Source organism: Pseudonaja textilis, chromosome 3, assembly GCF_049901715.1.
Source record: "Pseudonaja textilis isolate UNSWEBS1 chromosome 3, rPseTex1.2, whole genome shotgun sequence".
NCBI classification, from domain to species: Eukaryota; Metazoa; Chordata; class Lepidosauria; order Squamata; family Elapidae; genus Pseudonaja; species Pseudonaja textilis.
Window position 1 is genome coordinate 142869937 of NC_141992.1, and position 242537 is coordinate 143112473.

The window sequence follows — 242537 nt, forward strand, 5'->3', positions numbered from 1 at the left end:
TTATTCCTTGTCAGAGATGTAATGAGATATGTTATTTAGTTGGGTTTATCTTTTTTGTATACCTATTGTGATTTTACTGTTTTCTTTTATGTTTTTTTACAGAGTGTTAAGCTGCCATGGGAGATCTGATTTTTGCAGCATTCAAATGAATTAAAATAAACCCAAAGCATTAATATTAATGTGTCATCCTAATAGCTTCTATTTTTATGCACCTGGGTCTTTTATCTTCTCTTGTACCTGGTACCTAGGGCTAGAGCTCCCTGCCTGGCTCCCTGAAGGTAAGAGTTCCTTGTCACTCAAGAAGACTGATAGCTCATTACTCTTGCTTATCCCAGTGGCAATGGTAATTGATGAACAAGGCAAAGTAGGAAATATTGTCCTCCATCAATCCAGATCAGGGATTGGAGTATTGAAGGCACCCACAGTGTTCAGTTCTGTTGTACAGAATTCCCAATAGCCCCTTTTCTGTCCCTTAGCAATGCAAACACAGCAACAACAAAAACAAAACAATAATTTGCTGCCATTTTATGGCACTCAGAATTGTATTTCCAGGTCTGGCTGCTCATTCTGTCTAATGGTCAGGCCAGGCCAGGCCAGGCCTGCTAATAAAAATGATAGTGGTCTTGACCCTCTTTCTACTCCTATGTGGTTTTCCTTTAAGTAAGTATCCCTTCTTTCCTGAAAATAAGACCTATCCTGAAAATAAGCCCTAGCATGTTTTTAAATGTTTATCTAATATAAGCCCTACACCCAAAATAAGCCCTCCTTAAGAGCCTGTGCAGCTGCCCAGCTGATTGCTCATGGTACTGTGTCCATGAGGTGAGTCGGTTGGTGGTGGTGAAGCTTCCCCACACCAGCTTACCTCAGGGCCCCCATAGTCAGGCCATACACATCCCGACATCTACCTCACGGTGGCAGCACCAGCAATCATGTGCAGCAGGAACCCACGTGGCCTTCGGTGCACTTCTGCTTGCTCACAGCCACAACAAAGCAGGAGGCCAAGCGATATACTTGTGCCACAGCCATGAGGCGAGGCAGGTGTCGGGGCATGGACTGCCTGGCTGCATGGGCCCTGAGGTAAGCCACTGCAGGACGTGTGGGGCAGCTCCACTCTCCGCCTCACAACCGCAGCACTGGCGCTACCAGGCCTCCTGCCCCACCACAAGAAGATGAAGTGGGCCTCCTGTACATGGGAAAAAATAAGACATCCCCTGAAAATAAGCCCTAGTGCTTACTTTGTGGCACAAAAGAAAATAAGATCCAGTCTTATTTTGGGGAAAACATGGGTAGCAAATGAAAGCCTAGTGCAAGTAACACCGCGTGCATGTGTATATGTGGAATACTTCTTGTGCCTCTTTCCCTTGGCAGCCGCCATCTGGATGGGTTTTTCTACTGACATGCACTCCCAATGAAAACCAAGTAAGTTGATTTCAGTGCCTCCCATATGATATTTCATTTCTGCTTTGTTCAATCGTTACGATCCACCGACAACTGTAGGAAAGGAGAAAATTCTAGCTATGCTGAAATCAGTATCAAACCCTTTGCTTCTCTCAACGAGGCAACGATTTGGCAACATGTGTGCAATTAACTGCTTTTCAGGGGACATTCACAGACAGAACTGGCTGGGTTTGGCTGAATACCGAGAGCAAGGTAATTCTACCCATAATCCTATTATGGGGAAACAGATTTGCAAATAACATTCTACCTTAGTAACCAGCAAAAAGAAAAAAAAAAAGAACTTTTATCCTCATTCAGCCATAATCACTCCTGTAAATGCGTTTAGATTCATTTCAAAAAACCACCACCTCTTTACTGGCACTGCCCTGTGTTTTTTTCAATGTTATTTGAAGTCCTAATGAGCCTGTCGCTGGGGTGCATCAGCTTTTGTTTCATTGCTTCTCAAGGAAGGATATATTCTTAGTCTCTCTAGAGAGCTGAGTTGTAAGTGCTGTTAAAAGACATTGCTGAGCAGCATCAGGAAAACCAAATAGTGTCTGAAATTGAAGAACGTATTTGCCAATCTTGACTTTCTGAAGATTAGCATAAAAATAACAAGACTGCATAGGTCAAAACAAAAAACAGAAACAAACCCCACTTACACATACACACAAACGCAAATTAACATTAATGTCCTTTCCTGCTACCCAACCTGCTGGAAAGAGGTTTGAGTTTCTTGAAAGAAATAAAGCACAAAGCTGACTAATTAAAATCTGGTATTATGAGAAGTGCAATTTGTAATCACCTGCAAAATATTTGGTAGATTACTGAAAGATTTTTTAAAGAAGCATTTTCCTAACTGAAAAGGCAATATTCTTTGTAGCATTTAGAAAACAAGCACTACCTTAGGAAGAAAAACCTATACAGAGCACATCTGCTTTCTTGAAATGTAATATTGTTATTGTAAGGTTTTGTATAACTCATTTCCTGTCCTTATACTGACACAACAGGATATTTAAATTACAAGGACAACAGAGGAACGAGACAAAAGATCCATCCTACGCTCTTGATAACACATATACAGTGTCTGATTAAACCCTCTCTTTTATGAAGAAAGTCACTTTAGGAAATAATTAGTACCACAAGGTCACCACTTCATTAAACCAATCCTTGTGATTAAATTCAGATTTATTGTTTTTAAACTGTTTTATTATACTGTTGAGAAAAGAAAACTTTTGTTATAACGACCAGCTCTAGTCATGTCATACGGTTAAGCCATATAACTTTTTTTCCATTGTTGACTTAGTCTTTAGTTTAATGTCCTGGCTGGAGAACTCAAAAATCCCACTTTTTCTTATATTACATAGAACCAGATGGGTCAGAGAAGCTAAGGAAAGGAAAGGAAAAGAAAGGAAAAGAAAGGAAACAGAGGGGAGGAGAGGGAAAGCGGGGAGGGGAGGGGAAGGAAGCTATCAATTTCCATGAATGATTTAGGTACCCAAACAACATTGGAGATTTTTCCACTTAAAAACTAATCATAAAAATATGCTCTGATCTGTTCATGTAGCTTTATGAATATGCTTAACGTACAGATTAAGACATTAATGTGTAGATTATGTAGGTTATGAGGGGGTTCAGGATGGGTTGTGATGACAAAGTTTAATACAATATTTTGAATAAATAAATATAACAATTTTTAGATACCATCTTTGGACTGAAACCTAAACCAGTGTAAACAATTGTAATTTGTTTTATGCAATATTGTGTGAACATTCATATGTTCCTTGAAGGTTAATTGTAGACAGATCCAATGTGGAATAAATTTGTAACCCATAAGTACTCATTCAGAGAACCTCTTCAAATCCCGCAGCTGGCCATGGAAAATATATGTCCAAATTCTATTTATTTATACATTGAGCCCCTTTCTCCATTTTTTTCTCTACAGCAACCTTGTGAAGTAGGTTGGGCCAAGGAAAAGCTGCCATGAAATGTTGCAACGAAAGTACAACCTGAGTGGAGTTGATATCATGAGTCGCCATTTTCCCCCGGTCCCCACCTCATGGTGGCAGATGGCCATGGATGGAAAAGAAAGAAACAACCCATTTTGACAGGTATCAGGCATACATTTGAATACAGAATACAAGTAGTCCTCAACTTATGACCACAATTGAGCCTAAAACTTATGTTGTTAAGTGAGACACTTGTTAAGTGAATTTTGCCCCACTTTACAACCTTTCTTGTCCCAGTTGTTAAGTGAATCACTGCAGTTATTAAGTTAGTGACACAGTTGTCACAGTTGTCCCCATTAACTTTGCTTGTCAGAAGATCACAAAAGGGGGACCCCATGATCCTGGAGACATTGCAACGGTCATTAAAATGAGTCAGTTGCCAAATTTGGATCATGTGACCTCAGGGATGCGACAAGAGTCGTAAGTATGAAAAATGGTCATAAGTGACTTTTTTCAGTGCCGTTGTAACTTTGAATGGTCACTAAATGAACTGTTGTAAATCGAGGACTACCTGTGTTAGACTATAGAGATTCTGATTCTTTGATGGGAATATGAAACAGGACCGGAAAAAGAAATAGCTAGTTAGTTTTAAAGATTGCTTCCCATTAAAGACATTAAAGGGTGTTTCTACGATCTGTTCTTAAATACTAAAAATAAGGGTGTGTGAGTCATGTAGAAATAGCCTGAAATCTAGGTTAATTTGTAAAGGGTAAATAGATTAACTAGTGAGAATTTTGTCTGTGAATCAATTTCTAGTCGGAGTTTGTGTGGGTAAATTTTAGGAGAAAATTTTGTTTTTACACGAAGCCTATGTTTTTTTAATAGCAGGTACCACGTGGCCAGCTTTTCTGGGAGTTGAAGTCCTCCAGGCTTAAAGTCGCCAAGGTTGGAGACCCCTGACGTAGAAAACAGATTTCTATGAAACAGAAAGAAGGAAATGTCTCTTTTAAGAGAGGGCTGAGTACAATTGTTAAGATCTGTGCTGAAAAATGTATGTTTCTCTTTGTCTTGGTGTCATCTAGGTGAAATGAAAGATTTGCCAGGACTTCTGGAAAGAATATGTGACAAAACAACTTCAAATAAACTGGAGGAGCACCACATTATTGGCATGGATCAAATTGAGTATGTGAAACATCCGGGTTTTTGTGACAAGCCAGGAACCAGGAAGTGGCGGGGGGGGAAACTGATCTGCAGCAGTATAGGCAGTCCTTGACTTATAACAATTTGTTTAGTGACTATTTGAAGCCAGGGTTATGACCATTGCAGCATTCCTGCAGTCACAGATGCTTGGGAATTGATTCATATTTATGACCATTGCCGTAACGTGGGGTCACGCGATCTCCGTTTAGGACCTTCTGACAAGCAAAGTCAATGGGGAAGCCGGATTCATTTAACAACCGTGTTACTCATTTAACAACTGCAGTGATTCATTTATTAACCACTGTGGCACGAAAGGTCGTCAAGTGGGGCCAAACTCACTTAACGATTTTGTCACTTAGCAACAGAAATGTTGGGCTCAATTGTGGTCGTACGTCGAGGACTACCTGCGCACGGAGAGAACGCGAGACCTATAGAAGCAAAACAGGTCAATCAGGAACGATGGAACAAAAGACACAAAATAACTTCCAAAACAGTCCTTGCCATATCAATGCATTACGCATCACTTTAATACGGGTAGTCCTTGTATTAATAAATAAAATAAAATAATAAAATAAAATAAAATAAAATAAATACATAAATTCATAAATAAATAAATAAATAAACAACAGTTCATTTAGTGACCATTCAAAGTTACAACGGCACTGAAAAAAGTGACTTATGACCATTTTTCACAGTTATGACCTTTGCAGCATCCCTGGGGTTGTATGATCCAAATCCAGATGCTTGGCAAATGGTTCACATTTATGACCATTGCAGTGTTCTGGGGTCATGTGATCAGTATTTTTGACCTTCTGAGAAGCAAAATCCATGAGGAAGCCAGATTCAGTTAACAACAGAGTTACTTACTTATCAACTGCAGTGGTAAGTGCGTCTTTTTTATGGCAAAAAAGACCATAAAATGGAGCAAAACTCACTGAAAAATGTCTCACTTAAGAGCAGAAATGTTGGGCTCAATTGTGTGTCGTAAGTTGAGGAATACCTGTATGAAAAAAAAAAAAACAAGCAGACCAACTTTCTCACCTGAACTGCATGCTAGGTCAATTATTTGTCATCAACTTATGATGAGTATCCAAGTTGGTGTTATTTTTTAACCAGGGAGTGGTAAAAAGCGAAGGCACACAAACACAGGGAAAGTGGGAGGCGGGGGACTCACATCAATGCCATGCCCAGGGGAAGAATGACATCACACATTATGAAGCTCTGCACCAATGATAGCATCTCATTCACCCAAGTGGTTACACTGCTCATGCTTCCCATGGTAACAAAAACATCTCACAGATTGATTTCTCATCAGAAAACAAAATAATAGAAAGAGTCCAAGGGTCTCCGATTCACTTAACCATGTCCAGAAAAAGAGTCACTCAGAAGACAAAGGCCTGGGAATATATATACCAATGAGAGAAGCAAAGTTTAGCAGCCTTGAGTGGTTGATATTTCCAGGAAACAAATGTAAAAAAGGAAATTAAAGTAAAAAATGGCTACATTATGGTTTCAGAAAAGAAATACGTTGTATTGCAGCCATCTGACTGAACTATTTTTGTGCAGAGCATTGTTATAAGGCATGGGATAGGAAGTTGCAAATTGTGCCTTTCCTGACTTTGCATAATACACCCACAATCATTTCATTTTTCCTATAGCAACCACAACATGATAGCATTAGTTTGAGAACGGGTGCAATTCAAAGGCACATCTTTTGACATCTTACTTTGCAGCAAAACCTGGACAGGAGGATGAAAATGAGATTGTACTTTTCTTAACCTGGATTCCAAGCCACACAATATTCGATAGCAGTTTTATTTGTTGATGGCTTGTACCATGCACTAAAATATAAAGAGAGAAAGCATTTGCTATCTGCTTAAACGTCTTATCTTGCCACCTATACCTCAGTACAATAGCCCATTTTAGTTTACTCTCCAGAATCACTTCTGTGGCACCTAATATGGCTGTATTACTCATTACACTGTTTTTCAGGTTCATTACAAAATAGTGACTGAGTTTGAATTTCTAGAAAGTTTTGAATTTATGTATAGGTTTTATCTGAAAAAAAAAACCTTTAGAGCTTAATAATCAGCTCACCCACTCGCAGTACAATATACCTTTTTTGCACAGATTTTAAAGGCACACTGTGAGGAAAGCAAATGAGGTGTTTTTTTTTTTTTAAAGAGAAAGTTGAAGAACATGTTCTACTCCTGTGTGTATGGCACATTACTAAAATATCTTCAGATTCTCACCACAAGTTTCTTAAGGTTCTGCAGCCTCTAAGTAAGCCCTTTGTTGATATGAGTACTTCACTTGTTACAGTATGCTCAAAGTTTATTAGTTTTGGAATTTAACAGAGGAAAAAATAGCAAACTGCAGTTGATGCAGCCTATAATAGCCCACTTTGGGTTTTTTTTTTAAAGGCTAAATTAACATTGCGATTAAAGGAAAGGGAATGCCATGACTTAACATTTACAATAATGGAATATTTTTATCCTAATATTTGCTAGTCTTCTATGCTAATTCACGATTTGTTCAGGGTTCTTTTAGATGGCTTACAGATTCTGAAGCTTTTAAATAAAAGACAGATGATGTCTCCATGTCTTAATGTATTTCAGAAGCTTAGATTTTTTGACATGGAAAAAGGGACCTCAGAAACAGGCAGCGTATCTGTACCTAAAAAAAAAATCCAAGTAATTTCAGATCAATAAATAACACACGCCATGAAAAGTATCGCTCATAGATTCTATTTTGCTCAACACTGACACTACATGCTGATAGAACAGAACAGAATAGAATAGAATAACAGAATTGGAGGGACCTTGGAGGTCTTCTAGTCCAACCCCCTGCTTTGGCAGGAAACTCTACACCACTTCAGACAAATGGTTGTCCAAGCTCTTCTTAAAATCTTCCAGTGTTGGAGCATTCACAACCTCTGGAGGAAAGTTGTTCCACTGATACAGGCACCAAATCTGTGCTTATCCAAACAGACACGGGATCAGCATAAATGGCCAGAAATGATCAGAAATGACTAAAATACAGAGCTATGATGAACTCTTTGTGGTAGATGCGGAGTTTAGAGACATGAAAAACAAATAAACAAGCAAGCAAATAAGCAAATAAATAAATCAACCAACCTCTGTCCATCTTTGGAGTATTGATCATGATAATGCCGATAATAATGAAACACGTTAGGTGACATTATATTAATTTAATAACACTGTTACTTTTGTTAGAACTTTGATAGTATTTTTGTTAGTTATGATGCTCCCAGATGTATATCTGCAGATTACTTTGCAGTGCATAGAATTTGAATCAGATGATGTACCATTCTTAAGAGTCATGCTGAAGGTAATTTCTTTCCCATCCCATATCAGAAAGCAGCTGGTGGAAGCTTGGGTAATATGAGAAACAGGGATTATTCCTGTTTATCTATTGAAGTTTAGTTCTAAAGGTTCATAAGAGAACAATTTTACCACAGCGGATGAGAATATTTATGTTTCCTCACAATCGGCCAGATTTTATCCCTGTATTCTCATGGCCAATGGTAGAGCAAATGCTCCTTGATCAAAGCAAATGGATCTGTAATAAATGGCCAGCAAACATTTCAGGGTAAGATTGTTACCAGAAACCTGGAGACCCCTTGTCATTTGAGGAAGAGGAACCATAAATGATTCTAAGCCACAAACATAAATCAAAACCTGGATGTATCCCTCAGACCCCAATTTGTGAAGTCCAGAGCACCCTGAGATCATGCTGCTGTGTTCAATGCTGCAATTTTTGTGCAGTTGCTAAATGGAGGTTAAAAACGAGAGCATTAAAGTCTCCTGAGACCAAAGACAACTACTGTATTTCTTTTTTTAAATCAACCAGTCCCCACAAAAAAAGACACACACCCCGAATATCCACTTGTCCTCGATATGTCCTCCTGCAATTTTCTGAGACCATAATATTAAAAAATGAAAAAAGAAAAGAAAACAGGTCCTGCACAGAAAACTATTGCATGCTCACTATAAATGGTAGTTTACGTACAACAGACTAAACTAAACTCAAACATTACTTTTTGGCTTTGGTCACTGTTTGAACCCTTGCTATTTAGATGTAGAGCAAGTTCACACACATCTCATTTAGGTTTAGGATGATCTGGACAACAAATCCTATTGAGACATTGGCCCTGCCTAACAGTAAATAATCCATGGTTCATTTAGCTTAGCATCACCATGTTGGATGGTAATTTTATCTGCTGTGAAGTTTTGTTTCCACCTTCCCTCCCCCAGTGTGCTTAAGGTTGGGTTTTCCCCCTCAAGCTTTTTAAAAAGAGGGTGTGAATTTAAAATGCACCTCAGTTCAAGCTAGGCTCAACAAAGCAAGATTAATGAGATAATCGGCAAATTTGCCATTTAATATCAAACAGAGTGACCTTGATGTACACACTCCACCAGCATCCGTCCCCCCAAATTTGTTCAAAATAAGACAACAATGTATGTCCATATTGCAGTGGTGCAGACTTGCTGTGAAAATGCACAGTGTGCAATTTGGCACGTAAGGCCAATATTTCGTAATTAATTGGAGACACTGCAAAGGCATCGCTATATTACTTAGAGTTGTCATTTCTGGCGGGATGAACTTAGCAAGTGGTGCATTTCTAAACCAACTGCAGACTGCCAAGCAGAGAGCATATTTGAGTTCAATAGTTAGCAGTCAGCAGGAAAAGAAAACAAGCAGAGCGCCTTAATGTGCTGTGAGCGAGATAATGTTTCAATATCCTTACTAAATTTCTGTTTCAAAAGGAAAGGGAAAGGGAAACGAAGCATTGCTTAGAGGCTTCGCCCTTCTCAGCCCTGAAATTGTGATGGAATCTATGTGAAATTCTGCCTGAATGGATTGGCTGGTCTTTTAATAGTAATTGAGTTGGAAAATGGAAAATGAATTTGAATTATTTGAAAACCAGCTGCACTTGAAATTCTCTCAGTTTAGGCTAAAATCAAGCAAGATATTTGTGACTTGTTATAAATTCCTGATATGGAGAAGAAAACTGAACAGATAGTCCTTGCATTATGACCACGACTGAGCACAGCATTTCTGTTGTTAGACAAGACTGTTATAATGTGAGTTTTGCCACACTTCTTACAACATTTCTTGCCACACTTGCTAAGTGAATCACTGCAGTTGTTAAATTAGAAACATGGTTATTAAGTGAATCTGGCTTCCCCATTGGCTTTGCTTGTTAGAAGGTCACAAAGAGTGACCACGTGACCCCGGGACACAGCAAACGGTCGTAAGTATGAACTAGTTGCCAAGTGAATTTTGATCACGTGAGCATGGGGATGCTGGTCATGTGAAAAATGATCATAAATCTTTTTTAGTGCTGTTGTAACCTTGAATGGTCACTAAACGAAAGGTTATATGTTGAGGACTATTTGTATGTGATTTCTAGGGATTATTTTTAAGTTGTATTCATTCTAATGCATTGAACTTTTCTACTATTTGACTGTAATAAACAGCCTAAACAAATGTTAAAAATGTAAGATTCCTAAATATTTTTTACTTATGCTGATATTCCTATTTTCCACTGTTAATAAATGAAGAAGGAAAGAGATGAGTATTATACAGTGGCCAGAGCATTAGATTGCAAGACAGAAAAATGAATCGTGGTTTAAGCTTGCCTGGATAGTTTAGGGCAAATCACTAAATTCACCTTAAGGTGAGCGTAAACAGAATTTCTGAGCCGTTTGAAAGCATAGTGTAATGAACAAGATTGCAATGAAAATTAATAGACATATGCATTTAACTTGCCCAATAGTACAGAATTATAATATGCTGCATAATATTATAGAAAATGCTGAAGGAGGTTTATAGTTCAGTATAAAATATTAACATATTTCAGAATAAATGCAGTAAACAGTTAAAAGATAAAGTTACTAGAAAAGCAAAGTGACAATCATCCTTTCTTTTTATTAATGTATATGTCCCAGTCTTGTTCACAGCAACCATCAGTTTGGGAGTCCAAATACCTTGTCAAAAAAAGAGAAGTTTTCATGATATAATTCGAGTTCGTAGTTCCTCAGTAATTTTTCATCAAATTTTCATTCTTGGTAATCTGCAAAGCACTTAGAAAAAGAAGCCATCACCACAACAATGGTATCTGTTGTTGTCTCTTGATTATTTCAGTTTCCAGGAGAAAAATACCTCTTCGGATGATAATTCTAGACCAAATTGTCCTTATTCAAGTGACTATTATGTTTTAAGATTATCATACAGTTAATATGTAAGTGTGACATCTCACATGTATGAAGAAATCACAAGGTAGCTTAGAACGGATCTCTATATTTTCATTTGGAAGTATGTCCTACTGATTTCAGTGAGACTTACTTTCAGGTAAGCAAATATAAAATTGTAGCTGGTTTTCTTGTGAACTCCTAAAATCCATTGTGCAGTCATGAACAATAGTTGCATAAAAGTCTGGAAACAAGATTGAAAACTTACTTTATACTTGTACACTGGGAAGAAAAAACATTATTTTCCATTTGCTGAATTTATGTGTGACAAGCTTGACCCAAAGCTGGTAATGGCAAAGAGCACCAGTATGCAAAACTACGCAGGAAATGAAGGAATTGTTCTTGTGCTTGTTCTAAGTAGCTGTGGCACCTCATGATTACAAAGAAGTATTCAATTTTTTGTGTGTGATATAGACCATTCTGCCAGAGATTTCTTTGTAACTGAGTAAAATGCATCATGTTGACAGCAAATGAACCATATTTTCTTAAATATAATTTAGCCATGTTTATCTTCCAACTAAGTAAGATGTTTTTTAAAAAAAGAAGGGGTGAATGAACCTCCAGGAGGATCATAATGGTATTAATATTTTCTATCTGTAAATTGCAGATGTTAGCAAGAAATCTGTGAGGCTTGCTTTTATAATATATAGTTTCAGCCAAGAATTAGACCAGCATGTATTAAATGTCTGCCATTTGTTCTGCACCTTGCACAAAATTGAAAGAGAAGAAAATGAAACTATTGCAATGGCTTGTTTTTAAAAGATGTTGTGGATCATCTTCATAGGAGATTTTTTACAAGAATTGCCACTTGGAAAATTTTAGGAGTGCATGAACAGGCTTGCTGTAAAAGTAATACTGCAGCTCTACATAGTAAATTCAATAAATTGAGCTGGACATAGTTTGAAATAAATAACTTTCCTCCCTCTGAAGTTGTTATATATTGTTTTTCAGGCTTGCCCACAATGTCTATCTTAACTTTCACCAATAATTCCTAAGGATGAATTATGCATGTCAGTCACTGCCTTGATTTTAATCCAAATACCACTTTTATGCTTTTAAAAATATTCAAAATATTGAACAAATAATTTATTCCACTTAAAGAAAAGTAAATATTTTACATCTTGGATTAAGCTAAATCATAAGATATAAGTAGTAAATTGTATATTGAGATATTAACATCAGACATTTCCATATTTAGTGTTAAAATTAAACAAAATAATTTCAAGTTAGAGTTTTGCAATATGATCTGTGACATACAGCATTTTCAGAGAGGATTAATCAAAAGAGATACTAATATGATTTCCTTTTTGAATTAACTTTTTGACTGATATTATAATTTCATTTTCTGAAGCAAGAAAAAGGACAATTCATCAGAATAAAAAACAAAGGCTGAAATTTTATAAAATTATCACTATGCCATTTTGCTTCACAGAATGAGATTTGATCTTTGTGCACAAATAGGCAGATGTCAATGGGGTTGTTCTCAATAATGTCCTTATAAGGGTGTCTTTTCTTTGTGAAGAAAAATTAAAAGGTTAATATTCCAGCTTTACACTGCAGTCTATTGTATGCTTACTTACAGTAGGCAATATTACCAATATTACCTTTTATATGTGCATAACATATATACTATTTATTTATTTATTGAATTTATATTGCCACCCATTCGCCCATGGCAACTCAAGGCACCTTACAGAATATAAAACCTCATTTAAAACAATAAAACTAATACAAAGAATCAAATAAATTAATATAGTATAATATAATAAAATCACCCCCCACCCCGGCGACAGCAGATCGCACAAGCCATTTAATGGGCTCCATCCCGCTCTGGGTTCCCCAGGCCCCCTGGCAGAATCAAGTCTTCAGTGCCTCCTGGAAGAGTGTTAGAATGGCAGCCGTTCTAATCTCTGGGGAAATGATGTTCCAGAGAGAGGGAGCCACCATGGAGAAGGCCCTTCTTCTAGGTCCCACCAGGTGTATCTGCCTCGGAGATGGGACCCGCAGCATTCCCTGCCTCCCTGCTCTGATGGATCAGGTAGATGTGACTCGCAAGAGAGATGGTCCCTCAGATAACCTTATTAACAAATGATATTATCGAAATATATCAAAATATTTCAGCTTTTGAAGACCATACAATGACTATACCCCACTGAGGTCAATAGAGTTACCTCTGAGTTGACATGTATTCTTTTCTAATAAATGTGCCTGACGTTCCTCTGATTTTTGTGCTGTTGCAAACAGGTTGTTTAACCTCATGGGAGCTTGAGTGTGTGATAGGGATACACTATCTAAAATAATTTTTTTCTTCTGCCAATATAATTAAGGACCTAAAGCCACCCTCCAAATGAAAGTCAGTCACGATAATCACACAGGATGGAGATGCTTGAATACCTTACATACTTTTGATTCAACTTGTCAATTTTCCCCACATGGAACTTATTAGTCTCCTTAACACAGTGTCAAGTCCTGTTCATTAAAGCTGAAGCACAAAGGATGCTTTGGATATCCAAGCCAAGAAATGCCATGTTGCTGAGCATGCCACAACAGCTGAAACACCTGGGGAAGGGACAATTCAGTAAATGGCATTATATATAAAATCTTGATTTTGTTTTATGCAAAAGCGTTTATTTGGGTCAGAAGCATCACAATTAAAACAAGGGATGTTATATGATATAAAGTTTAAAATAAAAAACACCAGATTAAAATATGTACAAGTTAAAGAAACCTTGCCCTGAAGCTAGCAACATTGTGTTCTGTTGCATTGCCATGAGGTCTTCACGTGTGCACTGACCAGGACACAAAGAACAAGTGTACATATGTGTTGCTGTCTGTATGTCAGCACAATCGCAAAACTTCAGTCCAGAATAATGAGGTTCTCATTCCCATATGTGTCAATGCAAAAGTGAAAATGAAATACGAAACCTTTGAGGGATAGTGTGTCGGGGGTGGGGGTGGGGGGTGGGTGGGGATTGTGTGTGTGTGCCTTTGAGTCAGTAGCCATTGCCTTCTTCAAGTGAGAGTGATTAATGGAAAGTCACCCAGTTGGATTTGTGCCTAAGGCAGGACTAGAACTCACACTTTTTGCCATTTCTGACATGATGCCTCTAATCACCACAACAAACTGGCTCTTTGAATATAAATGGAGGATCTTTTGAATAGTGTGACACAAAATCCTGCCCAGTCAGTCCTCCTCCCTGAATACATAATATGTAGAAATGGTATTTTAAGCGCCATATTGATTCGGAGTGCATAGCTACAAAGATTCCCACTCAGACATTTGTGCTGAATATAACATTTGTCAATGATCTTTAACATGCTTGTTATTCAAATTAAAACACATGATGTATCCCACACAGCATCTCTCTCTCTCCCTCTACTCCCTCTCTATGTATTCTCAACTGCAAACTTTCCCTATTTGCTCTTCTCTCCCTTCTTATCCCCAAATGCTCCTAAACACTTATTAAGTTTCAGTTGATGCAGACCAGTTGTTTGCAACACAGCCTGTTTAAAAATGAGGGAATATTTGGAGAATGGTCTCAACACTATCGTCTTAGAAGCACTATCAAACTTCTCTCATGCAAAATACCACAATGCTAGGTAAGCATTTAAACTGCAACAAGAGCTGTCCTTGAATTAATTGGCCGCAGAAAAGTACAGTGAAGAAATGTGGACAGTGTGTTCCTTTTAACTGCTTAGTAATAATAAACATGGTTGGATAAGGACTGTTGGAAAGATCTTTGGAAGGAAGATAGTGTCAGCCTTCGTTCAAAGTTCTGTGCTGCCACTTCAGTGATCTGACTGGATGAAGACAAAAAGCAAAAAAATTTTTAGAAGCCCATAAGTGAGTAATACTTTATGCTCATTAAATGAGATGATAGAAAATGCAAGGTATGGATTTTTAGGTCCATTTAAGGTTTATATTGAAGTCAATTAGAGTGTTTATTTGAAAAGTATGTACAGGCGGTCCTCGATTTATGACCACAATTGAGCCAAGAATTTATGTTGCTAAGTGAGCAATTTGTTAAGGGAGTTTTGTTGTCCCATTTTATGATTTTTCCTGCCACATTTGTTAAATGAATGAGTGTAGCTGTTAAATTAGTAACACAGTTATTAAGTGAATCTGGCTTCCCCATTGACTTTGTTTGTTGAAAGTTTGCAAAAGATGATCACATGACTCCAGGATAATGCAACCGTCCTAAACATGAATCAGTTGTCACGCATCCAAATGTAAATCATGTTACCATGGGAATGCTGCAGCAGTCATAAATGTGAAAAATTGTCATAAGTCACTTTTTCAGTGGCGTTGTAACTTCAGTCAATAAACAAACTGTTGTAAGTCGAGGAATATATATACCGTATAGTCCTTGATGTGTATGTATGCATATGTGTGTGTGTGTGTGTATTTGTGTGTGTGTATTTTGTTCAGAGATATGCCACATTTTTATCTTATTTGGTGTTGTTTTATTTAAAAATGGTATATACCTCTAGGAGGTCCCTGGAATATTGCACATTTTCTATACAAGTAACACTTCACTTGAGGAATGTTGCCACTTCAAAACACCACATAAAACTGTCATATGATACAACTATGTACATATAAACATACTTCAGACAACTCCATATTATAAAATTACATTATTTAAATATGATTTAAATCTGGAATATGAATAGGAAGACCGTATGAATAATATATATTTTAGTATGTGTGCCCATATATCTGAATACATTTATATCTATAATTGTACATAACACATGCATATACAGACACACAAGGACATAAAAGACTGCCACTTAAAATAATTTAATATTTTCTATATGTGTGCACACATGCTGAATATCTAAGTCATATGTAGCAAAATAAAGACAGTGGTTGTAGAATTCATTTTTCTGCATTACTTTCCTTGCATAGAACTTAATAAATCAAATGGCCTTTAATATAAACATGTTCAAGTACTGTGGAATTAAGAACAAACATCGTTTAATAAAATGGGATTGAAACAATCCCACATGATGCGATCACATTTTTGTTTAAAAGTTGAAATACGGGATTAACTATATCAATATATAATTATCTCATTGTATATATACTAGGGGTGTGTAAGAGTTTGTGTACATAGGGAATATATGTAATAAGCGTTTGATAATAGCTTACTATTTAGTTGTTTGGTAAGAAGCTGAAATGAATAACAGACCCGTTAATGAATCAGTCCTATTAGTGGAATAATTGTTTTTATGTGACTCATTTTTGGCCATTTAGTCTGTCCCCGCATTACACAAGAACTTTGTGCTGATGAGACAATAGTAGACAGTGTGTGCATTTAATATAGAACAGACCATTCTACCGGCTGGGGGAAGTCATGCACCTATACATTGAAGAGGGAGGGCAAAAAGAAAAAGGGGGCTATTTCTCCGGCCTCGCTGCAGTCCGGGTCCTCAAAACGGTCCCCCCGCGGGCCGAAGTCGGACTGAAAGTTTGAGGCTGGCGGGCCCCTTCTGCGGGGCTCGGCCGCCGGGGGTGTAGAGACGCCCCCTCCTTGCTCGCCCGAGTGGAGCTGGCGCAGTGAATCATGTGCAGTTCTTTCCTTATTGCATTCAGCGCGTGGTTTCACCTTCAGGTTGTTGTTTGTCTGTCCTTCTCCAAATCACATCACCTTTAAAACCGAGATAAGGTAAAAATGGGCGCTTGGAAGGACCGTTCCCAAAAGACCCGCTTTGCGGGATATACCTTCTGGGAGGCGGTGCCGCAAGAGAGATCAAAGGGATCCGGGAAAAGGCGGCAGGGAGGGTGGGTGGGTGGAGGGGGAAAGAAGAGATCGAGAAAGAGAGAGAGAGAGAGAGAGAAAGAAATGAGAATCCCCTTAATAACCCCCGTGATGGCGCGGGGGGGGGGAGAGGACTTGGCGGTTCCAATGAATAATAGTTCACCTCAATCGGGAACCGGGGAGACTTTTGCAGAAGCGATGGCCGGGTGTTCATTCGGAATTAAAAGCTTGTGATTAAAAAAAAAAAAGGGTGAATTGGGTTGGGGGTGTGGGGGAAGCTGCTGGGCTCGGTCTTGTCCCGATCTCTGAACGAAGCTTTCAGCTTTGTACACTTTGTGAAAGGCGCGGGCAGGGTGTGGGTGGGGGGTGGGGGGAGAAGAGAAGGAGGTGCAGTCAAGTCAAATGCCCTCCACCGAGATGGGCCGGGAAAGCCAGCTCCCGGCTCGTCCTTTTAATATTAAAATACCCGTCTAAGGTAGGTGGACTACTTTTTTTTTTTTTTGCAAGCCTTTGGAGGCTGGGAAGAAGCGGCCGGTCGCCTCCTGAAGGGGCTGGGTTGCGGACCGGGAGCGGGCGAGCCTCCCTCCTCCTCCTCCCTCGCCTGGACACTTTTTTAATTTGTTGGTTGGTTTTGTTTTGTTTCTCGAACCGCCAGCTGGAGTGAAGGGCATAGTTTGCCTTGGAAAGTTGAGGGGTGTTTTAAAAAAAGAAGAAAAAGAAAAGAAAAGGCTGGTTTTATTCTCGCTCTGGGGATATGAAGATATATACAAAGCACCAAACAGCAACCTTGAAGGGCGAGATCCACGGCTGAGTTCTGCCGCTTGGAGGGGTGTTTGAATGTGTCTACACGGGAGGGAGAGAAAGAGAGAGAGAAAAAGAGGGGGAGGGGAAGATTGCCTAGTGAGGGGAAAAAAAGAGAGAAAGGGAGAGAGAAAAAGAGGGAGGAAGGGAGATTTGCCTAGTGGGGAGAGAAAGAGGGAGAAAGAGAGAGGAAAAAGGGAGGGAGGGAAGATTGCCTAGTGGGAGAAAAAAGAGAGAGAAAAGGGAGGGAGGGATTGAGGGAGAATTGACTAGTGGGGGAAAAGGAAAAAAAGAGGGAGGAAGGGAGGATTGCCTAGTGGGGGAAAAAGAGAGAGAAAAAAGGGAGGAAGGGAAGCTTGCCTAGTGGGGGAAAAAAAGAGAGAGAGAGAAATAATGCAGACATGTTGTCCCTCCTTTTCCTCCGCCCCCTCCCATCTCCACCCAGAATTAGCATAAGAGTTGCAACCGTCATTTGAATTAAAAAAAAAAAAAACACCACTCTTTCGAGAAAGTTGCGGAAACTTTGTCAGGCTCGGGTCGAGTTAGTCGTAAGGGCTCCGGAGGGCGAGGAGAAGGGGCGGGGGGAGGGGCAGAGTTGGGGCTTTGCAAGGGGACTGGGTGCAGAAGGTGACAACAGCGGGATGTCCCGTCTCTCTAGTAGGGAGTTGGGTGAATCCACGCCGCTGAAAGATCTGCCCTCTCTCTCTCTCTCTCTCGCACGATCGCTCCCCTCCCTTCCCTCCCCCCCCTCCGCCCCGCTTTCCCGCGGCCAGCATTTGGGGCTGGAAAGCGTGGTGAACCTCGCAGCGGCGGCGGCGGGCGGGGCGGGTTGCTTATCCCATCCATTCCGTTGGGCGGATCAGATCGGTGGTTTCCCCAAAAGCCTTCTGGACCGGAGAGGTAGCTGCTACCGACGTTTTGTGGTGGCCTCTGGGAGATTTTGTGCTCGGTGTTTTATTTAAATCTAGATGCGCTCCCTGCCTCTCACGATCCACATTGGCAATCTTAGGCTGGGTTTATATTTGCATGGGTTTGTATTGTGTGTGTGTGTGTGTGTATCAGAGGAAAAGGAAAGGGGGGGGGGTGTCTAACCTGTGGAATTTGAAATGCAAATCACCGCCTGTGGGAGTTGAGGCAGAACAAATCAGCATTTATCAAGTAGGAAAAAGATTTAATGTCTTCGAAGGCGTGGGGCGAATTCTCTCCCCTATTTGGGGAAAAAGCAGTAGTGGATCCTGACGTCAATCCCTCCTGTGTTGTGTGTGTGTGTGTGTGTGTGTGATATTGTTGTTAATGTCTGATGCGGGTGTATGAAGTGCTTACAGGAAAACAGATTACAAGATTAACATCTGCTAACATGATCGTTTATCTCCTGCCAAAAATAGGTCAGTCCACTCCTTTCTTAAGGAAGTACAATGACTGGCACATGATTAAATAATGAAATTAGACTAATGAGTCCATACGTTAAATGGAGGGGAAGGTAGGGGCTTTACAATCCAACTGGGCTACTGTTAAAAAATAATACTGAATTTGAAGAGAGCAATATAAGGTTAAAGCTTTCAACAGAGCAGTAAAGCCTCCTCTCTCTCTATGCCACCAGCCTTTCCTCCTCCTCCTCCTCCTTCTCCCCCCCAACCTCCTACTGAAACTCTATGAATATTTTCCATCTCTGGTGCTATTGGTTAAGACGATCAACTCCTACCGTGAACATGGATGTTTCTTTCCTAAACTTTTTTTTTAAAGTGAAGGGAAAGGAGAAGAAGGGGATAATTAAGTGGCAAAGAAGAAATGGGTGAAATGATGCTGTTTAGCTTAGTCCTGCCCTCTAGGAGAGACTGGCAGCCTCGCCCTCCAATCATCAGTTCTCACCTCTTACTGTGTTTGCATTGCAACTCCAACATTTCAGGCTGGAAGAGCTCTTCCCTTGTATTTTCTACATGCTTCTGCCTTTGTTGGGCTAGGCGCCAGAATCCAGATAGGTAAACGATACCTTCGCCCAGCTGCACCACCCATCTGCTGTCAACCAAAATTCAGTCCTGAAACCAGAACTGATCGTGAATAGAATTGTCATAAGGTGGTGGTTTCAAGTATCAAGCTGAGATCTGGGGAAGGCGAGGAAGTATAGAATATAGAATGATCTATCGGTGTGTTTGAACAATGTAGCAGACTTGCTTATCTTGGGGGGGTTGGGGGAGAGTGAGGAGTGGAGAGTGTCCAAAAAATACACCCATTGCGACTTCAAGAATGTGATTATTTATATCCATTTAAGAGTCATTGCTATAAAAGGACTTTTTAATGTGTGGCAGGATCACACTGAATCTATAACACAATAGGGGGTTGAGTTCTTCATGGTTTTCAAAGGAAACTACTGTGTAACAACCCCCCCCCCCTTATAGCTCACTGGATAATGCAGCATCCTGTTGATCCTTTTTTTTTTTGCACTGATTAGATTTTTAAATTATCACAAACATAACTTTAGACAAAAAAAAAAATACTTAGAAGTTCATTTCAGAAAATGTCAGACCTAACTGTTCTGGTACAAAAGAACGACTAGTGGCCAACATATTTCATGAATGCTATGAATAATTATCATTTCTTTACCACACAATAAGCACATTCAGTAACTAAAGAGCTGGAAAGCTCTCTGCCTGTCATGGATCTGGCCCTGTTCTTTTACTTAAGAAATGCCTCCCTTTGTCATTCCATCCGTTTTCCCCAATATCAATATTATAACAAGTTTCTGGCTTTAGATCATGAACGTATTGTTTGTTAGTATGTACTGTACAGAGGGTTTGGGGCAAAAGAGATTGCCGTGTTTTTAAGGTGAAATGCTTGATTTCTTGCTGGCTTTTTATCTTCTATGTTGGGATAAAGGGGTGGGATGGACAATTCAAGAAATAAATGCAACCTTTTGTGTTGAAGCCAACTGCCCACTTCACTCTGGAGATGATCAGAACTATTTCTTGTTAGAGAGAAATCTGAGCATGTTCAAAGAGAGTCCTTTATGCTCTGGCCATGTGCCACATACTTTAATTCATAGCTGATGCACTAAATGAGTTAACTAGCAAAGAGTTTTTCATTAACTCACTTGGCAGCCATATATTTAACTTTTAAGAGGACAGAATACCTCAGTAGGAACATTCAGCTATTCAGTTACATAGTTTTAGAATTAGATTTGTTTTTAAGCTATTTCCTCATACGCCTTTTCTTTAATTTCAGGCAAATGTGTGTGCAATGGGTGAGGCAGTGTACCAGTAGTATTGTTCAGCAGCTTTTTGTATATGCAAGCAATAATTTAATAGAAGACTTGTTCCTTGAATTTCTGGGTTGCTAGTCCCCTTTGTTTACTAGCACTGGATTACATTTACGATTACATATTATGCAATCAGTAAAAGTATTTTAGAAAAAGTAAACTCGACCTTAGCATAAAGCCTTCATATTTGGTTGCCTTCATGTTTGACAGTATAGCTTGCTTTGTGTGTTTATTTGTAAATCAGCTGTGGTTGTGCTTTTGAAAGGAAATCTACTGAAATTGGTGGTACAGACTTCTGAGTATATATTGAGTCAACTTGCATAAATTGATTCCTTTTGTGATGCAAAAGGAAACTTGTCTTGACTGTCCATGCATCTGAAAAAAATATCTCTTTTGTTTTTGCTCAAAAGTGAGCAAAGGAGTTAGATGGGTTCAAAGGTCTATTCACAGCATGTTTAACTTGAAATAATTCCCTCTTGCCTTCTTTTCGAAGTTGCATGCATAGAAATTGGCAGCTGAAAGTATAGTCAATTCTCTTGACTACTCAGAATAGAACAGAATTCTTTATTGTCCAACTGTGATTGGTCACACAAGGAATTTGTCTCCGGTGCATAAGCTCACAGTGTACACATAAACAGCAAGTAATAGGTCATAATAAAGTAATAGATATAAGCTCTATTGAGTTAGAGCGATCTTATTTCCAGATAACTGCGTTTTACTCAAATACATTGGATGAAAGTCCTAAATATCAGTCGTCTATATCCTTACCTGGGAGTTAATCTTATTTTAAGCACAACAGGTCTTATTCAGGACAGATAATTGTACGTTGTCCCTTATTATTATTTGAAACAATTACAAGGTGGTCAAAGTCCAAATGCTCTTTGGGGTGAGGGATGGCAAACAACATTTGACTTTTACTGTGCTAGTATTGCAACTGGAAAACAGAAGCATGTCTGGAGTGATACTGGGGGGGTGGCGGGGGGTAATTGATTGCCGTCTTGCATTTGTGTCAGTTTGTATTTTATGTCAAGAAGACCATGAGTGTGTTCTGGAAAAAGCTCAAAGAAATCAGGCTAATCAGGCAGAAGATGGTTACGGAAGAGCTATTTTGAGCAGGGCTTATGGCTGTAAGGGCTGCCCGTACCTGTGAAGGAAGGAAGGCCACCCCCTGTTTTTGTTGTCTCTTCCCCCCGCCACACACAACCTTTCCAACCGCTTGTTGCTATATGTGTGTTAGTCGACAAAAGGGAGGAGGCAGCAGTGAGGCACAGAGAGGAGGAGTCTCCCTGGCCAGGCGTCCCTTCTACTCAGTTGTTTTCTTCCCTTTTTCATCTCACCAGACGTCACACAGCCATGTAACTGTAATACAAGAAGTGAAAGAGGCTGAGAGAACAGGCTCAACTTCTAACCCTGAACAAAGGCAAAAAGGATTTGTCAAGGCACTACCTCGCTCTCTCTTTCCCCCACCTCCCCCCCCCCAAAAAAAAGAAGTGGAGGTGGAGAAAAGCTACCGCCTGGGATAATCAGACCAGGCTCACTTTCTGAGGGAGGAGAAGCAGCTTTCGAGGCTACAGGGCTGTCCTCTTGGATTATGTGGGGCTCTGCCTGGAGAAGTCCTGACTCCGAAGGTAATTGCTTTTCTGTGTTCAACTTTGGTTCGGTTATTATTGAAGGCAAGGCAGAAAAGGGAGCGTTGTAAAGGGTGATGGCATTCCAGGATCTAGGGGAAGGAGAAATATGTGTCATATGTTTGTGTGTATCTGTATCTGTAAATCTCCATGCTTGGGATGTTTCATCATTCCAGGGCAACTGGAAGGCTTTCCTTCTGTTGTGGGAAAAGGGTTTTAAAAAAAAGAAGACCACCTCAGATCTTCAGGAAATATAACTTTAGCAGAAATCCAGATGTGTTTCTTGGGTGTGAGAGTCAGGCAGCCCAGCCCTAGCTTAACAAAAGAGGCAGGGATGCAACCTGAATTCCAGTTCTCATTTCATTTCTTGTTTTTAGTTTAAGGCAGGTGGGGGGCTGTTCTGCATTTCGATACCACTTTGAATTGGAGAAAAATCACTAATGATCTGCTATCACTTAGAAAATTTGGTGAAATCAGGGGCGTTCGCACATTATTGGTCAGGATTTTATGGCACTTAAGAGTATAAAAGTTGAAATCTGGCTTTAACGTTCAATATTCAAGCAGAGTAAACAAGAACTACACTGAAAGCTGAAACAGACAAAATAAAATAAAGGTAATATAAACCAGGATAAATATCATTCTGAAATATAAGTATTTTATTAAATATGCATGCATTGTTTTTTTCATTGTGTGTGCATTTATGGAAGGAGGGGAAAAGCCTGTTTAGCAAGGTTTAGTTCCTTTTCTGTCAATAGAACATTTAATTGAATTGTATCAAAATCAGAAATGTGTCCTGTTGAAACTTGTACATATGTAATTGAATGCTTTTCATCAGATTGCCGAGACAGGAGAGAAATGATATTTATGTTTGGGTTTGCTAATAAATTAGAAAGCAGGACTGCATGGGAACACTTGTTGTATAATTAGGATTACAGCCCAGTTACTTAAGAAGACATCTTTAGTTTTAAAAGAATAACTGCCATAGCCATCTTGAGTAAGCTGTGAGTAATAAAGTGTTCTTTGGTTTTGTTTGTTTTACTTTGAGTCATTAGATTGGGTATAACTTTATTTAGGCATAGACAACATGAAAGCTCCCTAGTAAAATTTGCTTATTCATTTGAAGGATTTTAATTGTTGAATTTGTTAGCTCAGTTTTCTCCTAATTGGCACCTCCACGTATGTTGGATTTTGGCTAGGAATGCTTAAAAATGAACTCCAACTCATCTGGATTGATTGCATTGAAAAGATTCTTTTTTAAAAAAAGAATTCAGAATCTGAATATTTTGGGTATTTTAAAATATAACTTCACAAGTTTAAATAAATCTTAAATGCAAGTTGACAATAGAAGATTAAGTATATTTAGAAACTTCTTGGGGATGCCCATTCCCACACACAGACTGTTAAAAAATATAAATAGTCTGCTGAATCAAATCAAAACTCTAACATCCTTTTCCCATGGTGGCCAACCACATGTGTGTGCCCCATGAAAATTCTGAATGCTTACTTAAAATAAACCTGCATTATTTTTTTGATACACTGCATTTAAATATGGAGGTTTTATAACTAGGGTAGGCCATGTATGTACATCAACATCATTGCACCTCTGTCCTATGTGATGCCATCTTGAAAGTTACACTATTAAAAATATTTAAATTTTTAAAATTAAAACAAGTGATTGGGAACTGTTATGAACACTGAACTTCTGTCACTGTCACTTTCAGAATGCTCTTGTGTCTCTTTGATAAGTACTTGGGTAGCACAGATGGTCAGCCATTAGGCCTGCTTTCACATGCAGCATATCTAACACACAAAATAAAAATGTAAGGAAGAGAGGGTATACTTTATTATTTCTGAACCTTTAGACAAGGTTTAGAATAGGAATTGAGTAATTGGAGCAGTGTTTTGGCAACTTTAAGATAAATGGACTTCAACTCCCAGAATTCCCTTAACCAGGTATGTTAGCTGCGGAATTCTGGGAGCTGAAGTCCATGCATCTTAAAGTTGCCCAAATTGAGAAACACTGAATAGGGATGATCCAAAAGCAAAACTTTGCATGATTCAGGGAGTAAAAAGAGGAAGCAGTGACATCAGATCTGGGCAGGTTTACAGTGGGAAAAGGGAGGGCCAATAACTAGAAGGGACATTGGATAAGTGAACTTGATGCAGAGAGAAAAAAATATGTGGCTAAATGGAATGTGCCAGGACTATGGGATCTGAGAGTTTGTGAAGGCGATCTTGAATATGACAACTGTGGAACCAATAGTAAGCAGAGGCAGAAACTGGTAGTTTTCTCAGAATGAAGAAGCAAGGGCGTGTCCTTTCTTCAATATTATTTTAATTTTGTCTAGATTTTTTTTGCTCATTTCTGAAAATTTCATCACTATAGATGGTATAATAACACATCTAGGTAGGGGACATAAAGTCTTAGTGGCTGTTCCTCTCATACTGTAATTATTAAAGCATTTTAAGGAAACAGGAAAAAAAGTAAAAAAAAAAAAAAGGTTATCAAGAGGTTTATCAAGATAAAGAGATTGATAGATTGTTTTGAAATTTAAATTTAGCAGTTGCTGACACTGACATATACTGAGTTGGAATATTCTTACCATTTTCCAAAACATCTTTTCCTGGTACTGCGTGGAACTTATCTTGTTCAATTTTATTTTCCCATTTCTCTTCAGGACTTGCAGATGTAGAAGGTTCACTATTTCCTGAAGGAATGTCAGCTTTTGGCATATTCAAACTAACTTCAGTGAGAGTCAAGGCTAAAATATCCTTTATTATAGATTTGATATCTAGCTGTATCTGTTTGCATTCTGGCTGATCTTCATGACCAGATGCCATCTGCATCAGCTCAAATTGAGTCTTCATTCTTTGGTTCAAATTGCATTCTCAAAGCAGACATTCCACAATTGTAGCCCCATTTAAGTAGATGTGAAACCCTACTTTTGCATGTAAATGTTTAGAATTGTGCCTGTTCAATACCCTACTCAGATGAAATTCTTAAATTGATTTATTTAGCATTTCGGTTTGGAGAGATTTTTGTGCAAAAAGAAAACCAACAAAAGCAAGAATTTGTTTGCATTAAAGACCGATTTCAATATCTCAGAGGAATAATCTTTTAGAATGAGTTTTATGTATAGGTTTCTGTAGGATTAAAGGTCAACTATTCAGTACTACCGATGAAGGGGACATTTTTGCCTGATAATGCTGATTGGGGAGCAGGAACCAGATGTTCCTTTTCAACTCCTACACTATTCTGGTGAGCCTCTGACTTGTTCCACTCTATTGCAAGAAGTAGTGAAGGTTTCCGCATCTCTATCATAAGAAGTATGAAGAAACTGCAGATAATTCTGACATACAAGAAATTCCAGGAAGTTTTAGGTCACCCTTACTTTAAGTATCATTAACTTTACTTGATACATAAGCATTCTTGATTCATAAACATTCTTAATTCCCTGCATATTTTTCCAAGTAAAATTTGTTTCCTATATTGAAATATTATCTGCCAATTGCATACAGTTAACTGTTTATGTTTATAATAAAAGTAATACCCTAAAAAGAATTGTGGGATTTTTTTGGTTGCATTTTTATTAAGAATTGTTTGAAAAAATTATAAAAAGAGAAAAGGAAAAAAGAAAAATATATAAAGGAAAAAAGAAAAGAAAAATATAAAAGAAATGAATAAATGGGGAATTTATGCATCATAGAATTACTCTAGGTTGAATAAAGTTTTCAGTATTCCTTGGTCTCTTGCTGAAATTGGGAGAGGAGAAGGGAGGAGGGAAAGAATTTTAAGCTTGTGTCAATCACAAATGAAGACTATAAATGCACACTTAACCTGCTACTGTGTTGGCTAGATGTAGGTTTCTAGGCAGTTGCTATAATGGGTGCCTTGATATTAAAACTGCTAAGTGGCTGCATTTGCTCATTGCATTAAGCTACAGGTTTTCTAATCATTTCAGGATTGGTGGGCACATTTAAAATTTGGAAAACGTTGTGAATGCTGTGCTGGAGCAACTTGTCTACTGATAACAATAGTTATCCTAGGGCATAGTTTTAAAAAGCTGATTTTCTGGAATTTTAAAAGTTTTATAGCAGGCTGCTTCTCTGGTTCTCCCTGTTTTTGAGGAGCAATTGACAAACCAAATGTTTGGATCACAAACATATTTTTGGAAATTAAGCTGATTTTTGTAGTTTATTGCTTTCTGTTACAGTATACCGGCTTTCCATATCTTATTTTACACCTACTAAGCTTTTTGCTTTCTTAAACATATACTAATATAGTACTATATTAGTATATGTTTAAGTAGTTAATTAAAATAGGTTTTCTATAGACACATTGGTCATATTGGATGATACCATAACCGGGTTCCCACTGTAGGCTTAGTTAAAACCAAACTGTATGCTTAATTAAAACGAAACTGCATTGTGACAATGCAGTGCATAAACCCAGTAAGTGAATAATGCTTCATTTTTATGAAAAAAAGAGCTCAGCATGATGTCCAGATGCCAGTAAAATTTACTAAGGCTACTGATCAGTGCAACACAAATTAAAACCACAGATCAAAAACAATTATGCCCACTTTCTAAATCTTTACTTGTCTTGTTGCCTTGAACTCTCAGCTCTCACCTTCAATTCTGAATTGTGACAGTCATTAATTCACTTCACACCTTGGTTTCTTCATTTACCATCCGTGAAATTTGAATTACTTGACATTGGAGAAGGCGTGGGCTTATCCCCAGATGCAAAAATGCTTCCTTTAGCCCTTCTGTGGTTCTGTTTTCCTTGGCTAGATGAGAATGCCAATTCTTTGAAGAACTTTTTAGTCAGTGGAATAGTGCCAGAAAATTCAGAACTCTTGTTCCTGAGGAGGAAAAATAGTTTTTCACTACCTTTTCACTACCTCAGATATAAACACCTGCTAAAATAAATAATACTATATTCTAACTGTTTGACTTCTGACTCTTCCATATATGTATTCTTACAGTCCTTATGGGATCAGGAATGGGTATGAATCTGGGCGTCTGTCCAAATGGTCATAGGATTTTTGAATGTACTTCTTGATGTCATCCAACTGAATGAGTATCAAGAAATCACCTAGTGTGTGTTCATGCACATTGCTGAATGCAACCTGTGCAAATAGGTTCTTTTTTCTGACTTGGATTATCCATATAGATTATATTCCTCTGAATACCCAAATAATGCAATCTTGCTTGCTTCTCCATGCATATAGTACTTGGTGTCCCATGGAAGACTGAAGAGTGAGTAGTTCTTTTGTTGTTAACCGTTAAGTTAACTGTGCCAGTTAATTGCACAAGCTTCTGTTGTGTTGGCATGTAATCCCATTTTCCTCAAAGTAGTAAGCCAGGTTGAGATCTGTTTGTTATTTTATTGACACTTGTCTTCTATTACCATCTAAGGACAGTAGAGTCTGTCTATTTTAGTCCTCTAAGAATTGGTTCAAGTATCATGACAACTGTTTTAATCACGGCAATAACTGCTCATCTGAGAATTTGTGCAAGCATGATCACATGATTACAGTACATATGTAAAATACAGGGGAGGGTAATGAAAACCATTGGGACACAAGAAGCTGCTGCTTTTGAAAAAAATTGAAATAGGCAGAGAACAGAAATGTATGGAGTACTGGAGAATATTTTGTTTTAGAATGAATGATAAATTACTTCTTAAATATACTCTTAACATTAGCTTATGCTTCAGAGATCTTCAGGAAGGCAAAGTTTAACGATAGAAACATTATCAGTGATAGTTCACTGCAGCATTATGAGTGGATTTCTAAGTAAGCAAAGTAAGTAAGCAAATATTCGATGTATTTAATATTAAAGTACTTTCAAATGTTGCAAAATATCAAATAACTTAGAATATTTAGAGCAGGAATGTAATTTAGAAATGTACAAAGTGCCAACAGTGTTTCTAATAATTCCTGTTTCATATTCTTCATCAGGTGAAATAATGTGATGAACATTACTTGAACATTAAATATGTAATTAAGAAACATATTGAAAATATTTTGCAGATTTGTGTCAGTTCATTGTACAGAATAGTTTGTCCTGTCCTGAATGGATTTCATACTTTGATTTCCATTCCGAGTTTGGAGATAAAAGGTAGTTTGTAGTTTGATAAAATATATTTGGTGCTGTTCAAATATCAGGGTAAAATATTTTTTTTTCAGACCAAGAAACTCCAGCCCATTATATCCCAAAGCTTGGTGAGATAGAATGGTATTAAAATCAGATGAAACATGAACTTGAATTATGCCAGCCATGGTTTGAGTTTCATTATCAGATAATGGTTACTTGGCCTTAGTTGGGATCTGGAAGTAGTCTCTAATTTCACACTTAATATAAATCATAATGCTTACGGTAGTTCTAGAGTAGCCACAATCAATAACTTATGACTGAGCTGGCTTGAATACAGCTGGTTTAGATAAATATACTGCATTTGTATATTTTGTCTGAATTCAGTTGTTTTGTCAACTTTATCATATTACTCTGCATGATGTATTATGGAATTCCAATGTCTTTGTATACTCAAGCCGTAAGGTAATTTTATACTTGATGGATTTTTGTATTACCAATATAGAATTGGATGAACTCTTTGGGGAAAAGTGAGATAATAATCAAGTATGCTTCTTCGTATTGTCTTTATTAAATTCAGTAGTAACAATCATGTGAAGTGTTTATTCACAAATATAGAAAAATGCTGATAAAATTTGTTAAGCTCTGTTCTCTAACCCCTGTGGCACTTCTTTATCATTTTGAGCATCTAAGAAAGTAACAAAGACAGTTGGAGACAAAAAATTAAATTATACTGTGCTTTTTATAGGGAAGTTAATATAAGGGCATTGTGTCTCCAGAATTCTTAATACATCTAAAAATATTGTAAATAGCTTCTCCCCAAAAGAACCACACTTCCAAAAAAAGGCTCTAAGCAAACCCTACCTTCATTCCTTTTACTGTTATTGTTTTACTATTATGTACCTGTGGTCTTTTGCCCCTGGAAATTACTTTTTAGAATTAGTATGTATACATGTTATTTCTGTCTTACATGATATGCTTGATGAACCTATCCAATATCTCTTACTGAATATTTGAAAACTTTGTGAAGACTTCTGTAGGAAAGAGAATGGATGTTGAGTAGTATTAGCCTTAATTCCAAGACTAGACGTCAAAATAACACCTGGAAAGAACATTCTTGCCCAAACCTGTGCCATTAATTTGTGAATTCTTCCTCTACTTGAAAACATTTTCTGCTTCTACGGGAGACAGTACAGTATTGTGTCAAAAGAAAAGCATCTAATTCTAGTATTCTTTGGTAGCATCAAAATGCTTGACAATATCAAATCTTCAAATCGCAAGTGCATTTCTGTTTCTGTGTTTGTGCACTTTAAATGAGACTGTGAAAAGCATTTGTTGCATTCATTACAGGAGCTATTAATCACTACTGTAATGTATTGTTTGTCATTGTGAGTTGAGAACTTCTCAAATTCTGAACATTATTCAATATTTTTTTCCTCTGGATCTGTGCTAAAATAAGAATTAAAATGGAGAGTTACAAATGTCTCTGAGGGAGCATTCATACCATTATTGCTTTTGTAAACCTCTGAAGTTACCTCTTCACTGTGGCTGCTATTTAGAGTTGATTTAGAGATGGATTGCTGGCGTGTCCAGCAAGGGGTCCATCAGTATTTTTAATTCTTTGTTGAGTACATCTAGTATAATTATCGAAAATATAAGAAATTGATTCACATATAGCCTGTCTTTCATCTGACATTTGTGCCCTACAGTGTCAGTAAGGTTGGATATATTTGGATGAGATGGAACTAAACTTCTGCTAAGGTCATTACTGGCAATCTTCAGTGATAGCTGGAGGACTGCAATCTTCCATGTTAATGGAAATAGAAAATGTTTGACTGCATTTGGAAAATGAATGGCTAGACAGTAAAACCCAACCAAAAGGGCCATTTATTTGAGCCGACATCTTCAGTATAAATATTTGTACCTTGCAGCAACATTCCTTTTTCAAAGCAGACATCGCACATATTGTAAATATTTATACATTTTCAGTGCTAGGTTAAAGCTGTTAGGATTCAAGTTATAGCAAAATTCTGATTTCTGCTCTGATTTCTCATTCTGAGTTGGTCATCTCTGATTTCTTTGCTATTCCATTGGTACATTAGTTTTGCTCTATTGCAAATATTGGGCATGGACAGGACATAGTGCGTATAAAAAAGGGACTTTGGAGCTTGCTTCAAAATAAGAGTTCCAGCTGCAAACTTTTTTGTTTCTTATTCTTTTCTGCCATTTCCACCTATCTTTTATTCAGATTTTCCCCTACATTGGTACGCTCTAGGTTTCAGTTCCTTGAGTTGATAACTTGAGCATTAGCTTGTGAACTATTTTAATATCTCACCTATATTAACCCAGTCAGTGTCCTAGAAAACTGCTGGGAAATGTTAAAAGTAATATCCATATAAATAAACGAAAGTTGATCAAGCTGAGGAAGGCTGTTCTATTCATTGCAGCTAGGCTAGTTTTTCCAGGGAAAATATATATTTATATAGTCCATGGCTGTATTTTTGTTGCTGTGTAAGTGTTTAATTAGGTATTTGACATTTAGCAAGTATCTGCCTAATGGTTCACTGAACCTTACTTCCTCCTTCAGCCTTAGTAATCTTTGGGAGTTAAGATCTGAATAGAATACTTGTACAAATACTTCAATTCTAAAGATATTTCAGTTGCTTTCTGTTGTATGCCTTTCCTCAATCCATACTGCTGCTTCAGCATTGGCAGTTTTTAAAAAAATTATATTATTATAGCTAGTTTATCCTTGCATTTTTGGATTACAGTTAGACTTGTTTATGCCAGGGATCAGAAGATACACATTCTTGTGTTTTGAGATGTGCTCAGTACAAGGACAAAGGAGAAACGTGTGTAAAAGCTGCCAAATAACTTATTACCCAGTAGGCTTGTACCAGTAATGTTTTGTTCTTTGCAATTTGTGGATTTATTGCTTCTTAGTTGTGAGATAATACAGAGAACATTATGTCTTGCAAGCAGGTTTAATCTTGCCTGCTTTATCCAATGGTGTTAACGGTATAAAATTGGTTGCATCCAGAGTAGACTTTTTGTTTTAATGTAAACATCCTCCCTTCCATCACGTGTGAGTCTCCTGTGTTTTCCATAACTTCAATTTCCTCCTCCCCCTTTTAATGCAGCAACTTTGTTATGGATATAAATTCAACTCACCCTCTGTCTAATTGACAGGAACCATTGGAAAAATGAATAGGAGTTTATTTATTGATTTATTTGTATTCCGACTTTATTATTTTTACAAATAACTCAAGGCGGCAAATATATCTAACACAGCTTTCTCCTCCTATTTTCCCCACGATGAGGACTCTGTGAGATGGGTTGGTCTGAGAGAGAGTGACTGGCCCAAAGTCACCCAAATGGCTCCCCCCTCCCCCACTCTGAAGCATCTGGAAGATTCAGAGCTGTTTGTTTGATTTAAATGTTTGCAGCAGATTTTATTTTAGCTTTGAAGTTTTAAAATATTATCACAGGAGTCTGTTAACATAGGATGGGGAGGTAATGTATTATCCTTTTCTTATACTCTTATCCCCCAACTTAACTCTTTCCATTGTGTGTTTTGTATCTTAATATGCATTTGTAGCTTTATAAATTCAGGGGCTTTATTTATTTTATTTGTAATGCAAGAATTGTGGAACAGGGATGTACCCTCTAAATCAGGGGTGTCAAACTCACAGCCTGCGTGCTGGATGCATCACATGCTGGCCCCACCCCTGCCTGATTTAGTGAAGGGGGAAAAAGTTTCGATACGTCACATGACGATGCTACAATGATGCGAGTTTGACACCCCTGCTCTAGATGAAAAAGATAGAACGGAACCTTTTGGGGCTTCATTGCACTCAGCTAGAGGTGAAATGCAAGAACATGGGAGGTCACGAGAGAAAGCCCCCATCTTACTGACAAATCTTTACCTATCTTGTTTGAAGAAGCAATTCTATACCTCTTCCTTTCTTCCTTATGCTGATCTTCTCTGGGTTACAAATATATGAATAATGTGGTTGCAAATTAGGAGTATGTAATAAATTCTCTACTGTATAAAAAGTTACAAGTTGTTTTATTAGGTTTCAAATCAAGTTGCAGTCATTGGATTTTTTTAAAAAAATTGTCAAACCTATTCATTTGCATTGGTATCAATAAAATAATGCTTTGTCAGTCCACTCCACTCCACATTTATGTTGATAAATCTATTGGCTCATGAAAATTAAAACATGTTTTGTTAATTTCAAGTGAATAATTTAGAACTTTAAAGACATGCATGGGAATGGAATTTAACATTGAGCACAGCTTTCTCATTAGTGATGTGAAACCTTCAGTTAACAAAACCAGAAAACATTTTCTTGTCTTCATTTTGCATTCTAAGCAGCTTATGAAGCCACAGTTTTGGGGTCACTGTGGAACTCGGTAGGATTTCTAAATAGTTACTGGAAGATATTTTTCACAATCCTTTATGTCGTGTGCTTAAATAAAATAGTATAATTTTATCCTTTGGATTTTAAAGTTAGAACAATTTTCAGTCTTGTATTCCTAGTGCAGTGCTGACCAGAGAGCAAATGTAGTTGTAATACTTAGCTATTTTTAGCACTCAGGCTTGTTAGTATTGTTGAAAACAAAGGCAAATATTTAGCCAGTCATGGGAATATCTAGAAACAGGAAATTTGGAGCTGCTAAAATGATGTGGTCACTTTGTCTCATAATTTGGCTTGGTTTTTTTTTATTGTAACTAATGTTTGATGTTACATTTTTTAAAAATATAGCAGTATCTCCCTAAAAGATTTGATATCTATCTGATTTGGTATCAGATAGATCTGAACATCTCTTTGGAAAAGCAAGGTATTTCTTAATATAGTTTTATTAGGTTGAAAGGTAATAAAATTATAATGATTTCAGTAAGGGTACAGGACTAATTTTAGCTTTCAATTCATGGTATCTCTGCTAAAGAATAAGAGGACTGTAAGAAACCAGAAGTAATTATTTATGTAAGGCTGAACTGATGTTTATATCAATAACTATAATTGATATTATTAGCAATTAGCAGTTCCTTTTTGGTACAGTACTTCTGTTGGAGCCTCGTTCTGTTGCATTCTCTTCTTTGAGCTATATTTCCATTTCCTGCAGAAAATATTTTGTCAGCTTGCCTAATGCTGCTCATTGCTAATGACCTGTGCTCTTAACATGCTACCTGTACATCTCTTATTCTGCTTTTTAGTTAACCCCTGATATTCTAGAGAAGTTTGGTTTCAGCAGAGACAAGTGACTGTTGGACGTTGGCAATTTTCCACTAACCAGCCAAGCATACAGCATTCTTTTCACTTATAGAAACTGTACTATGGACATTCTGTTAATGTTCATTCCTCAAGCAGTTGGAATGTTTGGGAACATTTTGTGATACTGAACTCAGAGAGTCAGTTTCAGAAGCCTGTGTGCTGCAAGTAGGATATAATATACATTGCTACTATTTCCACTGTGGAAATTCTTTTTTGTCAGATTGCAATTCTTGATATAGCTGTCCTATAATTATATTTTTCCTTGGTTCATCTAGAAATATAATACATACAAGCCATGCCTGTGGTATTATTAGTATTTTGGATGTATTGAGAGAAAGGCTTACGGAAACGAAATGTTTCTATAGTTCTTTGTTCCTTTTGATTTCCAGGCATTTTATGAATTCAGAGTTTATTCTTGTGCAAGACTTGTTTAACTACACCTAGTTCAAAGTGGCATTAGAAAACACCCCGGAACTATACTTATTCTCACATTTAATTCTTTCTTCCTTGGAAAGGGGGATGGAGGATTTTAAAGGGTTTATCTTGTAGTATTCTATATGGTGAACTCATATTTACTCCTATTCTGTTAATCTGGGTTGAAATTGGCAAATAGATTAATTAGAGTTTCCAAATGTTCTTTCTTGATGTTCTAATAATAGTGTGATTGCATTTCAAGTTGTGTAATAGATCGGTAACTGCAGTCATAATCTGGGTTGAATGAGTAAGCATCTTATTATTTGTTTTAACCAAAATACATGGTTTTGTAAACTATTTAAAAGCCTTAGCAGCTTTCCTTCGATGAATTACTGGTAGACCATGGAAAATGCGACAAGGCTAGTATTAAGTGAGTATTCTTATTTATTGATAATGAATATGTTTGGGGGACAAGAGAGTAACAGTTCAAAAGCATATTTTTATTCAGAGTACCTGACTATTTATTCAGAATACCTGACTATTTAAAAAGGCTATTATTGGCTAACAATAAAAATAATAAGAAAATGCAAAATCAAATTTACTTTTAAAAACATATAATTGAAATAATACACCAAATAAACAAGTAGTGGCAGTAAGAACTATCTGTAGCTAAATAAACAAACAATAAAAACACATCAATTAAAATAGCAATCGCACTTAGACTTATATACCGCTTCACAGTGCTTTACAGCTCTCTCTAAGTAGTTTACAGAGTCAGCATATTGCTCCCAACAATCTGGGTCCTCATTTTACTGATTTTGGAAGGATGGAAGGCCAAGTCAACCTTGAGCTGGTGAGACTTGAACTACCGAATTGCTCACAGTCGGCAATCAGCAGAATTAGCCTGCAATACTGCATTCTAACCTCTGCACCACCATGACTCTTGAGTTGAAAATGATTAAACTCAAAGCAAGAATATGTGGAGAATATATGCTGAAGGAGGAAATATCTTCCAGTCTAAAGAAGGGTTGGCAGCCTGATTAGCCTTTCAAATAATTTGTACTACAATTACCATACTCCTTTACTACCTTAGATAGTGTCACATGGGACTTGAAAATCAAACAATTAGGATGGTATCAAATGGTCTATATTCAATTTAAAATATTGTTCATATTTTAGGGGAATCAGAATGATCACTTCTAGTTTGTTTATCTACTTGCAGAACAGGGAGAAGCAAAGAAAGAGTAAATGGTTGCAAGCCCCAGCAAGTTATGTATACATGATAAGCAAGGAACCTAATTTTGCGCCCCATTTACCAATTTTAACATCTTGCCATCCTATTGTTAAATTAGAAATCTCTCACTCAGGAGGGGGGGGGGGGCCGGCCGCCTCGCTTTGGGGGCGGGGGGGCGGTTGGGTGCGAATAGAGGGGGGGGGGGAAATTTGTGTTGGTGGGGGGGGGGGTGGTTGGTGGAGTTTTGGGCCGTTTTTTATACTTGTTGGCCGCCTTTGTTATTTAATTTGTGAGTTGTTAACTTAGTGAAACAAAACTGGCTTTCCCATTTGACTTTGCTTTTCAGAAGCTTACAAAAGATAATCACATACCCCAGATACTGCAACCACAATAGATACTGTATAAATCAGTTGCCAAATGTCTGAATTTTGATAATGTGATGCCACAATGGTTGTAAGTGTGAAAAATGGTCATAAGTCACTTTTTATTGCTGTTGTACCTTCCAACGGTCACTAAATGAACTACTGTAGGTCATGGATTACCTGTGTGTGGAAACGAAATCTGTTGTGTAAGTGCTGTTTAACTCCTGGTGGCTGATTTGTCTTAGTGCCAAACTTCCAGGAATTCTCTAGCATTTCGGGATTTAGCTTGATCTAGGATGCTCAGTTTCTCAGTTGAAACTATTGTTAAAACTTTTAATGTGCAGTATTGTGAAATTAAGGAAATTTCATTGTGTCACCTGACTGCTATTTGTTCATAGAAGCACTCTGCTAATGTTCTGTTTGTAGTGGCTGTGACAGTCCTTGTTGTATGTAATGGATGACTCTTGATTTTTTTTTTTCTGGGCAATTGTGTCTTTTGGTTTCCTTGAAATGATTTGGAGGGCTTTAGTTGGTTTATGTGCTGTGGTAATGCCCTGTGATTGTAGTAGTCTGCTGGTTGTTTCCTAGATGTTTTTGGTTTTATGGCAATGTTATGCTTTTCACAGCTTGTGTTATTTATGGTGAAGTAGATTAAGCGGTCAGGCACTTTTTGACCATTTTATGGTCAAAAAGAAGTTGGTTGCGCGGTGGCTCAGCAGTTAAAGATGTTGAGTTTGTCAGCTGGAAAGCTGACAGCCTGGGTTTGAGACCTGAATGCTGCATGATAGAGTGTGAGTCCTGCTACTTGCTCCAGCTTCTGCCCACCAGGCAATTCAAAAGCATGCAAATGGGAGTAGATAAATAGGTACCACTTTGGTGAAAGGGTAACAGTGTTCCATGCACCTTGGCATATAGTAGATACAGATAATCAGAGTTGGAAGGGATCTTGTAGGTCATCTAGTCCAACCTCCCGCCCAAGCGGGAGACCCTACACCATTTCTGACCAATGGCAGTCCAATCTCTTCTTGAAAGTCTCAAGTGATGGCACTCCCACAACTTCCAAGGACAAGCTGTTCCATTGGTTGATTGTTCTCACTGTCAGAAAGTTTCTCCTTATTTCCAGGTTAAATCTCTCCTTGTTCAGTTTCCATCCATTATTCCTTGTCTGGCCTACAAGCGCTTTAGAAAATAGCTTGACCCCCTCCTCTCTGTGGCAGCCCCTCAAATATTGGAAGACCGCTATATAGTCATGCTGGCCACATGACCACGAAAATGTCTTTGGACAATGCTGGCTCCCTCAGCTAAGAAACAGAGATGAGTAGCACCCCCTATAGTTGGATACGACTGGACAGGGGAAACCTTTACTTTTTCTTTATTAGAGGATGTTTCCTTTCTCTGGTGTTTTGGGTTGCTGCAGTATGCTTGTGCTTGTCGAAATAATATTCTTATAAAGCTCCCATTCTGTGAGGTGGGCTTGTTACTTTGGCAGTGGAGCACTTGGTTTGGTGTGTGTAGTTTTTCTAGACTTCTTTCTAATTTCTGATTCGTGGCCATTTCTTCTGCTGATGAGGATACCCAGGGAGGGGTAGTATGTTGTTGTTTCCTTCTTCCTTTGTGAATCTTTTTCCTTTGAAGTTGTTGATTGTTTCATGTATCTTCTCTAGTTGTTCCTTTTTTTATTATGAAAAAAAGTGTCATCTACATACTGGATCTGTATTTGGGCTGCATGGGTGGGAGTGCTATCATTTCTAGATATTGCAGTGCACTGTCTGCCATGAATCCTGAGAGTGGCGATCCCATGGGTATTAAACCAAAGTTTCAACTGGTAAACTGTGAGTTGTTTGATTTCAAGATGGTCGGAATATAAATTTAATAAATACATTCAGAAATGCTAGGGAATTTGCAGAAACTTGGCACTCACACAAATCAAAAGGCACATAGACATGAACATTTATATACCATTCAAAAGAGACAATCAAAAAGCTAAAAAGGAAACCAAAAGATCAGAATGCTTCCCTGCCAGTGATCAAAACCCAGGTAAGCAGGGATGAACAGCAGAATTAACAGCAAACAATCAAGCAGTATAACCTAATCAGTACCTTAATGTCAAACAAACAATCAAGCAATAAACACCCTAATCAAGTGACTGCCAAGGCAGAAAACAACAACCTTGCCAACACTTGACAGGACAAACTACTGTATAAAAACAAAGAACAAATCCCATTCCTTCCTGAAGAAATTATTTAGTCTGGTAATGAAACATTTTCAAGCAAATAACCAGATTCGAGAGACCACCAAGTTTTCCACATTAGGAGAAGTCTCGAGCTGGTACAAGAAATTAGGGAAGCATACAAAGGAGAAGTGGTGATACTAAAGATTCAGTATATTTGTCTTCGTGCCACAACCAAGAAACCAAAACTTCTAGATATCCTAATTCAGGCGGTTTCAATGTTTTTTTTCAGGCTCCAGAACCTGTTTTGTTTTATTTTTAAATTCCAGAATCCTTGATCAAGAGGTAAAATGATAGAGGCAGAAAATAGGCAACAAAATGTGCTTATTGTGATTTATTTAAGCAATTTATAAATAAAAGTTAAGTCAGGAGGTATTTGTTGATGATATTAAATAAGATCCATTCACAAAAATGGATTCTCCCTGAAAGTTAATCCACTTATTACAACTTTAACAAGTAAATGTAAACGTAACTTTAATGTGGATGCAAAATTAATGTTTTCAGGGTTTTTAAAAATTTAAAACTTGAATGTCACAATTACTTAGGAAGTTAATGTTTAACAAGCAAATCAATGTTTAATGGGTGAAATATTTCCTTAGGAAAATTCCCGTGGAGGCTGCTGGCTATCTTTGAGTGAACATTTCCCCCCTCACGGTTTCTCACAGAATCCTATAAAATTAGAACTCTACAAAATTCTCATAGAACCCGTTTGAAAACTCCTTCCACAGCTGACTATACTGTAAAATGGTTGCATCTTGGGACTGAGCAGGGCAGAAACAATATTAGATTTAATCCACAATGGCTACTGTTCACATTCTGATGAGAAAATAAATGTCACAGGACTGATTAGAGTGACCATAATGCCATTCTGTTTTGCATCCATGCTAATGGAATTTGCAAACACTATCTGACACATTCATATGCGACAACAAAAAAGGAAACTTTTAAAAATGAAGGGACTTCAGTGACAAAAGAGACTGAAAGGAATGTGAAGAGAGTGAAATCTCTTCAGAATACTCAAACAATGTATTTGTTACACAATGCAGGAAAGATCCAGGAAGAGGCTGTAGCAGTGTCTAGAAAAACTACTGGCCACAAGTGGAATGCCTCTCCTAATGAGAACAAAAGGGAGTGTGCACTTTTAACTCAAGTGTGAAATTGTTGACTTCCTAGCAAAAATAGGTAAGTTGTCTCTGAGATCACATGCTACAGATAGAAAAGTAGCTAACTTGACACTGTCTTTAAAAAAGAATGAGGGGGAAGTCCTGAAAATTAATATCACCAGGCATATGAATGGAGGTGACTCTGTCAGCCATTGTACACTGGGATTTCTAAAATAGTCCCTGATCAAAGACTTTTAGGGAAGTTAATTAGAATAGGAATAGGAGTAATAGGGTAAACAAAGCTGCATTTTTATGGATTGTTTACCTGTTCTAAATGATCTTAATTTAGAGAAGGCAGTGAGCTAGCCAGTTTTTCAGATGAAACCAAATGATTCAGACTGATGAAGACTAAAATTAATTGTGATAAGTCCCAGAAGTATGACATTAAATCATGTGAATGATGAACCAGGGACACAAAATACAATTCAGCTTAAGCAAATAAACTGCACACCAAGGGGTGGTGGTGGAAACCTCTTAACCTACACGTACACTGTTAAAAACTCCATTTTGGAAATATTAATAATATTAAGTATAATTATAATATTTAATTGTACCAAGTATACTTATAATTAAAAGTGTTATGAGTAAGTATAATGTGTATTATTAAGAACACTATGTAAATAGTAACATCTCAGAATGGTGTTACACTTTCCAAGTCCCATAATCTCCATTTATTCAACACATTTGGAAGTCACTAGGTGCGTTGTTTTGGGCAAAGAAGAGGCTGTTGAAAGCAGCTGAACTAACATTTTGAAGTGAAAACATCTTGAATAGATCTCAGCATGGAGAATTGATGATGAAATGGCGTCTGCCTTTTCTAAAAAAATTTTTTTACAGTGTAATACATTGAGTTTTGCAAATTATACATGTACACAAGGGATTCAAAAAAGGGTGAAAATTATCTTCCTGGATTATATCAGATAGCCATCTAGTCTAGCATTCTGTGTCTCACATGGGACAACCAGGTCCTCCCAGGGAAATTATGAAACAGCCTAGTGGAAAAATGACCCATGTGGATTGCCTTCAACATTGTTTAATTATAAGTGTGATCAATGCATTTATCCATCTTGTTTTTTAGGCAGATCTGGCATAAATCTTTTGAAAACCAGAACAAATTTGACTTCACATCCTCACTTCTCTTCTTCCATCTACTGGAAGGCAGAATTGGAAATACCCACTTCCATTTTTACACTAATTATCCTCTCTCGATATGTGAAACAAGAATAGAAGTCAGAGGGAAATTGTGAGCTTAAGATTTGCTGTGGCCGTTTCGTGAACTGCCCAGTCCTTGGTGATGGATTTATGATGAGGACAACGAAGGCATGTTCTAACAAAAACATCACCTGCTTGCTCTGTATGCCTGCAGCAGGGCAGTATTTTAAAAATAATCTGCACCGAATTTAAGTGTTTTCATCTTGAAGACATTAGTTCCTAATTATTTTTATGCTAGTGAGTCAGGTGGTAATTAGATTTGCATATGGTGTTTAGACATTGTTATTGATAGGTTTCTTCCTTCTGCAAGTCCCATTGAGGAGAATTTCTTGGGGGGCTTATAGGAGTTCAGCTGTACGTTTCTTATGGCCTTGCACCTGCCCCCCCCAACATGTATGTACAGGAGCTCCAGCCATGGCTGATTAGCATCAATCCCTTGATGACATCTTAATTAATGGTTATGCTAATATATTTATGAGAAAAAGAGACATGCATATTTACAGATTGCTAAGGAAAAATGAGGTAACTGAAAGGCTGGATTGAAACTAGATCTTGTTTCTAGATGAATTTTAATACCGTGAGTTAATGTCACTGTGTATAATGCATAATTTATATTGTCACTGAAAAGGATGTTAGGGAGGTGTCTTCAAACAGGTTAAGAAAAGGCAGTTAATGTTATCAATTGCCTACAGAAAATGCTTAAACTGATATTGATGAGAAAAATTAGCCAATTGTATAACAGAATATTTCATCTCTTTTTTAATGGGGATATTTAGAAGAATTTGTAACATGAAAAGCACCTGAAATACCAATGATTAGCTTAACAGATAGGTTTCGATTCGGAATTATAGTGCCTAAATTCCTCAGTAACAAAAATCATTTTTACTAGCCATTAAAATATGTTTTATTATGAATGGCTTCATTAATAACCTTTGGCTCTATAAAAAAAATATAGACACTCTTAAGAGGAATGGATTCACAGCAAGAGTTATTAATAAAATGATTGTGTTTAAAAATGATCAGTAGCTTTCTGTAAATTATCACAATATACTTGATTTGAAAAAAAAAATTCTCTAATAGTAACTTAGTTTTAATTTAATATAAATGTGTTTGATTTTAGGGGTTACAGCTTCTGCTCCCCATTGTATTTTTCATGATTCAGAGGGCAGAAATTCCTGCACAAAACCTTATTTGGAGAAAATAATAAGGAAGGCAGTTTGGATTTTGCAAGTTAGGTTATCCATAGGCAGGTGGATTAGAGCGACCATTGCCAAAGCTTATGCAGAACAAGGTTTACCTGGTCCGACTCATGTCTCGGTTCACTCCACCCGTAGCACCGCCACAACAGTGGCTTGGACTATACAGGCTTCAGTGGAAGAGATATGTCGAGCAGTGACCTGGTCTACCCCTTTGCCATTCATTAGGCACTATTGCCTTGACTCTTTTGCTTCCGCTGATGCGGCATTTGGATGAAGGGTATTATAGAAGGTTTTGCAAGACACTCACTCTCAGTAGTGGCCAGAAACCCGCCCTTAGGACATTTGCTTTGGTATGTCCCATGCCTGGATCCTGTCAACACCACTCTGCAGAAGGGGCGTTGGTCTTACCTGAGACGCTCCTTCTCAGATGGTGGAGACAGGATCCAGTCCCACCCCTTTTCTATGGCCTTTATGGTCTTGGGTGTGCGGGACGGTACAACCTGTGGACTATGCCTAATGATGGAACTGTTACAGCGACTACAATAAGACCTCGACTTCATTGAGAACTGGAGATGGTAGCCCGGATGGGGGTGTCTTCAGTTTTTCTATTCAGTTTATAGCCAAGCAGAGTTGAATATATCCATGCGTGGATCCTGTCTCCACCATCTGAGAAGGAGCGTCTCAGGTAAGACCAACACCTCTTCTCCACAATGAACTCTTCTCAGCTAAATTATAAAAATAATCATGTATATTATGAATATGTACATGCACATGTGTGAGGTTATTGAACATGCAGTTGAGTTCTTGATAGATCTATCCAGTGCTACTTATACCCATTTTTAAAGTTACGATGGCTTCACCCCAGTCATTGATTGGGGCACTTGTCAATCAGCTCACCTGGCCATTACATGACCATGATTCACATTTTTTTTGCTGATTTATAGCATTTACTTCCAGGTTCGGTAAAAAAACGTAAATGTAAAGTAAACATGTTTTCCACCCATTGGGGAAAACATATTTACTTTATGACAGTTTTGCTTTAACGACCACAGCGTTTTTTTTGGGGGGGGGGAATTGGGTTTGGTCACAGGATATATCTCAATTTACCACACCAATGACTTCACAGCCATAATTCCAGGCTTCATTACAGTCTTAAGTTGAGGACTACCTGTAACAAATTATACCATTTTTTAAAAAGCAAACGGTGATGTGCATTCCGAAAATATCATGCCAAAAGAAGTTTAAGCCTTGAAGAAGTAACTAAATTGATTATGCTTTTCCAATTATATACATTGATAAATCTGTATAAACCTGTTGAGGATGTTTTGAAGAAATGACTCCAAGTCCAGTTCTTGGGAAAATTACTGCAATATAAACAATCACGTTCAAGTAGTTCAGGAGTGGGAAGCCTGCAGGTATATAATGCAAATTTTCTTTGCACTCCCCAGGAGCTTGCGCGACCTAACTGATTTTCCTCTGGGCATGCTGGTTAGCTGCTTGGTGGGCTGCCAGAGAGGGCTATTGTAGTGAGGGAGGAAATATGAGGATGACACTTGCATGACAGCAGTGTCAAAGAGTCTGATCTTGTGTGGGTCACCTGACTATCACCACAAGGCCAAAAAGGTTACATGCTGTGAAGTAACCAAAGAAGCAAAATCAGCAGTGACCTCTAACTTCAACATTTATTCCTTCAATGTCCTGTGGTTCTTAAATGCAATCTTCCTTCTCACCCCTCCCCAATTTTTTAAGAGATGGGAAAGAGGCTATATGCCCATTGAAGCCTGAAAGCAAAATATTATGTTGGCAATATGCCATTAGCAACATCTTAATATTTTAAGTAATACTCTTGTAATAAGACTATTCTCCATGAGTCTGATGGTTTGCTTAGCTCTGTGGGATTTAAAGATAATGTAAGACTCTCTGGGTGAGGTTGGACTTTCGGGAACAGTTGGAATTGTTACTATTGTACTGTTGTCTATGCTGCATAGTATTTTTCCTGCTTGAGTCACCAGATTCAGTTGCTGGGCTAGCTGTGAAGATCCTGAGATTATGAGTTCTGGAAGATTTCATTTTGGCATCAGATGATATTAGGATTCATGGTCTCAATAGGAACAGCGGACCTTTTCTTGTCATCATGTATATTGATAGTCACACTTTAAGTATGGTTTTATCTCAGGACAATTCTGACTTGTTTGTTAGTGGAAGACATTATAATCAATCAATAACCAGTGGAACAAATTGCCTTCAGAAGTTGTAGGTGCTTCATCAGTGGAAGTTTTTAAGAAGAGACTGGACAGCCATTTGTTTCACATGGTATAGGGTGTTGTCTGTTGGTGTGGTCAGATAATTCTCTAATTCCCTTCTGATTTGGTGGTATCAACCGAACTCACAAGAAGATAGGGTCTGTTAGATCAGCCTGTCCCAGGTGACTTATGGACTCTTCAGACAGAGTTTGAGATTCTCCCTGAGGATCTGGTGGGTGGGTTTCATTTGGGCACAATCTGTAATGGGCGGGACACCATAGCCTTGGTTGGTGAACTACTGTAAGATTTATTGTGTCTGCATGTTTTTCTTCTGGATGCATAGCATGTGTTTCCTTTATTTTATTGTTGTGGATTTTTCCATATATAAAGCATCCAGAGTTGGTTGAAGGTTTTGGATCTATGTCAATAAATCAATATTGCAGGCTTTGTAGAAAAAAAAGATCTGCAGTATCTCTTCAGAATTGATATATCTGGAGACTACAGGACATTAAAGTGTCAGATTCTAACTGCAGACTGTGTAGGCACAATGAATTTAATTCTGCACATGGAGCTATTCTAAGCAATAGAGAATGAATTAGTCAATGTTACTTAAATACTGATGGAATAATTTATTTCTTTGGAATATGCCATTGTTAACAAATGATACTCAATGTGGCTAAAGAAACAGTAACATCTACAAGATAATTAAATTCCCAGTTAAAAGCTCAATTGATTGTATATTTTAAAATGAGCCCATAAAAATAATAGCTTCAGTCATTTCCCCAACTTCGGCATCCCAAATTTTCTTACACATCAAATACCTGCTTTAATAAAATGACTTTTATTAATAAATGTTTGATAATAGGGAGCTCAGCTAGTTTTTTGTAGCAAGACTTCCCACAGCTTGGAAATACCTAAAGGAGGCCATTTTGTACTTCAGCCTTGCAGATAAATTGAGGGAAGTTAATAGACTAGTAAGTGATCTGCCTCTTTGTGTTTGTGTTGTTTGTTTATGGTTTAATTTCTGACATCTGTATAAAAGCTTTTTCTGCCTAGTTTTCTGAAGAAAAAAAAAAGGTATTGCTTAAAATACCAAAAACATTCCAACCTAGAAACTTTCAGGAATGATGTGGGACAGATGTAATAATGAGTAATTGTGATGCAGTACAATTTAAAATTAGCTGCAGCTTCTTTAGTTACAAATTGACAATGTAGCTACCTCCCTTTCTCCAGTAACAGAGAAGCAGAACGAATGGCTCAGATGCCTTGTTGATATTTGGATGTTACAATTGCTGTTGTCTTGGGCTTATAACTCTTTTAGCACTGAATGTTTGAGCAGAGAATAAAAAAGAAAGGAAAATAATGAAAACAAAGCATTTTGTCACTGGTTAATATTATGCTACTTTTTACACACTGTAAATCGGATTGTTCAATAAATGAGCTGGTTTTTCTCTATTAATTAGCGTTAGGCAGAGAATCTTGAAAACAGACACTGGCTCTGTATAATAAAGCTTGAAATACATTCATATTCCGTTGAGAATTTGTGTCTTTTTACAAGTTCAGCTAATTTCAGTTGCCTTTTGTTTAACATGCATCTCCATTTTTATGAATCTCAAATTCTTGTCAGTCTGGAATAGGCTTTTTTTTTTTTTAAGTTATCAGGGCTTCCTCTTACAACCTTTTAAAATAGTATTCTGGTCATGGAAACAGGGTGAGATGTGGATTATGTCATTTTGATGAAGATGATAGTGGTAATGATAATGATTTACACCTCACTTTTTCACTCTTCACAAGCCTCTGTGTGCACCTTGCACTTACCTGCATCCAAAATAGGCTATGTGGGGACTCTTGGGAGGGGTGGGGTCAGGTGGGCGGGGCCAGCCAGGAGTGTGACTTGGGGGTGCTCCGTACTGCATAGAATCTTAGCTAGGGGCTCCCCTGAACCGCTGCAAACCTCCAGCAGCCTACCCTGCCTGTATATTACATTGACCCTCAGTTGTTTTTGAATTGTTCAGTGATTGAAATGATCGATCACGTTATTTTCTAGGCATGAATTGTGAGGACTGTATTTTAGATGATCTTTTTCTAACTTAGATGGACTCTTCTGGAGTTTGATTTTGGCACTTTGGCATCTACAGTTTGGATTCGTTCGGCATTTCCATTTTGCCTCCCAACCAATTTGAAATGGTGTAATGACTCATCTGATTTATCTATTCAGATTTATCAAATTTATCAAATTTATCTGGTAACACTCAATTTAGCTTCTCTTTTATATCATAGTCAGATGAAGTTCATAACCTACTTTTAAAAAACTTACCTGGTGCCAATTCAGCAATCCTTAGATTCTGAATTTATTTGCTCAGTCATTGTCATGTTGATTATGATAGTTTTATGGCAGAAATATTATATGTAAACAGTTATAGTTATATTGTAACTTTGTTATTGACTAGTTTTACCTTTATTGTGAAGATTGTCAAGAAATGGATAAACTATTCTTAAAAACTTTAGAAGCTGTTTTGTTAGCTGTTATTACTGGACATTTGATACTGTTGTGCCCTTTGATCTCTTGGGATTTGAATAAATGCACAGTGGAAAGATTTTTTAAGTGATGCCATTTATATTTAATTGCCATTCCTGTCAAATTGGCAGCTGCTAAGAAAAGACACAGTTGATTTAAAGAGTTGCAGGCAGGTGCACCCATGCTGGCAAAAACTTTTTGGAATTGAATTTAAAACATTTCATGTTCTGTAAAATGTCTTGAAATATATATTAATAATATGTTCATTTAACATGATAAAGTAGGCACTATCAAAATCAGTGTATAAGTATTATTAACATTGCACCTAACCTAGAAGGACATAATGGAGCTGTCCTGGTGATGCTGGACTACTACTTGGATTGTAACGATAATTTCTCTGATTGGTCAGGCTAGAGAACTTGACCTGCCACATTCCTGATTTAGTTCATCATTCTGTTTAGTTCATCATTCTGAATTTCTGGCTGAATAACCAGCCAGAAATTCCTGAAAACTCAAAAACAGATCTTGAAGCCTATCACAAATTCCTTTTACATAATTTCTGGTGTTGAAATGTTTGCTAATGGATATGGCTAGCTAAGCAAAACACAAATTGTATAATTTGCACCTGAGCAAAATAAATAAATAAATAAATAAATATGTAGTGATGACATGTGAATCCTGGCTTATTTGGGTGGAATAAATCATAATACCAAGCTGTTATTTTCTTGTTTCTTAGGACGAAAACAAAATAATGTACGAACATTAGAGTAACATCTACATAGCCAATAGAAAATCCAAAATCTGCAAGCAAAATATTTCCCTTTAATTTTTAAGTTGCACATAAAGTGTTAACATAGAACAGCTCTTAAAGCTCTTCTACCAGCTTCTACAAAGGATTTGTAGCTATTGGCCAAGGTCTCTGTTTAATCTTAAATCTAGATATTTTACTATTCCTGTGTAAGTTTTCAACGGCATCTTTCTACAGTACTAACTTGTATGTTCTAATTAAGCTTAAAAATGCTGGCAATGTGCCATCTCAAGACACCTCCATAATAACTTGTTACCTTGGATAGATACTATTCTTTATCAATTGCCACAGTAGAATTATTCTAAAAATTATAAGTAAGGAAGCTGTGTTTTGCTGAAATGATTATATTGGCAAAATATAATAGGAGCTCTACCTCCTACAGTGTTCACCTATTAATTGAAATGTTGTTCAGTGAAAAAAGGGGATTGAATCACATATCCGTACATACAATCCATATTTGCATGATCAAAGTTCAGAGTGATTTATTCCCAAAGAAAATCATACTTCATGTACTTGATGAATATATTTTATTTTGCATATTCAGAATCAAATTAGATGAACCAGAGAAACCTCTCATCTAATTTAAATGCTGGTAGAGGTGGGCTTGGAATAATTGTAACTAATTACGTTTACTTATTAAAACCATAGTCTTGAGACTACTTATAAGCTTATTAAATCTCACTGATTTTAGAGTTCAGTCTAAATAGTGATTTTACTATATTTTAACCTGCATTCCTGGTGATTTAAAAAAAGCATTATTTATTTATTTAAAATAAAATAGCACATATGTGTTTGTGTGTGTGTGTGTGCAACTTTGTAAGGGAGAAACATAAAACGGAGGGATTTGAAGTGCTTTCTGTTGCATAAAATAACCCTTGGTTTTTTTTGCTATACTTTGAAATGGAGTATTGCTTACTGAATGTGACTTCAAGTCATTTATAAAAATAAGTGACAGTAACTGTATACTTTTTTCCAACCGTACTGAGGCAATGTTAATATGTACACAGCTCTTCATTAATTAAGGAACAGAAATCATGTTTTCCATTACATGATTCTGCTATCCAAAATAAAATTCTTTATGACAAAAACCTACCCAGGAAAATAGTTTGTAATCTGAATATTTGAAGGAAAGCAATTATCTCCATATAAGAACATATTTAGGGTCAAATCAGAAGTTTACTGGTCCAGAAGATTGTTCCCTGATTGGTCAGCCAGATACTTTTGAAAAGTCCACAAACAGTATCTGACTCTTAACAGTTATATTAACCAACAACTGTGATTCACAGAGAAAATGCCTCTTGAAGCTTTTGTGCACATGCTTGGAATTCAGTGGGAGGCTATCAGAAGTAATAAAAAAAAAAATCCCATTTTATTTCTCAGAAGCAAGTCGTAATCCCATGCTCCAAGACTGGATGCAATATGTGAATACAGCACACTATCATGCAAATTTTCCTCCTTCCAAATCACTGAAAATAAAAAGCCACTAGGTGCCACAGATAACACTTCTTTTTCCCAGGAAAAAAGCCAAACATTAACTCTTCTCCAGGAATCCTCAAACAGGGCTTGTTTTACCCTTGGTAGTCAGTGTGTGATCTGATTAGAAGAAGTGGTATTTGGTTGTATGGCATGTCACTCCATCTCAACTGCTGACTGTAACAGGGAATCAGAAAATTGCATGGACCTTCCAGATTTAATGCTAATTAGGAAAAAAAACCACTGTACTGCTATCCCAACTGCTATTGAACATGGGCTTTCCGAACGATTCTGCCTGTAGTTAGTTTTTTTTTTTTTGTACAGCTTTGGTAAGTAAGGAAAATGCATCAAAAGGCCAGCCTGTTATTATGGTGAAACTTTTAATTTTGCAAGGCTCCAGAGACTTGGCTGTTTCCCCAGGCATTTGGGCCAGGAGGTAGATAAGTTGTGTTGCTGATGGGTTCTTTTTAATAAGGATGCATTTGTTTACTTTGGGTGTCATGAACAATTAGTTGTAGCTATTGTTTTAAACGAAGAACACAGCTCACATGACAGCTCACTGTCATGAGATCGGCAGCCACGTACAGAATTTAAGTAAACAGGTAAATGAAATCAGAGTTTGATTTATGTCATTTATGTGATGATATCATTATTGCAAAGGTAATCTGTCAATTTGTACCATTTGCATAATGACATCATAGTGCAGATGATATAAATTGCTGCCTAACTTGCTGTTTGCAGAATCCATCTGATGGATTGAAGTCTGATAATTTTGAGATTTCAGTGTAATTCCTTAGTATAGACACAAACCATTTATCTATTGTAAGGTTTTTGAAAACAAAAGCTATCTACCTGCATAGGCACTTGTATAAGTGTTTCTATGCATTTTGCTCTTGTAAGTGGGTGAGAAATGATGAAACATATCATGACATTGCATGCAAGTATGGAAGGGGTGTAGTGTACATAGTGATCTTGTGACAAACATTTCATAATTCTGATGAAATTTTCAGATTCTACAGACACCTCTGGATATTAGAAAATTCAGTTGAGATTTTTCTTTCTGCAGGGGTTTGTGTGTGTGCATGCACACACACACAAACGTGTGTATGTGTGAGTATGTGCTCCTGTTGCATACATTCTTTCATTTTATGAGTATTCTAGTAAATTATTTTGGTTTGTTTTTGCTAAATTATACATTTGCCTTAAAGTTTATGAATACAGAAACATTTAATGGATTTTCAGATAACACTGAGAAATGATAAAAAGGGCCATGAAAATAACTGCTGTGTCTCCAAGCTAGAGGTAGTGTTCAGCGGGTTCTGACCAGTTCTGGAGAACCAGTAGCAGAAATTTTGAGTAGTTTGGAGAACCGGTAGCGGAAATTTTGAGTAGTTTGGAATACCACTTCTGACTGGCCCTGCCCCCATCTATTCTCTTCCTCCTGAGTCCCAGCTGATCAGATGGGTCTTCTTTTGTTGCCCTGCCCAGGAGAATGGAGCTGGAAAGCAGGTTAGTGGGGTGGGGAGGGAATGGGGATTTTGTAGTAACCTTCCCCCAGGAGTGGGGAGGGAATAGAGATTTTACAGTATCCTTCCCATGCCACGCCCACCTAGCCACACCACGCCCACCAAGCCACACCCACAGAACTGATAGTAAAAAATTTTGAATCCCACCATTGCATGTGATGATGGGGATGCTTCAATGGTTGTAAGTGTGAAAAACTGTCATGTCATTTTTTTTGTAACTCCAGTCAATAAATGAATGGTTGTAAGTTTAAGACTGCCTGTACTCCTTCCTCCTCTTATTTTCTCTACAACTACTCTGTGAGGTGAGTTGGGCAGAAAGATAGAGACTGGCCCAAAGTCAGCCAGCTGGCTTTTATGCCTAACGTGGAACTAGAAGTCACAGTTCTTATGTTACAATTTAAATGTGTTTTATTTAAGTATATAAGCCTGGTGGCAAAAAGAAGGCAGCACTATGGACAGTGTAGGATTAAAAGGACTTGAGCTTCTATGGTTGAATGTTGTCCATTGAGTTAACAAGACAGCAGTGGATCAATTGCAAGATTATAAAAAAGAATAGCAGCACAGAATAGAGCAGTTTAGAACAAAATAGCTGCCCAGGGGAGTGGTCAACTACTGCAAGGCAGGAGCCATACTGGCTACCTCAGCCAACCAGAGCTGCTCCTAGAATAAAGCATGGACGGCCATCTGCTCTGGTGGCTTAATATAGTTTAGGCAGAGGTGGTATTCAGTAGGTTCTGACCAGTTCTGGAGAACTGGTAGTGGAAATTTTGAGTAGTTCAGAGAACCGGCAAATACCACCTCTGACTGGCCCTGCCCCCATCTATTGCTCTGCCTCCCAAGTCCCAGCTGATTGGCTGGGTCTTCTTTTGCTGCCCTGCACAGGAGAACAGAGCTGGAAATCAGGTTAGTGGGGTGGGAAGGGAATGGGATTTTGCAGTATCCTTCCCCTGCCACGCCCACCAAGCCACACCCACCAAGCCATGCTACAGAACCAGTAGTAAAGTTTTTTGAATCCCACCCGTGCTCCAAGCATGTGTTTATAAACTACTGCAGCATCAAGCCCTGCTCTATGTTAGTGGAGCCCATTCTTTCTGAATGTGTATATCTGTGTGCATGTACTGGGGTGTGTATAATCACAGTGAATGCAGAAACCCTGTGAATTTGAAATTGGTGTTCTCAGAAGGGTGAAACAAAATGCAAACAAGGTGCGGGGGAGAATGAAGTACGGAAGCAAAAATTTCTGTCATTTTATTAATCTTTTTAGATTTTCAGTAGATTACATCTGATATTTTTTTTAAGTAACACTACTTTTGATTCTTAGAGTGATTGCTGGAAACATTTGCATGTATATTACGTCAGACTTGGCTTTACAGAACTATGCTTTGTTAAGTTCTTTCCACAGCTAGTGGAAAGTACAAAAAGTTTGGTTACTGAACAAAGATTTCAGAATCAATAGTGTGTTGCTGCATGTGTATTCTTAATATAATCCATTTTTAAATTTTATCTTACCATTAGTTATATAGAATTGGGTGCTCCGTTGGAAGACCTGAAAGACCAGTTTAGGTATACATTGAAATGGAGAAAATCTGGCTGGTAAAACTCGACAGTGACTTGATATGGTACATACTTTGTAGAAGGACTTCATGTGAATCCATATGAAGATCTAGGGCTACGAAAAAGCAAACACACATAATTTTAGACTTCATCAGTGTAAATAGAATTTCCAGAACAGTGCAATACATCTTTTTACTCTGCTCGGCATTTGTCAGATCTCATTCTTGAGTAATTTGACCCATTCTTGACATAACATTTAAAGAAAGGTTGAGATAAACTGAACAGGTAAATGACACATATGTTCAGAAATAGTCCTGGGAAGAGAGAACAAGTAGCTTTTGCCTTGAGAGTGAAGACTAAATGAGGCGATAGTCCTCTTCAAAAATCTGAAGAAGACCCTGCCCTGTTCTCAAACATCCAAAATCTAGGACACATGGTAAGAGTCCTAAATTACAGGAAGGTTCCACTTGAATATTAGGAAACATTTATTAAACATAAGAACAGTTGAATAGTAGAACAATGTCTTGTTCATCTTGTATAAATGAATACAGGTAGTCCTTAACTTACGACCACAATTGAACCCAAAATTTCTCTTGTTCAGTGAGACATTTTTTTAAGTGAATTTTGCCCCATTTTATGAGCTTTCTTGCCACAGTTGTTAAATGGATCACTGCAGTTGATAAGTTAGTAACCTGGTTGGTAAGTGAACCTGGCTTCCCCATTGACTTTGTCAAAAGGTTGCAAAAGGTGATCATGTAACTTTGGGACAGAGCAATGTTCATAAGTGTGAGCCAGTTGCCAAGCATCTGAATTTTGATCACATGATCATGGGGATGCTAGAAATGTCATAACTGTGAAAAATGGTCATGTCACTTTTTTCAATGCCATTGTAATTTTGAATGGTCGCTAAGTGAACTGTTGTAAGTTGAGGACTACCTGTAAAACCTTCAGCTGGCTTTATTATGCTGTACTGCAATTTTAAATCGGTATACAAGTACAACCACAATAAATGGTGCAGTGGGAAAGGTTGCTTACTATTCAGTGATCCAGAAGCCCTGGTTTAACCCATTGTTGTTACCATCTCCATTTGATTTTTAATTCCACCCCCACCATCCCACACAGTGGTGGGATTCAAATCTTTTTACTACCGGTTCTGTGGGCATGGCTATGTGGTCATGTGACTGGGTGGACGTGGCTATGTGGCTGGGTGGGTCAAAAGAGAGAAACTCACTTTAACAATGCTCTTGGAACGGGGTTGGACTAGATGACCTCTGAGTGTCCTTCCAGTCCTGGATTGCTTTGCTGTTTAAAAGCATCCTCTGAAGCTGCGTCTAGTGCCAGGGTTTGTGGTCCTTCCTTCCTCTCCTTTTTCTCTCCCTCCCTCCCTTCCCCCATATGTCATTCACTTTCCCTTCCCTCTTTTTCCCTTTCTACCCTTTCTTTCTTTCTTTCTTTCTTTCTTTCTTTCTTTCTTTCTTTCTTTCTTTCTTTCTTTCTTTCTTTCTTTCTCTCTCCCTCTCTCTCTCTCTTTCTTTCCTTCTTCTTTCCCTCCCTCTTTCTTTCTCCCCTCTCTCCCTCCTTTCTTTCTCTCTTTCTCCCTTTCTCTCTCCCTTTCTCTCTTTCTCTTTCTTTCTTTCTTTCTTTCTTTCTTTCTTTCTTTCTTTCTCCTTTCCTGCTTTCTTTCTTTCTTTCTTTCTTTCTTTCTTTCTTTCTTTCTTTCTTTCTTTCTTTCTTTCTTTTCTCTTTCCTTCCTTCCTTCCTTCCTTCCTTCCTTCCTTCCTTCCTTCCTTCCTTCCTTCCTTCCTTCCTTCCTTCCTTCCTTCCTTCCTTTCTTTCTTTCTTTCTTTCTTTCTTTCTTTCTTTCTTTCTTTCTTTCTTTCTTTCTTTCTTTTTCCTTTCCTGCTTTCTTTCTTTCTCTCTTTCTTTCCCTCTCTCTTTTTCTTTCTCCCTCCCCTCCCATCCCTCCCTCCCTCCCTCCCTCTTTCTTTCTTTCTTTCTTTCTTTCTTTCTTTCTTTCTTTCTTTCTTTCTTTCTTTCTTTCTTTCCCTCCTCTTTCTTTTTTTCTTTTTTCTTCCTTTCTTTTACCACCGCCCTCCTGTGCCCCGTTTTAAGCCTAGCAATCCTCCCTGGAGCCTCCTGGAAGCGAAAACGCATGGGGGATGCGTGCCGCAACCCCATGCCCCGTTTTGGACCTAGCAAGCCCCCCTGGAGCCTCAGGACAGCCAAAACAGGAAGCTGGGGGGCGCAGTCCCTTGTGCCCCATTTTGGACCTAGCAAGCCTCCCTGGAGCCTCATTAGAGCCAAAACGGGATGCAGGGGGTGCCGCACCCCCCTCTTGCCCCATTTTGGGCTTAGGAGGCCTCTCTGCACTTACCTGGGAACCAGAATGGAGCGCGTGGGGATTCCTGGCGGGGAGGGGCAGAGTAGGGCAGGGCCAGCTGGAAATACCGGTTCTCTGAACTGGATGTAAAATTAACATCCGGTTCATCCGAACCAGCCCAAACTGGCTGAATCCTACCCCTGGCCCCACCTCAATTTCAGCAATCATATCTGGTAATCAAATTGCAGTTTTCCCCATTGTGCTCTTTTTTAGCTTTCCTTGCACTTTTCACTTTTTAAATCTTCTGTGAAACTTGGAGTACCTTGGAACATTTTTTGATTTGGTTCGTTATTTATGGATAAAGCTAGGTCTGAGGGGCTTGAGACAGAGCTTAATATGATTTAATGATACTTTCACCAGGCTTCACAGCTATTTCTCCCCCATTGACTTTGGTATTATTAATGAATATGTTATTGATATTCCATGTAATATTCAGTATTTTCAGGATCAAATTGATATAACTTCTAGGAATATGATCTGAAGCTTTTCATCTGAGGTAGCTTTCTGCTGGCGTAGATACAAGAGACCCACCAGTGGCTGCTTCAAAAAAATGGTCTCAAGCAAAGTGGTGATGAGGTTACCCTGATACTCTTAGTTGCTAAGTGGCTTAAAGTAAGATTGCTTTTTTCAAAACAATAAATGGTATCTTTTTCTATTATATTTGTTCCAAGGGGGACCAATTATGCTTGAAAGAGATCTCATGTTTAAAACAGTTTTATCTTGTTGTCCCAGAATGGAATTTGGCTAAAGTTGAAAACAAGATCTTTCTGATCTTGACTTTTACTGGTGTGAGTAGAAAAATAAAAGTTAATAACATGAATAGGCACATTTACCCTACTTTGGAATTCCTTTCTGAAAGCAAGGAATACAGTAAAGCTAGTAGGTCTTTAAAAAAGCAACAACCCTGGAGTTACAGAGAAAGAAATTCTCTTACTATATTTGTGAGTCATTTATCATAGAATGGCAATTTTTCTGGAAAATTGTATTGTGTTAGGCATATCATTCATTGTTTATAGTGGCTTTTTTCATTCTTATTGTGCAAATACTTTTTGCCCATAGGCATTTGGCCAGCAGCGAACAGTGGTAGTAATAATAATTAGAACATTTCCGAATGCAACAATTCTTTACTATTTTCTGCAACAGTTGGGAAAACTAACACAAATCTGTTAAGGCAAAAAATGCACTCACTGGAAAGGAAAGGAGAAATTCAAAGGGTTTTCAAAATGTGGATATAAAGTCAAGTAGATTTTGAATATATGTTTTTGTAATAAAAGAGAAATTGTCTGGCTTATTATCTAATTATTTATAATTCAACTAAACAATAATACATGTATTTAATGCATCTTTATGAGCCATAAATATTTGTCAATTTAATCAAGATCCTGCATGACTCATTTTGACAGGAATTATTTTTTGCAATATGACAAGCTGAAAATGATGCTGACCCCTTTTTAAAGAATAATACTTAACCCAAAGGAGTCCTTTACTTGCTGTCTCGTGAAACTTTTCCAATATTTAGAAACCTCCAGATGTGGTTGGTCTGTCACTCAGAATTCCACTTAGTCCACTTCAAGTTCAGAGCATGAAATCCCACAGAGTTTACCTGTAGTAACAGATAATCACATGGATAACTTCTGTTTTTGGCACTGTCATCAAGATCAGATACAACCTGTGTTGTAATGTACAATTTCATACTAGGTACATAAAAGCAAATCCTATTATGGTGGTGGATTTGTTTATTTGTTTTGGTGCCTTCATATTAGTGTTGAGTCCTAGTGACTTCCTGCAGTTTCCTAGGCAAGATTTTCAGAAGTAGTTTGCCATTTCTGCCTTCTTCCTAAGATTGAGAGTAATTGGCCCCAAATAACCCAGCTGATTGTGTGATTTTGTATTAAGGCAGGACTAGAATTCAGTCTTCTGATTTCTAACCTAGTGCCTTTAAATACTATACAAAACTGTCTCTTCAATTTATATTAACCTCTATGCAATAAATATCTAAAGCTTGTAATCCAGTTTTCTGTTCTACAGTTAGCTGGTTTTGTTAAATATTTGGAGAACTGCCCAGGGAATCGCAGCATTTACTATATATATTTTGTGTGTGTGTGTGTGCACATGTGCCTGTGCCATAAATTTCCTAGATATTTTTTAGCTGATTTGACCTAAATCTTCATTTGTAATAATCATAAAAAAGTATGAGTGTCAGGCATGGGAATTACAGATTTGTAATTTCTAGGCTTCAGCTGTAGACTTTTCCAAATTTCAGCTATAGGGTTTGATGATAAAAAAAGATATAGTTTCTTTTAGGAGTATGTGAATTATTTTCACTTGGCAGGAACACATTGTCCCCAAGGTTTATTAGGACTGCTCTTCACTTCAAAAGGACAGAAAACTTTACCTTTTTTAAAACCTGTTTTGCAGATGCAAAACCTGCCACGGAAATGTGAATATTGGGTTGTAATTTGATTCTGCTTTCATTGTTCAATTAATCCACTTTACCGTTGTTCAGAAATAATAGCATTTTGGAAATATGTTTGGTAGGAGTAATATAGAGTGGAGGCTCACAAATTGTGCTACGCTCATGGTTATTTTATCTAATTTGTTGAGAGAGCTATAATATCTGCCTTCATGTAAGTTTGAAAGTGTGAAAAAAAGGCAAAAGCTAAATTTTTCTTTGCATCTTTTATTGAAAAGTTATGAATTGAATCACTGTAATTGTTTAAACAGAAGATATATGGAAAGCAGAGCATATTCCCATTCAATGACATGCACAAGTTTATTATTTCTTTTATACATAGGAAATTAGTTGCAGCGTTAGAACTAAGTATTACTACTATTATTTAGATAGTTGCTATTACAAGGAAATCACTATAACAATTTTGGTGTTTTTCTTAAATTATGAAGCCAAATGTGTTTGTTCATTATATATAAATTATTTGGAAAAACTGTAATTCAGTATAAAAACTGTCAAATGTATACATTTGTTGAGATTTGGTCAAAACTTTCATAGAAAATAAGGCTTCTAATTAATCAAGTAGCTAGTTTCATTTTTCTGTGTTAAACTGCCTGAGGCAAATAGTTTAAGAATGAATGGTAGTGTTGGAATGTTACATACTGGAATACTAGTTTATTCACATTGAAGAAGAAGAAGAGAAAAAAGATAAGAAGGAAAATTACCCTCCATTTTACAAAACAATGTATTAGCTCACAGTTCTGTAGACATCTGTGCTAGGTGTGGCAGATACACACACTCCGAGAAGCAACTGATATTTTTAAAAGCGATTAGGCAAATAGCAAACTAAGTTATACAATGGATTTCAAATTTTACAAACAGATTTACAAATCTGTAAGTGCTATGTTTTCAGCTTTTCATTATGCTAGACTTTAGAAACATCAAGGTAACATTGAAAGATAAAATGTACCATGAAAATCAATAAGGCTCATTTTGAATAAACATCTTGAAGGCTTTGCCCTGAGATTTATATTTCAGTCTTTGATAAAAGACTTTGTTTTAAGTTACTTGAGGTTTGCATTTTGAAGGCTGGCCTGAAAATATAGTCAAGCGTTTAGAAGATAATAAAAGGCCATGGTTGCAACAGTTGGCCAGAGGAGGGAGAGAGAGTGGGTAGGAGGGAAGGAAGGAGGGTTTGCCTTATAAGCTAAGGCAATCAAAGTGGAGTGGCTAAGATGTATAGAAAATTTGCACACTTGTAGAATGGGGATTACATACATTCTCTCCTCCATGCTGCATCGAGAGCCCAGGATGGGTTGACTCCTTCCTATGACGTCATAGCTGAGTCTGTACTAAGATATAAAATCCAGCCCCCGGAAGAGACCCCAGCTTTTGACTCAGCTCCTTTCAGTCAGTAGCTGTGTCTCTGAAAGCGTTCTGTTAGATAGCAATCACCAGCAATCTTCAGTACTTTTTTCCTCTCTTCAAGCAGCTCCCAGGAGAGCAGGGCTCTCTCTCTCTCCTGCAACGTTGGGAGCAGCTTTACAGAGCTCTGTGCATGCAAGCTGGGCAGTGTCTGCAGACCTTCCCCACGCCTGCAGTTTGGAGGGATTGTAAATACGATCGGCAAACTGATAAGAGCTCAAGCCAGCTGATCGTGTAGCTAGTTGCTGTGTTTTTGCCTTGCTGACTTCGCTCAGGGCTCTGTATAGCCTAAGGAGCGATTCTTCAATCTTGAAGCCTGTTTTCCTGTAGTCAGTGGCCATCTTGGATTCAAGCCTTCTACCACGAGGTGAGCGGCTATTTTGTAAGCCCGGGGGCCATTTATACCCTAAGGGGCTTAATAGAAAAATTTCTAAACAGCTTCTTTCCAACGCAAGAGCCTTTATTTTACAAGATAAGGCTCTGGCAGAGCTTTCCTCCCCAGTGGAACAGTCTCTTAAGCCCAATAGGAGAAAAAGATGTAGGCAATGCACCCAATCAGTCCAGAGGGAGGTGGCTGCTAAAATCAAAGCTAAGGCTCTAGCCCCTAAGAAGGCAACTCAGCTTGAATTGAGGGCAGAGAAGCGCAAACATGCAGCTTTAGAGAGGCAATTCAACAGAAGGGAGTGCAACTACAGCATGTTTCAGGTGATACTCGTGGGCCCCAACCAAGCCCTCCCAGGAGAGGAGAAGTTATCTATGAGCTTTTCCACCCTCCATCCTAGTCTCCTGAGACTCTTGTTGTACAGTCAGATCCTCAGGATTTAAGCAGATCTGGGCCTTATTTCCAACAGGCTTCTGTGCCCTATGCTCCTCCCCCTCCCTCCAGGCCTCGAACCTCTCCTCAGTCTAGGCCTGAAGCCACCTTCACTCCCACAGCAGCGGGCCTTCTGCCTTCTGCCTCTACCTTTGAGCATAGACCAAGGGATATCCAAGATGTAGTCTCATCAGCTATTAGGCAGGGATTGGCTGAAGGCTTCAAGCAAATTCTTCAACCTCTGGAAAGGGTTCAGGCCCTTCTCCCTTTTCAACCTATAAGTTCCTTGCCACATCATCCTGATTTACACAGGCCCCAGGACCTCAGGGTCCATTCTTCTCTACCAGAATGGGAGGAGGTTGATGAGGAAGGAAGGCCTTCACCATCTGAACACAGTTACTCCTCTCATTCAGAGTGTGAAGAAGGTGAGATTTTTGACCAAAATCTTTCAGAGGAAGAGGATTCTCGCCCAGAGCAGACATCATCTGCATTGGTCTTCAAACCTACTCTCTTCAGACCATTACTCAGCAAGGCCTTGGTCACTGCCAAGCTGTCGCCAGAGGAAGTGGCTCCCGAGCCACAAGGAAATCCCTCTAGCCAAGGGGATTCGCTCTTCTCCAAGCCTGTAGTGCATGCAGAGGTTTTGCCTTCTCCCATTTTGATTGTGGACATGGTCAAGGAACAGTGCGCTTCTCTTTCGCAGGTCCTCACCCATTTTCTCTAGATAAGCGTTTCTACAATGTCAGCGCAGCTCTGGACAATGCCCTGGCAGTGCCTTCTGTTGACATTCCGGTTTTGGCCTCATTCTCATCTTCTGGCACTCCCACGGAGCCAGAAGATATCCTGAAACCGGATGATAAACGTTCCGAACAGACCCTCAAGCGCAATCACCAGGCTGCTGCTTGGGCTGTTCCGCCTTCAACAGCAGCATCCTTCTTCACCAGGGCATCCATACGGTGGCTGCGCCAACTCCAGAAGAGATTGCCTGCTTCTGACCTTCGGTCTCACCAAGACCTTAATAAAATTATTGCAGCGGCAGAATTCACTGCGGATGCCACTCTCAATTCCGCCAAATTTGCATCCAAGGCCATGGCATCTTCTGTAGCAGCAAAAAGACTTTTATGGCTCCGAAATTGGCAGGGGGAGTCACGCTGAAAATGGAAGCTGGCTTCAGTTCCTTTTGCAGGCGATAAGCTTTTTGGCGATGCTCTGGAACCTTATCTCATCGAAATCAGAGATAAAGGTAAAATTCTCTCTTCCTCTGGGAAGAAAGCCAACTATCGCCCTGCTCCTTATCGCCCTCCTGCCTTCCGAGCTGAGACCTCATCTCGCTTCCCCTGTCTCACAGGCCATACTCCCAACGCCAAGACCAACAGGCGGAAACATCTGGCAGGCAACAACCTTCTACCGGTAAACGGCCCTTTCGGGGGGGAGGGGATCGTTTCTTCCGTCGCTCTAAGTAATCCCTTGTTCTCCCCACCCATCGGAGGTCGCTTTGCCTTCTTTGCCTCCAAATGGGAGGAGTCAACGACAGACGCCTGGGTGCTCAGCATTATTAGGTCAAAAATTTTTTGGTCTGTCCTGTGTCTCGGGACATTTCCAGGCAAGCCCTCATGAATCAGGCCATTCAGCACCTTCTTGAAATCAGGGCTATTCAACCTGTTCCCCCATCTCAACGGAGACATGGGCTTTACTCTCGCCTTTTCATCGTTCCCAAAGCCTCATGGGGGTGGTGAGCCATCCTTGATCTATGACGTCATAGGAAGGAGTCAACCCATACTGGGCTTTCTCACAGCATAGATGGAAAGGGCGTTCATACTAACGCCCAATTCTCTCCTCCCTAAAATTGCATACAAAATGACTCAATGTTTTCAAGGGTATTATATCTAAAAGCAGTGGAACAAAGAGTATTATATCATCATTGATGATAATAATATCACAGTGAAGCATTGCTAGTGTTGCAGAAACACAGAGTGCCCTTGCCTTCTGCAAGTTTATCTTTTATTTTTTATTTTAAAGCCACCTGGTTGAAGGAAGAGACCAAAGGTTTATTAAACATTTAAGAAAGAGGGAGCTTTTTGGTGCAGCTGGATGTCTCTGCAAGATTAAACCACACTGACTGAAATAATACTCCAGCCCTTGAGATTATATGGCTGAGTTGCATAGGAAGAGTAGATGGGTAAAGTTTTAACAAAACAAAACTAGTTACATCCACTTTCTGTAGCATGCTTTTTCATGCTGTACATTATGAATCAGATACTAACTTTTCTTTAACATTGGGGCCTTTTGATGTGAACTTGCCTTCTTTCTTGTGAATGTTGCATAATATGTTGCCTCATACTATAGTTGGTGATTTGATCCAGGCAAAATATCTTACAAACTTTCTCTGTAAATGATATAAGCATAACTGCCCTGTAAACATAACACCTTATTGATCTTCAAAAAGATTGACACAAACATGCACACTTATAAATATATACACATATACATAGAGTAGATTAGAGGAATGTGTAAATGATACCTTTAGATACACATTGTTTCAAGGCATTTTATCTTGAATTTTTCCAATAGAGAATTGATTTTTAAATCTGTCTGGTTTTAAGACTTTGGGACACATAAAAGAATTCTTGTTACAAAAATTTCAACATTAGTATCATTTCTATATGATACCGAAAGACTCTTTCAGTTGGTTCTTATACAGATTTTTTTGGAATGTTGATTCTTATTGAAAGAGGAAGAAAAAATGTTTAAGATAGGTCAAAATGAATTGGTCTCCTTAAAGTCTTACAATTCATAGCATTTTAACCCAAACAGAGTATCGCTCAATTGTAATTTGGACTACAGTTTTCCAAATTTAACAAGACTGAGATTTCTCGGAATTGTACTTTCAACTAGGTTACAATACAGTATATTAAATTAGAGAACGTTAGCATATGGGGTCCTGGAGGAATCCAATTTCCAGTGCATTTATGCTAAGAGTGAGTTAAGACCATAATCATGCTGGTCCCACTTTTGTTTTCATCCTAAAACCCTGTTAGTTTTCCAGAGATTTAAACAGAAATATTAAACGTTTATTCTCACTATGAGCTTTTTCATTATTTAGAATTGGTGTTCGAAACTCCCATTACTAAGCAAACATTATTAATTTTGTTCCCTAGCTCTGTGGAGATTCAAGACATTGAAAAACACTTGAAATATTAGGTGCAGTTAAAGAGCTACTGTTAAAATAAAACTTCATTGAGTTAATATTGCACTGTGCTTTTAAGTATATATTTAGTTTGGATTAATTATAAGTATATATTTAGTTTTGGATTAATTAAGTATATATTTACCGTAGTTTGGATTTAATTTAGATTTGATTTGATTTTGATTTTTTTCCTTCAGCATATTATTATATTTAACATTTTTGTTATTTTATATATATTTATTCTATGTAATTGAAAATAAATGTATCTAATGGAGGGGTTGCAGAGTTGTTTATGAGATGCAAATGAATTCTGTTATGACATCTGCATTTCTTACTGCCACAGTTAGCTCATTAAAACCTTAGATTTCCCTCTTTTTTCCATAAAGTAACTGAAATGGATATACATTGGATCCCTAAATAATCTCTCATTTATAATGTGTGGGACTGATTCATCCATGTCATAACATATAGCTATAATCGCATATACATTTATGGACTGCTGTATGCATTTTGAATATTAACAATTCTTTTTTTAAAATGGTTGCTACTGTGGGGCTTGCCTGTTCACAAAATGGCTGCCATGATGAGTAAATTGCAAATGGGGATGTGGATCTTTATCACCTTCTTTCTCCCCTGGGATGTTTCTTATCACCCCACTTTACCTTTGCCTTTTTTCCTGTGTGTATATATATGACTATATATTGACTCAAAGCAGTATTTTTTTATTTTCTCACTGCTAATGTGACATTTTTGAAAATAAAAATAAAACTTTGCCTCATGTCTGCTTCATAACATTATAGGGTTTTTTGGGGGAGGGAGGGATAAGCATTGAAAATTTTTTGGGAGGAAAATGTCTGCTGGAGGAAGAAGGAGTAATGTTGAATATCTTGTATATTTTTTCTCTCCAAAGTAAGACTCATTTAAGTCAACAGTAGTTATTCCTCAATAAATATGCATAGGATTGAATTGTAAATATATTCTCCTGGGAAAGTTATTATGATGATAATAGTAAGAATGTTCCAACAAGATTATCTTGGCTTCAGAAGAATTAAATTATCTCTCCCCACCCCCACCCCCATTCATGTATTAAAGAGAGTTGAATGCAACTTTTTCAGTTTCTGAAATCAAAACAAAATGAGGGTTTTCAAAATGTTTTTTAGTGGTTAGTATCAATTTAAATTATACAGACATCCTGTATTGCCACTAAAAATGCATAATACCCATTTAAATAGTCAAGTTCATTTACTTGTAGAAAATGTTTCCTGTGTGTACAGGTCATCCTTGACTTACAACAATTTGTTTAATGATCAAAGTTATAAAGGCACTGAAAAAAGTGACTTATGACCAATTTTCACACTTATGATGGTTTCAACATTTCTATTGTCATGTGATCCAAATTCAGTTCCTTAGCAACTAACTCATATTTATGTCGGTTATAGTGTCATGTAGTCACCTTTTGCAACTTTCTGACAAGCAAAGTCAATGGGGTAAGCAGATTCACTTGACAATTGTGTTACTAATTAACAACTGCAGTGATTCACTTAACAACAGTGACAAGAAAAGCAATAAAATGGGGGAAAACTCACTTAACAACTGTCCTGCTTAGCAAGGGAAATGTTGGGCTCAGTTGTGGTCATACTGTAAGTCAAGGACTACCTATAAATTGTTGGATTAATATATTTAAGGGCGCTGCGGTGATGAAAAATGGCCAGAATTATCTGAAGGTAGTTAAGAAATTTTGGAGGTTTGTTAGCATATCCAGTATGGTTTTTTTAGGTTTTCCCAACTCAGTATAACAGGAGGTCATGCTATCATTTTTCAGCAGTTCAGCGGGATGCTGAGGGTATTGGAAAAGAGCCTTTAGGGCAGTGTCAAACTGGTGGCCCGCAGACCGGATGCGTCACGTGCAGGCCATGCTAACCCCAGCTCCATGAAGGGGAAAAATGTTGTGAAACATCATGTGACGGCAATGTGATGCAACAAGTTTGACACCCAGGCTTTAGGACCATATGTGGCTCTGATGTGGCAGGTAATCCACACCTAGCCTATTACAATTTTTATAATATCTTGCTGGAGGTGTGCTGAGTGAACTGATAAGAACTGATCTAAAATATTTGAAAGGCACTGTATTGCTTTCCCTGTCTTTATTACTATGTCATACCTTCCCCTTCTTTTTTGTCACAATCAAATATGCGGTCAGCAATTATGTGTTTTGGTGTGTTGCAAAAGGAATAAAAGACCTTTGGAACTTACGTCCCACACTATTGCAGGCATTTCTTAACTACAAGTTTAATAGATTATTTGATGGCAGGGGGTTCCATTAAATCCAAATGTATGTCATTTGATTGAATTAATATCTTTACACAAAAGATGTAAATGTGGACAAATGACATACAATGTCAATCGCATCATTACACAAATGATGTCAGTTACATCGGTTTGTTTATACTGTATTGCTTCAGAAACAATGATTTTTGCTATTTAGGGTTGAATTTTCTCCATTGCCTTTGAAATCTACTGAAAGAAAAGCCGGAGAGCCAATTACCATATATAGTAATTTCTTAGTATGCTTCAGAATAATTCATTTTCTTAAATAAATATATTTAATATTTTACTATTTTCATTGCTTTTGAGCTCAGTTCATTTTTAAATTGACATCTCTAATATTGCCAATTTCAAATATAAGCCTATAAGAATATATTTTATTATTTTCTTAGCTCTGTTAAAGTTTCATGGATGATAAACTCAGCACCAGTTTCTTACCTAAGAATTCTGGCTTTCCATTTAAAATGTTTTATATTGGATGATTTAAAACCACTTGATGAGAGTAACTTTAGCAAGAACTGGGAACGGCAACAAAACTGTAAACCTGGTTACTTCATGTTAGTGCTTTTATGAATATTGATCTTTTTTTGGTAAGTTTAATAAAAGTGAAAGGTTTAAGAATGCAGCCTTGGGCTAGTCTAGCGTTGTGTTATTATTATTTTTCATGCTCTTCTGTTCATTTTGGCTCTGTGAAAGGTTTATACTAGTAAGACAGCACAAATAGATGCAAACTCCTAAGTTTCATAGACATGGGATAAATAACCTTGCCTGGATCACCTTTGTTGTTTTTCAGGAATTGATTTCTAGAAAAAATAAATCACACCTATTCCTAGCTGGCAAGGATAGTGAGGATATCCATGTATATTGAAAGTAGGAGAGAAGAAAAGGCTTAGAAAATGTATACTGACATTGGTTAATTACTTCCTAGCATAAAGCAAACTTGTAGAGGAAAAAATATTTTGAGGACATTATTGGTAAGAAATGATCAGAGCTTTTCTTTTTGTCCTTCTGCAGTATAAATGTGTAATACTGAGATTCTATGGACATAATTCAGTGCTTTCCACAGAAATAAGCCAGCTGAAAGGTTTGATTTCTCTTCTCTAGAGATCATTATTCCACTATTCCAAAGCTTGGCAGCTTTGGAAATTCAAAATAATCATCTTGAGTTTTACATGTTATTTGTTGTATAAAACAATTCCTTTTCAAATGGTTTTATCTTCTTTTAGAAAAAAAAACCCATTCACTGTGTTTGCTATGGAAAATTGTGTGTTTGATGCAGATACTTCTATAGTATATATGTACAAACATGTTACCTTTGGACTCTTTTGGTGAGAAGCAGCACATTTTGGTCTCTTCAACTGTCTCCCAAGGAGGAACGCTGTGGTAAGGAGAGGGACATCAATCCTGGCTTCACAACAGTTAAATAAGGAAATGTTGCCTCTGATTTCTAGATCAGAGAACAATGGAATTGGGATGTGTTTTTTTCTTCCTGATTCCTTTTTGTTTCATGTTTTATCTTTTACGTTAAGAACCTTATAATGGGAACTGTCTTACTACTTGTAAATCTTAAGACAGAAAAGGAACTCACTTTGACTTAAGAGGGCAACTAAAATGTTTTTAATCAAGATGGAATTTTGTGACTCCAAATGTTGCTGAACAGCAGTGCTAAAACAAAATCCTGAAACAAAAATAAAAAATATAATGTATTGAAGACCAAAATAATCATTTTTATAATCTTTACATAGTGGGCTTATTTAATATCTTGAGCCAATATTATATACATATGTAAACATCATTAACTCTTATCAACTTGTTGTTTTTCATAACATGTGCACTTCTAATTCCTTGATGATAAATTAGATATATGATGTTTGAATTGATATGGATGAACTTACATGGTGTCTAGTTCTGCATATATTTTAGCTTCTCCTAAATAGTTATATTCTAATAAAATGGATTATGGTACACATATTTTATTGGCTTAATACTTACATTAAAATAGAACAGTACTTTTATCCTTGCTGTAGTTAATGCCATGATTGCAATATGCCTCAGAAAAATGATCCTTAATTTATATTTTATTAATCTGGTATATCTCAGGCCACTTAGTGAAGATCCATTGGATGGAATTGTATGATTCAGTAATAAGAGAAAATAATCATTTATTTGTCACATCACCACACCTCTTATTAGCACTGGATCAGATTTCTAGTGTTCTGCGATGGACACTGAAAAAATCTCTACCTACTCCATGTTATCAAAATTCTGAATAAACTAAGGAGTTAAATTCTACTTTAAAGTAATTTCTCCTATTTAATTTCATGTTTAAAAGATTTTTGCAACAAGTGGCACTAACAAGCTAAACAAAATCAGCTGGGTTAAGTACTTGGATGGTAGATCTTACAAGAATACTAGCTTGCTTGGAAAGTGAGAAAGAATATATGGAAAAACACAATAGCAAATCACTTGTTTATTACTATTAAGAAAGCTATCAGAACTTCTGATTCTGCATCCATAATATTTACTGCATGCATTGGTTATTGCAATATTCAAATTACACATGCAAATGACAAAACCAGGAGACAGGGAAAAAGAATTTTGGAGGAAGCAAGGATAATTGAATATGCAAGGATTAAAACTGTAAAAAATGTAGAAGAGCAATAAAGATAACACAAATAGAACACTACGAACTTGCACACAAGTTTTCTTTTTATTATGTATTGTGATGCTTCAATACTCTTAAAACGTGCACACACAAAGCAGTTCAAGAGTAAACTATCATTAAACTTGTTTTCTCATTGAAAAAAGAAAGAAAGCTATCAGAACTTCATCCAGGGTTTGGCTTAATTATTTATCTAGAAATTCAAACCTGTATTTGGGAGTAGATCAGAGCAGAGTAGAATAATAGTTGGAAAGGACCTTGAAGGTCTTCTAAGTCCAACACCCTGCTCAGGGAATTATCAACAAAGAATCAAATACCCCTCGTGAAATAAATTCATTATGTTGAATCATGATTATATTTTTGCTGTAGATGTGGATGTTGTTGAAATTGGTTGGGAAATCTCAACAGAATTATGCACTTGCTGATAGGATGCCAAATAAAGACACTAAACGTATTAATAGTCAATAGTTAGCATGCTTAATTAAAAGGAATTGCATTGATTTTTAATTATCTGAGCCTTGTAATATTTAAGGAAGGCTTCTCTCTATAATTTTACAGTTGATTATTAAGATTTCATAGCAAATACAATTGGGAAGTAACAGATTTTTATCGTGGTATTTTGTGGAGTGCATTACTATTAGATATTATAATTACTTTAAAATGGTCTTTAAAATCTAGTGCCATCATGTTGTGACATGGCTATACCTTGCAAAATTCTAAGACAATATCTTCTTTGTTATGAATGATGGGTATTGTTTCTGTGGGGTTATTAATTGCTGAACATGAGGAATAACATCTGTAACAAGTGTTTGTATTGTAATGTATTTAGGATATGCTGATAACTTATTTTTTTATCTACGTAGAACTATTTCAATTAAGTTGGTTGGAGTGAATAATATAATATACCTCGAACTTTATTAAAGTTACCCGTAGCTGCTGAAGCTTAGCATTATCTTATTCCAGATTTATAGTGGGTTGTATCCAGATTTAGTCCATAAATTTCCAGGAGTCTCTCCTAAATATAGCCAAATGTGTATTCCAGCCAGATTTAGTGTCAGTATATCAAGCAATCTCACCATCATTCTAAGATATATGATATATTAAATATCCCTAATAAAATTTCCATATGTTCTGTTCTTAACCTTCTCAGGCTGTTTTGTAAATCCAAAAAGGCCCAGGCCATTCCCATCCTTTGAGACCCTTAGTTATAGTAATAAAAATCATGATACATAAAAATAAATTAAGCTTTTTTTCTTGTTCAGAAAAACAATGCACTTCAAAGAATTATATTTTATCTATTGAAGATGGGATGTGTTTTTCCTTTGTTCTGAAGAGGTTAATTATGAATGTAGCATTTCATCTAATCAGAGAGTTATGAGTGCATATTTGTGTGCAGTCTCTCTCTCTCTCTCTCTCTCTCTCTCTCTGTGTGTGTGTGTGTGTTTGTGTGTCTATGTCTGTTTGTGTATGTGAAGTATATATGTACAAAAGGTTCCAGAGAAGAAGGAATATGGTAAAAATGGTGGTGTGAATAGTTTTTCAATATTATACACGTAAATAATTATTTCAGTCTTGAGATTTCATGTGTCTTATGTGGTGGTTGTTATTATTTATTACTGTTGTTTTATAGTCCATGGGTTAACTGCTAAGACTGGCTACCCTTTTATTTTTTTTATATTGAAGTGGAAATGTAGTTTGGACATAATGGATTATTGATTGGTCTGAGAACAGCAGAAGCCCCAAGGCCTAGTCATCAATGGTACTTACTCTCCCATTAGAGAATGCATCACTTCATGCAGCCATTTGGGATCCAAATCTGTAGAATATAAGCCTATAATTGTTGATCTTGTAACAGAACAGTTTTTAGGGCAAGGAGCTCTTCATTATTGTGATGGACTTGCTCCTTTCCCCCTCCCATTTGCTCAAATAATAGTTTCTTTGTTTTGGTAGTAAGATAAGCTGGATCAGGATGTTAATGATGTATTTTAATTCATGCCTTATAGTGCTACAGTGTAACCCATAGAATACATTTCTTTGTCTCTGTGAAGACAAACATGACCAGTATACTAAAGCACAAAATATGTACTGAGTGGGTGACAGGGCTATGTTTCTCTATATATCTTGTAAAACCATGCAAGAATGAACCTTTTAGTAAAATTCCTTTTAAAAAAATGTTCACATTTTTTTGCTCCATGCTTTCCCTTGTTTTCTGTCCTGTGAATCTTCTCTATTTCTCACTGGCGAGATCTGTATTTGCTTAATATATCCTTATAGGTGTGTCTCTCCATGAAGGTTATTATTGGTAGTGCTGTTTCAGAAGCGCCTAATTATTTTCTCAGAAATTTTGGAGCCGTTTTTAATACCATCATTAACTCAGGAGAAGGAGGGAGAGAAAGCAAATGGTGTGGGCAAAGAATCTCAAAGTAAATCTGCAGTGTTAACAGTTGCATATCTGAAAATAATGCCTTCCAGAACACAAAAAAGAAGCAGACATCTCTTTGCTCAGAATAAAACAAACTGCCGTTTTAGCATTTCTGGAGACTAGGATCCTGGAGACAGGATGAGGCTAAAGTTCCCAGCCCTTGAAAAATAGGCCACCTATAAGATTTGCAAAACTGCATCAATTCAAATGAAAATGCAGAGTCAGAAATTAATTGACTCAGCTCACACTGGATTCTGAGATCAGGCTGTTTTGGAGCTGATCCTGAAATGGTGCAGAATATTATTGTGCAAGTGCCTTTTTTACCTCTAGTTAAAAACAAAGACTTGGCAAAATTTTATCATCTTCTATTGCTCTTGAGGGAATAAAATCAAGGCAAAATCCTGCTAACTTTCCCCTAATTTCTATATTCACTCTGAAGGACGTATCCTGCTGGGATTTCCTATAAAAGTCAAGGATCTCCTTACTATTTAAAGTAGGGCTGTTTTCCCCTCCCCGGTTCATCTTGCTACCCTAATGTCTCCCAAATGCTCTGCTGTTACAAAACAGTTGTGTTATCCTTGAAGGATAGGAATTGAATATTTAAAAAAACATGTTTCCTTGTACAAACCTCTTTGAATCATTTCTTATCTGAAAAGTCTTAATTATAAGATAAACTGCTGTTAAAGAAGTGAAAGCTTATTTTCTTAAGGGATTTTATATATAACATTACTTTGAAGCACATGAAGTGGAATAGATATAATAATTACTTGTCTAAAATAAAAGTATAATTTAGTTTTATAACTGTTGCCTCTAAACTGGTGATGTTGAAGTGTGGAGATAACTGCCAAAATTCTCAACCAGCTTGGTTCATCTTTTCTATTCTGGCTAGATCTTAACAGAATTGGAATTCAATAACTTATGTATGCTATGTATCCCTAGCTTAGCAATTAATTCTGCATACACCTTCTTTGGTTAACGAACAGTAGTGTTGCCTGAGAATTCCTGTATTTACACAAACCATTGGTATGCATTATGAGCTGGTTATAAAGAGAGAAGATAGGATTTGTCACAGTGATAATAGATATAGATGATTCATTGCTCATGGCCTTTAATGGCATGGAATTGAGCTGTGAAGGGCAAAATACCACGACAGCACACTAATATCAACAAAAGAGTACATTATTAACAATTTAGTCAAAGTATACTTGCAAATAGCATTCTCTGTTGCCAAATCAAATGAAATATTTATTATTAGGCCCACCTTACACCTGATGTTAGCCCAATGGCTGAGAAGCAATAGTCCTCATTTCTGATTGAAATCAATTCCCCCCATGGGTCTGGTTCTATTGGTTCTCAGATACCTTTTTAAATCAACCTGGTTAACAAAAGCTAACTCCAAACTTGTCCTTAATCTTCCTTTGGAAAGCCTCTGTCCATTAGGATTTGAAAATGCCAGGAGTTATCTTCAGCAATGAAACTGGGATACTAACTTTACAACTGGTTTAAGCCTAGTATCCAACTTTACAGATTATAAATTCTTCTCAAATTGCTTTATTCTCTTATCTCTCTTTAATTCTAATCCTGCAATTCTCTTGGTTAGGTTCTGCAATTCTCTTGATTACCCTCTGCAATTCTTTGGGAGTGATATAAAAACATCCTTTTTCAGCAGTGCTTATGTACATGGTGGAGATGTCCCTGTGGAACAAGCCATATGCTCCTTTGTTGCTCTCTATCCGGAATCAAGGAAGATACATATTTATCCCATTTTAAAGAACCACCCTGGTGGACAGCACAATGTCTAGCTGCCCATGCTTCTATTTCACCAGGATTCTAACATCTTTCCAAGTTGCCGGATTTTTTTTTTTTTTGCTACTGTTTGTTTCATCCTTCCTACATACAGTTGAAGTGTAGCAAGAATTTTCATGATTGCCACTGCTAACTGTATTACAGTTTCTATAATAATGTATTTTGTATACTTCTATTGTATTTTATATGTTTTTAAAATAATAATTACATGTTTATATAGTTCTGCTTTCTGACCTGAAGGCTCTAATAAAGGTTTGATTTGAATTATGGCCACAGACCAGAACGCATTTCCATTACTGATTCACAGAACTAGATCCCTCTATTCCTAGTCTTAAAATGTTTTAAATCTACCATGCTGTTCATATAAATTGGTTAATATACTTCAGGAATAATCGCTTTGGGGAGATGTTTTAAATAAAATCCATCTTGTGCACATGCTTTCTGAGAGGAAAATTAAAATTAGATGGGGCAGAAATACAGATACCACGAAGCAGAAATGTGAATCCTCCTTTTGAAGTATTAGGTATACAAATATAACGATTGGATCCATACTCTGCAAATAAGATGCATCTTTACCAACAGAGAGACAAGATTATTTTTTTTTTGTTAAAAAGCAAGGTAGATTAAAAAAAGGTGTTTTTCCTTTAAACATGAAGCACTTGTAATAAACAAGTAGAAAGATTTATTCTGTATATAAAAGAGGGTATATATGCATGTATCAACCATTTATTTACAGGGCAGAAAGAACAGCATCTAATTTTGAATAGGTACTACAGAAAATATGAAGATGTTCCTCTAACCTGTAAAAATGAGTTTTTCTAAAGCTTTTAATGTAGCAAAATTGTGAACACATTCCTATATTTTATTTACATTAACAAGGATATTAGCAATCAACTAAGATAAAATAGTAGTGTTAATTTAATGGGCTTGTTTATAGGAATTTTATTTAATTAAAATAAGATGCATCCTTTTCTGTATGTCTGCATATTTAAGAAAACATTTTTAATAAGGATAGTCTACTGGGTCCTACAGAAATCCTTTATCTCTAGACAGACAAAATTTTGGCTGTTTTTCATGAAATTATACATGTGTATAAAACCACAGACTTAAAATATTACAGTTACTTCAAGAAAGGGCTTATTAAGTTGAAACTACATGCACACTATTTTTTGGTTTGGAAAGACAAATTTAACTGTTTGTGAGATTGATGTTCTTATTTTTAGCACATACCAATTACATGCATACTCTGTATCCCAGTAACTGAAACTACTATTTCGTAGGTTTGTTTATGTTATTTTACTGAGCTTATGAAATATCCTACTGGGTTTTCTGAATTATAATATCATCCAAGTTAAATTTAATACAAGAGTTTGATTTAAATGAAAAGAAAACTTTAACAGAGGCCTGTCACAAAGAAGAATGTTGTGAATGTGCTTCAAATGAAATGCTTTTGCATTTAGTAATGAGGTGTTGTGCTTTTGTTTTGGTTGCAGGTTTTGTTTGCCATTTGACTCAGAAACATCAATGAATGCTTATATCCGGAATGCTCTCAAGCTGAGAAGCAGTTTGAATATAGGAATGAAGAGATAGAAGCTTGGTGAGAAACATCCCCATCCCAATAGAAATTTCAACATAATTTTCCACTCCTGGGCAGGGCTTTTACCTGTTGACTGATGTTGTTGGAATACAGATGGATTGTAGTGTAGGTGCAAACATGGAATTGCGAAGAGCCTCCAGTCCTCACAGGATGAATAAGAATGATGTGGATGCAGACAAATCCGTGTTGCACAGCTGCTGCATATGTGGCAAGAGTTTTCCCTTCCAGAGCTCACTGTCACAACACATGAGGAAGCACACTGGAGAGAAGCCCTATAAGTGCCCTTACTGTGATCACAGAGCTTCCCAAAAGGGCAACTTAAAGATCCATATTCGGGGTCACCGAACAGGCACCATAAGCCAGAGGAATGATGTGGAGACTGTGGGAGAGGCTCAGCTTAATGAGATGAGGGTCTTCGAAGGCTTTGATGGTTGCACCAGCCCTACCAAAAGCACCTCTGCTTGCAACAAAATATTGAATGGAACAGTTCCCACAGAGGATAGCAAGATCTTGCTCAGAAGCAGCAGAAAAGAGGCATTGGCCGATGATGTTAAACTATGTACTGTTCAGTGCAACTTCTGTAAAAGCAAATTTGAAGGGAAGAAAGAGTTGGAGCAACACATACACCAAGTGCATAAGCCTTTCAAATGTAGGCTGTGTAATTACATGACCCTAAGACAGGAGACCCTTTTAAACCACATAGAGAGAGACCATATTACGACTCAAATTCCAAATGGGGAAGCCTACCCCGAGAACTGCAAGCCTGAGTCCAATGCTGGAGAATTTCCTTGTGAAGTCTGTGGACAAGCCTTTAGTCAAACATGGTTCCTCAAAGCTCACATGAAGAAGCATCGAGGGTCATTTGACCATGGGTGCCACATTTGTGGCCGGAAATTTAAAGAGCCCTGGTTCCTTAAAAACCACATGAAATCTCATGGCCCAAAAGCTGGGAGTAAAAACAAGCCCAAAAGTGATTTAGAGCCCATTGCCACTATCAACAATGTCATTCAAGAAGAGACTATTGTGACTGGATTATCCCTTTATGAAGTTTGTACCAAGTGTGGAAACCTGTTTACAAATATGGAGAGCCTAAAAGCACATAATTCTGTACATTGTAAGTCTCAAGGGATTTGCAGTGATCCCAGAGAAGAGAGACTAATAGATGGAGATTTGGATTCATCTATAGCAAAACAGTTTTTCTTCCAATATCTGAACTTGAGGCCGTCTGTATGGATAGAAGGTGTTTCAAGGGGCCAGTCAGGTAGAAGAGTAGCTGAGCTGGATCCAGTCAACAGTTACCAAGCTTGGCACTTGGCTACCAAAGGGAAAGTTGCAGAGCCTTCTGAGTACGTTAAGTATTTAGGATGGGATGAAGTTCTGGCAGATGCTGATGTCACATATGACAGGGACAAAAGGGAATATATCCTTGTTAGTCAAGAGAAACGCAAGCACGAGCAAGATGCATCCAACTCTTCCAGTAATCCAAAGAAGAAGAATTGCACTGGTGGCCGTTCAGAGAAAAGCAATAATGCACAAGCAGGGGACAACTGCATCCTTGATCCAGATGACTTAGAATACAGACCATCCTCACGTCAAAGCAGAAGGGTATCACAGAACAAGTCCACCGAGTGCTTTGAGTGTGGCAAGATTTTCCGCACATATCACCAAATGGTGCTTCATTCCCGAGTCCACAGGAAAGAGCGCCGAAGCTGCAGTGAAGGTGGATCGGTAGTTCAACATGATAGATACGGTTCCAATAGTGAGGACGGTGATTCTGGATCTGTCAGTGCACCGAGTACACCAAGTTCTGCTTCTGCTCAAGAAGATTCGGTTACCTCTGGAATAGGTGAAGAGGGTCCTGAGGACAGCTCTGAAGAAGGGATACATGAGCCATCCCCATGTAAGTATCTGTAGGTAGCTGCATTTTAATTCACAAGTCTTCATTTTGTTTTCTTCCTTGTAAAACTTTATACAGGTAGTCCTCGACTTACGACCACAGTTGAGTCCAAAATTTATGCTGCTAAGTGAGACATTTTGTTAAGTGAGTCTTGTCCCATTTGATGACCTTTCTTGCTGCAGTTGTTAAGTGAATCACCAGTTGATAAGTTAGTAATGCAGTTGTTAAGTGAATCTGATTTATCCATTGACTTTGCTTGTCAGAGGGTCACAACTGTTGATCATTTGATCCGGGCACACTGCAACCATCATAAATATGAATCAGTTGTGAGTTGTCTGAATTTTGATCACATGACCACAGTGATGCTGCAATGGACATAAGCATGAAAAATGGTCATAAGTCACTTTTTTCAGTGATGCTGTAACTTCAAATGGTCACTAAATGAACTGTTGTAAGTGGAGGATGACCTATACATACTAAAGGTTCTTTAGTGTTGGTTATGTTTTTTTTAAAAACAAAACAAAACAAAAAGATCTAAAAGCAAGAACAGAATTCCACCAGCTGTTTAATGTGGTGAAATGGTTTTTGGCCATGGATTGATTCAAAGATATATATAGGTGGTCCTCGTTTAGCCAGTTGGGACTGTCAGCTTAAATGATAAGTGGTCACTAAATGAAGCCATCCCTTTGCTTATGATCTTACTTCAGATTTCCTTTGCTTTACAGACTCATGATGGTTGTAAATGAAACGATTGATCATAAATTTACTTCTTCAGCACCATCATCGCTGTGGATGGTTGCTTAATGAGGCTAAAGGAGGATTGCTGGTAATTGTACGTAAAGCTGTTGAAACGATTGAGCAGTTAGTTGGGTAGTTCTATTAGGATTAAGGTTTGACTATGGATGCCTAAACTGCATCTTGTTTATTGTTCAGTTTGCCTTATGTGAAGGGAATAACAGAGCTCCAAGGCCATGGAAGAGTCAATCTGGATTGAGGATATTATTGTATTTAGAACTACTATACATGGCTAAAAGTAGGTTCCTTGTTTCAGACTGTCTCTTGTTAGCATGCTAACTAGTACAAAATGGTGGAGGGGAAGGGGCAGTGCATAAGGATTGAATGTCTAACAGGACTAATGTCTGGATTTGACCCAGTTCCTTGAAACTGTATTGTTACAGTGGTCAGCTTCCATTTAACATTCATTATACTCAAGTAGCAAACTAGGTGAGATTTTTGTTGCTGGAGTATGCCTGCACTTGTGATCCACAAGGAAAGGTTTATGTCTGCAGACCTGTTTCACCTGATTGGCATCCTCCATTCCAGAATCACTGAGTAGGAGAGATGTGTGTAATTAACTTCACTTTCATTGTTGGCTTATTCTCAGCTATTTTCTAGGCACTGAATTGCACTTTGTACAAACAGCTCTATTTTTTTTTGAGTACATAACTCACATAGTAGATTTAATTACATCAAGGCTTTTAAAAATCTAATATTATTATATTATGTCTCAAAATAATAGATTTAAAAACATTCACTGCTTTCCTTCATAATTAATATTCACTGTTATTGATAAAGTATTTTTTATATTTAAATATATTTTGGGATACTAAAAATCCTGTTTGCTATAAAATGAACATTAGGCTGCATTGGATAACTCCTTAATTTGTTAAATTGCATTTACTATAATAGGAAAATAGTGAAGTGACAGAATATGTCTGAGCATTAAAATTGGAGTTCCAGGTTGCATGGATAAATTAAAACTTAGTAGGATTTGCTATACTTTTTTGACATATAAATAGTGGAAGACTTCCTTACACTGAGTAGGCATAGTAGCAGTAATTTATAGAAGTTGAATATAAATCTTTTTCAAACTCCTATAGGAATCATTATGGCAAAGTCAGGGAAAGAAAGATGCTGACTCCATCCATGCTCGCTCAGTTTCCCACGAAACTGCATCCCATAATAACTCTTCAGATGATATGAAGGCCAAGCTTGGATGTGAAATATTCAGTGACATTTTGTCCTCCTATTCTTAACTTTTCCTCTGAAATTGTCAACTTTTTTTTTATAGGAAGTCAAATATATTTGTTGAATGCATAGAAGTGTAACTTTGAACTAAGATCTACTCATTTACCTGGGTTTAGAATATATATTTAGGATATTTACCATAGCAGGGCCAATTTGGTGCTTCTAAATGTTTTGAGAGAATCATTTCTAGACTTAACAGCTAACATGGCCAGTAGCATGCCCAAAATATATAGTGGTATAAAACTTGGGGAAGGTAAAATTCACTGAAAAATACTGTACTTTGCCATAGTGTCCTCATCACAAATTTGTTGGATAGATCTAGGGTGCTTATTTTGCTTTAAACTATATGATGCTCTCCATGATTCAATAATGATAATATTTAATGATTAATGATTATTTAACGATCAGTAAAAATATATGCATATTCTTTTTCTTCTTCCATTTTGATCCTGTGCTTTTAAAAGTTGTATTTGAAAAACTCCTGGGCTAATTAATCCCTGTGGATTACTGCAATCCTTAGAGTCTGACTCTGGCTAAATGAAACAAATTATTCTTCAACTAGAAGCTGGGTAAATATTTGAAAGAACAGTACTGTGATTGCATTTGTATCATATTTTTCATTGCTTAGTTCTCTTTGTTTATGAGACTCTTTTAGATTCTCTTAAATTCCAGGGAACTTTTTCCCTACGGCGTGTGTGTGTGTGTGTGTATACACACACACACAACTAACATACACACACATACACACAACTACCTACCTACCTACCTACCTACCTATTTTATCTAGTGGTTAGTAGCCCAGTGCCTTTCTACTGACATTTCTCCCCCTTGAAGAGTTAGCTGATTTGAGTTTTCAGATTTTTATTATGCACTGGGAAGCTAAAGAAATAATCAGTGCATTATTGAGAAGTTTAAAAAATGCATTTAGAGTTGCTATACCAAGGAGCTTTTCTCATATTAACTAGTGACATATTTAAGCTGGTCAGCCTAATTTATTCAGCCAAAAGTAATTATTGCTTTCCACTGAGTGTTAAATACTTAAATCAGACAGCATTTGCAAATGTGTTTATTGCAATCATTTTTATAAATTGACATACAGTTTAAAGTGTATGTCTGTAATGGCTGAAACTTTAATATTTCATCACTATAGTTAACTTAATCTTCAACATTTTAACAATGTTAACGTTTTCAAAAAAGCATTTCTCAAATCATCAGTAAGGCCAGATATGAAATTTATGTTATTTTATGTCTTACTTCATATCTAGACTTTAGAGCAAGTTTAGCATTTAGACATAAATAGATTGTTATTGATGAAGTAAAAATATATTACCATCAGTTAACATTGAAAACAAATTATCAGGAAATATTGTGGCAGAAAGAGTTCCCATGTTTTAAGGCTGAAGAACAGGTACAAAAAATAATTCTTTGTACGTTTGCCCAAATATTGGTGAGACTTAAATGTGTGTATCAGTGTGTGTGTGTGTGTGTGTGTATTCATCTACATGCACACATTAATAAAACAGTAAAGACAATTTGTAAAATATATAAAAGGTTCTGTTCCAGCAGCTTGCTGATCATGTTATAACTTTAAATTAAACATTTATTTTAGAGAAATACTTACCTGATAGATAACAATGTTAGCATCAGGTTTTGATTCCCTCCTTTGGGGGAGGATTTCGTAAGCAGTCTGGCACAATGGGAAAGGACCCCTCCCTTGGAACCACCCATCTAATTTAATTTGACAGAAGTACCCTGCAGAGAAAGAAATAATAATCTTCATCAATTTGATATTGTCGCTGATCTGGTAGAAAGTCCCCTGATCTCAGTGGAAGTTATAGTAAAAATATAAGATTGCAGTGTTAATAATTAAATATACAGTTACTACCTGGCATTACATTAGGACAAAGTTTCTTGTCTAATGGATGTGGATTGTCATCGATAAAATAATGCTTATTATGTAGTCACTCTGGAATTGCGGAAGTCTGATAGGAAGTTTGAGTCTGCCTTTCAAAAGCAAATGACAACAGTCCCATTCTATGAACTTTGGGGGGAGAGCTTATTTTATTTCCTGTTTCTTTCCAAGTTCTTTTCACAATGTTTTAATTCTTTTCAGAGCATCGCATCGGATATTTTGTCAAGGCAGTGTCAATCAGCCAAGTAAATAAATAAATAATGAGAACAAATAGAACTCACCAAATTTAATAATGAAAATTGGTTTACAAATATATTTTAATAGGGCTTTGCTGTTTGCAGAGCTCAAAGTATTTCTGAGACGTGTAAATAAATTTTAAATCATTTGAGGGCTCATAAATTGAGAGAAACATTTAAATAATAGATTGCATTATTATGTAAGAAACCGCTGGGAGACATTTATACGAATAATCGCTAATCACATGTGTTCTTGGTTGTGTGAGATAAAAGTCAAGAGTCTCTTATGTTACCCTTCCTATTTGCAGAGTTCATTGACTCATGTACTGCTAAGTAGGTCAAATGCAAAACTATGTCAACTATATAAAAAAATAAAATTCAAGATAAAAGTGTAACATGTTGCTGAATATAATAATTATAGATAAATTTTAGAAACTGGTGAGTGGGGTTAACACACTACAAATTCAGCAAGCCAGCATTTGAAAAATCCCAAATTGAAGTAAGTGTCAATTTATTGGTTGCATTAAGTTTTTGCCCTGACACTTGCCCCCATCATCAAAGGAATAAAATATTTTTATTTGTTTAAAAAGTTAACTTTTAATTTTGGTCAATGTGCAGAATTAAGTTCAATTTTAAGACAGTTATAATAAAAAGGAATTGAGTATTACAAAAATAAAAAATCATACACGCACAGATCTAATTTATTAAATTATTGAAACTATTCATGACATTTGTCATTAAAATTAGATTATTTTACGGATAGCTGTAGGTTGAACAATAGACATATGTTTTAGAAGTATCACAAGCTTATAAAATCATAACTAGATAGTTTTAAATGATTGCCCTGAGGGATCATGATATTTTAAACAGATTAAACTAAACTTTATGTTGTGAATAGAAATGGTGATTGAGCAAAATGTAGCTACTTTCTTAGAATCATCTCTGAAGTGTTTGCTAGAAGGGAAGGAATAAGATCAGCATCTGTTTTGCTGGGTCTGATTGTTAAAAGGAGTGTAATTAAATCTTTACGCCAATTTAAATAAAAGGGGCAATGAAGAAGGACATGTGCTATTGATTCAGTTTCCTTCAAGGGACATGGAGATAAATAATCCTTTATGGGTGCTAATGTAAAAACCTTCCGTATGTTGGGCACAACATTTATTTGTTCATTCAGTTTATATCACTGTCCATGTCACATTCGTGACTGTGTGGTTGACACAAGTAACAAGAAAACAATAAAGAAATTAAATAACCCAAACAGATAAAATAATAACAAACTCCAAAACCATAAAATATAATCTGTGGGAATGTTCAATCATACATTATAAACAGTAGGATCATCTTGTAGGTTCATACCTCCATCAGATACCCCAGACACAGTGGCAAAACCTTGTTTTCAGAGCATTCTGAAAAGTTAGAAGGGTTGGTACCAAACTAATCTTATGAAGGGATGATGAGTGCCACTGCAAAGGACACTCCTTAATAGGCAGGAACTGTAACATGTTGGAAAGATTTTGGATCACTGCAAATTGTATCACTAGTATGTCTGAAATAGAGCTCTTTGGACTAAAGCTTAGATCCTGTAGGAAGTCCAGGTCCCTGTCTCTGAATGAGACAGGGACCCCTGGAGAAGAGAGACATCCTCCTGAAGAATCCGCCAAGGAGGGATCACTGAAAGGCCCATCAAATCAGCAAACCAATGCTGGCGAGGCCAAAAAGGAGCCACCAATATGATTTTGGTCCTAGAACAAGAGCTTTCGAATCATGGTTGGGATCCATGGCAAAGGTGGAAAGGCGTAGAGCAATCCAGAAGGCCAGCTGCAACATAAGGCGTTAGTGCCTTCAGCTCCTTGGGAGAAATACCTAGTATATATACTGGGCAGATGCACATTGAGGGATGAGGCAAATAAATCCACTACTGGCAATCCAAACCTCAGGGAGATTTGCTGAAATAGGAAAGGATGCAGTTGCCATTCAGTATGGTCAGTGGTCGTCCTGCTGAGCAAATCTGCCTGTATATTATCAGAACCAGCAATATACTCAGCTCTAATTGACTGAAGATGTTGTTCTGCCCACCTGACCAGGGATTCTGCCTCTGTCATAAGAGAAAGGGACCTAGTATCTCCTTGTAGATTAATATGGGCTTTAGTGGCCACATTGTCAGATATAACCAGAAGATTAGATCCCGCCACTTGGGAGAGAAACTTTCTCAGGGCCAAAACGAACAGCTCTAAGATCTAACCAATTGATGCTATGATCCTGTTCCTGGTGTGACCACAATCCTTGAGCCCAGAGGGAACCTAAATGGGCACCCCAACCAGACAAGGAAGCATCACTAGTAAGGACCGGACAGGATTCAAGCTTGAAAGACTGCTCTTTGGACATAGCCCTAGGCAGCCACCAGTGGAAGGAAAGCAAAAACTTGTTTAGACAACTTTACTTTCCTGGGGGAATGGCTGGACCCCGCTCTCTGGAAAGGAAGCAAAAACTACTGTAAGGATCTGGCATGTAGCCTGGCCCCGGGAACAATACCAGTACAGGATATCATTTTTCCCAAAAGCTGAGAAAGAAGGTCTAAAGGGACAGAACTCTTGCCCTGAATGCCCCTAATCAACTCCTGTAGGTCAACCAGACTCTCCTGGGAGAGAAACACGTGACACACCTTAGTGACAATGATTGCTCCCAAATGGAGGCGAGTAGTAGGAGAAAAATGGCTCTTTTTCCGATTAATGGAAAACCCCAAGTCCTGCAGAACTGAAATTGTGACTTGCAGATCCTGCTGAGCCTCTGACAAGAAGACATGATTAAAATGTCATCTAAATAACATTGTAAACACCCTGGAAAGGAATGAAGGGGCACTGCTAAGGGGGCCAGAATCCTGGTAAAAACCCTAGAGGCAAAGACAAGCCAAAGGGGAGAACCCTGTATTGGAAATGACAGCCTTGATAACAAACCTAAGAAAACCTCCTGTGGGAGGAACAAATAGGGACATGTAAATAGGCTTCTGTCAAGTCTATTGATGTGAGGAAGTCCCCCTGCCAAACGCTTTCCAAGATGGAAGAAAAAATCTGAAACAATGCCTGTACACAGAAAATTTATTGAGTCGTTTCAGATCAAGACTTGTCCTCCACCCCCCTGAGGCCTTGGGAATAACGAAAATTCTGGAATAGAATCCTATCCCCTGTTGGTTGAGGGGAAACTTCCTGAATGGCTTTGAGGTCCAGCAAAAGCTGGATGGCCGACTCCATCAGACCCCGCCTCACAGCATCTCTAGATACTGGGCAGGAGATAAAGAACCTCGGAGGAGTGGAGTAGATTCTAGTGAAAGACCTGACCTAACGGTGGACAGAACCCAGGCATCTGAAGTAATACCCTCTCATAGGTCAGCAAACCATGCTAAATGACCATCAGTGGGGATAGACTGTGCACTAGTGCTGGTGATGGAACGGGCAACTTCCTCCTCCTCGAAAGGGCCATTTAGAAGAAAACTGCTGCCTGCTCTTGCCTGAGTGGTCAGGATGAGGTTCTGGGCATTGATAAGCAGGTTTCGATGGCTGGTGGAAACTGGAAGTTGACTCTCCTCTGAACTGAGGGTGCTTGAAATAAGGAGCCCATCGATGTTCCACTCTCTGTAGAAGTGAAGGAAGAATTTTCCTTTTGTCCTTGGTTTCAATCAGAAGGGGCTCAAGGACCTCACCAAAGATCTTATTCCCTAGGACCGGGGCAGACACCAACTCCCCTTTACGTCTGCCATCAGCTTGCCAGTTGTGTAGCCAGCACATACGCTTGGCTGCCACCGAGGAGGCAAAGGCCTTTGTGGCAAATGGTGCTTGGCAGGGTGCACGTGCCGTAAATTCAGTAGCCGCCATGATCTTGTTTATGTCCTGGTGGGTACAGACCTCCAATGAGGGAATTCTATCCCGCAGCTGCTTCAGCTAGTTTGGCGAGGTTCTCGTAAAGAAAGAAGCTGCTGTAGAAGCCTTGACAGCCCAGGCAGCGGACAAATGGGATCACTGTCATGACTGTTCCACTCGTTTTTCTTCTGCCTTGAGGACTTCCTCTGGGTCTGAAGTGCAGACGAGGAGGACGCCAAAGCAGCGACTGGAGCATTAACAGTGGGGACCCGAAGGATCTTGGTAAATTCAGGCCCCACGTTAAAGAACCTGTGATCAGAGGCCAAAGGATTGGGCCCCATGGCAGGAGCTTCAACCTGTTTCTTGTTTACCTTCAGGAACTGCTTTGATGATGGGACCACTTCCTTCTTGACCTGAGGCTCATTAAACAGAACATCTGACTCCTCCGGAGGGAGTGTGGATACTGCTTCATCATCTGCATTTTTCAAATTTGCGGTGTTTCTAGCCATGAACAACAAGGGACTAAATAAAGAGTGATTAAAGCAACCCGTAAACACCGTAATCTCCTGTTAAGGGCTTTCATCCAATGACATTTCGGATTCAGGCCGATCAGGTTCATCCACCAACGATGGAGCCACTGAGGCAGCAGGAGCGAGGTCTTCAGCCAACCCAGAAACTGGATCCTGGAGCTTCGTTCTGACAAGAGAACTTCACGAACCCGGGATCTTCTTTCTGATGAATCAGAACTTGTAGATGAATGACGGGTAGCTCTCTGCAAGCCTTCTGAGATGCCCTTCCTGATTGCCTGTCTATCAGGATCTGCAAATTAATAGGGACATCCGAATCAGAAGGATCAGTAGGTCTGGCTGCAGGGGCAGTAGAAGGAAAGGAGCGTTCCACCCCTGTTTATTACTCTCACACTTTGCCACGTGCCGCTTCTCCATGAAGAGTCTCAGATTGACTGTAGCTTTCAGAAGGAATTGGAGAAGCGCCTCTTCTGGAAACTTCAAGGGACCAAGCTTGGACCCCAGGTCTGGAAGAAAGCTCAGGCTCCTCCAAACCCACTTCACTGAGGAGTGATGCTGGAGATGGGGGGCGTGCAAAGATTGAGCGAGAAGAGGCTGATGCACCTTGGCTATTGCTTCTCGATGGCCTGATGGCACCTGGAAGCATCCTTCTCCTCCACCCTTGAGGCCTTTTTCACAGGCTGCTTCCCTATGGTAGAAGCAGCAGGAGCTACCTTTTGAGTCTTGGCCGCTTTAGAAGCTCTGGTTTCCTTTGGGGCTTCAGTCATCTTGGAGCAGCAAGGCCAAATGTAGACTAGAAGATTGACGAAACCATCTTCAGGGGAAATCTTCTCTATCCCTACATCCCTACATATTTTTAGGGCAATATAGATAGACCCTGCTGGGAGCCCAAGAGTCCTGGTCTATTTCGGGATAGGGAAACCACTCCCCCATCAGGAAAATTGAAATTTATAACACCTACTCTTCAATGTTATCCACAGCTCCAAAAGCAACTGGTGGTGACCAAAGGTGCAGAAATGGTGGGAAGAAGAAGTCTCTTTGAAATGGATGCCTGAGTTTTCAAAATGGCTGACTGTGATTTCAAAATGGCCACTGGCCACGAGGAGTCTTCAGAATGGCTGCCAGGTTCACACAAGGCTTCTTTCTTCTTCTAGGGCAGGGGTCAGGGAACTTTTTTACCTCTTACCCCCCAAAAAATTTATAAACGCAGACGTTACCCCTCCCGGCCTCTCCCCCTCCCCGGCCACCTCAGGCTGCTGACACATAATTTGGAGGTCGAGGCGGGAGGAGGTGCCCTCCCCCCCCCCCCGCGGCTGGGAAGAAGGCGGGATAGCTCGCTCCAGGGAATGAAATGTCACCAGGCTTCCCGAGGGCTTCTGGGAATTTTCTCGGGGCCAAGGCGGCAGTTGCAGGTGCCTCTTCGCTTCCTGTGTGCCTGGCAGTGATGAGAGGCTTCGGGGAGGGAGCCGGGCTGGCTGGCTAGTTGGCAGGCAGGCAGGGCCTGGGGCGAGGAAGCGGGAAGGAGGATGATATTTGGGAGCCACGGTGACACAAACTGCGCGCAAAAGCTGCGGCGGTCATCGCAGCGCGGGGAAAGCGTCCCTTTTCCCAAAATGCTCTGCCCTATGCCAGAAGCTCGCTTCCCCTAAAAAAGGGCGGCGCGGCTCTTGCAGAATCTAGCCTGGAGTCATTTCCGACCCAGGAAACAAGGGTGGGGTGGAGGGGATAAATTTGCCTCAAGGGTGTTTTAATAACTGCTGCTATGCCGATAGTTCCGCCATTGGCCAGCGCAACCTCCTCATTACCCCCAGATTTTCACTTTTACCCCATTTGGGGTAATTTACCCCTGTTCCCTGACCACTGTTCTAGGGAGACTCTGATACTTTCCTGGAGCTTCGTAGCTCTGCAGAAGGCAGAGAATTGAGGAAAAAATGGTAGCCCAATATCAAGGGGCTGCCTGCTTTATCGCGGGGTGAGAATCACACCCGGGGCTCTGTAGGGAGCGTGGCCAATTCAGCCAAGCAACAGCTTCCTCTTCACTGCGGAGCTCCTAAAATGGCCCCGCGGCTCTGCTGAGATGGCGGAAGCCTCCGCCCACGACGAACGGCCATCTGGCCGATCGATCCTGTGATCTTCAGACCCAAGGGCTTAAAATGGCCCCCGCGGTCCCTGCAGGCTAGTCCGGATCCCTGAAGCAGCCCTTAGCTGTTTGGCGGTCTCCCAATCATCAGCTGTGAAGCGGAGCGCCAATTTCAAATCAAGGAAGCAAACAGGCTTTTTTTCTTTTAAATAGAAATTTTTCCTTTGCAAAGTTGCCTTTGGGCAAAAAGCTTGAAAGGCAGGAGAGGCAATACCACAAGTCCTTTGCTGCTAAGGACTGAGTAGAAAACTGGGGAGGCGTCACCCAGAGTGGGTGGAGCTAGGCTAATAAGTCTTTTGCACAGACTTAGTCCTAAGCAGATAAGGAAGAGTACCACCCATCCTGACCTGTCGCAGCCTTTCAAAGGAAAAAGAATAATCTCTATTATTTGTTCATCCCAAAATATGTCATTTGTTTTACTATACATAAACAGCTGCCTTATAATAGAAATGCTCTGGGGAACTCGTAAAGCAAATAAATACATGTTAAACAGGCAATGTAAAACACTGACAACTCTTAAAAATTAAAGCATAGTTAAAATATGCATTATTCTTCTACACTTGCATATCATGTAAAACTTATTGGATGCCTGAAGTTTTTCTAGAATTGTGCATGACAGAGAAATGTGAAATAAATATATAGCTTAAGTGGATTGTTTGTGCTTTTCTATTTTTTCTAGTTTTTATGTCTCAATTTCCAAATTATTAATGAACGCTAATATAAAGATTTTATTGTGCTTACTTGATGACACAGTATTTTTTTAGGTAGTTAATACGTATTTGTCTAGGCATTCCAAAAAAGGAAGATCCCCTAAAACTTCTTTTGCCACGTAATTTCAATCTCAGTGTAATGAAATGTTCTTCCGTTTAATATATTTTTTCCATCTGACTGCTGTTGGCAGCTTGTACAACAAAGTAAGTTGTATACATGAACATGGTTTTTTAAATTTTGTTTTGTATTAATAGCTGTTATGGTCACCAAATAATTGTTGTTGTTGAGTATAGTAAAGAGTAAGAAAGTAATTTGTAAACTATCTGTAAACTTTTGGACATTAGCGAGTTTGTTCCCATTTCATACTAAACCAAAACTACTGGTTTAAACCTGATTTACTGTGAATAAGCAGCATGAAATTACTTTAGTCTTTTATGTCTATCTTTTATATAAGTTAAAATAACAAGAAGTATTACCAGTGATATAACATCAATTAATGCAGACTGGGCAACTTTTCCCCTGTCAGGAGCATATTTTTTTTAATACAGATGGGGATATGTGTGTGTGAGAGAGAATAAACCTCTGGGGGTCACAGGGGCGTAGTTACTTTGGTAAGGTTGAACTTTTCAACTTTTATGGTCTGGGGTTGTGACTGGTTGTTTTAACTCAGAATAGCACATTGCTTGGTGGAAGAAATATAGACAGAAAATAAAGCTATCAAAATTGTTGATTTACCAGCAGATTTCAGGGCCTAGTATTGGAAAATCTTGGGATTGCAAGTTTAGTGTCTAGGGAGTCCATGTAGGATATCAATTGTCCATCCCTGAGTTACCATATTATCTAAATCCAGGCTTATTGTTCACAGACTTTTATTTGTTTCTGGTTATGTGTTTGACCTGTGTGAGAACAAGAAACACTACAAACCTGTGTTTAGATGTCATCTGAAATTTTCTATATCTGGTTGGTTTTGTTCTATTGTGAGGTAGGAAAACTGAATGAGGAATGAATGAATGAGGTTTGAATGAATGAATGAATGCGCAATTCCTGATGCTTGCTCCAAAAGCCTAGATCTTGAAGAGGATTCAGAGAAAGACTCTGTGATTCAAGAAAAGCCTATGAAACCCTAACCCTTTTGTGACCGCACTAAAAAACCCCAGAGAAGGTTGGGAGGTCATCATCATCATTATGGGTAATCTGTGATTTATAAATATAATTGAGCTAAGAATTATAATCCCAAATTGTGTCAGTTAAACATGTGGCCAATCTGTTTTTACAACATTTGTTAAGTAAATTACCATTGTGGTTAAGTGAATCTGCAGTTCTTAAGTAAACCCGTTTTTCCCAGAAATAGGCAAAACTCATAAACTATGGTCATGTGACCATTAGATCTAAAGTTCTAAATCTGGGCCAATTACTGAGTGACCAGAATGAGATCATATGTTTTCCCTGCTGTCAGAAATTTGAATCCAGGTTGTAAAAATCATTTTAGGGGTCCATAAGTCAAATACTAGCTGTATTGTTATTATTAATGTGATTGGTCTCATATTCAGCCAGATGTTGCATTTTTATCCATTTTCGGACTCTTCCAAGGACTGGGATAGATAGACATTTGATGGTGTTTAAAGGTATTGTCCCAGGATGTAAGCTATTCCAAGTAAAGCTGCCTTTTGCAATTGACAGGTGGTGAATTTGCCAATGCTGATGATGTTCAAGATGTTCCACTTATAACTAGTATTTATTTCTAACCTTTTTCTTGACTTCAGTGTGCTTGATGTTGTCCAATGAAGGATGCCCAGATATTTGTAGTGATCATCTTTCTCCGGACTCTTAATGTTATTTCTATAGGTCATCTTACTTCCTTCAATTTTCATTGTTTCTCTTCAGTTGATGATGAGAGTGGCACCTTTGTCCAGATCAAACTCCATTGCAATATCTTGGCTGTAGATACAGATACTGTTCAGCAGTGATTACATTTCAGATGATGCTTTTCCATATAGCTTTACATCATTCATGTAAAGTTTGTGGGATAGCCTGGCAGATGTTTTTGATGTTTGATAGCCATGGCTTGATTTATTCAATATTTTTGATGTAAAAATCAGTGCAATGGCAAACACTAGTCGTGATAGTGTTTCTCAAGTTGATATTAAACTCTCCCTATCCCCATTGACCAGCAACTGTGTCTTCCATTATGCCATTGGTCTTTACACAAAGCTTTTGATGTTTCCTGTTACTTCTGGGTTCTTGATCATCCAATTATTATGGTTGGTCACACAGTTAGCCAGGTCTTTGGCCTGTATTTGGCATTTCTATCGATCTATTGAGTCCTTTCCAAAGACATGGGATAGGCAGATATTACTGTTATTATGTATAAATTTAAAATTGTCTCAGCAGGGCAGACAGATGAATAAGTCAATATCATCTAACCTTGGTCTTTTCTTCTTTCTTCATTTTTAATATATTTAATCTTAATTCATCATCTCATCTTTCTCATCTTCCTACTCCCTTTTCCTATTGGTACTTTATGATTTATCATTTGTATTTGTATCTTATGATTTATTATTGTACCCTATAATTTATGTTCTATGACTTATCACTTTGTTGTTTTTAATGTACAACGAGAGCTTATGCACCGGAGACAAATTCCTTGTGTGTCCAATCACACTTGGTCAATAAAGAAGAAAGGAGGAAGGAAGGATAAAAACGCCATATTGAGAAGTCACTAACAGTTAATTTACAAAATATTTGGGGAGAAAAATGTTTTTAAAACTTTATGTTATTCAAGTATTTTAATGGAATGAGGAGAAAGGGAATAGAGTTCAGGAGGAGGAAAAGAATTCAAACCAGCTGTGTGTGTGTTTCTGATTTCTTTAGGGACTGTGCATAGACATTGAAAAACAGAAAATAGATCACACACACATACACACACATCAAGATTGTTTCACTTATCAAGACTGTTTACATACACAGATTGAAATGTTGGATGATTCAAGCAATTTTTTACTGCAGTGCGGTATGGGAGTAGCAGCAAACATTTTGAAGAACCAGTAATTACATGTTGTTTTCTTCTTCAATAACTATTGCACAAAATTATACTCAAGAATGTATAAATACAGCTAATAATTAAGCATCCATTATTTTCTTTCCTTCTTATATCCCAGGTGTATATTTTATGCTTTAGTATTTAACTTGATTTAACATAGAGCTTTTTAACATAGAAGGTTTTTTGAAAACTTGGAAAAGTTCAGAAGGATTTATAAGATCTAAGTATAATTTGAAAAGGAAAAAATATTAAATTTATGCCATTTATGCCAGATGTATTGGTGTGCTACACAGTAACGTTTTTAGTCAAATGTAATTAAAATCACATTTAACTCTCTGTATAGTAATCTCACATTAAATTATTAATATTTTCAAAGTACCCCTCCATCTATTTGATGTTGATGCAAATTTATTTCAAATATATACAAATATGTTCAGTTTTAAAAATATCACACACACACACACACACATGCATGCACACATACACAATTGACAGAATTTACAAGGTTAAAAATAAAGTATCCTTTGGGTCAAATATGCCTTTTGATAATTTCATGTATACGTGCAGTTTTCCTGGCATTAGTATGAAAATATTTTTTCATTGTCACTGCCTCTTTTTGCTGAATTCTTAGTCTAGCCTTGAGATCTCCGGTGTCCCTGCTTATCTTCTGAGCCCAGACAAGATAAACCAGGTGCTGCCACCTGCTGAGGCACTAACAATGTAATATAATCTCAATATTAATAAGCATGATAAGTGGAATAGAAAAGAAAAAGAGAAAATAGGCCTGGGAAATTATAAACTGAAAAACTCCCTGCCCCATTCTTCTTACTCTTTGTCTCTTTGTGGAAAAATAAAAATAAAAAGCCCCAAAACTTAGTTTTTGACAAATAAATCATCAGATATCATCAGTTGCTGAAAATTGGGTGTCAGTGTATGCCTTTTCAGTATAGCCTGTTAATTCTTTTAGTCAAACCGCACCCTTGAAAAATCTACAGTTCTTGGTAGATTCTAATACTGTATAGTCAAGAAGAAAATGTATGCATTTAATAAATGTACATTTAATCTAGAATCATATTAGTGTGCACTGCTGATTTCAATCTAGAATTAATGTCTTATCAACATATCTGCATTTAAAAAATCCATATTGAGGCAATACCTTCAGTCGGATTTAAAAGATCACAATAGCGTACAAATTGTTGAATTTCAAAAGAGCTCTTAAAAAGAAAGCCCTTTCTCAAAACGTGTAGCATTTTTCTGGTAGCATTTTTTTTCTTTGAAAGAAAAACTCATCTTTTATGAATCTATAGGAAGAACATTGTTGAACAGCAATGAGTAAAACAAAGTCATTTAATCAGGTTTGCTTACTTGATAAAATAAAAAAAAATCAGCTAAATCTAAGCCTGATCATTTATTTTCAAATTTCTTTGAATTGTGGAGCTCACACATTTTTTACTCAGTAGCATATATTACTTCTTCAGCTTATTGAGCAATATTACATAAATAAAAGGCCAACAGTGCACAGATGAAGAAGACACAGTATTTAAATAACAGCAGATTAGTTAGTAATCTAAATCTGAAAAACTACCCTGGATGATACTTCTTACTGATGGAAATAAATTTTGGTGAACTTGTTCAACCAGTTAATTTTTAATTATCTGGGCAAAAAGGAGAGCATAAATTTGGAGACTGACAGGCATCAACAGGTAATGCCAGGAAGACTATTTTTTCCAGTCGCCAGCTTGTGCAAAACATTAAAAGTGCAGTCAGTGAATTAAAGATGACATTATTCTGATGCTGATCTGAAAGCACACAGGCACTGTGGAGAAGTTGCAAAGTCAGAGAGGCATGCATTTATGGCAGAATAAGCTCTCAGAAGTCAGAATCATGGAAACTGCTGAGCAGGAGATTTGAATAAAAATAGATTGCCTAATTCCATTTAGAACAACTAAAATTGTTCTCAAATGTTTAGACAAGCCTTTTGGCAGGTTCTGAGAGAGGAATACAGGAAGGGGCTTCAGAGTGGCATAAGTGCTCATTCTCCAGATGAGCTGTTCAGAGCATCCATTGTTTGGGATGATGCTTCTGTTGCTCGTTTGATAGGCTGGGCTTTAATTGAGAGGACGCTCCTCCTCCTCCATGGGACTCCTCCCTAGCGCCCCCAGTTTTTGCTCGGCCTTCGTGGATATAGGTAGCTTAATTTCCTTTCCCTGTGATGCTGTGATGTTGACAACATGGGCCACAAGCGCCAATAGAGAAAATTTACAAGGCGACAACATGGGCCTCACCATTGCCTTTTATTTAGAAACTATTAGAATGATGTCTTTGCCTCTATGGAGGCTGCCTTTGACAGGAGAGTGTTACAAAGGGTCCATAGGGACCAAGAAAAAGGGGAATCCGAACCAGACAGAAGCCCTCCCGTAGGACACGCCAAGCTTTGGTATGTCCCAAACAATGGATGCTCTAAACAGCTCATCTGAAGAAGGGGCGTTGGTACTTACCTGACACGCCCTTTCTCTGTGAGCTGTGAAGAGCATCCATCCCCACCCTTATTCGTCTGGTGGGATGCTATTCCGGCCAAGTATTAGAAAGGGTGAAGGAGAATAAATATTTCATCACTTTGACTTCGCCAAAACTGGGGACGCTAGGGAGGAGTCCCGTGGAGGAGGAGGAGCGTCCTCTCAATTAAAGCCCAGCCTATCAAATGAGCGATAGAAGCATCATCCCAAACAATGGATGCTCTTCACAGCTCACAGAGAAAGGGCGTGTCAGGTGGTAAGTACCAATGCCCCTTATCTATTGGAAACACTATGTACAATATTTCTAATATTTTTCAACTTTTTGAAGAAACCACTTTTTCCGAAGTCACAGCTAATCCTTGGAAGTTAATTCCTGTGCAACACTAATAAAATAGCATGTTGTCCATTCCAAAGGAAGGTCACAAATGCATATAATTCACGTTAAAAAAAAAAAGACCTAAAGATGGGGAGGATATAGATTTAATTTTGTGCAGTAACATAACATTCAACTTGGTCAGATTCTGGGACGTGATCCTAGGCCATCTGCAAGACACAGTGTAGGGAAGACTACTTTATACTTTCTTCTGCAAATAGAAATAAGTCTCTAATAGAATTTTGTGTATTTACTAGGTATGGGCTTTCTAAACAGATGAATATTGTAAAACATTCAAAGAGAGCAAAGTGGTAAATGTGTTTGACTAAAGCTCCACAAAACTTTCACTAAGACCCTATTCAACTAAACCCATAGCCACAGATGTATATATGTGTTCATTTATGCAACATTCATTACAACACTCACAAATAGCAGGGAGTGGGCTCCAATGTTCGTTAGATGTCAAAAAATAGGAAATAAGTTCAGCCTCTCCTAGATCCAGCAGCATAAATGTGACAATTGTAGTGTTTCTCAATTAGTAAGAGGTTTGAGTTTTAAGTATTAGAAAAAAAGCAAAGAAATATGGTTTATTTTTATCTGTTGTGTCTCAGGTGTATCTCCAAGAAAATTGGTAAAAATATGAATAGAGTTAATGTTCACAAAACATTTGTAGATCCAGTTAAGATTTTGAGAGCTAAGGTTTAATAGGGTAACTTAAGAGTTATCCAAAAAACTACTTTTCTTACCAAATTACATTTTAAAAGGCAATTTTGTCATAGAGCCAAAAAATTTGTTGTGCTGTGCTTTAGTTTTATTAAAATAAAATTTCATAAAGTATATTTTTGATTTTGTTATGGGTATAATTGGTGTACATTAAAAAAAACTGGGAATTTTTGCTGATGTATTAGAAAAGTAAATAAATGTCTTTTTACTCCCTTGGCAGTTATCCCACAATCAGTTCAACAATACTGATGTTGAAAATTAAGGGATTACAACTTTGGGTGGTAGAAGAAACTGAAGTAACAGATGGTTGCTAAGAAACAAAAGGCTTCTATTAGCTAAATAGAAAAGAATAAGTTAAAGGCAAGAACGAGAAGGCTAGAATTATGCACGACCTCAGTGATCTTCGTTAAATTACTATACATGGTTATTTCATTTTCTAACATGGAACCCTCAAATAAGCAATGCTGGAATGCAATAGAAAAAAATCTATATCGTCATGAATATCCATATCATTGTTGTTAATAGTATTACCTACATTATTTTTCTTTGTGATTGATTAAATAAAGATTGCATTCTGAATTTTGTGAATATATTACAGTAAGTGCGCTGGTGTCAGAGTTGTAAAACTATTCTCCTTTTTTGGAGACAACTGTTTTTTTTTTTTTTGGCTTTTTCCAGAGATAATTTGGGAAAGTAAAATACTGTGTGCTCTGGCAAAGAGTTACCCATTTTACTTTTAAATTAAGAAATGAATGTGTATACTCTTTTAATATTAAGAAAAGTGAGAAACAAAAATTGTTTTATCAAAAACCCAGTTAATAAAAAAATTACCTTGGCTCCATTATATCTGTGGTACCTATATTTCTGCAGTGGTGGTAGGAGTGTGTCTATGGCCATCTCTTTATTACTCACCAAATTTCTTGACCAACTGCTTTCTTTTTAATATCCTTAAAGATGTGCTTTTGATTTTAAAATTGGAAGATGTTGACATGTGGTAGCTCTTAGCTTGTTAAAAATACCATTTCTAAGAATGCCCTTGTTTCATAACCTTCATAAGCTTTATAAAGAAATATGTACTGTTTGTTAAAAGTTAGCTTGTTTATCGCAGATAAAAGGGTCACAAGTTGTATCTTGTGTGTCAGCATTGGGCTGAGCTACAGTGCTACACAGATAGCATTTTGAACAATTGCTTTAGTGTTGGCTATTTCCCTTGTGGCAGCCATTTTGATAATTAACTCCCCCCCAGCTCTTCTGCAAGAGTACCCACAAAATATTCTCAATATTCTACTAGCTTGAAAAGTTGTAAAAAGTTGCTTTCTATGCTCCAGTTCAAGGCCTTTTTCTTAGCTAATTTGTATTAACCAAGGCCTTTGTATTACTACCATCAGGAAGGTAAACAGATCTACCAAATGTTTCTCACGCATTGCCTCCACAAAAATTCAGATACCCATTATTTAGAGTTCTCAGTAAGCAAGATCACTAGATAATCCTCTCACCTATGTCACTTTAATGAAGTCTGTTACTTCATGTGTTGGATGTAAATACATTCAGTAGAAAGGCTAATGGACATACGCTTCCTGCATGGGCCAGGATCCTGTGTTGCTGGAGTCTCAGATCACATAGAAAGTAACCTAGTCTTGGTACTATGGACATTGCTTCCAAAGGCACCTGCCAGAGCCATTGGCACTTTTAACAGATGGGAATGCATCCAAACTTGCAAAATTCTGTTAATATGGTTTTGCAAAGTACTTACTGTTGTAAGTTGCAGTACTTTTACAAAGTACTGCAACTTACAATAGCTTATTTAGTGACTGTTCAAAGTTAAAATGGCACTGAAAAAAATAAGTTAAAGGCGTTTTTCACACTTAATATTGTTGCAGCATGCCCATGTCACATGATCAAAATTTAGTTGCTTGGAAGGCTCTGTGCCTTCCTTGACCCAGAAGAAACCAGCACATAACCAAATTTGTGAGGGCATGCCCATTGCCTTGACACTTTAGGAGAGGCTGATAAGGGTAACTGAGGCTGAAGTCTCAACATTCATTTGCCTGGAAATAAGGTGTGCTGATCTCAGAGGCACTTCCAAATTGATTTTAATAAAATTGCTCTTTTTATCATTTAAACTGTTGCTTAGACTAAATGTTTTGCTTTTGTGCAAATCCACAGGAGTTACCCATATTAAAACAAAAACAAAGAAAAACTCTTACAGAAACGTTATTTCTATTACATTTCTCACCCAGAAAAGTGCTGTTTCCTCATCCTACTTGCTGTTGTTTACAAATGACTTAAAGATTTAAATAATAGACTGAGACAAATTGGTATCTTCTGTTATTACTACATTAAACAGGGTATTTTTTTCAGGTAATTTCATGAAACATTAAGGTATATTTTTTTTATAAGCTGGTTTTTCATTTTTTTAAAAGATATTTAAAAGAACACAAACTAGTAAAAAAAAATCTGAAATCATTCCAGTGTGAATTTAGGAAAATACAGGATTGTCATCAAGCAAAGATTCATTCATTCATTAGTAAGGATTTCATTTATGTATTGAATACCTCAAAGAACATATATGAGAACATATAAAGGTTCCTCTAGATGTTTTATCATTTATTTTAGAAACAGTTCCTTTTTTAAACTTAGAGAAAAAGACATGTTATATGTTGGTTTTTTTTTTTAAAAATAGCACTACTATTTTTTAAATGGATTGATAATGCCACCATTTGCTGATTGGGGATCACAGTTGCACTACCAATAATGTAGAGGGGGGGTTTTGGGCACAGTTGTTGATTTAATTTATTAAGTGGAGCAAGACAAGATAAATGGTTTGCTCCTCACCTTTTGTCGCTGGCCTAGCTAATAGGAATAAGGGTGTTAATTCACAAGGTGTTGAATTTGTTGAATGCCCTGGCTGTCAGATATCTTACATGGTATTAGTTTGGGTGAAAGTACACTGAGATGTAAACACTTCCCATTATATGTTTATGTATGCCTCTTCTGTTTTGAAAATTAATTTCTTTTAAACTTTTCAGTCTTTTATCTTCCTTTAAAATATTAACTTTTCCTCTCTTGCTATCATTTGAATGCATACATAAAAGTAATACTCTTGGATTGAATTCCTTCCCTGCTTATTATTTTGGCTTTTAGTAGACATTAAATAGTGGTGCCATCAGGTATTTCCTGAAAGTAATGTATACAGATAGATAATGGTTATGAATAACCAGCCAATCAGCCTGACAGCATTCCACATTCCAGCATATCCACCTGGTTGTCTCTGACTAATAGATGCCTTTCTTGCAACATCTTCACCAGACAAATAATATTAATATTATTTAATATTAATATTAATAATGGCATTATTAATTTACAGGTAAAAAAATAACTCCCTTTCTTCTTTTCCAGGGAATCGTGTTAATGTTCCTATTCTCAGTTCGTTTAATCTGAATGCAAAACATAACTTTGACGGTGTCACGCTGCCTTAAAAAAAAAAAGAATGGCTGATTGTTACTGAAATGTGTGAATAATGTGCTCTTATTGATGTAAATATAAGAAAGAGAAGCCATGTTAGGGAAGGTCATGGAACAGAAAATGTACTCAGCACTGAGTGTAGAGCAAAATATATTGTACTCCATAAATTCTGTGACTTCATTCTTGGGATGGATTCCATTGATTCCGAATCCAGACCAGATCTGTAAGCTCCAGATATAGGAATAACATACGTTTTGAAGATGTATAGATCTAGGAACACCACAAAATGGTAGCAGAGAGATGCAGAAAAAAAAATCTTTGTTACCTCTAAGTGATCAGTGATAGGCAAGTATCAGGTTCTTTAAACACCTGGGTCAGTATTTTTAATACAAAAATGAAAAGTATAAGAAGGGAGTGCAATCAGCCCTCACCATTAACAAATTTTGGCAAAAGCCAGGTTTTGTTTGTTAGTAGTCTTGAACAAGAGGTAAGGAATCAACTTTCAATCTTTCCCCCCCAGTGTCAAGTCAGGGGAGTCCAGCAAAGAGTGTCATCTTGTCACCTGGCCTGGAGAATACCTTCTGACTCATTATTTTTTAATTGATGGGCATAAGGGTGCTGGTGGCAAATTCAGTGTCATCTGAAAGTATCCTGATGCTGGTCCTGTCCAGATCAAAAGCATGCTGCATAATGAAATCCAGTGCACTTGATGCCAACAGTCTGTACCTCACAAGTTACATTTTGTGTTTTAGGCCCACTCCTGAACCATAAAGCCAAAGTTGGGATTTGTTGTTTACAGGAAGAAAACCTTGCATTGATGATTCAAAAAAATTATCATTTGCCTACTGAAGATGTTGCAATGCTGTCATGCAATGCATATGATACATTTTGATGTCCAATTGATTTCCTGCTCCATATATAATTAAATTATAATCTTCCATCTGTTTTCTTTCATACTTCGATACTTTCTTTAGTAAAATTAACATTGAAGTGTTATTTTCATGTCAAGTGTTTATAAAACTAAAATGGCCTATTAAAATATAAATTCTTATTCAAATTGTGAAGTTTTATAAAAAAAGGAAGGATGGAAGCAAGCAAGCAAGGAAGGAAGGAAGGAAAGAGAAAGAAAGAAAGAAAGAAAGAAAGAAAGAAAGAAAGAAAGAAAGAAAGAAAGAAAGAAAGAAAGAAAGAAAGAGGGGAGAGAGGGAAGTGGTTGATATTCAAGTCTTGACTATAACATTTACAATCTTAATTGTCCAATTTATTAAAGCAGTGGTCCCAAACCTTTTGGGTATCAGGGACCAGTTCCAGGGAGATAGATTTTTCTGCAGATCGGAGAGGGCATACTTTCTCATGCTGCCGGCATCCTCCAGATGGAGCTTTCTTTGTTTGCGCGGACCAGTTGCTGGCAGGCCGTGGACCAATGCCGGTCCACGGAATTAAAGGAAGAAACAAGCAAATAATAGATGAAGTAATAGATGAAGTGATTATTGGAGTTAATAAAATCCGGTGATTAAACTTTCTATTCTCTGAGACATAGAAGTTATAGTTAGTGTTTTTGTGCATTGAGATCTTTTATTAGGAATGGTGTGGGGGATACAGATTGTATCCATGCCTCTATAGGAGTTCATTGGCTGGCTTTGGGTCCGTCACTATCTTTCAGCCTAAGTTCTCTGTGGCAGAATGCTTGATTATTGAAGGCCTATATTATGAGAAGGGAAGAAGCTTGTTCTTCTTTTTCACAATCCAGATCAACACCCTTAATTATGCATTTCAGAGGTTGACATAATAGAACAATTTAAATATATGTAGTTTATCATTATATGCTGTTTTGCTTTGTTTTCTTCCACTGGAAGAAGTAATATTAATGCTTGTAAGTGCAATACAAGAGGAAATAAATGACCTGGAAAGTTTTATATCATTGCCACCTCTTTTGCTTCTAACAAAGTAGTTAATGCCTGATCAGTCATTACTTTCCCACTTACTGAAAGCATTCTACAATAAGAAATGTTTTAATTTACTTTGAATCTAATAGGAAATGCTTTTGTGTGAAAAGCAGATAAAACCACCCCATGTTCACAGTATCTGCAATGCCCTAATGTTATTTCCACAGTATGGCAAAAAGAAAAAAAATAGAAAGGTAATATATCAGTAGTGTGAATACATTGTATGACGTTTAATCAGAATCTCAGTTTCCTACCAAATATTTATATTCCTCTGAAGTGGTTGTAAATCACACACAACTTCCATACAAGAGGGAGTGTGGGAATAGTTGGAAGCTCATTCCAATAGTTCATGCTTGCTTGATTATTATCAAACTCAGCTGGAAACATATTTTGTATTCTTTGCTGATCTGCTTAACAAAAGTTATTCCCACATATCTGCAAATTCGAGTTCATCCTTGAAGGTAACAGTGGAAAAGAATTAAAGCTTTTTTAAAAAAAGTTTCATTAATGCTAAAAATGGCAATCTTTTGTTCTTCCGTACCTAGCTGTCCAGCTCCATTGCTAACATCCCTTCGCCTAATTTTTTTTTGTTCTTTTTAGCTTTGTTTCTTATAGCCGTTTAATAATAATAACAGTGGCCGGGTGTTGATTAATTATTTGTTAGCTTTGTGATATGCTACCCAAAGTCACTTGCTTTGTAAAGCTGTATGATCTTTTTGAGAACACCTGTGGGTGCTCTGATAAAATAGCTGTTATGGAGAGCATAACAATTTACAAATGGATGTATGGCTGCTATCACCTAGTCAGAAAACCCCATTTTGTAGAGTGAGTTCAACTAGTTTTCCAACTCATGCACACAGTATGATCTTCTGTTCTGCCTTTGCCCATGTGCTGGCAGAATTGGCATTTTGTGTGTCCCTTCAATTAATTATCTCTCAGAACCCAGGAAACATGCCTTATCTATTGCATCGCTTGCCTTCTGGAAAGACATTGCCTTTGAGGTTTATATGGCTTCCACAACATTGGCATTCTACAGTATAAAGCCTTTAATACCTGGTTTTTCTCCATGCCTTGGATGAGATAAATGGAGCCATTTGTGTATGTGTGTGTGTGTTGTTGTTGTTATTGTCTATAAATTATGCTCACAGCCCATATTTATTTTAGTTTATGTAGGTTTTATGTTATTTTTTTTGTGAGCAGTCCACGCTTAGTTGGATTTGGGCTCTGTCTACATTGAATTAAATAAACAGCTAAAATATAAAGAGAAGCTCTTTGCTGCCACCCATTTGCTTCTGATGAAGGTGGGTCTCAAAGCAGTTTCAGCAGAAACTTGGTAAAGAAGATTTCAAGCCAGGAAAAATTTTTAAGGTGAATATTAGAATCCCAAATTCCCCTAAAGCAACTGGTTAACCTTTGGGAGTCCCATAACAAAACCATCATGGATTGAAACAGCTTCTTGCAACTGCTTTCAACAAATACAAATAGACCCCAAGGACATTGTAGACTTGTCAAGTTGACAACTAGACTGGACATTGTTTTCAAGCAGATTGTTCACTGGCATATTTGTGAGCAGTTAGATAGGCATGCCTCAATTAACAGGCTCCAGCTGTATTATTTGCAAAGAAATCATGGTAGACTAATCATATCTCTTTTGCTAGAGTTACAGATAGCCCTGTAGGAGGTAGTTCTGTATGAGCTAGATCAGTGGTTCCCAAAGTGGGTGGTACCGCCCCTGGGGGTGTGTGGGATGCCTTAGGGGGGCACTGAGAGGCAAGGGGGCCAGCAGGGGGGCGCTAAGAGGCGGCAAGGGGGTGTTGGAGGTGAGCGGCAGGGCACAATTCAGGGGTGAGGAAAAATCCCACCACCGCCACGTTCGAGGCAAGGCCCGCAGGATCATCCCATAGACTTGCACGTTCTGGTGCAAGGAGCTCTGCCCCCAGAACGCAGCATTAGGAATAGGAGAGCAAAGCCAGAGTGGCTTTGCTCTCCTTTTCAAATATCCCACTGCTGTGATCGGGGTGGCGGGGCAGCGCCCCAAATGCAGCGTTGGGAAAGGAGCAAAGCCAGAGTGGCTTTGCTCTCCTTTTCAAACATCCCACCGCTCTGTTCGGGCAGTGGGGCGGCGCCCCAAACGCAGCATTGGGAATAGGAAAGCAAAGCCTTTTAAAACATCCCACTGCCATGTTCAGGGCGGCGGGGCCCGTGTTCCACCCCATTGAGCCCCTTGCACCAGAGGTACCTGCCCAAGCACGTCCGAACGGAGCGGTGCACGAAGTCAATGAGGTGAGCCTGAGAGAGGGAAAGTGAGAGGAAAGAGAGAGAGAGAGAGAAAGAGAGAAGGAAGAAGAGAAAGATAAAAGGGAAAGAAAGAAAAAGGGACAAAGAAAGAGGGGGGATGGAAGAAAGGGACAGAAAGAAAAAGAAATAAAGAAGGAGGGAGGGAGGAGAAGGATAATGAGATATCTATTCTAGTCCAATCACCTGCTCCAGCAGGGTTAGAAGGGAGTGTGTGCGTGTGTGTGTTCTCCTTGTAATTTACCAGCACATTTTGGATTTGCCTTCTTCAGAATTGGCACTGTAATACATTGGGGAAAAGTAATTTTTTAGGATGGAGACCTGGTCCAATGGATCCTGTTTAAAGCCTCAACAAAATGTGAGAGCTTCCTGATAGTCTTAGCCATGTTTCGTCCACAAAACCTTTAATTAATAGAAGCCAAAGATGTTTCAATGTGTTGGCAAAGATGATGGCAAAGATGTTTCAATGTGGAAAAGGGCCTCTAAACTAGGCCTCATTTCAATCTGACGCATCAGCGCTCTCTCTCTCTCTCTCTCTCTCTCTCTCTCTCTCCTCCCCCCTCCATCCCTCCATGCCCCCCTTTCTTTGTCCCTTTTCCTTTCTTTCCCTTTTCTCTTTTCTTCCTTCTCTCTTTCTCTCTTTTTTCTCTCTATCTTTCCCTCTCTCAGGCTCACCCCATTGATTTGGTGCACCGCTCTGGTCGGACTTGCTTGGGCAGGTCCCTCCAGTGCAGTGGGCTCAATGGGGTGGACCTGTGGGGCCGTCACCTAGAACACGGCAGTGCCGGCATGTTTGAAAAGTAGAGCAAAGCCAGAGGTCAGTAATTTTTGCTGCAAAGAATCACAAAAGCTTCTGGGTTGTGCACAAGAAGGGACACACATGTCAATGCAATTCAGCAACATAAAATAAAGAAATACAAATAAAACAAATCAACAAGAATCGGCAAAGCATCTCTGATTAGATTCTCTTCACTACTAGAATCTAATCAGAGATGCTTTGCCGATTCTAGTCCAATGACCTCCTCCAGCAGGGTTAGAAGGGAGTGTGTGTGTATGTGTGTGCATGGCTGTCAAAACTCCAAAAACAGGTCAAGTAGCTCTGGGGAAGCCAGTCATAAATTAGAACACTTGCTAAGCAACCGACCATTAAGTGAGGTCCACTTGTATTTGGTTTGCCAGTCACCAAACCACACTCACCCAGTCATGCCACACCACCAGTCACATGACCAGCAAGCCATGCCCACCCAGTCATGTGACCAGCAAGCCACACCCACCCAATCATGTGACCAGCAAACCATACCCTCAAATTAGGCCATGCCCACAGAAATTTGAATCCCGCCCCTGGGTGAGGGGCATTGAGGATGAGTTTGTAGCACCAAGGGGGGCGGTGCACTGAAAAAAATTGGGAACCACTGAGCTAGATTGCTGTTTTGTTCATAACTGTTCATAGTTATGAAAAAATAACTTTATGATCAAGGCCCATATTTATGATCTTTTCAGAGTCCCTCAGTCTAGTGATGGCCATTACAATCAGTATGCATTGCCCCATGCCTGAGCTGTTATTTTTCCTTTTTTCTCTCCTTGCATAATGGGGAGGTTGGAGAGAAAAGAATTATAAGAAAGTAAGCAAAACAATGGGAGATGCATATTGAAAGCAATGTGATGGTGTTGGCAGCCCCAAGTGTATTATTTAAACAGTTTGATGTATTCCCCATTGTGTGCCTATTTACTCTCTTGTGGTCTTTCCTGTCTAACCTTGCTGCTTCACAAGAGAGGGAAGAAAGAAAATAATATGAGTCAGACACAGTATATATATATATATATACTGTGTCTGACTCATATTATTTATATATATTTACTTTGTCCTGAATATAATTTTACGTTTAGCATTTTAGGTTCATGAATGTTGAGAAGTAGGAAAAGGAAAATATAAAAAGTCATTAGCATCATAAAGTCAAACATATGTATGTGCTTTTGAAAATGTTTTTACTTACATTAAAGCTAATTGAGATTGAAGAAATATTAAAAGTTATTTCCAATTACCATTGATCTAAAGATTCATATATATTTCATTTAGTGAATTTCAGAATGTACTTTGGATTATAAATTGTGAATAGATGCCATCTTGTGGTTTCTTAAAGAAAATGCTATTCCAACTGAGTGAAGCTTTTAGGCAGCTGCTGTCTGAATGAATACCACTATCCTAATGTATTATATTCTTAATCAAAGATTACTTATCTTCTGAATGTTTACCCCTTTTGTACAGTGTCTTGTACTGAGAGAGCTCAACTATAATTACAAAAAAACATTTGAACTCATTGTATTTTCTGAAGATTTTGACAGAAATTAACTTTGTGTACATATGTAAAGCTATTATTTAAAAAAAACATTTTTTAAAAAATTAATTTTCTTTTTAAGACAATCATTTTTATAATGCAGATAAAAGTATTTTTTGTAAATCCCATAAAGAACTTTCTCTGCACAGAAAGCCTATATTTATTTCTAAATTATTACAGTCTACTAATCCAGCACAGGAATCTGGACTCTCTGCCATGAGGTACTTGTTTAGTTATTTGCACCTGCATGTAACCCATAGTCACAGCTGTCACACTCCAAAAATCCCTTTCTGGTAGTAAGAGTAGTTAAGATGATTGGTAGATTTTGTGAACCTTTCTACAATTTTATTGGCGGAAAAGCAATTATTAGCAGAGTTGTTATATGGTAATGTTTCTAAGAGGGGTAAAACTTTTTAATGTAATTTAAAAGGAGCCTTTTTGTTACTTACCTGATTAACAATAATCTGATCAAAATATGTCATCTTGTCTGGGTGTCCATTCATGCTTTAAGGGATGTTAGCAGAAAATCAGAACTTAGCCAAATTATCACTAACCTTTAGGTATCTCAGTGAGCGCCTTGGTGGCACAATGGTTAGAGTGTACTAGTGCAAGCTACTTCTGCAGCAGCCAGCTGCCTGCAGTTTGGCAGTTCGAATTTCACCAGGCTCAAGATTGACTCAGCCTTCCATCCTTCTGAGGTGGGTAAAATGTGGACCCAGATTTTGGGGGCAATATGCTGTAAACCTCTTAGAGAGGGCAGTGAAGCACTATAAAGCGGTATATAAGGTCTAAGTGCTATTGCTATTGCTAGGTACTGCATTTGGCAAATATTTTCTAAACAGATGGGTTCAAAGGGATTCCACTTATTGAGAAGGAAACAGCATGTTGTGCATTAACAGTGATGTGCCCACATTAGCCACATGGTAGTGAGGAAAACTGAATGTACCTTTTGGAAACTGGAAGTAGACCGGTCCTGTGTGGTCTTTTCCTATATGCTTGAACGCATGTTTGAATACATGCTTTGATGCTTGAATTCCTTTGAAATCCTGGAAGGGATAAAACCTTGTGATTATTGAGAGATGGGAAATAGAAATGTGTTAATTTCTGTTATATTCCTATAATGGCTATTTATTACATATCATTAGGAACCGTGGTGGCACAGTGGTTAAAATGCAATATTGCAGGCTAATTCTGCTGACTGCCAGTTCGATCCTGATGGGCTCAAGGCTGAGTCAGCCTTTCATCCTTCCAAGGTCGGTAAAATGAGGACCCAGATTGTTGGGGGCAGTATGCTGACTTTGTAAAACCTTCTCACTTAGAGAAGGTTGTAAAGCACTGTGAAGCGATATATAAGTTAAGTAATAAGCACTATTAGCTTTATTTTTGAATAACTGCAGACATTCTGAATTTATTTACTTAATTATTTGTGCAATTTATAAATCCTCCCATCTCACTTATATGATTCTGGGAGGCTTATAGTTTTGCTAACAAAAACAGCCTGAGTGATTTATGGATCACTCTATCATTCCTTGGAAATTACGTGAGGCCATGCTTTTAAAAAAGAGAGAATACAACTGAAACATGAACAAACAGAAGAAGTATTTGTCTAATACGGCTATAATAGGCCTGGATTCAAAGGGTGAAAAACATGGCTCAGATCATATTTATAGGCATTAATATCAAAAACATCTCTTCCCAAAATCTCATGCCAGCTGCTTTAAGGAATTTTTGACAGGTGCTGTGTGGGGGCTCAATAATCTCCTGAATCTCATTTTTGCCCATCAGATCTGCATTTCTGTACAGCCATGCTGTATAAGGCAACAGTTACAAAAAGTCATTTGACTGTACAGGTTTAGACAACTGGCTGTCTCCAGGCTTTCTTCCATTAAAAGAAAGGAGAAGCTTTGGGCATAAAGCCTGCTAGTTCGGTCTGAAGTTCAAGGCAGTCATTTAACTACTATGTACAGAGCGTGAAATGGCATGATGTGCTGTCTCCATTCATTTCAGGTAATCTAAAAACCACATCACTGCTTCTTAGTAGAATAAGTAGAATTTGTTGTTTGGTAGCATGAATGGTTGGATTTAATTTTACTAATTTAGAAGTGCTTATAGATCTAGGACTGTGCACCACAATTTGAGAGATATGACATAAATTAATTACCCACATGGATTAGGATTGTACAGTATATTCTCCATATATATTGGATTGTAAGTTTCCTATGAAAAACAGGGCTGATTTCCCAGTGGGGCAATATCTGAATTACTACTTCAATCTCAAATATAATCTGGCAAGTAGATGATGAAGTGAAACAGATGAATAAAGTGTGACCAATCTTGATGTCACAATTAGTTTCTTTTTGTATTATTTATATTCATTTATTTAGGTGTTAATTTCTTTAAAATAACTTTATTAGTTGTACCTCATTTTATTTTACATAAAAATAATATGGCAGATTAAATAGTAATACCACGTATGTAACAGCGTCATATTTTGATTCTGATCATTTTGATTGTGGCATCAAATTAGTCCGTTCAGTGGAGTTGAATACAGTATATAAGACCACAGATCAAAGTGTTTTCTTCTCTGTAAAACATGTTGTTTTGTCACCAGGATCCCTCCCAGTTTTACCTTCTTTGCTGAGGAAAGGTATCATCCAGAATAATCCAGATGCTGTTAATAGTGAGCATGAAATGGGCATGTAATGAATTAAGGTAGAAAATTATCTTTTCTTACTGGCTATTGTGATGTAATGTATCCAGAATAACTCACTCTTTTCTAGGTAACTATTACATGTATACATTCAAGGAATACAATAGAAACTAAGGTTTGTTCCAGCTTTTGGCCAAGACAAAACCCTCAAGGTCGTTTTATAGTCTTGCACATTAACTCTCCTACCCCATATCAGTTGCTGTATCATATTGGAAGCAAACATCCTATTTCATTCTGTATCTAGATCGTAAATACATGTTTCAGTTTAGATGCCAACCATCCCAAACCAGCTGTTTCAAGCATGCAATAATTTGTGCATAAACCATGTTACCCCTCTGTAATTATCACCATGACCCTTGTCATTCTGTGTTTCTTCGGATTAGTGTATAGATGCATGGAATATGTGGTTAATCCAAATGTAATCAATCCATGGAATTCTCTCCTTGGCATCCAAGAAAGCATAGAGAGATCTTCCTGCTGTTCAGAATCTCCTTACTCACTCAGCAAGTGCAGTTTTGAAATGACTGCAAAAGCACATGACAAGATGATGATAAACTTTCTCCAAATGATATAGCAGTAGGCACGGAGTGTGTATGTATGGAGTAGTCATTGCAACCTCTCCACAAAAAGAAAAATTGCCTCCAGTTTCCTTTTCTCTCCCTCACCTATTCCCCCCATCTTCCAGCTGCTTGTCTGCTAATAAATACAGCCCAAAACGCTATGAAAACTAGTGGTGTGATTAATGAGGGGAAAAGCAGTTTTATATATTTATTTTTTCATTCATTCATTTGGCTCATTTCTACACTGTCCATCTCAATAAAAATTGAGTGAGGGCAAAGATCTTCAACTGAAAATTTAAGGGGGTGGACATGATTGCTGGCTGGTTGCTGGAAGAGAGAAAATAGATTGGGAACATAAGTGTATAATTGTCTAGAGCAGCAGTCCCCAATCTTTCCCTCTGCGGACTGTAGGTGGTGTGGCAGTGGGGTGGAGAGGATGATTTCATGCACAACCTCGCTGCTTGCGCAAATGAAGCTTCATGTCCACATGTGCTTGCCCACCAATTGTGCGGCCCAGTTCACAATGGCAGGTTCACAATGGGCCTCCAGCCTAGAGGAGAAAAATATAAAAGTGAAGGTTCGTAGACCTTTGGAGACATATCAACGGGTAGTAAAAACATCACCCTTCCCTCAATCCATGGGAATGAATTCCTTGAACTGACATTGCAAAAATAGGATATTTCCAGAAGGGAGGACCATTCTGAATGATTACACAAATGGGGTAGTTTTCTAGGAAAATTTAGAATTTTCACTCCATGGGAAGAAGCAGGAAAAAAACAAACCCTGAATAACCTTGACATTGATTTGATGATTAGTAAATGCTGTTTTTATAAGGCACTTTGGAGCTTGGTAATTGGCTCAAGTGAAAAGGCTGATAAAATATGAGCAATAAGCTTCCCAATGCTTAGTTACTATGCAGAGCCTTATTAAAATGAGTCCACATAACTTCTGCAGATTTCTCTTTATTTAGTTTGTTTAAATTAGTTAATCATTTTTATGGTTCACTGACACTTTATTTAAGGGAAAACCACATGGATGTGTATTGCTGCATTGCAAATTATGTATTATGGTATGCCATGCACCCATATTCTTCTAAGTAAATAAGTCCCCTGCATACCGTTGTTCGGGTGACAATCCTGTGATTAATAAACAAAGATAATAATTTTGTAATAGGAATAGGCATGGGATTGATATTAAAGACACATGCTTTGTTCTGTAATACAACCAGATGTTTTTCTTTTATTTTCTCTTCTGCTCAAATTATCAGGACAACCTCCATGACAACAACTATGTCTCTGTAATAGATCTTGTTTGCTTGCTGATGGATGGATGGATGGATTGATTGATTGATTGATGGAGGATTGATCTAAGGAGAGTTGTTTCAGTAACTGGTTCTGGCCATGTAATTTGGAAATACTTCTCTGGACAGCTCTCTCGTTCATTGGAACAGAGCACAAAGTACTGTATGTAAATGGTTGCTGCATAAGAGAGTGTTCTATCAAATAGACTTTAAGGCCTTTTATTATTTGTAGTGTGAAATGAAAAACATAAATTGGTTGCTGTGATTTTCCTCCACATATAACAGCAAATGGGTTAGATATAGATGCCGCCCCCCTGACATAGCAAGAGAAATAACTTCCATACTGAGCCAGGCTGTGGCAGTATCTTTCAGCATTTTCTTTGTACATAATAAGTTTCCCACACTGTTTCTACTTAGAATCCTTAGGAAAAAAATGTTTTAAGTAATTAAATACTATAATGTCTATGCAATATTAACAACATTCTTGGCCTTGCGTGTTATTCAAACAAATGTGCTTCATATAAATAAATGCTATGTATAGATAGCTTAATATGAAACATTTCAACAGGAATATGGAGTTCTTTAAAAACAACTTGGGAGAGATTTTGATTTTTCTGATCTATTAGTCTCTCTCTCTCTCTCTCTCTCTCTCTCTCTCTCTCTCTCTCTCACACACACACACACACACACACACACACGAGTTTGGTAAAATTTGTTCCCAATCATGCATGGCAGTAAAATATAAAATATTATTGTTGTTGTGCGTAAGAAGTTTGGTTGTTCCATGAAATAACATTCTCTCATTTCCCTTGCTGTCATATCAGAGATCGTTTTGTTTTTAAAATAAATCTGCCATCATACTTTGAAATTGTTTGGTAGGTCACTCTGCTCCTTCCAGTAGATTTATTTATTCTTCCAATTATCTACATTCTTTGACTGATTTGTTTTGGTTTTAAAGAAGTCCAAGGCCTGGCTGCCAAAGCTGTTTTCTTTTTCTTAGAAAAAGTTGTTTTGTTCACATCTGTAAGATAGTCTCTGTAATTTTCCGGGAATTGAGCAATAAATAAATATTTCCTCTTGTAAGCTTGAAAATGTAGATCCAATTTAATAATATAATAACGAGTCTGAAATATCTGGAAGCCATTACATCTAATTGTGGATTCCTTTATTACTGTTTTGTTGCTGAAGGAGACTTTGTTAACTTGCTGACTCTTCTAGGAGTTTGTTAAAGTTGCTCGTAAATGGCCGATGTCCTTGGTGATTTAAGAAAGATTTTCACTGAACTATGAAGTACACTTTCAAAGTGATTGTCCCTCCCTTTTTCAAAATATTATACTTAATTATTTTTGTTTTCCTTCATTCTTGAATAAAAGAGAAAATTTAGAATTCTGGAAAGAAAAATGGAGGCAATTTACATGAAGTTTATTCAATTTCTGCGAATAATTCTATAACAGGTTAAATAGACAAATAACTTGGCCAGTTTTAAATACCTAGTTTGGTGTAGGAACAAGAGGAGGTTTGTGAGATTTTTGCTTAATATTGTTTCTGGTATCAACTCTTGGCCAGAGCTGGAGTGTACATCACTAGGATGTTAGTAAGACGACAACAAAGATGGCTAGAATATGAAGCTGTTCCTCAGATTACTGCTGTTGTCTTTTAACATCCTGCACTGGTATATGAAAGAACAGGAAAAGAAACCAAATAATTGACAAATTGGTTTTTCAAGCAGATCTTCTCCATGATGTATTTTATATGGACTGGATTCCTAAATAATATCTTCTTGGGAATCCCCATCTTATTTAGGTTAAATACATACCAGAGCTATTGTGGCAAGGGATCTCAAATTGTCACAAGGTCTACTTTAGCTCACGAGCCACAAAACTGAATGCTTTTCATGCATGAATACGGAAGTCTGTAGTCAAATGAAGAGTGTCATGTGTGATTAAATGTAACTTTATTAAATAAAAAGAACTTTATCGTAAGAAAACTTCAAAACATTGTTATTTCACTTTGCTCACTTAAGTCATAATGTTTTTCATTAGCCATAACATCAGTATTTAGAATTAGAATAGAGGTGGAAGGGGCCTTGGAGGTCTTCTAGGAGGGTCCCTTGCGCAAGCAGGAGAACCTATTCCATTTCAGACAAGAAATTTAGCCTTGGGGCCCCCAGGCTATGAGTTTGAGACCCCTGCATGAAGAATTAGAAAGCGCTTTTTCGTACAGCAGGAACTGTGGGGCTGTGAACAATGCATTTGAGTTCTCCCCGGGATAGGTGTGTTGCTTCTTTTTCTCATATAAACTTTCCCTTTGCTGAGATTTCCTTCTTCACTTCTTACATTGTGTGAGTGAATTTCCATTCACATGCAGTGACTGACTCCTCTTAGCATGTTTTCCCACTACATTGCTTTGTGCCTTCAGGAGTGCAAGAGGAGGTTGAAGAGAGGGGGTCTATTTTGCTGACAGATGCTTTTCTGTCAACAGATGGACACAGTTGGATATAATTCATCTCCCTTTTTTTCAGGTCTTATTAACAGGGAAGGGAGGAGAATATTACCCCTGGTTAAAAATAAGACCCCAATTCAATGCATTTATTCCCAGTACAAGAGTCTGCTAGTCCACTCCGGAGCTGTTGCTTTATTTATTTGGGAATAAGTCCCAGTGAGTTTAGTGGGATTTGTTCCTGAGTAAACATACAGGATTGTAGTATTAAAAGCACCATTTTCAGCATGACGAAACCTGATATACCCTTCTTATACAATTAATGTACACTTTATTTAATCATTTAGTTCATTTACATCTCTGAAATTCACCCTTCCTCTTAATCTCCCTTTTACAGTTAGTTCTCAATTTACAACCACAATTGAGCCCAAAATTGACGTTGCTTAGTAAAAAAAAATCTAAGTGAGTCTTGCCCCATTTTAGGACTTTTCTTGCCACATTTGTTAGGTGAATCACTGCAGTTGTTAAATGAGTAACACGATTGTTAAGTGAATCTGGCTTCCCCATTGACTTTGCTTGTCAGAAGGTTGCAGAAGGTGATCACATGACCCCAGGACACTGCAAGTGTCATAAATGTGATTCAGTTGTCAAACATCCAAATGTAAATACATCTAAAGATAGTTTTCTATTTAAGATACAGTAATAATTTTGTTTATTCAGCATGAAATGGAGCATAGTTATATAGCATGAGGTTGTATATTCTGCAATATTGAGACTTTTGGTGAGTCAACAGCAGGACAGAGAGCTGCTCTTTAAAAATTATGATTTAAATCGAATTGATTTAAATCAAGCCTTTTTATTAATGATTTAAATCGACTTGATTTAAATCAAATCTGCCCTTTCTCTTTCATTCCCAATATTCAGTTTAAAATTATATAATAGCGTGATTTCTCTTTACATTCATTTGACTTTTAAGAAAATGAGAAAAGCTAAAAATCTGAAATAAAATATATTTCACTTAAATAAAAAGAAACAAATAGCAAGAACTAAAAAAAAACCTTCCTTACTGAAGACACTCAGGTATTAGCCAGAAATTTTGGATTTATTAAATTTCCTGCAATATTACACAGTAGAAGCAGCAGAACTATTCAAACCAGCACTAAACAACAACAAATGCTTGTAATGCTTGTTTGGGGGCTGGCAAATAATCAGGAGAAATAAAAAAAATAAAACGTAGGAACACTGAACTTTGCATAGTTTTGAAGTTAAATAGTCAAATTTTCATTCAAGCACTTTATTGAATAAAGTATCTTGTTTTACAGGATCATTTTTAGCTTTCTATAGTTGCATTCTCCAATTCAATACTCTATATTTCCACATTTTTCCAATTATTATTTTTCCAATTATTATTATTATTATTCCTTGTCGCACCTGGGAATTATTATTTCTATGTCTTCCTGCCACTAGGTAGCTCAGAAGGCACCACCGGCTTTTCTAACACAGGGGGAATATATCTATTAAAATTGTTCAATTAAATTATAACTGTTAGTAAGGAGGTATATGACCCCAAACTTCCAAAATAAATGTGTTTTGGTTCAGACATGCATTTTTTGGGAGGATGTGGTACAATGCACTAAAGTGTTCATGCCTGAATACCTTGGATATCCTTAGTGGTGCACACAGAGTGGTACACTCTGGGATACTAGATAATATTCAATGATATTATAATATAATAATATACTATATAGGTAATATTCAATGATAATATTCAAGATATTGGTGCAGAACTGCTAGCTCATGTCGAATAAACATAGACTCCCATTTGCTGCTCATTTAGTAAGTTACCTGTTTGATGCATGAAATTTTAGGAAAAGTCCTAGCAATCTGATCAGTTGTTTGGAGCCCATATTTAATTTAGTGGTAAAGACACCAGGCTAGAAAACAGGAGAATGTGTGTTCTAATTCCATCATAGGCAGGAAAGCCAGCTGGGTGACTTTGGGCCAGTCCCTCATTTTCAGTCCAATTCACCTCATAGGATTATTGTAGTAGAGAAAATAGGAAAAGGAATAAACATTACGTATGTTTGCTGCTTTGAGTTGTTTATAAAAACAATAAAGGTGGGATAAAAAAATAACTAACCTCTTAATAATCTAAGTCATTTTTTATGGTAGAAAAACAAAAAGAATAGCAGAACAATGCATTTTTATTGGTAGCTAGAAACTATCTGGAATAATTCTGGGAATGTAAACCCCTCCATAGAAATATTTCTTCACTCAGGAAGCCTACCCAAAGTTTTTTGGACAGGTCATGATTTTTAAGCTTAATCTGCCTCTTCTGATAAGATTAATTTTATCTTTGCTTAGCCTCTATGTAAACAAGCTCCATCACATGAAATGTCACAGAAAAGCCACCTCATTTTTCTAGCTGGTGTTATATTGAGTTGTGACACAGATCTGCTTTGAAAATAACACAGATGTGCAGTCTCTGATTTCACAGTTCTACATACCTTTTCCCCCCTTTTAAAATGTAGATACAGCTAGTAATCTTGGGCATGTGCTTTCAGGAAATCTTAACTTGTAAAACAGGAAGGTTTAAAAAAAACTTTAAACACAAAGGACCTTGTCCCTTTGAGAGTTTGAAAAGAAAATGATGTTAACAGAATAAAGTATTCAGCCCTGTTAGACAGCAAATCTATGGGTTATTTTTAAGCTAATTACTCAGAATTAAACAAAGGCTTAATGCCTTTTCCCTGAACAGGAGCTGAGGTCAAATTAAATGAAGCTGAGACGTTGTTTTTGTTGAACATTCAGGCTTAAACACATCACATTTGGCAGGGTTGGAACTGTGCCTATGGTACCAAAGTTGTACTAAGCAATAGTGATGTGTTTGATTTTCCAAAACACTTGCTTGTGGCTGAGATAAAATGCAGATGCAAAAAAGACTACTTATGCTCTGTTTCCACCAGTCTTCAGGAGTTCTTAGGACTTCTGTATAGATGGAAGACAATTATTTAGTAGTAATCCTGGATTTATCAGCAAATGAGCAATGAAACTTAAAGAAAACCATGCATATTAATCCCACTATAAAAGAGTTAGCATGAGCAAACACAATGTATGTTCTGGGAGAGACCAAAAGGGAGACAGATGTTTTGTAATGTCAGATGTTTGATGAAGTGTTCTAAAGCATTCTGTATTCGATATTCCTTCTTATAAGAAATACTTCTCTCTCTCTCTGCCTCCCTCCCTCTCTCCCCCCCTCTGTAGATATAGAGGAGATGTATGCTTACATTTAGTTATAGATACAGATGTAGATAACCAGTGTTTAGAATATGCTTGAGCGTTTCACAAGAGTCAAAGTCAGAAGAAATATTAAGCCATATTTGATAAATGAGTACTAGAGCATTTGTAAACATAATACAGATAGTCCTCCACTTATGACCATAATTGAGCACCACATTTCTCTTGGTAAGTATGGTAGAACATTTGTTTGCTCCATTTTATGACTTTTCTTGCCACAGTTGTTAACTGAATCACTGCAGTTATTAAGATGGTAAGTTGTTAGGTGAATGTGGCTTCCCCATTGATTTTGCTTATAAGAAGGTTGAAATAGGCGATCACATGACCCCAGGACACTGCAAGTGTCATAAATAGGAGACATTTGCCAAGTTGCCAAGCATCTGAATTTGGATCATGTGACTATGGGGGTGCTGAACCGATTGTAAGTGTGAAAAATGGTCACTTTTTTCGATACCGTTGTAACTTTGAACAGTCACTAAATGAACTATTGTAAGTTGAGGACTACCTGTATATGAACTTGTTTAATATTTAAATGAAATGACTAATTCTGATCCTGCTAAAAGTAAATAATTTGAATTTATTTCTGAAAAGAAGTTAGAAAATTGTAATTGAAGGATGTTTATTATTAATTGCTATTAGTTAACTCATCTAGGGAATTTGGAAGGCTGAAGGTGGGTCCGAACCCAGCTCTTCTCATTACTAGTTTGAAATCTTAAATACTACACCATACTGATTCATTTTGAAATGAAGAGCTTGTAAAGGAAAATGCAGAGGATCTTTACGTATTGTGTATTAAGAGTACGTTGAAGATAGCTTTTCCCCCCTATTCTTTTATCAGTTTTGCACAATTTTTATTTCATTCTTTGAAATTCTGTACAGTTCATTTGCAGGACTGTCCCCAAAAGTCACATCAAAGCATGTCTCAGTTTTGTAGCAAAGTAGAGTTGTCACATAGTAGCCAGTTGAGAAAAATAGCGTGATTTCTGTAACGGCACCTGATGTCTGTGCCGGGTTTGTTCTTTTGTTTTGAAACAAGAACAATGGTGCAAGAATCAGAAGTTCTGCTGCAAGTTTAGGGTTGATTTGTGAGTGTGTCTTTGGCTGATTTCCCAGCTTTACCCTCTTGATTGAATTGTCTTGTATATGTGGTCATGTAGGTTTGAACTTTAACTTTATCAGTACACTTTGCCGGAATATCTGGAATAGGAATAGAATGTGAATGAAAATTGTATAGCCGTGACTGTGAAAATAGCTATAATAACTTGGAGCAGGAATGTGCCCCTTTCCTTATCCCTCTTGTACTCCAAATTATCTTAAACATAGCTGGCCTTTAATATCTGAAAGTTGCTTTTCCTGATTGTTAATTAGTCTATCTCTTTAAACTATAGGGGAAAGTTATTTTGATAACACTGTGGGCATAAAATATAGACTTCCTGATTGAGTAAGTCAGTGCAATCTTACAGCATTGTCATAAACTCTTTTCGGTTCCTGTTTTCAGTATCATGATCACAGTATCCTGTGAAAATTAATTCCTTTCTTTTAATGTATGTAATTTCTTTTAGTGTATGCAGTGATAATAAAGCAATACTGTTTATAATATAAGATTTCATGTACATGCGAGTTATAATACCTGTGCCTTGAATGCTGGGCTCCCAGGCTTTTTTTTTCCTTATCCAGATCATTATTTTGTCCTTGTTTTTTAATTTTCCTTGAGAAGTGTCTTTGTAAACATACAGGATCTTCATATTAATTTTTGTATGTGTACTCTACAGGTAAAAAACCATATCTCTGCAATTTTTCTGCTGAAGATGCATCTGGGACAGCCCTACAGCTCAATCAGGAAAGAAACAATAGAGAAAAAAATGCTGTGGAATCTAAACCTGAAGTGCTAAAGGTGGCATCTGTACCCCACGACAAGATCAAAGAACCATTTCCAAAATACGTGGATTGCAAAATTTACCCTGATTCAAAGATGTCAGCATTTCAGCAAAGTTGTGATTTACCTTGTTCCAGCAAGACTGCTGATGTGAGACTGAATTTGCAAAGCCCCTTGGAAATTCAACAGAAGCTCGCTAAAGAGATCCTTGTAGAGATGAATGAACATTCTGTGCTCAATAAAGATACAGAGATGTCTGAAAAGACTGCATTAGATCTTAGTGAGAAATCAACTAGGGCTGATTCAAGTTTTACCTCAACCTTGCAGGCTGCTCTGATTGTCCACCGATGTCCTTACTGCAGTCATAAAACTTACTATCCAGAAGTCCTGTGGATGCACAAAAGAATTTGGCACAAAGTTAGTTGTAATTCTATGGCTCCTGCTTGGGTTCTTCAAAATGGATTCAAGAGTATAAAACATAATTCTGTTTTTATGGCAAGAAGTGGGCGCACTGGACCACCTCCTGTACTTGGTGGGAAAGAATGCCAACCTTTGCCTATAGCCAGATTTACACGTACTCAGGTGCCGAGTGGGTTGTCAGGATCCAAAAATAATAATTATTCTGATATTGCTGTATCTCCTAAGCCCGGGGCTATGGCAAAAGATGTACCATCCACTGGGGGCTGTGGTCCGCAACCATCAGCTATTGATGGATATAGACCACCCAAACTTAACCACACTCACGAACAATATGGTACTGTAGCCCAGCAGCCCCAGCTAAAATCAAAATTGGATGTGAACTCCAAATTGATGCAAACAGGAAACTTTAGCAGAAATTCAACGCCTTCCCATACAGTGATATCTAAACCTAGCGGACATCCCTCCAGTAGCAGAGAAACAGAAAAATACATAGTCCCTCAAGTAAATGCTGGATCTGCTCCTTTAATCAAGCATTGTACTCCAGATACAGGGAAGGCCAAATTTTTATCTCCATCTCAGTACCACCCTCTGTGTAAAACTGAGCCATGCGTTACTCAAGAACCTCCATCAATGCCTCAGCAAGAACGTACCGCCAAGAGGGAAAGTGAAATGAGAGCATTGATCAATTGTACTGGAGGATCCAGAGCAAGTCCTTTGATGCAACCTCAGCCTGTTGCAGCAGGACCTCCTCCACCTGTACATTCCACCAAACAGGAGCCATCCCCTGAGGGGCATGAGAAATGTTTGGATATTGTAAACATCTTAAAGACCTCCATTCCAAAGGATCTGGCTACTTTCTACCAAACCTGGGGTGCCAATAGCCCCGTAATGGACCGTGCTGGTAAGAATCCTAAGAACTGTCTTTCCAGCATATTTTTAAATTCTTAATTTTATTTTCCCCCTTAACATAAGGAATTCCACAAAACACTTGTGTTGTTACTGTCTGTATTTGACAAGGTTATCTCTCCTATTTAACTGTCCTGTCCTGCATCAGATCATTTAGGTGGCTTACCTGGGAATAACACTGCTGTTGAATTTAATGACATTTCCTTCTGAAGGAAGATATGTAAGGTCTCACTGCTAGAATTCTATCTGCAATTAAGTGCTGGATTCAGTCCCTTAAAAAAAGGGTGGGGTGGGAGAAATGTTTGAAGTGGCTTGAGAGAATTCCCTCTACATGAAATGTCCAAGCAGAAGATACAGTATCAGATTTGTATCCAATTTAAAATAGGGGGCAGGAATTTACTTTGTGTGAGAAATGATTATTTCAAGAAAATTATGACTTTATTGAACATTTCAAGTGCAAGAGATTTTCATAATTCACTGTCAGATCTCTGCTTTTGGAGATAAAACTGATGATAAAACATTGAAGGGAAGGGAAAAGAAATCATAAAAAGAACAATTCAGTATTAGGACAAAATGTTGTTGGCTAGGTTTGAAGCTTGTTGGATTTTCAGAGTCGGGTTTAGCTGCTAGAATCAGAATATTAACGTCTTAATTTGCAAAGTTCCCTTTCTGTGCAATGGATTTGAGCAGAAATCTTGGGAACTGGATAATTCAGATTGACTTGAAGGATATTTGACTCTGCATATCTCAGTCCTACCAACCGTGTAACATTATTCTTTATTTCAAATGGTTGTGAATTGAAAAGTAGATCTTTTATGGCAAGCAAAAAAAATTATATAGCAGTATTTTCAGTCATAATGGCAACTATCATTTTAATACTTAAAATGGGAATTTATTAATGTATACAGTACTTATTAAACATGCTGAGCCTTTATGCTTTATGATAGCAATAATGAAAGAGTGCTCCTGAGCATATGCAGAGCTCTATTTCCACAGTCAGGTTACCAGAATTTTTATAGCCAAAACCTAGGATTAGCAATAAATAATGAGCTCCCACAAGAGCAAGCAAAGGAGATCCTAATTCTGGAGAAGATTTTGAATTTAGGCTTAGCTGGAAATCTTGTTCAAATACAAAACTAAATATAGCATTCTCAGAATTTAAGATGAATTGATTTATCCACAAGATAGGATAAAAGAATGCAGCATTTGACACCAATGACTTGTCTTCCCTAAGTGATTTATTAAAATTTACTTTTTTCTTGTTTGCCCAGTGTAAATATTTTTGTTGCTTATTCTCCTAGCTCCTTTCCCTATGAGCTAAATTAATAAAGATTTCCTTACTAACCAGTTAGAAAGAATAAGACCCGTTTTGGGAAAATTCCTTGCAAATGTGCACACATCTTAAAGATTTATATAGGCAGTTGTATACAATGTCCACTGAGCAAAAGGAAGTTACAGCACATTTGCCAAGATGTAAAACAAAGATATTTTGATGAGTTTTATCCATGACAGCTGTTGGTGAGAAAATATCCTTAAAATATGGCATAAACATTTGATTTGTAAAAGATACTGTAAAACTGTTAGCAATTATCTTGTAAAGAGCTGCCTGTAGGGCAATATCTAATAGGTTGCTAAGGGTAAGGAAGTTGAACTCAATAGAATTGTTACCTAAGCAAAAAGGCTTGAAATAGTTTTAAGACCTGAGAAACAAGGTAATATTCAAAACAGCTTGGGCATACAAGTCCCTAATTCACTGAACCATAAACTAGAGGAGAAACAGCATAATCAGACTTGGAAGATTCTGTTCTTATAGCTAGTCTTCTTGTAGATTCTTGGTCTGTTTTACTTAGTGGGACCTGCATAAGTGCTCTAAGAAGTTGCAGTGAAAACGTATATCCATTATTTTGCTTATTGAAAAAGTTAAAAGGGCTCGTTCTTATAATGAGGCTACTACTAAACAAACAAAAAATTCATTTTTAAAAAATTAATTTTTGAACCCATATATGAACTAAAACTTAGTTCTTTTTCAAAAATGCAATGTTTTTGGCTCTTTCCAGTACAAAAAACAGCCTTTACGGCATGTGTAAAGGCCATATACAAAGATTTAGGAAAATGAAAATGCATCCTAATAGACCAAAAAATATGTGCAGAATCTGAACATTAAGCAAACTTGGAAACAAAAACATGCTTATTTGGAAAACAACCAAAGAAAATACAAGAAAATAAGAATAAATTGAGTCAAGACAGGGATAAGATGAAAGAAAAAGAGAAAATCAGATTGAAAAATAATAAGAGAGAGAAACCATTGTGACAGATTTACTTATTGGTGACTACTATTTGGCTGTGCCTTTTTTTAAGTGGTGAAGTAAAATCCACTTGCATTGGGATGAATCTGTTCTTTGGTTCTTCCCATGTCAACATTACTCCATTTCTGGAACAGTTAATGGCTAGGATCAGGAACATTTTTCAGAAGATGATTCCCCCCACCTCCCGATATTAATTTTGATAAGTAGGAAGCAATCACATGTTAGCCAATTCCCACATGAAAACATTAGAATGCCTTGACTTCAAGTCTTCCCAGATTATTTTAGCCATAATCCGTAGGCTGACTTTTGACTTTTTTCTTATGCTGCAGCCATAAGAAACTCTCAGATGCCAATAGTAATGCCGTTATGCAACTTAGGACAGCTCTCATTAATAGAACACACTATATCGGTAACCTTGACTTAGAACAGTTCATTTAGTTCGGCAAAGTTACTTTGTCGACCTTCTGACAAGCAAAATCAATGGAGAAGCCAGATTGACTTAACAACCATGTTACTAATTTAACAACTGCAGTGATTCACTTAACAACTGTAGCAAGAAAAGTCATAAATTGGGACAACATTCATTTAACAATTGTCTTGCTTAGCAACAGAACTTTTGGGCTCAATTGTGGTCGTAAGTCAAGGACTACCTGTAATTTCTTAGCATGAAAAAAGTTTGCTGAGAAACCAGGTAAGCAATTTAAGCCAAAGACTCAGGTTTTGTTTCTAAATTAGTCATGCTGTCCCAAGTACCATGCAGAAATAAACACATGCCATTGATCTAGAAAAAAAATTGTGGATGCTATAACAATAAAAAAGCAAGAATTTACAAGGATACAAAGTAAGGAAAATATGTTGATTCATACATGTATAGACTAGGGTAAGAGCATAATTGTTAAACTAAAGTAGCATAGTAACTTCATCTTCTGTTTTAAAAGAGCTTAATCACAAACAATTGAATATTTTCTACAGCACAATTGTATGGTGTTGTCAAATTCTCAAAGCACACTCATTGGGCATTGCCTTCTGAGAACACATTGGCTTTGTCAATCCTAGTAATAAACCTAGGAATTCAAAAAATTGTCTTTGTGTTACTTCACTTTTCATTTCCTTTTCTGATCTGCATTGAATCCATGGCCAGTTCAGATCTGCTTGTACAACAGAAGTCACTATTTTGCTTTATCAAAAATTTCATTTAATACCTGGAAAACATCACTAATTATGTTCTCATTTAAAATTGGTCAGACTTTTCGGTCTTAAGAGTTAGTTTATCTTTTTATTTGCAGATTGTCTTGTTCAACACTCTCCTCCTCCTCCCTCTTTCTCCCTCTTTTCTTCTTTCTACATACATGTGAACATACACTTAAGATCTTACTCATTTTTAATTTAAAATATTCAGTGTACTTCTCCTTTGTAATAGAACTTCATTGTTCCCAGTAGAGCATTCCCTTATGAATGCTTTAGCATTCAGTAGAATTGGGGCAAGTTTTGAGTTTTTGCTTTTACATTTTAAATTGTCTCTCTGTTCTCAAAAGATAAATGCACAATTTTGTTTCTTTCTGGCACCACAGCAATTTTCCAATCCCTTGGAGAAATAGTTACAAGTACCACCAGAATATCAGTGCAGGTTATTAGCATTTGTATTGTGTTGGGCATTCATAAGCTTTTTGCTTTCTTAAGAAAGTTGTTAAGAAAACAGCACCCCCACAAGACCAAGCCCAGCATTTCAGATTCTTCAGGGGTTATTTTTCTTATTTACTATAAGTGTTATTTACAGCTATCATTGTATTAAAAGTGACACAGGCAGCATGGCAATTATCCTTTCTAGTTTCACAGGAATTACTCTGATGAACATCTGAAATTTCTGTAAATAAAAGTGAATAATATTTATAGACACCTGCACCCTTCACTGATGGAGGCATTGTGATCAGTATAACAAGTTCTGCGTAAAGAGATATTCAAAACATTAATATTGATTATCTTAACATTGATCTTGGCTATTATCAGAATTTATCATCTAAGTATGCACTCTGCTTTGGACTGTTCAAATGCAACATCAATGAAGTTTTTTTTTTTAAAAAAAAACATAAACTGGCTGAATATGCTCACTTCAATAGGCAGAATGACTGAATGTTTCTTTCTCTCTAACACACACAGGATTGATTGTATCAACACTAGCATTTTTTCCACCATGAATTAAATGCCATTGAATAATGGGAGGTATTCCTTTTGCAAACCAGGACAAACTTTATATATGTGGGGTTTTAGCCAGGAGTCCTTTCTGATCCTGTCATAAAAGCCATTTTGTCAAGAAAAGTAACTAATAGAATGCCAAATATGGGACATATTCAGTGGCTATTGTCTACCCTCCCCAATTACCTCATGTGAATTAATTCATACCTAATAGTGATCTCATGGTTTGGCGCTAATCATACACAGTATCATGTATTTATAAAATATCCGTGCAGCGGTGGTTTCTGAGCAACTGCCTTATGATGACCCTTTCACATCAGCTTACTCACTGTGGCTCTAGATGTGGTTCTAGTCTTGTGTATAGGGTCTATGACAATTCACCATGTCAAACTTACCACGGCCAACTTGCTACAGGACAACTCACTGTGGGACAAGAGTTACATTAATATCAACAAAATGGTGGAATAGAATCATTAAAGGATGCCAAAGGAGGACAGAATGAAATGTGAATGGCAAAAATTAAAATAATTTTTATTTATTTTAAATAAATAAATAGAATTGTTAAATTGTCCTGCAACGTGTTTTGAGTTTGCCATGGTCAGTTCTCTGCCAACTTGCCTGTGATGAGCTGGCTGCAGCGAGTTTGTCGCAGTGACTTGGCTGTGGCAAGTTGTCCCATTCCCCTGAGTATATACCCTCATTTTCAGGTCATAGAAGACAACTAGTTTTGCTGACCAACATCTACTGGATGGCTCTTGTATTTGAGGACATTTGAGCTGTATTGAGGCAGCTCTTTAGACATTGAATTTCTTGCTGATACTGCAAATCTTCCAAAGAACCTGAGAGATTTCCAGAGCAGAGTTGAAAATCATGTTTTTAAACATGTTCCTACTTTTATTTTTAGAGTCAGCAGTAGAATATTCTAAATGCATTTCTGGATCATATTCGCAAGGAGATTCCTGTATGGATTGTAGTTATCAACTTGATATTAAACTTCCTTTACATTTTTCTACATGCATTTGTTTAATTACTTTAACATAAAGAATTAATGAATAAATATTTCCTTGGGACTATTTCCTCCGTAAATATCCATTAATGTTGTTGCTTTCCTTTAGAAGAGCTTGTCTTTTTCATGGAAAAAATAGTCATTAAAATACCTATCATGTACAACTGCATTTCATCAGTTAATTTAAGAAGTAAGTTTATGACAAAACTGTTGCCCACAACATGACAGAAATTAGTATAACTGGTTCTTGCACAAAACCCATTTTTTGGACAGATTTGGCCTATTAGATGCTAACTATACAAAAGCTTTTGCATTGATACAAAAAAAAAATCCCTCAGTTTGTATGATGACATGTTCTGCATCTTAATGATAATTTACATGGAATTTTGCGGGGGAGACAAGCAGTACAAAAAGATGTTAGTGTGCCTTAGGAACCAAATACAGTGTAACTGGAATAATCTCCACTGTGTTGAGAATGATCTATTTGGCCAGGGATGTCAAACTCAGCCTGTGGAGTACTTAGATCTGGCCTGCGGGGCTGCCCTGGAAACAGTGAAGGACTGGCCCGCAGTGTCTCTGCCAGCGAAAACAGGCTCCCGATCTCTGTTTTTGGCTGGGATGGCCTCCTACAACCCTCTGCCAGCATAAATGGAGTGGTCCTCCTGAGCCACTGGCAGAGGGTTGCAGGAGGCTGTCCCAGCCAAAAACAGAGATCGGGGATTTTCACTGGCAGAGCATTGGGACATTACAGGTGTCCCTGACACGAGTGACGTCAAGCTGGCCATGCCCCCCTCCCCTCCCTCCCCCAAGGTCAAATGCAACCCTGATGCAGCCCTTAATGCAATCGAGTTTGATACCCCTGATCTAGGCTAAGGACCATCGTTACTAAGTCAGTGATTTGATCAAGATAACTAAAAGGCCATAGATTGAAATGGCAAATGTGAATTTATTGTAATTATCAACAATTATATACATTTGGTCAACAATGAAGAAAACCAGAGACACGTAAAATGTATATATTTGAGTTTTTCAGCCGTAGCTGAAAATGTACCTAGTTTGATTGGATGAAATAAAGCAGGGACACTTCCAGACATTTCTCTAAAGTGTTTCTTGTAACTGCACATGCTGTATTTTGATGTCTGCTGCAGTAGAACTCGTCTCTAAAAACCTATTGATGTAATTTGAAGTACTGATGCAACATGCAATGCATTCCACCTTAGTCAACATTTAAAATGGAAGGGGTTAAAAGTATTCTTAGTTTGTTCTTTCCTGTAAAAGAAAAACTCATTGCTACTTTATCTCAGTCATGGGAAGTCATCACCTGTAAACAAAAACAAAACAGCACCTCACAAAATTCTTTGCATGAAATCATTTCACTTCTTCTGTACATGTGTACTTTGATAAAGGTTATCTAGAGTTGCCTCCCATCTATCCATCTATCTGATTATTCTGGAGGAAATTGAACAGGCTGAAAGAGGAGGGCTTATCAGCAGGAAAATAATCATGGGAAATGAACAACAGAAGTGAAGGCAAGGATTAGCACCCTACCACAAGAATGATTTTATTTTCTCATTACTCATGCCCCGCCTTTGGAAGTTGACTGGGATTGGGGAACTGGAGTAGATCTCTGAAACATACATTAATTCAGAATAGAAGTTTCAGATACAATAACAAACCACAATACACACACCACACACATATACACATACACACATAGATAGTTATAAGCTGCCCAGAGTGGGTAAATCCAATAAATCCAACAAACAAACAAATGTTAATAAATAAATGTCTGAATGTGGCCTCTCTGTTTGCATGTGTATGCTTGTTTACTGTAAATGTTTCTGGATTTTTTTTTCTAAAGGACAGTTCAGAACCTTGAAATCTCATTGCGACCATCTCCCCCCCCCGGGTGTGTGTGTGTGTTTTAAGGAAGGGAATATTAATACAAATAAGACCTTTTCCCATCCCTTTAGCACAGATTATATGAAGTATCTTGAAAAAATAAATAACCCAATAAAAGTCAAATGTGTCCTTTCTGATCACAGTAAAAAGACACAGACCAGCCCTTTAAATCAGATACTGTAAGCTGACCTTTGGGGGAAAAGAAGAGATTTGAGTCATTTTCCATGGATGCTAAGGGCCTAGAAAATCCATCTACAAAAGACTGGCGAAGGACTGCTGCCTTTTTGTGATCTCAAAATGTCCAGAACGACACTTTGCTTCACAGATGTCTTCTCTCTGGGCGTTCCAGATCTGGGGTCAGAAATGTACCAGTAGGCAGGAAAGGTAGGGCTAAAGGTCTGATCCATTTATGATGGCTTCACTCATTTTGCACTCCTCTCCAAGCCTGCCTGGGGTAGGGGTGCGGGGGGGTTGTAGGCTAGGGGGGCAGTCAACCTCTGGTTCTACTCACTTTCTATTATCCATATGACTTGTCTCCACCATGCTGGAGTCACTTTGATTTGCCAGATGTACTGTTTGACAAAGCGGGGTGATGCCGAAAAGTGGATCCAGCTGCTATGAAAAGCGCACACCTGACATGCCACTTCTGGTGCGGGCACATCACAGGGAACATTTTTTAATTCGATGTAATTTATGCATTCTTGCAGTCCTGTGTGTGTGTCTGGCCTGTCAGCCAGTGCCTAGATGAAGGTTGACAGTTGTTATCCAGGGCCTGAAGGTAATCTCACATAATGACACATTAGACATACTAATGATGTTTTCCTCTGGCATATTGTTTTCTTCTCAACTTCCCCTTCTCTCTTTTCCCTCCCATGCCCCCCTCCCCTTTTCTCTCCCAACACAGGGATGCTTAGGACACAAACGCGCCAAGGAGACTATCTGTGCGTAGAGTGTGGGAAGGGCTTCACACAGCCAAGCCACCTCAGGACCCACATGAGGTCTCACACAGGTATATTTCCTTATGTGTCTTCTGGTGGGATGAAGGGATGCCCCTATTAATAAGTACATATTAATTTCCTTGTCACCAGTCTATTTTTTGTTCATGTTGTTGGATTCTTTAAAGCTTCTCCATTTTACACCATTTCAGATTTGATTAGCATTTCACGTTCCATTTCAAGTACCTGAAGTCTCCTCGCCTCTCTTGCAAAACCTTGCATTGCTGATTAAATAAGATGATTTGCAGAGTTTTGTGTTTTTTTCCCCCCTTCTTTAAAAAAAAAAATCATTTTAATTAGAAAGCAGAATACTCTGGAATGAATATGCTAATGAAATCTGTTGCCGCTGGCATAAATTGAAACCAACCCCACCCTCCCCTTTTGAAATGAACAGAAAGCTTTTTGTCTCCTTGCTGTGGTGCTCAAATAAATCTGGAATTTGTTTTTTGTTTTTTTCAAAAACCTTATTCCTCATCCATCCTTAGAATGGTCCAGGATAAATTTTGGATATCAGCCCTTTCCTATTTGGAAGTGGGGAACATAGCAAGGTAAAGCTAACAGCACGTCAGTACATCTTCATAACCTCATAATGAGGAAATGAGACTAGATCTCTCTTTTCCTCCCTTCCTCTTTGAAGAAGGGTGAGTGATGCATGTATAAGACGTTCTGCGGCAAAATGACAGAAGCCAAATGGTAAGTAATTCACAAAGAGGGTCCCTTTACGTACACACTGATAATTAATGTTGTCAGTGATTGCTTTCTTCAGTGCTGAAGTCTGAATTAAAAAAGGCAGTGCCCTTAGGTTCCCATTAGCACACTCTCTTACAGTAAGTGTTACGGTAAATTGGTATTTTCCAGCTATAGGCAAAGAGTTGGTGTCTTTGCTTCTTCCCATCCTCCCCTCAGTGTGATTAATCTGTAATGGAGTCAAATAATGTACACACACTAACAAAGCTTAAATGTTCATCTGTTAACAAGCCCCCTTGTTCCCACAGTGGTATTTGAGTCTAATGGACTCCGAGGTACTGAAGTTCACACCACCTCCGCAGATGCCCCAAAACAAGTATGTTTTACAATTAATTGGGTATTTGGTTTTTAATGTGATATTCAGGGGAAAAGTAAGATGCATGGAGATACTCATCAGTAAAGCACTCGCTGTTCAGGTAGCTAGAGAGTAAATAATCATCGTTCCTCTGTTTATTATATTTTTAAGAAAAACTTAACATGTATGGACACCCTTGTTCTTCTTGACTAGAAATTGTGATCAGTGTATTGGGATTACCAGTCAAATGCTTGTGCTGAAATGGAGAATGTTTACACTGCGCACTGAACAACACATACAGTTATATTGTTTCCAACTAGATAGTTTAGTGTATAGGTAGACCTTGACTTACAACAGCGTGCTTAGTGGCCGTTCAAAATTACAAAGACACTGAAAAAAGTGATTTATGGCCATTTTTTCACACCAATGACCATTGCACATTCCCATGGTCACATGATTTACATTTGGTTGCTTGACAACTGAGTCACATTTATGACGGTTGCAGACCCCAAAACACTGGGGTCATGTGGTCAACTTTTGCAACTTTCTGACAAGCAAAGTCAGTGAGGAAGCCAGATTCACTTAACAATCATGTTACTAACTTAATAACTGCAGTGGTTCACTTAACAAATGTGGCAGGAAAAGCCATAAAACAGAGCAAAACTCACTGAACAAATTTCTCACTTAGCCACACAAATGTTGGGATGTGTTGTGATAGTAAGTTGAGGACTACTTGTATACCTAGTATACATCAGGTTTGAAAATGGGGCAACAAGCCGACTGTGTTTTTCTGAAGAGTATTTCTATCATGGTATTGTATAGCTCTTAGCTTTGAAAGATCCTTTTCTTTCAATCTGCGTGGACTCTGTGTGGTGGTGTGTTTTCCTCTGCTGACTATGTACAATATTTTCCTTTCTTGAGAATGACCTGGCTGTCCTTTAAATTTTCTTCATTTTCACTAATGCTATAAACTGTCCTGAACATTGTTTCTTACTCTGGGGTTTTATATTTATTGCCAGTTGGTGCCAGATTACCTTTTTCTCACTAACTCTTCCATGCATTTGTGGAGTTAACATCTTTCACAAGCACTTGCAGTTACTCGTCCATGTTCTTCCACCAGTCATTTATTAACTGTTCAGGAAGCACTGTTATTTGTATAGCGTCGTTTCCGTGACAGCATTTTTTGCCTCTCAACCACTGAACGATATGCACTATTGATTTGAGTATGGTAATAGTTCATGTTGGAATTGCCATAGTCTTGAGCTGACTTCGAAGGGCCTATCCATACATCATATAGATAATAGGAGGTAATCTGTGCTTCAATCTATACATTGCAGTACATTTACCAATGGAATCATTAACAGCATATTCTGGATTTCTATTTCTTCTCTGCATCCTTTTCCGATTTATGGTTTGTTCCCAAAATAATCCAGTGCTGAAGCTGGCATATCTAAAGGGTGGTCTATTTACATATGAACATTTACCTTCAGCCATAGGAACTCCTTTTAGGAGCCATAAATTGGTGAGATTCGACAGATGAGAATGTTGCAGAGAGCTTTCTTTGTGATTGTGCATGAAATGTAGATAGGACCATCCTTGGGGGAAGAGAAGAGTGCCAACAATGTCAAATATGGCCACTGTGACTGGGCAGTAAAAGCCCTACCCCTGTTGTGGCCTGTCGGCTGCCGGCCCCTCCAGCAGCTGAATCAGATGAGGAGGAGGCGTAGGAGTCAGGTCAGCATCAAGGCAACCTGAGAGCTCCGAGGGGGGAAGAGGAAATGGAGCTGTCAGAGAGAGAAAGAGAGAGAGAGAGAGGCGGAGCCTGGACCATCCGTCAGACCTCAGATGGAGAGTCAATAGCCCCCAGGTCTGGAGGTAGCTGATGAAGAAGAAGAGGAGCAGCTGGGTCCAGGGCCTGATGCACGGATGCGCAGAAGGCAGAGAAGAGGAGATCAGTGGAAATCTATGGGCCGATCCTTGGGGTGGAAGAGCCACCGTTGCTAGCGAAGTCCCACTCTAGCTCTGGGGATAAAAGGCGGAGGCGGAGATGAATAGATGTGGCATACAACTGTTCATCTTCCTGCCGGACAGACGTGCTACCCTGTTGTGAGACAGGAACTTTTTGCCAGGGCTGCTGGCGCTCCTAATAAAGGAATCATTGTTTTAACTACAGAGGGTTTGTCATGTTCGGAGAGCTGGGTCAGAACAATCCCTTTCAACATGTATTAATCCCATAAAGATACAGAACCCTGATTGCCTGGTTGTACCTAACATTTTGGTGCTGTTCATGGCCCTTCCAGATGTCCCTGAATGTGAACCTCCTTATCCTCAGATGAATGGCCTACTCCTTTTGTGTTTTCTCCATGTTGCCGATTGCTCCTTTTTATATATAGGCCTTCACCTTGTTTAGCTGAAAGATATTTTGCTGATTTCTTGGAGAATAACTTTAGTTTGTTTCTTTTTATGTCTTTATGTGTTGTTAGTTACTTGATATCAACACCTTTATAAACAATGGCCCAGGCAAATCACATTTTCCTAGTTAGCAAGTGAGATGTCATCACTGGCTTTTCCGCATCTTGTAATGGAAAGGGAGGCACTATAGCGGTAAAATATGACAAAATACTTGTTATTTACAACAGAGATTAGCTAGAATATATGCTTGGTGCTGGAATGAGAGCACTATACTAATCAGTGCTTGAAAATAATTTAGAAAACATTTAGGCTTAATTAAATTATTCTTCTATTAGAATTAAACTCAAAATATTATAAGAAAATATACCAAAATGAATCAAATGTATACAAGGTAGTTATAAAGTAAACAAAAGGGAGAACAATGTGTTTAGAAATTATTGCAAGGGAAAAGTTGAGAACAACACCTTAGACATTCTTAGATTTTTTTTTTTAAAACCCAGGCTGATTGTACTAATGAATATATTCTCTAACCCATGCAAATGTTCATATTTTTCAGAAAAGATAGGGAAATGAGAAGTCAAAAAGAAAATTCAGTCATTAATTTTATAAGATTTTTTTAAAAAATAATCTGTCCTCATTATGTTAAATAATAGCTTTATCAAAGAATGAAATTTCAATTGAGAATGCAGTAAAACTACCAACTTCAATATTTTCCATTACACGTTGGAAATTAATTTGCAAGGACATTTTTAGTGGCATGTGCTGTAATATGCCAGAATTTTTTATTCTGTGATTAATAGTTTATTTCTGATTATTGTGAATGATATTTTTAAAATGGTTTTGCTGTATTTAAGAATTCCATTAATCAAAATAATTCATAATGAATAATTGGCAGACTAATTTGTCTCCTTTAGAGCTGTGAATATTGTAGTGCAAATAATGAAGAAACAGGTAGGAAGAGGAATGCTTTGTTTCTATCCTTTAGCTTAAAGACGATATATGTTACTCTGGCAAACCTTACTTTTTAGCTGAATGTACACATGCATCCATTCATCTCCATCATTATCATGATTTTTATTTTTAAAATGACACATTTATTTCTAATATAGACACCACACTACAGTAATATCTTCTGATATCACGTGCAGGGAGAGAGAAGGCCACTGAGCACTCAAGGCTGATTCCTATACTAGAGAGATTTCATGATTTTTTAAAAAGATTCTTCATTGCACAAAGCAAATTGAAATGAACAACAAGAATGTAGCTCCAATACTTGTATTTTCTTTAGCACAAAAAGTATAGTTGATCTGGTGAAAAAAGATCATTATACTGACATGATACCTGGTTTCCCCTTGTCATTTAATTAAATTCTTTTACCACATCTAAATGTACCTGAACTGTTTATGCTGCAGGTGAGAATATAGAATATTATTTATTATTGGCCAAGAGTGATTGGCACACAAGGAATTTGTCTTTTGTGCATAAGCTCTCGCTATACATAAAAGCAACAAAGTGATAAATCAAAAGTTACATAAATAAATGTATCATAACTACATTTACGATACATTTATTTATACATAAATACACTTATCATAAATAATAAGATACAAGCTACAAAGTGATTGTCATAAGATAGGAGTAGGTAATAGGAAAGATGAGAATAGGAGTAGGTAATAGGAAAGATATGGATAATAGTAATACAGTCCTACTACATGGGTAAATATCCTTAGACATAAGACAGTGCTGTGGGAATTAGAAGTTCAGCCGAGTGATGGCACAAGGGGAAAAAATGTGTCTACTTGTTTTGGCATGCAGTGCCCTATAGCGGCGTCCTGAGGGAAGGAGTTAAAACTGTTTATGTCCAGGATGTGAGAAGTCTGTAGATATTTTCTCAGCCCTCTTTCTGGCTCGTGCAGTATACAGGTCCTCAGTGAAAGGCAGGCTGGTTATAGTTGTTTTTTCTGCATTCCTAAGTATCCATTGATCTCTATACCTGTCTGTTTAGTTTTTGTACCAAATCAGACAGTAATAGAGGTACATATGACAGGCTCAATAATTCCTCTGTAGAAATGTATCAGCAGATCCTTGGACAGTTTGAGCTTTCTGAGTTTCTGAGATGTGCTCATAGCTTATGTTTTTCACCACAAAGACAGTTTTCAAGCATTAATTAGGTTGTCTTGGTTGTGTTGTCAACCATGTGGTTTGGGGAATCCAAGCGCAGTAGTCCTGCAATTCTTCCATTATTACAAGAGATAAGTGGCACAGTTCTTGAACTGGATAAGGCAATCCTTTGAAATAATATTAATGTGAATTAATTCTTCTGGTCACCATGTTTTTGCTTTGTTTAGTTTTAGAAGATCACAAGGGATACCATAATGCTTTACTCAGGTGAACACTTTCTGAACAATACAATTATCTCCTGAATAGATTTGTAGGTTAGAATGAAACTGAAGATAGCTTTTCTAACTTTGTAGTTAGCTGAACTTTGAAGGGTTTCAAGTAACCTTACTGGCTGTCCCTCTGCCCTTTGGGAAATAGTCAGACGTTTGGTACAAAACTACTATTTGAAACCCTTTCTGTCAGGTTTAAGAACATGTAGTTCAATCACTGATTTGAAGAGTTTAGTTTGTACCCAGTTACAATAACTTCAGTTAACCGGCATCTTCATTATCTCAGTGAAACTTTAATATTTCCTTAGCTGCAACCTGTAATGGCTACAGTTCATCTCTTTTTCCATGTAACAGGGAAACCTTACCTGAAATTTTTCTTTTTTAAAGCTTTCCACTATCTGATTTCATTAGCATTTTCTTTATGATAATGGGAACCTCATACAAGATAATTGCATTTACTTTTTTTTGTAAATTTTATTTGAGTTTTCACAAAGAGAAAAAAAAAATACAAATAAAACATCTTTTTTGAAAGTAGCATAATCCCGGGTTACATTTCTTCGTACAGACACAAATTCAGGTTCATGCTCATTTTTATATTCTATTCCATATCTTATTACTATTTTACATTTTCTGCATAGCTTCTCCCCTCTTTAAATTTTCTCAATTTTATTTTAATCATCTCATCTCAATTCAAATCATTGTATTTATATTTTTTGTCTGTCCTGTTTCAATTATCTATTATCTTTTCTCATTAAACAAAATTTCTCCTGTAGTTACTGATTGGAGTATGACGTCTTTATATCTTTTCCCTAAAGTTGTAACATTCAATATAATACATAACGTCCATTCGGATTCTGTTTGGTACATTCTTAAAATACACACTGTATTCTTAAAGAAAAAAATTATAAATGTATATAATTAAAACAACATTCCATTCCAATTCAATTCTTTCATTAATATTAATATTCATTAAAGTCTTACCATCTTTAACATTACTTTTCAATTAAATATCATACTTCTATGGGAACAATTATAAGCTTTCCATAGTTAATTCCCCCCCTTCACTTATATTTTATAAAACATTAACTAATTAAAATGTTCCCGTTCCTTCCTAATTCAATTTTCTCATTTATTTTATTTCACTTTTTTTATTCACAAACATTTCACTAAATTACACTATTTTATCCCTCATTTTAATCATACGTTGTTTCCAATTTTCTAAAGTTATTTCTATTACTAATATAACAATACAATCTTATGTACCTTTACAGAATCCCTTTTTCAGTTAGATTTTCACCCATTATCTCTGAATAGGTCCTGTTTCTCTATATCTTGCTCCAGTCCTTTGTAACTACTTTTCCTTTTCTTCTTCCCTCTCTTCTTCTCTCTCCCCGTTTTACCCCCTTGTCTCTCTACCTCTATTTCTCTCTTCTGTATTCCCCTTTTCTGTTGCTTTCCAGTATTGTACTTATTTTTCGATTTATTTTTCTTTTCTTTGGTTGTTTTTTTAAGTCTTAAATTCTCCATTCTCTTTCCTCCCTTTCATTTTTCTTCCCCGTGTTTATTTTCTTCCCCGCTTGTTCATTAAAGATGGCTTCTTCTTTGTCCCAGTCTTCTTGTTTTGTAGTCTTTTCTTGCTGTTTCTCATAGTTCTAAATCTCCATTTCTAAGAATTGAAAAACGAAGCCAAAAGAACCCTTCCCTTCTTGTGCATCTTCTTTGTACTTTTTAAGTTCCATTTTCAATTCATCCAGAAGTGGTGCCATTGTATAAATTTTTAAACAACCACCCGATTGATTTTAGTCATTCAAATATAATAACCAAGAATCCAAAGATCACCAAATAATCCTAATACATGCAAACTGTTTCTTTTTTGCTCTTTTTTTCACTTTCTCTTCCTGGGGTTACTATTTAGTTGCAAAGTTTCAGTTAAAATGTATCTTTTAGAAGTCTTGTTGAAGTTTTATTTTAGATTCTTTTTAATTCCAGGCAGTCTCCTCCCTCTTCCAGATCCTGCCCTTATTCTTTTTCTCTTCCTTCCTGCTTATGAAAAAGAATATTTTTAATGTCCAGAAATCTTTATTATTCCTTTGACATTTTGTTTTATTTTCAGCTTAATTGCCTATTCATGTCAAAGCGGATTTTTCTGATTTCTTATTTAAGTCTTTTAGTTGTCAGTATAGGGAAGGAGAGAGAATTTAAAAAAAGCCAAACCTTTCTCTTTTCACTTTCCTTCGCTGCTTCTGACTCTTCTTTGGGAGTGATGTTATTTTTTTGTAAGTTCATATTCCAGGGTACCTTAGTTGTTGCTTTTATAATTTAATCCGGTCAGCCGGATTTCACTTCTTATCTTCCTCCTGCACATTCTTTTCCGGTCGAGTTCTTCTTTGTGGTGGCCATTTCTGACCACCGCTGTAACCGCCTTCAGGAAAGGGAGCAATGGCCAGCTGAGGGGGAGAGATGTGGCTCTCCTCGACCCTGCTGGCGGTCTCCCCCTTCTTCACCACCTCTACGGGGTGGCTTAGCCCCAAAACCAGCCAGCTCGGGGTGCTCCAGCGACGAGCCCAGACAGAAACCGTGCACGATCGCGGATTTCTGTCTGTCCCCGAAACCCTTCAAACCAGAAGTCAATAATTGCATTTTCTAATTTAGCATTGGGGGCTCTGCTCCAAACACAATAATATAAGTATATGAGAATAGAATCCTTGGCTTTTGGCTATGGCCACCTTTTCTGGTGTGGCCCCCATAGGGAGTTCTCCTCCTTTGCTCTGCTTAGAGAAGAGTTCTCATTTCTTCCCGTTTACTATCACAGCCTCTGGCCTTCTCTTTCAGATGTTGTGGGACAATGATAACTCCTTTCATGTTTTTGCTGCTTCTAAGTTAGCCTCCTCTGGGAATGAATTACAGCTGGAACTGTGGTGTGCCCCTTCCTTGGAAATCTCTGATTAGGAAGGCTGTTCCCCCTAAATACTTTAATTACAAGTCAAGGGTTGTTGGGTTTTTTTTTGCTCCATTTCCGTCTGTTTTCCCATTCTTTTTTTTCCTCTACCATTCCTACCCAGGCAAATGGGAACATACAGTTCCTTTTTATTTTCCTCTCAACCATACAACATCTAATCACATTCTGTGCTGTACCCATAATCTGTCCCATCTGTGTGTGTGTGTGTGTGCGCGCGCGCATGTGCACGTGCGATGTTTTAGTGGTGTGTTTTGAAGTGTGTGTGTGTGTGTTGTTTTAATTTAATGATTAACATCTTCTGAGATAGTTATGAAAACAATATAAAGCATTTCCCTTAGTTTATTGCATGCAGTTCGGTATATAACTAAATAAGTTTTATCACGTCTCTCACTCTGTTACCATTTCTACACTTCAAATATATGGCAGTCGGCAGAGATGCTTCCTCCCTCCCCTAGTTGCCCCCTTTAATTTTGTTGCAAATCTTCCTTTCTCACAGCAGACTTTGACTAGCAAATGTCATGAATCTTCGGCCAGCCTTAATTAGGATTTTTCTAAATCTATTAACAAAGGACAGATACTTAATACATTATGTCAAGCAACACTGGCTTTTCGTTAGCTTTTCCAGGAGCGCCATAGGCACAGCTTGAAATTTGCTGGGAATATTTTCACACGGTGGTTGGGTCCGATGTTGTGTTAATTTAAAATAGCCTGATTCCCTTCACCAAGGGTTTGGTTTAAGGTTAATGCATAAGTGTAAGCTATATCTTTCCAGGCCGCTGAAAGTCACATTGTCCAGACGTTCTCAGAATTCCATTGCCTTGAGCTGCAAACTTGCATTTGTTCACGATCTTATGTTGAGAATCATTGGTTTTTAAATAGCCCCTGTGGTTGGTTTGTGTGTTTTAACACATAGTTAATTTTAATTTGATAGACATTGGTCAAAATCGGAGAGTTTTTTTTTTTTAAATGCCTCTATGGCTGTCATACCATGTTGAATTTTATTATCAGTGTGAATTTGTTTTCCCTATTGCCGAGGCCTGTTATGTATGACAATATAATATAATTGCACCATGCCAATTTGTATAGCTTTTATCAATGAAAAATAGACATCAGGGATAAGCAACTATGGCCTCTTTATGACCCGTGGACTTCAACTCCCAGAATTCCCGAGTCAGCTATGCTGGCTCAGCAATTCTGAGAGTTGAAGTCCACAGGTCGTAAAGGGGGCATAATTGCCCACCCATGTTATAGATGATAATATGCCTTATTTAATAGAACAAAATCTTCTGTTTAAAATGCTCTCTTTCAGTCTGTGGGTTGTTTACTCTCAGTTTGGGTTTAAAGGTAAAGAGTATAAAGAAACTGGGACAGTCAGTGGCTGTATATTTACATTTATAAAGATCTGTGTTCTCTTTTCCCTTCTTTTTGGGAGTGACAGCTAGCTTTTCACAGTATTAAAGAAGATACCACGCTTTAGTTGCATTCATTCTTCAGTTTAAAAATATTGTTAGTTAACAATAAGTGGTATTTTAGTATATCTTTGTTATGTGATTATTTTCTCACTTATGTTAGACAACAAACTACATTTTTTAGAATTATAATTGAGCTAGTCTTTGAACAATTTGGGATGTATATAAGGCTATTGCAAGGAGCTAAATTGTTGCTTATGCTGCAAGGAGAATGAAATTTAGAAATCTTTGCTATCAGCAAATGGATAAACGTGTTTGAAAAAAGTTGTGGGTTTTTTGGCCCATACAAAATTTCTACAGAATTGAATTATGCTTTTATATTAGCTAAGATGTAGTTATGCTGAACAGGTTGAATTTTCTTTGAAGCGTTTGAAATTAAATTATTGGGAATCAGGTGAAAAAGCTGGTTAATTGTTGGCATGTTGCTTGAAGCAAGTTAGCCAATAGAATATAATTTCTGACATAGTAATAGAATATGGTCAGAGATTTAAAATCTCTGAATCCATGAAGAATGGCAAAATTCCACCTGTAAACCTGCTAGAGGTGGGACAAAAATGTTATCCATTTGTTTGTTTGTTTTAGTTTGGGGAACAGGGCTAAGATACAATTAGTACCTTTGTCTAAGGAAGGCTTAAAGTACCCATTTTAACTTTAACCACTCCCCTGGCCAGGCTTTTTGGCTTGGATATACGACAACTCACCACAGCCAACTGGCTGCAGCGATTCATCATGGACAACTTCCCGCGGGCCAACTTGTCACAGGCAACTTGCTGCAGAACAAGAGTTACACTGATATTGAAGAACTAGTAGAATAGAATCATTAAAGAAGGATGCCAAAGGAGAGACAAAATGAAATGTGAGTGACAAAAATTAAAATATTTTTAAATGATTTTAAGTAATTAAATTGAATTCTTGAGTTGTCCCGAAGCAAGTTGTCTCATGGCAAGTTGGCCATGTCAAGTTTCCCATGGGGAGTTGGCCATGGTGAATTGACTGTGTTGAGTTGTCCCAATCCGTCTGGGCTTACAGCAGCTGTCAAGGCTAGTGAGGTTTAAGGGAATGGGGCAGAAAACAGCATCTCTGAAGTGTATTTCAACAATCACAGAACTTTTTCTACACATAAAGAGGCTTACTTCTGTTCATAAAAGAAAGAGAACATGTCATTAAGTTGACTGCTTACATTTTGGGTTATTAAAAATTATTGACATATTCCTCTTTAGTAATAGTATTTATTTAAGCCAAAGACATGGTGGTCCAGTAATAGTATTTATTTAAGCCAAAGACATGTCCAAGTGTCCAAGTACAAAAAAGTAACTTTATTCCAGACTTATCCTATTTGATGCCCGCTCCTAGAGTCAGAGCTAGTTGTATACAAGTAGTCCTCAACTTAAAACAGTTCATTAGGTGACTAATTAAAGTTACAATAGCACTGAAAAAAGTGACTTACGATCATTTTCCACACTTATGGCCATTGCATCATCCCCATGGTCATGGGATCAAAATTCAGATACTTGGCCATTGACTCATATTTATGACAGTTGCTGTGTCCCGGGTGATATGAGCACCTTTTGTGACCTTCTGACAAGCAAAGTCAATGGGGAAGCCAGATTCACTTAACAACCATGTTACTAACTTAATAATTGTAATAATTCACTTAACAATTGTGGCAAGAAAGGTTGCCAAATGGAACAAAATTCACTTAACATCTGTCTCTCTTCACAACAGAACTTTTGAGTTCAATTGTGGTAATAATTCAAGGGCTACTTGTATTATGACAGCTCTAATTTACCTGGAATTTGCCATTTGGGGAAACCAGTGTGGTGATTTAATGAAAACAGAAGTTTGTTCATTTTTAGGCTGTCTGTGTCTGTTTCTTTCTATCCTTGTGATTATGGGCAATGAAACCAGCAGGTTGCCTCGTTTTAGTATGAGTCACCATGGAGCAACCATTAACTTTAATCCATATTTGTTACCCAAATTAATTTAGGACACATCATATCATTCAGTCAATCACAAAGCCCCTCAGATACTATAACATTTGGCTCTCTGCTCTTCTTTCTGGTCTTTTATCCTTCTTCTGGCCATTGTTAACCTTTCCTCAAGTACTCTTTCAGTCTCTTATTATTTGCTATTTTAACGTAGCATGGAGTTTATAGGAGCTTGATGGGGTATTGCTTTCATCAGAGGTGATTAAAAATAATTCATTTTAATGGATTAGGTCACAGTAATATTCGTAATGCTCATAAAAAAAGGTAGCTAGGGCCATTATAAATTATTAAATTGCTTAACTGCTTTAGTGCGCAGAGCAGGGGCAGCAGCTGCTATTACAGAAAATAAGAATAACAATATGTTTTGCTTCTTTTTCTCTCCCCCCATTTAGGTGAGAGACCATTCCAATGCAGATATTGTCCATACAGTGCCTCTCAGAAAGGGAACCTAAAAACGCATGTCCAGTGTGTACACCGGGTCCCCTTTGACAACAGCCAGTACCCTGACCTACGGTTCCCATCACCTCCAAATAATTACTCCATCAACCCCTTAGAAGGCCAGCTGGAAAACATCTTTACAATCTCTCCAGTCCCTGGAGCAACTGTGTTATAGCGAGATTCGGGCTCTGCGCTTTGCTAGAAGAGTGATGTCTCTGAACTGTTAATCATTTTAAAATAAATGAAGAACCTACCCAAGATATATACAAATTGACATAGTAATCAGTCCCCACAGTTCCTTATTTCCTTTGTAATAAACAGAAGAGCTGGCAAGCTTTGGGGTAGTGCAAAAGCATATATATTAATCAAGATAACATTTTTAGACACTGGAAAAAATTAAACATCATATATTTGGATGATGGCACTGCAACGGAATCTTCCCTCGTGGTGGGTTTGAAGTTTTATTTTTATTTAAAAGAAACACACATCCAGGGTGGATTTGGGAATGCGGGAAGGAGTGATTAAGCAACTGTCACTCCCGAAATGCAACTTAAAAAAAGAAGAAGAAGAAGAGGAAGGAAGGAGTTATTCAGTGCTGTAAAAACCAAACTTGATGAAGGACAGAAGGGACAAAAGGGAGAGACCATCATTCTGCAGTGAGGTTGTTTCACGATAGTTTGGGGACCACTTCCATTTCCAGTGGGCTGATCCTTGGCTGCACACCATTAATAGTACGCGAATATGGAAATTGAAAACACTTCTTAAGAAACGCTTCTCTTCTCACTTTGGCAAGAAGAAGGAAAAAAACAGCTGGTCAAACACTAAGAAGAAAAAGAAAAAAAAAGGCTTCTGTGTTGTTTTTTCTCCCCCTCTCAGGGCCTTCCTGTTTGTTTAATCTGCTTTTTCTTTCTTTTAAAATGCAGTTTTCCATGATCTGTCACAAAGGAAGTATGCATGCTTTTAAAAATTAGATTAAAAAGGGAAAAAAAAACACCCAGCTTTTTAAAGCGGCTGATTGATACACTTATAATATATTTTAAAAGCAGATGTTTAGGCATACCTCTGGTTTTATGATACTGGAGATGACTGCATTTCTGTGCAGCAAGACCAAGTTCTTTTCATGGATTCTTCTAACTTTTTTTTTCGGGGGGGGGGGGGTCACTTGTTTTGTGATAGCAAGCTTCCCTAATCTAGTGTTTTCTAGATGAGCTGGAATTTCCCAGAAGGTTCTAGCAAGCATGGCTGTTGGCCATGGTGGCTTGGAATTCTGGGAAGTGCAAATTCAGCAAGTTTGATGGCACAGGGTGATTCGGCACGGTAATCACTGGAGTAATGGGGTGAGAAAAGGCGCTTTATATACCTCTTCTACAGTAACTTTTTAAAATGCAAGTTTTTAAAGGTAAGAGGGAAGAAGAAGCGGCAGGTTGTTCACACAGTATCTGTCTTGTTCAAAAGTATATTCCGCATGTACTTTTTCCTTCTCTTGCTATGACACTGTGTGGTAATAATTCAGAGTTTCAGATTTTGCACATAAACAATTTTATGCATCATCATCATCAAGAAAAAAAATGCTGCCTTGAATATATTTGTGAATGTTTTTCTTTTGCAAAAAAAAAAAAAGCTTTACTAGTTTTTTTTAATTGTAACATTTTTGTAAAGGCAGGAAATGGATTTTTAAAGAAAACTAGCATGCTAATTATATTTTTCAAAAAAGCAATAATTTTACATGTATGGAAATAGCACTAATCTTTTAATACTGATGGAGAACAACCGTTTACTTCTACAATAATGGGATAGTGCTTTTTTCCCTAGAAGACGGGGTTACTCAAAAGATTTTTTTAATATGTAATTTTTTTTCTGTTCTGAATTTGTGTTGTCTATATTTGAATTGGGATTCTATTTGTTGCAAATTACTTGACTGTTCTTGCTTTGCTGTTAACTGTAATGCAGTTGTAATATTCGTATATAATTTGCCAGTTTGGAATTTTCATTTTATTTTATTCCTCATATTTCTGCACCAGCTGTAACCCAGCTGTAACCCTGGATTAGTATAAAATGTCTGTGCAGTTGTTGTGTAACTGATTAATCTGTTTTGAAGTTACTTTGCAGAAATTCACACAGACATATTCCAGACCTCCCTTTTTCTGTCTCCTGCATCTCACTTCATCCTCATTTCCTTCAAATCATCTATTTTTATGAATCAGATAATACCAAAATATCCCTAACTGGTTAATTAGGGAATCCATAATCAAGTGCTACATTTTCCTCCTTCAAGCACTTATTTTTCCTTATTTTAACAGGTGAGGATTCAGGAATGCCTGCGGGTAATTTCTTTGTCCAAATTTCTGCTTATCCATTCCCCCCACCCCAATTATTTCAGTGCCCCATACAACTATCACAATTTTTGTTGCTTGATTTGTGTGTGTATTTTATTTTTGAATCATGTTTGGTGAGTGGTGTCTTTGATTTCATTAATTCTTTATTTGTAATATTTTTTTATTTTTTATTTTTTGGTCTTTGCGAGCTGATCTAGAAGGATCTTCATTATTATTTAGAGTTTCAGGGCTTTTCCTGAAGATCATCTGACACACAAAGAGGAAAGGGCTGTCATTGCCATTACTAGGGTACTAATCAGCAAAGTTTACAATCATCATTTAGCTTCACGAAGAACAACAGCAGGGGAAATCAGTTTAAATAATTATATGCTGTGTATAGCACAGAAATGAGATTTTCACTTAATTAAACAAGAAATGGGGAGGGAGAAGGGAAGCTGTCATTAAAGGCCACCATATTACGTGTGAATTCCAAGCTTTGTAATTTCCTCGTTTCTCATCCATATTGTATCAATTTGTTAATTCAGTTAAATCCTAGTGTTTAGTATGATTTGTGCTTCTTATTTATTTAGCTATTTGGGTTTAAAGTAGCCTTTTCTTTTTTCTTTTTTTTGGAAAAAAAAAGAGGAAACATGATAATTTTGTAGCGTGACACATTTTTGTAAGCCATCTTCTGACTGTTACAGTGACTCTGCTACCTCTCAATCTGTTTCTTTTCCTTAACAGGTTTTCTACAGTGTTTCAGTCTAATGTACCTTAGACAATAAAGGTTCCATAATGAGCAGTGCAGATGGTGTCTCAGACATTGCTCTCCGTTTCTCCTTTCATTTCGCTTTTCCAGTACAGAAACAGGCGTCTCAGTCATATGAATCTTCCTCCTTTCTTGTCCCTATGTGAAATGGAATAATGTCATCTTTCAAAACGGCTACATTTGTTCTCATTTCTATATTCCTGAGAATGTTTCTATCGCAATTGTGTTACTGGGAGGAAAAAAAAAAAAACCTTTGCAGATTTAATTTTTAGTTTTGTAACCACCCCAGAGTGTATTTCCATTGTTTGTTTGTTTTTAAGTTGGGGATAAAATATGTACGCTATTATAATTTCAGCAAGATGCCATTTTAATAGGCAGAACATCAAAGTTTTATGATCAGGTTGCCACAAATCTCGATAAGAGATTTTCTTTTGTTGTCCGGTGCCCTCTATTCATAGTGACATCCGTTTACCATACATGAAAAGGAAGATGGATCTGTTTCCCAGAGGAAATATAACTGTAAAAATGATTTTGTAAAGGAAATGAGAAAGCTGAACCAAGCTTTTAAACCATTATGTAACCGCACTAGAGTAGTTTTTGTATTCTAATAAAAATAGTAAATATTAACATTTTATTGAATCTGGAAAGGATATGGAGAAATATTTATGCAGCAGAACTGTAGGCAGATATTACTCCAATTTGAGGAGTAGGGAATTTTGAACAATGTGTAAGATTCAACTGTCAGAGAACATCCTTAGATATATTCAAATAGCAAAGATATTTTTTTAAAATTGTCAATCTTCATTTTTTATTAAAATAAATAACAGATAATCAGAGTTGGAAGGGACCTTGTAGGTCATCTAGTCCAACCCCCCACCCAAGCGGGAGACCCTATAGCATTTCTGACAAATGGCAGTCCAATCTCTTCTTGAAAGTCTCAAGTGATGGTGCTCCCACAACTTCCGAGGGCAAGCTGTTCCATTGGTTGATTGTTCTCATTGTTAGAAAGTTTCTCCTTATTTCCAGGTTGAATCTTTCCTTATTCAGTTTCCATCCATTATTCCTTGTCTGGCCTACAGGTACTTTAGAAAATAGCTTGACCCCCTCCTCTCTGTGGCAGCCCCTCAAATATTGGAAGACCGCTATCATGTCTCCCCAGGTCCTTCTCTTTACTAGACTAGCCAAAATCAAAATCTTTTTTTCAAGCAGCATTCTACCATACAAAAAGACTGGTTTCTGTAATGTTATTCAGTTTTTATTAAATCATCCCAATCCAAAACACAAATGCGTTGCCCAAATAAAGTATACTTCCTATTTCAAAAGCCAGATTAAATTCTATAAATTATACTTCCAAAATGCATGAAGGGATATCCTAAACTGATGAATTAGATTCACCTTCGTACAAAGTTTTGTTTGAATCAGTGAATATAGATCATACATTTTCTAGTAAATCCAGTTAATTTTTGTTCTTAAGTCTGCTACTGCAAATAGTATATTTTTGTCATTACTTTTTCTTGCCTGATTTCAATGGTAGGTATTTATTTACTACCTCTGGATAAATTTCAAAACACAAGGACAGAAACCTAGTATGAAGAATCAGGGAAAATAGCAAAAAACCAAGTCTACTATGTTTTTTTTAAGGAAAGAAAAGACATTCAGTAAAATGGGTTCTAAATTAACACACACACCCCCCATGAGATTGTGAATAAAATTTGCTCCTTTTGGATTTGGCCAATATTTAGTGGTTGCTGGACCAGGCTGCCCACAGAATCCAAATGCCCAAGTTCTCCTCAGGAACTCTTGCATACTTACAGTTCTGATTTCTGTGCAAGGGGACTTGGCCAGGATCAAGACATCCCTGCCTAGTCTCAAACTGAGTGGCTCTTCCTAATGGTGCCATGCTAAGTCCTGGTGCCTCCCCTCATCCATCAGGCCTACTGGTTAAGCAGCCTGGAACAGCCACTAAGACAGCATGATGCCCTCAAGCAAAGAACCACTTTGGAAAAAAAAGACTTGTACTGGACCTTGAACTATTTTTCTCCCAATTTGATTTTTTTTTTTTTTGCAACAGGACCTTTTTGCTCTCTCTACAGTAGAATACTATTCCTTCACTTTAATGCTCACATTAATTTATAATCAAGATATAAATTGAATTTAAAATAATGACTGTGTGGATGTGTTAATGCCATGAATTGGGGCACTGTCCTCTTATTTCTGTTCTTGATCTTTCTTTTGCATCTTAAATGTCTGCAATAAGAGATCCCATTTAGATTCTAGAACAGATGGTCATTTTTTTTTCTATCAAAGGCTGCAATCCTGCACGAACTATCTATTATTAATGGTAGATACCTAAGTGTGTGCACGATTCGAAAATTATATAGAAATAGTACTTCACCCCTTGCAGCAAGTGGCTGTGAGGAAATTGCCAAAATTATAATTTTTTCCTTCGGCAGAGAGGTCGAATCAGAAACACTTCTGATTTTATTTATTTAAAAAAAAAATGTGCGCACACCTCTAACAGATCATCTGAAACACTCTGAGGTCAAAAAGTAAGTGAGGGCATTACACTTTTTTTTTCTAAGATCCTCTTTTCTGATATCTTTTTTTTTTTTTTTCATTCAAGGATGCAAGGAAGGGACAAATAACTGCCTGCATCTCAGGATTAATTGACTGCAAAGTGCTTTAAAATTAGGCTATCAACCTCCAGATGTTTCTTCCTGTTCTAGATGAATCTGTGTTCTTGAATTTCCACAACTGCTGGCACAACAAAACTCTGAATCAGTTTGAGGCGGGGAACCTTCTAGATGGTATAGAACAGGGCTGTCAGATGTTGGCTGGATGTGTCACATGCTGGCCACGCCCATGCCCGGTTTAACGAAGGGAGGGAAATATTGATACGTCACATCATGCTGCCGTGATGATGTGAGTTTGAGACCCCTAGGATAGAAGCATTTTAACCTTTTAGTTGTCACACAGAACTGAAATGTTGATTAGCAAACCTAGCAGCAAAGTAGTCTTTTGAAAACGTGCAAGAAAACGTGTTAGCTGTGATAATTTGGTTTCCATTATGGCCCAGAAGACTAAAGAAGGGATTTGCACAAAATGGCAATCTGTACTTTCAACGTTGTGAACTACCTCATTAGCTACTACAGCGTGACCGATCCAAATTCAATTTAGAAAGCATCCATCTAAACTAGAGGTGAACTGAAACAAACCTCCCTTTGGAGGCAGTTAAATGAGAAGGGATATTTTGCTTGTTTTTCAGAAGCAGGAGTTGTGTCAGTGGGGTGTTACTTTTCTTTCCTTCTTCCTGCTGCCATTGATATTTGAAAAAAACAAAGTGCTGTGTAGCCAACAGCTGACATCTTTCTGATTATAGAAAAAGGTGAAAAAGAGGAGGCTTGGAAGGGTTTGCCTCAGCAAAGTTTATGGCAGACATCTGGGATTTATCCAAAGGCTTAGGGCAATATGTAAATTAAATAGATCCATTTATTGACGATGACTTCTTTCACATATCGAAGGAGAAAAATCACATCGCAACCACCAAGCGGATATAATGAAATGGATATTTATTTATAATATTGCAGCTATTTTCTCCATTCATTTATGAAAATCTGGAAACAAAACTTTCCTTACCTACCCCATAATATGGCATGGCAACCAATAGGAGCTTGGTAGAGCAGGGCTGTCAAACTCAGTTTCATTGAGGGCCACATCAGGGTTGTGTTTGACCTTGGGGGGTGGGGGTGGGAGCGTGGCCAGGTAGCCAGCTCAACAACACTTGTATTGGGGGCGCCTGTGGAGCTCAGGTGCTCTGCCAGCGAAAAAGGGCTCCGGAGCTCCATTTTCGACTTCAACGGCCTCCTGCAATGCTCTGACACCGAAAACAGAGTTCGACAGAGGCACCGTGGGCCGGTCCTTTGCTATTTCCAGGGCAGCCCTGCAGGACAGATCTAAGTACCCTGCGGGCCAGAGCTGGTCCCCAGGCCTTGAGTTTGACACCCCTGTAGTAGAGAAAGAAACCACAATGCAAACATGATTGATAAAGAACAGATTACCAAATCTTGGCTACAAAATATGGAAGTCCACTTGATATCCAGAAAGAGATGCAAACTCAGAGTTGACAGCCAGTTTCTCGAAGGCCACTGATATTGAACAACACATTTGGAGTACACCAGCTTTGCGGTTCTTTAAAATTGATTATGGTTAAAATTTTTCATATATCACATGTAAAAGGGGGATAGGGTCACAAGGTTGTGGTTGCCACTTTAACATTTTTACCCACTTCTGGATTCCAGTTGGATGGACAGGCATGTTTTCTGAACTGTTTAGTGTCCATATTAGGGACTGGCAACTTGGTTGTAAGCAAGGTGGTCATTAAGTGAAACCGTGACTGTCCTTACGAACTTACTTTAGTTTTTCTTGGCTTTACAAACTTGCAACAGTTGTAAATGTGAGGACTGATCAGAAAATTACTTTTTCATCTGTACCTTTGTGTTTTATAATCAACAAAATCTCCTAATTGCTTTGGAAAGCAACTCTACTCCTAACTATTTTCTATCTGGAAGACTTCTGATAACTGTTGGGCCCCTTTACTAAGATCTGAAGTTTTGGCAGCATTTTTTTCATTTTGAATGAGAAAGATTTTCAGCATTGTAATAAATATTTTACTTTATGGTAGATATTAACGTGAAACTTTGGGGATGATTCAGTGACATAGCCTGATAAAGGGGTAGATTTAATTGCTCTTGAAAGAAGTACATTTTTACAATGATTATTTGCTTGTAACTATTTTTTATCTAGGAATGTTCTGTTCACATACAAGGATTTGACAAAGCACTACAGTATAATCTTCTAATAATACTCATTTTGTACCATAAAATGATTACATGCAGCTTTAAAATGTTAAATATGTCACAATTAGGGTAGAGTAGTGCAGTATTCCATTTATAATATTAAATGTTCCCAAATGACACAATATTATCAATCACGCACACTGGCAATATTCAACATTTCTCCTTTTTCTTTTAATTTTGCATTTTTAGTTGAACAAATTGAGATTAAAGTTGACACAGTTTTGTGCTCCAGCTCTCCTGGCAATGAGTAGCAGTAAAGGCCCAAGACATGCCCGTGCAAAGCAAGTCCTGCTAAAATCTGATTTAATAATATTCTGGGCAGGGTACAAAGATTTAAAACTCCACACTGCAATCAGCACTGCATCAGCGGAGGGATACAAATGACTACACAAGAAAGTGGGGGAGAAAAAATGATTGAACAAATCACAAAAAGACTTGAAATAAAGTGGATCATCCCCCCAAAAAAGTTGCATGAGTTTGTTTCCAGAGGATTCTAATTCTTTTTTTTTTTTTTTGCCTGCCTGCCTGCCTGCCTGCCCGCCCTCCCCACTCTGTCCCCCCTCCCTCTCCCCTCTCTCTTCTGAGGCAAATATGTGATAACAATCAGATTTTACTTTTTTTCTGTTAAATGTTCCTTCTTAAAACAACCCTTTGAAAGGAAGATGAACATGACTACCATATCTGATAACATCTGATGTGGCTAGTTCCATACAGATTGAATTTCGTTTCCTTCATGGAACTGCTTTTTCTTTAGGAAGAAGGAAAAGAAAAGCATGGATTTGAAAGCTGCAGCCTTTTATGAAGTTGCCATCTTATTACAAGCGTACCCAGTTTAGAGAAGCCAGAGAAACTTACTTCTGTATACAAGTAATGCGAACTTATTTGGAGCTGGGCATTTGCCAAGACTACCATTCCTAAAACCAATAAGGGCCGAATTGCCTTCCATGAACAGGGTTTTTTTTAATGAGATAATGAATAGCACCCTTACTTGGGGATCATAAATCATGGGGGTGCAGCCACTGGGTAATAGTTGAGAACTCAAGAGTTGTAGCCATAAATTCTCCAAAGGCAGGAAAAGGAACTGTAATGCAATACTTTGTTTTCCTGATGACATCTTTTTCCTGTGCTAATCTCAATCTGATATTTGGCCTAGAATTTTACTCAGACAAGCATTCTTCTAAAATGTGCTCCTGGGAATGAGCTGAGGGTGAAGAGTGCCATTAATAGAAAAGAAAATACAACTTATTTAACTCGGCTCTCAATTTGCACATAATATATGTATCAATGGCCTAAAAATGTGTTATACAGCAAAACCTAATTCAGCATGTCAAACTTCTCAATCCAATGTATACATTTAGCTGCATGGATAAATGCATCATTTACACTGAATAGATTTATGGCATGCGTTGTACTCCAGGCCTATCAGTGAATAAAATGTGAAGCCAACCTGTCAGAGAAATACTAGCTTGCTCTATTTTATTAAATCATTCCCCAACCTCTTTCTTTTCCCTTGTATCTTCCTACCATCCTCAAGAATTGATCTATCTCAGTGGTGGATGCATTTGAATTTGCCTTGCCTTGATCAGTGTATCCTTGGTGTTTTGCATTTCTTTGAGAGCCTGAGTGAGAAAGAAAGAAATTGTGGATTCAAATGCTATGAAGATGTTTTCTCCTCCTCCTCCTCCTCCTCCTCCTCCTCCTCTTCCCTTTTCAGAAGTTCATTGTTTGATGTAAAGCATACAGTGACTAATTCTTTTCTTATATGCCAACTATAAGATTATGAGTGTAGTTGCCTTAAGATACCACTTTCCGATACCTCTTGACACAAAATCTAAAAGCACATTTTCATCTTCTTTGTAATCAAAACATAACAATAACAAATAGCTAGCAATTTGGCATTTCCTCATGAAATCCAAAATATTTTGCCTTGGGCAGTTATCTCCCTCTGCCAAATAATAGAGCTAGTCTTCAAACAATGCTTTGTTGGAGAGTAGAGAGAATAATTTAACCAAAGAAACAAATTCTCCTGAATGCAATATGTAACGTTAAGGGTCACGTATGAAAACTGCTGCCTTCCCAACTAGGTTGCTTAGAACGCTAGTAATCTAGCTGCTTCTATCTAAATCACACTTTAGCTTTGTTTTATCTTTAAATATGCAGAGAACTGGCAGAAAAATCTTTATAGCCGCTGGTAAAATAATTTAATTTGGTTGCTTTCAAATTACTCCTGTTCTACAATTTAGGAAAACTCTTTTTATACTGAGAACAATTCTGCACTGATAACATCAATTATGGGGCTGTTCAGGCATCAGAAATGAACCAGAGGAACTTCAGAACTTGGAGAACTATGAACACAGGACATCTTTATAACACATGCATCCTTTCTCAAGCCCTAATACAAGCCTGGAAAATGACCTTTACTTCCATGAGTTACATACATTAAATAAACTGATCACAATAGCTGTCGTTTTCCAGTGTTGGAAGAAATATCCACCTGGTTCAGTTCCAAGCTGGGAGAAAGACACTAGAAACATGGAGGCTGCTTGGAAAGAGGTTTAATGATGAAGCAGAACTTGTGATTCTGGATCATTGACCACATGGAGTTAACAATGGGTGGCTTTTATACCTTCTTTGGGGCTTTGCACTTGAGCTTCCTGTTCCTGTGCAAAAACATGTATTCTATTGGCTGTTGTCACTCCCATGGGGCCATGGAGGGCAGAGGTGGTATTCAGCAGATTCAGTTTTGGAGAACCGGTAGTGGAAATTTTGAGTAGTTCGGAGAACTGGCAAATATCACCTCTGACTGGAGATTTTACAGTATCCTTTCCCTGCCACGATCACAGAACTGGAAGTAAAAAAATGTGAATCCCACCACTGATGTAGGGGTTATGTAGGGGTCATAGCTGACTCTATAGGCAAAGTACAAATCCTAGGTGTCTGTCTGAGCTAAGTTTGGTTGAAGTTTCTGAGGGTATTGCAATGACTGAAAATACCCTTAGGAGATTCTGTCATATAGTGAGCTCCATGTCTTAATGATAGTGAGTTAATCCTATTCTGTCTTGAAGGATAATCCCATCACCCTGAAACTGAAGGTCTTTTGTTTTGTAGATAGGCTGGCCCAGTCTGTCTTGATGGGCACAAAATATCTGCTGGTGATGGTGGTGAGGCCTATAAAAAGTGAGTCTTCTTCCTGCCTCTAAAAAAACCCCATGTTTCTCCATTTCTCATTTAGGGAAATATTATATTCTGCCAGCAAATTGTGAGTTCTAGTTCTGTTTTAGGCAAAAAGACAGCTGGGTGACCTTAAAACAGTCTCTCTCTCTCTCTCTCTCTCTCTCTTATGTGGAAAAAAAGGGAAATGCTACCTATCAACTTAGTTTCACTGTGCCAGAATAGAGGCTGTTCGTACAAGGGGAGGGGGAGGGAGAGAGGGAGGAAAGGAAAAAGAGAGAGCGTGATCTAATTTAAGTTTTTGCTAAGGCAAAGAATAAATAACTTTCACCCTATCCATAAAATGTTGCCTTCTCCCATATGTCAGACACCTTCCAAAGAGCTGAACTTGACGTTTCAAAAACATGTGCTGCTTCCTTCCTCTTTTCACAACCTATTCCTGAAAATCTTTTCCCCCTATTAAATGTGACAGAAAGGAGAACAATTAAAAGTGGTGCTATGGTCTATTTGTTCATCTCTGCCCCATATAATAATGAACAACAATTGCAGATCAGTTATCTTTAACCCGATTTCCTTCCCAGCGCACACATTAAGTTTAGAACATTGAAATCACCCATAGCTTTGTTGATCCACGAGGAAGAAAAACAAAACCACAGCTCAGGGCTACTTTTATTAGGGATCTATCAATTAATAGAAAAGTGGATGGAAGAAACGGGTTAGAGAGGAAAGCAGAGTCAATCTTGGTAGTTGACTATCTCTGTGCATTCAGGCACATTTTCATGGTTATTGCCTAAAGCCTTCCTCAATGTACGAAAACACATCTCCTTCGAGATGTTTCTGACTACCAAAATTTCCAATATCGTGGGTGAAGTTGCTGGGAGATGATAGTTCAGCAACAGGTAGAGAGCTACAGTTCCTCAAATCTGGACCTGATTAAGAGACAAAGTAAGAGGCATGTTTGAACTGTGCATGTTTGAACTCATGAACCCAAGAGATGACTTATGGCAAGGTGCTATCTTGTTTTACTTCACTTTCCCCACCTCTACTCACTTGAATAGTTGTAAAGATTACATTTGGATATGTTTTCAAACTCTTGCTGTAACTTAAGGCCAATTCAATGTCTTCGTTGTTTGATTATTTTTTTTATTGGTGGAGTCCCATCTAAACATGACCTGCTGTATTCAGTTTTTCAACACCAGCCAGTTTGGCTAGGTATTGCTATCTGCTTGCTCCAAAAATTCTTTTCCAGACAGAGTGGATACTTAAAAAAAAAAAAAAAGTATCTATGGAGATTCTCAGTCATCCAGGTCATGGTTGTCCCAAAAGTGCTTTTTCAAGAGGCAACTGAACATTTTTCCCCCTTGAAGATGTTTTGCTTCTTATGCAAGAAGCTTCTTAGATGAGAAGGAATACATCTTTCAGCAAAACAACAAAAACAACAACAACAACAGTTGCCTTTTGGAAAAAAAAACACTTTTGGTTCAGAAAAAAAGTAGAGAAGTAAATAATGGGTAATGCTTAAACCCTGCCTATATTTCAGTCTTATAGCGTGTGTTAAGTTTGCTGTATACAATAACTACTCATCCACAGAAATAGTATTAGGTTTTGAAGGTTTTGACTCAGCTTAATGGCTCTCTCAAAACTTGTGGAAGAAAAAAAAACACAAGAAAATAACCTTGGCTTTCGATTTTGGCAAATAGAACATTCAGCTGTTAAAGACTCAACTTTGATAGGTAGAAACATAGAAAGGAGATGAACCAGGCAATTTTATTATAGCAGATTGTTTTAATTTACTATGCAAATTAAATTAGGTTACTAGGTAAATTAAATTACATACTTAGATTAGATTAGATTAGCTTTTCAGTGTCTGGAAGTAGATAAGCATAATATTGAGTTGTAATGGGCTATTTTTGCATGAAAGTATTCAAAGCTTGGGGGCACAAAGTGTGATCCTCTAGATTAAGGATGTCAAACTTAGGTCGTCACGGCAGCGTCACGGGATGTTTGGTGACAATTTTCCCATTTGTGGAGCTAGGATGGGCGTTGCCAGCGCTTGACGGATCTGGCCCACGGGTCGGGAGTTTGATAGCCCTGCTCTAAATGTTGCTGAAACTACATCCTCCAGCATGGTTCACTTCTTGGATTTCTGATTCTGTGACAGCTGAAAGGTTGCATGCGCTGTATTCTTGTTCTAGAGCAGGGCTCTCCAAACTTGGTAACTTTAAGACTTGTGGACTTCAATTCCCAGAATTCCCCAAACAGCTTTTGACTTCCCTCTTTTTATTCAAGTAAGATTCATGGCTGGCTGGTTAATTTTGAGAGTTAAAGTCTATAAGCCTTAAAGTTCCTAAGTCTGGAGACACTGTTCTAGAAGGCAAATCTGCTTTTATTACAAAAATATTTATACATGAGTAAAAAGAGGGAAATCAACAACTCAATATAAATTACCCCAAAATTGGATTTTGGAAGCTGTTTACGGGGTGTTATTTAATGGTTTCAAAAGTCAAAAAAAAAATGGGCCAAGTAGATGCTTGTTCTTAGCTTTCCTGTCACAAAAGCAGCTGCCCAGGAGGTGGAGCTGCAAGCACACATGGACCATTTTTGTGTAGCTGTTGAGGTATTGCCAACAAAACAAACCTACTTTTTGAGCTGCTATTAACTTTAATACAGCCAGCAAACAAACCAAGTGAACAAGAGAGAGCCGGTACTAGCCATTTCATTTTGGCCAGGGACCAGAGTTTTGTGATTTCTTCTTTTGTCATCTCTCTCTGCTTCTGCCTCATCTACAGGTGAAACTCGAAAAATTAGAATATCGTGCAAAAGTTCATTTATTTCAGTAATGCAGCTTAAAAGGTATATAAATATATGAGGTAGACTCATTACATGCAAAGCAAGGTAGTTCAAGTCTTGATATGTCATAATTGAGATGATTATGGCTTACAGCTCATGAAAAACCCAAATCCACAATCTCAGAAAATTAGAATATTACATGCAATCAGTAAAACAAGGATTGTACATAGAACAATATCGGACCTCTGAAAAGTATAAGCATGCATATGTACTCAGTACTTGGTTTGGGCCCCCTTTGCAGCAATTACTGCCTCAATGCGGTGTGGCATGGAAGCTATCAGCCTGTGGCACTGCTGAGGTGTTATGGAAGACTAGGATGCTTCAATAGCAGCCTTTAGCTCTTCTGCATTGTTCAGTCTCATGTCTCTCATCTTTCTCTTGGCAATGCCCCATAGATTCTCTATGGAGTTCAGGTCAGACAAGTTTGCTGGCCAATCAAGCACAGTAATCCCATGGTCATTGAACCAGGTTTTTGTGCTTTTGGCAGTGTGGGCAGGTGCCAAGTCCTGCTGGAAAATGAAGTCAGCATCCCCATAAAGCTCGTCTGCAGAAGGAAGCATGAAGTGCTCCAAAATCTCCTGGTAGACAGCTGCATTGACCCTGGACTTAATGAAGCACAGTGGACCAACACCAGCAGATGACATGGCTCCCCAAATCAACACAGACTGTGGAAACTTCACACTGGACTTCAAGCATCTTGCAGTGTGTGCCTCTCCATTCTTCCTCCAGACTCTGGGTCCTTGGTTTCCAAATAAGATGCAAAAGTTGTTCTCATCAGAAAAGAGGACTTTGGACCAGTTCTGTTTTTCTTTAGCCCAGGTAAGACGCTTCTGACAATGTTTGTTGTTCAGGAGCGGCTTGACAAGAGGAATACGACATTTGAAGCCCATGTCCAGGATCCATCTGTGTGTGGTGGCTCTTGATGCACTGACTCCAGCCTCAGTCCACTCCTTGTGAAAGTCCCCCAACACTTTTGAATGGCCTTTTCCTGACAATCCTCTCCATGCTGCAGTCATCTCTGCTGTTTGTGCACCTTTTTCTTCCACACTTTCCCCTTCCACATAACTTTCTATTAATGTGCTTTGATACAGCATTTTGGGAACATCCAACTTCTTTTGCAATTACCTTTTGAGGCTTTCTCTCCTTCTGGAGGGTGTCAATGATGGTTTTCTGAACAACTGTCAGGTCAGCAGTCTTTCCCATGATTGTGATTCCTACTGAACCAGACTGAGAGACCATTTAAAGGCTCAGGAACCCTTTGCAGGTATTATGGCTTAATTAACTGATTAGAGTGGGACACTTTGAGCCTAGAATATTGAACCTTTTCACAATATTCTAATTTTCTGAGATTGTGGATTTGGGGTTTTCATGAGCTGTAAGCCATAATCATCTCAATTATGACACATCACAGCTTGAACTATCTTGCTTTGCATATAATAAGTCTATCTCATATATTAGGTTCACCTTTTAAGTTGCATTACTGAAATAAATGAACTTTTGCATGATATGCTAATTTTTTGAGTTTCACCTGTATTTCTTGTGTAATCTGATACATTGGTTCCTGTGTCACTTCTTCCACTCCACTTCGTTCTTCTGTTGACTTTCCAACTTCACTTTTGACTAAACTGCCTTTTGGGCTCCTAATCTTCATTCCTGTAGTTTAGGATGGACCATCTGCTACCTCTGACAAAATGAATTTTTGGAAGGGGAGAGAGTTGTGTGTGAGAGAAAAACATGATTTCAGAAGAGCAAAACAACTGTTAATGATAATTGCATCAAAATAAGGTTGGCTTATGGAGAAGTTGATATGCAGGACACAATGAGTTCCTTTGTTAAATTTCTCATTATGATCTCCCACTAAACATAATCTTTGGAAAATATCATTTCAAGTGTAGTAATGCAAATGATAGAAGCCACTGTTGAGTGATGGGAATATTTTTAGTTCTCTTGCTTCCCCTCTTTGACAAAACTAAATGTCAGTTAAATGTAGCTGTTGAGGTAATTCCCCATTAGGAGAATGAGCACATACAGGGAGGCGTATTTGAGAGAAATGTTGAATAATACACACACAGCACACAGATACACTGTACAGTAAATGTAGGTTTTTACTTTCAGAAAGGTTTAAGCAAAGTTCAAAACAAGCAGTCCAAAGTCATTCACAGGTTAAATCAGTCAGTTTTCAATCCAGGGATAATCTAATAACAAAATCCGGTGGCAAAAACAGTTCAGTATCAGACTTACATCAAATCCAGGAATAGCAGTCATTAAGGAAGAACGGCAAAATTCTCCAACAGAAGGAAACAGAGACTCACTGCGGCACACTCTCTTCTGCAACTCTTTTGAGACTAAGACTAAGAACACCCAGGTTTCTGCTCTGTCTTATGGCCGTTTGAGAAACCACAACCAATTACAGTTTTGCATTTTCTTAAAGATACAGTATTAAAATGTCTATCCTGGCTTATATATTTCCAACCCAAATAGCTGTTAGGTGACTTATATTCTTAACAGTAGCCATGGTATAATTTCCTAGCAGTAGGCACAGAAATATTTGTAGTATAAGTTTCTCAGAAAGAAAAGAACTATAAACATAAAGGATGATGGCATCCCAATTTATAGTTAAAAGCAGAAGCATACCCCTTTCCCAAGAGTTGAAAATCAGACAAATGAATAGAAAAGGATAACTCTGCATCTCTGTGTAAAAGTCTTTGTATGTCAAACCAAGGAACATTATTAATAACAAAAATGTAATTAAGCCATAGTTTCCCTCCTCTGTTTCCAGTTGCATTCACAGTTTCAGAACAGGAGTAGAACATTTTAACTTTTTATTTATTTAACTTTTTATTTCTTTAGTTTATTTTAAAAGTCCTCATTCAGAAATGAAAATATGGCCAGGCAGAAGTGATGGCCGGGAATTGTTAGGAAGGGATCTTATGTGGCTCAGTGTAAAAAGAGAAAGCACATGGCACCAGAGGCAGAACTGGAACTTTTGCAGAGACTTTTGTAGTCCTCAACTTATGACCACAATTGAGCCCAAAATTTTGGTTGCTAAGCAAGACAGCTGTTAAGGGAGTTTTGCAACCTTTCTTGCCGCAAGGTGCTAAGTGAATTGCTGCAGTTGTTAAGTTAACTGGGCTTCCCCATTGACTTTGCTGGTTAGAAGGTCGCAAAAGATGATCATGTGACCATGGGACAGTGCAACCGTCATAAATATGCCCCGGTTGCCAAGCATCCGAATTTTGATCATATGATCATGAGGATGCTGCAGCTGTCATAAGTATGAAAACGGTCATAAGTCTCTTTTTTCAGTGCCATTGTAACTTTAACCGGTCACTAAATGAACGGTTGTAAGTTGAGAACTAACTGTAAGCCAGAAGGAGTCTGGAAAAGATGGGCAGGACAGGACTTACAATATTCATGCAAGCTCAACTCAATTATTCCAAGGCAAATCCATCTCTAAAGTCAGACATGGGGGGGAAAAGTCTGGCTTATTTAAGGGGAGAAGGAGAGAGGGAAAGAGAGAAAAAGAATGATGATGGACTACAGCAGGCATCCCCAAACTTGGCAACTTTAAGACTTGTGGACTTCAACTCCCAAAACTCTCCAGCCTGCTGGCTAGAGAATTCTGGGAGTTGAAGTCCACAAGTCTTAAAGTTGCCAAGTTTTGAGACTTCTGGGCTAGAGGGATCTTTTGTCTGAGTGATGAAGAAATCAGGGAGATAAAAAAAAATATGAAAAGAAAACCTATTTCCTCTGTTCTTAATATAAAAAAATCCAACCTCTAAATTTCTTTAAAATACAATAGTTGGATCTTTCTTCAGTGTTTTCTTTCTGCTGTGTGTGATTTTTATGTCCAATTCAAGGATTTTATTGCATGAGGCAATGCACAGGGCAATGTTTCTTTTCATCTCATATATAGAAAATCACTGAGTTGGCACTTAATACTTACTTGGATAAATGCTACCATCTCCCATTACACCTGAAGCAGCAAGTTAGTTTAGAGCAGTGTTTTCAAACTTGGCAAATTTCAGGTATGTGAATCCCAGTTTTTCCAGCCTGCATTGGCAATTGGGGAATTCAATCTACCTCATATTAACTGGACCCTTAATGAATGTACAACCGAACCCACACATGCAACCTTCTACAATGCAGTAACAAATCTAGGACTAGAACAACTAGTAACCAACAACACTAGACTTAACAACTGCCTCAATCTCATCTTCTGCAATAGTTTGAATTCAATTTACGGAATACAAATTAAAGAACCCTTTTCCAACAGTGACCAAAATATGATTGACTTTTGTCTCAACATACGTCCACACAAAAATCATCACAATGACGGAATCCCAATTATAACTTCAAAAAAGTCAACTATGATCTTATAAACAATGATCTCTCATCCCTTGATTGGCAATTTCTGTTCTCTGGATGCAATACTGTAGAAGACCATTACAACATATTTTACTGGAAGTCAAAAGAGTCATCAAACTATATGTACCATTAACAACTCCCAAAACCAGAAAAAACAAATTACCCAAAACAGTAAGGAAGCTTCAGTCCAAAAAGAAATCACTTTGGCAGAAAAACAAATCTGGTCACGTTGCCAACTTCAAAAGCTGATACAAAAATTTATGCCACCAGATAAAAACTGAATGCACCAATTATCACATTAAACAAGAAGAAAACCTTCTACGCACCAATTCCACCCGCGCTTTCTACAATTTTGTGAACAACAAAGACTCAAGGTCCATCCCACCCCTGAAAGGACCTAATGGTAAAGATTGCAATGATGACACTATTAAAGTCAACGTCTTTAACACATTCTTTGGCTCAGTATTTGTAAACAGCAATGGATCATGCCCAGTATTTCCTAGTCAAACCACAGACAACTACAATGATCTCGTACATATTGATTTTACAGAAGACTATGTTGAAAAAGCACTACTCAATCTAAAACCATCTCTATCTATTAGACCGGATGGAATATGTGCCTACTTCTTATAAAAGCTACCCACTGCCATAGCTGAACCTCTAAGCGTAATCTTTGAAAAATCTTTCAGGACCAGCTCCTTGTCAAAACTATGGTCACAAGCCACGGTCATCCCTATCTTCAAAAAGGGAGACCCCAGCCTAGTTGAAAATTATAGACCGATCTCTTTATGCTGTGTCACCTGTAAAGTCATGGAATCAATTATTAACCAAATAATAATTTGGTTAGAAACAAACAACCTACTCTCTAATAAACAATTTGGTTTCAGGAAAAAACTATCCTGTAATCTGCAACTCTTACATTGCAAAAACATATGGACTACACAACTCGATCAGGGCAAAGCAATAGATCCAATCTACATAGACTTCTGTAAAGCATTTGATTCAGTGGTACATGACAAACTACTCCTAAAACTAAAATCTTATGGTATCTCTGGACACCTGCATAACTGGATAGTAGCATTCCTGTCAAACAGACAACAACTGGTCAAAATTGGGAGCGTCCTATCAAATTCTGTACCTGTCAACAGTGGTGTCCCCCAAGGCAGTGTTCTAGGACCAACTCTTTTCATACTCTACATAAGTGACCTCTGTGATCATAGCAAGAGCAACTGCGTTCTCTTCGCTGATGATGTAAAGCTATTCAACACCACAGACAATACTGCTACCCTTCAAAAAGACCTTGACTATGTATCAGAATGGTCAAACAAATGGCAACTTCAAATCTCAACAAATAAATGCTCTGTCTTATATATTGGCAAAAAAAATCAGAAAATAAAATACAGGCTGAATAGTCAAGACCTTGTTGATGATCCAAACTCTGTCAAGGATCTTGGAATACTCATCTCTAATGATCTAAGTGCTAGAGCCCACTGTAACTACATAGCCAAAAAGGTGTTAAGAGTTGTGAGACCAATTTGCTAGACCAATACTCGAATACAGCTCATCAGTCTGGAACCCACATTATGCATCTGATATTAACACGGTTGAGAAAGTCCAGAAATATTTCACAAGAAGAGTTCTCCACTCCTCTACTCGTTGCAGAATACCTTATGCCACCAGACTCAAAAATCTAGACCTAGAAAACCTAGAACTACGCCACCTTCAGTCTGATCTAAGTATAGTGTATAAATTCATACATTGCAATGTCCTACCAGTCAATGAATACTTCAGCTTCAACCATAACAACACAAGAGCAAACAATAGATACAAACTCAAGGTTAATCGCAACAAACTTGATTGCAGGAAATACGACTTCAGCAACAGAGTGGTCAACGTCTGGAATACTCTACCTGGCTCTGTGGTTTCTTCCCCAAACCCCAAAACCTTTAACCTTAGACTGTCTACTATTGACCTCACCCCTTTCCTAAGAGGTCTGTAGGGGACGTGCATAAGTGCACTAACGTGCCTACCATACCTGTCCTATTGTTTCTTTTATATTTTTTTTATTTTTTCTTATATGTATCCATGTATTCATAACTATATTTTTACTGATACCTATTATCTTGTAAGCAATTGACAAATAAAAAAAATAAAAAAAATATATCTGAGATAGAAAAAAAAAGGATGAGTTGAGGGATTGCTAAATATGCACCCCAATATATTCTGTTTGAACTGCCTAATAGTAGCTCTGACCCTGGCAACTTAGCAATATAATTTTGGTTTCTTGCAATTAGATAACCTTAACCACCTGGGAAAATGTATAATCTATAGGAAATAATCCTATACAAAAATCTAAAGTGTACCAGTCAGTCAGTTTAATGTTCTGTATTTAGAATCACTCAATCAGTATTGCTGTGTATGGAAGGAAGAAAGGAAGGAAGGAAGTTGCATTAAATTCTATATTCAAACAAAGAATACTGTATTGATTCAACAATGCAACTGAGTACATAGTTCTTTCAAGATATTGAAGAAGCTAATGTAGGAGTGCTGATCAGTGGGGGGTATTCAATTTTTTTTAACTACCGGTTCTGTGGGAGTGGCTTGGTGGGCGTGGCAGGGGAAGGATACTGTAAAATCTCCAGTCAGAGGTGGTATTTGCTGGTTAACCAAACTACTCAAAATTTCTGCTACTGGTTCTCCAGAACTGGTCAGAACCTGCGGAATACCACTTCTAGTCCTGATACTTAAAAATAGCTTAAAATTTTTAAACTATGTTCTAAAAATCTCTAATAAATTTTACACTCTGGATGCCTTGCTGGGTCTTTAAATCAAAATTGGTGCAGGCCTGAATACTGCTCTGCAGTAGAAGAAAACATAAAGAGACAGAGAGAGACGGAGGGAGAGGGAGGGAGAGAGAGAGAGAGAGAGAGAGAGAGATTCAAGTTCGCATAAACTGTTGCTTGCTTGTTTGGACTATTATTGCTCCAGTTCCATTAAGAGTCGGTTTTCAGAGGCTGCCTTTCTCCAATGGGTTAACCAGGTGGCCCATTAAGCAAGCAAGTCTACCAGGAGAAACAAATACAGTTTATTGCACCCTGATTTTGAAGTCCAAGTCCCTATCAGACAAAAGGCCAAACAAAATTTTAAAAAAACAGTGCATTCCTACATTTCTTTTTGTCCTCAGGGATCTGTAAATACTGCAATAATCAGAGGTTCTAGAACTCCAAGTGCCACCAAAGGTGATGACCTGAAGCCCAGTTATTAGATGGTGGAGGGCATAGACTAAGTATCTCTGAGTGACAGCAACCACCCTGTGCTTTGCATGAAAATCAGCCTCTTAATAAATGACCTCTGTTTTTTGTTTCCTTCTCAAACCTACAACAATAATGAGTATGAAGCTTCTTGTCCATCAAGTCTTGTTTATATCTTAGCAAAAGAGGAAGGTGAGGTATAGTGTACAGTAAAGGGCTGGTTTCAGTTCAGGGCAGTATCTCATTTTTCTCACTTCCTTGTGATTATTTGGATATTTCAGCAGCAGAAATCTACTTCTACTGAGGGTTTTTTTTTTAACATTTAAGGGGAGATTGGGTGGGGGAAAAGCGGTAAATAAAGGCCCACAAGTTTAAAGAAGCACTTCCTCTAATAAATAATATTGTCTCTGTCCAGTCTGAAAAATGTTTCTGAATGTTTATAGAAACATTTAAAAGAGCTGCATGCGGTACAGTAACAAAATGGATATTATTTTAATAGCCAGCAGCCTACTATGGATTATTCCAGTAGCTAGCAGAATACAATGATCAAGGATCCACCAGACTGAAAAAATAAAGCAACAGCTGCTACTGCAATGCAAGGGAGGAAAAATGGTCTACCTAATTAGATTTGCTTCTCTTTGGATAGACATGTGCATACTGAGAACAGTAGAACGAACAGTAGAGAGCTATGGAAGAAGTATGGAATTGGGTTGATGAGTTTCACATCAATTTTATACATGTTCCTTGTTCGAGAATCATGAATGGATAAATTGTATGGAGTGGGGCAATAAAATAAGATGGCTCCTTATATTTACTATATAAAGCTTTTTCCAAAGCTTAAAACCGAACAATAGACAAGAACTAATCACTGAAAGCTATATCTCAGCAATGCTTCATTTATACTGATCCAAACATATATTTTTTTTGTACAACAACAACCATGATCAGTACAATTCTGATATCCGACTGGTTTTTAAAAAATTAGGCTGTGGTCTTTGGGTCTGGAGCTTGGACTTCAGTCAAGGCTAGAGAGTAATCATCTCCACAGAATGATGGGCAACCAGTACAGATTTCTTGCAAGACTACCGCTAACAAGTAACACACTTATTTAGGAAGTGATAGTCCGATCAAACAGATTAATCTAGCACAACCGTCTTATTCAGGCATCACAAGAAGGATTTATTTATTTATTTATATTTGATTTGTCAATCGCTTACAAAATAATAGGTATAAGTATAAACGTAATTATGAATACATGAAATGGATACATATAAGAAAAATAAAAAAGAAACAATAGGACAGGGACGGTAGGCACGTTTGTGCGCTTATGCATTGGAACACATCTACTAAGAAATGGGAAGTCAGTCTGATGATGTCTATGCAGTCAACTGGACATCCTTGCTGTAGAGCTGAACAGGTATTCCCATCCGTGTGAGCTTAAATTTCTAATCAGAGTTTGAGTTTTTATGGAAACTTCCCTTACAAAAGAAAGTAATACAGATATCTCTGTTGAATGCATGTATGTCCCTCCAAATTAGGTGCCTCCAACATAACTATGGAAAGGTAAGGCTACTAATATAATAATTCTCCACTTTTGTCCCAGCTAAGAATCGAATAGCCTAATACCCACCAGACACTGGTGTATGTAGCTGAGTGTCTGGTGGGTATTGTAATCCTCATTAACATGTAACCTTTCCTTATTGTTGCCTACACTAAGCAATTCTAGGAGAGAGATTGAAGAGTTATAAAACTTGCCTAACAAAAGTATCCCTTATGACTGGTTTCTATGGGAAATCATCAAAATGTGATTATCTTGAGAATGGAGTTCTCCAATGCTGCAATGATAAATAGATCTAGTGTTTTGGGGTCTTCCTTGGTATTCACTTTTATGGTATCCAACCTATAAACACACTAGGCAGCAATATATGCTAATTTATACTAGAAGAGTAAAAACTAAACTAAACTAGTGTCCATAGGTTTCATATTTCCTAGATCTAATCTAACTCAATCTTCTCTTATTAGGAGGGAAATCTGCCACTGTGCTATCTTCCAAATTCAGATTGTTGGGTTGCGTTTTTTTAAAAAATCTCATGTTTAATATTTATATGAGTACATATGTAAGTTGTGATAAATTCTTAATTTTAAAAAGTGAGCCCAATTAAATATGCACAGATTCCTACTATTAGTCATAGAGAAGGAGTTTGGGGAGCTGTAGATTCCATTCCAGCAGGTTTGCTTGTGCTGTTACTAGCTTTCAAATTAAATCTTCTAGAATCATTTGGGAGAATACATACACTTGGAACTGACATCTGAATTGTCCTTTCTGACAGCCTGAAAATAGATGTCTCTGCTTGCCATAGTGCATATTACAAAGAGGTGGCTAGTTAAACTGACTACCAAAATGCAAAACTAGAAAAAAAAAGAAAAAGAAAAGAAAAAAAACATGGAGTATTTCTTCTTGATGAATACATGTTTCTAGTAGATTTAAATTTTTCATTACTCTTTTGTTTAATTATGTACCATGAAATAAATGTTAACTCTTAGCAACCACATAGATAGACCTTCTTCAGGATAGTTTGCTCTCCATTTGGCCCTTCAGATCTTCCAGTGGTGCCCCTTTCATTGCTGTGATTGAGTCTACTTACTTTGTTATTGTTCCTCCTTTCCTTGTCTTGTCCTCCACACCACCAGCATTATAGATATACTTTCATTTCCAGGAAATTTAGAAATGATCAATGATAAGGATTGAAGCGAACTTGCTCCCTGTGATATAAGGGAGCCCCATAAACTTTAGCTTTTGAACCAATGAAAGATTTAATTCCTGGTACCCCAAATGGCTTCTGAAGACCATATTTTCCTGCTTCTTATGGACAGATCATATGTTCAACACACCATTAAATATATTTGCTAAGCGAGTTTCCCCTCATTTTGCAACCTTTCTTGCCACAGTTGTTAAGTGAATCATTGCAATTGTTAAGTTAGTAACACGGTTGTTCAGTGAATCTGGCTTCCTCTCTGACTTTGCTTGTCAGAAGGTTGCAAAAGTTGATCACATGACCCCAGGAAATTGCAACCACCATAAATATGAACCACCTGCCAAGTGTCTGAGTTTTGATCATGTGATCATGGGGATGCTGCAATGGTCGTAAGTGTGAAAAATGGTCATAAGTCACTTTTTTCAACACCACTGTAACTTTGAATGGTCACTAAATGAACTGTTGTAAGTTGAAGGCTGTACAGGGAAAAGATATTGCAACCTTGATTTGAATGGCAATTCCCATACTACCACCACTTACAATACTAGACAACTATCAACAGTAGAGACCTTCAAATTTCTAGGTTCTATTATATCACAAGACCTAAAATGGACACCTAACATCAAAAACTTCCCATACTACCACCACTTACAATACTAGACAACTATCAACAGTAGAGACCTTCAAATTTCTAGGTTCTATTATATCACAAGACCTAAAACGGACACCTAACATCAAAAACTTCATCAAAAAAGCACAACAAAGAATGTTTTTTCTGCACCAACTCAGAAAGCTCAAACTGTCCAAGGAGCTGCTGATTCAGTTCTACAGAGAAATTTTTGAGTCTATCATCTGCACCTCTATAACTGTTTGGTTTGGTTCTGCAACCCAACAGGACAGACACAGACTTCAGAGGATAATTGGGACTGCAGAAAAAACAATTACTACCAACCTGCCTTCAACTGAGGACCTGTATACTGCACGAGTCAAAAAGAGGGCTGTGAAAATAATTGCAGACCCCTCACATCCCGGACATAAACTGTTTCAACCCCTTCCCTCAAAACGGCACTATAGTGCACTGTACACCAGAACAACTAGACACAAGAACATTTTTCCTCAAAAACCATCACTCTGATAAACAAATAATTCCCTCAATACTGTCAAACTATTTGCAAAGTCTGCACTACTATTACTGTTAATAGTAGTTAATTAATGTAATGTTAATTCTCATCACTCTTTATCGCTCTTCCCCTCCCACTTGTGACTGTAGGACTGTAACTTTGTTGCTTGTATCCTTACAATTTATATTGACTGTTTCCTAGTATGATTTGATTGCTTATTGTACCCTATGACTATCATTAAATGTTGTACCTTATGATTCTTGACTCTTGATCAATGTATCTTTTCTTTTATATATACTGAGAGTATTTGCACCAAGACAAATTCCTTGTGTGTCCAATCACACTCGGCCAATAAAGAATTCTATTCTATTCTATTCTATTCTATTCTATTCTATTCTATTCTATTCTATTCTATTCTATTCTATTCTTAGTGTTCCATCTCTTACAACTCCTTTATGAAGATTGTTCATGTACTCTACTAGTTACGAGGCTAAAATCTAACTGGACTCTTAATTAACTGGAAACTGTTTCTCTAAAATAATATTTCATTTCCAAAATAGGAACAATTTTGGTCATTAATTGCCTGCTAGTCTGAAAGGCCCAACTTTATAAATATCAGAGTTCAAACAGCCATATTAAAAAAATAAAGACAGCTGTGTATTTGTGTTTCTTTTCCTTGTTCTTTATTCTTGACTTGCCTCTACAGTATCCTTTCTTAAGTAATAAAACCTAGTCAAGTGACAGATTTGAGGCAGCTGGAAGCTGCTCATCATTAAAGACCATTTAGCAACATCCTTTTGTTCCTAAACCAGTTACACTGGCTATTTTTAATTATTTTCAGACATTGATTCTGTCTGTCCCTTCGTATTGTAAGGCTACAGTATGCACTGAATTCATAAATCACAATAACTTATGATGGATTTCAAATCTTGTTTCTTAAATATGCCATAGATTTCTAGTTCATGTAGTTTGGCTTATAGAACATCATGAAGGTGTACAGAATATTGGAGAGACCAAAGTGGCCTACAAGAAGAATAGAAAAGAGACGTGGCAAGGCAAAGTATTATATGTTTAGCACATTAAAACACACACACACACACACACACACACACACACACACACACACACAAAAGCAGGAAAAGCAATTAACAACAAGACCTCTCAATGGCTAAGAGCAGGAAAGTTGAAGAAAGAGACAGAGGGGGTTGAGTTGCACTTTGTAAGACTGAACCTTAAGAACAAAGGCATACAAAGCCAAAATTCAGAAGACAACAAATGCCATCACTGCAAAGAAGCTGAAGAAACACGGACCACCTGGTTAGCTGCTGCAAGAAGATTGCACTTTAAGCAACAGCATGACAAAGTAGCAACAATGGTGCATTGGAATATCCACAAGAAATACCATTTTCCTCCAAGCAAGAATTGGTGGGGCCACAAAACAGACAAATAAATAGAAAATGAAGAAGCTAGTGCTCTGGGACATTCAAATTCAAAAGACAAGCACCTGCCAAATAACAACATCAACTTCTTAACATTTAAGAAGACAAGGCAGACAAGAAGATAAAGACAAAAACTTCTAGATAGTGGACATTGCAATACATGGAGAGAGCAGAAGAGAAAGAAATGGAGAAAATCACAAAATAAAAAGTCCTGCAAATAGAAGTAGAGCAACTGTGGCAAAAGAAAGTACCAATAATAATAAGCTCAATCTTGGATGCGATCTGAAAACAACTGGAGCACCACTGGCACCTCATTGGCATTGACAAAATTACTATCAGTCAATTGCAAAAGGGAGTTTTATTTGGAACAGTTTACATCCTGCAACAAAAGCTTGAACACCATTAAACAACATCTGCCTATCCCAGATTCCAATCTAAACATGGGACTGACAATGCAACCAACCATTAGTAGTAGTAGTAGAAGTAGTAGTAGAAGTAGTAGTAGTAATGATGGGGAAGAAATTGAATGTTATGGCTTCTTAACTCCGCCTGGTATTAAATAATGATGATTATGTTAAGACTTCCCAATCTAATTTACCTTATTATTTCTGGAAATAATGACTTTGGTCAATCTCAGAGATTGCTTTTTTAAAAAAAAATTCTGACTCTTTTGGTGGCTGTAAGTTGTGCTGACTTAGCTGGGAGACTTTTGGTGGTTGCAGAGCAACTGGCACCCAGTCCTTTCCGAAGGATGTCCCAGAAATATGGAAATTAGATGTTTTCCTTCCCCCGTGAATAATAACCCTGTAACTATATTTGGTTTCTACACATCTTCCTCAATGGCTACATACATTGTAGAACTCTGCTATGCCACTATTTTTATACACAATGGTATCATTTGCTAGATACCACTTTAGTCTCATGCAAATCATCAATTACATGAGATTTAAAGAAGTGAGGGGGCGGGGACAGAGATGGGGATTCAACTGGTGTAACAACTGGTTTGGTGAGCGTGGGCGCAGCGTTTTAGGTGCTCAAACGTACATTCTGCTGCAGCCCCGATGAATGAAACAGCTGAGGCACAGCAATCCACTGTGCCACACGAATCAGTTGGGCAGCAAAATAATGAAAATAAAGGGCAGACTAGGGCAGGGGTGGGTAGGTGGGGCCAACTAATTACCAAACTGGTCCAAACTGGGTGAATCCCACCCCTGGGCGGGAAATCATAACATTTGCTACTACACTTTCCTAACATTCAGGGAACTGTCTGTATATAACTTAATTCCACATACCCAACTGTGGTTCCACAAAAGGGCCACTTCAAAATTTGTCAATATAAAATTTCTCTTGAAGTCCCAAACCGTTGGCCCTTTTCCCTTTTCTCATATCTTTTCAGTCTAAAAGCAGATCAACTTCCAGTCTATGTACTCTGGAGAACCGCAATTAAGGGGCACCAGGATTGCTCTAACGCGATCAGAGAGGCAGGCAAAAGAAGCACTTTGCTTCCATCTCTGCATTGTGAGAAACACCATCTTAGGACTTGTTATCAGATTGTCAGATGGGGAGAAATAATGGATGGATTAAAAAAAACCTAGGGCTATTCTTACTTACTGTAAATGGAGAGCTCTACTGTAACATCTGAAGGGTGATGGAGCAGGCTGAACAGTTTCAAGTTCAAAAGTTTTTTGGTTTTTTTTGAAAGAGAGGGAAAGTTGGCAACTGAGTGATTGTGTGTGTCACAGCCAAGAACAGAGGGATGTAGGGAGAGAGAGAGAAAGAGAAGTTGCAGCAGTCAGCATTAGTACATTCTGGCAGCAGCTATCAAAATCCCAGATGCCTCTTTGCTGATGTATGAGTAATGACATGGCTTGATGTTTATGGACAGCTTGTGTTCTCATCAAGGTGAATAGAAGAGCTGCCACTCTCTTCTGCCACAAGATGTCAGTAGTACTGTTTGAGTGTTAGATGTATACTGACAACGTGTTTCTCCTCACATTATTAACAGGGTGGCTTTGAGTTTACTTTCCTGTTACATGTTGTTGTTGCTGTATTATTATTATTTGATTATGGCCTGTTGCACGATCAGCCAGATGGTTAGACTGGATTTGACATTTTGCTCCAGCTATTGAGCCCCTTCCCATGGACATGGGATAGGAAGACGTCATTGTTTGAAGGTGTTAAAGGTAGTGGGATGTTTACTATTATTATTATTACGGTTCCTTGCATAGTCAGCCAGATGTTTAGACTGTATTTGGTATTGTTATCCTCCTATTGAGTCCTCCCCAAAGGACCTGGGATACAGAGATGTTGTTTTGTTATTACTATGGTATTACTATTTTACCTGATTTAGTTATTTTTAAGTGTTCGATCCTCTGAAAGAAAAGGGTCATTAGTTACTGCATGTTCCTTCGATTTTAGTGGATCTGTTTTAACTATGACTAATCTGGAAACAACTCTCACCATCATCATTTATTTATCTGTTCATTAATAGAACATATGCTGCTTCAATCATAATAGAAGTACTGTACAAAGGCTCAGTAACACACTAATGCATTTAATGTCGTTCTTAATGGAACTGCATCTATATGGACGAAAGTATGCAGCGGGCTACCCTAATCTTACGCCCGGTACTCTTCAACGTCTTCATAAACAATTTTAGATGAAGGGGCAGAAGGGAAACTTATCAAATTTGCAGACGACACCAAGCCAGGTGGAAAAGCCAACCTTTTAGAACAGGGGTGTCCAACCTTTCACCTTCCCTGGACCACATTAGAAGATGAAAATTTGGTTTGGGCCGCACATAAAATAAAATAACAGTAACGATACCCAATCATCCCAAAAAACCATAGAAAACATAGTTAACATATTAAATTTATTTGGAAATAAAGTTAGTGAGATGTTTTTATTATTTATTATTAATTATTTATTAAAAATTATTTATTTTTTATCACGGTTTTTTTATCACAGTTTTTTTATCACAGTTTATTTTCCGGCCAAATTTTGCAGTGGGGGAGAGTGGGGCGGGGGAGAAAGCTCGCCTGCCACACGCCTACCTCTCCTCCTGCAAATAGCCCGGCTGGATGAGGCAGGCCTGGAAGGCAGAAGCAGGCCTGAAGCTCGCCTCGCCTCGCCCCGCCTCGCACCTGCCTCTCCTCCTCCTTCTTGCTGGCTGTGGCACGATGGTTGGGGTGGGCACTGGGCCACATTACGAGGCGACCTGGGCCGCATGCGGCCCGTGGGCCGCAGGTTGGACAAGCCTGTTTTAGAAGATAGGCACAAGATCCAGAAAGATCTTGACCAACTCGAACCCTGGACCCTATCCAACAAAATGCAATTCAATGGTGAGAAAAGTAAGATTGTATACTTAGGTAAGAAAAACCAAATGCAATGGTATACAATAGGCAGTACCTGGCTCACCAATAGCAATGGTTAGAGGAATTTAGGCATCCTAGTAGACAGCCACTTAAGTATGAGCCAGCACTGTGCTGCAGCTGCCAAAAAAGCCAGTACAGTCCTAAGTTGCATAAACAGAGGAATAGAGTCAAGATCATGTGAAGTAATAATAATGCTATATGCTATCTTAATAAGACCTAGGGGTGGGCTGCTTAGTAAGACCTAGGGGTTCAGGAGAGCTCCTAGCTAAGATTCTGTGCAGTTCGAAGAACCCCTAAATCCCACTCCTGGCTGCCCCTGACCCTCCCAGGAGTCCCCACATGGCCCATTTTGGATGCAAGTAAGTGCAGGGCGTGCACAGAGGCTCAGGGAGGGTGAAAAACGGGCCTCTTGGAAGTCCAGGAAGGCCAGAAATGGGCCCGTTTCCGGGTTCCAAAGAGCCTCTGGAGCCCGTTTTTGCCCTCTTGGTGGCTTGAGGAAAGCCTCCGGAGCCTGGGGAGGGCAAAAACACCCCCCCCCCGTCCCATGGTGCAGGAGGCTGACTGGGTCACCCCCGCCCACCGTGGCCACGCCAATCCAACAACCAGGTAGAGAACCCTTTGCTAAAATTTTTGAAGCCCACACTTGGAATCCATCATGGTCACCATGATAGGAAAAAAGATGTTGAGACTCTGGAAAGAAGGCAGAGAAGAGCAACAAAGATGATAGAGAGCTGGAGGCTGAAACATATGATGAACAGTTGCAGGAACTGGGTATGTCTAGTCTAACGAAGAAAAGGACTAGGGGTGACATAATAGCAGTGTTGCAATATTTGAGAGGCTGTCACAAAGAAGACGGGGCAACCTATTCTCCGAAGCACTGAGGGCAAGACATGAAGTAATGGATGGAAACTTATCAAAGAGAGATCCAGCTTGCAATTAAGGGGAAATTTCCTGACAGTGCGAACAATTACTCAATGGGATGGCTTGCCTTCAGAAGTGGTGGGTGCTCGAACACTGGAGGCTTTTAAGAAGAGATTGGACAGCTGTTTGTCCAGAATGATATAAGGTCTCCTGCTTGGCAGAGGGTTGGACTAGAAGACTTCCAAGGTTCCTTCCAATTCTGTTATTCTGTATTCTATAAGCTGTAAACTACAGCTATGCAGCAAAATAGCAAAACAGAACAGAATAAGCACAAAATATCAACTGTGTGAAAGACCAAGTCCCCACGCGACAGTCCAACTAAATGGATTTATTGTTAAAAAGTCTATGCAGAAGAACTTTCTCAACTAATGGTTAGCACTGGCTTGGAATTGGATAAGAATCAACATAATTCAAGTAGGGTTGGATTTAGTTGGCTTGTGGCTACGTAGGGTTCCTAGGCTGATCCCTCTTTTAATTCTACCCCCTGTTCTACTACCCCTTCTCCTACATAATGATACACTAGATGGTGCCAGGTCTGAAGCTACTTATTGTTCACCTCCTTCCACAGAGGTCTTCCAGAACATACACTTTTTAAACCTCTTTCAGAAGAAATTCTTCTTTGCTTTATGGTCAAGCGGTGTGAAAGGAAATCTCCTGGTGTACATACACTCTTCCACTGAATGCTTTGATAGGAGAATGCTTCAGCAGGCCCTCTCAGATTGCACACAATGCACATGCAGCTTCTATTGTCAAAGATACCCAGGGCCCCAAGTCATAGAGGAGATAGGTACCCCTGAAAGATACCAAGAGTCAATGCAGCTCCACAAAATGTCACAGGAAGCATCCCATTCATTGTACAGATATCAGAAAGCAGAGTCAGTGAGCTACATGCTCGCATCGATTCTGCTTCTTTGCATATTCTTCACTGCCTGCTACCCATCAGCTAAAGTGACTTTGAGGGACGGAATGGGGTTAACAGATGATGGACTGATTCTCTCTCTGACTATTTATAATGTGAAAATCCTGCCGCTTGATCAACATTGCCAGTATCTTTTACACCATGGTTCATAGTAGTTGAACCATGATTTCCTTGACAGCATAATGTACTGCCTACCTGTGCTTACATGTGTTGTGATTCAGCTCCTGTGATTCTCAGAGGAAAAAAGACCAAGGACCCCAAAACCATTTCAGGAAGGAGGATGCTTTTCTGATTCCAGAATGGAACTCTAAAATTTTATCTGCCTTCCCATCAACCTTTCCAAGCTGTCTTCCTAAATTCTTGCCCGAGACTATCTTCAGTTGAGGCAAGTTTGCTCATTATATTTCTGCTGGATTATTATTTCAGACATTTTTCCTGCAGCTCATATCACATTTCACCAAAGTTATATCCTGAAACAACACCAAAAAACATAAATGGAAAAACAGTCAATAAAATGTAAGAGAGTAGGGCTGCAGACCATTACAGGAAAAGTCTATGCATTTAATGATGATGACTATGATACATCTAAGTTTATGCCATTGTAATTTTTTTTGACCCTTCAAATACAACAAGATTTCTGGTTTTCTTCCAGCAGACCAACCTGGCAATCTCCTTGGAAAATATTACCACCTTGAACACAATTATCTAACTGCATGGGTAGACAACAGAGGTGAAAAATCTGCAACCTCTAATTGTTGTTGATTTAATACTTTTTGAATCTGTCACTTTTAGTCAAGCCATTTGAGCTTGCTTGAATTTGGAGTTCAGCAACATCTGGAGGACCATGTGTCTCACTCTTGTAAAGGTTTGAAATCAATCAGTGTTTTTTCTAACAAAACATTTAAATCTCCCACACTTTCTATTCATGTTGGAAAGTCAAAATGGCTTATAGAATCTAAAATACAATGTACTTAAAAAAAAAAAAAAAGCACAATCAAAGATTAGAATTGGTTTTAAAATTGTAACAGTTGCTAGACCTGGCAGATGAGAAATATTTTGGTTGCTCTTTAGTTATTTCTTTATTACAGTGACTTCTATGCAGGGGTGGGTTTCTATCAGTTCGCACCTATTCGCTAGAACCGGTTGTTAACATTCTAAGCAGTTTGGAGAACCGGTTGTTAGAAGAAATTACTGTCCTAATCCTGTAAGGAAGGCAGGAAGGAAGCATTCTGGTGTTGCTTACAGAAACTGCCTCTCTGTTAACCCTTATTACATTCTTGGCAGGACTAGACTTCCTGTCTCTGGAACTTCTCTGGAGTTTTTTCCCCTCCTTTGCTGGTACTTTGCTTGTGTGGAGTGACCATTTAAAGTTACAATGGCACTGAAAAAAGTGACTTATGACCATTTTTCACACTTACGACTGTTACAGCATCCCCACAGTCATGAGAGGCCAGGCGAGGAGATGCATGCCTCGATGTGAGTGATATTGAGTTGGCCACACCCAGTCAATAACATGACCACCAAACCATGTCCACCCAGTCACATGACCACCAAGCCACGGCCACCACCTTAGCCATGCCCACAGAACCGGTTTTAAAAATTTTTTGAATCCCACCCCTGCTTCTGTGCTATTTAAGTCTAACCAACTTTAAGCATCTTATATTAGGGGTCCCCACCCTCAGGCCAAAGACTGCTCTGTGGCCTGTTAGGAATCAGGTCACGCAGCTGGAGGAAAGTGAGCGAAGAGAGGGAAACTGCATCTGGATTTGCAGCTACTGCAGCTACTATAGAGCCGTGGTGGTGCAGTGGTTAGAATGCAGTACTGCAGGGCTAACTCGCTGCTCACTCTAGGAGTTCAATTCTGAATGGCTGAAGGTTGACTCAGCCTTCTATCCTTCCAAGGTGGATAAAACGAGGACCTAGATTGGGGCAATATGCTGACTCTGTAAACTGAAAGCAGTATGTAAGTCTAAGTGCTATTGCTATTGCTACTCCCCGGCACTCCCTCAGCTCTACCTCAGATAATCAGGCATTAGATACTCATAGGAATAACAGATAACAGATAATCAGAGTTGGAAGGGACCTTGTAGGTCATCTAGTCCAACCCCCCGCCCAAGCGGGAGGCTCTACACCATTTCTGACAAATGGCAGTCCAATCTCTCCTTGAAAGTCTCAAGTGATGGCGCTCCCACAACTTCCGAGGGCAACTGCTGTTCCATTGGTTGATTGTTCTCACTGTCAGGAAGTTTCTCCTTGTTTCCAGGTTAAATCTCTCCTTGTTCAGTTTCCATCCATTATTCCTTGTCTGGCCTATGCAAATCAACTGTGTATGTGAGGGATCTAGGTTGCATGCTCCTCTTCTCACCCCTGCCCCCCCGACTGTGGAAAAATTATCTTCCACGAAACCAATTCCTGGTGCCAAAATTGTATTATTATTGTTATAATAAAAATCAAAGAATGCATGCAAAAGGACAACATAATAACGAACAGCAGCAGCATGTAATGAAACATCCTGACCCTAGTATCCATTTCTTACCCTGCACAAACTCTACAGAGTTCAATTCTTCCTTTGGTTCTCAAAGGAAATAGCAAGATGTTCATTTTTCAAACATGACAAGAAGTATCTTATCTCTTGGAGAAAGCTATTCCACAGGTAGTAGTCTGACATTGAGAGTAAGGCTTTTTTTGGGAGGGAGGGGGTTTCCTTAACCCAAATTCCACAATGCATTTTCTATTGTCTGTATTGATCAAACAGGTCTTTCCTAGAGTCAGTGGTCTTAAAAATAACTAAAACACATGCCATATAGGATTTGATAAGTCATAATCAGAACTTTGAGTTGAACCCAGAAACAAGTCAATAACCACTATAGGTTCTGTGTAAAAAAAACCTACAAAATAGCAATAAAAGTCTTGATTTGGGCAGCTATATTCTGCTTTTGATGTGGTTTCCAGATTGTCTTCAAGGCCTACTGAGCAAATTAAAATACATGTAATCCAAACGAGAAAGGACAAAAGCACAAATGACCATGGCCAATGTCTCTTCTTCCAGAAGGACATCACAGAGCTGAATCTGGGCAATTTTTCTAAAGCTACAGAAAATGAGGATTAACTCCAAACATCCTAGAGAATGTAGCCTATTTCTGGAGTAATTTGTGAATAGATCATCTCTCTTGCATGGCCTACAGATAAGCCTCTGAATGTAGCTTGAGAGAAACCTTCAGAAAAGCCTCTCCTGTAAATCTTAGCATGTCCAGAGCCTCACACAGTGAGGCCTTAAAAGAATTTAAATTCACAGGGCTTTAAAGGTTAACACCAACCTTTCAAATAGTGCCCAGAAAATAAATGGCAACCAGTGCAGATCTTTTAATATGGGCATCATGGCATTTTGTAATGTGAACCAGGTAGCAAGTTAGTTGTTGCATTTTACATCAGTGGGAAATTCTAAACGCATTCCTTTTTTGTTTCCTTTGGGGCCCTTGTTTCATATATTATGCGTTGTCTGGTTTCCCCTACTCTGTTGTGTAAATTATAGCAGGTTGCAATAATGCGGCCGTATCTCAGTGGTCACATTTCCCACAGCTGGAAAGAGTTGCAGATTTGTTTTGTAAAACAGTAAAAAAAAAAGAAAGAAAGAAAGAAAGAAAGCAGGCTTCTGTTGCAGGGAGGCCATTCCAAAACCAGGTCACCACAAGCTGAGAATGTTGCGCTCCTTGTACTAAACCTCTGAACTCCTTCTCAGATGATAGCTTTTCTGAGTGCTTTAAAGCACCTGATATTTCCATGCATAAAGGAAAGTCATTGGCAATGTACAAGGAGATCTAAGATTATATTAGCCTGTTGGATAAATTTTAATTGCCTGGATTAACAAGGACAATATGGTTCTTTTGATATAAAAAGTCCTTCTTTGAGGCAGCCAGATATCCTGAAGGGATGTGATGGCTCAGTGGCTAAGACACTGAGCTTGTCGATCAGAAAGGTCAGCAGTTCGGCGGTTTGATTCCCTAGCGCCATGTGACGGAGTGAGCTCCTGTTACTTGCCCCAACTTCTGCCAACCTAGCAGTTCGATAGCATGTAAAAATACAAGTAGAAAAATAGGGACCACTTTGGTGGTAAGGTAACAGCATTCCATGTGCCTTTGGTGTTTAGTCATGCTGGCCACATGACCACCGAGATGTCTTCGGACAGCGCTGGCTCTTTGGCTTTGTAACAGAGATGCGCACCGCCCCCTAGAGCCGGAAACAACTAGCACTTGTGTGCGATGGGAACCTTTACCTTTAGATATCCTGATGGGGTCTAGGTCAACTGGCTGTGGCCAACTTGTCTCTATCGTCCTGTTCTAAGTAACTCATTGCAGCCAACTCATTGCAGCCATGGGCAACTTGCCACAGGGCGAGATGGCCATGGCAAATTGGCCAGTGGCCAGGGCAAGTTGTTCCATTTTGTCCTGATGTCATCCAGTGTTTGGAATGAACATCCTTACAGTTTATTTCCATTAATAATATTTGATTTTAGCTGATGGGAATGGAAACCCAGATTGGAACTAGGATTTCCAATCCTAGTTCCGAGAGACGGTTAGACAATAGTTTCACAAAAGTGGATTACTTCTGCCATTGTCAACTGCCATTGAACAATTAAGCCATTTTCTTCTTTTAAAAGGCTATAGCACACATTGCTTATTTTCAGCAAAGATTCAGAAACAGTTCTTGTGATGACCCAAGGCACAAAGGCAACACAGTCACATAAGTAAGAAAAGTCCCTTTAATACCTCCAACTTTGCCCCCAATGTCCAGTTACCTTCGGCTGGAGAAAAAAACTCTCCCAAGAACAGTCTTTAAGTGGAGGAAATTCAGTCCAAAAACAAAGTACATATAAACTGTAAATGAAAATCTACACAAACCATGCTTCAGCAATTAACTGGACAGAGCAGGATAAGGAATTGCAGACTTCAAAGGCCAACAAAACACACACAGTTGGAAAGATGCCAGGAACCCAGCTAAGCCTTGACAAAACAAGATAATACATAATTTTTTTCCAATCAGTTGCTGTGTGCAAACTCCCTTTTTAAACCCTGTGTTCTCAGCTGCAGCTAATGAAAGGAATCAGGGCCCTTTCCTCCAACATAAGCCACACAACTCACGTTGCTTCCTTCTCCGTTCCTCCCTGCATGGCCTAGGATGAAGAGGGGGTGGGCCTGGATCTTCCTCTGAATTCCCTCTGCCTTGCTCTACCTCCCCCCTGCTCTGCCCAGCTAGACTGTGCCCTTCCCCAGTTTCTTCCATTGCCACCGGAGCCACACTCCCACTCTCTGTCAGCTGCTCAGCCTCCCCCTCAGAATCAGATTCTGACAGGGGCATGACAGTTCTGGAACAATATTCTACCTGACTTCCATCTTGCACTGTGGAATGGCTTGCCTCTAGAAGTTGTGCATGCTTGATCCATGGAGGTTTTTAAGAAACAACTGGATCAGTGGTGGGATTCAATTTTTTTTACTACCAGTTCTGTGGGTGTGGCTTGGTGGGTGTGGCAGGGGACGGATACTGTAAAATCTCCAGTCAGAGGTGGTATCTCTGAACTACTCAAAATTTCTGCTACCGGTTCTCCAGAACTGGTCAGAACCTGCTGAATACCATCTCTGGACTGGATTGCCATTTGTATGGAATGGCATAGATTCTCCTGTTTGAGCAGGGAGTCAGACTAGAAGACCTCCAAGATCCCTTCCAATTCTATTATTCTGTATTTTGTATTCTGCATTTCACTCTTTTCTATAATAGTGAAGCCTTGTAGTATTGATATATCCTAATGAGTTTGGACACATGAATTAAGCACTACGGGGAGGGCAAGTGAGTTCATGAATGTTTGCCAGGTCTTAAGATGCAGGATGCAGGATGCAGGATCTGTTATTTATTGTTATTACCATAAAGTGAAAAATAGATTATAGAAGCTAATTATTCAGCCAAAATATTCCTCATTTCTGCTTCACAATGCTGTATGATAGAGGTTGATGTATGCATTCAAAAATGAAAAATCAAATATATTTTTTTAAAAAAATTATTTTGATCAGCCTTCTTCAACCTATACCAGTGTATCAGAGTTTAATGATCTTATACATTCTGTTTTCCTTGGTGATTGTAGATATCTGTTGTTTTCATCAACTGATTTATGTACCATGGAATGAGCAATCAAAGAAGCAATACCTCAGAACCTTTGAACCATAGATCCTCCACTCACTTCTTTGAAGCCAGAACAAACCCTGAACTTTATCGATTGAACCCGGAGTGATACAAATTTCATATCTTCCAACCCGTGTTCAATCGCCATTCTAAGATGGCGTCTGGCTAGGACAAGTATCAGCCAAGAGCAGATCAAAGACTGCAGTGTGGAAAGAAACAATGATATGCTATTGAAGAGACAGCAGTAAAAACCAATAATAAACAGGCTTCCAGTGGGAACTGCCAGCTAAAACTGGCAAAGCATGTGGCAAACCCAACATGTAACAGCTGGCCCTATAGTAAAGCTACCCAACGAGTAATCCACCACATGTTCCTGCTTGCTGTTCAGCATATGATGAGAAAGGTTTGCTTTCGCTCATCAAATGCTGGACAGCAGTATGTGGTCATGTGGTCATGTGACCATTTGACCTTCAAAACTGCCAGTTTGGAGGGTATGAATTAGTCCTGACACCAATTATGAAGAAAAAGATAAATATATTACTCTCTGGTATTTCAATTTCTGACCATATTTTAGGACGCCTTATCCTTTTATGGAACAATCTCCTAGGAGTTAAGACATAAATGGAAAACAGTATGAAAATAAAACGCATCAAGAAAGGGGACTCTGCAGTTGTACAGCTTTGCAGAAAGAAACAGAAGTGTTTCCCTTTTCTGCCTCAGTCCAAACAAATTTTGACTTAAGAAACTATAATTATCACAGCATGATAAATAGATAATCCAGATAAAGACGAACATTTTCTCAGCCTTAATCTATAATCTTTAGGTAGTCATTGATTTATTTAGGGACCATTTCAACTTACAACGGCACTGGAAAAAATGACTTATGACCATTTTTCACACTTATGACCATTGCAGCCTCCCCATGGTCACGTGATTTACATTCGGATGCTTGACACCTGATACATTATTTATGACGGCTGCAGTGTCCCGGGGTCATGTGATCATTTTTTGCGACGTTCTGACAAGCAAACTCAATGGGGAATCCAGATTCACTTAATAACCGTGTTACTAATTTAACAGCTTTGGGGATTCACTTAACAACTGTGGCAAGAAAAGTTGCAAAATGGGGCAAATTTCTCATTGAGCAGTATAAATTCTGGGCTCAGTTGTGGTTGTAAGTCCAGGGCTGTCTGTATAAACCTGTTTAAAATTTGTCAGAATTTACACCGGAGGTGTATTCAGCAAGTTCTGATCAGCTCTGGAGAACCGGTAGCTGAAATGTGGAGTAGTTTGGAATACCACTTCTGACTGGCCCCGCCCGCATCTATTCTCTGCCTCCTGAGTCCCAGATGATTGGATGGGTCTTCTTTTGTTGCCCTGCACAGGAAGATGGAGCTGGAAAGCAGGTTAGTGGGGTGGGGAGGGAATGTGATTTTGCAGTATCCTTCCCCTGCCAAGCCCACCAAGTCATGCCCACCAAGCCACACCACGCCCACCAAACTATGCCCACAGAACCAGTAATAAAACTTTTTGAATCCCACCACTGCTTGAAACATGGTTTAAACGTCAAAAAATACTTTCGTTGGATTTGGATTTATACTGTACTATTCCACAGTGCTTCCAGTTATGATTCCTCCCCACCCCACCCCCAGTCCTATAGGAGAAGCTGTTTGAAACCGAAGGAACTTTGTTGCAAAAACAAACAAGCCAAAAACATGAAAACGAGAAGATAAGCAGATTAATAGCTTTGGATTCTCCAGATCCAAGAGTGGTGTGCCTGCTTTAGCTTTCAGCTGCATCGTTCTGTCCATTACTTAAAGGGAGTGCTATAACAGGCCCGGCCCTCAGGGCATACATACGTTTCCACCTGCAATTGTATTAGACCAGGCCCGATCCCTTTGTTATTTTATCCCCTTATTTTATTTTATTTTATTTTATTTTATTTTATTTTATTTTATTTTATTTTATTTTATTTTATTTTATTTTATTTTATTTTATTTTATTTTATTTGTCAATTGTTTACAAGATAATAATTATAAGTGTATACATAGTTATGAATACATGAAATGGATACATATAAGAAAAATAAAAAGAAACAATAGGACAGGGACGGTAGGCACGTTGGTGCGCTTATGCACGCCCCCTACAGACCTCTTAGGAAAGGGGTGAGGTCAATAGTAGACAGTCTAAGGTTAAAATTTTTGGGGTTTGGGGAATTGGTTATTTTATCCCCTTATAGAAACTTCTGGAATGGGGGAAACATGGGGAATTTCCAGAAGCTGGATATTGCAAAGGAGCTGAGTTTTCTAAATACGTCCAGTAGATAGCACAATAAACTTTCTTCATCTGTTTTTAGTTGGGAGACAGAAACAACAACAACAACAACAACAACAAATGTGCAGAGTTTTCCCTCCCTTCCATCTTTTTTCTTTCCCTCCCACCCAAAGAGCCATTAGCCTTTCAGGCTCAGAGTAATGGGCCTTCAGAAAAAGATCAAAGTTTTTCAGATAAGTATTCCTTTACACAATGTTACTGACACTCTACTTTGTAAACAGTTTTTTATCCTCTTCTCCCTCCCATTCCCCTCTTTCTCCCCCCCCTTCTTCTTCTTCTTCTTTCTTCTTTCTTTTTTTTGTTGGTTAAAAAGAACATATAAACATGCCAAGTAAGATAGATAGACTGTCACTTTTTTTCTTTTGCTTGCCTGCTTTGTATGTGAGTTAACTGCTCCATGAGCATCACTGTTGGGCTGCACTGATACAAATGAACTTGGGCCTGTCTTTTGTATAAACAGTCAAATAAAAAATGAAGGGCATATGAAATAATGCCAAGCACGAATTGTGTTTCAGGAACATTGTTTCCAACTTTGATCTTCTCCCCTCTTTCTCTCCCACCACCCACCCCCAAAATCTCTTTTCAAGGCCTTTGATGGGAAAGGGCTGTCTTGTCCCTTCGAAAGTGGATTTGAAAGGTAACGAGCAGAGCTGTCTACGAATAAAATTAAAATCTTCATGAGGAGATTTCAGATTTGTCTCTTAAAATGACCCAAGGATAAGGAAACCAAAAGGTATTTGTCGGAAAGTAACTAGATAGATCAACTAGAATTCCCTAGCTGGGGAATTCTGGGAGTTGAAATCCGCCAGGCTTAAAGTTGCCAAGGTTGGAGACCCTGAGATAGAGAATTTGAATTTAAGTACAGGTACTCCTTGACTTATAACTGTTCATTCGAAGTTATAATGGTACTAGAAAAAGTGATTATGACTGTTTTTCACACTTAACGACCGTTGCAGCATCCCCAAAGTTATGCGATCAAAATTCGGATGTTTGGCAACCGCTTCGTATTAATGACGGTTGCAGTATCTCGGGGTCCCCTTTTGCAACCTTCTGACAAGGGGAAGTCAGGTTCACTTAGAAACTATGTTACTAACATAACAGCTGCAGTGATTTGCTTAACAACAGTGGCAAGAAAAGTCATAAACCGGAGCAATATTCACTTAACAACAGGGATTTCAGGATCATTTGTGATTGTGAATTGAGGACTACCTGTATCAATGTTGATGTATAGACCATAACGATCTGCAGTGAGGAATTGCAATCTTTTCTGTCCAGTTTCCAGAAGGAGAGCTATTGTGCCGGGTTTCCAGCCAACCACTTCACTTATGGCTAAGTTTTCTTTTTTATCTTTCCAAGCCAAACTCAACTATCCTTTAATCGTTTGTTCCTATAACTTTATTAAAACTTTGGCAAAACCAGAAATACTCCATCCATCCCTCCCTCCTATTTTCTATTTTTTATTTTTAGGCCTGTAACAGAAGCATTTCCTGGGGCGGGGAAGATCAATAATGTCAAATAACAAAGTGGAGTCTCACCTTCTTTGGTATGCAATGTGTCAATACATGTGGCACGTGTTGAAAATGGGCACATCTCCAATTCCCTGGTTGCATCTGCCATTTTATACTCTTCACTGCCCCTCTCAACCCACCCTTATTTTTGTGCCTGTTGGTATTCAACTATATTTTATGAGAAAAATATGATAGTACAGTAGGTAGAAAGGGTCATTGTATCAGTGTATTTGGACCGACCATTGTTATGTGCCAGTTTAGGGGATTTGTAGAGAGCCAAGACTATGCACTGTTTAATAATTGATCACTTTGCTTAATTTCTCTGCCAAATCATTTTAATGCTCCCAATGATCTTATTTTTCTATGGCTGCTTTAATTTCCTGAGACCCCCTTTATGCAACATAACTGTGCTAAGACAGCGTTTGTATATTTTCCTGGGATTGCAAAGACAGGAACCCAGGAAAAGGTGCAGCTGCTTTCAGATGTGGCAGATAATTGCTACATTAATAATGTACTGGTACATGGACACACGCCCCCAAAGCATCTCCTGGAAATCAAATCCAAAGTACTCTTCTACCCAATTTTATAGCACTTTGAAATATTCAAAATGACCACATTATTCTATGGTAATAGTTATGGCATCTCACAAAGGCAGAGAAGTTATCTATACCCACGTACGATGTCAAGAAAGAATGATAGGCAGGAGCAAAATAATTTGTCAGAAGCCATGCTGCTTCTTTGGGTTACTTAACACCTTTTAACTGGATGTGTAAAGCAATTCATTAAAAATATTATTTTAAGGCGGGTTTTATTTGTTATAGTTGATGAAAACTGCAGATCATCTTAAAACTGGCTGAATCCCATAAGAAACCCACATGAGCCTAAAACTTGATTGATATCTTGATGAAAACCATTTAAATCTTATGTGTTTATACTGGGAATAAAAACTAGCGAATTCAGAGGAATTCATTTATAATAGGTTCTGTTATTTCCAAAATTGTTTATTATGGCATGCCAGATACTAGGTTCCATATTAGTAGCTGCGTGATTGTTTAGCGATTTACATGATAAAGTGCCCTCTTTCTTACCATCAAATATATGTATTGGTTTTCAGGAACACATGTAGAATATGTTTCTGCTTGTCAAATGAGATGGAAATGTGGTGTGCAAAATTTCATGTACAATACTCTTTGAGCACAGTTAGGAACTCAAATGAACACATTTTGCTTTAACACATTAGGGACCTGAAAAGGCAAAAAGTGTATTTTAGTTTTGAAATCTGATCTGCTTTTGGAGGATACCACAATGGTTTTAAATAGAGATACTCTATGTTAGGTGTCTCACATAACAGTGCAAACTTTTTTGAGATATATAGAAATAATACCTCAGGCATTTTCCCATTATGTTTCTTGGTGAATAACTGCACCATATGTCTGAAAATAGAAGAAACTATTGTGTTATTTACAGATTGAAAAATTCAGTATAATTTCTCCTTTCCTTTCCTTTCCTTTCCTTTCCTTTCCTTTCCTTTCCTTTCCTTTCCTTTCCTTTCCTTTCCTATCCTTTCCTTTCCTCCCCTCCTTTCCTTTCCTTTCCTTTCCAACTATAACTAATAATTGGGCTCAGTGTTCCATTGAAAAATCTTTTCTTAGTTTCCATGGATATAGTTCCTCCTCCCCACCTTTCATAAATAACTCCAAGGAGCATAGTTGTTGAATGAGCAAAGCATGAATTGATTTCTCACTTCGGGGACTTCCTGCTGACCAGATTGCTGTCTTGAGAAAAATGAGCTGAATCAACTCAACTTAATCCCCAATGAACAGGAGTAGTAGATCACTTTGCAAAAACCAGCCATGCATGATTTACCTCTCATGAGCTGAGAAACTACCAGCTAAAAATCACCTTTTGACCTCAACCTATGCAGTGATTCTAGGCTAGGAATAAGATATTTGTAGACACTGGACATAGATAGAGTTGGCCTTACTGTAGGAGGCAAAGAAGAACTTTTTTTCCTATTGGAGAGACAAAAGTTTAATTTAGTTTCACATAGTGAGCAAGGGCACATGTAACAGAATGTGGTCAAGGAAAAGAAATGGGTAGAGCTAAGGATATATTGAATTATCATTAAGTCATAGTAATCAAATTAGTCATATTAATCACATGTATTTTATAATTTTTCCCTTCAGTTACATCAACAATTATAATTTGCCAGCAATTTTTAGGAAGGTATAGGGATCGTATGAAAGGATTTGAAGAGGTTATATTCAACCTTGGGGCTTCAGGCTGAGCTCTATAACACAATGGTCATAAGAAAAGGTTGATTGTAGAAGGAAAATAAAACTAATATCCTGCAGCAAAACCTTAATAGGCTTAGGTAGTCATCCTAGAGATGAGGGGGGGGGAAACAAACCAGAGGGCAAAGAATAAAAAGTGCTCCAAATTAAAATCTGTAGCTGTGGGAATGAATCGAATAGAAGGGAATATATATATATAATTGAGGATTGAGCCACGGAGTTCTCAGTTCTCTGTGAACTGTGGTGCCCATAAGGCCGAAACTGAGAATGTGGAAATCTAGGTGGAAAAATCAACAAATCATAAGTCAAACAGTATTGTTACATACACATGGAAAAGATACCTTCATCTCTCACAAGGCCCAGAATAGAATGACAAAAAGTCCAAAGAGAGTTGTTCTTATGTTCTGCATCAGGCAATCTTATCTACAGCAAAGAAACTTATCAGGCCATGTCAGGTCTGTGTAACTTCCACTGTTACAGGAGTGAGGGTTGAGTTTCTGAAGAGTCTAGCTCTGTTGCTGTACATGATGATGTTGATAGGAGCATTATACACCACCCACATTGGCTGCTAGACTTCCACTGTGTCCAGTTGCCTGCTGAAATCAGTTCCTACAATATTCCAGTATTTGTTTCCTGAAATTTATCTGTTCTCAGTATATATTCTCTCTCTCTCTCTCTCTTTCACCCACCCCTCCTCCTCCCTTCCCCCCTCTCTCTCAGAAACAAGAGTGGTATGTGAGATTCCAAAATTAATCCACTACAAGTTTTTTTTTTAATTTGATCCTGGCTACTAAGTTTGTCCATTGTAAATTTAAATATAACATATAACCACTGCCTTTCATATATAGATACTGTATGCCTCTGTCTCTCTCTGTGTGTGTATACACACACACATGTACACATACATACAGTGCATACATATACTTAAATACATACATAAATACACACACGTGTACACGCATGTGTAAAGCCATGCCAGATGCAAATGGGAGAAAAAAAAATCTGGCACAAGACCAACTGCATACATCTGCTTGATTTTTAATGGGCTTTGCCATTCTAGCAGTGAGTGAAACTTCGGCCAGTGATGATGATGATTTGTGTTAGTTTCTCATTGTTCTGTCTGTCTGTCTGTCTGTCTGTCTGTCTGTCTCTGTCTTCCCCCTTCTCATATCTATCTATCTGTTGTCATCTTTTAACAACCCCATAATCCCTTGCGGGGCTAGTCTGGGCAACTGAATGGAACTGAATATTTACTAGCCGGATACCCTTCCTGTCGCCAATGTGGAGCTATATTCAGCAGATATATTCTCGTCATTCCCAGAGAGAGAAATATCTGCCTCTACCCAGGATCAAACACACAGCCTCCTGATAGTAAGACAAGAGCTCCACCTCTAGGGCCCCCTCCCTTCTCTCTCATCTCTCTCTCACTGATCTTTTGTGTAATGAGCACCTCTACCTGTCAAGGATCACTTGATAACACTGTTCTTAGTGTGTGTGTATGCATTTTTAAGTGTGTGTGTGTGTAATATACATGTGTACATATATGTTGTGTTAATACATATAACATGGTTAAAATGACAATATTATTATCTTTTGATAGTGCAGCTCCAGCACTTTATAGGGTACCATGAAGCTGCCCATTAAAAAAAAAATCATTGCCAGCCAGGATAAATTTTGACTATGGGCAATCTGATCTGAGTGGGAAGTTGAGGGGGAAAAAAGGATTAAATATGCACAAATGCAATTCTATGTGCACAGACTTCATATCATTTGGGAGTCAATTTTAGAGATAAAGGTCAAGCTCGAAGTAATAAGTGCTGTGATCTGAGATGCAGAAATTGGGGAGTGGTACATGCAAAGCCATGTTCCATACCTTTGACACGAGGCTGGGCTGTAGCAGTTCTTTTTCTGCAACAATTGCCAGAGTCAAGGCAAGCATTTGTAACACACTTAGAAGGTGTGATCTGTATTTCTGACCTGGAATAAATTGTGACAGGCATATAGTGTGCCAAGGCACTGAACTCTGTTCTGCTTCTCTGCCCTCATCTAACAATGATCATAACTGGCAATAGTACAGTGCAGACGTCACCATGTTTCATTTCTCGGGGCTGGGGGGGGAATACAGTAGCAAATTACGATTTCATCAAAACGATGGTCTCAAGTTGAGGCAAAAAAATACGTCCTATTATATATTCTTCAAAGGAAGAATCACACGCTTTGGTTGCAAGTTCATTCATGTATTTGGGTTGTTGAATTTTTGTCTTTTTCTCCTTTTTGCTGTGAGTGCAGGAAAGATACCTTTAATTTGAGGCAATCGTTTGTGAAAAAGCCATATACTAAATGCTAGGTCAAAAGGCCTGAGCGTTCCTCTAACCAAACTTCTGTCTATTTATTTCATGGCAACATAATTTCTTCTCATCCAAGTTCTTTACTCCTCCTGAGGCTCAGTTTTCTCTTTCTGGATTCCAGACCAAATGCTCTTGAAGGAATGGATTTTGGACAAAGAGTTAACTAGGACCAAGGACTCTACTTCAGGTTTTTGTTTTTTGGCAAAGAAGTTTGCTACACAACATGGATAGAAGTGAGTGTGATTATTTCTGTCCTGATACAGATGGCCTTATCTGGAAATTTCCTCAGTTTATTTCACCAGACTTATTTTTTTCTTCTTCTGGTGCTACTTTCTTATCACATGACAACCCCAGTTCCAACTGGAGTGCAGAAACTACACAGTTAATTGTCCATACTTGATTCACACAGAAACGAGAGTGGTATGTGAGATTCCAAAGTTAATGCATTATAAGTTTTTTTAAAATTTGATCCTGGCTACTAAGTTTGTCGATTGTAAAATAAAAAATTTTAAAATATGGAACTACTGTATAATCACTGCCTTTCATATATAGATGCTGTATCTCTCTCTCTCTCTCTCTCTGTGTGTGTGTGTGTATGCACACATGTACACATACATACAGTACACACGTATACTTAAATACATACATAGATACACATACGTGTATACCACACATGTAAATGGAGGAAAAGGAGAAGGGAGAGATATAATAGCAATAGTAATCTGTTTCTGGAAAAAAGATACAAGAGATATATATACAGATTTCTTTCAGCAGAAATGGTGATATCTCAAATCCAAGACATGAGCCCTTGAACTTCTCAAACTTCAGGCAGCCATTTTTTGAACAAAGAAATTACAAAACCTAACTTCATTGCAAAAAAGGAACTGGAATTCCTTAAGAGATTTAACATTGTTTCTCATGGCCTGAGCAGAGATAAGTGCACATGTCACACTTAGCAACTTCTGTGTGAATGGATATTACCAAGAAAGTAATTACTATTACCCATACTTGTGTATTTCATTTTTCTCTAACCTTGCTGCTTATTTTTCCCCCCAGTGTTCTGTCCATCTTGGGATAATACTTTATGCATTGGACTGAAAGTCTATTCTTTTTATGCTGTTTCAGGGAATTCCGTGTTTAGCATTTCATGTTCCTTGGTTACAACATGCGCAGCCATCTCCAAGCTTGTTGCCAACAAAGGACTCGTTCCAGGAACAATATTAGGTTATGCACTGCTTTCATTAATTTTCTCAGTAATATTTAAAAACAGAATTGGCAGCACTCAACAAAGCTGACAGTTGTGCCTGGAATCGTTCAAAGACTTCGAGCAAACTAGCTCCATTATAAAAGTTTGTTACAGCGTATAACTCCAGACAGACCAAGTTCTGGGTTGTATATTGTATCTGAAACACTTTGAGATCCTACCATAAGGGAAAGTGAGATAGTATTGAAGATGGCTGCATGTTTTACAAAAGCTTCTACCCTACTCTACTCTTCCCTTCTGTGATTGAGGAGGTTGCTATGTTGCTGTCAGTACTGAAATAAGATTTATCTGGACAATTTTTATACTTTGAATAAACAGCCATGGCCTTGCTGACCATTGGGAAAAGTCTTGGTTTGGATTGCTTTAAATCAATGGATTTCACTTTCACTCTCTGTTTAATTTTCTCCTTAGACAGCCTGCCCCTTGGCCCAGTCTTTTTTTCCCCTTGGAAGGAGAGGGTTCATACAAATAAAGGCTGCTCTTAACCCTATTCTCACAACCCTCCAAATCCAGAGGGATATTCCCACTTACTGCATTAAAAAAATGCAATTCAGAAAATCTAAACACTATACATATATGTGAATGCTTTGCTCTGAACAAATGTATTGCAATGTCTGTACTTTGTGCTTTCTATTGATGGTAAAGTGCACGAGTATTTTTTTCCCCTGGACATTCAGTTGGGTTTCTGATGTATCTGTTTTCTTTTAAGTGTCTTATGCTCTAAAGATAATAATACATGCAAATCTGGCTTGTTGAAAAATCCCAGTTTTTAGCATTAACTGTTAAAGTGCATGAACCCTGACTCTTGCATTGAGCAGTGTAAATAGTGGGCAGTTGGAAATTTGCCCACCTACCCAGAAAGATATGAAGAAAGTTAAGTAACAAAAAAGTGAACATTCTAAGCTGAAGACTGGAAGGATTCTCAGAGAGCAACCCTAGTTACTTTGTCTTCTGGGAAATTAGTGTTCTTGCAAACTGACTTGCAAACTCCATGGCAGCCATTTTGTGATCATGCCTACCACATTCTACAAAATCCAGGATATTTTCATGGCTTCAAAAAGTTTACCTGTGCTCTGTATAGAGCTCCTGTTCATAAAACTGCAAAGGCAAAAGTTTGTCTGCAAACTTTATAAGGAATAACATGGTTAAATATATACCTGGAACTGAATCTGTGTTTAACCAGCCATCTTTTTTTTTTCCTCTCCAGCATGATTTTTTTTTTAAGAATGCCTGAATGGAACTTAATGGAGCCTGACTTTGGATTCTTCTGAAAAGTTCTAATTCTACTGTTCATATTCATTCTGGCTTTGAATGTGGAAATCTGAAATGCTTCATTTTTGGAACAAAAAGGGGAAATTGATATTTTTAATAGTTTGACCACTCATGCTACTTCATTATATATGGTGCTTCATGTATATTCCCTTACATCAGGGGTGTGAAACTCACGGCCCGTGGGCCAGATGTGTCACGTGCTGGCCCTGCCCCCGCCTGGTTTAGTGAAGGGGAAAAAAGTCCCGATACGTCACATGATGTTGCTGTGATGATGCAAGTTTGACGCCCCTGCCTTACATGATCCCTGATAAACATTTATTTCAAAAGGGCCTCATCAATTCCTACCACCCTTTTCTAAGCAGATTCCAAAATGGGTATTTTTAAAATAGAAAAAAAAAGTGTTAAAAATGTTGCTTTTTAAATAGTGGTTAGGATGGCAACTGAGCAATTAGAGCTTGCAGTAATAACATAATTACAGTTTCATGTGGATTTGGGTGCACAGGCCTCTTATGCATTTATGGCAACTCAACTGACAAAAGAGACCACGATTGCTCTAAAGGGTCAATAAACACGTGGCCTTGAAGGATTTACACAATATACAGTAATGGCTTCTTTGGAGCTGTTATTATGGTCTATTGGGTCAATAATAATCCACTTTTTAAAGAGTGCCAAAATATGAATTTACGCAGCTGGCCACATGGTCTTCTGATCTTTCAGATAAATGATATGAATTATCAACATTAGTGTCCATGCTGCCCTGTTCACCGAATGATTTGAGCATATAGTATACAATGGAAAAAATTGCAATATATTCATAGATAGATAGATAGATAGATAGATAGATAGATAGATAGATAGATAGATAGATAGACTGATCCTATGAAAATTTATAAAATATTCATATTAATTTTCTAGTTGGGTATGGCATGGGTATTTTCCTTCCATTTAATGTTAGTTAAAAAAATTTTTTTCTGATTTTCGCTTCCAATTTTAATTATTGCAGTGCAACGTAATGTGGATTTTGTTCAAAGTTTAATGTTTCCCTTCAAAGCATTTTCTTTAAATATCCTTTAATTCAATGCTGTAACTGATATTTAAAAAAAGAAAATCCTTACTCATGTAGGTGTATACTCTGTGTCATTTTATTTAAATGAAAAAGTTTAAGAAAAATCAGTGAACGAACACTTGGGAATGAACACTTGGATGGATGGCCTAAATATTTTCTCTTTTTTCCATTGTAAAAGTAACTAGATTACAGTGTCAATGTTCAGCATTTCTGTGCTCAGTAACCACTCTTAAAAATGAGGACTAGAATGACTCAAACATGTAGCCTTATTTCTGGAACATTCCATGGATTGATCCAAGTTGATAGGAGCTAATTATTTGATTATCCACTATCATGACCTAAGAATGCTTGTCTTAGCTCTTTTAAGTGAACATCACAATAAAAATCACCCAGGACTATTTAATATCACTAGATTTGATTTCACTGTATGGATTTCATTATGCAGTCTGGAGAACAACTGGGATAATGGACTTAGGTGTAGTTTTCAATAGCCCCTTATGTGAGGTGCAGTTTTTCAGCAGGTGCTGGGTAGTAAGATTGTGCCAAGTTGAATCACTGTGTTAAGAGAAAAATAATTAACATAATTGCTGAAGCCATAAGAAGCATGTCTCATCTCCATATGACTTACTGGTCTCCCTTGCACCATTCTAATGCTTGTTGCTTAAATGTCAGAAAAGAGGTTTCCTTGGATTCTCTTGAGGAATCTGTGATCACAGCTACTTCCTGAATAGGACCAATTCAAACATGAGTCATTGAACACAAATTTCAGTACCTGAGTAAGCAAACCCATAGATGTTTGGGGGGCAAATTTCAAATTCTTGGCCAGATAGAATATACTCACATAGTTTCTGGAAATCCTTAGTTTGGTTTTCCCAAAATATAATAAACAATACCCCCCAGTCTACTGGACACCTGCAATCCTGCTGATTCGAAACAATGCAGATATCCAGACTTGCTTTTCCTTTCCTCTTATTTTAAGAAAAGAAGAGGCATTTTGCATTTTAGCATTGCAGTGGTGTATGGAATACATTCAAGAAAAGCAACCCCCCCCCCCGCACATATCAATCCATTGTGTGGGGTAAATGGAGCTCGTAGACTGCACCCATTAAGGATAGTACCTAGTAGAACACCAATCTTGACTTATTCAGCAGAGATCTCAGAAAGGGCTGACAATGAAAAGCAGTGGCTTCCACCTCCAGGATCTCTGATTTGGCCGTATCTATTGTTTACTGACTATCTTCCATCTACAGTATTGACTTTTTTTTTATCAGGCTGCAGGTGTCTCTATCCGTCCATCTTGAATGGCTATCTTACAGAAGATTAAACATTGCCGCCTCCTCCTTGTGATTTTCAGTCTTTGTGTCACCCCATTTTCAAACACATTCCAATGGTGCACATTTAGCTTACAGAGGTCCAATGGCTTATCTTGCTAAAGCAGGTGATTTAGGCCACATTTCCCTTGTTACTGTTCCAAGATATCGCTACCTACCGCTTTTAGGCTTTGAAATAGTTCCAAGTTCCACGTTTTTATCTTGGTTGCATTCTCTGTGTAGCTTCCCATTTCTTTGCTTTATAGGGGCTATGTGGAAGGAGAAGGGGAGGGAAGGATGCGGGAAGGGAAGGGTAGAAAATCAGTACCTAACCCCTTCCTAGAAGAATGAAATATTTTGAGGAAAATTTAAAAAGGCAGAATATTATATTTCCCTAAATGAGAAATGGAGAAACATGTTTTTAGAGAGGCAGGAAGCAGATTCACTCTTCCACCCTCAGCAGATTTTTTGTGCTCATTAAGAAAGACTGGGCCAGCCTATTACAAAACAAAAGACCTTCAGCTTCAGGGTGATGGGATTAAGAACAGGACATGACCCTTCAGGACATAGTAGGATTCACCCACTACCAATTAGGAGAAGACACAGAGTGCACTACATCGCACCACCTCATAAAGGTATTTCAGTCAATGCACCACCCCCAGAGCAGTCAAAACTTCAACCAAATTAGCTCAGACAAGCACCTAGATTTGCATTTCCTCTTTTGCCTATAGAGCCAGCTATAAGCCCTACATAACCCCTACATGACCCCACAGGGATCTAAGAACAGCCAATAGAATATTAAAGGACATGCTCTTGCACAGGAACAGGAAGCTCAAATACAAAGAACAAAAGAAGGTATAAAAGCCACCCACTCTCAACTCCACTTTACCAGCTGCCTAGAATCACACGTGCTTGGTGGTTCTGCTTCATCAATAAATGGACTTTCTTTCCAATCAGCCTTCAGCCTCCATTTTATTTCCGGCGCCTTTCTCCCAGCTTGGAACTGAACCAGATGGATACTTCTTCCAACAAAAGGAAAGGAAAGGAATTAGAACTGAGCTTTGGCTAACAAGCTTGTCCGTGGATACCTATGGGAAGGGGAAGTGACATCACATGTGTCATGACATTATTCCGCAAACTGCATATTTCATGTCATTCACATGATGGATTACACCAGAGGCCAATGTCATGTTGTCATCTTCAAAGACGTATCCAGATAGCACAACCTGGCTTTGTTAGTTCTGAAAATGAAAGCAGTGAATCTATAAATGGCATTGTTCCTAATGTGTTCCCCATTGTCCTAATGACCTTCTTTGTGAATTACAATAATCACAGCAAGCCAGCTAACTGAAGGGGGTTCAGTTGAATATACACTGCTTCAGATATATTGGTTACCTTAAGAAGACATGGCTAATTAAGCACAGTGGAAAAATTAGCATTTCTCGGTTTGGCAAAAATTAGCAAGAAACTATTTTTTGCCTCAAATAGGGAAAAAAAACCCTCCACCTTTTTATTTTCAGGAGAAAAAAAATACTGAAGAATAATCAGAGCTGCAAACACCAACCAGGCTGGCTCAGACCACTGAGTTGAGTGATTATTGGAGGGGAAAGAAAAATTTGGCTAGTAAGAAGAATTGAAGGCAGCTGCTTTTTATTCAGTTCCACTTACGAAACACTCCCTAGGTTGCAAATCTAGTTATATCAGTGTTTCTCAACCTCAGCAATTTTACACATGAACTTCAGCTCCTAGATTTCCCCAACCAATGGCTGGGCTGTGGAACTCTGGGAGTTGAAGTCCACACATTCTGATATTGGATGTATATTTCTTTTTTTTGTTCTTGGCTTTGGTTAGTTCAGTCAGCTGCTTTTCTTTGAATATCCTTTTTGAATATCCAACATTTACACAAACATTTTTAAGCTTGCAGATTCCTAACCAGAAGTGTAGTTGCATGCAGGAAGAATTCTCATAAGAGTTTCTTTGTTATGGAGTAGACCTACATGCCAGTACCACTAAGCACTTAAAATTCACTAAAAATAACGGATGGGTGACAAATGATTCAGGTTTAGCTACCTGTGATATTTTAAATCATATGTTCTCTATATCCATCCCAGTCCAAGAAATATGTATGCAATTAACCCCATGCAAGTAGCTAAACTGGCCTGATCCATAATCTGGAGTGCTGAGAGACATAGTTTTAGCTGTTGGTACTACACTAATTGGAGTGGGTCCAGTGATTTGAAAGCAATGTCAATACAATTTTATGGAAAAGGTGTTTACTGTGTCTGGATGCCCCACAACAGAATTTAATTGCTCAAAGGATTGTCTATAACCATGATGGTGAACCTATGGCATGCGTGCCACTTAACAAATGTCTCACTAAGTGGCCACAATGTTGGGCTCAATTGTGGTTGTAAGTCGAGGACTACCCAGTGGAATCTGAGCCAAATCTGTGGCAATCTGTAACTTGACCTTTGTGGGCAGGCAACTGTTTACATTGGACGCTTCATTTGCAAGACATTCCATTCCATATTTGAGCATAAAGCATTGGGAGGTTCCACGGGATTTATAGCATTTAACTGTCAGATAAGACAGCTCAGCTCAAGCCATGCCATGCTTTAAATTCAATTTAGATTCCTAATAAAGTTAGAGTTTAAACATGAATGGGTGTCCAGGGAATGAGTGGGGACTGTGGTCGGGGTGGGGTGGGAAGTCATGAAGGCCGTAGGAGAAATCGGAGCAATCAATTTGTTTGGTTCTTAAAGTACGCTGAATCAAGAATATTGTTGCTGCCCTTGCATTGCCTTGGGGAATTTGCTTGTAGAAACCTTTAATTTTTTTTTTTTAAGGGGAAGAGGGGAATGATTCATCATCCATGCATGCCTGATTGATTTGGCTTAGGAGAGAAATTAGGGGTCATGCAGACATATTTTAGTTCTAAGAAAGGCATTCAGAGAATACAGTAACTGAACCAGTAGATCTTTTTGGCCGTGCATTGCCATTCAGCATTCACTCAGTTTTCATTTAATGTACATTTGCTACGTGTGTTATTGCTCCAATCAATGTGGATTGATTGAAGGACATTTCCTCAGCTCTACATGGATTCAATAACATTATACACAAAGGGATGGCTTTGACCTATAAAGGGCTTTCATATTCTGGTATAAAGGTAAGTGAAAGATGAACTTGGAATACCAGCTTTTTGTGAAAGTGACAGGGAGTTAGAAGTAGAGAAAGAAATATCTGGTGGTGACTTTTGCGTGCTCGGATAGATTTGTCTGGTGTTTGATAATATTTTGGCACAAAATGCTTTCATTTTCAACATATTTTCTAGGGTCCTCCCTTTTTTATATATCTGCAGATTATTCTCATTGTCACTACCATCTCATAATCAACAGCAATATCACAAACTTGAGAACAATCAACCAATGGAACACCTTGCCCTTGGAAGTTGTGGGAACGCCATTACTTGAGACTTTCAAGAAGAGATTGGACTGTCATTTGTCAGAAATGGTGTAGGGTCTCCTGCTTGGGTGGGGGGTTGGACTAGATGACCCACAAGGTCCCTTCCAACTCTGATTATCTGTTATCTGTTAAACTGTTTGGGTTTCTTGCCTTTTCATGCAAAGCCATATTGGAAATTATTGGATCAAGGGATTGAAAGATCCAGAATTTTAAACCTGTTAAACCAGGTTCGCCAACCTTTTGAACCTCAGGGACCACCAAATTCATAATTTTAAATCCCGGGCACCACTAATATGAATTTTGACTGATGGTGGCTTGCTGACGTTGGTGGGAAAGTCGGTCCCATATACCAGAGCTGCAGTAGTCACAGAACTGGCCCTTTGGTCATCCCAGAGCAGCTCCCGGGTGCACTGGCCTGCCATGGACTGGAAGAACTGCTCTGGGATAACCAAAGGGCCAGTCTTATGACTACTGGAGCTCTGGAATATGGGACTGACTTTCCCACCAACAACAGCAAGCCACCCCGGGGTGGATTTCACTCCCCACCATTGTTCTTACCTTCCAGTTCCAGCGCGCGTGGCTTTACTTAAGGTAAGGTTTGCGCTTGGCCAAAGGGTGGGGGGCAATGGGTGACGCAGTCTTGTGTTCCCGCGCAGCCTGTATTAATTGCTTTGGGGGGAGAGTTTTTGGGGGCACATTTCTCTGTGGACCACCAAAAAATGTTCATGGACCACTAGTGGTCCTCGGCCCACCAGTTGGTGACCACTGTGTTAAACCACTGTAAGATGGTTCTTCAACATATAAAGAACAGTTACAGGAACTGGGCATGGCTAGTCTTGTGAAGAGAAGGACCAGGGGAGACATGATAGCGGTCTTCCAATATTTGAGGGGCTGCCACAGAGAGGAAGGGGTCAAGCTATTTTCTAAAGCACCTGTAGGCCAGACAAGGAATAATGGATGGAAACTGAACAAGGAGAGATTTAACCTGGAAATAAAGAGAAACTTTCTGACAGTGAGAACAATCAACCGGTGGAACAGCTTGCCCTCGGAAGTTGTGGGAGCAATGGTTCATTTAGTGACCATTCAAAGTTGCAACGGTGCTGAAAAAAAGGACTTATGACTGTTTTTCACAGTTAGGACCATTGCTGCTTCACCATGGTCACATGATCAAAATTCGGATTCTTGGCAACTGGTTCATATTTATGAAGTATCCCAGAGTCACATGATCCCCTTTTGCAACCGTCTGACAAGCAAAGTCAATGAGGAAGCCAGATTCCCTTAATAACCTTGTTACTAACAATTGCAATAGTTCACTTAACAACAGCGACAAGAATAGTTGCAAAATGGGGCAAACTCCCTTAACAAATGTTTCACTTAGCAACATAAATTTTGCGCTCAACTGTGGTCGTACGTCAAGGACTGCCTGTATATCACATTATATCATATGGAGATAATCACATTATTACATAGATAATATTTTTTAAAAAAACCCTGAAAATAAGACATTTGAGAATGAATATATAAAGGATATCTCCATTTAAGAACTTTATTTCGTGCATATATACTTTCAGTAGCTGGGCTTATGCATTTGAAAAAAGCATTGTTATTCAGGCTGACTTGGTGAATTCATTAGGTTTTCCTTTCATCAGGAAGACAATCTCAACTATTTCTTAGTATTGTACATATGAATCATATAATTATATAAACTGTTCTAAGATCTGTAGGCAATATTTGTCATGATAGCATTGTGATGATGAGCACTGGTGAGTAAAAAGAATGTGTGAAAATCATTTCTCCATGAGGCAGGGGAGGACAGCCAAGATTATCAACTGATACTTCAACTCACTGGAGAAGTCTTTATCTGTATTGAGCCAGAAGTGCAAAAGAAACAAATGGATAATGGTTTACTTCATGTATGTCCACTCAGAAGTACATTAATGGCTTGTTTCAGAGGAACCAGAATTGTTCTTACTGATCTAAAGTACATAAACCTTTCAAGGATGATGTGGTAACTAGGAAAAATGGTATCTGAATTAAGCACCCGAAGTGCCAATTTCATTGCCCTTTTGGATTCTGATATGAATTTTCTTCTGATCTGTTGTCATCTCCATAAAAACCAACTCAAATTTCTTTTTAATCATATACATGTGCATGATTATGAAATCTGTCTCCTACGCCTTCTTAGGTTTAATGTATTTATATAAAACTATTTGACAATGGCACTGACTGGATAACAATTAAACTATCAAATAATTTTAAGACACATTTAAAAAACCTAGACACAACACAATGCATTTATTTTATCACGCCCACTGGTTCTAGAGAATAGGTGCAAACTGGTAGAATCCCACTCCTGGTCTGGTGTGTTCCTTAGCAGCTCTACCGCTCTTCCCAGGTTAAAATAATTTCCATCTGTAACTTTCAGAACAAAAGGTAAATGTTCCCCTCACACATATGTGCTAGTTGTTTCTGACTCCAGGGGGTGGTATTCATTTCCATTATAAAGTTGAAGAGCCAGGGCTGTCCGTAGATGCCTCCGTGGTCATGTGGCCAGCATGACTAAACACTGAAGGTGCACGGAACGCTGTTACCTTCCCACCAAAGTGGTCCCTATTTTTCTCCTTACATTTTTACATGTTTCCGAACTGCTAGGTTGGCAGAAGCTGGGACAAGTAACGGGAGCTCACTCCATTATGCGGCGCTAGGGATTCAAACTGCCAAATCGCTGACCTTTCTGATCAACAAGCTCACTGTCTCAACCACTGACCCACCACGTCCCTTTCAGAACAAAGCCTTGTTCCAAATGCGAACTGTTCTGTCAGAATCCCATTTAGCATTCCATTTCCAAACTTATACATCATAATTTCTCTCATACAGCTGCTGTGGAGATAGTCCTTGATTCACAACAATTTGTTTAATGACCACTCAAAGTCACAACAGCACTGAAAAAAGGGACTTATGACCATTTTTCCCACTTAAAACTAAAATTATCTCATGTCCATGACCATATGATCAAAATCCACCAGCTTGGCAGGTGACTCATATTTATGACGGTTGCAGTGTCCCAGGGTCGTGTGATTTGCGACCTTCTGACAAGCAAAGTCAATGGGAAAAAAGATTCACTTAACAATCATGTTACTAACAGCTACAGTGATTCACTTAACAACTGTGGCAAGGAAGTCATAAAATGGGGCAAAATTCACTTAAGAAATGTTTCACTTACCAGTGGAAATTGGAGACTTAATTGTAGTCATGTCAAGGACTACCTGTATAATAACAGCCTTGGGATTCTCCAGGCTTCTTGGCCAAAGCAAGCACTCTCTTCATTCAGCATTCTCTTGGTCACAAGATAATTAAGTTAAGGAAATAATCATATTTAACCGTCATAGTAGCTGCAGCAAAAATGCTCAGCTTAATTATATCCCAACTATGCCCCCGGGACATAAAAGACAGCCCTAGGACCATCTGCAGACAAGGGCAAAAAAGTCAAGTTGCCACCATGTTGATTGAAGCACTATCTCTTTCCCTGTATGTCAGCTATCATGTGAAAAAGTATCATGTAATTACATAGTCTCAGCTGCCATCTTGAATTTTTTTTCTTTACTAATCTTGCAGATGTCCCTGGGGAACCCATACCTTTTCATGCTTCTGGCTTCTGCTAGAGTAGCAGTGAAGGCTGTAACCAGGAGCACCTTCATCCAGCTTTGTCAGCTAAACCAACTGTGGGTCTCTGAAGATTAGGCATATGATGTCAGTGACTCTCACTCTCATCATCTCACGATTAGACCACTGCAGTGCCATGATGATGACTTTGAAAAAGACTTGAAACTACAATTAGTCCAGAATATTGGAGTCAGTTTGATAGCTCAGGGGAATAGATTTAGCAGTATGAACTGATGACAGGGCACTGCATTGGTTACTGGTCTAATGTACTCAATCCTATGAGGTTAGACCAGACCAAGGAACTACCTTCATAGGAAGATTAGAAGTATACTACATTAAGATAGGCTATGCTACCAAAATCTTGCAAGTCTGCCTATATTTTCCTCTCCTCATTCTTATACTCCTGGGGATCAGGATGGAGCTAGTCTGAATCTCTTTCTAATGCTTACCTGTATTCTTTGGCTTAATACATGATTCTGCATCTATTGTTGTCCTAACAGCTTCTGGATAGTTTCTCTAAGGTCATTTCCACATTGGCTTTCTACACCTGCTTCCATTCCAGTTCAAAGAGTTTAAAGTCTATGTATGATTCTGCTTCCAGGTATTTACATGACTAGTTTGATCCAGTGGTTAAGCCACTAGGCTTAGAAACTAGGAGACTGTGAGAAACTAGGAGAATGTGAGATTCCCACCTTAGGCATGAAAGTCAGCTGGGGGACTTTGGGCCACTCACTCTCTCAGCCCAATCCATCTCACAGGGTTGATGTAATGGGGAAAATAGGAGAAGGAAGGAGGATTAGGTCCGCTTTCTGTCTGGAGTTATTTATAAAATTAATAAAGGTGGGATATAAATAAATTAGAATGACAGAGTTGGAGATCTTCTAATCCAACCCCCTGCTTAGGCAGGAAACCCTATAGCATTTCAGACAAATGGTTGTCCAATCTCTTTTTTAAAACTTCCAGTATTGGAGCATTTACAACTTCTGGAGGCAAGTCATTCCACTCATTAATTGTTCTAACTGTTGGGAAATTCCTCCTTAGTTCCAGGTTGCTTCTCTCCTTGATTCCATCCATTGCTTCTTGCTTGCCTTCAAGTGCTTTGGAGAAAAGGTTGACCCCATCTTCCTTGTGGCAGCCTCTTAGATATTGGAACACTGGAATCATGTCACCCTAGTCCTTCTTTTCATTAAACTAGACACACCCAATTCCAGCAACTGTTCTTTATATGTTTTAGCCTCCAGTCCCTTAATCACCCCAGTCCCCTAAACAAATCTCTTTCAACGGTTTCAACCCTCTGCCTCATGATTTTTTTAGGAAAGAATGTTGAACATTCTTACTCTCATGAAGTAAAACAGTTGGACATACCCCTAGGCTACAGAATACCTGGACTTTCCAGCTATAGGGTGCACCTCGTCTCCAGTTTTTAAAGAAAATTCTTATGCCTTGTTTATTCCAGGATCATTAGTAATTATTTGAGTGCATTGAGATTTTTGTAATTAGGAATACATTTCAATTTATTTTAGTTTTATATTATATTTTTGTAAATTATATTGCGAAGTAGGCAATGTACACATGTTTACACATATATACAATATGTAGCAGCACCTTAAGAAAGTTAGCACATAGTTGATTGCACCCCATCCCAAGTCTGTTACCTATATTAGGAACAAAATATCAGGGAATGAGAAACCACTTTAATTTTATTTAATACCAAGGAAGCAATACAGAAAATGCAATTTTGGTTTTTTTTTTAATAAAGCTTGTATTAAAACAGATGATTATATTTTAAAGATTATATTGAGAGAGAGAGCCAGAATACGTCCCTTTTTTTACTTCCAGTAGGGTGGAAATTGTGGAGGACAAGTTGGCCCATCTCATTAAATACATATTTGCACTTGCACAAAGGGTGTAGCAGAAGCCGTTTAAATGTTGTTGATGTTTATTACCCTCATAGAACAGTGCTTTTCAACCTCAGCAATTTTAAGATGTGTGAACCTGGTTGAATTTCACAATAGCTGGCTGGGGAATTCTGGGAATTGCAATCCACACATCTTAAAGCTGAGCTTGAAAAACAGTGTCATAGATGATGCTCTGAAGAAATATCCCTTCTATTGTATCTTTGTCAATTGAACAAATTGCTCTATAAAAAAGACAGCAGTGGTGTTTCTCTTAGTGGCAAGTTCCCTAGAAAACTTTTCAAAAGTTGCAAAGTTCTGTACAATCATGATGGCTGTCGGGAGAGTTTCAATAGGATTTGATAGATCACTTTCATGTTAGAAGACTATTAACTATTTATTTTACAATTTTAATATTATAGTTTTACTCAGATGTTTTGCTATATTGTACTGTATGGAACTTTGGTCTAGGAGCATAAATAAATCAAGGAAAGAAAGAAAGAAACATGGACATGTCCATGAAATAAATAAGTAAATAAATAATGTGGAAGAAGCTCAGTTTGAAAGACGCTTTATATTTTTGGTTCAGTTTTCTTGTCTTTCTTCCTTAAAGAATTATTTTATTTCTTCCTACTAGATTCTTCATTTTTCTAGAAAATATGAGTTCTTCCCCCTTTTCTGATTTCCTGATGAGGATCATATTTCACTTCAAAGATGTGAAATGTTATCCATCTGCCGCAAGGCAATGATGTTTTTATTCAATCATAACTTTGGCAGATAAGCAAATCTGCCTTCAGATCAGTGGTGGGATTCAAATTTTTTTGCTACCAATTCTGTGGGTGTGGCTTGGTGGGCATGGCAGGGGAAGGATACTGTAAGTTCTCCAGTCAGTATTTGCTGGTTCTCCAAACTACTCAAAATTTCCACTACCAGTTCTCCAGAACTGGTCAGAATAGGGGTGGTATTCTACAGGTTCGCACCTTTTCGCTAGAACCAGTTGTTAACATTCTAAGCAGTTTGGAGAACTGGTTGTTAGAAGAAATTACTGGCCTAATCCTGTAAAGCAGGCAGGAAGGAAACATTCTGGTGTTGCTTACAGAAACTGCCTCTCTGTTAACCCTTATTACATTCTTGGCAGGACTAGACTTCCTGTCTCAGGAACTTCTCTGGAGTTGTTTTTTCCCTCCTTTGCTGGTACTTTGCTTGTGTGGAGTGACCATTCAAAGTTACAATGGCACTGAAAAAAGTGACTTATGACCATTTTTCACACTTACGACTGTTTCAGCATCCTCACAGTCATGAGAGGCCAGGCGAGGAGATGCTTGCCTCGATGTGAGTGATATTGAGTTTGCCACACCCTGCCAATAACACGACCACCAAGCCATGCCCACCAACTAAGCCATGCCCACAGAACCGGTTGTTAAAAAATTTGAATCCCACCGCTGCACCAGACTGATCAGGAGCCAGATTTGGTACCAGGGCCATGCAGCTGCTGAAGAGACCAGCTATTCAGAGAAACTTCTGAAGTTGATAGGCCAGCTGGAAAGTTCTGGAGTCCTTCGCTGTAAGGAAGAATGTGCAGAAAGGGCAGAAGGCTTTTTTAAAAGACTGCTGTATTCAACAAAGGTTAAAAAAAAAGTACAACATTGTGCAGCTTCTTTTTATAGTTAACAGGTGAAAGGACTTTTGAAAAGGATATACCAAGGAGCATTTCTTTTGAGAGCAAATTATATGTTCTAATGACTTTGTAAATCACAGACATAGGTGTTTTTTTTTTTTTTTGCAAATGAATGGCTTCACAGCACACCTTTGTTGGAGAAATGAATGTAAAGGATTTCAGAAACAACCCACAGATGTTTTCAGAGCCTGACTCATCTCAAGGAGACTACTGCCTCTCCTGCAGATTGTGACACCCAGAACTTTATACTGTGTAAGATACTGCAGAGTTGGGAAAGTGGTATGATGGTTAGGCTGTTATTGGCCAAGTGTGATTGGAGACACACAAGGAATTTGTCTTCGGTGCATAAGCTCTCAGTGTACATAAAACATATAAGTGATGAATCATGATAATAGTAATCATAAATACATTCATCAAGAATCATAAGATACAATACTTAGTGAAAGTCATAGGATACTAAATAAGTGATAGTCATAGGATACTAAATAAGTGATAGTCATAGGATACTAAATAAGCAATCAAAATCATACTAGGAAACTAAATGAAACAATACAAATCGTAAGAAACAAGCAACAATGTTATAGTCATAAGTAGAAAAGGAGATAGGTAATAGGAAGGATGAGAAGAAGAATAGCAATACATTCTTAGTAAATAGTTTGACAGTATTGTGGGAATTAGTTGTTTAGCATTGATGGCATATGGGAAAAAACTGTCCTTGTGTCTAGTTGTTCTGGTGCTCTTCCCACCAACAGCTAGACTTAGAACAAAGGTCTCGTTCATCTCAATAGAATCTTTTTTGCTCAGGTGAATTGCTACACAGGATTGAGTAGGGGACCTATGGGGTCAACCTAGTGGTTTCTAACCTCCCATATTTTCAATATATAATTCCAACCAAACAGTGCTTTGTGGACCAAAGCAGTCTCTTAGATAAATCCATCAAAAATCCTTTGGTATTTTAGAACCTAATAGAAACTTACCTTATATAAGAATTCAGTCCTTTCTAATGCACAGGGAATATAAAGCTGTTAAAGAAATATGCCATTATTGGGATATATTGTCTTGAAAGGATTCTTGGCATATAGGGTCAACAAAACAATTTACATCTTTACAAGTTTAGTAACTGATTGCATTTGAGTTGAAGGTGTATATATATATATATATTTAAAAAATCATTCTTCTGCCTCGATGCGTCTGTATAAGGTCATTAATGATGCTCATTTTCTCAACTGCCATGGGTATTAAATGTGGGTAGGTGATACCTTTAATAAAACACATCACTAAAGTATTACTGCATTTTGCTTCATCCATTCATCCTCAGCAAGAGGGGAGAGAATGACAGGAGTTAACAAGATTCTAAAATGTTGGAAGTACAAATGGTAGCAGTGAAAATCTCTATAGGAATGGCTTCATATTACAAGTCAAAATACTGGAACTTCTGAGCTGGTCAAAACTTCATGAAGACTATTAAAGTAAAAGATTAACCCAACTGGATCCAACTGCTCATGTTAGTTAATCCTAATCCATAAACTTTTTCCAAACATTGACGGATCATGATGGATTAAGGGCTGAGCTTTCCCCTCAAGGTAAGGATTCACTCATCTGTGTAGTTTTTGCTTTCATCTAAGTGTATATTCAAATTGCAAACTCCTTCTGTTCCATGGTAAAATATATTTGAAAATGTTGGTAAGAGCTTAACATTGCCCAAATCAAATAAGTTTTGTCCATATGCACTATCTAAATTTAATGATGTAGCTGTTCACATCACATTCACCCCAAAGAGATGATGACTGTAATTCTGCCCCCTCCTAAACATGGTTTGAATATACAATTATTGAAAACCAGCATTTGAAACCTTGGAAGCTGTCTTCGAAGTTTTTTAGCTGGATGGATTTATTGGTTGGGCTTTCTCCCACATTTTTTTCTTTTTTAAAACATGCCCATGTTCTTTCCATCTATTTGTAAAGAAATATGGGAATACTGGTAAGATTTTAATAAAAATTGAACTGGATAAAATGTTCACATGTCTGCATCTGGAACAGTTTGGAGAAAGGTTGTATCAAATATGCCTATTCCCCAAAGCCAGTTTATCACTTCTTCTGTCTTCAAATTGTAATGCAACATCAGAAATGTGTAGAGATTCAAAGTAGTGCTATTTCTGATGGGTAAATAACAACATTCTGAACATTTTTCAATGGAAAAGTTAATTTTGCTTAAAATCTCATAGGTGGATGCAACATTCTGATGTTCACCCAAAGGTGCTTTTTCAGGAGGCAACCGGACTTGTTATTTCTTTGAAGACCTTTCACTTCTCTTCCAAGAAGCTTCTTCAGCTCTGACTGGATGGTGGGGAATGGAAGGATTTATATTCCTGGCAGACAGCGTCATTTGCATCCTTTTAGAGGGTCGTTGAAGCACTTGAAGGTTTACCTGTGTCCTCAGGGTCACATGAGTAGTACTCCTGGATCCTGTAGTCTGGAATTTTGAAAAATTGTGCGTTCAAAGAAATAACAAGAAAGTCCAGTTGCTTCCTGAAAAAACACCTTTGGGACAACCATGACCTGGATGATTGAAAATCTATACAGATTCTGATGTTCACTTTGTTTCTCAGATGATGCCCAAAGTATCATAGACCTTCTGTCTTTTTTTCTTTGTCTAATGCAGGAGCTCCCATTCTTGGCAACTTTAAGACCTCAGACTTCAACTCCCAGAATTTCCCAGCCTATGATACAGCCCACATTTTGTCACTTGTTTCCTTGGTGGGCACCTATTTGGTCTTTCCCTTCCAAAGAGTGAAATGAAACTTTGTTCTCACTTTGGATCATTTTTAAAGCCTCATCAGTCTTGTTGAAGATTGAATGGGAAAAAAAATGCCAGAAGTGAAGTAATTTAATCCTGGTATTCTCCTTACCAGCATTACAATAGCAGCCATATAATAAACAGTGCATAATAAAACAGATTAAAAAGCACATTTGGGACTACCTGCTGCATACTCTACACATCGCTGTGCAAAATTTTGCTACCTTACATGTTGTGGCATGCTTTATAAGGGACTGGAAGACATTTGTGGACCTTCTACATGTTAAATACAATAACAGATGATTAACAGAGGGACCTGAAGATTAGTGTAATGTTTGGGCTAATCTGTTGACTTCTCCCCCCCTTTTTACATATATATTATGATTAGATGTTGGGTTGATTTAATTATTAGACTTCTGGAATATTTGTTTATTTAATATGGTATTTTTGTTAAATGAAGATAGGAAAGCTTATAGTTATTTGGAGATCTGTTATGTAAGGGCAGGCGAACCTTTCTGTGTGTGTATGTATGTATGTATGTATGTATGTATGTATGTTTGTATGTATGTATTTATTTGCCAAACATCCAGCTGGGGTGGAGTTTTTTATGTTCAGTGTTAGATCTATTTGACATTTGGGTCCCCCCCCCCATTTTTTTGTATACATTTTTTTTTCTCATTGTTAATGTTGGATGTTCATTTTTCTATTTTCTATTTTATTTTTATTAATAAAAGAAATAAATTAATAAAAAAGACAAGTTGTGTCATGCAACCTGCTGGAAAATAGAAGGGAGAACATACCTTATTTGGCTGGTTTGGAGAGTTTGCTCCCGAGGACATTCTATGTTTACTATGCAGAACCATTTTCTAATGCCCTGGTAAAGCCATACTTGGAATACTGCATCCAATTTTGGTCACCACGATATAAAAAATATGTTGAGACTCTAGAAAGAGTGCAGAGAAGAGCAACAAAGATGATTAGGGGACTGGAGGCTAAAACATATGAAGAATGGTTGCAGGAACTGGGTATGTCTAGTCTGGACCAGAAGGACCAGGGGAGACATGATAGCAGTCTTCCAATATTTGAGGGGCTGCTACAGAGAGGAAGGGGTCAAATTATTTTAAGATTTTAAAGAAGATTTTAAGAAGAGATTGGACAACCATTTGTCTGAAGTGGTGTAGGGTTTCCTGCCTAGGCAAGGGTCCCTTCCTCCAAGGTCCCTTCCAACGCTATTATTCTATTCTATTCTGTTCTGTTCTGTTCTGTTCTGTTCTGTCCTGTCCTGTCCTGTCCTGTCCTATCCTATCCTATCCTATCCTATCCTATCCTAACCCTATAAAATGTTCTCTTTATCAGGCTATATCCAAATGTTTCAACTTCTTTTGATCCATGGTGACAAGAATGTTCCTTCCATAGTTTGTTATTAAATCTGTCTTTAGCAAGCAGATGAGAGGATGTTGCACGGAGTCTAAGGATAGCTCTGCAATGCTTAGGCAATGCTTCCAAATTGGTGAGATAATTTGTGGGTTGGAAACACTGACTCAACTTAAGTATCCAGATTCTAATATTTTTAGGAACTAGTTGCAAGACTTTTTTTGGTATTGCATACCTATAGGACCCATTAAGAAAACACTGGTGTGATCATAATGCATGGGCAGCAAATTTTGGAAAGAGAATAAATCCACGACTGTAACAAATACAGTCTTGTTTCTGATCAAATACCATTTATCACAGCTGATAAAAAAGCTAAGATAAAAGCCAAGCTTTAAACAAAGATTAAAGATCCCATGAGTGAATCCCATTACCTTGAATAGGCCAGCCAATAGCCACTAGATGGCATTTGGGACATAGTAGGGATATGAGTGCATATAGTCAAGGCTATGGTTTTCCCAGTTGCAATGTATGGCTGTGAAAGTTGGACCATAAGGAAGTTGGAGTGCCAAAGAATTGAGGCCTTTGAACTATGGTGCTGGAGAAGATTCCTGTGAATCCCTTGGACTGCAAGGCAATCAAACCAGTGAGTCCTCGAGGAGATCAACCCTGACTGCTCTTTAGAAGGCCAGATCCTGAAGATGAAACTCAAAGACTTTGGCCACCTAATGAGAAGGAGGGATTCACTGGAGAAGAGCCTAATGATGGGCAATAGAAGAAAGGGATGGTAGAGAATGAAGTAGCTGGATGGAGTCACTGAAACAGTTGCCGTGAGCTTAAATGGACTCCGAGGGATGATAGAGGACAGGAAGGCCTGGAGGAACATTGTCCATGGGGTCATGATGGGTTGGACATGACTTCATGACTAACAACAACAACAAGGGATCTAAAGGACTGTCCTCTTAAATTTGGATTGAAGAGTTTCTGGGAAATAATAATCAAGTTACAGACCAAGCTGGGTTCAATGTAAGAGTTGAGCAATTGACAGCCTCACATAATTTTATGACAACCTCTATTCACTCAGAGGAAGTTTAAAAAATCCGTGGCGCTGTTTGGTTGCTTTTGAAGGCAGTAAGTGAATGAGGCTGATGAGCATAAACCTTTTCACTGGGAAAAAAAATATCTTCAGGGAACTGGATGATGTATTTTGGTAAATTATTAATTCAAATCCAGATTGTTTTAAAGCTAGATACTAAAAAACCTTCGTCCAGATGGATTTACCATTTTCTCAATTTGAAACTGAGATGATCTTAAAAACTTATTGCATAATATCTCTGGTGGGTCATGCTTTTCATCAATGAACGAAATACTTAATCCTTACAATCAAGTCTCAAAGTATTACAATTTTGCATTTCAATCAGGAATTCTAGGTATGCAACAAAATGTAAAATATCAAGTTGTTGGAAGAAAAATCCACCTGGTTCAGTTCCAAGTTGGGAGAAAAATTCTGGAAGCAACATGGAGGCTGATTGGAAAGAAAGTGGGTTTGTTGATGAAGCAGAACCACACACAAAGACAGCGTGCAGTTTTGGGTCAGCTGAACAATTAGCTAGATTAGTGTAAAATATTTTTACACAGGTCTTGAAATGCTGCTTGGGAGGGGTGTGTGTGCAATGAAGGGACTTGTGTTCTGAAAGGGTGTTAGGCAGTTCCTATTGTGGCTAATGGTTTTTGTCCTGTGCTGGATCTTGGGTGAGGGGCTGCTGTACTAATCCTACCTATTCTGCTTTTGTTAGTTGCAAGGAGTTTTGAAATATCCTGTCTTGAATAGATTTTTGCCCTCGGTATTTGTTTTGCTTATGAATAGAGCCATCTAGACAGTTGGCTTCTTCTTTCAATAAGCTCTTTATCTCAAGTGCTGGCATCTGCTGTGGGCTATTAAGAAAGACTGGGGGCTGCTTTCTGCCTCTAAAAAGTATGTTTCTCCATTTCTCCTTTAGGGAAGTAGAATATTCTGCCTTTTAAAATATTTCCCAAAATATTTCATTCTTGGGGCAGGGGGCTTCCCACAAAGTCATGCTTGATCCCTAATGACCACATGGGCTTTCCCTGGCGGGAAAGTGGTATCAAAATGATTTGTCATTGATGGGATCCTGGAAAGATTTTTTTTTAATTCTCTCATTCATCCTGGGAGTCCTCTATAACCCACATTAAAATATTAAGAGGGCCCAACTCTGCTAAACTTCCACACACAGACAAATTCAGCCAGGAGTTGCCAATCTGAGGCATCAATATTATATTTTCAATAGTAACCAAGTTGATCCCTTCACAATTTGAATTAGAAGAACTTTTCAGGGACAGAAAGATATGTTCGCAGTAACCAAATGAGTTAACTAATGAGAGAATTAATGAGTTTTGTATATGCCTATATAATTTTTCACACAGATGTTGTCAATCAGATCCTGTCTTAATTTTGCCCATTCTTTCTCTTATCTTTTACGGTGTGTTAGCTGAAAGCTTTAGCATAAAGTTTTTGTTCTAACTGTGTAGGCATATCTCAGACAGTTCCTCATTTCTTTGCAAAATGCTTGCAGAATGGCTGTTTTACATTTTTCTAAGTTAGCATAAGTAGAATTGTCATTTTGAAATTGACAGCTATTTGCAACAGACAACAATGCATTGTTCATATCTTGGTTCACTCACCACTGTAGATGATATCTGTCAGGTGTCACAGCAATGTAGAAACTCATTAAACTATAAAGAGCTATACTATAATAATAAGGAATTATGGGTAAAAGTCTAGTAATTATCCAAGTTGATTTGAACTAGTGAAGTTTATCCTTAGAGGAAATGCTGTAGTTCTTTTTAGATCTTTTTAAAAAAGGCTTCAAAGGAAATCTCCCTGGTTTGAAAGATCACCTCTTAACAATCTCAGACTATTGGGGATGAAAGAACAACTTGCTTTTACTTCTCCTTTTCAGCCCTAAATTATGTGTTTTCATTCACAAATCTTTTCTGGAAGTATCATTTCACTTGAACTAGGCAGTCTGTAGCCCTCAAGGTATTATTTTATTGCAATTCCCAGCAGCTCCAGACAGGATGGTTAGTTATGAATACTAAGAGTTTGCAGCTGAACAACTGGAAGATCACAGATTTCTCTTTGTGCCCCTTACAGACTCAGAATTTACATCAACTCTATACTAGTAGTTGGATGGTTACCTCAGACATTAAGGGAGAGAGAATAGAGATACTCTCAAATCCATGGCCATTTTTCCCCAATGTCTTGGAAGACAACGGTACATTATCTTGTGTAGCGCTGCTGCCAGGAACATTTTTAAAAATTTAATTTCAAAATATTTTCTTCAGGTATATTTGATGGCAAACCTCATGAACGAGGAGGTGGGTTGCAAGTAGAAGTGCAAAATGTGAGATTAATTCAGGCATATGAGTGGCAGCTGTAGTTCGTGCTATCAGAGCTGCGGACATCTCAGCCACTGAATTGCCAGCCATATAAAGAATGCTCTGCCCATCCTCTATTTGTCTAGCCTCTGAGGCTCCATCAAATACAAAATGTAAAATGCGCTACACTGCTTCATCCCTACTCTAACCTAGATGGTTATCCCTATAACAGATCGGTAAGCACAGAATCAAGAAAAATGAGCTACCCCTAAAAAAACCAAAAACTGTTGTTGAACATTGTGCAAAACTCAGCTTGATGAAGTTCCTTTTAAGATTTTGTATCTTAATATCAGCGTTGGCCTGACAGCTTAGAAGCATTTGGAGAGGAATACAAATGAAAAGGGCATACTGTTCAGGCCATGTTCACACCATCATCTAGAAAAGCATTGCTAGAATTATTTACATCTTCATATTTTCAGAGAGCAAAATTTCTGATCGTGTACAGATTCATCGCTGAGGAAGTGGCTCTATTAGTTAGAACTCACTAAAATAGATACCATAACAATAAGCCAGAATCTAGAATACAGGCTTAATCCAAACAAAGACAAACCATGATTTGAGGAGTTCTGAAAAAAAGAAGAGTTTAGAAAATAATGGAGAATAAAGGAGAATATTTGTAATTCAGGGTTGAAACGAGAGGTCCTTTAGTGCTCTCTGAGCTTGGCTGTTTTCTTGCAGACGTTTCATTAGCTAAAGTAGATAACATCATCAGTGCTGTGCTGTTACTGATGATGTTATCAAGCTTGGGTAATGAAACATCTGGAAAAAAGCAACCAAGCTTGGAGAGCACCAAGAACCCCTCAATAATATTTTAATCTTGCTGGCCAGACATCTGAGTAATAGGTTTCACTCCTGGGAAAATTCTGTGGACATGTGGACCATTGAACCAACTGAAATCCATGTTGGCATATACAATATTACTTCTGGGCATAGGACCACATATATTCAATGCTTCTGTAGATGCTTTTGTTTATGTAAGAATCAAAAATACCATCATGCAACATTTTGGCTATTTATTTGGCTATAATATTCTGGCAATTGCATCCTGAAAGTTCAGGCAAAAATAAATATTGGGACAGAGCAAAAAATAAGCTTGATTAAAATTAGATTAATGTGTAATGTTAACCTACAGTAGAGAAAAAGAGTAAATGTAAGCTTTCCTAATATATATAATATTTTTCCTTCTATAACTTTAAATGTTACAATTATATCATAAGAATCATAGAATTCTTTATTGGTCAAGTGTGATTGGACACACAAGGAATTTGTCTCTGGAGTGTAAGCTCACAGTGTACATATAAACAGCAAATAATAGGTAATAGAATGCTCCTACCAAGCCTTGAAGATACCACATGGGTCATTAGGGTTTGAAATTATGCATCTATGGCACAATGCAAAAAAAGAAAAAGGATCTCTAAGAGTCCCAATTTTAGTTTTTAGATGGCATAAATGCTGGGAATAAGATGTGGAATGCTGATATCCTGATCCTGCAAAGAGTCTAGGGAAAGTACATTGCAGGCCTTTGGCTTGTTTTCTGCATTGAGAAGATGTTGGGTCATAGGAATCAGTTTTCATGAAAAGATATGGTGAGAAGTGCCTATCTTAATTACTGTAGCCTTGACGGTACAATAGGAGATGAAAAGGGCACGTAAGCCATAGAACAGAGCGGAAGGGAAAATATTGGCCTTAATAGAACTCTAGCTTTTCAGAAAATCTGAAATAAAGGAATAAGATCAATGCCTTTCATATTATATGTAAAATATGGATAGAAATGGTTAGAAAATGAAGTGGTATTTTATCAACATGCATCAGTGCATATGAATCGTTGTCTTTTGCTTTCAAGTTTATATTGGGCATTATTCCCAGATATATTGCTATAATGTTACCACATTTGTGCCAGTTCTCTTTCTCCAATCCCCATCTCCCTATACAAATGAATAGATTTTGGAGCACAACTAAGGTGGTTTATAATATACGTTGAGTTAATTCAGACAGCCAGCTCATCCCCCCTCAACAAAACTATGGCCCATATACAAGTCAAATCTGTTCCTTTCCTTGGGCAATGATTTATTTCCCTCTTAAATTGGCTGGACCAGTTAGTTTTTTATTTTTATTAAGTCACACTATTCTTAAATGAAACTATTGATTTAAAGTCAGCTTAGTGAGGATTTAATTTGTTTTCAGGGGATTAGAGCAGGTAACATGGGATAATTTTACAATAAAGTGGAATAGAAGCATTCCTTCACATTACCCTCACCTCTTTTTTTATGCCAGGCTGCAGAGACATTACAAATTTTCTAGTAAATTGTGAAAATACATTCATAAATCAGTCCTAATTCCACTGCCTGCTTAGAAGCTATTTTAAAGTATATTTTCTTCTGACCTTGTCCCTGTTTGTCCTTCTATTGATAGGTTATACATCTGATGATAAACACACAAACATTGAAGCCCACACAGGAGGGAAAATTCAGTAAACTTTGGATAAAGACATTTATGGTGAAGTTTTTTTTTATTATTTGCTTCTCTGTAGGATGAAATAGCACATCCTTGAAAGATAGAGAGGGAATAGAATAGTAAAGATGGCAAATAAAGTGCAGGCTGAAATTGAAAAAATTGTAAACTTGAACATAGTTTTCTCCTAGCTGAGATGTTTTTGAAATTAAATTGTAAAGTTTAGATAAACTCCATGGAAATGCTACAGAGCACGAGTGCTTAGATCTACATTCAGGAAGACATTATTTATCCACTATAGCTGGCTGGGAGTTGAAGTCCTCGTAAGGAGACTGTAGTTGCCCATCCCTGCACTATATCCAAAGTATTGTGGTGCCTTTAACCAACTAGACTCCGATTTTTAAAATTACTATCAATATTCCTTGGAAGATAGATATATTGCTTTGTCACAAGATTAAAAACTGCTTTTTCCAACCTGAATAATCTTGAACCCTTCAGAGTGCACCATCTCTAATTTAGTTTGTTCCTTTCTAATAGTAGCCACAGGTCTGATCAGCTGCAATGACTTGGCACATCCCTTCCACACAGCAACTAGTTGCTGCCCAATGCAGCCATATCGTCCTGGAGAATCAGACTACTATGCTTTTGCTGGTCACAAATTACTTTTTTAAAACATTTTTTTTTGCAGTTAATCCATTGATAGCATTTAAATCAATGAACTGAATTCTAAAAGCCCATGCTCCATTCAACCTTTACATGTCTAAGTTTTAGTTTCTCCTCAGGCTGGGTAAACATGTTCTCCTTCCTTTGTCGAGAAACAGGGGAATGAATGTAATGTGAGAATATCCTTGAACTGTGGTAACACCCTTGAGAAAAGAGGAGGAAGATCCACAGCCAGGGCAATAGATAAGAGATATCTCGGTCCACAGAAGAAACAGGAGGGGTGTGAAAAGCATCTGAGAAGAGATCCTCCCTAAGTCCCTGGAAAAAATAGAAAAAAGATGGGAGAGATATGCTTTCAGACCTGCAAGATTCTGTTAATGTAACCTCACAATAAAGGTTGTGTTAGTACTCATGGTATTGGTTTCCTCCAATGATTTGTCAGGTGGCGGGCAACAGTGAACTAGTCAGGCGATAGTGTAAACCAGGGATGTCAAACTGGTGGCCCGTGGGCTGGATGCATCATGTACAGGCCACACCCACCCCAGCTCCCTGAGGGGGAAAACATTGCAAAATGTCATGTGACGTTAACGTGACACCACGAGTTTGACAACCATCGTGTAAACTGAGCACAACATGACCTCATCACTAGCATACTGCTATCCAGATTGAAATTTCTGAAGCTGGTTTTTTAAAGAGCTGAGAGCAGCACGGGAGATAAGCAAGACCTTCTGTCTTGAATTGTCCTTTGTCAAAATACATCATTTTTATAAACATTTGCAGGGGAAATGAAAGGTGTTGAAGGACCAAGCAACGTTGAAGTTGTTTCTACTTTTCGCTGAATCGAGAATTACATGGAATCTCCAACAGTGTAGTTCTGAGTCAGTAGTAATGTACTGCAAGTAAAGAAGCCAATGGAATTAAGGGAAATGGGGTGATTGAAGCTTATTATCTTCAGGGGTCCTCCCTCTGCTGTCAGGCATGTGTCAAAGCTTGTTACACAGTTAAAAAAGAAATCATAGACTCAGGTAAAGCCCTTGGGTTTGGAGGAGTTGAGGAAATGCAGCTCTTTTCATAAGACAAACTTGGGGAAAATGAAGAAATCAAATACTGTCACAATGGAGATGCAGATCAACATTCCAAGGAACTTCTCTACAAACCTTAATGTTGTCTTTGTGTAATAATCATAGAAGAATAAACCTCTAAACCACGCTACTTATTCCCATCTCTGCTAAAATTTAAGGATCAAACTATTTATATTTCCTTTAGCACAAAACAACTACAATGTACTTTAAACACATTAAAAGTATATTTGACAACACACTGTCGTCACCAGAATATTTTCTTACATTTAAATTTCAAAAACTTTAGGCGCCGGTGATCCAAGCAAGTGAGCCATGCTGTAAAATGGAATCCTTTCCCTCTTGAAGATTTTAAGAAGTCTATTAGAAATCAGATGAAATAATTTTTTTGTAACCCCATTAACACATCATAACAGCAACAATGTTGACTGTTGACTTTCCCCAGGAGGTAGAGAAGTGTGAGTTTTATTTTCTTTCTGCTTGCAATATCACAGCAAGTCTGTTTTATGTTTCATTTATGAGTTCACAAATAGTAAGAGAACATTAATATAGCTAAATCATAAATACTGCAATTATTTCTATTTTATATTTATTAAGGGGAAGAATAGTATTTTCCTTCCAAAAATTACTTCAAAATAAAATTAAAAGTATAGGACACTAAAAGAATACACATAGTAACACAACACACCTATTAAACAAAGGTACTTATAAATGATTATCTGTAGAACATCAATATGCTTATAAAGCAATTAAAATAAAATAAGCTAAGGAGGCACACTATAATTAATTGACTATTGAGTATATAAGTTATATGGCAAGTGAGTGCATTATTTGATTTTATTTCTTGACATGCTACCATTTGAAGAAGTCAGTACCAGATATCCTCTTATGTCCCTGCCAAAACTAATAGTATCTGGCTTTATTGTCTTTGTTTTGGAATGTTTATTAATTTATTCAAATTTGTGTATTACCCAGTCACAAAGTATACATTTATGTACTGCCTAAACATGAGTTTTCCAGTGGTTTACAATAAAATCCATAAAAACAGAATTTAAAGTGTCCTTCAGTGCTAAGAAAATTCACTATGCTATTAAACATGTAACGAGAACTTAAATAAGTCTGAAACAAACAAAGAAAGAAAAAGCAGTCTCACTTCACCATGAACACCTAAATGCCTATCAAGACATCAACAAGGTGGAGTCAAAACATCTAAGCAGGTAAGCTTTTCAACAATATTGGAGGACTGCCAAGCTGTCTTCTGAGGTAGGGATTTAGCTGGAGAAGATGATGCAGCCATCTTGTGTCCCACAGGGGCCTCAAAGGGCCATTCATCTCATCTCATTGGCAATGTTTGAGTATTTTGGAAATGTAGATGTGGAAACCAGGAATGGTAGAAGGAGCAAAGGAAGCTGTGGTATCTTTCAAAAGAAAAGTTGGTGGGTAGCAGAATGACTATCACTATAATGCTTCCCTTTCCCCTCCATTGGTTTACAATTTTAGAAGGAGCTTGTAGGAAGTAATAAAGTACAATTGTCCTTATTTCAGTATAAACCTTTTATGTGTTATAGCTGAAGTAATCTTTCAGTCTTGTTCTATACCCTAAAATACATAGTTAGTCATGCAGGTTGGAAAACAAATGCACGATAGATCAACCTGGGCACTGGACTTTATTTTCATTAGTTAAGTAGTTGTCCCCTCTGCCCCTTATACATCTCTCAAGGTTAAAATAAAATAGTGTGGAGCTTCATGGCTAAAACTGCCTCAAAAGAAAAAACAAATAAAACAAAATTGTGTGAAGAGTCACTGTTAAAACTGCTTCACAAGAGGAAAAAAAATCTACTAAATGTTCATAGATCAACTTTTAGATTACCCCCAGAAATCTTTTCTGCATTTGCTTACAATTAAATGCTGTTGCTTTCAGAGAGATTTACAGTTCTCATCACAGACTAAAAATTGATCTGGCCAGGACAGAGCTATCAGTTGACTGTATCACATTGTAGTCAGCTACAGTTGGAATGAAGGAAGCTGCCTTTTATTGATTCAGATGCAATATTATTCACCCAGCAGGGCATCAACTTCCCAGGGGAGCCCGTGCTCTACTTGGAGGTGTTGGGGAATGAGCCTCAGATCTTTTGCACAAAATGGTTGTGGTGTTTCACTAACATGTTACCATTCCCAGCCATGAATGCTTGCTGTTCCTATGAAAAGATGCAACAGAATACTTGAGAACCAGAAATGCAGAATCATATAAACGGTGGTGCAATTGGCATCGTCAAGCCTACCTTTTCTTGAGACATCTTTATTGATCATGAAAGGATGAAGCCAAGGACCTTTTAAGCATCTGCAGCTGTTTTCTCAATTTATGTTCTTTATTTTCTTATTCAGTCAACAGCCCTAAGTATTGTTCTTTATGGATTATTTTTGAGTCGAACTGTTTCAGCATATTCTGATTTTGATTTTTAAAAATATTTATTGCAGTTATTAGAATTATGGTTTTACTTTTTTTTCAATGGAAATCACCTTAGGATTTCTTAAAAAAATGAAAAGCAGTACAGAAATTCTATACTGAACTGAACTGAAACAACTGACTGCATAATCTAGCTCTTGCATGTTTACATTTGATGTAAAACAGCCTTTGAAAGTAGCCTAGAAACAATTGCCAAGGCAAAATAAGGAAGTCAGATTGGACTATTGATTAGATCCCGCCTTGCTTGCAACGCTTCCTATCTTATTTTACTAATCTTCCTGGCTTGGGATATCAATGTTTGGTATATTCCTCTTCCTATTTATTTATCTCCCCCCTCCCTTCCTCTTCATTCTTCATAATAAGAATTTTATTTATATACCTTTCTCTTAAAAGACCTCAGAGCAGAATACAAAGCAATAACACAGCGTCCCTACGTAACAATTACAGCATCAATTAAAAACTACATGTACTCCATCATCTGGAAGCCCATAGAGCAATTATTAGAGCAAATACCTTCTCTAGTTAGATGTCTAGTCATTCAATGTTATCAGTGGCTAAAATCTCTCAGCACTAACATTCATTTCTACCAGAATTCGTGCTTTCGCATAGCGTGTTGGTTTCTCTGATTTCTTGAGGCTTTTGCTTCTATTTTATAACCAGTTTCACTGGATGCTACCTTATAATAAGCACCTGATGAATAGAAATTACAAATACATGTGGGGGGGGGGAGAAACATAGCTGCTCTTTGACAATCAGAGACTGAATAAATGCATGATGTGTGAAAGGGAATGTGTGCTTGAAAAGAGATGATTCATTCTGTGAAAGCAAAACAGTGGATCATGTTTCTAAGTGTTCATGAATTAACATTAAAGTCTATATCACAATAATTAATTAGTTAATGTCTTATTTCACTAGCTTTCAGTCTTCTTACTTGTGGGAAACCACATTGTTTCAAAGCCATTCTTTATAGCCAGTTTAAAAATGCATGTGCAGTACTTTATATAAAGTAACCAAGGACAGCAATATTTTTAAAAAATCTTTCTTCTAAGTCACTTCCCTTTTTTCGAATATTTGCCCTAACGTTTCTAAAATCCTTTACTTAAAGTGCACCCATGTGTCATTTATATCACAAATTAACGCAAATGAAGCAGTAACTATTTGGAATGTGTGTTTAAAAATGGCTTCTATGTTAATTAGATCCAGTTAAGACATCAGATGAACGTGCATGACACATTTGAATCCCATAGTTTCTTCTTATAAAATCCCTGTGCAGCAAAACTGGTCAAACCAATCTTTTGCTGCCCGATTTCCAGATAATACCTTAGTTCAGGGGTCTCCAACCTTGGCAACTTTAAGCCTGGCAGACTTCAACTTCACAGAAGCTGGTTGGGGAATTCTGGGAGTTAAGGTCTGCCAGGCTTAAAGTTGCCAAGGTTGGAGACCCCTGTCTTAGTTGACAAACATCTTAGTTAAAAATAACGACTTAAAATTGTACAGGTTATCCTTGACATACAATGATTCATTTAGTGGCCATTCAAACTTACCACGGCACAGAAAAGATTACTTATGACTCTTTTACACCTGGGCAACATCTCCAGGGTCACATGATTAAAATTTGGATGCTTCACAACTGGTATGTATTTATAACAGTTGCAGTCATAAGTACATCCCAGTTGCTAGTTCAGGGTTATATAATTGCCTTTTGTGATTTTTCTGATAAGCAAAATCAATGGGAAGCCAGATTCACTTAAAAACGGTGGCAATAGAAGTTGTAAAATTGGGCAAACTCACTTAACAACTATCTAGATTAGCAGCATAAATTTTGGGTTCAATTGTGGTTGCATGTCTAGGGCTACCTGCATAAGGATCTGTGTGCTCAGAGTGGCATCTTATGGAGTCAAAGGGTGAAAAACCCCCCACCAGAAACAAGGACATATTTAATAGACATGTTTTGAAACTGAATCAGTAACCTAAGTATCACCAGCAGCACATTAAGCATGCAGAAATTCTGCCTGGATTATACATACACACAAGTCTAAGGGAAACAAATGATAAATTGAAAGCGTTGTTTGATTTAATAGCAAGTACCTATACACTCTGCACCTCACGACGGTAAACAACTGCACATGCTTTATGAATTATAGTAGCCAGCAATCTGTTGGCTCTTATGATTCTGTCAGGATGTAATTAGTATACCAACTGACTTGTTCTAAACCAGCTGCTAGAAGCATAAGTAACTGCCTAAATTGAAACCGTTGGTCTAAAATTGACTCGATTAGCTCAATGACGTTTAAATAGAACCTCCGGAACTTTCTGGCACTTCAGATACAGACTTTCCTTGGGATACTAGGATCTGGTAAAGAAATGTTTGTATGCAAATAATGAACTCTGCTACTAAATGATATTCCTTCCCAAAGATCGGGGGGCATTCTTGGATAGTGGTAATTAACTGTGTAATGTGTGTCTCACAGCTAATTCACATGGCTTGAACCTGAGCTAACATGCCCAGCGGGGAGTTAAAGAATTAAGCAATGGATGTTGACAGAGAACATTTGAACCTGTACATCGTACTTAGGATCTCTCTCTCTCTCTCTCTCTCTCTCTCTCTCCCTCTCTCCCTCCCTCCCTCCGCCTCTCCCTCTCTCGCTCCCTCTCCTCCTTCTCCTCCCCTCCCTTCTTTTTATCTTCCAAGTGTTGTGATCACACAACTGTTATATCCCAACAGGAGAAGAGGGTAATCAGACTGCCTTGTGCAGCATTTTGGATTTTTTTTTTAAAAAAAAAGCTGCTTTTTTTTCTCTCTTCCAGATTGCTCAGCTATCATCTGTAGCTGCCATGAGATCCTAGAAAAAGACTCATTTAATTTAAGGAATTGCAGGCAGGAGCTATGTATGTTCAGAGAGGACCATTTCTTCCTTTTGTAGAAAGTTAGCCCCCACCCCACTCCTAGAAGAATGAAATATTTTAGGAAACATTTTAAAAAGGCAGAATATTATATTTCCCTGGATGAGAAATGGAGCAACATGCTCTTGGAAAGCAGTCCCCACCTACCTTAATAGCTCTCAGCAGATGTCAGCACTTAAGAGATAAAGAGATAGATAGCTCTATTTATAAGCCAATACCCTCAGCCAAGATCCAACAAAGGTAGGATTAGCTCTTAGCCACAATAGGAATTGCCCAATGCCCCTTCATTGGATCACCCTCAAAAACTCCAATCAAACTAGGATTTGTACTTTGCCTATATTTATTTTTATTTATTTTTTTATTTTGTCAAACACTTACAATATAATAGAAATAAGAATAAACATAAGTTTAAATTTAAATACATAAAATAGGAACTAATATAGAGCTATTGAGCCAGCTATGACCCCTATATAACCCCTACATGGCCCCATGGGAGTCTGACAACAGCCAATAGATTACATGTTCTTGCACAGGAACAGGGAGCACAAGTGCAAAGCCCAAGAGAAGGTATAACCCCTCCCTCTCAACTCCATGTGGTCAGCTGACCAGCATCACACGTGCTTGGTGGTTCTGCTTCATCAGTAAATGGACCCTCTTTCCAATCAGCCTCCAGCCTCCATTTTGTCTCCAGTGTCTTTCTCCCAGCTTGGAACTGAGCCTGGATATTTCTCCCAACACTTTAAATTTGAAACATTGGAGAGCTGTACAATCCAATGACTTGAGGGTCTCTCAAAACCCTTTTAATATAATTCATTATATGAAATATTTGGGTTCTTCATCAAGGCTATCTAGAAAAACACCTGGTGTTTGCCAGAAGTTTCACTTGAACATTTATGCAGAATCTGATCTAAGGATAATATTTTTATGACAGTTAATAAATGACATTTATTGATTCAGTCCTTTTGTGGTCAAACCAAGACTTTATTATATGTCTGTGTCTTCTTAGCCCATATGTGCAGAATGTATAGAAAATCACTCAACTACTTTTCTTTTAGATAAAAGAAATACTTTCCACACAAATGGTTTTTCTAAATTTTAAAAAAATACGTATGTTATCCATCACAAAGCATAAAGTCTAAACCTGAGAAATTGTTTATTTTATAGAAGATCCACTTGCATGGATGCAATATTTCCCATCTTCATGTACACCAGTCACAAAACCATTATTTCCCAAAGACAGGCTTTTCAGGTTGAGTATAACTTCAAAGCTACATTATAAGATAATATGACATTTGGGTTTCAGAGTGTTTGAACTCCTCATTTTTCTCTCCCATTCATTGTCCATTCTCACAAATTCTAAATTCTAGAAATTCTAGACCTAGAACACCTTGAATTACGCCGTCTTCGGTCTGATCTAAGTATGGTATATAAAATCATACATTGCAACGTCCTACCTGTCAATGAATACTGCAGCTTCAACCATAACAACACAAGAGCACACAATAGATACAAACTCAAGGTTAACCACACCAAACTTGATTGCAGGAAATACAACTTCAGCAACAGAGTGGTCAATGTCTGGAATACTCTACCTGACTCTGTGGTTTCTTCCCCAAACCCCAAAACCTTTAACCTTAGACTGTCTGCTACTGACCTCACCCCTTTCCTAAGAGGTCTGTAGGGGGCGTGCATAAGCGCACCAACATGCCTACCATCCCTGTCCTATTGTTTCTTTTATTTTTCTTATATGTACCCATTTCATGTATTCATAACTATGTATATACTTATACCTATTATCTTGTAAGTGATTGACAAATAAAAAAATAAAATAAAAATACAAAATAAATAAATCACGAACATACACTTTAGGCAAGGTGCTGAGAGCAAAACAAAGCAAAGCTGGTTCCAAACGGAAATGACATGTTTTCTATCCATTTCATAGAAGGCAAACTGGGCATAGTTTTCTGAACCCCCCCCTCCCCCCAACACACAAATTTTGCAGATGAAAAAGGCACAGATACTACCCTTGGTCTTAGCCAAACGGCCGAGAAAGCAGGCTGTGCACAAGTTCAAGCCTTTTATTATGCATGCCACATTGTAGGTTTTTTAAAACAACATACTGCACTATATATTTTTTTTAGTTCTGTGTCAGTGATCTGCAATAAAATTTCACTGACTGAAAATAGGCAAAGACTACATCAATGAAAAAAATGCACAGGAATTAATCAAAGCCAGGGGAAACACATATAAACACAGTGAATCCAGCTTAATATGAATGCAAAGCAGAAACAAAATATCCTATCTTTTCCTACCTTTCTATCCCATCCATAGCCTGGTCTTCTGCTGTCTTTAGTCCCCCATAGTCCTGTTTTTAAGATTTATTTTATCCTGACCTTAATATTTTTATAAATAAGGCAGCCAACATGCCTAATAGTCCTTCCTCCTCTTCCTATTTTCTCCACAATAACAACCCTGTGAGGTGAGTTGGGCTGGGAGAAAATTGGCCTAATATCAGCCTTTTGTGTGTAGCTGAATACATTTTAAAATAAAGCCCTGGGCTCCAGACAGTCACCTATTTTATTTTACAAATTGAAGTGAGAAGCAACTAAGGAGAAATTTCCTGACAGTCCGAACAATTAATCAGTGGAATGACTTTGCCTCCAGAGGTTGTACATGCTCCAACACTGGAAGTTCTTAAGAAGAGACTGGACAACCATTTGTATGAAATGGTATAGGTTTCCTTCATGAGCAGGGGGTTGGACTAGAAGACCTCCAAGGTCTCTTCCAATACTGTTATTATGTTAACTCAGTTCCCATAGGCATCTGGTAGAAACTATAACGATGTCAGATGCATCAGAACATCATTGTAAAAAGGCCACACATTATTTTGTTTGTTTGTACATTGATATCATAAGATCCATAAGGTCCCCTCTGTTACCTGTTCTCATGAATGTCCACACCCAATATACTAAAAAAAATAGATGTAATTGTAAAGGCTGGCCCTTCACCCATACCACACAGTCTCCTATCCTAAGACAAACAGGCAGAAAGGATTCTGCCATGAGATTTATTTATTTAGGGTATGGCAAGTGCCTAAAGATGCCTGCAAACTCCAATAATTTGTTTTTCTTCTCTTGCTTATAATAATTCCAGGGATTATAATTTGTAAAAAAAAATGATTCAGACTTCAGGTCTATATATGAAGTTTGTCTGAAGACTGAAAATATTTTCTGTGGTAGATGTGCCAAAACATGTACACCAATGAGCAAGGTTCTGATTTTTCAACCTTCTTGTTTTTCTGCAGACAGCACAAAGGATCTCTTATCCTACCTCCCCAGTAGCAACTTTCATTACTCCAAAGAATAGAAGTGGCACATTCTATTTTGGCAAACAAATGCACCCAGCGCAATCTTGCTTTCAGATTACCTGGTATAGTATTGTGTTTCTGTAGTTGTTAATTGTGTCTTACATTAATCAAGCAGCAGTAATGACTTTCCCCTTCTTCCACTGTCTAGTCTTTCTCTCCACCCTAGTCTTGCCCAGAAGCATTTTCAGTTAGAGATTCAATGCATAATCTACCTGGGATTTTCCTATTATCTTGTTCTTTAGCTCTCCGTGAAGAATTAGAAGGCGAGAATGAGATGGAAAAATACAACTTGGTCTTTTTTTCTTCACACGGAAGAGAAACACACACACACACAAAATTAAAATAAGGGTGTGAAATGATGGCCAGAGGTAAAATAACTGAATGGTACGGCATTGGTTTTTCCCCCCCTGTTGGATCCTGCCAGCTGCAAGTGCTATTGCTACCCTCCCGTTTTCAGATGAAAACAATGATGGCAGACACGTGCAGATGCACAAAAGAACCTATTTGGACTGGCATGTCAGCTCATCTTTATCAAATGTTGCACAGGTATATTTGGTTGCCATGCTTCATTACCCCAGAATGGCGTGCCTGAAATGTTTGCCTCTTCTATAAACCCAATAGCTTTCCCACTGAGTCACATTTGACAGAGCAATAGCCGTGTATTCACTTGCCGGCATCCGTTTGGAAAGCCTCAGCAATTATATATACTATGTGGTTTGTATATGCGCTCTCTCTCTCTCTCTCTCTCTCTCTCTCTCACACACACACACACACACACACACACAAGGAAGCATCAATGCACAAAAGATGCAAAGTACAAAACATCCAAGGAAACTGGACAAAAGGAGAAATTTAACCAAATAAAATAGATGGGAAAGGTGGACTTTAAATTGACTGGATTTAATTCAGTCTCTAAGTGTAGCTAGCTGTTAATCTGTAATCTTTTCTTTATTGGTGGAATGCACAATTTTTAGAAGTGGTAGAAGACGCAAGATGTTTTGCTTTGCAGAACATCTGTCTTTTTTCCATTCGGTATTCAAGATGTTTTATCTTTGTTGGGGAAAAAATTGCAATATGTTTCTCCTGATCGGTAGGCTGATTATGGCAAGATGTTGATCATCCTTGTTTGCTTGTTGCACTTGTGTTCTGGGAATTTAAACTGATGTATATTGGGGCATGGGTTTCCTCTCCTTACTCCTACTCCACCTCCCACTCCATTGCATTTGATTGGGTTGAAAGGAAATAACTACTTAAAAGTAATCTGGTGGACTAAAAACAATTGCTACCAACCTACCTTCCATTGAGGACCTGTATACTGCAAAAGTCAAAAAGAAGGCTGTGAAAATATCTACAGGCCCCTGACATCCTGGAGTTTCAACTTCTACCTTCAAAATGACATAATAGAGCATTGCACACCAGGACAACTAGACACAAGGACAGTTTCCCCCTCCCCAAGCCATCATTCTCTGAACAACTTATTCCCACAACACTGTCAAATTATTTATTAAGACTGTATTACTATTATAATTCTCATCCTTCCTATTAACTATATTTTTCTACTTATGCCTATTGTTGCTTGTATCTTTATGATTTATATTGTTTTATTTAGTTTCCTAGTATGATTTGATTGCTTATTTAGTATCCTATGATTATCACTAAGTATTGTATCTTATGATTCTTGATGAATATATTTTTATGTACACAGAGAGCTTATGCACTGAAGACAAATTCCTTGTGTGTCCATTCACACTTGGCCAATAAAGAATTCTATTCTATTCTATTCTATTCTATTCTATTCTATTCTATTCTATTCTATTCTATTCTATTCTATTCTATTCTATTCTATTCTATTCTATTCTATCCTATTCTATTCTTTCAACCCTACCCTACCCTACCGTACTCATTTCTACTCTACCCTACCATACTCTAGTCTAGTCTATTTCTACCCTAACTTACCCTACCCTACCCTACCCTCCCTACCCTACCCTACCCTATTCTATTCTTTAAAGACAAGAGAGATTTTCATTTGGGACTCTGGGATAGAAATCCAACCTAACTACCTGTGTCCCTCACTCCACCACAGTTAATTTCCTCAGAGTAGTGGTCCTAAGTGCAGGTAATCTTATTTATTTTTTATTTTATCATTTTTAATTGAGATTCTGGAACTATAAACAATGTGGGTTGGGTCTAAATCAAGAAGTAAAAAACTGGCCATCTGTGTTGATGCAGAAGTCACTCCTTCTAATCTGCAACCGTGGCAAAAGATACTCCTATTTCTCCCCCCTCACACACATAAAATAATTATTTATAGACAAAAATGTATTGCATGTTACAGTGTCTTTCTAGATACAGCTATTATCTTTTATTATCTTGGTGGAAGGAAGAGATTACAGATCTTTTCACTCTTATTCTGATAATGTCTTCCTTAAAAGGAATGAGTTAAAATGAATTTGTACATGAAATAATACAAATAACACAAAACCATGAAATGGCAGCTGTTTTTGAATAGTTATTGTAACATAAGCTCAAACAGAACATTTCTGTCAATTTCTAAAAAAAATCTATTATGTCTTTCCTGCACATTTAAAGCAGACAGTAGAGAAAGAGATTTTATGGTTGTTTTATCTAATAGAACATTGACCTATTTTTAAGATGAAATTGTTTTAGCATTTATGAATTGCTCTGAAATACTTCCACTTCTTTCTACATTAAAACTATGAGGACTTAAGAAGAGCTCTGCTTTTCTAACACACTATTATCCACAAAGACCATCACCTGGCCATTGCAAATCTGTATGCAAAAAGGCAAGGTTATTTCTAAGTGCTGTTCCCCAACCACTGGTACTGAACCTTGGTACCAGAATTGCTAAATGGTCATCAAGACCACTAATTAGTTCTCAGGACCATTTTTTGGCCAATTCTTAACTGTAAACTAGGCTTGTCAAACAGGTGGTGCGTGGATTGGATGAATCACCCGCTGGCCACGCCCACCTCAGCTCCACAAAGGCAAAAAACATCACGATATGCCACGATATGTCACGTGACATGATTGAGTTTAACGCCCTGGCTCTAAACCAATATTTCCTCACCTCAGTAACTTTTAAGATCTGTGATGCTGGCTGGGGAATGCTGGGAGTTGAAATCCACACTTTTTAATTGCTGATTTTAATCGCTGAAGTTGAGAAAGACTGCTCTAAACCTTATGTAGGCAGAATACCGATCTAATTTTTCGTATAATAATAAGTGACCATATTTGGAACAGCAAACTCTGTACATCCCTGACGTAACGGTGGGCAATCCTAAATTAAGAAAAGATAGGCAAATGTAAAAAATAAATAATACTTAGCAAATTCAAGCAATATTAATGCCACCTTAAAAATTAAACTTGTGTTATTTGTGTGTGCGTTTCTCTTTAAAAAACTTTGTCACAGTTTGTTAGGAAAGACTTCTTGTACAGTGGCAAAAACATACCTGGCATCCTATACTCGCTTTTAGATGTGCTTCGGAGGATCTTCTTTCTATGCCAGTCATCTATGTCACAAAAATTAGGGCCTTCACAGTTGTGGAACCGAACTCTTTGTTTAGGACCAAATTACCCATGCAGGCAAATGTGTCTCTTTATGCTTCATAAATCATGGCTCTCACACTATTGGCTGTTTGTTTTTATCATTAGTGGGGGATTCTTCTGACAAAAAGATGGGCTAAAAATATTCAAAATCCCAAGCTTCAGAAGTAGCTTTTGTTTATCTTGTTAAAAAAATAAAAAATAAACCGTAAGCTCTTCTTAAACCTTTACATGCATTGAATACGAAACAAAGTCTTCTTAATATTTTTGCAGATAGTTTCTTAGGGTGCAAGACAGTTTCCCTTGCTACCATATTATAGTTTCACTTCTATCTTGTCATTCCATGCAGGAAACGTAGATGGAATGCCAGCACGGGGAAACTCCTTTTCCAACAGGTATTTTTTACAAGCCAGCAATGGAAGAAACAGGGGCTCCAGAGAGGAGAATGATTTAAACAATACATTGAAAGTTGAAGGAAAGGTCAAAGGTGTCTTACTAGATGGGGCTGAGACAGACCTCACGGAGAGCATAGGAATGACAATTTTGTCAAAGAAGATCGTAAGTCATGGGAAAATGGGGGGAGCAAGCTAAGAGTTGGCCTTTTCTTAATTAAGGACTGTGCATCAAAGACTCCTGTCCTCATAACACAAACAGATTGAGCAGGAAAAAAAAGGATTTATGTCAGGTGTCTTTTGATGCTTGACATATCTAGCTGTACTCAGTTAGACGTCCTGGATGGAGACTTGGCTATTCAGACTGAAAAAACTCATACATTGCTCTCTCTCTTTCATGTCGTAAAGCCACTTGACCCCAAATAACAAGTAGATGTAACCTAGGATTTATTGATTCTGGAGCTATGATTACTGTTTTTTATTGTTATCTTTGTTATTGATTTTGCATTATTTGAATAAATGATATCCAGAATAAATCAAGATCAACACCCATCATCTGATTCTGGTTTAACTAGACCACTTTCTTTCCTTTTGACTTTAATTAAAGTTGAGAGTGTTTGCTGCCCACGGGTACCCATTTACAGGCAGGTCTGCAATACGCTAAAGAAATAAAATAAATATAGACAGATCAGTCGCTCCCAGGGATTACTGAGAAAACATCTTTTTTGTAAGAAAAAAAAAATGTTTTGACAAACCAGCAGATCTGAGCAAATTTCAGTTTTTTTCCCTCTAATGTTATCTTTGTCTTTTAGTTTTGCTTTCTAGTTTTGCCATGCCTGAATAGAATTTGACCAAATGCTGTATGCATTTTTCTTGGAGCACTTAAATGTTTGCCATGTCTTATCAATACGAGCTATAGAGAGGCACTTCTAAGCAAGAAAGACCATAGCAAAGGCTATGCAATGTGAACCTTGCAAATAACACCTTTGCTTTAATGATCCAAAGAGAAAGACTTTGGTTGCATGTCACAAAATACCTCTTTCCAGAGCTTTGCACAACCATACAAAATAGAATGTTTTTATCCTATTTTCATGGGTTGGGCATTTCCAAATGACCTGCCTTTCCACTAAGAGACCCCAATTAAAATGCAGCTTAGATTGACTGGGGTGGTTCAGGTATTTCACTATACCAGGAAGTTACTGGAATGGACACCTTTACTAGTCTGTGAGTCTATAGTGTTCATAGAGAACTGACATCCAATTATAGCTTTCTATTTCTGGGCAATAGATGAAAACAGAGGTGTCCCAGCCAATAAGTCAGTGCTGAATAACCAGGTTTAAAAAAGGAATTTCCCCCCCAATCATAACTGGAGATGCTATGGGATAAGGAGGACCCTATGCTATGCTCTCAGTTCATACCAAAACACAGAATATTTGTTCTTTTTTTTAAAGGGGCGGGGAAGCACAGATGTTTGGTTGGCTGAGTTTGTAATAATGGCATTGTAGCTGATTGCTTTTACCTAATCCTTTCGCAAAATTAATTTTGATTAAAAAAGTTTTATACAAGATAAAAAAAAATCAAATGAAAAGAAAAATGAAAGCAAAGAAATGTCTATTAGAAGGCTTTTTACAGGATAAAAACAACATAACTATAAAGAAAAGCGGGGAAAAAAATAAGGAAAAACAAAATGAGGAAATAGAAATGAAAGAAACAGGACAGAGAAGAAACAAGACAAAACTAAGACATAAAGAAGCAACTTCCAATTTTCTTTTGAGGTGGAAGTGAAAGTAAGTCTGGCATCTCCCCCAATGATTACAGAGTTTTCCTAGCATAACTTGATGTACCAAAATTCCACAGTTTTTGTGGTAACGTTTATTGCTGGTAAAATGAGGCTCCACCTTTGATGACAACATTGAGCCTGACTACAGATAGTCCTTGACTTATGATCACAATTGGGACCACAGTTTTGGTTGCTAAGCAATGTGATAGTTAAGTGAGTCATCATGCGACTGGACCTGATTTTACGATCATTTTTACCACGTCGATAAGTGAATCACCATGGTTATTAAGTGAATCATGCAGTCATTAAATGAAGCTGGCTTCCCCAATTGACCTTGCTTGTTAGAAACCAGCTGAGAAGATCACAAATTGTGATCATGTAATCGCAGGAGCTACATAAATGCAAGCTTGATTTTCAAGTTGAAGGATCCAATCTGGGTCGGTCACCGGGACCAGAGGTTTTGTCTTCCGAACTTTTAGACTTGTGCTGGAGCCCATCTTTGGAGAACTTCTCTCTAGAAGAGTGTGTGGTATTTCTGTGTGGTATTTATAGAGCCTGTTGCATGTGGCTTTTTAAAAGTTGATTGGGTGTGTGTTGATGGCTGGCTTTTAAGTTGTTGGCTGTCATTTTCTTGTGTTGCCCAGCCCTCACCTTCTAAGTACTTGATAGGCTGATGATAAATCAGCACTCTTATTGACTGATGAATGGGCCTGTTTCCTAGCCTCCAATCACTTTCCTAGCTGTTTTTGTGCCTGCTCATCCAACAATCTTAGTAGCTACAAAATTGAATGTGTATGCAACATCAGAGGTGGTATTCACCAGTTTCTGACCAGTTCTGCAGAACCGGTAGTGAAAATTTTGAGTAGTTTGGAGAACTGGCAAATGCCACCTCTGACTGGCCCCACCCCCACCTATTCTCTGTCTCCTGAGTCCCAGCTGATTGGCTGAGTCTCCTTTTGTTGCCCTGCACAGGAGAACGGAGCTGGAAAGTGGTTAGTGGGGTGGAGAGGGAATGGGATTTTGCAGTAACCTTCCCCTGCCATGCCCACCAAGCCATGCCACACCCACCAAGCCATGCCCACAAAACTGGTATTAATCCAATTTTTTAATCCCACCACTGTACAACATTATCCTGGGACATGTATATTCGCCTTCCTTTGTGATTTTCAAGTGCCTGAATTGTGATCATGTAACTGCGTGGGTAATGTGTTTGTAAATTTGAAGATGGATCATAAATCACTTTTTTTCTAGGCCATTGTACTTTTGAACCATCATTAAACAAATACCTGTAGGTCAAGGATTACCTGTAAGGCAGGACTGAAAGATATTAGTCGTAGCAATAGCATCCTACAATGTGGCTGGAATGGCACTTCTGCACAGAAGTGGACTCAGTGATACTGCATCTACTCTGTGTGTAGAAGACTCCAAGTTTCATCCATTGCTTCTGTCGACCAGAGTCAGGGGTTGTGGGTTGGTGAGTGAAAAGCTGGATGGTTATTTAGCACTTCAGCCAGATCTCAGAAGAACTCCAACATTATTTATAGACTGTAAAGGTATCCACACTCCCTTGTCATGCCCCTGGTGGAGACTGACTCTGAGAAAGAGGAGGAACAGACAACAGGGAGTGGAAGTGTGGCTCCAGAGGTGGTGGAGGAGGCTGGGGAAGGGCAGAGGCTGGCTGAGCAGTCAGAGGAGGACCCAGGCCCATCCCCTATCCATCCTAGGGCATGCAGGGAGGAGAGGATCAGGGTTAAACATGGTCTACTCGGGAAGAAAGGGCTATAATCCTATTCATGGGTTGCAGGTGCGAGATTTACATAAGAGTGTGGACCTGCAATATTATTTTGACTCCTCCATTGTGAACAATTAAACAGTGAAGCCAATTTGAAGGCATTAAAGGACTTTTAGTTATGTTTTGGATTTTGTTATATTTCTGGGTCATCACACTCCCTTTTGTGTGTGTACCATTGTGCACCCTCATATACACACTGTATTTTTGCAGCTCTGACATTTACTTCCAGTGGAAAAGCATCTCACCAACACTATACAGCTGGCAAACACTTCCATTTTCACTGTATCTGTACAGAAATGTAGGAGCAAACGAAACATAGCATTTCTGTGGTTCCTTGGAGTTTGCTTTTCTAAACAAACAGGTAATGATCATGAGATGTTGACATTATATTATACAGCAACTGCTAGGCCTGTCGTCACTTCCAACAATGGGTAAAGAACAAGTATCCTCTTAACTTAATAGCATAACCCTCCCTTTATCTTTCAGTTAGAGAAGATTTTTTTTCTTTTTAGTTTTTGGTTGTGGCACCCAGCCCATGACTCATAGCAGTGGATTTAAAAAAAAAAAGAAAGAAAGAAAAATCCAATAGTGGAATCATTGTGACATTGGAACAATAGCCACTTAATTACTATGTGGAATTGGCAGGGCGGCTTTTAAAGTACTCATGGATCTTAAATAGGTTGCATGTGCAGAGGAGAAGAATATTTAGTAAAAAAAAAAAAGAAGAAGAAGAAGAACCAGCTAATGCACACAAAACCAAAAGCAATCTGACTCATTTCCATCTCTGCCTTGCTACAGATTCCGATAATCATTTGGGCCTTTATCTCTTGTGTTCTGTCTCTCGATGCATGAGAATTAAAGCAGACAGGGGTTTTCATTATGCTTTGACTGCCCCTGCCCCCCATGAGTTTGGTTGGATTCATAATATGTTTACTTCTTCTTTTAAAGGAAAAAAAGAAGGACCACATTTCCCCCACCCCCCAACTTCTGTTTGTGTCTATGTGCACAATTCTCCTTTGAAAAACTCTGATCTGGCTTGATGTTGGTGTGGAGGCTGCATGAGATAAGCTCTCTATTTCCCCACATAGCTCCCCTCTCAATACCGATCCTTTTCTGCTAAGTCAAACCCCCAATAAGGGCAGAGTGGTAGATGTGTCTGTGTGGGATCTCTCTCTCTCTCTCTCTCTCTGCCTCCCTGAGGCCAGTTCAATTGTCTGCGTAAACAAGTGGGAGACAGGAAATGGAGTGTCTGTTATTTCATGTAGTAGGGGGGAAAAAAAGGAAGCAACACCTCGGAGGTGAATGATAGATATTATTATAAGAAAGTTGTAGCTTAGGGCAGGTGAGTGGTGTGTTAATGAGGCCCACCCTGCTCCCTTCTGACAGATGGCTATCATTGTTCAGATGCGGCCATCAGACAGATTAATAACTGGGCTGCCAGTTGCCCTGCAGTTGGAGAACAGGCTCTTCATTCTTCGGCAGATTTCTCTAATCTGCTGACCTGGAGATGACCCAGCGAAGGTGGAGCCCAACGTTTCATCTCCAGCCTAGAACAGTCGGACAAGATGCCGGGTGAAAAAGGAAACTGTTTCCTAAAGTATTGCCGGCCTTGAAATTCCTTCCGATTTAGAAAGGAAAAAACAAGCCAAGAGAGCTGAGATGATTCAACAAAGATGTCAGTTTAATCTCAAGTGACAAAAGCCTACAAGAATCCCTTACGGTGCCCAAAGGACCATATGTTAGGGTTTCATATCAAAGTAATTTAGCAGAAATTTCTTCATGTGTATTTTCATATGCATAAGTATCGTTATGTTAGGTTAATAGCAATATACACAGAAGAGTCAAATGTGAGTAAATTTTACTTTGCCCTCAGGATAAATACCAGGTTTCCCTTCAAGCAAGCATTTGCAGAGGCCTTCCTGAGCCCTAGATTTCTTTTTAAAGGGGGTCAGGTATGATTTTGATCATCGGTACACCTTAATTCTTGACAGTCACATCCAGACTTCCTGGAATAGTGGGTGTCTCACATGTTGTTTACATGTCACCAAGTGGTGCCATCCGCAGGAGAGATAAAAACATCTAGATGGCTTCCCTTCTCACAATCAAACCTCTGCTCCCTTTTTATGTGCCAGGACTTTGATCTTGTGGGTGCAGCAGCCATCTTGAATTTTTTTTTTACATCCCTCTTCCCTGAGAAAGCCCTACCACCAAGCAACAAACCACTGCAATGCATGTGTGTCAGCAAAGACTCAGTCAAAAGATATCTGAGGGTTGGATCATGGCAACTGGACCAAATTTTGTTAATTTGAGACATTTCATTGCTCATATCCATGCAATTTCATCAGTCAGAGCAAAATTATTTAGGCAGAGATTTAGAGAGTTGTTGGGATGTATGAACACTCTAGTCCAGGGGTTTCCAACCGTGGCAACTTTAAGACTTGTGGACTTCAATCCCACAGTTCCTCAGCCAGCTGGCTGAGGAATTCTGGGAGTTGAAATCCACAAGTCTTAAAGTTCCAAGATTGGACACCACTACTCTAGACTGAAGTTGGTGTAACAAGAGTTGGTACATTCCAATGACTCTCTGATTCTCTGTCTAACTAATTTTATTCTGATTGATGAACTTGTTTGGATGAGCAATGAAACGTCTCAGATTAACGAAGTTTGGTCCCATTGCCATGATTCAATCTTTAGATACTGCAATACATGGTCCTGCCTGTATCAAGTGCCCACACACAGTTTGCTAAAAAAAGAGTCCCTGGTCAGGTGTTCAGAGAGAAATTTAAGAGGGGATTAAGTACAGGTTTATGGATGGAGCCGTGCTGTCCTTTCATCCTAGACACCACAGTCACTTCTGCTTGACATGACAGATGTTCTCATTGTTTGCAGAGACGTCAGGAAGAGAAAGCTTCTGGATCTGCAGCTTCTATCATCAAACTGACAGTCTTATACAACATAAAGGAAACTGCTTAATGCATAAAAGGAGTCACATCAAGCATATTTCATTTCAGCTGAAATGAGACATCATTTTTTGTTCTGGCCACATCTAATTCTTTGCCATCCTTCCAATCATATTTGGAGAATGCATGCCCCTCTCCCACTGATCATTCAAAAGCTAGATGTAACCCTCAACTTGGAAAAAAAGTTCCAGAGCTGTATTTAAAGGAGCACTAAACTTTTTCACCCCTGTCTTTTGAATGGCAAGTTTTTACTAATTCCTCTTAAAATGAGACGACTATAAACAGCCTATTCTAAGTTTGACAGGTAAAATAGATGGAGACCATCCTACATTATGAAGGGAAGTATTGTCAACGGTGGGAGGGAGAATTCTTTGCCAGCCAGTAATTTTTCTTTTAAGATTTGTGAATATTCTCACCTTTCTAAATTTAAACTTTTCTTAAAATGGGTAGCAGGAGTTTTGCCTGACCATCTGCAAGGTGTGGCAGGGTGTTAATGCATACGTCTGCTTTGGATACACAAAGAAATGGAAGAAGTACAGTAATAATAGCATTCTTCATTTAGAGGGGAAAACTTAAAATCAAGGAGATCCACAGGAAAATGTATAACTACTAAAGCATAGGTTGTCTTCTATAATAGGGACATTCAATATTATAATACTGTACATTCAAGATAGAATTTGCTTCCTCTGTTAAAAAATTGAGTTTGAAGCAGATGCATCTTACTTCATTTTTAAAATATTAATCATAAGGGAAGACACAGGGCCATACTAATAATTTTTTTTTTTAAAAAAAAGCTACATTATTTTTGGGATCAACATGCTACAAAAAAAAAAAAAAACCCTTTTAAGATACATAGCTCAATTTCCAATACAAGTCTAGAGAATCTTTTTGAAAATTGACAGTTAGCAATTACTTTTTCTAATGCTTTGCTCCTGAAAACAGATAGATGACTAGGAGCTTTTATGGGATTCTTTTCTGACATATCTTGTTTTATGCCCTAAACAAGAAAATTTTGAAGCTGTGAAGGAGAGAGAGAAGGGAAAAGATTTGTTTTTTTTTTTCTTCCCTTCCTTATACTGAGAGCTAGGAGACTTAAGCAAGAAACTGAAAAAAAAAATCCACTTTGACATTAATAGGCATCTAAGCTGAAAATAAAAGTCAAAGAGATAAATAAAGATTTCTGGACATTTAAAAGTTTTTAAAAGCTGGAAAGGAGAAAAAAAAAGAATAGAAGGGCAGGATCTGGAAAAATGGAGGAGACTGCCTGGAATTAAGGAATGGAACTGTAATTAAAAGGAACTTACAGTGAAATTTTAACAAGATTCCTCACAGATACATTTTAATGGAAACTTGGTAACAAAATAATAGAACCCCAGGAAGAGAAAGTGGAAAAAAGAAGCAAGTAGAAACAGCCTTGGATTATTTGGATTACTTGGTGATATTTGGTTTTTGCATCTAGATGACTAAAATTAACTGGGTAGTTGTTTAAAAGTTTTTAAAATGGTATCACTCTTAGAAGAACTGAAAACGGAACTTAAAAAATGGAAAGAAGACGCACAAGAAGGGAGAAGTTCTTTTGGCTTCGTGTTTCAATTCTTAGAAATGGACATCTGGAACTATGAGAAGCAACAAGAAACGCTTGCAGAACAAGAAGACTGGGACAAAGAAGAAACCATCTTTAATGAACAAGTAATTTTAAGTGGTGGGGGGGGAAGAAAAGGGGGGAAAGAGAGTGAAAGGTTTAAGATTAGAAAAAACAACCAAAAAGAAGAAGAACAATTTGAAAGATAAGTATAATATTAGAAAGCAACAGAAGAGGGGATTACAGATGAGAGAGTTAGAAGTAGAGAGATGAGGGCGTAAAAAGGGAAGGGAAAAGAAGAGGGGGAAGAAGGCAAGGAAAAGAAGTTGTAAAAGACAGAAACAAAAAATGGAGAAACAGGGAAAAGATATAAGGATTGTAACCATAAGTTTGTTTAGAGATAATGGGTGAAAATTTAATTGTAAAAGGGATTCTGCAAAGATACTTAAGATAGCTTTGTTATATTACAAATAGAAATAAATTTAGAAAATATGATGATGGATAAAATATTTATTGTAATGCAGTGGGATGTTTGTTAATAAATAAACGAATTAAAATGATTGAGAGAATTAAAAGTGAACATTTTTAATTATTAGTAATGATTTATAAAAATATAAGTGAGAATTGTGGGGAAAAAAAAGAATTAACTATAGAAAGTTTACAAGTGTTCCCAAGGAAGTATGATATTCAATTGAAAAGAGATGTTAAAGATGTTAAGATTTTAATGCATATTAATGATAGAATTGAATCGGAATGGAATGTGTTTTATTTACATATATATATAATTTTTTTCTTTTTAAGAATATAGTGTCTATTTTAAGAATGTACCAAGCAGAATTTGATTGGAAGTTATGTATTATATTGAATGCTATAATCTTAAAGCTATACATTGAAGCTTAAATAAGAGCTTGAATGGACAAAATTAAAGGATATAAAGGTGTTATACTCTAATTGGTAACTACAGGGAAAAATTTGTTTAATAAGAAAAGATAATGTGAAATTGTAACAGGACAGACAAAAGTATAAACATAATGATTTGAATTGAGATAATCAAAACAAAGTTGAGAAAATTAGAAGAGGGGGAAAAACTATGTAGAAAATATAAAATGGTAATAAGATATGGAATAGAATATAAAAATGAGCATGAAATTGAGTTTTGTGTCTGTATGAAGAAGTGATAACCAGGGACCATGCTATTTTCAAAAAAGATGTTTTATTTGTATTTTGTTTTTGTGAAAACCCAAATAAAATTTTCAAAAAGAAAAAAGAAACTTTAAAAGTATGTCTTATCGACCATTACTGAACCACAAGAATCCAGCAGGCTGCAGCCTTGCCATATTCACAGCCAGAATTCATTTGTTGTCCTACCTAGCATGAGAACTGACAATCAGCTATAAGAGCTTCCTTACCTTATCAGATCTCACCTCCCATGTATGCTGGCATCCAATTCAGGAAAATGGAAGAATGTTGGGAACTGAAAGATTTTCAGATACAAATAATGATGCAAATAGCGAAGCTGATAAACTAGAAGAGCAGCTGACTTTGGTGGAACCAAGGAAGAGCATCCATTCACTGAACTGCAGTGCATAAGTGCACAATTGGGCCTACCACCCCTGTCCTATTGTCCCCATTTATTCGTACCTATTTCCTGTATTCATACTCATGTTTAATCATATACCTATTATCTTGTAAGCGATTGACAAATCAGGTAAATAAATAAATAAACTGCCTTATGGTGCAAATCTTCCAACATATGTCATCTGTTGTTCAGATTTCTTTTGAAAACAGGTCGAATGCACTTCTAAAATAGTACCAAACCCATATCCCAAAGAAATCCAATTATCTACCAGCGATAATCGCTGGTATTTAACACCAGACAAGTGATCCAGAATGTATAAAGGTATTTCAAATGAATGTTGGAAATGTAATCATTGATGGCAGACATGTGTTAAAGCAAAGAAATATTGGAGTAGGATTCATATTTTAATACAAAAAGTTCTTAAAGTGAACATAAAGATAAAACCAGAAACTTTTCTTTTGGGTTAAAATTAAATGGAAAAAGACTTGAGGAAAAAAAAATTGGAATGTTGATGCTATATATGGTAGCAAAACTACTTTATGCACAAAAACGAAAGGACATTTTGATCCCCACAATGGACGGATGGTTGCAAGAGTTGATGGAGTTAGCAGAGATGGCTAAATTGACTGCTTTGATCAAAGAAAAAAAAAGTACTTTTGCTTCTACTCGGAAAACAGTTCTGGACTTTGTGCTTGAGGTGGAAAAAATGAAACTTTGACTTTGGATTTTACTGATAAGATAGATTTGTTGTTATAGAAATAGCTAGTTTATACTAATATGTAAAAGTAAAAAAGTTGAGGTTTGATGTTACTGTTTTATTCTACTGCACCAGGGGGAGTCAGAAGTCAACATCCTTTCCCACCTTTTCTCCCTACTTTTCTACATTTCTCCTTTCCCTCCCTAATTTTTCCTACTGTTTGCTTTTGTATTTTTATATTTTATATTATAAACTAATAAAAACTGTAAACTAAGAAAGAAATCCAATTATCAGAGTTGGCATAGATTTTAATGTTAAAATATCTGCTACTGCTAATGATTATCTAAACTCTGGGCTATTCTAGACTAATATAATAGTGCTGGTCTAGAATGACAAATGCATGCTTTTTTTTTCCAATGATGAAACTGTGTAAGGAGAGGAACAGGCATTTTCCACAACTTGGGTCAGTGAAAGGGGTCAGTGATTGTGGGAAAACTAAAAAGGAGTTAGATAACCTACCCAACTAACTCGTAAGGGATTAAATTTGAACAGATGAAGATAGGATAACAAAGAAGAGTCTGGAAAGAGTGCAGAGAAGAGCAACAAAGATGATTAGGGGACTGGAGGCTAAAACATATGAAGAATGGTTGCAGGAATTGGGTATGTCTAGTTTGATGAAAAGAAGGACTGGGAGGCATGATAACAGTGCTCCAATATTTGAGGGGCTGCCACAAAGATGAGGGGGTCAATCTATTTTCCAAAGCACCAGAAGGCAAGACAAGAAGCAATGGATGGAAACTGATCAAGGAGAGATTCTACCTTGATTTAAGGAGAAATTTCCTGATAGTGAGAACAATTAACCAGTGGAACAGCTTGCCTTCAGAAGTTATGGGTGCTCCATCACTGGAGGGCTTGTCTGAAATGGTATAGAATCTCCCACTTGAGCTAGAAGATCTACAAAGTCCCTTTCAACTCTGTTATCCATTACAATTTATTGCCAAAGACTGGCATTATCAATGCCTTCTCAACCAGGGGTGGGATTCAAATTTTTTAACAACCGGTTATATGGGTGTGGCTTAGTTGGTGGGCATGGCTTAGTTGGTGGGTGTGGCTTAGTTGGTGGGTGTGGCTTGGTGGTCATGTGACTGGGTGGACATGGCTTGGTGGTCATGTTACTGGCTGGGCGTGGCCAACTCAACATCACTCACATCGAGGCACACATCTCCTCGCCTGGCCTCTCATGACTGTGGGGAATGCTACAACAGTCGTAAGTGTGAAAAATGGTCATAAGTCACTTTTTTCAGTGCCACTGTAACTTTGAATGGTCACTCCACACAAGCAAAGTACCAGCAAAGGAGGGAAAAAAATCTCCTGAGACAGGAAGTCTAGTCCTGCCAAGAGTGTAATAAGGGTTAACGGAGAGGCAGTTTCTGCAAGCAACACCCGAATGTTTCCTTCCTGCCTTCCTTACAGGATTAGGCCAGTAATTTCTTCTACCAACCGGTTCTCCGAACTGCTTAGAAAGTTAACAACCAGTTCTAGCGAATAGGTGCAAACTGGTAGAATCCAACCCCTGTTCTCAAAACTCCTCCCTTCCTATGATGATGAAATTATGTCTACTGTTCCCAGCCTATGCATGAAATCTTGTTAGCATTGGGGAAATAGGCAATTCCTGTACAAAATGGGTGAGAATTCTGTAACTTTCAAAATTTCTAACTCCATGGGGTTTTTGTGTGCTTCTGGTACTACCAAATGATTTGTTTGAGGCAGCAGTGTACAAGAGTAAATGTATTCTAGAGGTACTAGATCCAAACAGCTTAACTTTAGATCAGAGGTCTCCAAACTTGGTAACTTTAAGTCTTGTGGACTTCAACTCCCAGAATTCTCCAACCAGCCATGTTCCCCCCTGGGAGAACATTGAACATGCTAGATGAGGAATTCTGGGAGTTGAAGTCCCCAAGTCTTAAAGTTGCCAAGTTTGGAGACCACTACTCCATAGAGTTAGTATTTCCTAAATCTCTTTGTTACTATCGAACAAACTTCTGGATTTTATGCAGCCCAAGTCTGGCAGCTCTAGGTTTGGAGACAAGGCCATTGTTAGAGGAACACAACAAATGATGCAAAAGTAAGCTGGCAGAAGTCCCTAAGCAAGTCTGGAGAAAAATGTCCCTGCAATAGAGACAATATAAAGGAAAGCATGGAAGTTTTGGAATGGCTCACATGGGACAACTTCGTTTCCATTCATGGCTGAATTACTGTATTGACAAAGCCAGTTTGCACTTGATGATATGTGTGATTGATAGGTTTATTATTATCATGCCTGCATTCCCATCTTGTTTAACAGGCAGCTTGCAAGACAAATATTTTAATTTATACAGTACCATTATTTGGTGTCTGATAATAGTTTGGGGGCTGCTGGGTTGTAGCATACAAATGAAAAGTGCTGTGGACTTCTTTTGTTTCATTTTGTCTTTCTGAGTTTCAGGTCCTAGTGTATGTTTTTGGCTCAGTGTTCCAACGTTGCTGATTAAAATGACTTGCTTTGTGGTGGGGAAAAAAATAAAAAGCAAGCCTCTTCAAATGTTGCTATCCATTGCATTTAAGTAAGTACTATGCCATTCAAAAAGGGACTTCCGATTATGCAACTTGAAATGATGCTATTGGTACTTTTACAAGCTATGCTCTTTTATGGTTAATTGCCATTTATTTGTTGCTCTCCCTACGCGAACATTGATTTAGCATGTGGAGCATTATTGTTATTTTTAAAAAAATAAGCAATAGTTTTCTCTTGTCATTAATCCAGATAGAGCGATGGGAAAAATTATTCCAAAGAGCATCTTGCCAAGCATGGAGAGCGATCATCTTACTTTTCTGCTTTGGTGAGATAAAGGGATGCTAATCCTGGATGAAGTCTTGTCTGCACCTGTAGACAGTGCTTACCTGATAATGGGGACGCCCCGAACACCTGGATCAAAGTTTTGAGCAGCTGGCTTGGAGGAGTTCTTTGGTCACTTTGCAAACTTCTGTCAGGCTTGTAAGGTAGTCTAGAAAAGAAGTACACCAGAGATGGTATTCAGCAGGTTCTGACCAGTTCTGGAGAGCCGGTAGCAGAAATTTTGAGTAGTTCAGAGAACTGGCAAATACGACTTTTGACTGGCCCCGCCCCCTCTATTCTCTGCCTCCTGAGTCCCAACTGATCAGCTGGGTCTTCTTTTGTTGCCCTGCACAGGAGAATGGAGCTGGAAAGCAGGTTAATGAGGTGGGGAGGGAATGGGGATTTTTGCAGTATCCTTCCCTTGCCATGCTCACTAAGCCACGCCCTTAAGCCATGCCCACAGAACCCACAGTAGTAAAAAAAATTGAATCCCACCACTGAAGTATACCCAGAAGTACTAACTTTACATTTATTACATGGCTACAATAACAGAACCTTTCAAGTCTGGATTTAAATATCGAATATTCATTTGAACTAGAGAGAGGTCATTGTATTATACAATTAGCCTTTTATTGAAAAAAAAAGTGGGAGGTGACTTTTGTTTTCTATTTGTCTGATGCATTTTTGTTACTTTTTAATCTGACCTTTTATTCCCCTCTAATCTGTTCTTTCCCCCTTTATGTTGGTTTGTATTTTAATGCTTGTTTATGAAATGTAATACAGATATTTGTTTGTTAAAAACAGAATCATCCAAGTCTGAAAAGGAAGCCAAGAAACTTCTGAGATGTCTTGCTACATTCCCAATCTTTCTCAGGCTCAGCTGCTTCTTATCTCAGCTGCCTCTTCTCAGTTATCCGGGCCATAGTTGTCCCAAACATGCTTTTTCAGAAGGCAACTGGACTTTCTTTGTTTGCCCTTGAAGACTTCTCATCCAATATGTTTCTTCGCTGCCTGTTATCTGTTGCCTAGTCTGAGACTCCTGTTTTCCAAGGTCATTCCTACATACAAATTCCTTCTGAACAGCTTGTCCAGCCCTAATAAATATAACCATGCAATTCCACAAGGAATTTCCTTAAAATAACAAATTCCCATGAAGTCTAAACTACTGTAGACTGCAAGTTTTATAACCCCACCAGAGACAACCCAAGGACTTATTTCTGAGTAACCTCACACAGGATTGTGCTGCCAGAAACCAAAATAGTCCTTGGGTTTTGACTAAAAATGTAGTCAAGAGAACTGACTTCTAGGCAAGTATTTATTTTTTGGACTTATATGTCTATGGAGATTCTAAGTCACTGGGGGCATGATTGTTCCAAAGGTGTTTTTTTTTCCAAAAGGCAAGTGGATTTTCTGAAATGAGACATTTTGTTTCAAGAAGCTTCTTTTTCAGTTTGGACTTATATGTTTCCATGAACTCAGTTTTCATTCTTGGTTCCCCTTCTCTGTATTTTTCATCTGTGAATGCAAAGTTCATAGACAGGGAGAAAAAAAAATTACGGTAACTCCAAGGCTTAAGGAGAATACAATTCTGACTATTGCCAATAATTTCCTACTGAAAAGATAATTCATTGGGTAACTTTAAAAAAACCCTGTCAAGTAGGAATTCTTGAGGAATATCCATTTTTCAGCATGAGGGTATGTGAGCATGCTGTTCTTAAGAAAAACAACTAGCATCTATACGTGCCAGATGACATTTTTGATAAGCCCTTTTGCAAACTAGCTGTTATAAAAATAAAAGATTGGTGCTATAGGTGAAACAAAATGTAGCAGTGTACCATAGATGTGCATCCAGAAGCTTCCAGGCTTTTTCCTTTCTGAAAATCTTGAGCCACCCAAAGGAAATCTTTTCCTGAAGATTTCTTTTCTGCATCATTGTCTGTGGTATCTGGCCTAACTAATCCTGCCAAAGACGGCACAACCCTAACCCATCATTCAGAGGAGCCATTTTGCATATTGATCCTGTTTTGGGTCTCTTCCAATCCAATTTCTTTCACCGGTCAGCCAGCATAACCTCTGATGAATAATGCTGGAAGCAGTAATTCAGCAGCACTGGATGGTCCTGGTTTCTTCTGCACTGTTCCCATGAGATATAGTATAAAGACAGCAGGACATTTTTCTTGTTAGCGTATCATCATACTGACTTTGCTCACAGTAATGTCAACTATCAGATTTGGTGGTAAAACTCCAAAGGAGAGCTGGAAAAATATCTTCTTTGGTTCTCAGAAACAGAAACAATGGAGCTTTCGGATAATCTTGTCCAGATTTTAAGATATTATCTTTAAAAAATGAAAGAATCTAGTAATATACTAAACAGGAAGACACATTATTTCCTCTGTTGTAGTTTGTGCATTTACTCATTTACTCAAATAATATATCTTTTTAATGTCACTTTTTAAAGCAAAGCCTTTGAATACTAGAATAAAAGGAATGTTGTGCACTTTTCCAAAATCTTGATACATCATAAGCCTCAATGGAACAGATCCAGCTAATAAAAAAAAATGTCCATGATTCTTACATGTAATCATTTCTATTAGAAGAGACCCAGAGTTACTAGAGACATAAGGCAAAATCCAAATGAATTTTGTGATGCTTTGAGGATGCTGGACATTTAACAATTTTTTCTCTTTCAGTGAACAGAATATTTCTACCATTAACAGGTTTTGTTATCAATGTTCATTTCAAAAGGGTGCTTTGAATTTCATTCAGTCTCCTTTTTTGATAGTGAATGGTTGGCGTTATAATACCTGGTTAAAAGAAAACCAAGATCTATTTATACTTTCAGTTTTAGAAATGAGCCATTTTATATACATACATGCATTCCATTTAGACATACAGATAGCATGCACATAAACCACTCAAGGACACATACTCTGTTTAAACAGCCTCTTTAAAACACCCTTCTTAGACAAAACAGCCTCCATTAACACCTAAAGAGCTATTTGAAAGTCAGACTGGAGTCTGAGGACGGTCATTTTTCAAGTGTAGTGATAATACAGGAATAGACTTGGGATAGTCCTTCTTCAGCAGTGATTCCCTCCTTATTTCAAATTTCTCTATGCTGCCATTATACTGCACAGAATAGGGCCTTATCTCTGATTAGCTGCTAATTGGAAATACCAGCCTTCTTCTTTTCCTTGGGAGAAGCCTGGAGTTGAAAGGGCAGAACCTTTGCAGAATACTCTATACATTTCAGCAGGGCCTTAAGCCTGCAGCTTTGCCATGATTTTCCTTCTAGATTGTCCGACTGCTTCAGTTGCCTGAGTTGGTGTAGGACAGGGGTGGGATGCTACTGGTTCTGCCTGGTTCTATAGAACTGGTTCTGTGTTTGCTGCTGTTTGGCCCACCCGCCTGCCAGGGCTCTTACCTGTCCTGTATTTCCCGCTTTTTCAACCTCAGCTGCTTTGCGCAGCACAGCTGAGGTTGAAAAAGCAGCAAAAAAGAGGGTTTTCAAACGCTGCGCACCCGCGCACAGCGCTTTTCAGCTGTCTGGGCAGCACAGCTGATTTTATTTTTACACGTGCATGTAGCAAAACATTGTCACTGAACCGGTAGTAACACACTGGTGTAGGGCATTCAGAGTTAAAGCATCTTAGACTTACAGTTCTCCAGTTTCTGCTTAAAGATCTGAAGTAGAGAGAGTGCCTCTAGGGTGTCAAACTCACATCATCACAGTGGCGTCATGTGACATATCGGGAATCTGCCCTCTTTTGCTAAACCGGGTGTGGGCTTGCAGCCCTGCTCTAGTGCTTCTCAACTTGGTAACTTTATGAAGTGTGGACTTCAACTCCCAGAAAACTCCAGTCAGCATGCTGGCTAGGGAATTCTGGGAGCGGAAGTCTATACATCTTAATGCTGCCAAGGTTGAGAAAACTGATCTAAAGAATGGATCTATCAATAGACATACTGGGTACTTCCCTGTAGACTTTTTTCTTCTTCACTGTCCTCCACCTTTTTTTAACCCCTTTATGATGGCAAGGATTCAACCAGACTTGCCAGTGTAGGCCATAAGCTTCCATTCTCTCTGATGTTGAAATCTGAAGCATATCAACCCCACTGTGAGTGAAATGGTTAGCGAAAATGTCTTCAGCTGACATAGGTTATAGCTTGGATCAACTCGTGGCTACAACCGAGTGGTTATTGAAGAATTATATTTGATTTGAAACAGAACCGGGAGGGGGAGGCAGGGAGGGAAAACAGCAGTGAAAATACCGTGTGCCATATCGTTTAATTTGAGTTGTCTTAGCTTTTTTATAACACTGAAACCAAGTCCAAAGTAATTTTATATTTTCAGCTCAAACTAATAAGAAAGTGATTTATTAGATTTTAAAGTATTTTTAGGTTGACTTGACATTTAGATAATATTGTTTTCTCTATCCATATGCTTGCCTTCTTAGAGAACTTGTAGGTCACCAACCTTTGTATTAAGCCTTTCATAATGGTAAAATTTATGTTCCAAGCCAATGATTTTTAAAAGTCATAAAGCTGTCAAAATTTATCATTAACCCTGTGAACATGAAAGAGTCCCCAGCCCAGCCCCACACAAGATTTCCTTGAAGTTCTGGGAAATCTCGGACTGGAATGCATTTGGTGACTTCAGGAAATAATGGACGTTCTCTCAAATGTTTTGCCAGGACAAGAAATCACCCCAAGCACACACACAAAAAGAAAAGAAAAGAAAAGCTACACACGGCACTTTCTTATTTGTAGTGTGCTGATGCCTTGTGCTTGATTGAAAAGCAGCATCGGGAAGAAGTCATTTTCATCAAAGAAGTCACAGGGGTGAGGTAGTGAATAGTCCTTCCTGTTCTTCATTGCTTCTTCATGGTGATGCCTCGCATGAACTTTTGCCCCCTCGTTTGGGATTGGCTTTGAACTAATGTGATAAATATTGTAAAATCGTGTTGGAAAATTATGGTGGGTAATTTCCAGTTCAGTTGCCACCCCATCACGCTCTCAGTCAATCCCTGTATCCAGATGAGAACGAGTACACAAGCCGTTCAATTCAACAAGCAATGGATATAGCCT

General features: G+C 38.0%; 1 protein-coding gene and 1 long non-coding RNA gene across 6 annotated transcripts; both read left to right on the forward strand.

The window, feature by feature from the left end:
* The first annotated feature begins 1254 nt into the window (after positions 1–1254).
* Positions 1255–5049, forward strand: LOC148126351 (uncharacterized). The gene is made up of 3 exons (XR_015742610.1): positions 1255–1419; positions 3396–3548; positions 4469–5049. It is a non-coding gene; the product is annotated as an uncharacterized LOC148126351 (long non-coding RNA).
* An 11332-nt stretch (positions 5050–16381) lies between these two features.
* On the forward strand, positions 16382–140421 carry ZNF516 (zinc finger protein 516). Of its 5 annotated transcripts, XM_087931004.1 has the most exons (7): positions 21996–22311; positions 72589–74592; positions 114770–116194; positions 124511–124615; positions 125597–125664; positions 135545–135729; positions 137254–137387. In XM_087931004.1, exons 2-6 carry the CDS (start codon positions 72786–72788, stop codon positions 135686–135688), a joined length of 3549 nt encoding a protein of 1182 aa, XP_087787130.1. In that variant the 5' UTR covers positions 21996–22311; positions 72589–72785; the 3' UTR covers positions 135689–135729; positions 137254–137387. The 5 variants fall into 5 exon arrangements, with proteins under 5 accessions (XP_026555250.2, XP_087787129.1, XP_087787130.1 ...); XM_026699465.2 differs by lacking the exons at positions 21996–22311; positions 135545–135729 and adding an exon at positions 16382–16536 and having other exon boundaries at positions 137254–140421; XM_026699464.2 differs by lacking the exon at positions 135545–135729 and having other exon boundaries at positions 137254–140421.
* Positions 140422–242537: the final 102116 nt, after the last annotated feature.

Excerpts from the sequence above, each read along its gene's own strand:
- ZNF516 (XM_087931003.1), top strand. The coding sequence starts at position 72,786 with ATGGATTGTAGTGTAGGTGCAAACATGGAATTGCGAAGAGCCTCCAGT. Across the intron at positions 74,593-114,769 it reads GATACATGAGCCATCCCCAT|GTAAAAAACCATATCTCTGC; the intron begins GTAAGTATCTGT and ends TGTACTCTACAG. Across the intron at positions 124,616-137,253 it reads CCACATGAGGTCTCACACAG|GTGAGAGACCATTCCAATGC; the intron begins GTATATTTCCTT and ends CCCCCCATTTAG.